The sequence below is a fragment of the Anarhichas minor genome, unplaced genomic scaffold (assembly GCF_050575085.1).
Source record: "Anarhichas minor isolate MPS153535 unplaced genomic scaffold, ASM5057508v1 ptg000074l, whole genome shotgun sequence".
Classification (NCBI taxonomy): Eukaryota; Metazoa; Chordata; class Actinopteri; order Perciformes; family Anarhichadidae; genus Anarhichas; species Anarhichas minor.
The window spans coordinates 10,798,397-11,077,261 of record NW_027466520.1 but is presented as its reverse complement, the minus strand read 5'-3'; the positions used below and the strand labels follow the sequence as shown (position 1 = coordinate 11,077,261).

General features: G+C 41.6%; 4 protein-coding genes and 1 long non-coding RNA gene across 9 annotated transcripts; 4 read left to right on the top strand and 1 right to left on the bottom strand.

Annotated features, from left to right (window-relative positions):
• Nucleotides 1–3,800: 3,800 nt before the first annotated feature.
• On the top strand, nucleotides 3,801–9,069 carry bco1 (beta-carotene oxygenase 1). The gene is made up of 11 exons (XM_076080543.1): nucleotides 3,801–4,103; nucleotides 4,202–4,330; nucleotides 4,435–4,564; nucleotides 5,179–5,326; nucleotides 5,424–5,574; nucleotides 5,897–6,117; nucleotides 6,266–6,523; nucleotides 6,626–6,731; nucleotides 6,870–6,964; nucleotides 8,215–8,326; nucleotides 8,539–9,069. The coding sequence occupies exons 1-11, from the start codon at nucleotides 4,040–4,042 to the stop codon at nucleotides 8,691–8,693; spliced, it is 1,569 nt and encodes a 522-aa protein (XP_075936658.1). The 5' UTR covers nucleotides 3,801–4,039; the 3' UTR covers nucleotides 8,694–9,069.
• A 3,865-nt stretch (nucleotides 9,070–12,934) lies between these two features.
• On the bottom strand, nucleotides 12,935–23,092 carry LOC142937804 (uncharacterized). Its single transcript, XM_076080891.1, has 4 exons — nucleotides 21,302–23,092; nucleotides 20,282–20,754; nucleotides 19,623–19,722; nucleotides 12,935–16,231 (listed from the first exon to the last, which is right to left on the bottom strand). The coding sequence occupies exons 1-4, from the start codon at nucleotides 21,590–21,592 to the stop codon at nucleotides 15,824–15,826; spliced, it is 1,272 nt and encodes a 423-aa protein (XP_075937006.1). The 5' UTR covers nucleotides 21,593–23,092; the 3' UTR covers nucleotides 12,935–15,823.
• Nucleotides 23,093–25,163: 2,071 nt separating this feature from the next.
• On the top strand, nucleotides 25,164–32,544 carry zc2hc1a (zinc finger, C2HC-type containing 1A). Of its 4 annotated transcripts, none has more exons than XM_076080401.1 (10): nucleotides 25,164–25,249; nucleotides 25,807–25,880; nucleotides 26,676–26,792; nucleotides 26,985–27,011; nucleotides 28,673–28,814; nucleotides 29,093–29,235; nucleotides 30,117–30,222; nucleotides 30,356–30,431; nucleotides 30,655–30,759; nucleotides 31,396–32,544. In XM_076080401.1, exons 1-10 carry the CDS (start codon nucleotides 25,231–25,233, stop codon nucleotides 31,514–31,516), a joined length of 930 nt encoding a protein of 309 aa, XP_075936516.1. In that variant the 5' UTR covers nucleotides 25,164–25,230; the 3' UTR covers nucleotides 31,517–32,544. The 4 variants fall into 4 exon arrangements, 3 of the variants coding, with proteins under 3 accessions (XP_075936516.1, XP_075936515.1, XP_075936517.1); XM_076080400.1 differs by having other exon boundaries at nucleotides 26,964–27,011; XR_012949409.1 differs by lacking the exon at nucleotides 31,396–32,544 and having other exon boundaries at nucleotides 26,964–27,011; nucleotides 30,356–30,547.
• Nucleotides 32,545–42,349: 9,805 nt separating this feature from the next.
• Nucleotides 42,350–44,916, top strand: LOC142937457 (uncharacterized). The gene is made up of 3 exons (XR_012949410.1): nucleotides 42,350–42,385; nucleotides 43,632–43,772; nucleotides 44,333–44,916. It is a non-coding gene; the product is annotated as an uncharacterized LOC142937457 (long non-coding RNA).
• A 36,145-nt stretch (nucleotides 44,917–81,061) lies between these two features.
• ctnnd2a (catenin (cadherin-associated protein), delta 2a) lies at nucleotides 81,062–272,524 on the top strand. Of its 2 annotated transcripts, none has more exons than XM_076080665.1 (24): nucleotides 81,062–81,190; nucleotides 124,147–124,259; nucleotides 147,263–147,297; nucleotides 147,918–148,022; nucleotides 151,817–151,989; nucleotides 158,092–158,146; nucleotides 158,657–158,870; nucleotides 159,205–159,322; nucleotides 161,258–161,390; nucleotides 165,772–165,945; nucleotides 177,424–177,724; nucleotides 200,734–200,866; nucleotides 209,888–210,101; nucleotides 219,305–219,491; nucleotides 229,958–230,075; nucleotides 232,694–232,876; nucleotides 238,522–238,695; nucleotides 241,295–241,445; nucleotides 254,737–254,989; nucleotides 256,984–257,068; nucleotides 265,405–265,531; nucleotides 269,427–269,558; nucleotides 270,122–270,198; nucleotides 271,071–272,524. In XM_076080665.1, exons 1-24 carry the CDS (start codon nucleotides 81,062–81,064, stop codon nucleotides 271,488–271,490), a joined length of 3,804 nt encoding a protein of 1,267 aa, XP_075936780.1. In that variant the 3' UTR covers nucleotides 271,491–272,524. The 2 variants fall into 2 exon arrangements, with proteins under 2 accessions (XP_075936780.1, XP_075936779.1); XM_076080664.1 differs by having other exon boundaries at nucleotides 177,358–177,724; nucleotides 271,014–272,524.
• The last annotated feature ends 6,341 nt before the right edge of the window (nucleotides 272,525–278,865 follow it).

The window sequence follows — 278,865 nt, the reverse complement described above, 5'->3', positions numbered from 1 at the left end:
CTTAAACGTCCGACTGAGAGGGAGAAAGGTATCACTTCTCTCCCTCTATTGTTTTCCTTTAGTCTCTTCCATGCAGAACATTTGCAAGGCCATTGTGGTTATATTACAAAGCAGCCACTCTTGTGACAGACTTGTGCTGTCTAGCAGTGTTGTGGTATAATTTGACTCGTCTGCCTCTCAGCTTTGCTCGTGTTTAACAATAGAATGACCTTCCCTCGAAACTGAGTGACCAGATTTGCCTAAATGACAATAGGAGGTGTGTATTGACAAAACACCAGCGATTACAAGCGTTACAAGCATGTGAAGATGCTATTTACCTGTTAAAAAGTATTCACTAGTATCACAACCAATCAAATACAAATATACACTGAAGTTGGATGCAACCTCAGTGTCTTTGAGGACACATATCACTAATGTGTGAATGTCTATAATGCATTGTCATGAGATACATAACTTGTTTTTGTTGTTTTGTACACTAACAAACCATAAAACCTTAAGTGCGCCTAGTTCTTATCTCTGCTTAAAGCTCCTAATCTGTTTATTAGCTTGCAACAAAGTATATTTGTTTAAATCACATTGTTGCACTCATGATAAACTTCTAAAAGTAACAACTTGTTTTCACCTGATTGTGTTATTTTAACATTTATCTCAACATATATTTAAACAGTCACCAGAACAGCTGTATTGTTTTGTATCAGATGATGTTTATTTATCTGTATCACGGGACTTTGGATTGTCAGTGACAGAAAGCTCTTCATCAGAATGAGTGTTGAATACTATTTAATGACAATTGTATCATATATTATTGGTTCTCTAGAGTTTATTCGACATTCACAGCATTAATAGAGCAGCAAACACCGGCTAGTTCATGGCGGGGGTAGTGAATTACATGTAGTTAAACTAGTAGTTTAACTACATTTTGCAGTCGTTTTCTGGCAGTTCAACTATTCACAATGATTCAAGTAGTTAAATTACTTTTTTGCCAATTTCGTGTAGTTAACTTCTGAAACTACGAACTTGTTCAGTCCAAAAGAGGAAAGGAATGATTTGTTCTTTTTATTTTAACATTGTTTCTCTCCTGTAATTGAACCCCCTTTGACCAGCCCCGTCCCATTTCTCTCTCAATCATAGACTGTATATAATGCGGCCACCGCCACACTCTTGACCTTTCACCTTTGTGCAGCTCCTGCATGTGCAAAAGGAGCGTTGCTCAACGCTAACGGCATCATCATTTCCATAAAGTTTGAAGACTGTTTTTAGAAGTTAAGATTGTACAAGTCAGATGTAACAAAACTGACGAGTTGTATTATATGCTGCTATAATTTAATATCACATATATCAATTTCTTAACTTAAAAAAAAAAAAAAGTTAAAACTATTTTTTTTTAGCTCTGCTTTAATCCCCAATATTGAACTTGTTGTTTCTGGTTGAACCACATTTACGTCCTCAAGGCGCTCATATCTACCTGTGAGTAACGTCTTCCGCAAGCGAACATTCGAATACACACAAGCACTAAACCTTATTTTACTGTTTGAAGGTTGAACTTAAAAATATAAGTAAAGGTCTTTTTTTTTTTAACCTCCCAATTATACTTTATGATAACACACTTAATTATCGTTCCTGACAACAGGGCTAGGTACAGAATCTCATCAGCTGGTTATTCTGTGAAACAGACAAGATATTCGTCTATTTGCCTTGGAGGTGATGTGCATGTGGACTTTAACGTACCGATATGATTTATTATTATTACTCTTTCAGTTGTTGGTTTGCCATCATAAACTGCATGTCATTCCAGGTATTATCAAGTACTGGATAACAGCCCTGCAGCCGATGGAGTTAACTGTGACTTTCACTATCTGGGTGTCACTACACATCCTTCCAAGAAAAATAATGTCATAGAATGAAATTACCTGTAGAGTGATAGATATAAACCAAAGGTCCACACGCTTTCCAGTGATGCAAGTCCGTAAAGCAATATTAAAACTGAAGTAACCAAAGCAGATAACCTGAAAGGGCCTTCTTAAAGGCAAGGCAAGTTTATTTGTACAGCACATTTCAACAACAAGGCAATTCAAAGTGCTTCATAAAACCATTAAAAGCTTCAAAACATAAGGCAAAAGAAAAGGAGATTTAAAAACAATTAAGAACATTGATTGAAACATTAAAAACAGTCATTAAAACATTAAAAAGCTAAAAAAAAAAATAGAATAAAAGTTGCAGTGCAGTTTAAGAAATAAAACACGGTAATAAAATGCAGAAATGCAGGAAATTGATTAATATCCTTGAATCTGGTTCAATTAAAGGCAGCAGCAAACAGAAAAGTCTTCAGTCTTGATTTAAAGCAGCTGAGGGTCTCAGCAGACCTGCAGCTTTCTGGGACTTTGTTCCAGATATGTGGAGCAGAAAAACTGAACGCTGCTTCTCCATGTTTAGTTCTGACTCTGGGAACAGAGAGTAGACCGGTCCCAGACGACCTCAGGGGTCGGGATGGTTCATAAGGTAGCAGCAGGTCAGAGATGAATTTTGGCCCTAAACCATTCAGTGCTTTATAAACTAACAGCAGGATTTTAAAGTAAATTCTTTGTTGGACAGGAAGCCAGTGCAAAGACCTCAGAACTGGAGTGATGTGATCCACTTTCTTGGTCTGTTCAGGTTGAGGTCTGAATCCATAACTACACCTAGGTTTGTTTTCCGCCACCTGCGCTCAGCAAGAGAGGGCTGGTGTGGAGGAGAACCTCTGAATAAACAGTTCACTGGTGTTTTCAGAGATGTAACGCTTTGTCACACCCTCGGTTTGGACATTTGCACTCTCAAAGAAAACACTAAAATGATCAGAGAGTGCAACATCAGTCACAGCTGACATCACCTTTGGCGATAATTAGGTCCAGAGTGTGACCCCTGTTGTGGGTGGGTCCTGCCACATGCTGAGTCAGATCATAGTTATCAAGGACACCGCATAGTTCTATAGACCCTCTGTCCTGGGGATTATCAACATATTAAAATCACCAACAATAACAACACAGTCAAAATCAATACAGATTATAGACAGCGGTTCAGTAAACTCATCAAAGAAGGTTGCACAGTATTTAGGTGGTCTGTACATATTTAGGAATAAAGCTTGAGTGGAATTGAGAGACACATATTCAAAAGAAGTAAAATGACTAAAGGACATCTGTTTGCATTGAAGAGGATCATTAGATAAAATAGCAACTCCACCTCCTTTCTTATGTGCTCTTGTTTGAAACTGAAGTTGTGAGGTTTTGATTCAATAAGAACAGCTGCACTGTTATCTTGGTTTAACCAAGTTTCAGTTAAAAACAAAAAGTCCAGTTTGTGCCTAAAAATAGAATCATTGATTAAAAATGTTTTTCCTGACAGAGACCTGATATTTAATATAGCTAAGTTTAATGTGTTTAAAGCTTTATTTGCCCAATTTATTTGGACAGGCTGACGAGGAATGAATGTTAAGTTTGATAAGTTTGCAGATTTACTATTGTTTCTTCGCAGCCTCACCTTTCGTTTTCTATAAACTACTAGGACAGGAATTAAGAAGACTAGCTGCATAAGAGCAGAACTTTTCCATTGACATTTTATGAGGAAATATGTTATAGTTGACACTAAGAGCACCCTGTGGGTACACTTTCTGTTTCATAACTACAACAGAATAAAGCTAATTTGGGTTAAAAAAAACAAAACATAAATAAAACAAACATCTTGTGAGTCCACAAAATCAGTCTCCCATTCAGCTATAAAATAATAAAAAATGCACATGGTGGGGATCAATAAAAGTGGATTGCGGATTATACAATATCTGGAGACGAGCCAAAGGTGAAGCAGGAATGTCTTTCAGCTGCAACATTTCGGAGAAATCTTTACAGCAACATTTCAATAAAAGAGAGGACAGAGGACGGAGGTCACCGCACAGCTTTGCCAGTCCCCCAAGACAGACAGGAGCTTTAAAAGGAGTGGTTTGCGCTGCTGTTGGCCACAGTATTTATCCAGACACCTCCGCGTGTTATTCACTGCGCTTTCAGCAAACATGACTACGAACAATGTCAAGAACGCAGAGGAGAGCCCGGAGTCCTGCAAGGCAGAAGTAAAAGGTAGGTCGAGTTTGTACACTATTGAGTGACCGGCACATGCACTGACTTTTATTACATCTCTGACGGTTTGGTGGTTTTCTGCGCTGCTTGTCGTTTAGGGAGTATTCCCAGCTGGCTGCAAGGCACCCTGCTGCGCAATGGTCCCGGCATCTTTTCTGTGGGAGTCACGAGCTACGACCACTGGTGCGATGGGATGGCCATCATGAACAGCTTCACCATTAGAGATGGTTGGTCTTGTTTTTATCGCACAGCTTTTGATCACCATTTCGTGTGCTATCATTCACATAATCTGTGAAGAGACACTAAATGCCTGCACATGTTTTTCTTTCAGGTGAAGTGACTTACAGAAGCAAATTTCTCAGAAGTGACACCTACAAAGCCAACATGACTGCAAACAGAATAGTTGTGTCTGAAATGGGAACAATGGCATACCCAGACCCAAGCAAGAATTTCATTTTTAAGTAAGCATTCTCTTATTTTATTCAAACCACATGTCACCTTTTAGTTATTCCTCTCATGCATCATTGTTGTAGCCTTACTTTATATCTTTAAAAACGTTGCAAAATGTTTTTGATTTGAGTTTGAGTTTCCGTTGTTTATTTTTATGTAACAGTGCATTATATTAATTTTAAAACCTATTCTGTAACATCTGCAATACACTCTCAAAGTGTGTGTGTGTGTGTGTGTGTGTGTGTGTGTGTGTGTGTGTGTGTGTGTGTGGTGTGTGTGTGTGTGTGGTGTGTGTGTGTGTGTGTGTGTGTGTGTGTGTGTGTGTGTGTGTGTGTGTGTGTGTGTGTGGTGTGTGTGTGTGTGTGTGGTGTGTGTGTGTGTGTGTGTGTGTGTGTGTGTGTGTGTGTGTGTGTGTGTGTGTGTGTGCATCTGCAACATGAAAATAATCAGTCTTGTGAGAAATCCCCTGCTGTGTCTCTTCATGTTGTGAATTTATCATTGAGATGCAAATGAGTCACACATTTCTACAGGCCCCTCAGTCGGAGCACAATTGGTCTTTTCTTTTGTGTTGGATGACCCCCTACCCCCCCCATTCCAATATATAGCATTTCTTCTTCCTTTTCAGGGCGATTACCTTTCTCAACCACACAGTGCCCGACTTCACTGACAACGGCGCAAGCAATTTCATTAAATACGGAAAGGACTACTACGCCACCTCGGAGACCAACTACATCCGCAAGATTGATCCTGCGACACTGGAAACTCTGGACAAGGTACAGTCATACGCTGACTTTACTCACCGATGATCACTATTAGCACACATCCAAGTGAAGAGTTGATCTCGAAGCTCATGAGTTGCTGAACACACAGGTGGACTACATAAAGTACCTGCCGGTAAACTTGGTTTCGTCCCATCCGCACTATGACAAAGAGGGCAACGCCTACAACATCGGGACTTCAATAGCAGAGAAGGCCAAGACTAAATACATACTGTTCAAAGTCCCTGCTGTTTCCGAGAAAGGTACGTAATCCTCATAACCCGCTCAGCGTTGCACTGACACCTCAGTGCTTTCTCTCTACAGCACACGATTATGCAAATGTATGATTGGACGAGAGGATCAGATGAAGTACAGCCAAGGTGAAATGTGCCGGCTGCTATTGGCTCCTTCTCTGAATTTCAATGCAGTGCAGTCCAACACTTCTCAGAATTACATTATTTTCGCAAACATTTGCAGACAAAGTGGTCGATCAATCACTTCAAGGCCAATGAGATGAAAACAATGCATTGACACAATTTGAAGTGTCTTTTTCTTTAACTTTTGCTCTTTACTTGAAACCTTCAGACAAAGACCAGGATGCCCCCGCACTGAAGAATGTGGAGGTGATCTGTACGGTCCCCTGCCGCTCCCTGCTCACACCCAGCTACTACCACAGCTTCGGCATTACCGACAACTACTTCATCTTCATCGAGCAGCCTCTCAAACTGGACATCCTCAAGATGGCCACGGCGTACATGAGGGGAGTCAACTGGGCGAGCTGCATGAAGTTCTGCCCTGAGGAAAATGTAAGTGGTCACTGTGTTTCATTTATTCTCTTGTATATCACTCTTTATGTTCAACTACTGAACTAAGTATGAAGCGTGCACTAGTCTACCAGCGTTATGGACAGAAAAAACCTGGGTTAACATAACTGTGACGGTCTGTCTTCAATAGACTCTGATCCACCTGATAGACAGAAAGACTGGCAAAGTGGTCGAGACAAAGTACTACACTGGACCAATGGTCGTCTACCATCACGTGAATGCTTTTGAGGACGACGGTCACGTGGTCTTCGATGTCATCGCCTACAATGACAACAGCCTTTATGAAATGTTCTACCTGAGCAAGCTGAAGGAAAACTCCGGGTTCCAAAATGATGGCTACTGCAGACCAAGCTACAAACGATTTGCACTTCCCATCCAGTCAGACAAGGTGGGTTTTTTTTAGCAAAAAGTCGGGTTGATTTCATCCTGAAATTGAGAGAAGACGTTCCTCTAACACTTCATTTTGAATTTCTTTAACTGTGTTTTTCAGGGCGTGGCAGTTGGAGAGGACTTGGTGAAACTCAAGTACACGACTGCCAGTGCTGTGAAGGAGAAAGAAGGCAAACTGATGTGCCAAGCAGAGGTTTTCTGTGCAGGTAAAAACCAATGCCACTCAAAGAGACACTCAGAGCAAATCAAGTCATTATTGTTAAAGTGGTATTTCCTACAATGGGTCTTTAAGAAAATGTATTTGTTCATACGACACACAAAAACTGTCATTTTATTTCCATCAGGTTTTGAATTACCACGAATGAATTATGACTTCAACTGCAAGAAGCATCGGTTTGTCTACGGGAACTGTGTGGAGGAGTCCGTTCTGGCAAAAGAGGTAACGTTCCTTATTGTTTTTAATTTGGCTATTGCGCAACAGAACCAGTGGGAACATCTGTCTTTGCGTTTTTTTTTACAGTCTCTTAAGTTTTATTTGCCAAGAGAGAACCGAAACTTGCAGACTCTTGAAGAACAGCTGTTAAACACGGGGCTATTGGGAAACAGATTCTTCCTGGCAGCGTTGTTTATACAAAGGTAGGAAGCACAGTGCAGAAGTGACAACTACCAGTTGACGCAACAGACAGTAGGAAACACTTTGATGATGTGAGAATTAGCGGTTGCCCCAACAAAGACCAACCACTTCTTGGCTCTGGATGCGATACCCACACATCCTTTCTCCTGGGCACACTTGTACATCAAGGTACCTGAAACAATGGAAAGACGTGATCAACTCTGTAAAGCTTCAAAGTCATGGGTTACAAAGCGCTGTGGAAAAGAGCTTCCCTCGTGTCTCACTGCATTACCCACAGTCCGGAGGAATCGTGACAACAAAGAGGAAGGAACAAAAGGAAACTTCCTTGTTCAGACAATTCAATATTTTTGTTCATTCCCACTTGATGCAGAATTCCAACAACAGAAGAGAGCTCTGGCATTTCTTTGAATTTGAATGGTGCTTGTGATATGGATTAAAAAGCAAGGAAAATTATAAAACGTTATACCGATGCGATATGTCAGGCTCATCCATTAAACTGAGATTGTCTGGTGACCTTTCCAGGGTGTACTACGTGTCATCAGGGATCGGCTCAGGCCGCCCACGAACCTTCAAAGGATGAACGGGCATTGAAAACGATTTGATTTCTTGATTGTATTTAGTCAGATGGCCAGCCCAGCTAATACTAGGAAAAGAGTTGAAGCCAGTTCCTTCTGCCTACTGATAGTAACAAGGTCTATTTTAAAACTTTACAGCTCTTTTGTAAGTATATGGCTTGCAGTTGGGGCAAAGTACTGCACGGGCGCTTTGCTTGTGTAAGATAAGCGCTCTGAATATTTGGCAATTTCTTAAATGACTGACAACTTTAAAAAAAAACTCAGCATGTCAAAAAAGCATTGACATGCCATAGTTTTCTTTATTAGATTTCCCTTTCAACATAGCTCCCAAACTTTTTAGAATTAAAAATATAATATAATAATATATAATTAAGTGGCCATGATGCCCTCTGCTATGTCTGTAAATAATTGCAGATCACAACCCATCTAACAATGTGAGCAAATCTTAATTCTTTTTCCTAATCTATTTGTTTGCTCTAGATTGCCAAGTTAGACACAGAGACCAAGGAAAGGGTTTACTGGAGTGAAGACAACTGCCTGCCGTCAGAGCCTGTGTTCATCCCCAAACCAAATGGAGAGTCAGAAGATGATGGTGAGAATACTGTGTGGTGTATGGCATGTACATGCTAATATACAGCTAGAGAACAAAATGGATGGGAAGATCAGCCTATAAAGATAAGATCCCTCACTGATTACATCTGTATTGAGATCGTAAAACCAGTCGTAATTTGAGGAGAATCCTGCGATTTTTGACATCCTGCTATCCTCCTGCTCTAACAATAACCTCTTCCCCTCCATTCACAGGTGTTGTCCTAGCATCAGTCATCAACTCCAATACAGACCAGTCTAGCTTCCTCCTCATTCTTGACGGCCGAACGTTCAAAGAAGTAGCCCGAGCATACGTGAACGCAACGCTCAACAGGGATATGCATGGACTTTTCATCCCACAAGAAGATTAGTCAGTTCTTTACATGTAAAACGGTGCTGTGTGGCACACAGGAACAGTCAAAAACACTCTGCTGAATAGCGTGTTTTGAGGATGTACATGGTTTAATTGGTTAACTCATCTCTGTAAAATTATAGGATTGTATCAAAACAAATTTGCCAATCCAATTTTTATTGGTGTGTTTATTTAAACAAAGATTTCTTTTTTTTTAGATTTTTGCGTGGATCAAAATGTTGTTTAAGCATGTATATCACTATTTGGTATGTAGTCCACATTATTTTATTGTACTGCTGTGAGATCATTGTATTTGTGCTTATTCTTTTCATAAAAAAAACAAAACAATGTACATTTCTGAGACGTGCTCCCATTCTTCATTTACATAAGATTATGATAATGAACCCAACCAACACTCCAGACTCACAGAGTCACAATCAAAATATCAAATATCAAATACCCTGAGCAAATAGCTGCTCAATACACCATATTCAATTCATGCAATCCTCTACTGCCACCCTCCCGACATCCCTTTTGAACTTGGGTGTGTTCCAATTTCCTTAAAAAGCCTCCTTTTCATGCTACCTTTCCTTCATGGCTGCTGATGTGAGATTAGATGCGATGCATGGTGAACACAGCATGACCTCGAATACCAAAACCATCCCAGTTTGACTGTCATAGTCCTGAGAGGAAAGGGAGGGAAGAGGAAAGAGGCCATTCAAGGTTTTTGGGGCAGGCGTTAGTGTTTCCACTAAATTAGAATGTTGTCTTCCCTCCCCTCATCGGCAGTGATGTGGCTGAAACACTTGCAGGGAACCGAGGACAGTGATTGGACACCTACTCTTTCTCTGCTCTCCTTGCTGCATACGTGTGTTCCCACTCCCAGCCAATATATTTACATATCATATCTATCTATTGAATTTTGGGTGAACTTGCCGGACGCTATGTTAGAATTGCACTCCGGTGTTTTCAAAGTTAAACTGAACATCAGGTGTGATTTCTCAGAAACCACTGATTCAATTGGAAAGAAATGCGTGTAAATAACGCTGCAATCTGGCTCTATTAATCTTACATTGATTGGTCAGACGGGGCCCGTCCAAATCAAGATAAACACAGGACGTACAGTGTTTAGTCAGTGACAATATTGGTCTGCTCTTTCACTCTGTCAACATGATCAAGGCCAAAAGCGACGCAGCAAAAGCTTTGTTCTGTTTCATTGGCTGGCCCCCTTGTTTCTTGTTGTGCTCCTGCACACTGACCCTGTAGCCTTGCAAATATAAACCAGCCCTGTTTGTGCCCACCGCCAGGCCTCACCGATGCAGCCAGTATGTGCTTCTACTAGATAATGCATCCTTATTTTCAACATTTTAGAATCATGTTTTATAAATTCAAAATACTGTATCGGTTTTATTCTACGTCTTTACATACACATGGGAATTAAATGTCTATCATTCAGTTTTAAAATGCAAATTACCTTGATTTCCATTTCTCTGATTTACTATGTGAACATTTTGTGACTTTGTATGTAGTAAGCCAACAACTTCAAATAGTCATTGTGAGACTGACTTCTTGCTGTCATTCTGATGGTTGCGAATAGATTTGGAATAACATTTTTGAAATAAGGTTCTTCTCCTTCCATACATCGTATGTGACATGCTAGTAGAATTGGGCATTTTTACATGACATGTATAGCTCAAGAATAACTGAGGCAGGTATAGTGTGATTTAATGACATGACGTGTTGCAATGTATAGGTGACCTGGCCTCAACAAACACCTATGACCTAATTACATTTGCTTCCAGATTGCACAGTTTATTAATATATAACTGGATAGATACTGTGGTTAAAGGGCTCTGTGATGTTGTAAGCTATTATGTTGAGTTGCTAAGTGAAGGCTCTGAGTTACCTTAAGTGCTTTCTAGGAAGCAGTGTTCCAGTGGACGTGTCTGGGGCTTTTATTGTGTCGGCTATAACTGAAGAAGAGGAAAAGGGACAATGTGCTACAGTGTTTTGTGTTGAAGAGTAAAGTTGTTGCCATCTTGGTGCAGACTACGGAACCCTGTGTTATTATTTTATTACCATTCTAAAGTATAGGAGCAACATGAGTCTACAATGTTATTGATATTGTCATTACAGGCCTATTCCATTCAATTGAAACTGTTATTATGTTTTACAAAAGATTGTCTCATTGAAGCTCTTGTGGTGTTAATATTGTTTTCAGACAGCCAGACCTAAACCCTGATAAAACCTGAACTTTGTTTTTAAAGTTATGCAGTAGCCAGTAATCAAAATAATACTGAATGATGCATTTCATTTCCTATGCTTCTCTCACACCTTCTGTTTGACTTTTGACCCTAACAACATAAGCCTATACACTACTGTATATCTTCTGTATAACAGCTTCCCCAATATACAGAAGGCGTCTGTTCACAGCCATTAGATGCAAGTGGCCCGTTGGAGGCCTATAGCATTCGTGGGATCAGGGAGACAAGAAGAAGTGGTTGTTTGAGTCCACACATGTCAGTTTAACTGCCCTCAGCTTAGTATAACATTTGTGTTGTATTAAATGCTAATCGCGGTTAGCATTTCTCCATTGGCGGTAATGTTAAAATTAGCTTAGAAGCTAGCTAGGCGGACATGTTACATGCTGGCTATATCATGGATTGTTGTTTTGTATTCATGTAATGTGTATAGGGACAGTTTGTAAAGCCATATTTCATATTGTGTTTCCACAGTTTTACAAATAAGAAAGATTCACACCGAAGTCTTGACACTCTTCTATGGATTCCATGGTCTTTATTTCACGGATCTACTGTTAGCGATCTGCTAAGCTTTCCTGCACGAAGCAAGAGCAGAATAGAGTGAGAGACGTGTGTTGACCACATTTATGGACCCATATTCTAGTAAACGTGTATGTGTAAGTGTTGATGTTAAAGTAAATTTGGAGAGAGAGAGAGCGAGAGACCCGCAGCGCTTTAACTACGTCTGAAAAATAAAACTTCTAAAACTTTCCACGAACTGTCTGTTTGAGTTTGTAGAGGGAGATTTTAGAGGAAGATCTTAAGTATCAAATACAACCTTTCATTATTAAAGACTACTTTATTACTCTGTCGTATTTTTTTTTTTTTAACTAAGCAAGCAATCCACTTCCTGTTTACACCGTCACGCGCATGCCCAGTGTACGTTAATGGTCACGTGCTGTCCGCCTTCGAAGGCTGCAGTGTGGACGCAGATCAACTCGAGAATGATGCTGAAACCCCAGTGTGGACGGAGATCGTTTCTATTTGACAAATCTGCATCCAAGGAGAAACGGAGTAGTGTGGACAGGGCCTAAGTAAACAGCAGGAACAAGCAGTCACCAAGGTAGAACCAGTGAAAAAAAAATCTTAAAATGATATCTACCCCCTTTCTTTCATTGAAAAATCCAGAATATGATAGTTGCTTAACAGGGCACAAGTGCAAAGAACACAACACAGACGTAAGACTCAGCAACAAGGATCTAGGACAACAACCTATAAATAGCGTGCTTGGCAGGTGGGGCCAGTGGGATTCCCACCCGTCAGCGTGAATGTTGGGAAAGACCCAGGACAGACCCAGATTCAGCACAATGGATAGGATTATAACTTATATGCAAACATTGTCCCTTTTAAAAGTCAAAGCACCGGACATAAGATGTCACCTACTTCACTGAAAAAATAATTCTCAGTGTGCAACTGGAGGTTGCAAGTTTTCCACATTACACACTTGCTCAACACATTTTTGAGTGGACAGGGACTTCAATTGTGTCTATGCTTTTCCTCCCTTTGAATACATTCAATACCAATTCTTGCAATAAATAGCTGTATACAAACATGAAAACTTTAGGCGTTTGGCATCCCCTGGTGGTAGTATCAACAATGACACTGCAATGTCCAGTGTGCATGCACAAGTCATACTATTGATGGATTGCAACATATTTTAATGTTTGTAACATTTTCCTATTCACTTGTTGATCGTGGCCCCAGTGGAAATATGTGTCACAATGTCTGCTTCACTCACACGCATATTGCGGCTCATTCTGCCACTATGTCCCTCTCTTCAGCCACATTTCCACTATTCCCAAGGCTGCCATTGTCCATCTATCCACCAAATGCCCCCGGACTTTCCCTCTTTTCCCAATCACCTGACTGCCCCATCCATCTACACACCTGTTTCCACTTTCCTCATTTTGCAATTACCGGGCCCATCTCCTCACCTGCATCTCATCTCAAATAGCGGTGCGCACCTCCTTTATTCCCTTGTCAGATCGCCGTAGTGTTGCTTCTCACCTGGCTTGTTGATGTCGAGCTGTGCCAGACTCTGTGACAGGTCAGCGGGTCCCTCCACTCCGGGGGCTGCTGGGATATCATGGATGGCGTTCCTGCGGCCGGACCGCCGAGAGGAGACAAAGGACAGCACTGTATTCAAATGTCATCCATGGAGCAGGAAGGGAGCTGTGTTGCCAGAGATTTAGGTTAAACCCCTCTGTTGATAATCTAACACGCTGTATTAATCTGCCTGGGTGAGGCTGCCCTTCAGCAAATTTTCACGAATTAAAATTATTTTTTTATTTATGTATACACTTGTAAGAATACAAAGACAAACAAGCATTACTGAAACTTAATGTCCCCTTTTGAATTGTTTGATTTTTGTTTTTACTCTGTTCTAAATATTGGGGTTTTAACTAATAAGAAAATTTATGAAAAATGACCTTCGCTCTTACATCTATTTGTGGCTATTTCCAGAGCCGAGCAGACTGTGATTGACTATTTCTGGATGCCTCCTATGTCATCATCTGAGCATGCTCCCACTCAGCTGTCATTCTGAAAATGGTGTCAAGACGGGCAATACTCAACAGACTGTGTCCATATATACAATTGTCGGCCTCAACATGGGGACGCAAGAGACACAGGATGATTGTTCTCCAATGTAAAAGCAGAGAGTTGGTGTCGGAGGCAAACTGTGATGCTGAGTCAGTGGCAATGGTCTATTTTTGCAAATGGTACAAATATCTGCATGATAAAGACTATACCGTTGGACCTTTTTAGAAGATAAATGGAAAATGTTGTGTTCAAACCAAAATCCAACTGGATAAAGTACATTTAGCCAATATAATTGATCAGAAATACCAAACATGTCTATGCTACGACAGGCAACCGCGCACCGATGTCCAGAACAATTATTAGCAAATGTCATCATGATCAGAAATAAACTTGCCATTTGTATTACTGCTTGTTTGTCTTGAAATAGTATGACTTTATTCTCATTAAATTATGAGTCTATTTTTGTTTCTCGATATTGCAACTTCTCAGTGTGGAACATTTTGAACATGAGCAGGAATCTTGCTGAAATGCAAATGAGCTCTGGGGTTAATAAATTAATTGAAATGCCACATGCACATTTGAAGAGGTTAATTCCCAAAACAAGAGGATGGAAGAGTAAATCATGCAGACATGTGCATTGATCTACAGCCGAATAGTATTTGAAAGTGATATAGAAGAGCCTGAAAGCCTTACTGCATTATATTTTGAGTTTTCACCTTTTGCCTGAATGTTTTCCTTTACATAGAAAAAAAAAAAACATTTCCACCATAAACTTGTGCATAAAAAAAAATAAAAAAAAATCCACTTGAAGGCAGGAAGTCAAGTCTTTAATGCTCACAATTTCAATGAGGTACAGAATTCTTGTCAAAATCTATATAGAACATAAGCGCAATGCTACAAATACTATAAATGACAATTTGTTACTGCCTGTAAATGTGGATATTTTAGACTGAAGAGGTAGTTTTATTTGTAGCCAAAAGTGATGAAACATTCTTGGCATTGCATTTCATATGCTCATATTCTATGAAATATGAATTGACAGTTTACATAATTTAGTCACGCTGTTGCCCCCATGAAGCAGAACATAAGCTGTGTGTGTCCTGCCCTTGCAGAGGCAAGCTCTGCTGTAGTTACTGCCTCGCTCCCAAGGGGGAACTATAGAGCGCAGCTGGCCTGAACAAAAATATATCTAGCACATACTCCAAACAAATGTTTCTAAATCAAATCCCTGAATAAGACAGCAGGTCAGAGTGCTCTGTCCTCTCTGTCACTGACTAAAAAAAAAAAGTGCTCCTGGTCTGCTACCTTTTTGATTAGCTGTCTAACAGAAAAGTGTCAGGGGAGTGAAGGAATCGAGTCGCACAAACTTAAACCAATGTTATTCTAATAGGTGTGTGTGTGACAGGGTTAATAACGTAGCCAATTACATGCCATGATTCTGTATGAGCTGTCATTAGTCCATTGCAAACCTTTTATTTGAGCAGTTTTAAAATGTCATTAAGGGCTAAGTGGAGGCACATCAAGTGTTCTCTAATAAATCACAGTAAAGACCTAACCTTTATAAAGAGACATGCCATTAATGGTGCATGAATATAGACATGCTCAATTTGTTTCTAATAATTAAAAAAAATCTACAGCAATATGTCTGTCACACGTTAACAAAGACTCCCAGTGAGATCAGTCAGTCCCTGTTAACGCAGCCTGCATGGTGAACGTTACACATTGAATTACCATGCCGGGCATGCACACTCTATTCCTACTTTATCAGCATGGTACCCGTTTAGGTCGACGGGCTTCCCAGTAGTCGCAAGGATTAATCACATCAGCTTGAATGTCACTCTAATTATTCCACAGGACAGAGGATTTACCAACGTCAAGCCGATGTCAGAATACAGCGACTTCCGGGTAAATTTATTTTCAAAATAAAGCCCTTTTTAATGTGAAGTAAAACAGCATGAAAAAGTCAGGGCTCGGATGAGTTTTATTTTTATTTTTTCGAATTGATGATGTGACGGTGATCTGGTGTCTCCTGGATCAATAAAGGGCATTTGAAAACCTCCTCTCCCTAAAAGACAAATGGAACACAAGTTATCTTATCTGAAAATAAGAAATGATACTCGTGTGATCCTTTTGCATAAAAAGGTTCACACCCCTCTCTTCATGAAAACAAATAGACAACAGGAAGTAGACCTAACATCTTTAAAGAATAAAGGTGAACATATAAATTATCCATCAGTATCAGAAAAAAATATATGAAAATTAACATTTACCTGTTTTACGAGAGGATTCACACTAACCTGTCCACCTGTCATCCTCTCCTGGTCACTGAGGACTCTTGTCGGAGCCTCATGTTCCTCGCCCACTCCGGCTCAGGGTGGTCCTCTAACGGCCGACACTCACCGGGACTTACCTTTAAAGCCTCACCGGGTCCCTGAGTCGGTTTAGGGGGACTTACCTTTAAAGCCTCACCGGGTCCCTGAGTCGGTTTAGGGGGACATACCTTGATAGACCCACCTTGTCCCTGGTGCTCAACATGACCTGGAGGTCCAGTGTGGCACCACCAGCTGTTAAACTGGTTCCTACACGCAGGATTAAGCCTTCTGTTCCTCACCTCTTCCGACTCAAGGTGGTCACATACTAGCCGACGCTTACCTGGACTTACCGTCAAAAGCTCACCTGGTCCCTGAGGTTGATTAGAGGAGCTTTGGAAAACAATCTAATAAAAAACACAATCAAATACAACTTAACGCAATCAAATACAACTTAACGCAATCTAATACAACTTAACACAATCAAATAAAACACAATCAAATAAATCTTCCCTGGTCCGGGCGAGGTGGCTAAAGTCCGTGGGCTACTTATAAGGGTCGTTTTGAACCGCTCTTAGTCTGGGCTCTCCCCTGAAACCTGTTTGCCTTGGGAGACCCTACCAGGGGCTAATGCCCCGGGCAACATAGCTCCCAGGATCACTGAGCCACTCAAACTCCTCCACCACGTTAAGGTGGCGATTCGCGGAGGAGACTATCTAATACAACAAAACACAATCTAATACAACTTAACACAATCAAATAAAACACAATCCAATACAACTTAACACAATCTAATAAAACACAATCTAATAAAACCTAACACTCTCTCCTCCTCTCCTTGTCACTGAGGACTCTTGTCGGACTAAGGGTGGGCGTCGACAAACATGTGAACCCCCTTGATATGCTGTGGACATCCTATTAATTCTCTGCACAGAGGAGCTTCCCTGGAGGGTCGAAACACGTTGGAGGTTCACGCTATTCCCCCCAGACCACTCGCTGTGTGCAGACACCCTGCCTGAGTCTCGGTGCAGTGACAACACAATCAAATAAAACTTAACACAATCAAATAAAACACAATCAAATAAATCTTCCCTGGTCCGGGCAAGGTGGCTAAAGTCCGTGGGCTACTTATCATAAAGGTCGTTTTGAACCGCTCTTAGTCTGGGCTCTCCCCTGAAACCTGTTTGCCTTGGGAGACCCTACCAGGGGCTAATGCCCCGGGCAACATAGCTCCCAGGATCACTGAGCCACTCAAACTCCTCCACCACGTTAAGGTGGCGATTCGCAGAGGAGACTAACCCTAACCCTAACCCTAACACAACAAAACACAATCTAATACAACACAATCTAATACAACTTAACACAAAACACAATCTAATACAACACAATCTAATACAACTTAACACAAAACACAATCTAATACAACTTAACACAATCTAATAAAACTTAACACAAAACACAATCTAATACAACTTAACACAATCTAATAAAACACAATCTAATACAACAAAACACAATCTAATAAAACACAATCTAATACAACAAAACACAATCTAATAAAACACAATCTAATAAAACACAATCTAATACAACAAAACACAATCTAATACAACTTAACACAATCTAACAAAACACAATCGAATACAACAAAACACAATCTAATAAAACACAATCTAATACAACAAAACACAATCTAATAAAACACAATCTAAAACAACTTAACACAATCTAATAAAACACAATCTAATACAACAAAACACAATCTAATAAAACACAATCTAAAACAACTTAACACAATCAAATAAAACACAATCTAATACAACTTAACACAATCTAATAATACACAATCTAATAAAACCTAACACAATCTAATAAAACACAATCTAATACAACTTAACACAATCTAATAAAACACAATCTAATACAACAAAACACAATCTAATAAAACACAATCTAATAAAACACAATCTAATAAAACACAATCTAATACAACAAAACACAATCTAATAAAACACAATCTAATACAACAAAACACAATCTAATAAAACACAATCTAATAAAACACAATCTAATACAACAAAACACAATCTAATAAAACACAATCTAATAAAACACAATCTAATACAACAAAACACAATCTAATAAAACACAATCTAATAAAACCTAACACAATCTAATAAAACACAATCTAATACAACTTAACACAATCAAATAAAACACAATCTAATACAACAAAACACAATCTAACAAAACACAATCTAATACAATTTAACACAATCTAATAAAACACAATCTAATACAACAAAACACAATCTAACAAAACACAATCTAATACAATTTAACACAATCTAATAAAACACAATCTAATACAACAAAACACAATCTAATAAAACACAATCTAATACAACAAAACACAATCTAATAAAACACAATCTAATACAACTTAACACAATCTAATAAAACACAATCTAATACAACAAAACACAATCTAATAAAACACAATCTAAAACAACTTAACACAATCAAATAAAACACAATCTAATACAACTTAACACAATCTAATAAAAAACAATCTAATAAAACCTAACACAATCTAATAAAACACAATCTAATACAACTTAACACAATCTAATAAAACACAATCTAATACAACAAAACACAATCTAATAAAACACAATCTAATACAACAAAACACAATCTAATAAAACACAATCTAATACAACAAAACACAATCTAATAAAACACAATCTAATACAATTTAACACAATCAAATAAAACACAATCTAATACAACTTAACACAATCTAATAAAACACAATCTAATAAAACCTAACACAATCAAATAAAACACAATCTAATACAACAAAACACAATCTAATAAAACACAATCTAATACAACTTAACACAATCAAATAAAACACAATCTAATACAACAAAACACAATCTAATAAAACACAATCTAATACAATTTAACACAATCAAATAAAACACAATCTAATACAACTTAACACAATCTAATAAAACACAATCTAATAAAACCTAACACAATCAAATAAAACACAATCTAATACAACAAAACACAATCTAATAAAACACAATCTAATAAAACTTAACACAATCAAATAAAACACAATCTAATACAACAAAACACAATCTAATAAAACACAATCTAATACAATAAAACACAATCAAATAAAACACAATCTAATAAAACCTAACACTCTCTCCTCCTCTCCTTGTCACTGAGGACTCTTGTCGGACTAAGGGTGGGCGTCGACAGACATGTGAACCCCCTTGATATGCTGTGGACATCCTATTAATTCTCTGCACAGAGGAGCTTCCCTGGAGGGTCGAAACACGTTGGAGGTTCACGCTATTCCCCCCAGACCACTCGCTGTGTGCAGACACCCTGCCTGAGTCTCGGTGCAGTGGCAATACAATCAAATAAAACTTAACAAAATCTAATAAAACTTAACACACTCAAATAAAACTTAACAAAATCTAATAAAACTTAACACACTCAAATAAAACTTAACACAATCTAATAAAACTTAACACACTCAAATAAAACTTAACACAATCTAATAAAACTTAACACACTCAAATAAAACTTAACAAAATCTAATAAAACTTAACACACTCAAATAAAACTTAACAAAATCTAATAAAACTTAACACACTCAAATAAAACTTAACAAAATCTAATAAAACTTAACACACTCAAATAAAACTTAACAAAATCTAATAAAACCTAACACTCTCTCCTCTCCTTTGATTGGATTGTGGTGCTTCACATTACCTGGAGGTTCTGTGTCTGTTGCACCACAAACTGCCAACCGGGTCTCAACACTAGCCGACGCTTCATAGGCTCACCTGGTCCCTGAGGTTGAGTAGAGGAGCTTTGGAAAAACAACAAAATAAGTTATCAAAATTATGCAGATGACACACAATGTTACATAACCATATAACCAGGAGAGTATTGTCCAGTACAAGCACAGAGTGAGTGCATTGGACCAATCAACAATTGAATGTGGTAGATTCTTCTTCAATTAAACAAAGACAACACTGGGGTAGTTGTTTTAGAGTAAAAAGTAGAAGTCAGCGCTCTGCTTAGATCGACAATGTTGAAAACCAGAGACCAAGACAGAAATCTAGGTGTAGTCATGGACTCACATGAAGACAACCACAAAGTCAGCCTACTAGCACCATAAGAATATATCAAGGATTTAAGATTTATGTCTCAGCAGGATTTATAAAAACTTAATTTATCTGGAATAAACTACCAGAGTCGGCTACAACTGTCACTTCTTTTAAATCAAGGCTGAAGTCTTTCTATTCACCGCTGTCTTTAGTCTTGTTTTCTATTCCTCTCTTATTCTATTTTAGCTTGTCTTACTTTCCTGTTGTCTTGGCTCTTTAATGCTTTTAATTGTATTTAAATGTCATTGTGTGTCGTGTTACTTTTGTCTCAATGCTTTTGATGTCTTGTTTAGAAAACTTTGAATGGCCTTGTTGCAGAAATGTGCTGAATAATAATAAACGTACCTTCTCTTTCTTTGAGGGGAACTTGGGGGGATGGTCCAGGAAGAACTAGAGGAGGAGCTAGAAGACGACCTAGAGGAGGAGCTAGAAGAAGAGGGAGAAGAGGAGCTAGAAGAAGAGGGAGAGGAGGAGCTAGAAGAAGAGGGAGAGGAGGAGCTAGAAGAAGAGGGAGAGGAGGAGCTAGAAGAAGAGGGAGAAGAGGAGCTAGAAGAAGAAAGAGGAGAAATAGGAGTGGAGAAGACCCAAGGGGAGGGAGGAGATGGGTCACAGCGAGTGGAGGAGCCAGTCCTGCGTTGTGAGGCTGGGATCCTACGGAGGATGATCCGTGGGGCGTCGGGGCGGTTGGGGTCCGGGACGAGGAAACTCCTCCACGTGAAGCGTCGTCCCGCCTGAAAGTTTAAAAAAAAGAAATACAACCATCAGACCACTGCTCCACATCATGGAAACAAACTAAGGACTGTTACATCATATAGACTTTCTCACATCACATATTGAATTAAGGAGGATCAGTGCCCCTATGCAGTAATAGATCTCTCCCAGGTGTGTGTGCAACGACCACTGCTGTAATTTTTGATTGAATAAATACAACCCAAAATTGTGTATCAGACGCGTTTTAAATCGCAATTTAATCTACGCAGACGTGTGAATCAGCTCTGTGCTCGTAACCGAGACTTCAAGTCTATTTCTTTTGACAATACAGAAGTAAACGTGATGTTGATGCCCAATAAAAAGGCTCAGGATAACTCTGTCTCTGCAGGCAGTTCTGTTAGCTGTTAGCCAAACACACCGTCCAAAAACAGTTAAAGATGAGCAAACCGTTTTCTTCTTCTTTGGACATACACAGCACATTCGGAATATGAGTCTCAATGGGAGATGATGAAGAAACTTATCAAAGTGTTAAAATAACTGTGTGACGTTCAGGTTCTTTGTTCTTACCGTGCTCCCGGTTGGAGGGACTGTGTCCGTGCTGCCAGGGTTGTAGTCTGGTGGGGGACTAGGTGAGGAGCTCATCAGATCTCTGATCCGGAAGATGGTCCGTAAGACGCCGGGCTGGTAAGGGTCCGGGACCTGGACCTGGACGTAGGTGCACCGTAATGCCATCTGAGGGTAAAAACACAGACAACCCTCAGACCACTGATCCACATCATAGTTATTTCTCACATCACATATCACATTGAAAGGATCAGTAGCACAAAGCAGTGTGACTAGATAGAAAGTAAATGTCATACAATAAATGATACGCTCGCAAAAGTATTAGCAGAAACAAACCCAGTACAGTGCCACATGTTTGCATTTGTTTCACAGTGTTGTTACTGCAGGAGGCCTTCCATATGTCTCCATGCTGCATGAACACAGTCACCACTGATACAGTTTCACTGAACACAACACAGTTTACCGTCACATGATTAAAATGACACCTGACCTGCTCTGATATTCACACCACCATTTTGTTTTCATAATTCATGAGCACATGGATTAGGCTGTGTATTGTACTGATTTCTATCAGCTGTTTATTGTAAACATTAATATGTGGGTGCATGTAAACACGTGTGTAGATAATTACTATCAGTCTGGACGCTTTATTACAGTTTACACAGAGTACATCTACACTCAGATACATTTTACACAGCGAGGTTTACGCCAGACTACATTTAAAAAAAAAAAAGGTAAATTTAAAGCGGTCTTGCTGATTGACTAAAAGTCAGAAACATATCAGCACTTTTTCTATAGAAAATATCTTTTAGTGGTTGTTTCACTCTCTGCTGTTCATCGTGTTAATATTCAGGGCACGACGACATAAAAGTGACACATTTATAAACAACTTTATGTGTAAAATAGCCTCATATATGAAAAATATCACAAGTATGTAGGAAATGTGTGAATTGTGAGTTAATATGGATTAAATATATTATCATGCGTGCATCACTTGTGATCCGTATCACCTAGAAGTTATATAAATATAAAGAAACAATATTTTTATTAGCATTTCTCAGTTTAAGCTAACGCTGGACGGTCGGGTCTATGAAGCTAACGTTAGCTAACGAAGAATGCAGCTTTGGTTCAGATAAACTTGTTTAAACTTGGTCTAAACAGTCAAAAGTCAGTCCTAGTGGATTAATATACACTGATAACTGAAAATATTATCAATATTAGGATAAACATCGGTTCAGAAAGTCTATAAATACATAGAGAAACACAAAAAACAGTGTTGGAAAAAGTATATAAATTTTTTTCCCTGCAAATTTGTTCAAACCTTTATCTGGAAGTCAGCGATGCAAAGAAATCCTGGTTTGAAGGTGTTTCTTGGGAGATTTCGTCGAGTGAAAGTAGATATTTCTGCTTTTTCTGACTGATCAACGGAACAGACTGAATTTAGAATAATTTGGTAAACATGGTAAACATGGTAACGATGGAACGTTCAGGTCCCTGCTGAGAACAGCTAGTTCTCACCTCAGAGTCTCCATCAGGTCCTCAAAAGTCCTCCGCTGCACAAACAGACATTAAATACAACTTTAAGAGGAATATCCATATCCACATGAGCTCAAATAATACAACTACTCTCCTGTCGCGTTTGAGAGTCACGTGACATGCCCAGGGGTTAACCACACATTAAGTCTCCACTCAGGCCTATTTAAAAAACACGGTCTCATATAATTTCCAATAATATAGAGATGCATGTTTGCATGGAGGTTGAGGGTGTCAGGTTGGACCCTGTCCTTGGTCCTATGTGGTCCTCCAGTATCCACAGATTGACAGCACGTGGACCTGCTGTTTTCACAGGTTTCCTGCATTGTTGTGATATATTTTTTAGAGACAGGAAGCCAGATTTTCAAAATAAGTGACACAAACATCATTTTGAAATAAAATGAAAACATATTTTCTGAGGTTTGTTTACTGGTCCACATCCTGTCTGTCTTTGGGCCATCGTTGGACAAATGTCTCTCCAGAGACATTACATTTACACACCCCTGCATCACACCTGCATTACTCTCTTTGATCCATTTTGTTTTGTTAAAGTAGAAACTTGATGTAACTTTACTAATTAATATTGTGCATAGTGGCATGTATGCACATGTTAAATTAGTTGTTTAACAAGTACTTGTGGGAAGAAGCAAAGTTAGTAATGTGCACGAATGGGTTCTTTGGTCCGAAATACTCTGCTAGGATGAACACTGTACACACTTTGGTGAACTTTTTGTCTGGTATTGCTAAGTTGGCCATTTGGCTAACTCGCAGGAACCGGGCTCAGAGTGCGGGCAGTGTGGAGCTGGTACCGGTTCTGGAGGGACTGCTGAAGGCCCGACTGAGTGTGGAATACACTTACTATCAGATGATGGACAATGTGCAGGTTTTCAGCTGCATTTGGGCTGTTGGGGCGGTGTCATGCTCCGTGGGGGAGAAGGGAGAGCTGATTGTTAATTTAAAGTTTATATGTTTCTGTCCTCAGATGAGTTGTTTTATTATTTATTTATTTTTAATTGATGATGTGACAGTGATCTGGTGTCTCCTGGATCAATTAAGGGAATTTGAAAACCCAAACCTCCTCTCTCCTGTCCTCCTCTCCTCTCCCCTCCCTCTCTCTTCCCCTCCTGTCTCTAAAAGATAAATGGAACTCAAGTTATAGTTTAAAAATCAGGTGAACAGATTATTTATTCATCAAAACGTGTGTGTGTGTGTGTGTGTGTGTGTGTGTGTGTGTTAGACAGACAGAGAGAGAGGGAGATCACATAGAGCAGAGAGCCAGTGTGAGAACAGTGGTCTTGTTGTGATGAAGTCAGCGAGGCCATAGCCAGTCAGCATCTGGCTGTGAATTACTTCATTCAGATGACACATGTGCTCAATATGCCAAACTGGGAACTTCCGAGTGCCCTGGGAAAGTGTTTGAGCCAACAAATGCAACAAGGGAATACACTAGTTTTATTATTTGGGAGCTATGATCACAGTCATCTCATGAGGTCAAGGTTGACATATAAAAAGTCCAACCAATTTGTAAAAATGTGTGATTGAATTATGCAGGAAGTGTATATAGGCATACCTACAATAAAATAAATACATATTTTTGTATCTTATATGCTAACGAGTACCTTTCTACTCACTAAATCACTGAATCAAGCTAAAGTTGTTGTTCAGCCCTTGCAGCTCAGAATTGACTAGATTTCAGTAAAATTAGGTAGGGTGATCCTTGCCTGATATAAAAATTGTTTATTAGTTAGTTTAATGTAATGCCATATTTGGAAATAATGATAACAACGAGGGAACAGGGGGTTACCTCCAACGCCCCATCACTGTTCAAAGTACACGCGGAACCCACGGGCTGGACCGTGCGGTAACATCCAATGAAATACTCTGATGTTAGCACATGAAGCGGTACAACACAATCCAGTTGCTATTGGAAGCCAAAGATCAGTAATGTCAAGACGCTTCGCTCTCATTTCCAGCCAATGAAAACCACTGACTGTTAGACCGACAGACCTGAAATATATTGTCACAGGGAAGATCCTACAAACTGAATTATATAGAACTGTATATAAATGATACATACATGAATTAATATTATGAGAAAATCCTCGTAATACAACACGACCAATATAAGACATAGCTATATTTTGCATATGCGAGAGGAAACTCCTAAATGTGTAGTTGTCAAAGCACTATCAGTAACTTACAAAGACCCTAAATATTGATGCATTCCGCATGCATTGCAACTGTACATTTTCTGGAAAACTAGAGGTGATTTTCCCAATTTGAGACTGTGTCCTCCGTATTTTAGCGAAGCCGGAAGTGGATAGGGGTGAATCCTCTCACTTCCACTGGCTACTTTTGGCCGCCTGTAACAACAGCAGCATCAGACAAGGGATAACCTAATGATGGAAGAATTTGAAGGTGAACGAAATTGACGATTATGTGTTTATTTATTTCGATGTTTCGTGGCAAAGTCGAGCTTACAGCCTCTCCATTTTCATTATTTCAATTTGACGGATACAGCACTGCGTTAGCATTCAATTTTTGTCAGCGACCTCTTTTTGTGTGTGTGGGATTTAGCCTAAGTAATGCTAGTTTAACGTCAGGGCCGAAGATGAAGCTAGCTCCGACTGTCTCTGAATGGGTGTGATCCCTACATTAGCCATAGGAGCTATCCAGTGTTAGCATGCTGCTACCTAAAGAACCGTGACATAAATGAAAGCATAGTAGTGCATTTAGCCCTTAAATGTAGGTAATAACGTCTGCCGTGCCGTTATGCCATTGTGGGAACAACATTATTACATTTATGTGAGAGAACATAACGTTTAGCATTTAACTGCTATGTGTTGTCGCCAACAAACCCAATGTTTGTGTACAGCTGATAAAGATAAAGGTGGCCAGAGCTGTGGTGCATTCATGTTATCTGTGATATAAAACTTCCTTCACTATAACCAGAATTGCATCTTTTATTCTTACAGACAATGCTGCTCCTCCTGCTGGGGATCTGACTCAATGCGAAACCTGTAACAGATCCTTCCTCCCTAAAGTCCTGGTAAAAAAAATATTATATGTCTTATACGTGTAAGATTTTAGTCTACATGATTTAAAACCCTGACCAAGGACTTGCTGTAGTATAATGTATGTAAATGTAGATAATGGTTGGCTGCTATGTAATAGAATTTGTCACCAAGGAATCAAACCCGAAAAACAAATGCTGTTTGTACACTTGAAGCACTATTGAGATTACTTACAGCACTTCTTTACATAATTGTTATTGTGTAAAGCATTTTGTACACATTCATATCTATATAGTAGTTAAAGACATAGATAAAGACACATATGATGCATATGTTCATTAATACCACTATATTTGCTGTCATCATTACTGTCTGTGTTTTGCTAACATGACTAAAACATAATACAGAGATGGGTTTTATCACATAAAAGCTACAATGATCTCAATAATAACATATTGTTTTCCTGTGATGCCAATACACACATTTGTGCACTTCTACAAGCACTCAACCAAATTAGTTGTCAAATAATGTGTTATGCATTTGTTGGCATGCGTGTATTTGTGTGAACAACTTTGTAGTTTGTAGTTAGATTTTCCTTGAAAGATGTTTTGCATTCTTTACTTCACAGCTGTCACAGAAATCACACATGTCTTGCTCTCTGACTCTTTCAAAACAACAAAAAAATAATCATTTCTGAATTGTGATTGAGACAAAATGGCAGATAGGGTAATAAAGAGGCACAGATCTCAAATGTTTCCCAAAAACATGTCGAGACACATTACGTTTGTGTAGTTGTTGTGTCCTGTGCATCTTTTTTTCTCTCACTACAGCAAAGGCATGCGAAAATCTGCCAAAAGTCAGCAACCAAAAGGAGGAAGGTTTTTGACTCTAGCCGACAGAGAGCTGAGGGTACAGACCTCCCCACGCTCAAACCCCTCAAACCAAAGGTAAGACTACACCTTAGGGGGGGGGGGGGGGGGGGGGGTTCAATTTGATTTAATAGGAAGAGAAAAACTGCTCAAAGTTGTACATCTGTGTGTGGAATCTCTGTCCGAAAATAACTGCAAGAACAGTTTCATGACATTTGAATATGTACAATTCAGCCTATATAAATGTAGGCGCTTTCAATTGTATTTCAGTCACAAGGTTCATCTTCTACTGGGAAAGTAAGTTGATTTGTCTTTTTTTTCATTTGTCCTTTCTTTCTGTGTACATTAGTTTTTAGTGGCACGATTAATCTGCTGAAGCCCAAATGGCGTTCCCTCAGATCCCTCACTGTTTCTGGCTTTATAGATACTGGTTTCCCCTCTTTGAGCCATTGGCTTAAATAGTCTGGAGGCGTGTCAACTCATACTGGTGGTATTAGTTTCAAAAACACACTGAATCTGTGGTATTTTCCTTTCCTTTCCACAACTAAAAATCTTAAGATGTAGCCACTATAATTTCATTTTCTTTCAACATAACTGTGTTGACAGTATGACCCCCTATCTTCTCAAGCTGCACTGATTCTTTTGAACCTGTTGTAGACACAACCTGTTGTTATACTCTTACTCTTTGACAACTCACCTTCAGAATACAGAGCTCGGCCAAAAGCTGTCTGTCTGTTTGTCTTAGTTTGTTCTTGTAAACTTCTCTGCTGGCTGAGACAAAGCAGCCAGGACAGAGGACAGGAGGAATGACATACTACTGTATGTGATACCTGTGTTCTTCATTATTATCATTTATAAACTTCACTCAGGACAATTTAGATTTGTTTCCAGTTATTAGTGGCTTTGCTGTTGTAAACATAACTGTTGCTGCTCTAGAACCAATATTTAGTTATACCTAAATTACAAATAACTTCTATTCCTGTTCAGATCATTTAGTCATGAAAAAGTATTGATAAGAGTGGCTCCTTGTACTAAAATCCTAAAGATACCTATCCGTACCTGAAGGCCACCGTAGTTCTGTTAGTTACTGAGCTGAGGGATGTGCAGTTGGTTGCAATTTGCAACCTCACCACTAGATGGCTCTAAATCTCACACGCTGTTCCTTTCAGGTAATTCTGATAAACCAAGACTTGCTGATCCTTGGGATTTTAATTGTGTCCAGTTAGACGTCTGTTGCCTAGCATTTATATATATATATATATATATATATATATATATACACATATATATATATATTGCTTTCTTCTTTCTCTGGTCTTTGCTTCAATTAACTGCTGCACACTCAATCTGCCCTCCCTCTGGAATAACAGTAGTCACAGTTTCCTGGCATTAACAGGACATCACAGAACATTGTTATCCTCCTTGTTTGTCGGGCACACATGCTTAATTAACTGTGAAGAAAAGCTTTATAGGAGGAAGTAGACGTTCAGTGCCAGAGGGGCTATCATGTTGCCACAGAAACAGCTCAGAGGACACTCAGTGAACTACTTCTGTCAGAAATCATCAGCTTCTGGTAATACTCAGACTGCCACGATGGAAAGAAAGGGGATTCTTTTTTTTTTTTTTGTAGAAATGAAAGTCGGAAGCATGTCGTTAAGAGCTGCATTCATTACAACCACGAGTTAAATTATAGGAATTTTCAGGCTTAAATAAAATAAATAAGAACGTTTAGATCATTTAAAATAGAGAGTAACGAGAGACACTTAGGTGACCGCATTTTCAAAACATCCAGTTTTCAGTGGGCACATTCAGTTCAAGTAATAACAGCACTCTCTGAATGACAGTTATGAGGTTTACCATGACAGCATCAATAGCTGTCTCAGGTTGTGGTGAAAAATAATCGACATTAAAAACAAGCTGGTGTAACAGCACATCTGCTCTGTGATTCCTCCTGCCAGGCAGAACCTCCAAAGAAGCCGTCCAACTGGCGCAAAAAACATGACGACTTCATCGCTACCATCCGGGCTGCTAAGGTCATCACTCAGGTCATGAAGGATGGCGGACCATTACCTCCACCTCCTCCTCCTACTTATGACCCAGGTAACTCATAGAGGAATTAAGCAAGGAAAGTATTTTTTATTTTTTTTTGAAAGTAGGAAACTTTACAGACAAATTATAAAGATGGGCTGGAAATACCCTCAGAATGTTGAATCCCAGATATGTAACTTCTTGAGTTTGCAGTTGCAAGAGAAAAGAAAAACACACGTACAAGGCAGACCTTCCCCACTTAGCAGTACTTACAAGTCTCTCTATATCCAGGATTCAGGTCACTTGAGAGGTTTTATGTGTATTTTCTCACTAACCTGTCTTGTCTTCAGACTATGTTCAGTGCCCTTGCTGTGACCGGAGGTTCAACCAGGGTGCAGCTGACAGACACATCAAGTTCTGCCAGGAGCAGGCTGCCCGTATGCCAACCAAGGGCAAGTTAGGAGATGCCAAGAAGCCTCCTGGTCGCACACCGGTACACACATGCACACACCGCACCGCTACATTTGTGTGCACACGAACAGACTATTTGTGTTTCTGTTGGAAAATACTATTTTACTTAAGTTGACTTTGGTTGAATTTTCTAAATTACATTTTCTTACATTCATTTCTCATTGCAAATCTGGTTGTTCTAAACATAAAACGTGACAGTGTGACAGTATGAAATATTATTTATGAGACATTGCACATGCAGCTTTCATCTCATAATTAGAACAGCTGTGTTTACCCACAGTATTCATATCGATTAGAGCGTATGTGTAGATAGCTACGCAGCCAATTCTGCCTCTCATGTTATTTACAATTCTTTACGATTTAAGGAGTGCTGTTTGTGAATTCATAATTGCCCTTTTCCATTATTACCATTGTTAGATGCCCGCTTTGCAGCAGGCGTAGAATTACCGGCAATTTGGAAGCCAATAAAAACAGCAGGGTCCAATAATGAGAAAACATTGTTTCCCAGTCGGCCATCTTTTTAAATATTTACTGTGGATCCGTGTTTTCAACTCTCAAATTTTCTTCCTCACAACAGTTAACAACACATTTTTACACCGGTTTGTAAAGCCGAACCATACTCCATGCATTGTACATTATGGTCTGCCCTTGTTTATAAAAACTATAGCATAGTGATGACCTGTGTGTCCGATCCCTATTTCTCTGTCTCCCAAGTAATGTGACTGTGTTGATGCTTTGCATCCCATGACCTCCGTGGCTAATGTTTTGTTGTTTTATGTAGGCTACTTATTTATTTTCCATTCTCTCTCTCTCTCTCTCTCTCTCTCTCTCTCTCTCTCTCTCTCTCTCTCTCTCTCTCTCTCTCTCTCTCTCTCTCTCTCTCTCTCTCTCTCTCTCTATCAGTCCAAGCCTCCTGCCCCTGTAAAGAAGGCCAACTCTCCTGCTGTGTCAGCCATCCCTTCAGCCTCCTCTCGTTTACCCCAGAGATCAGGCCTTGGACAGCTCTCTGGTACGGGCACAGCTCTGTTGATCGTGCATCGCGGGGTGTTGTGTTCACATCTGACAGTTCTGTATATTTGTGACATTTTTTTGTTTTTTTTAATGAAATGACTCAGGCTTCTCTTTTCTCTCTTTTGCTCCAGGGATCCCATCTAGTAAGGTCTCTTCTGCAGGTTCAGTGAGGAGCAATCCCTCTGGCCTCACAAGCCCTCCATCAGGGTCAGTGCTCACTCACAGTGCTCATGTGAAGCTATGGTTAACACTATGATTGACTTAATTGATGGCTTCATAAGAATAACGGGTTACATCTATGAATACAGTGGGTCAACTCACATGTGAGTTTTGAACCTGAAAATTCCAGTTTTAAACTCTAAACTGTCTTTACAAACCGTTTGCACTTTACACATGGTTGTCTTTCTCCTCCTTCTGTTTGTCCTCTCAGTGTGGGAAGTAAGACTCGAGGTGGGAGCTCCGGCTATGGCTCTGTGAGGACCCCTCAGTCGGGAACGGCAATCAACAAGAAGAAAGTAGACACCTGCATATCTAGGTGAGCCAGTTCACTAATAGGTTTGCTAAAAATATAAACACGAGAATGAATCAAAACAAACTACCATACAGTTGATGTAAACTCTCCTGCCCTCTTGTGCTTTATCGGAGTATTGCATACAGATCGAGGACATTCCGGTCCCATTCAGTAACTTTAGTTTATACAACAGGTGACTGAATGGCGCTTAATTGTGCGCAGTCTAGCGCATAATTATGATGTCAATAATAATGCAATCCGTACAGCTACAGGTTCTGTTTACTTGGGTGATAGTAATGCTGCCACTTAATACAAATGAAGCTAAAATATGTCACATACATTCACCATGAAGTGCTTGAAGTACACCTTGTAGGAAAGCTTCAGCATTTTATCATCAAACACGACATGTTAACACTAAAATATTGACTTCATTTGAAGTTATGTATTTGTTTGCATATTGTACTATCTCAACTTAACTGAAATAATACTCATAATACAGTGAGCAATGTGTTTAAAGTATTTAAAATCCCTACATTATTTAAACCCTTAATAATCTGTTATCAACAGTATCATCAGCCCTGCACTAAAGCACCACGAATAACAACGTGATGTACTTGGTTTCTAACGTTGCTGCTTGGTCATCTTTGTTGAATTTCGCAGGAATGACGTGGTTGACAACGGCGGGATGCGGAGCAAGTCCTGTCATGCTTGTGGGACCAAGTACCCGGTTGAATCCGCCAAATTCTGCTGCGAGTGTGGAGTCAGGAAGATGTGTATCTGATGGCGGTCAGGAGAGGGAGAAACTAGAGATGTATGGGGATGGCACTGGTATTCAAACTAGCACTGGAGAGGTTTTGACAAAGCTAATCAGTCTGTATTTTCACGCTTGTGGGTCTCATTTCACGGCAGTGAAGTGGTGTAATCGTCGGCAAAAGACCCCACGGTGCGGTGTCATGGAATCTGCTGGTCCATGCCACTTTATTCACATTTCTTCAGTGCTTCCTGCTTCATAGTATACCATTTGTGATTAGTACACATTCTGACATTTTCATAACATAAATGTATGTTACGGTTCATGATATCATCAGCTGATGTGGCTAATGATACAGGAACAAGCCATTCTGCTGGTACAGCACCGCGGCTGATTCCACCACATGAAGATTATTGCCGTGAAACTAGAGTAATCATTTTATTACTCATTTTATTGTTGCTGGACAATAATTATGTTTAGCAGAGTCACTATCAGCAACTGAAAGCCATTGGTGCATCCTTAGAAGAGAGTACAGATGAGTGAGAGATTGGCTAAAAGCGAAGAGGTGGGTTGTAAAATGTGAATGAGGAGGTAAAGGGTTAGTGTTGGGTGACTCATTGGCGGGTGGGTGTGATTATCCGTGTATCTCAATCCCCAGTCAACCGTGATCTGAAATGCATTCCTTAATCCCAAAAATATGTTCTTATTGAAGTGCAATACGATTGACTACTGAAGAAAACAGTGTGGTTTTTGTTAAAGGAAGTGTGTTGTCATTTTTGGAAAGACATCACCTTGTTTCAGCAGGGACCAGTCCAAAAAGGTTAAAAAGGTCAGTGCTCCCTTTACGGTGCCTTTTAGAGGCAACATTTGTTTCCAGCTGTCTTAATGTTACCCTCATAGGCCGGACTTCTCTAGACAAATGTAGCATTAACTCAAACCCGTTTATTCCCCCTCATTTTACACAATGCAATTAATTATTTATTTTTCATTTTACTGAATGAACAATGACTGCATCTCTTTTGTTAATGCTTTATGGAATTAAAATGTTTTTCTCTGGAGTTGTATGAAACCTAACTGCACATGGATGTGTTGCCGGTTTTTTTTTCCTTGAAAGCTTTTCTATTCTGCCAGTATTCAGTGAATTTAGGTATTTAGGGTCAATACAGCAACACTACAGTCATTTAAAATGTCCTGTACAGGTACTGTTGATCTCGCTCCTTGATACGACTCTTATTTATTACCCCACACAGTTCTTTTACAGGTGGGACGCTAAGAAGGAAAGGCCTCTCCTTGAGGTTGCATATTTTATATTGCATTACATTACAGTCATTTAGCAGACGCTTTTATCCAAAGCGACTTACAATTCAGATTTTATCACATTTCTACACCGTAGGCACAGCTACGGGAGCAATTTTGGGGTTAGAAGTGTCTTGCTCAAGGACACATCGACATGCGTGGAGCGGAGCCGGGGATCGAACCGCCGATCCTCTGATTGAAGGTCGGCCCTGCTATCCACTTAGCCACAGTCGCCCAGATGCCCATATGTAATGCTCATTAACCCTCACACTCTTAAGAGTGATTAAGTATGATAATCTTTGAGTCCTTTGAGAAGTTGTTAAGTTTCAATAAGCCAATTATATTTATGTTACATGACAAATGCTTAAACAGGCTGGACAGGTGTGCTTTCCTGCGCTGATACAAAAGCTGTTAGCCTGGATACAGATGACATGTATAGCAATTAACTACATGATAATGCATTATGTATGGTCAATGACAAGACCAGAAAATAGCTGTTGGGGCAAAAGCTGCATGCCGATATGTTTTTTTTTTTGCATTTCTGATACATCCAAACGAACAAAAGGCCTATTCAAAAATGATATAAAACTACACATTTGGCTCCCCAATCTACAGCACAGTGCTGATAGGATTAAGCAGGCATCATTAATCAAAGCACCAGGTGAGTTTGACAGGAAAGCTTCTTGGACGTTTCCCAGAACCGAGCCAGGTGTGTGTGATCTGAACTCAGCCATCCGTGGCAAGATGTGCTTTTAACACATCAATCACACTCTGATTAATCAACACTAGCATTTTAAGGAGAGTACCAATGACTTGACACACAGCCTAAAACAACAGCCAGACAAACGAGAAATAACAAAAGGTGTGCCAGCGCTACTCATTCTACTCCAAAGTGAAAGTAAAACTGTATTTGAGCACCTTAATATGTCCTGCTTATGCTCCTCGCTAAGTGTAAGTAAAGGTCATAGCATATTCTCTGCAAACTAATGGCTGGAAAACATACTTTTAGCTGCATGTTTGTAGCTTTACATTTTATAGTTTACCTTTTTGAACACACCTTCCGCCATCTAAGAGCTTCCCTGTGCCGTGCATCGTGCACCCTTTGTCGAGTCCTTAAGACATTCTTCTGCACATAGAGTTCACCATGTTGGACGACCGTGGGACATTCTTTTCCAGTTAGCTTAATAGCTCGTGTTTGTTTAGCTTGGAAACTTATCTGAAGAGTCAGTAGTCACATAACATCCAAAACAATTGCAAGAGAGATATACTGGTACTTGACAAGATATATAGCTTAAATGAAGTAGAAGCTTCCTCTTGCACAATCCAATGAAGGACTGCGTAACTGGAAGGAAGTGCGAGTTCTTTGCTTCACAATTAACTTGGGTTTGGTCCCAGGTCCATTTGTATAGTGTTCAGCATCTGGTAGCATTTTGTCATGGCAAGCATGATTGCCTCGGCTTTGCAAAGTGTTTTAGTCTCCCTCCTGCTTATTTTCTGCATGTTTCTTCTGTGTTGCGTTGTCCTCATCGTCGACCTTACGTTGGGTTCTTTGGTCTGGTCAACAGAAGTCAACACACAAACACAATGTGCAAATTAGTGTTGAGTCCTTATAATGTGTTTATAACCTCCATGATCTCATGAACGGTTCGGTATAAGAAATAGAAACCCTTTTTATTGTCATATACATATACACAAAATTTGACCTCTGCATATAGGGAGCAGTGGGCTGCCAATGACAGGCGCCCGGGGTTCAGTGTCACTTCGACACGTGACACGTCTCAGTCGAGGATCGAACCGTTGACCCTGCGGTTACCAGACAACCCTCTTCATCATAAAGTGATATGCTTTATCACTGCAATACTCGTCTTATTAATGCTCATTTATCTCTTGTCAACATAAAGTGACTCTCTCCACGGTCTTTCTCAGACAAATCAAAGTCTGACCTCTTGACAGCCCTGACTGCAATCACAGAATACTATTCTGCTTCTGCCGTATATGGGGTTTGATCAAAGTACAGTGTGTTCGTCAAATGCAAAGGGCAGCCTCAAAACAAAGTTCCAAACCAACCACGTGAGCCAGTATTTTAAACTTGTACTGGTCTGGGGAAGCCTGAGGCTCTAAAGAGGCCTTGGCTCCGCTGTATGACTCAGACTTCAGCGATGAGCCTGAATCATCAAATTTGATTCTGATCTGACAGCGTTGAAAATGAAGGACAGGTTGACGACACATAACTGATCCAGGGATAAAGAGGGTGTGGTGTCCCGTGAAATTTGGGGGGAATCCAAATCCAACTTGTTATATTTTTTTACTGCATCCTAATAAAGCCAAAATTCCGACACACTCTTCACAAGTGTTTTCATTGTAGTGCGCAAAGAAGCACAACGTGTCCTCACCTTCTGCGGGTACATATTCTGCTGTAGCTCATCTCTGCCTGGCAAACTAGTGTCAAATAGGATCGTGTTTGGATACACTCACACAGCCAATAGGCTGTATAACTTATCACTGAGTCACCCACTAGGTGGGGGAAAAATAAACACTACAGCCTGCCAACATTCCACTGTCCTTGTTAGTTAAATATGACAAACCAAAATCCCACACAAAGAAACTGAAAGAATCGGTTTCTTAGGTTGGTCACCTAAGAAGCTGCCCCCTCCAAAGAAAAATCTACAGTTATTAAGATTATTTACATTTTTAACAAGGGAATGTGCAGAGACTTACCGGTTTCTCGAGACAAGTGCATTTTAACGAGTTTAGGACAGACGAGACCAGTCGATCTGTGTGGGATATGCTTAAAATCTTCATTTTGCAGGTTAGGAAGTGCAAGGTGCTCAGAACATCCTGCTGAATAGAGGTATATGAGTCGGTATTTGAGTCATGACAGTGTACACCCTCTGTGCCAAAAGCAGTTCTTCATGCAGTTGTTAAATGATGTGTGGGTACTCTTTTTTTATTTTTAAAGTGTTGAATGAGCGTGATATCTGGGTTTTCTGGTGGTCTGGTCATTAATGTAATTCTACTTGAAGGTTCACCAAGCAATTCACTAACAGTTATTGAACTGTGGCAGTGAGCTTGTTGGAATTTCCCTCTCTAATGTAAATACCAAAGGAAGAGCATGAGCAGGTTTCTATGGTCACCAGTGTACATTTTTGATAATATTTCAAGCATTACTAAATTACATACCAAGCAAATCAAAAGGAAAGATACATCAAAAATAACAGAACAGGCAAAAACCAAATAACTATTACTCACCACGTTGGCTGATGTGCAGCTATGCAGCTTTTGTTTCAGGTTTGGGCAAGATGAGTTTTGCAGCATGGTTGCGATAGTTCCATTCTTGAGAGAACAAAAGTATTATAGGGGTACATATTAGCAATATAGAAGACGATTTTATAGAAGGGGCGGCTAGTTACAAGTGTGCACTTTTGTTATTTATGTAAAGGAAACACTTTCAAATCATGTTTTTAGGTTATTTTTACATTATTTTGACGTCTTTTAATATCAAAGTTGTGATATATTTACAATTTAAGCTTAAGCATGCATGTTGTACCCAGTGGAAAGGGTTCTCCATACGGCAAACAGACAATTTACTTAAAACGGTCCTCCTGATGCTGTCAAATATTCCCATCGAGACCTTGAAGCAAAAGCACTCTTTTCAAATGTATTAATGTAATCTGCATAATGGTTCCAAAGCAATATTTTGAGCAACTGTCTGAACTTTGAATAATACATAATAATACAAATTTCCTAACCAAAACCTCCTAATAAAATGAAAAAAAAGAGGGTTAAAATAAATATATCAAATAAACAGAATTGGTATCTTACTGCGTTGTTGATATCAGTTTGAACGATTATCTTGTAATGGCCTTGAACGTCTGTGGGAGGCGTTTTGCTGTTACAGGACAGAGATAGAGGTAGAAGCAGTAGAGCAAGGAGACTGATGCAGAGAAGAGGCTGAGCGTTTATAGTAATAGTGTGAGGGGTACAGGGAGAGAGGAAGACAGACAGGTCAGTCGACTAATCCAAAACATGTTTGCATGTAATACAGTTAAACATTTTTCATGTGAGGAACCTCAATAACACTTGGCCTTTAACATCCATTCATTTTAGCACAGCTTTGTTCCTGCAGTCTAAATCACTATTGCTGAGACATATCTCATTTATTATTATTATATTATTATATTGACCTATAAGGATCATGTCAAGTGGCCCCTATGTGACCTTGCACTTCATAAAAGACACGTCCAAATATCCCAGCCGGACAAAACATCCCTGCTACCATCATTTCAAACCATAGGACTGTCATTACATTACATTCAGGTACAGTACTGTACTTATATTTTACTTTAATATTTTCATTTAATTTCACTTTAAACTTCACTACTTCTCAGCTGGAAATAGTGAAGTTACTCCAATTATTTTATTTGATAGCTTAGTTCATTTGCGGATTAATATTCATTTTCAAACATATAATGGAATAAAATATGACAGAAGAGAGTGGGGCACAACCTAACACATTTTGGTTTTGACTAAATAATCAAAAAAAATATTTGATAGACTTTGGTAGAAAAGTAGAAAAATGTATTTCTGTTCACAAGGTAGGCAGCAATTAAAACCAGCATTTGTCAGCACTGCAGCAACCTGGCAAATATAATATATATATACAGTATATATATATATATACATATATATATATTATATTTATTATGGCATGACAAATGATGATGCAGCGTAACATCAGGCTCCACATGTCATCACAGACATCAAGACGCTTGCTCCAAGAAGAGGCACCCTGTGGCTGCTGCACCTCAACATGCTCCAGCTCAAGTGCCTTGTCCTCCTCCACCGAAATATTCTCCTTCGGCGACTGCGGCCCAGCATGCTACAGGCCAGGGGCGTTTCTAGGATTCAAAGAAAGGGGGGGCTTAGCCCCAAGGGGAGTGGCATGTTTGCGCGTTTTTTTTGGGGCCCATTTGGGGCCGTGGATATCCATTGTTTGAGACAGTTCATAGATTGGTTCAATCAGAAAGAGTGTGATTTTGCTCTGTAGTTTTGCTTGCATGCAGTATATGATAACACAAGAGACAGAATTTGAGGGTCATAGTGAAATTTGACAACACAAATATGAACAAATGAACAAATATTTCTCAAATAAAGAATATCCGCGTCACTCCCAAATCCTAATTCTTAAAGGGACCGCACACAATGGATGGAGAATGAACCTGACAGTGTCAACTTTATATTGTTAAGTATGAAGATGGCTATTGGATTGTAATTTGAAGGGGGAGAAAACATACAAACCAGACCGCACGCACATATGTAGCATGTTAGAGTTATAAATAACTTGTCCATGTGAGAAACAATAGTTAAATTTAATGACATCACCAAAATAAAAATATATATTTCTTTTTCTTCTTTTTTTTTTTTAAAGCCAATAATGCCAAATTATTTTGGGGGGCTGAAGAACATTTGAGGCCTAACGACGCCCCTGCTACGGACCCTCATGGTTCGAGCCAGTGGCTGGCCCCAACCTAGTCCAACCCTGACCATTCCTCCCTCACTGCAGTCAGACCTAGCATACTGTAAAAACCCTGTGTTAACTCATCAGGGGATCCTCTTGGGAGAGCGATGTCACACATATCAGTTTACATGGACCCATCCCTCTCTAGATGGGCTGGGATGTGCCAGTCTCAAGATGTGGGGGGGGGGGGAAATGGGGAAATCCTCTGTCTGGAGCTGTCCACAGTACTGAAAGTGCTAAAGCACTTTGCTCCTCAGCCTACAAAAAGACTAATGGTGAGGACAGATAACATGACAGCGGCAGTGTACATCAACCACCAGGGCAGCGTACGCTAAGCCTGGCAGCTGAAATAGCCAGGAGACTTCTGCTGTGGTCATCAGAGCAGTGTACATCCACGTATAGAACCACGCAGCAGACTTAATGTCTCGCGGAGTTGTGTTCCACAACGAATGGAAACTGATGGAAACTCGTCTATGAGTTGGTTGCATTTCAAAAAAGTGCTATGTTTTACAACTGTTATTAAGATAATATATATGGATTTGTGACCTAAAGTTTCGTAATGGAAAATAAGTACGATAAGAAAATGTAGTTATGTAGAATAAAAGGGCGGTTAAAGTCTGCGTAGCCAAGTGTGGGGGCGCTGGTCAGCTTCTCCTTTAGGAGCTCAAAAGCCTGTAGACACTGTGGATTCCAAGCTAACCTGAACAACTCATTACTCCTGACCTTGCTGCTCTCTTTGATACAAACATTTACAACGTCGTGAAGGGGCCCTGCAATTTGGGAGAAACCCTCAATGAACCTTCTATAGTAACTGCAAAAGCCCAAAAACGACCTTAGCGCTTTCACAGTACTGGGGATGGAACACTTCTTCACTGCACTTATCTTGTCAGGGTCTGTGCCAATACCTTGAGCTGAAACTTGGTGGCCAAGAAATCTGACCTCGGGTTGAAGAAAATGGCACTTCTTCATTTTGACTTTTAGCCCTGTCGCTCTCAACCTCTTGAAGACTGTCTCTAACCTCACTAAGTGGTCTTGGAATGTTGATGAAAACACTAGCAAGTCGTCCAAATAGATCAATACCATCTGCAAAACTAGATCACTTATTGTAGCCTGCATCAGACATTGAAAGGTTGCGGGCGCGTTACAGAGCCCAAAGGGCATCCTCAGGTACTCATAAAGGCTGAATGGTGTGGCGAACGCTGTTTTGTCCCTATCTTTCTCATGTACAGCAACCTGATGGTATCCGCTGGCGAGGTCGATTGTCGAGAAGAACTTTGCGCCACTCAGAGCGTCCAAAGTTTCATCAATGCGTCACGCCTGGTCTTCAAGTTCAGCCTCCTGTAGTCAACACACAGCCTTAAACTTCCATCAGACTTGCGCACCAACACAATTGATGAGGCATAGGAGCTTGAACTCTCTTGAATCACTCCTTTTCTCAGCAGTTCAGAAATATGTTCCCTGACCTCCTTGTACTGATTAGGTGGGATGCGCCGGTAAGGTTGGGAAACTGGTGTCTCGTCCACTACAGGGATTTCATGCTTAACCTTATCAGTGTATCCCAGATCCTCATCATGAACTGCAAACACATCTGCGTACTCCATCAGAAGCTCTCCTAGTTCTGCCTGCTGTTCTGGCGTACCTCCTAGATGTAGTTGCTCTAGTAGGCTCTGTACATCACGGTCACATCCATGATCATCCTTCCGGTTAATCGTTACTTCCTCATGGTCAGCGGTGATACGCTGAAACTTCACCTCGTAGGGGTCACCCTCAACACACTGACACTGGCTGAGGATACCTAACCTAGTCTTTGGGGACAACCACACATCCTCCGGTGAGAGGTTGACAACTTGGACTGGGAACACCTGACTGTTGGCTGACACCACCGTTGGGAAAACAATCAACCCGCCAGGCAGATATCTATCAGGGACAGTACAAAAACCTTCCTACCCCCACTTCGCCTGGCTACATATACAACCACTGTGATTATGATTTAATTATTTACAAGAGCACCAAATTGTTTACAAGAGCACAAAGTTCCTCATACATCTATAGCGAGCTTCTTCATTTTGCTCTCAAAGTGCACCAGGTTCAATTTGCGTTGTTATATTCATCATGTAATAAGGATTTTATGCCTTCAATGTCTTTTGAATTAGCATTATGGTATCAGAAATGATAATTTCAGTAAGGTGACAACAACAATATTAATAATGTATGTTAATTAGGGGCGCAACGGATCACAAACCTCACGGTTCGGTTCGGATCACGGTTCTTGAGTCACGGTTCGGATCATTTTTCGGATCAACAAAGAAAATTGGAGGAGTCAATTATAACTTTGCTTTCCATTTATTAATTAAAGAACTTCAAGAACACTTAAAGAAAAGAACTTTGGGCTATAGTCTTACATAAAAAAAAAATATTGAAGATGTCCAATTTGAAACAAAATGAAATAAATAAATAAAAATAAAACATTCAAGAATACTCAATTCTGTTACGTTTAAGTGCAACATGAGGTATGTTGATATCCTCGTCCTTTGATCAATATTGAAAGAAAGAAACAGCCAGTGATCTAGCTTCCACTGTTTCAACTGAACTGAACCGCTCGGCAACAACTTGGGTCTATGTTTACTTCCTGTCAGGTTATGTCATTCAAATACACAATAATGTTTACCATTACTGTGACTGTGTACTGTTCTCATCTTTTTGAAAACAATGTCACACTGTGACATTGTTTTCAAAAAGATGAGAATATCTCCATTGTCTGGGGAGAGGGTAGAGCTTCCTGTGGTGACTGGGATATTACTATTGGGCCTCCAGCTTCCACTCTGATACTTCTGTCAGCACCTGCACCAGGTGTGTGTCTGTGTGACTCTCACAGAGGGGGCGTGTCTGCAGCACCTGTCTGTGTGACTCTCACAGAGGGGGCGTGTCTGCAGCACCTGTCTGTGTGACTCTCACAGAGGGGGCGTGTCTGCAGCAGCTGTCTGTGTGACTCTCACAGAGGGGGCGTGTCTGCAGCACCGGACAATGAATCGCCCGTGATGAAGTGAGCGGTCAGTCTTTTCCTTTTCATAGAGGCCTGGAACGGTCTTCATACTGAAGTGGGTGCGTGAGTGGATTTCGTATCGTGGCTCAAGCATTTTAACCAGATTTTGAAAGCCTTTGTTTTCCACACCGGAGTGTCCCCCGTCGCTGACAGACGGGATGGTGGCTCTTCATATGTGTGGACAGGCCCGATGTTTTGCCGTTATCGTGTGTCTTTCGATTTAAATAACGCCTACATACCGTAGCGGTTTGTCCACCACCATCATCCCCCGTAAAAAAAAGAAAAAAAAGACTCCATTGATCCGCGGTTTACGAGTGATCCGAACCGTGAGGGGTGATCCGAACGGATCACCGTTACACCACTAATGTTAATAGATAAAGGAATGATGATAATAGAGCACATGCTTTTGAATTCCTTAGATATAGCTATGCAGTTGTCTAAGCAGAACGGATGGCACGCAGCCGATGATAAAGCACTCATCACAATAAGAGACTTGAGACTTGACTTGGACTTGCCCTACAATTAACAATTGGAAGCACCTTGAAAAAACCACAAGATCATAATGCTGTTCACACGTGAACACACAAAATCCCCAAACATAACAGCCGAATATAATATTAAAAAGCTATGCTTTATCATGACTTTTTTTCTCACTTTTTTTATACTTCTTACCCAAGTAAAACGTTGAATGCAGAACTTGTGATGCAGTATATATATATATATATATATTCACACATATATATTACATTTTAGTATCAGTACTTTCGCATGAATAAATCATCATCTGAATCCAACTTGTTTGATCGGCTACATTACGTGGAATGTAAAGCAGTCCTACCCGAGTCTATAATTCCTGTAAACCAGAAGCCAGTTCCCGTAAATCCCAAAACTTTCAGTTTCCTTCTGACTGGCAGGTAGGGAGTTATTTATTCACACGGAATGCCCCTGTTTGGAAAGCCCTTTAATACTCTAACATTCAGTAAATCCGCCAGTCGCTCCGCGGAGAAGGCAAGTGGACGGATGCAAAAGTTGTCGGCTCACGGTAAGCTCCGAAAACGGTTCACTACGCTGCTGTGCACGTTGGCACAGACTCTGCATGTGTGCTTCATCAAACCCCGCTAAACACTGACCCGACTTCGACTTTCATTCGGCTAGAATTTGGTGTGTTTACTGTAAAATTAAGTAGGTGCGTCACTTTCGGCCGCGTGAGTTAACCTTTCGCCACGCTGTACGCAAATTACTTACCATTGGTCATTCTTCATTTATATTCACCGCAAGCCAGAAGTGAAAGGGACTTATTCTCTCGGGTCTTCATTGCTGCTCAGATGGTCAATATATTGTCTGACTTTTGCCCTCAAACGCAATGGTCCTCTCACTATTCCAGCGGTTCCGGGGGGTGTTTTATTTTTTTGTAGCACAGAGATTAACGTTACAGTCGTTTCCCACGTCCTGCGTAACGCTGGCATGTGATTTTACTTCCGTCCTCACCAGTAGGCCTACCAGCAGAGGTTTCACTTTACTCTCAGATGAATTAACGTGGAAAACGTTTGCGTTTCAACGTGAAAACATGTTTTTTAATGCATGGAGACTACTGTGTTTTTAACCCTTATGCAATCATATGGTGGGCAGTTTTTTCCACATACACTCATTTACAATTTAGGGTAAAATATCTTAAAATATAGAACAGTCTGTTAGGCTACAGTATACACAGCTGTCTCTAGGCTGAGTGAATGATTGTTGGAACCGCTCATTCATTCAAATGCTCTAATTCAGCCAAACCCTGCCTATACACACTGTTGACAGCGAGGGCTGCTGTATAAATCACAACAGCACTGTTGCAGTCAGTCAGTAAGTAAGTGCCTTGCTCAATTCCAGGAGTGAGTGTTAGTCGTCCTTCCCCCAGAGTTTTTGTACAGTTGTGGTTCTGGCACTACTTTAAAAAGTGTCTGTGTTGTCACAGTTAGTTCTGTGAATAATAAAAGAACCTGCACTCATTTTCAACTGTGCTCTCTGTGTACATTTCTGGTATTTGCCTCCTTTGTTCGAATTTTGCAACAATAACTGTTTTGTAACTAAGTTTCAAGCGTGTTTTGGACGTAGGCTGTGTTTGTGTGGTTGTTTCTTTACCATATAGCTTGTAGCATGCATTCGGGAATGAGGATGAATGACTTGTGTTTACTTAATTACTGTTGCTATATTTGGCAAAAGCGCTGCTACCTGTGCATTGGTGTTCCGCTTGCTTTTTTGAAAAAAATGTGCATGTTTTTGTGTGTGTGTGTGTGTTACAGCTTTGGAGCCCGCAGTAATTAAAGACATCAATCAGATTATGACAGTGGTGTCCTGAAGCTTGACGACCGTGGGACCCACAACGTGACCGGGCAATCCAACACACAGATGATGTTTCCCGGCAAGATCGCTCTTGTTTCCTGGTGTGTTGTGATTCACTTGCAAACTATGTGTGCGGTTTACAGAGACGCAGAGCATCAGAGTTCTGTGAAACATTATACTGTTTTCACATTGATTATCTGTGGTTATCATCTGTGCGCTGAGGCAAATCCATTTTTCGACCACCATGGACTTCTATTGGTCGGTTTGCAATGTGTAGTCAAGTATTTCCAGGTTGTCAAATACAGCTTGCATGCTGTACTGTGTTCATAACATGCTTTGTGTGTTCTTTCTAGTACTGCAATTACTGCACATATGGATAGAGCAAACACGGGAATGTATTTGAAAGAGTAATTTGTGCTTACAACAAATTATCTAACAAAAGACAAATGATAGTGTAAGGCATCCCTCTTAACAGGTTGAATATTTAACAAAACCGTGATAGTTAATTACAGCGGCCCTTATACTTCTGTGGTATATTAATGATAATTAACTTTATTTGTATGGCATTTTTCTGTTGACAAATTGCAAGCTGCCGCTGAGTTCAATTCATTTTAGGAATTTATGTGATTTTGAAAAGGGCCTGATGTTTGTTTTTTTACAGGAAAATAGGATCTGGGTTGGGTTTTTCTAAAACCAGATGAAAAGTGGTGAGGGAGCTGTTGATGTCAGCGGCTGAACAGGTCAAAAATGTTGAGAGAAGTGCAAGAGTCTGTGTTGGATTTTCAGCTCATTTACTACAGAGCATACATACTGTTACACGCTAACCATGATAAATCTGTTTTTCTTACTATTCAGGCGGTCACTGGTGTTCCGATCACTTCATGCCATGAGAATACGAAACTTTCTTGAGAGAGACAAGCCATCACAATGACCATACAGTAAGTTTCTTTTTAGGCAAAGTTGTGTTTTTTCTCTGTGCGGTAAAGCCTGGATTGATAGTGGGAAGAGGCCTCTGTGACTTCAGAGTCAGTTGCCGTACAGCAACTCTTATAAACAATAGTAAGTGCAGCATACAGGGTGGTTTAAGTAAACATTCATATTACATCTGTAAGTCTCTTTGGAATTTGTTATCAAAGTTAACAATCAAACTACCTCTGAATACATCTTCATCTCAATTCGTCAGTACTTGAAGAAAAGGTTGTATAAAGAAGCCAAGCATGATTGTAACTATCGCGCTGCTTTTATAACTGCTCTATTCTTCAATAAATACCAGTTACAAGTCCATTTATTTGTGCGTCACCTGTTTATTATTAGCCAGCAAGCTGATCATAACCCCTCTTATCTTATTGTTGTATAATAAAGCTACATGCCACCTGGACATCATCACATGTTACAAAGTAAACCTAAAAACAGAATATAAGATTAAATTGACAAGGTTATACAATATTGACCCTTTACAGAGCGTGCTCAAACAGTGAAGGAAGTGAGAATATTAATCATTCAGGAGACTCTTATACTTATTCAGTGCCTTCTTTAATCTTTTGTAAGTGGTGTAAAGCGTTATTGATCACCTCATACGTATTTTCTCTATCTTTAGTGACAAGTATTGATAAAGCGTTGCCGCCATGAATAGTAGGTGAAATTGTTTCTTGTCAGCAAAACATAAAATGTACAAAGCAGTCTGACAAAGTGGGGAAACATGACATTTAGTCATTTGTTCCAATTTTGCTTTTGCAGCCAATATCTTGTGCACATACCCGTGTACTGTAAGCAGCTTTTCCCAGACGCAGACAGACATGTGGGTGTGCCCCTGAAACACATCCTGGAATAGACTGTTGCTTAATATTCTTGAGTGAAAGCTACATTACTGAGACCATTTCCCGTAAACTTAGTTGCAACACATTTTATGAATGGAAAAGTTGAACAAGCAGTTGGAGTGTACTGTAAATTAAAAAAGGGAATTAAAAAAAAAAAGGAATTTGAAAGTCGTTCTTCCTTCTCTGTTGTATCTTAGTGCAGAGTCTCGCTCTTTGCATCAGTCACATTTTTGTGTGCCTCTACGCTGACAAAGTCAAAGGTCACTGTGACGTCACAAAAAAACCCAACCTTTATGTCCATAAGTGGATAATTCTTATGCTAATTCAAACAAATGGGCAAAATATATGGAGCAAAATAACATTATGTGGGAGACACTACACCCCCAACTTTATTTTGGGAACAGTTTGGGACAGGCCCTTTCCCATTTCAACATGATAATGGCCGCATGCACAAAGCAAAGAACCTGATTGGCCTGCACGTATGCGTTGACCTCCACCTCATCCAATACCTTTTGGGGTGAATGGGATCACTGGCTGCGAGCCAGGCCTCATCGGCCGGCGTCAGTGCACAACCTCACTGATGCTCCTATGGCTGAATGGGAGGTAATCTCTGCAGCCAAAATGTAATGGTAATTGATCGCAGACGAGTGATGGCTCCTATAGCAGCTAATTAATCCCTACGGTTTGGTAAAGAGAGTAACGTTGCGTTGTTCACATGCACTTTCACGTGACTACACACATTTGGCCAAGTATATATCTCTCACTCTGACAGTTTACTACAAAAGTATCCTCTGGGCTTTTCCTTGCAGCTATAGGTGTTTCCCGCTCATCAATAAAGTGTGTGAAAACTTTGACAGAAGTCGATATATTTCCCACTTAAGAAAACTCCAGCCTCATTACCCGGCTCATATGCACCCCTGTGTTTACCTGCTCTCTCCGCTCTGCACTCTATTGATGCCGCTTTCTGATGCTGTTGCTCCCGCTTCTTCTCTGCTTTGGCCTCACTTCTCTGCCGTGCTGAATGCGGTTTTTTTTTTGTTTGCTGTCTCGACCTCCCCAGCATCCACCCACGGGTTCTGTTCCTTTGATCCTTGATAGGAGATTGGCAGTGATCTCTCTTTGTGCGCTCACCTGCTGCTCAATAGGTTTTCAGGGGCAGTAACAGGAAACATGTCCTCGATGCCAAACCATTTTGCATTTACCTTCTTCTTAAAACTCAATATTTCTCTGTCCCTCACCATATTTTTGTGTAAATTAAAAATTGGCTTTGGGTTGTCTGTTTTAACAAACCCATTGTTAAATCTATACTTTGCATCGAATGCAACTTTCATCTTGAGTGTGCGCGTGTTTGAGGGCGAGTGTGGAGTGACTCAGTCTGTTTTTCCAAAAGTAATCTGTTGTGGAATAATTCTTTAAAAATGGAACAAAACAGCACTTTAATCAATGCTGTTGACCAACAGGTGGACTTTACCACACTTTACATTTGGTGGAAAGTTGCTTTCTTTTTCTCTCTTCTTCTCTCAGTTTTCACATTCATACAGTGACCATTAGAGTCCAACAGGACTAAATGTCCATGGTCACAAGTTTCCGTTTTATCCATCGTTTTTGAGAAAAATCTTCCCAGGCATGCCAATGAAGTGACTGTACAATGTGGCAGCACAAAGGGCGAAAGAAAATTATATAATACTTTACATAATCATCTCAAGGGATAGACTTTATTTCATGCGTTTCATGTGTTACAGCATGGAACACATTTGTAATGGTCTATTTATAAACTCCTTTCATAGCATGACCTTCAGTGCACACACACTCATCATTTTGGATACACTACATGCACATAGAAGACTAAGGAGTACAGAGGAACATGCAAACAGGATGTACTGTAGGGGCATATGTAAGCCCTAACTGGATACTGTGGGAGAAAAACAACATAAGAATAAATCTGCATCAACTTGCAGAGACCCTTGAATCTGGAGACAATTTTTGGGATAACAATTCGTATCGCAGCTAAGTGGCACCATCTAGTGGTTTGTCTTCAAACATACATGTGTACACACACTCAATAAGTAATGGAAACCTATTATAAGATAGACAAAAACATTTTTTTTTACTATAGTTACAACCATTTTTATTAGCTCAAATTGACCCTACTCATTTTATTTTATATTGTCTCTGGCTTTTTTAAATTAAGCTTGTAAGAATCAGTTCCCAGTCGGTAAACAGGCTGTTAAACAGCAGGAGATACGCAACATATAAAAACGCAATTCATTGGCAATATGGGAGGGATTTTAGAATGTATCTTTCAAATTCCCTTTTGGCTTTTAATGCTATTACATTATGGGATGATGGAATAACCAAGTGAATCATGTCTTTTTTGTCCATATGTGCAGGATGAAAACCACAAAACACAAACAATTCCATAATGACAGTGCAGGAAAAACAAAACAGAAAGAGAAATCAAACAGGCAGTGAAAGCTGACTGAGAAACCTCCTGCTGTAAATGAATGGAACTAAAAGACAGATGAATGGTGATAATTAACGAGATTCTCCAGCGACCAGTTTTCAAAAGTGTCAGCAGTGCTCTAAAAGCCATGGCTGCTGGTACTGAGATGAGTAAAGTGACATTTCCTGATGAGCATGTTAGAAAACATGGTTGATTTTTTTTCCTTTTTTAATTAAAAACCCTTTTTTATCCAGGGAGTTTTCATTGAGAGCAAACCACTGTTCTGCTGGTGACGGAACATAAGCAAAACCATATCTTATTCGTTTTTACAGTCACATCTGTTTACATCTTTTCATAGACTTTATTGTTGTATTGTTATGCGTGTACTGTCATTGTTTATCTGTGCTCTGCTGCAAATGTCATTGCCCTCCAGAAGTGGCACCATTTCCCCCCCACATTTATCCTGCTGGTCATTCTTTCTGGTCACAAACTGAGGATATCTGTATTTTGAATGGTTTGTAAATCAACCAAGAAATACAGTTACATTATTCAATCTAAAAGCCACTTTCTCAATGGGTAAATGACATTTGAGTTTCTGATGGGGCACATTTCTCACCATGCTGTTTATTCCAAACTGCTGTTTCTTCCAGGAAATTGCTAAATTACCAAGAAAAACACAACTGTGTGTATAAGTGACATGGCTCATCATTATGTCTTTTTTCTTTTTATTTTACAATATTTCTTCAATCCCAGCACTATAATAACATATTATCCAACACTACAAACTAATTTGGATGGTAAATATATAATTTCGCTGTGCAGCTTAAAAAGATAAATAAAATAAAAAGAAGAAAAAAGAAGAAAATTAAAAAAACAAATCAGCACTGCGGGAAGTGTAAAATGTGATAAAACATATTTGATTAAAGCTAAAGAAAAGACGATTGTCTTGAGACAGTCACATTAAAAAAGGAAACTAAAGAGACACTGTGTGCAGAATGGCCATATTTCAACAGAATGAAGATGTTTTTAATGTAAGCAGAGAGTGAACAAAGTAAATTAAGAAAGAGAAAAAAATCCACAATCTATTTGAGCCAGCAGAACTAATATGTGATATAGCCACAGATACGAAATACTCAGCTATTCTTGACCTTTGTGAAACTAGATGTGTGTGTGTGTGTGTGTGTGTGTGTGTGAAAAGTGAAGGGGGGGGGGCTGGAAAGATGATGGAGTGCAGGTCAGGTGATATCATCATCATCATCATAAGCCAACAGGGATTTGGTTGTCATGGAGTGTGCATGTGTGCAAATGGGGGTAGGGGGGTTGTTGTCTGTGATTTTCCGGGAAAATATCTGTGCAAACTGTCACATATGGGGAATAATTTGGCACAAAAATCACATCTGTAACTGAATTTTAGTATTACAACAGGGTTTTGGTGAAGGGTTGAAGTTAGGTTGAGGGTTCGGCATGCAGTGCTTATAGCCATGGTTAAGTTAGGGTTGGCCTCCAGGGAATACATGAGTGCCTCTGTGTTGGTGTGTGTGAAAGGGGTGTTTTTTACAAGGGACTAATTGGTGCCATGGATGACCTTCTACGCTTACATGCACACAGCGCTTGCGAGGCTGCAGAATTGGGGAAATATATCAGCCGCATAAAGACATTGAGGGTGCACTGTCGTACGTGTTTGCTATGGAGCTACAATGACAAAAAGAAACGAAGAAATGTAATTGTGAATATTCTCAAATGACACACCTTTATTGAGCGAGACAACTCCCAAACACTTCCTACCGCGCACCACCTGAAGATGGCGCTCCGTATCCTTGTACGATGGCTATGCTGCGCGCGCACGGTGCGCGAGTGCGAGAGCGAGACAGAGAGCTGCTGTCTGCCTCCTCTCCAGCGGTGTTGCCTCCCCGTCGCTGCAGTGCTTTGCTGCTCTCCCGTCTCTCTCCATCTCTCTATCTTGCTTTCTTGCTCTCTCGCTTTCGTACCCAGCGCCTCGCCTCTTCCTCCTCCCGCCTACCTCCACATCCCGCCTCCTCCTCCTCCCTGCGGATGCCTCAGACTTGCACCCCCGTCCCATGATCCCGGCAAATGGTCGCCATCCCCGGCAACTCTGGACGCAGCGAAAAGGCGCACCGCTCCGTCGCGATCTGATCTGTGCACACTGCGGTTTGACTTGAGAGAGAGAGAGAGAGAGAGAGAGGCGGACCAGGGGCAGAAGGGAAACGAGGGGAAAGCCGGACGCTGACAGTGGCCAGGATCACACTTCGGTAAGTCATCGCGTTATGTCCCCGCAGAGGTAGAAGGTGACAGGTCTTCAATCGCCCTGTGTGGTCGCTCATTGTTCCAAAAAGTATAGGACGTAGTTTTGCAAAATCAAGAGATCTGAACATTACCTTTTTGTGCGTGGTGGGTGATTTGGGGAAACTGCTGGTTTGACAGTGATAACAAGCTCGCTGCGAAGTCCTATTAGAAACAAGAGTCCGACTGTGCTCAGATCACCCAACACACGGCAGATATTTGGCTCCATTTGACTGCTGACCCAAATTCACCATCGGCTGTGCGTAAAAGTGCTCTAGAGGTGTGTAAACAAAAGCGGTATGGTTGCTCTTGGTCGCCAGATGATGATTGATTCCATTCACAAACAGAAGTTACATTGTTGTTATATCTTTAAAAAAATATCTGTACATGATGTTATGGTATATGATTTGCCATAACCAAACAGGTGCCTCAGGTGTTATAGTTGCACTAATACTCATACATCTCGTTGTCTGCTGATACCCACCAAGTTGTATGGAATTGCCTTTTGTCTGTAATGTGCTGGAGCATGCGAGGTGATACAAGGATAAGTATGGGTAAGACCATACCATTCCCACAACCCTACTTGTGCTTTGATCAGTAGACCTTTGCAGGAGGGGGATTCTGCGCTGGCAATTTGTCAAGGGCGTACAATATATCCGGCTGATGATGTGGAGGAGAGGAGGAGGAGGAGGGGGGCTGGGGCTGGGGCCGCTGCTGTTAGGCATGCTGTGGGTACGTGTTCAGCCTAGTCCATGTCAGCACTTGTGCAGGTGCATGATGGGCAGCGGAGGTACAGAGAGGGAAAGGGTATCATTATGCTCAGGTCAATATCACATTAATTCCTTTGTCTTTTGGTCCGTGTTGCTTCGAAACTGTGCAACTCTGGGTTGAGATTTATAGGTTGGGCCGCTTCCTTTGTGGCCAGGTAAGCAGCCGTGTAACAAGGAGAATACAATCCCTTCTTATTCCCCTCAAACTGACTTCTCGTGCAGGAAAAAGGACCAGTCACACGCCACGTCCTCCACAGACGACCACTGCTCAGTCTGTTTCAACCAGCACGTCATTCACTTTTCCTGGACTTTCAGCGATGCCGGTACATCAGACGCCTTGCCCAAGAGCCACAGATCTTCAAGAACTTCAATAGATTTTTTTTTATTGCTGAAGGATAAATAGCATTACAAAAGACCTATCACTGTGGGAACTGTCTCAACAGTTCTTGTGCAATCTCTGCCTCCTTCAGACACACACACACACACACACACACACACACACACACACACACACACACACACACACACACTCCAACCCCTCTCTAAATTTCCTAAAGATTAGCTTCTTTTATGTCCATCGAATGTCTCCAGTGGGCATGAAAAGCCTCGTCCTTCATCGCGGACACAGATTAAGCTAATTCACACAGCAGCGCAGGCCTAATGCCTAATCACTATGCTGCGCCTGCAGAACAGAACAGTCTTTATACTGTGGTAGCCGAGAGAAGGGGAGAGAAAGACTGGGGGAGAGAGAGAGAGCAAAGGGGGGAAAGCTAGCCGCCGGTGCCTATTGATCGGACAGAGGGGCTACTGGCAGGCGTCCACAGGATGGAGTGCTGACGACCGTCCAAAGAGCTGCCTGGATGAGCTGGTAGTGCTGATGAAGGGAGGGAAGAGTTTGAATCATACTCTCTGAAGCAGAGCAGGGTCAGGGAGGATTTGGAAAACACTGTAACTGTTTTGAAATGTATTTTCAATAGAGAGCGAAAGTGGGGTGTGGTTCGGTGTTGATGGTGTAACGGATCAAACACCATTCTGGGACTGTCAAACTTTGTCATTCGAGAATGTTTCACCATGCTGTGGGCCACTTCTTGACACGTGGAATGAGCAAAGACTGAGATCAAGAGAGGTTTGAACTCCCCTTCCAAAAGTCTGCTTTGATGTCTGGGTGCTTTGCCCAATTGTGTGCTGAAGGGATTGACATCGAAACCATCTTCCCAGGCTGAAAAGTCGCTCCGTTCAGCGTTTAGCATACGGTACGGTAACTGTGGTATAGTGACTTTGAGAATCGTAAAATGTCCATGTCAGCAATGAAATTTGATCTTCCGATTTGATTATGTATATGATTTTATCATATACTTGATAACAAGACAGGGATCTTTCAGTGGGGTGGGACCGTTTCCAATCCTTCTACTTTCACTTGTTCCAGGAATTGTTCATAATTCATGCGATATGTAAGACAGCGTAGTGAGCAGGGAGACTGTATCTCAACGAGCAAGTGAATGAGTTTCTACCACGTCCAGGGATTCTTTTCGAGACAGAAACCTGACCTTTGACCTCACCTGAAAGTGGACAAGGCCAAAAGGTTTCCCCCCACTTTCTCACACTGTACATTTATCATTTTAACGTCGACGATACACCCCACATCCCTGTTAGAATACATTTTGATTCAGCAATGTTGAACAAATGACGGCACGGTCCGTCTTCCCAATAGCGGATTGTTTTCCTCCAGGGAGCTATGAGGCCCATTGGCAAATATGGTACTTCTTTTGAGGTGTGACACAAGCCCAGAGGCAACATCTGATGCTGCTCATTTGTCAATATGAGTTGGAGAAAAAAAAGCCATAGTTATATTGACCGTGTTATCTTTTATTAGCGGTCTAGTTACTGGCTGATATGAAATTCAGCTCTATGTTATGACCTTTTCTCCTAAAACACACAAAAAGAGCTATTTTCTATAATGGAGACTTGTCCGTATGTATCGTCCTTTCTATCTATTACAACGAAGAAACAGAAACAGCCTATAGACAAGGAGAGAATATAACACCATCAAGAAGAAGGAATGCTTTGCTTTTAACGCTTTGATGTCCTTGAGCTCCGTTATGAGCTACATGTTGTTCATGTTGTCTTCCGTATACCTTCACTAGAATGCAGTGTGAATGGGTCTCAGGCAACTGGCTGACACTTGAACCGTACTTGCCGATTGCATTGATAGCACATTCATGGACACAGGGGAGGTGCTAACTGACAGCTTCAGTGTGCTCATCAATCAGCCCGCCGTGATGCTTATGTCGGCGACTAGGTGCTTATGAGCTTGTTTAATGACATACAAAACACTGATGTGCCACTGCTAATGGACACTTTTACAATACCCCCATTACTGTGGGATTGTTACAAGATTACATACATGTTACGCACCATTAAACCTGTAATATTACTCTTCTTTCCCTCAAGGGTGCTGTCCAGTGCACTCAACATAGCTATCTTACGGGGATGTCCAGGTGATAGTCTAGATGTTGTACTTCTGTGCTCAAGTGTGTCCATGTGAGTCATGAAGTAGTCTTAAGTATCATTGCTTTCTTTACTATTATTAACCAGAGTGAGAACAGTGATGCTGCACTGAGTTGGTCGATGAGCCTTTCTGATTTCTTATATTATACCCAGCAGCTTTAAAGTGAAATACTGGACTGTTTTTTTATTTATTTTAGCCCTTTCTATCTACATAGGGAGCAGGTCCTCCTCCACGGAGTACGCCCATGTTGCACCGCCATGATTCTACAGGAGCCCAGAACGGACAAATTACGGAATCAAACACTGGATCTAGAGAGAGCCTTTCACGCTTTTACGTCCAACGTGCTTGGACGTAGGAAGGGGTATTCAGTTGGTTGCAATCTGCAGCCTCAACGCTAGATGCCACTAAATCCTACACACTGCCCCTTTAAGTACACATATGAGCAACCAGAACATCTTTTTTTTTCACCTTTGACCAGCAGACACAGCTGGTTGAGCATGATTGAAGTGGCTTCATGTCACCCACTCACTGTGGTGTATTTATTAGGGGATCCGTTCGTTCAACCAAAAGGTCTGGAGTCAAGGCCTCATTTTTATCACTTGAGTGTCCTTGAGCAGGACACAGAATCCTGTGTCCTGCAGGTCAAAGGATGTCGGTTTGTTGCTGAGGTTTTGGCCTCTTTGCGAGGAAGGGGAAGCAATGACAAATGTTGGGGCGCGTCAGTTGAATAAGATACAGTTTAACAACAAGAAAATGGTCACCATGGGAATAGGACTTTTTAAGATAGCATAGACAGGCTTTCTGCTGATATGACTTGACCTCTTTTTTTTCATGTTCCCAGCACCATTAGTGTATCCTCGGGATTCAGCTTTCTAACGTCTCCCTAAGTGTTTAATCTTCCTATCAGTAATCAATCACTGCAAAAGAAAGTAAGGAAAGAGAAGAAGAAAAGTTGTCCAGCTTTAACAATGCTTTGGATTTATGGCTCGATTTCCACTGATGCCACGTGTAGTAAAAATATATGGGCTCATAGTACTGGAAGGCGGTAAAAGATAAAACCAGTCACCAACTGCTGTGTATTGTATATTGTAGTGATAAATGAGAGCAGGACTTTGAGAAGCGCAGCAGGAAGAAGACAGAGAGAGAGAGAGAGAGGTAGCGATGTGTCAGTGTTGGAATGAGTCCAGCAAGGCAGCAATATGTGCGTGTGTGTGTGTGTGTGTGTGTGTGTCTTAGAGCGACAGACATAGAGAGAGTAGTGTGTGCGGATGCCTACTAGTGTGTTTCTGCTGCCGATACTCCTCCCATCTTCTAATGAGCTCACTGCAGATGGGACTCCCTCTGTCAGCCCACTGCCATCCTCCTCTCCCTCCACTCCATTATCCACCCTCACTCCCTTCCGTCTTTAATGCAGGGGGAAACGAAGAAAGAAAGAAAAAGGCAATAAATAATGTGATAAAAAAAAAAAATGAAGAGAGAGGGGGGGGGGGGGGGGGGGCAGGTGGAATGAAGAGGGACTTCACAGGAAGGAGTAAAAAGATATGGGAGATGAGGTGAAAAGTGGAAAATGAAGAGCTATTGACAGAGCTTGTTGGGCAGTGAGATGTGTTTATAAGCAGTGATGAGAGGAAGAAGCAGGGAGTGCTGAGCGAGTGAGCAGGAATCATCAAAAGCAAGAAGTGACAGAAAGGTGTGAAGGAAAAAAAACCCAGCATGTGACGAAGAAACGGCACCATGCTATATTTACTAGTGTCAAAGATGAAAACGCTGCATATTAAAACCTAATGGTATGTGTTTAGTGCAGGCCCAACAGTGGGAGCAGTGCCTCTGTGTTTGCCTAGCCATGACATCACCTCTGCGCCCTCCACACTGTACTTGCTAAGCTGAATTAATAATTGGCTCAGCTAGTCAGGTCTGCCTGAGTTAATTGAGCATCAAAGAGAAGCCATAGCTGGAGCGCGGATCATCTTGATTTCCCTGGGCGAGTATGTAGCCCAGAGTTGGCTTGTGCATGTATGACTGTGGAAGTGGGCCCGTTTGTGCATGTGTGTGATTGTGATCTTTATTGGCCATTCATCATCAGAATTCACGAGTCCACAGGTCGGGAAGTCTACGTCTACCTGTTCGTTCCTCTTGCATGGGTTATTGGCTTAAAACATCGAATCATGCTCCTTTTGCTCGCTGAACCTGCACTCTGGTCCTTTTTATGTGTGAGAAAGTAATTAGAAAGTGTGTCCAAAAATGCTAAGAAGAGATATGAAACAAGTGCCTCAGGTGAAGGAGAAAATGTGAGCGTGAGAGGGGGAGAGGGAGAGAGAGAGAGAGAGAGAGAGAGAGAGCGAGAGATACATATTGGCGTAATGACATGTTGCGTGGCAGGTAGCGGGGAGGAATATTGTTGTTGGCATCGTGTACAATCTCTTTGCACAGCAACATAGTAGCTTTCTAGCTGGTCAAGTGGGAAATAACATGTTTGATGGGATAGGAACACCTGCGCCTGGATGTGTGTGTGTGTGTGTGTGACTGTGGGCAAGTGTGTGGGTGCGTTTATTTCTTGTCTGTTCTTTTAACGTGCACATCATTGCTTTTCTCTGTCAACACAGGGACACACAGTGTCATTGATGTGTAGCGCGTGAAATCAGCTCCAGCTCGTATCATCCAACAGCAGAGTTACAGAGCCAGCCCCCTTTTCACACCTGCAGCTCTTGCGCGTGTGCTCCATCTGTAGGCAAGGGACATAATTAGCTGCTGCAATTTGGACTCGTGAATGTGAGTGCTACAACTGCAGCTTTTATTGATTGACACTTTAAGAATAGAAATCAAGTTTGAACCAATTTGAAGTATCATCGATACTGATTCTGAAAAATTCAAACGCAACCCATGTAGCCTTATCTTCTGTTCTGCTCGTTTGCTGTGCTGTAAGGCAGTTGCATTTGAAGTCACAGTGAAAACGTTATCGTTATCCATGATTTTTCCATCTTACGTTGAAGACTAAATGCTTCCTTCATAGCTGGTTTGGCGTCATGGTTATCAGTCCAGCATGGTTCGCTAGTTTTCTCCATTTGCCGTCAGTGTTCGCGAAAAGAACATTAGCCTACATTAGAACATTAGTGTACAAGGCTTGCAATCGGTGAGACGGACGTGGCATATTATGAATAAAGCTGTTTTAATCCTAATTACCTGCAAGAAATGTATATAGTATTGATAATAATATATGTCATTTAAAGGGACAGTTCACCCCATAATCAAGATCTTGGGTAATCCTTGATCACACACACACACACACACACACACACACACACACACACTGGTGTTTCATCTTAAAAGCTTGAGGCCAGCCAAGTGGTATAAATGCCACACCTGATGCCTGCGGTCAGATCAGCGGACAGCCCATCAGCAGCACACACCGATCCTTATCAGCTGTGTATTGCTGTGGCTACTTCCACCTGTCAATCAAATGCTCCCTCACATCCACAGAAAAGGATTTAATGGAAATGATGGGAACGACAGCGACAGAAAGAGATAAGAATCAGACCAATAATAGATCGAGCCACCTTATTTTATTGGCCTGTGGGGTTTGTGTGTGTGTGTGTGTGTGTGTGTGTGTGTGTGTGTGTGTGTGAGAATGGATTTGTGTCCACCTCGATCAACCGAAGAAGAAAGAAGAAGAAGGTATAGTGGCAGAGAGTGACATCAGAGATCAGAAGCAGTGAAAGGAATAGGGCAACATGAGAGGAAGACGAGACAGAAGGTGAGAGGTGCTGCAAAATGGCAGCGCTACATGACATGCCGACTGAACTCGCAGCAACCACCTGTCGGACACAGACCACAGACTACAATTTGTACGTGAGGATTTAGCTGCGAGTGTTATCAGCACGTCTGAAAGAAGAGGGGCAGCAGAAATAATGTTTTGACCGCAGGGCTTTTTATTAGGTTGTTTATTGATGTGTGTTGACACTGGAGAGGTACATCCTCGGCTCCCGCTGTCCACTTTATTCGATTTCATTTCACAGTCCCTGAGCTAACAAAGCCAGGTTTTCTGTCTAGCTACACATTGTGCTTGTTCCGAGTGAAGCTTGTGTCAGTTTAAGCGGTATGCGCTCTACCCTAATATTCTGCGTTTTTTTTTTTTTTTTTTACATATGCCCAGTTCCTCCTGAGGCATCCTTTGTTATACAGCACGCCTGACAACAAAATCCTTTCTTTTAACATAACAGCTTTTCTTTCTGTTGGGTGTTTTTCAGATTAAAATACAAGTGTAACTCCTGTGGACGGTTGTGCTGCAGAGAGCCACAGGAACGTGAAGTTATTCAGGAATAAAGAATGATAAAGATGAAGGTGCATGTTTTGTTATGAAGCTGGTGGTGGGCCATGAATTATATATAAAAGACATCAGGAAGAGGAATGATTCATGTTAAGATCTGTACGTAAGCATGCAGCGGATGCTGGTAGTACTTTGTAATGAAATCCAACAAGCTGGATGATGGGTAAATATAGCATTTTTCTTACTTTATGCCCAGCAGTCTACTGTGAGGTGTCTGTGGGGAAAGCTTGTTTTTTGTAATCTGTTCCCCCAATTACAAGTGGTCCTTTTACATTACTAATATTTTTTTGTCATTTTTACCTTTTAAAATGTGTTCAAATCTCTTACTGTGCCCCTTCCGCTTCTGTCTTGGGATGCTAAATATAACACAATGTGTTGTTTAACAGCCAACATCTGTGTATCACAGTCAAGATCACAATAAAACTGCATGCAATTCAAATGCATACTGTTGCTCGATTGTCAAGGGGTCAATGACAATCCAACAGTATTCATTTGAGGCTATGAAATGAATTAAGTAATTTGAGTGCGTAAATTACTGCATTAAGCACACTAGCAATTTGAAGGGTTGAATGACTATTTTAAAGGAATTATTTATCAATAACTCCCCTTATAATTCTCTCTAGTTTGCAGTGGGGTGGCTTTAAATGGCAAACCGGAGAATACTATTCCTAAACCAAACATGGGTGCATCCTAAGTCTCTTAATTGCATCCACATTCACTCACTTGAGAGGAGAGGAAACGGGGAAATGTGCGTATGTCTTACGTATTCCTTGTTTGTGTCTGTATTTATTGATAATCTGATCGTGAAGTCATTATTAAATGACCCAGAATATGATCGTGGTTTCTTTTGAACCTGGGAAGTATTTATCAGGCTAAATGTTTCGGGGAAAAAGATGTTACTCATATCAAACCCAACACTCACGTGGAGAATGGTAAATGGTGATGAGGAACAACTTCCGGTACAAGCGAGGATTGAGGGGCGAGGAAATGACAAATAAGAGACTTGGGATGTACCTCATGTCTCCCGTCCCTACAGCTCTCCTGAAGCTGAGGATTCAGTGTCTTGTTCAAGTTGTTTGGAGGCTCAGTGGTCTACACACCTAAACCAGACTGCAGTAAAATAAACTCTGAAATCTTGTTTCCCCAAACTTTCTTCAAAATATGCAGAGTTTAATAGGGATGTAGAGAATTCTGACATTCTTTCTTAGCAATGGAAAATGCCCTGATTACTCATTTGGCTTCAGATTGCCTCATAAATAGCGTTAGATGTTACTCCTTCATCATCTGTGATATCTCCTGCATGGTTATACCGTACAGATCCCAACAGTGGCAAGGATCTAGAGCTGCGCATTCATTTCACTCATCTGTCTTCTGTGGCTTGCATCTGCTATGTATAATTCATCAAGCAACTCTCTGTTGATATCCGCATATAAATTAACTCAGATATTGTGCAGCTCGTGAATTTCTAACGGCGTATGTACACAGTGGCACCACAGTAGTACATCAGCAGCTTGGCTGTCTCCCTTGCTCGAGAGAAACGGAGTGAAAAACATTTTGTGTTCTGGAATGTTTTCAATCGTGAAATGGTTAAAAAAAGAAGAAAAAAAAAAGAAGAAAAGAAAATGTTGCCCAAAGGCTTTTTATGAAATGTTCTCGAAGCCTAGCCACCCCTCACTGTTTTGCGTACCAATTATGGCTGGAATCTGCTGGGTCTGTTGGAGATATGTGCGGTACTGTATGCAGTGGACAGCAAAAAACAGAATAGGGCTGCCTTGGCATGCCAGCATCATTACTGTTCGATGCTACAAGACTTGACAGAAGGCACACTGACCAAGAGAAGATCAGAAGAGCGGAGGTGGTTTGATCGTTTTAACCAACAGCGAGACTCAGAGAGTGAGACTTCAAAAAAAACAGGTCTTGCTTGGGTTATTGACAATGCTTCATTTAAAGAAAAGAAATAAAGAAAAATGTAACAAAATAATGGCGATCTGGTATTTTCTAATGCCATCTGGTCTTCTGTCAATGGCTTATCCAGATTGTGTCATACCTGCAATGCGTTACTTTGCTCAGTTTAAGGGTTAAGTTATATTTGCTGAAGGTGTTAAACACATTCTTAACAAATTGCTACAGTCATTTGCAAAGACAAGATTCCCCTCGCTGTTGTTTAGGCCAATTAGGCTCGAAATCTGCCGGCTCTGGGCTTGTGCCAGAGATTTGTGGTGAAAGTCTTTATTTGTCAGAGAGAGGCCTATGAAAGGGATTGAGAAAAAAAAAAAAAAAAAGACTCGCAGATTCCCAGAAATGCACAGAAATCGCACAAATCCCACACAGACACACACACACACACACACACACACACACACACACACACACACACACACACACACACACACACACACACACACACACACACACCATTTCTGTCACTCTCATCTCCCTTTTCCCCCCTTGCTTTCTCTCTGAGGACTGCCGATAGACAAGATGACACATATTCTAAAACCAAGAGACAAACAATTGATTATATACGCTAGAGTTGCAACAACAATCCACTTTGCAGCCAGGGAATTGTGCACACACTCACAGACACATAGACTGCAGGAAAGAATAAGCCATTGCCAGAAAACCGTGGAGGTGGGAGGGTTGACTTAGTATCTCCCTGCTCCCTGAGTACCAGTTTGCTCATGTGATATTAATTCAACTAATTTGACCTGCACTCTAGACACGGAATGATATGTTTTCTCAGTGTGTCTCTGCAAAGCAACCTTTGGCTCAGAGATGTTTTTATACTGAAATGGACTATGCAGGTCTCTCCAATCGATGGAATAAAAGGATATTGATTTCACAGGCACAGCAAGCAAAGCTGGGGATTACATTTATTACAGGCAGGTTACCTTATCTTCACCCTTATTTCTGGTAGATGGTCAATATTAGAGTTCCCACATTCAAAAGGTCACATTTAAATTGCATAGTTGTGATTTTCTTTTTCTGTATGGCATTTACCATTTATGAATCCCATTGTGGGCTGGGTCAGGAATAGGTCTCATTATGTTCACTACCGTTTTACTGAACCGCCCCTTCAAAAGGTCAGAGGTTAGACTTAGCTACAGGATGGTGTCCCATGAGCTGGGAGGCATTCAGTGTCTTGATCGAACACACTTCAAATGTGTGAATATGTACTTTTTTGAGCGCTTGAACGCGCTTTTTTTTCAGTTGGAAGAGCGACTCCCAATTCACCTGGATGCCTTTGTCTTTTACCCTTTCTCACATAGTACACCAAGTGTGTATTTATAAGGAAAATCTGTCTTCTTTACAAAATAAGAAATAAAAGTTATACTCATTTTTATTCTGCTAGGGTTAAAAATAAAAAAAATGGAACACTGATTTGAACCTTTTCTTCACGGATGCATGAAAGTTTGTTGAACTGTTGAATAATGTGGGATCACAAGGTCTAATGAAACCAAAGGCACAGCGAGGTGTCTGACTTTGATCTTTTGGGGGTTCTTTGCCCCCTAGCACGGCAAACCTTAAGCTGTTATGATGGTGTGTGTGTGTGTGTGTGTGTGTGTGTGTGTGTGTGTGTGTGTGTGTGTGTGGTGGGGGGGTTAGATCCCGTCAAGTGTTTCAAAGCGTTACATCATCTCCACGTCTTCTACCAAGACAGTATTGCAACAAACCCTGTTTTAGAAGGAGTCAATTCCTCTCCCCCCCATAGTGTGATTTTGATGGGTCAGTGAAGTTAATTTTGTGGACGAGACACATTTGATGCAACCACACACGCGGCGGTACAATGGAAGCACACAAATGTACACTTTTATGTTTTGTATACGGCGTAGGATGTTCTGCATGTCATGCTGTGCGGCGAATTGAATTTCCATCGGCGTTTAGTCAGGCAATGTTACTCTTTCTCCCATTATGGCACATTCTTTAAGACAGCAGGAGACCAGAGAGAGCACAGAGGTCTCCACCAGGCCTCCCAGCGGAGGCTCACCGCCCTCAGCTTCATGCCCAGCTGTGGACACTCTTTGTCGGCCGACTGGTGGGGGCTCAGTGGAGACAGCACCGTGCTGTGTCTGCCTCTTGCACATACTGTACGTGTGCACGTGTTGCACTCACACACATGCACACATACGGTGAATGTATCCCACTGCACCAGTTGATAAAACATACGCCCACTGTCTTGTTTTCCGTCTTGGTCCCATACGACACTGCAGGGTAAATCGAGGGTCAGCAGGTTACCAGCAAGAGTCCAGCAAGAGTCCAGCAAGAGTCCAGGGTGCCATCGAGGTCCAGTTGTAACTATTAGCTGGGTTGGTTGGTTGCTATGACAGCATAGAGATCACCGGCTCATTGCAGGGATGGAGCGATAATGGGCCAGTAGAAGGACTTTGAGAGGTGCACATCAAAGTACAGCAAGAAGTACTGATTCTGTTTGATCAATAATACACATATAGATATTGTATGCAGTCGCAGTGCAAATGCGAGTGACTTTAGTTTAGACTGAGCAGAGCATGCTGTCATTCTGACAATACAAAATGTATTTTTTTTTCTGATCTTTGAGAACTTATTTTAATATACCGGTATGTGCAATTCCCCTGGCTCGGCTGCTATCTATTTTTCATTTTCATTCATATTTATATTTTACATTTATTAATTAATGTGACAAAGTCATGTATATACATTACAGATATTATTACAGCAATATCTCATTACCTGTGGCCTAGAGAGGAGGGAACTGATCTATCATTAAAGCTGTTTAGGACCTGTTGAAGGGAACATATGAATTCGAAATTACATTTGTTTTGTAGTAGCAGTCTGTCAGGGGATGCCATATGCCATGATATTATAACAGAGTGACCTGTTATTGCTCAAGTCTCTAAGCCAAACATGAGGTCAAAGCAAAATCAATAATGCCATTAAATGGCAAACTCTAAAGTGCGTTCATAGTTATTGTGTGTTGTCTAGTATTTCTCTGTTGCCAAGCCGTGGACATGATGGGACAACAAGGCAAACAACAAGAAGCAAAAAGCAAAAATTTGCTTCTTGATGTAAATTCATTCAGGTGTCTAAACTCCCTTAATGTTAAATAAACATAACTAACATCTTCCAGCCAAGGTAAATACTTAAATATTTATGACTGCAAAAAAATCATCATGTTGTCAATCTTTGCTTTTGATTATTCCTGCTGCCTTTTACGACTGAGATGTTTTTCTGTCGTGTCTGGCAGTCATTTAGTCGGGGCATGTGGGTGTGATGCGGTGTGCATTCAAACGCAGAGGAAAAAGTCGTGTGATTTTCTCGAGACTTACAGAGTAGCTCCCACGAGTCTCTTCTTCTTCTTAATCTACTTCTTCTTCCCCCGCGTCTTCTCCCTCTTCATCTCCTCCCTGTTAAGGTGTTTTGCAACTGCAGTTTTGTCGTGTTGACAAGAGAGAACAAAGAGAAGGACAAATGGCTGAAAGGCAATCTGGATCACTCCCATCAACCAAACAGATTTCTGATGGTAGCTAGCCAATAATTACAAACATATAGCTTTCTAATTTGCTGCAGACTTTGATTTATTCTTCCTCATATACACGTGTTATTATGTATTAATATGTGTTCATTTATGTTTACTGCCATGTTATGACTGTATGACTTTATCTTGTCCTATCAAGCCCCATCATATGTTTTATGATAATGTGTCCCCACATTCCAGCAAGGCAGCATAAGGATACAATGGCCGCCATAGCAACAGCTAAAGATGTGGATGCTTGGGTCTTGCATTGTCAATCATTACTTATAATTATATTTCATTGTTTGATAGTTCTACCCTTTCAGCTTTTTTACTTATTCATTTTTCGAAGACACCCAGCTGTATGATGGCTTCTTGGTGAGCTACATTGGTGACCGAATAGATAATTGTGCGTTGCCCTTTTCTCTCACTTTCTGAAGCAAGCAATGTATCTTTCTGTCGGTCTCTGTCCAATATATCACCCACACACAGGCAGTGGTAGAGGGCACAGTAGAGCCAGGAGGTTAACAACTCACCGAGGTCCCATATGTCTCCTGCAGCAATAGCAGATACTAAAAGCCCGATCGCATCTCAGACGAACGGAGGGAGAGAAAGAGGAACAATATCCCGAATGCCTTTTTAATGAGTGACAACGGAGTAGCAGGGAATCGACTTGACACAGCATCTCTGAAAGTCACATTGCGAGCAGTACGCTCTGATCATTGCTCTGTTTTTTTTTTTTTTAAATGCATTATTCCGACACAATGCATTGGATTTATAATGAATTGAATGTTCCGCCCCGTCTGTGTTTGTGTGTCTTTGTTTTCGTGGTAAGCGTGAGTCAAGCTTCAGCAGGAGACATCTCCTGACCTCGCTCGCTTTATTCAGATCAAGCAGAGCGCTCTATAGTCTGGATTTCAATTTTCAGGCATACACGTGTGCATGTGCACATTCTGTACACACACACACACACACACACACACACACACACACACACACACACACAGTTAGACACTAACCAGCTGCCCCAAGGCGTTTTGGCTTCTGAAAAGGGACGGAGAGCTCTATTGTTTTCTCTGTGATTCAGTTATTACATAGAGATTAACACAGTGGAACTCTTCTGCGACACCCAAGGGCTTTGGACCCAGAGAGAGCGAGCACTGAATGGCTTTATCTTTCTCTCTCTCTCTCTCTCTCTCTCTCTCTCTCGCTCTCTCTCTCTCTCTCTCTCTCTCTCTCTCTCTCTCTCTCTCTCGGTAGCCCTATCTCCCTCTATTGCACTGACAGACACACACACACAAACTTGCTCATGATGTTCCGCACTTATTCAGGCATTGCCAAACAAACAGTTGCAATTATGGCTAACACACACACACACAAACACAAACACGCACACACACTGCTCATGCATTTGTCTGGAGGAATGTGTTCAGTGGCTGATAAGGAGGAGAAAAGGACAACAGCATAGAACAGAAATGCCAGCGCAGCAACCGTTTCCCCCCCCCCCGCACACACTGCATACACATGTACACACACACACATTCACATGTCAGACATATAGAATCATGTTATTATACTGCTGGTAATGATGTGACAGATGCTGTATGGCGGATGCTGCAGCGAACGAAAAGATGGTATAGAGATACAAAACAAATGAGAATTTGGTTGCCCATTGATTTACATTACAAAACAGCAAAAGACATTCAGACACGCCGTTTGCAGCAGTGGTGTTCTCTATGCAGAAGATGATTGTCTTCGAAAGAGAAGACACGACAGCAGCCCATGAAAGAAAATGCAGAAAGAGAGGAGAGAGGGTAGGGAAGGGAGCGAAGGATGGAGACATAGAGATAGTGACAGCGAAGAGAGGAAGAGAGGGAGAGTAGAGTAGGATGACGTTATGTTAATAGGACTGAGGCTGCACAGTCCCAGTGGGATCTCCCTTCCTCTGACAAATCTACGGCATCCCAGTGGGATCAAAGACTACCAGCGAGAAGAGTTTCAGCTCCGCACAGCTGGAAGAGCATGAAAATAACATCCCTGCCTTCCATGTTTTCTCACCTCCATGTATGCGCGGCACAATTAGGTGTCAACTGTCCACATGCATCACACATCCGATGCCCTCAGTGTAATTTGAATCTATTTTAACTCTCATCACGGCATGTCTAACACATCTATTCTTTCTATTTTCACTATGTCTTAGATGCATACAGTAAACCTCTGTGAAGAATTGATGGTGTTTAAATTTAAGGAACTTATACTGATACGGCTAGCAGTGGGATACATTCAATGCACTGAATTGCTGATAAGGAATATAACAAGTAAAAGTAATCTTCCCTTAAAGAATTAGCATCCACTGCAAAGTTCTACCTGTTTTACCGACTTGCAATTGCGAATCAGAAAACTTTTAAGAGGTGAAAACAATCGATTTCCAAATACACATCCATGCATTTCACTCTTCTTCTTCTTCTTCTTCTTCTTCTTCTTCTTCTTCTTCTTCTTCTTCTTCTTCTTCTTCTTCTTCTTCTTCTTCTTCTTCTTCTTCTTCTTCTTCTTCTTCTTCTTCTTCTTCTTCTTCTTCTTCTTCTTCTTCTTCTTCTTCTTCTTTCTGTATTCAGTTGAGTTGGTCCTGTGTTCTGGCGGGTTTATCCCTTAAGACAGTTTTTATGATTGGAATGCAGGCATTTGATGAAGCCAGCAGAAGCACTTAAAATATTGAAAGCCAGTGATTTACTCTCTGATCTTTACTTACAGGTGGTTTCATAGCTCTTACGTGTAACGTGCTGAATAGCTTTTGTAACACGCAATACTGATGGCAGTGTGTGCATGTGGGTGTTTGTGTGTGCTTGGCTGTCTGTCATCTCATGTATGTATATTATGCGTTAAATGTCAAGGTTGTGAGGGGTAGGATGTGTGTTCTCAACAGCTCCCGGCCGCACTTATCCCCCTCTCTGGGGTATACTCTTCCTGTCGTGCCACAGCAGAGCCTCTGGATTGTGGCTTCATAGGTTACCTACTGTGGCGAGGTCTGCAGTCAACAGAAGCCTCTGCTATGGATGGAAATAATACGACTTTATATTGTGGTAAGCTACTAGTGGAGTCCCAATATGTGCATTTGAAGCTGCTGTGTACTACGGTAACTTTATGTGAAGGATCAATGTGTTAATTGCATCTTAAAATGAATCGATATTAAAGTACCACAGATGATATTCTGGGAAATAAAGTGTGAACTACTGGTAGCTGCTATTTGTGTGGCCGGTCGCTAGAGAGTATCAGCAGGGTTGGTGCTGTGTTCAAGAGCAAGTAAAAGTAGAAAGGGGAGGGGCAACTTTATGAATTTACTTCCCCCATGCAGATTTCCCCAGGTGGTTGCTGGATTCAAACTAGTGAGGCGGTGTATATATACTCTACATATGGATCTATTTTGGTTTCTAAAACAGATTGTTATGTAACCAATTTAAATACACTGCGTGCGTTTGTGTGAGTGCATGTGCAAGCAGATTGCGTTTGAAACTCACAGAGGCTCACGTGGTTATCAGACTGCAGCGGGGTGTCTGTGAAGTCTTCTCTCGCTCCCGCTGTCTTTCTCTCCTTCTTGTTCCCTCTTTGCATGTCTTCTTTTGCCATCTCTGTCGTTTCCTTTCTTGCTTCTTCTCGTATCCTCTCCCTCTTTGTCTCTTTATCCATCCAGCTTGTTGAGAAGGAGGCAGAAATGAGTGCAGAGGACGGGTTTGTTGAAGCCCTTTGTGTGTGTGTGTGTGTGTGTGTGTCACAATTTCTGCTTGAACCGTAACATTCTCATACATACTGTATATTATACAGTATGTAAAACAGTCGGAAATGAACTGACCACCCATTTTTCTTTGGTCCTATATCTCATTCTCCCTTTGGGTCCTGCACTCTTTCATTAGATCACAGACCGACTCAGGCCTGATGTCTCAGAGATAACACCCAGGTAAATGTTGGCCCCTATCCCCTTTGAATGCCAATCATATCTTCACGTACAAGACAGCTTGTGATGACTATCGCAGCCAAGGTTATCAACTGAGCCCACTATACCCCCCATTGCTCTCTGTCTGTCGAATGTCTTCGTCTGTCACACATTTTCCCACTCTTCCTCTCAAATGTTTAAGATGGGATATGTTGCTTTTCGAAGCACCCATTTGCAATCAGTCACGCTATTCCACCACCTGTCAGAGGTGCTGGGAGTGCACGTGATCTCAAGCATTACCAGGTTGGTGCTCTACAAACCCAGTGGCTCAGATGACAATTGTGCAGACATGGGTGGGTGATGACTTAAGAGTGACGCACGTTGGCATTTCCCTTGAATTTCAAGCCCTTCAGAGGGATAACATGCTCATATTTGAATGTACAAGCAGAAGCGTAGGTTTATATATATATGTATATATATATATACACTTTATAATTTTATTCAGAGTAGCTCTCTTCCCGAAGATTTCAACTTGATTGTATCGGGAGGGGAGATATAGAGGAAACAAAAAACGACTGAGGACAGATTCACTTCACCTAGTTATGTCTTGAGTTGATAGACATAATACATAGGATGTATGATCCTTAATGACTTTCATCTGTGTATTGTGCTTTATTCGCTATATCAAAGGCTGAGGCTCCTTTTGAATACTTCTGTCTCATGAGCACAGGGAGAGAAACAACGGGGAGGCAGTGTTCTTCAGCACCATGGACAGCTCCAGGATGTCCCTTCATAGCAAATCGCTGGTGTCTGCAGTTATATTTGGAGCTTTTATGTCCAGCATTGGCTATCATCACCAGCCTGATTTCTACTACAGGGTGTCAAAGAGCCAGCCAAAGCGCACTCATTATTAATGTCAATCAGTTTCCAAAATAGCAAGGTTTGTTTTGGAACTAGTTGCCCATAGCCGTGAAGCCAGACTCTCCTCTCAATTACATTAATGAAGGTTTTTTTTTGAACTGCTCGGGGTGGCCTCAGCCTGAACAAGCCACATTTGGCTGTGCTTTTGGGCATGGGGGTAATGATGCTTAATTTCTTTTAGCAGGGCCAGCTGGATCGTGCTGGACCTGAGGCATAAAAATAATAATTTTAACAGAAACACAAAAGCACTATCAGATTACAGTAAAAGTAATTATTTCCTGTGTATCTCTACCAGAAAGAGAGAAGTCGTCAAAATGTAGATCGTTGGACTGTACATTTATTTACGAATAAATAAGTTCGGAGGAAGCAGTCACACCTGCCCCTGTATAATTAAGATATTTGTAAAGCAAGTGCAACAGGGTCATGCTGGCCGTGTTCTCCATGCTTGCTAACATCCTTAACAGTACTTGTAGGTTAGGGCAACATGCGGGAAAAGTGTGTAAGTTTTACTGTAAAACATTTACTTTGAAATGTAGAGGCAGGAAACATAGAAAACTGTGATATGCTGCCAAGTCTTAGGACTCAATAAAGACGACTTTCCTTCCCAGTGTCACAGCCGATTCTATGCATTGGCACATTGTCAAAGGTTTGCAAACACTGTGGAATGCATAATAATGCTTTGTGTTACCTTACAGGATTGCAAGTCCAGGACAATTTCTTCTGAGACATAAAGGAAGCTTTCAGTGATCGTAAAGAAACAGTGGGGAACCATGAGTAGCCTTCCCCCAGGCAGCGGCTAGTTGCTAGCATTAACTCCTCTGTCTTTCTTACAAGGCGGACAATTTTCCCATTGCTATGAATAGATTTGGGGATAGCGCACATCATTATATGCATACATTTGCGTGCTTCAGGGAATCCATAGTCTCTCAGCATATGCAATGGGTTCTTGCTCATGCAATATGCCATTGCAAGTAGCGTGCTTCCTGTACTTTCACAATGCATACGTAATATATGAAACTGTGGGAACGATCCACAGGAACATATACAGCTGTATACGTATATCAGAGAATAAAAGAGATAGAGAATATTATTACGTGGTCTTTCTTCACAGTAGTGAGGAAAGGACGTCGTGAAATCGATAGAAAAAAGGGAGACAGAGAGGACTAATGCCTGGCCTGCTGGCTGACAGACTGAGTGATGTTGAGACAACTGATCCTGGATGATGGCATGACTCTGAGCTAATCCAGAAGCACTGGGCAGCATCACTGGACCATGTCATACGGATCATTCAGTCAGTTAAGTGTGACAAATGCGAATGGGTGGAAAACTATCTGAACTTCAAGGTAGCGCTGTGCCGTGCAGGTGTATTATGTTTAAACACCAAATCAACAATTGATATTCTACAGGCAATAAATCTGACTACTATGCCCTCTCTCACAAAGAGCTATTATCATTAAAGGAAGAGCACATTCCCCCATAAACCCTGTCACTTATTGTCTCAAACACAGCTTTGTTACAGCTCTTGCTCCTCTTACTCCATGCGAGATTTTCCACTTTGTTGAGAAAATTGGTTTGGTGAGTGTCAGGCTGCAAAGGGAAGAGGACTGTTTGTTTGTATCCTGTGTGCGTGTGTGTAGTTGGCAGCATGCTGATTATAAAGAGATTATCAGGTGCACATTGTTCTGACAGGTGTGAAGGGAGTCAGGAGGAGGTGTGAGACAGAAGAAAGAGTTGAGACTCAGGAAAGGAAATGCCTGATTTCCTCCCACCTTCTCTCCTACACTCTCCTTTATCTCGTTTCTACCCTTTCATCTTCTGTCCTCTCGTCTAATCTTCAACCCTTTTTTCCCACTCCTTATCTACCTGATCACTTAACCTCTCTTGCTCACATACTCTACTATTTTCTACACAGTTACAGTGGCATCGGTGGCATCGGTGCCTCCCTGCTGACAGCTCTGTCTTTGGGAGGCGACAATTTGATATCAGTCCTGTTAACAAGCCATGGTGTCTAATAGTCTGCCAGTCAAGGTGATGAAACCTGCTTATTAGCAGTCATTGTTTCCAGGCACGAGGCACAATGTTGCATTTGGAATCACCAAAAGCTTTATCCCTATTCTTCCCCCTCACCAGTGTTTGCTTGCATTGTCTTGTCTTTGACTCTTTACTGAGATACAGACAGGTTGAGGTTTGGATTCAAATCATTTTCGAGTCAAGGTTATTGCCAGTGGACTAATAAGGGTGCCATCAAAATTTCAAATTGAATGTCTCAGATCCCACTGGTCCAAATGTGATGAAGCTGGAGAGACACGACGCATCGTGACACCGGTGATTGAAATGTGCCTGCATTTATGGAGAATGAGATGCTTCATGGCAATTTGTACCGTACGTTCAAGATCCAACTTCTTATTTTCAGAACATCAAATTCATTTGCAAACGGTTCCATATTTCTTTCAAAATGATGTGTGTTTTGAAGTAAGACATTCCTAATTACCATTCAGGCGCACCCCCTCTACCTGTAGAGCTATGTAGTGTGTCTGGCTCCTCTGTCTGCCTTTATATCTGTCTTTTTCTCCCACTCTACTTCTTCCTACCTTCCTTACGCCAAAACAAAGAAAAAAAAAACCAGACTGTAGGGAATAAAGTTTACAACATTTTGTGACAGGAAAAAAGTTTGAATAATTTCTATAGAAACCTGTCTTGTCTGATTTCTCTGACTGTTGAAGTAGAGATTTCTGACTTTGTATGCAGATGGTTACTACTGCATCTCTTCAAACCCGGCACCCAATCTAGGTCAACCATCTCGCTGCTTCCCAACTGCCAGACTGAGCTGTGTGCATACCGTATATGTGTGTGTGTGTGTGTGTGTGTGTGTGTGTGTGTGTGTGTGTGTGTGTGTGTGTGTGTGTGTGTGTATGCGCTGCACATTCAGTGCTCAGGGCTACAAAAACAACAACAAAAAAAGAAAATATATTTGCTTTTTGTCCTCTAAGAGAAACCCACTGAATATTAATATTCGCTACAGAGGACTTAAAAAAATAAAACTGGTGTACTTAGAGTAATACAGTAGAGTATATAATATAAATGCGATAGCTTACAGTAGCTAGAGGTATTGATTGGAATAATCAATGTTGCTGTCTCTGTTGACTGCTCGCACTGGGGCTTTTTGAAAGCGAGCAAAACAGGCCTGAGGCATTAGATCACAGTTGTCTGTGACCAGCCTCCTGAATCACTGGAGCTACTGGAGCCATGAACCACACCCGCCTCCAGTCTCGCTCTGTGCTCTGGTATCGCCTCTTCTGGGGGGGGGGGGGTTTCAGTTTGTTTATTTCTCTGAGGGAATATGTGCTTGACAAACCGTCAATGTGCATTTTCAAGACGTCGGATGGACATAGCAATTTTGCTCCATTTAGTCTGGGACTGCATAAGCACTAAATGCTTCCCAAGCCATGAAACTCATCTTTGGATAATTGTGTGGCTATTTGTAGATTTGCACCAATTTGTACACATGCATGAATATATGTATTTATAGATATATACTGTAAATGAATGATTTATGTTTGTGATGAATGTGTGTGTATGCATTTGTAAGTGAACGTGCACTCCATGCAAGACGTCTACTGGTAATGTTCCCGCACAAATATGGAAATGACATATGATGGTGTAATTCCTGGTATTTTGGTTTAGACTTAAACACAAGCCTACAATGGAATGATGGAGCCATGGGAGTACACCATATTTTATTTGTGACTGACACCAATATTTGGTTTGCGGGTAAACTCTAATCTTTAATTCATATTAAAGACACAGGACGTTTTCATCATACATGTTTTCTCCAAACTACAAAAACAAGGATCTCTGGAGAGTTTTAAGTCTCAAGTGGTGCCTACTAGGAATTCTGCTGATGCGTTAGTCTGGAACGATGAAATAAAAAATATTATATCAAAAAAATATTTCCCCTGGGTTTTAACATCTTTAACTACATGAAGATTTGGACCACTACAGTTCCAGGAATGGCCCCTTTCAGACTAAATCATCGGATGTAAAAACATCAAATCAAATAAAGCGTTTATTTTTATCATTCCTGTACAAGGGTTTACGAGATCAAAACACACAGAAATGTTGTTTGTTGTCAAATATGGAGAGTGTTAAAATATTTTGTATCCTTCTGATATCTCTCAGTTCACAGCAAAGAGAATATTGTGTCTATTTTTAGTTGTGGGTGTGTCTGCATATTTAAAAATGTGGATGTGCCCACACAGGCATACATTGTGAGTTGTGATGTGGTGTGCATGTTGGTGTGCATGTTTCTCCACATGAATGTATGTGCCACACAGAAACTCTCCATCTCTCCGCAGTGCTAACTGAACAATGCATTATTCAGAGTTTAATATTAGACGTTACATGGAGGTGAATTGGAGCTATCAATCATCCAAGACATTCGTATTTGTGTCAGACTTTGGGAATCATTTTTGAAAGGCAAAACAGTGTTTGGAATTCAGAAGTGATTGGCTGGGGAAATTGCATGTGGGAATTATAATGATGATTTCTGCATCTTCCAGGCTTTGCCCTTATTCTGATGACATTAGCATTATTAGCCGTCTGTTTGGGACAATTATTATTTGAGCTCTTGAGGATGCCGGTGAAGTGCACACAGCTAATGAGTCGCAATCAAAACTCAGAAAGTCTGACATATCTATCAAGTCCAATTTACATGTCTCTCATTCTGAGTTTCAGAAACAGGATTAAAGGAATATTTGCATCACCGTTTCATATGGAACCATACAGATTTGATAGCCATCAAATTGTATTTGAAATTCTAATTAAATGAACAGATTGGCATGAGTCAATTTTAATGGAGCATAATGGTTAACAGCAACAGATAGACAGCACTTAGACCCAGTGGAATATGTCACTAGCAGCTGTGTGCCTGTGAGCAGGTGCATATGCCTTGTCTTTATTTGAATGCTTGCGGGTTCAAGAGACACCCCATCAAAAAACAGAATTTTCAGAGGGTGGATTTGCGTCATCATGTGGTCTAATATGCATGAATAGCCATATCACACAGAGCTATTTCAGAAATATTTGTCTTTTGAAATGTGTGGCAGTGTATTAGCTCCTGTGAGGCCAATTTAAGCTTGTCAAAGGAAATACTGACTGAATACTGACTCTATCCAGTGCACAAGAAGATTGTTTTGTTTTGTGTGTTTTCCTAATAGAGCTGGTCCTGAGAGAGTAAAAGCCCTAGATCAAGGGTTGGGCTCAAGAACCAACTCTGAATTGCAACAAGTTCCAAACGTATTCAAAGTGGATATTTGTTTTATACTTATTGATGTCTGAAACAAAAGTTTTGACTTCTGCACTCCAGTCAGCTGTTATGCACATACACAAATATATAGTGTTCATGATGTCGCTACCAAAGCTAGTACCTACCAGTGTAGCCAAGACACTCAAAAGACAGCAGTGATTCAGTGAACTTGTTACACTGAAAAGAGAGGAAGAATCAGCCAAGCGATATTACTACTTGCGTTTGGCAAGTCGCAGGATATTTATCAATTCTGAAAGGATCTGTATTTAACATTCTGAACATTAATATAGCAGCAGACAACTATTTGCTGTGTAAAGATATAGTGGAGTAATGTCTACCCGAGCAGAAAATGAAGTCACTCTCCCTCTGTGTGTGTTGCTAATTGAGCTTATGCTTTGTTGACATAGCCGGACCGGCCGCGCATGCTTTTAGTGGATGTTTGTGCATGTGAGCGTGCCCAACTGGTTTGCGCATGTCCTCTGCTCTGCACTGCTTTTATACGGCGGTTATGAGGCGCTCCTGACCGGCAGCGACCACCCTCCGATACCCCCTTATGTAAACACTGTTAGCGCTGTCAGCACTTTTGTGTCGTTTGCACTGTTAACGCAACCGTTAGCTGTGAGCTGCCGGCTCACCGCTGCCATGTAAGCTGTTGAGAGGCGATAGAAATACTCCCAATCTTGGATATTGCACTTTTCATTTTTCATTTTAACCAAATAAATCACAAAACAAATAGTCATTTATATGTGTGACATGCTTTCCCTCTTTTTTCCCCAGTGGAAGCATTATTCTTTGGAGTCCAGTGTAACAATGATGGCAGTGTGACGCTCTAAACTGTTGTACTTAAGCTGTTGTCAACTTCATTTTAGACTGTGCTGAGTAGGTACTTCACTGTTAAAACAGTCAGGATACAGTACAGGACAGGCAATTATTTTTCATTTTTCATATTTTGTATAAAGCATTCATTTGGGACTCCATTGCTCATCCACTTTAAATTCTTAACTGAATATAAGTTGGTCTCTTCAATGACCTATTCTCAAATGGCCACAGCTGTATACCATGTGATAGTGGATAGTATTGTAGTTTTGGCCTTTATTGTAGGTGAAGAAAATCAGTCTATTCACTAGATGGAGTCCTTCTGAGAATCAATTGGATAGCTCCAGGTTTAAAGCAGCTCAGCAAAAATGTGCGCTGTCTCGAACAAGACAGCAATACCCGTTAGTCTTCATTGGGCCTCTCCACAGCTACTGCAAAATTGAATTATAATTGAACACTTAACATGGATGTCAACATTGTATGACATGTTTGGATGTGATTGTGACACGTGGCACCAGTTTGTGTCGCCCGTTTTTAGCTAACTTTCCTGGAGGTGTGGAGCAGTAGATTGACAGGTAAAAAAAAATCCCTATAATTATCTTCATTATTTCTGTTACTCTGAAGCAATTCAGTAGAAGATTTCCATGGTTTCCGAGCAGATTCCCCAATGCAATCTTGTGTTTTCAATCAGTTAGTGCTGATATTATTGCATGCAGTCTGTGAGTACAGGTTTGACAGATTCCGTTTCCGTTTCCGTGTGTGCATAGTCCACTAGGGTGCATGCCTTTTGCACAAATAATGATTTGATGAATAACTAACACCACTGCAAATAAATAGAGCAAACATATTATTGTAAAAATAATAATAGATGAATAAATCCACCACTGCACACTTGATGAATAACCACACTTAGACAGACATATAGAGTGAAACATAATTATAACATGCAATATAATGTTGTGATAAACTATCATTTGCAAAAAATAATTTCTTCTGCAGGAGGATTCAACCACATTTCACATCCCTAAGGAACCTCCTTCTTTTTTTTGTGTAGCCATCAAACAATTCTTTCCAACCGAGATTGCATTTCAAAGCCTTGTTAGTATTTCAACAGTGTCATGTCATGTGGAGGGGAGAAGCACACTTTTGACTGTGTTCTGAGTCCTCACTCAAGCATGCAGAGGGCAATGGCTTCCTCATCACGCAATACTTGGGACGTGGCCTGGGGACGGAACAGGAGATCTGACTAAAAGAGACAAAGTACGAAGAAATTGTGAAAGTGCATTTAGTATTAATTATTAATACCAGCTACAAGTAGAAAAGCAATCGGGCGTCTGTGTTGAATTTCGATGCGCATATACTGTATGGGTCCCTAAACCGCCCAATCCCCTCCCCTACCTCTGAAGACCTTCTGAAGACCACACTGCGATTGGGATGACAAATAATTGAGAGGTAAATTCTCGAAAAATTATAAAATTAAACCAGTACCATGTCATTTTGAACTAGTCACTACTTTTATTCAGGAGACACAGTATTTGTCCTCTAATAGATCAACATTAATGATTAATCCATTGGCATTGCGTATTGCAACCATGGGAGACAGTTTGCTGCAAACTGCGGGCCAGACAATGAGATTTACAAAAGTTAGAAGAGAAAGAAAAGAGGATGAAAAGAGAAGTTAAGGTCAGAGTGGAGAGCAGGGCAGCGCAGCCGAGCCAACAAGGCTTGGAGTCAGACAGCTGACGGGTCACAGGGTAGAGGGAAAGGACACCTCACTGAACCTCAGAGGAAGGTGTGTGAATGGGCCAAACGTGTGTTTATGGGTGTGTGTTTTATAGTGTGAGCACGCACATGTAAGGTGTGCTCAGCCGGAAGGGGGCAGGTGTGGAGGCCTGTCAGGTTGTGGTGTGAGCATGGGTCAGAGGTCTCCGCCCTGTCAAATCCTATGACTCAAGGTGTGAGTCACCTCTGTGTTTGTACCAACATGCATGTGTTTTTTTTGTCTGTGTGTGGAGCAGAAGTACTTTGTTTTCAATAGGTTCTTTTCACAGCAGCCATTTTGACAGGACATTGCAGGGTGAACACCGGTGTAATTGATTAAATGAATTATGGTCCCGTTCTATTTAGTGTGTCAAAGCCATTCCAGTGAGGCAGAATGCACAATATCTGGGCCCTGGCCCACCTAAAAGGAACACCTGTTTACCCTGCTACTGTAAAATGGACCTATTGTGAGCGGACGGTAAGAACAAAGTAGACCAATCGTAGACGACATCGCCCACATTTTGATTTAAATCAGCAATTCTACATAAAACCTGGAAACTAACTGATGAGATGTCTGTCATTTAAGCCTTTAAACCTAATACCAAAAGCCCAAAACCCTCAACCAATGTTTCTGCATTTAGTATAGTCAGTCGGCTGATTGGTTTATCAAATATATTTATCGAAATCTTAATTTACAAGCAAATATAAAGCATATTTTTTTACAATCCAAATTAATCTCAGTTGCATTATATGACATCACTTTATTCTCAAGATAGGATCTCGTTGTTTTGTCCTGCCTATAGCTAGTCTAATCCGATACTCAACCTTAATGTTGATTAAATATATATGTAGTGAAATAACAGCTGTAGCCTTCTAAATTAGGCCCACCTTATTCATAATGTGCTACATGAGCAAACAGAATTAACAACCCATTGAAATATGCCCTGATTGGCCCCCAATACCGATCCTTAGGATTGGCTGAACTCTTTATCCACCTCCGCATATGTTCCACGGTGGAACTACCAAGATAATGGTAGCGTCATTGACCTAAAGCTGTTTTCAAATTGCAAATATGTGGAATGCAAATGAAGTGAAGCATTGATGCAGTACGTGGATAATGGATTGAAAAAGAGACTGCAGAGAGATGCCGATGTGCCGACCAATAATGTACAAAATAAGTGCATATTGTTTTAGTATCCATGACCCTTCAGGGTTGAGTCTGAAAAGGAGACATATGCCTGCAAGATATACAGAGTAAGATATAGTAATTCTTTGACTGGTTGAAGAAATACGGAGTAGTACTACTTCAAACTGTGATGTCTTTTTTTTTTTTTCTGTTGAAAGTTTTCTTTTGTTGTTTACTCTTTGTTCTCAAAGGCACTCTGCCAATAGCTGGGTCCTCTACCATGCTGTCAAAAAGAAAACTTTTTCATGTCTTATCTAGGTCTGAGCCAAATGAAATGTCAGGCCATCATTCCTACTCAGTTCAACGGGAAGCTGCGCCCCAACTCAAATCAGCCAGAATGTACTGCAATTAACTGTTTCCCCAGAGCTACAAAAGGCCCCTTTTCTAAACTGAGGCTCCTGTTACATTGTACCCTGCAGGACGTAACACATCTATTCAATAGCAGCCCGACTCTGCCTGCCGACAATAACCCGGGAAGAACACTGGGGTGGTGGAGTATTGTGACATTTGACGCCGAACGCGTTGCCACTAGGATTATCTCTGAAGCAGCCAATGTACAGGGAGGCAATTTTGGCTGTTTTCTGAACACATCACCTGTCTGGACACTAACCACAAAGGGTTTGTGCCTTCTCTAAATATGAATCGCTGGCTTTCTCAGGCGATAAATGGTTCACGATGATCCGTATTGTTGTATGCAGAGGCTCAAAAACTGCTTTGCTCCTGGGTTTGGATCAGGATTTTATTTTTTTTCCTTCATGTCTTTGGCTGTAAGAATTCACTTATTAAAATCACTCACACCTCGCTTCGTTTACAAAATGTCACTGTATTTGTGGCTTTGTCAGTTTAATGAATATTGTGAATATAGTGTCAGAAAGCCTAGGGATGGGTTGTCTGATGAGCCAGTTCCTCAGAGTCAGTTAATGCAAAAACTCGGAAAGCAATTACGAATGAGTTTTTTCTCGACATGTATCAGCGTTAAACAGACAACACACACAACCAGTGGGTACAGCCATTGTGACAAAACAGGTGTAACTAACAGCGGCTGCATTTCATTTAGGTGTGCCAATGCAGGGTCTCTGGTATTGTGCAGACTGGCGTACTGGCATTGCTTACTGACACAGCTAAATGGAATGAAGCCGTCATTAACGTTATTAGTCACACCTGTGATTTTCCTGCAATGAAAAAGGTCTGTCATGCCTATTTCAAAATACTGTAGGTTTGAGTTCTACAGACGTATTAGGATGGTTTGTTGAACCGAAAACCGAAACACCACAGCACGAAACCGTTGCCAAGGAGCTAGAGATTAAATTATTGATGGAGCATTGGTTCATTCGCTGCTTTGCCGGAGGTGTTCCACAATGACGGTGAGGTGAGTCTTTCCTCTCCCCTCTGACTTGTATATTTGGCTCGTTCGAGAGAATGGCAGTCATCCAGCTGGTGTGATATGGTCTGTGCTGGGGTTCTGGTTGCTCAGGAGCCAAACTCTGGTGACTCATCTCCACTCAGGAGGGGAGATGCCAGACACAGTCGTGGTGTTTGTCAGCGAGAGCGAAAATAACCATCTGCGGGCCATCTCGCTAGCATCTTTTATTTACCGACACCACCCTGTCTGGCCTGCTGTCTGTCTGTTGGCTAGCTGACTGGCTGATAAACTGACTGGCTGTTTGATTTGCAGGCTGTCTGGATCCCTCACTGACTTTGTAAGCTTACTTGCCTGACGCTAATGGCTCACATACCCTCAACGTCTGTCTTATTAGCTCTAAATGCATTACTGTAAATATTTGCTCTAAAAAAAAAACTACTTTAAATTGTAAAACACTAATAAAATATATGACTGAATTTGCACTGCAGACATGTACTTGCTGCACCGTGTGCTTTCAGAATGAGTGGGTGTTACCAAAGCTAGCGCAGCTTTGGATCTCCCCATCAAACGGGAAAAGTTAAGTGCAGAGACTCGTGGCAAATTGCAAAGTAAGAGACTCCATTATCAAATCCCACTCTCAATCAGTTCATTATTTAGTGTTCCACTGAAGCTTGGGCTGCTGTATTGACAAAACCCCGTCCCCACGGTCTGTTCTCTCTAAAACTTGCAGACCAATTTCCTGATTTCTCTGACTTTTTATCTCTCTCTCTCTCTCTCTGCCTGTGCTCTTAGCTCACACAGGAAAGAGGCACGGAGGCTTTTATTGATCATTTAAAACTATTCCAATTCATGATAAAGAAGCACATTTTACGTTTCATAGATGGCTCAATTTAGAAGTGTCAAATGATCTTGTCACCCGTAGTGCATCCATTCCCTTATGATGAATTCCAGCAAAGAGAAAAGACATATCCATTCATGCAGTACTGATATTATTGTATTGTTACAGTTGGCGAGGTGGTGTTTGATGACGGTTGAAGAACCAAATGTTATGCTTTTGTTTTTTTTTCAATCGCAAAAGAGTCTCACTTCTTTGAACTTAACTAGTCAGAGACACGCATCACTTTTTTTCCTCTATCCTGAATATTGAAATTAAAATCGTGATAAGTGGGGCGTCACATTTTAATGAGTCTACCAGGACCCCTATTTGTGAAGTGACACACTGGCAGGGACACAGGTGAGAAGTGCGATGCGGTGTGTGTTGCAGACTAATTGCTGGTTTTATTTCGACTCCAGGCTTTGGTATTCAGTCAAGTATCCACTGTATCCACAGTACTGTCGACACAGTGGCAGATCTAGAAACATATTCATGGGATGGCAAGAGGGCGGCATAAAGACCTTGAGGGGAGGCAGACATATGTTAATGCTGATTTAATCTCAAACAATCACATATATCAATATTTGTTTGAATAGAAATACCAAAAGGTGGCATGAGAGATCCATAAATTGTTTTATTCCCAAATAGGCCTGTTTAGACATTTTTGCATGAAGAAAGACATACTTGTCATAAGCATTAATTTACGTTTTTTAACACGTTATTTTTACAATTAATCTAAATTGATGCGTTAGTCCTAAGCATTGAATGCACCATCACTGCATTGCTGCCATTGTGTCGCCTTTGTTTGAAGCTAGGATCACCTGTTTGTCTGCAGAATGAGCAGTTTCAGAGATGTTGGTAGCTATCAGCAGGCAATCGGGAGACACTCATAAGCACCGGTAAAAATTACTATTAGGCCTAATAAACAAACATACTTCAACGAAACATGTATTTTCCACTAGTGGAAATTAGCAAACCTACACGCACATTCAGCAGGAGAAACCGAGATCAAAGGAGGCTGCACAGAAAGCTGCCGAAGCCGATGTTATGTCCATACTGGTTTTTAAACAAACTGGTTTCCGTACGCTTCCATGCATTGTGTTCACCTAACAACATCAGTTGTGGTCCGCCTCTGTCAACTGATTCATATACTGCTGATTTTTAAGTAGCATCTCATATGTGGAGAATCTGATTGTACAAGTGAGCACTTCATCACAGCCACCGACGAGAAAAGAAGACAGAACAACTGTTACCTTGGGCGTATCTTTCCACTATAAATACCACTGCTTAACAATACTTCTTTATTGAAATAAAAAAATATTTGAGCAGTAAACAGTTACAAAAGGGTGTTCAAATCAAATCCTTTGCATTTGATTGGACCGCTAAAAAGTTGGCGGATTTAGAGCTTAAAGTGATACGGAGCTACAGAGGACTTTAAACAAAGTAGATTTATTGGGCTGACTGTCTTAACAACTTGATATAGATATGACACATTTCTACTTTCCCCATTTTAGTTTGATTACTGCTTAAAACTTCAGTTGAATCATGGTTCTTCTTTGTGTGGGTTTGTTCACATTAGCAATGCCGGTGCCAGAGCAACCTGCAGAGCAGGAGAAGGGGGCCATGGTTGCCCCTGTGATGCCAGCATCCAATGGAGACAGATCTGAGACAGAGACGACCTCCTCCATCCTCGCCTCTGTCAAAGAGCAGGTAGGAACTCTCCAATGTGCATGTGTGTTGTTCATGTGCCAAACCTGTAATGTGTTTAACGTTGATAAGAAAGGCACATTTGTGCTTTTGGTGGCGCCTCCGGCTCTTTCCTCTTCTCGCCCCTTATAGCCCTTGAACAGCTTGCTATGAGGAGGTTGTCACTGTTATTCAGGGGAGAAGGCACTCGGCTGCCTTAAAGTATTTAAAAGAAACCAAAGATTGATTACTGCCAAGGGAATACGGGAGTGTAATGGATGGAAATGATGGCGATTACGGGGCGAGAGCTGTAGCCAACTAGACATAATTGAAAAAGTCATTAAAATCAAGGCAATTACTCGACGGGGAACGTTGGAAGGTAGCTGCAGCGCTGCAAGAGGTCAGGCAGAGTCGCGATGCTGTCTGGCTTCAGGTTGGGCAGAAGGGAAGGAAAGCAGGACGTAGAGATGGGAGAGAAGAAAGGGCAGATGGGGTATGAAAGTCAGGATGGGTGGGTTGGTTTGGTGTGCGTAAGGAGGGAGTTGGGTGCGGGACAATAACGATTTCAATGTTTTCCATTGGAAGCTTCTCACTAATTCAATTAGTGATTTGTGTTTAACCTTGGTCTTATTCCTTTGTGTAATGGAAGTCATGTTTCATTTGGATTTAGCTCATCAGCAAGTGCAATACGCAATAGATTTATAATTTTGCCTATCTACATTGACTCTGAAGTTCTCCTTAATTTAATTCCACAAAACATTCCATTTACCCATACCGACCGAAGGACAAGTGCTGATGGCAATTACGCTTTTTTTTTCCCCTCATGCAAATGGCATTCATTTGTGTGTTTTTTTTTCTCTACTTGAGAACCTCTCAGTGCTCTCACATTACTGAATCACTGAACCATGCAGGGTTTAGTCAGATCCATGCTTTGGACCAGATTTGAACCTGCAGCTCACCCCCCCCCCCCCCCTCATGTACGGAAGTTACCCAAAAGGGAACACATCACTGACACGTAGCCATTGTTCAAGCCTTATTTCCTTCTGCAGTGCGACAGCTCTAAAAACTATACTCCCTTGAGGAAAAATGATCTGAGCATTCCAAATGAGTTCCTTGTTCAATCATCAAAAGGCAAGAGGAATGCCTTTGCATCCAGCTTTTCAACAACATGGGTTTTTATGTTACAATAAGCCTAAATAGCCTAAGGGGGGAGGAATACTGCAGTGACTGCTGGAATGTATTTTTCCTTGTCCGAAAATGCATCAGTGCTCTAACATTCCTGAATCGTTGAAGCAAGCCAGATTTATTCACATCCATGCAACTTCACTGATAAACACCTTACTAATGCCACAGTGATAGGTAGCGAGTTGAAAAAGTAGCCATGTATGTAACTCTATTGCTGTTGGGTTTTTCCTCCTCGACAAACTCTGATGCGTGTCTTCATGGAAGACACTATTTTCGAACAAGCGTTGCACTTGATGGATTTCTGTCATTTCTCTACTGTGTATACTGCGTCATCACGCCGTTGCGGTGGCGCTGTATCGTAATCAGCACAATGCACCGGGAAAGGTGCCGCCAAAACTGCCAAAGAGGAAAAAAAAGAGTCGTCTGCAAAGCGGAAGCCAGCCCTACAGACATCAAAGTCTGTCACTGACTGAGTGGCGTCGCTCTTTTAAGACGAACATGCGCCAAAGTGTTTCCGTTGGTAACGTCTTTGGAAATCAGTTGGAAATCGTTCTTTTTGAAACTAATATTTTTGCCAGAGGAATCAAATTGACTCACAACATATTTAATATGTATATCAGTGCGGTCATACTCTGTCTCAGACATAGCTTAACCTTGTCATGTGATGTATTTCAGCACGCTTTAGGAACAAACTTTGACCACTACATCAACTTGTAGATGATCATTTAATATTCAGGGCTTTAAAATACAGATACTACCACTGACTATCCCTCTAACCATTTTGCCACAATTTAGCACAGGATGGTACACATACACTTGTGTGCGTATGATCACGATGGTACCACCTCTGTCTCATTTTGAACCAGAGAAAAACCTTGGTCCCTTCTCATTTCTCTTCCTCTTTGGAGACCTGTAGGATGCTGCTGGACATGGGGCGCATTTGGTATCAAAAGGAAACAAGCCTAAATCTGTTGCTTCATAGCTTGCAGTGGGGAAATAAATAAGAGATTCTTGCTGACGGATCCTTGAGCAAGGTATTAAACCTCCAGGTGCTTCGTTGGAGTTGATTAGTGGCCAGACAGTGGCTTGTACTGAATAGTTCTGAAATGAAAATGTCTCTGCAGTATCTACGTTAATGTTAGACACAACAATTTGAAACTGCTAATCAATTTAAGAGATCAGAGGAGCAACCAAACTGTTATTTCACCACAAATTGTATTAGCAGTCATATTTTGACTGTGTCAAGTCCTGTCGTCATAATGTCTCTACACCAGACACACAATTCCTCTATAATCAATAATTGCAAACAAGCACATGCTTTTTTTTCAGGTTCCACAAACCCTTAAAACTATTTCAAGACATTATTTATAATTCCACAATTGCTATCAGCTGGAAAATGTTTTTTTTACCTCAGTTGCTAGAATTTCAGGAGACACAAAGTTGCTTCTTCAGCCTCCCACCACCTGCACGCCGTATAGTCGTTCTCTTGTTTGTGGTCCCATAGTGCTGCTTGTAGATAAGGTAGTGTGTATGTAGGTTCATACACTTGGTTTCAGCAGATGTGTTTGCACAACACCATGATATTTCATGAATAATACATTTCCACACCGGGCACACATTAATTACTGCACATAATAATTGATGGTATGTACAACTCAGAAGTGTGGTATTATGTGATCGTTTTGATACGTTCTTCTATCAACATATCTTAAATATAGAACATGTTTTTCATTGATTTCCACCCAGTGTGTAATATATGCATGATGTAAATGTGTGATAAAAGGTTAATTCTAAATATAGCTCTCACATCCTCTGTCCAGGTGTGTATGTATATGTGTGTGTGTGTGTGTGTGTGTGTGTGTCCCTGCATATTACTCCAGTAACCCAGCAGGCCCACTCCCATTGCGGCACATTATCATGCCTAACACACACCTCTCTCCACGATGATGCACCATCGAGGATACACACATGGCTTGGATCATTTAGTAGACGCCATCTGTTTGCTTGTAAGTGTGTGTGTGTGTGTGTGTGTGTGTGTACGTGTGTGTGTGTTGCTGGTGGTTAAGTGAAACGTAACATGTGGTATGTTCATGTTAAAGAAATGATGTCCAACCAGCCTTGTCAACCCTGGGGTTTATTAAATGATTTTAAGAATATGACACAATTAGAAAGGAAATTAGTTTTACCATTCATTTTTGCATTGTTCAGTCAGAGTACAGAGAAGATGGCAGCATAGACTGTCTGTGAAACCATTCCTAGATTTATAAAGAGATGCTTTAAAGCCCTGATTTAGGCTTACTTGCTGTTTTCTTTGCCAATTATTGGGACAGAAAATCCTCATTTGTGAAACAGAATGGATCTTAAGTATAACTGAGATGACACAAGCATGTTGCTATGCTGAATATTATGTTTGTACTGTATATCGCTCCTTTTTTTTGTCTGAACTCAGCAGATGCGTCACCAGAGAAAACTCATTGAACAAGCGTCTGATTTCTTTTCCCATATCCATATTTTACATAATGGCTGGTGATAAGACTTTATTCAGACAATGAATAAACGAAACACGCTGCATTCATGAAAACACAAAGACGCAACACCACCGATACCTACCTGCAGCTTAATTCAATTCATGGCATTTGCTTCAAAAAAATAAGACACTGAAGCTTCACTCATGAGTAAGCTACCCTGACTATTAAGTGCTAATGCAGGACTGACAGTAAAATTAGCCAATTTTTCACTCTCAGAGACACATCAAATAGACACATTTGATACCAGTGAAAGAGAATAAAACAAAAATGCTGCATTAGACATTATAATGCATAACTGCGCTGCGCAAGGTATAAAACCTAATTATGAGTGACGGCACTAAGCACCTTACTGACAATCGGTCAGGACAGGTGACAGGACATGCTATTTATTACTCAATTGATCAGAGCTGTTCTACAACTAAACAAGCCATAACATTAACACGTAGCAAGACTGAGCTTTCTAATCTTAAAGGGACCTAATAGTGAAAATGGCATCCCAAAATGTCAGTGCAGAGGATGCTATGGACGAGGATTTTTTGCAGTGTACATTTTACAGCGTTTTGGCTTACTCGGATACTCAGCCATATTCAGAGAGGCCGCTTGAGGCTGCAGCTGCAGCGGGGAGGATATGGCCGGCGGGGCCCCTCCAGAACCGGAGCTGGTGACAGCAAACACCAGCTGATTGTGCTTTTGCTCAAATTGCCGTCCAATGTCAACAAAAATGTATTCGTTCTGCTGGGATTTGTACGTTTGCATGGGCACTTTTTTTTCCCGTGTCAAATGCAAGTTCAAGGGACACCAGTCATGAAGGTAACATGGCCTCTTCAAAGTAGTTGATAAACAGTACTGGTAAAAGCATCGTCTGTAGAGGATCCTACCTAGCTTCAGCACCGCGGACAGCTCCGGAAAGCGCGACAACCGCACCGCGGACAGTGGCTGTACTGTACCTGCTTGACGGGCAAGAGATGTGGACCTCCGATCTGTGCTACTGGAGAAAAAAATGTGGAGACTGGAGAAGGAGACAGAGAAGTTACGGGTGAAAAAGGAGAAGCTTGAGCTCGAGAAACGTAAACTGTCCTTTGAAATTCGTCTATTAAATCAAAGTGCCAGCGACACAATCGAGAATGACGGTGTATACATCTAAATAATCGAATACATCTAAAAAAATATATAATCCCTGAATAAATCCCATGCATATTGCTTTCTTCATCTCCACAAAAGACACAGGCCAGATTTTGCCAAATTCTTTCAGAGGTTGATCAGCCGAATTATATTGCTTTTGATGAGACGAGCCGTGACATCCTCCTCTGCAGCTTGTTCCCTGTTATGTTCCACCTCTGCTTCCACTGGTCCCAAATTCTCTATTGTGAGATGCATTCTCTTAGCTATGCAAATGTTGTGCCGTACAGCTGTTGCACAAATGTTGGTGCATGCCCTCTCTGGCTCCATCCTGATTTCACTGTGCAAACAGTGGAATGAAATAAATACAGTAGCTATGCATCATCCCACAGCCTTATTTTCTGATAACCAGTTTCAGTGTTGGCTAAAATAAACAGAGAGTGGATATGTTTCATAATTAACCTAAACATAAGCCAGACATACCTGCGGTTGAGCACTCCAGGGCTCAATGATTGACCTTGTCTGTGAGTGCATATAGTTGTACTGCCTTTCCTGTTCCATCCGGGGTACGATGGCAGGTGTCATCATCCACTTTTTAAAGTGTAGCCAATGTTTCCAAGCATTATGCCAGAGATCCGTCCTTCCTCATGTGTGCATAGTGTGCTCTCACTCGAAATGCATTCATCATGGCTATGGGCAGATCCATACCTTCGCGCCGCCACATCAATTCATTTCATGTCTACATCGCACACAACCTGAAGATTAAAGTTGGGGAAGGCAGTTTATTTTCGGCAACATCGGGCAGAAATTCCAAAATACCCTTTCGGCTGTTTTCAGGCTTTTGGAAAACGAACCCGTGACAGGAGACTTCAGCCAACCACAGGTCATTTCAGAGAGAATGCGTAGCGATTGACTTTTCTACAAATACAGATGCGCATGTCCGTTTGGTGAAAGCCTTATTAAACTGCGGAATATGCTGCAGGAAAAGTCGCTATTCCGCTATTGACAACAACTGCCTACACTGCAAAGCAAACCAAAAAAGGAAGACGGACTAATCAAAAAGAGAGTCCAAAAAAAAGCAGATCGGTGAAGCATTTCAACGATGAAGAGAACATGTTGCTAATAGCTTAGCCTTCTGCTCACGACTACGGTAGTTATGGCAGTAGCTCATACAACAGGATGGTAATTGTCATAGAATTGCAACTGTATAACGGCATCGGGATCACAACAATGATCGGGAAGATGATTTAACTGAATTACTAGTATTCGTACAGGTTACTTACTGTATGACGGATGATGACGTAAAGATTACTTTATAAAGCGCTTGTTTGGGGTGAGTAGAACACCGAGAGGGAGAGAGGAAAGCTGCAGGAGGAGGCTTTATATAAATTCTGTTGTTTTTTTTCTTTTACTTTAACCAGAAAACTGCCTACCCCGGGGTACCACTCACATTACTATATGCTGAAAGGTTATTACGGAATTTTTGCCCAATAATGCCAAATATAAACTGCCTCCCCCACTATTAAATGAGTTAAAGCCTCAATTCCGAGTCAATACAGCTGAAAATCCCGGGTATGCCATAGTTGCCACGAAATCTCTCTTTGTGTGTGTGGCCTTCTGCTGTTTGGGTAGACTAGTCTTAAAACCTGGTGTTCGTCTGACTGGGGGCTCGCCCGGAACGACGGGTCTGGATCTTGGCATGGCCAGTTATCTGTGTACTGCAGTCATCATCGCAGCTAACCCCCTCTGTCGGCCTGGGGATGCTGAAGGTGTGCCACGTGTCCCTTCCAAAGCACCAAAGTCCCCATCTATGTTTGTTGTTTTTGAGGACCCTCGCCAGAAAGACGCATAGTATCCCCCCCGATGAAGTTATATTGTGTTTTGAAACTCATAACCTAATCAGTAAGAAGCTAACTGCAAGAAAAATGTATCACCCATATTCACAAATGTTTCATTTTATTATGCTGCACTATGATACTTATGATATACTGCACACTGTGAGCTACCCGTTTTAAGTCCACAAATGGGTCAAATTATATGAATAAAGGAAATACGCTTCATGCAAAATCTCCACAATCTCAGATGAATGTCAACTGGCTATCTCCTTTGTTAGATTTTTCATATCTAACAAGCTTCTGTGGTACAGTTGGGGCCATTTGGGTTTCTCAAAATGCTTTGCACTATGTTGCATCACGTCTTGCCGCAGGAGAGCTCCACAGAGACCAATTTAACCGGTGCTGATTTGCTCTACAATCTATCAGTTTTCTGCACATTTTCATTTAGCCGAAGTTAATGTCCTGCTCTGTTTCCGGAATAAGCCCTGGCAATTTCACCTTGCTTCTTGCTAAATTATAATCTGCATCTAGTTCATGTTTTGCTTTATCCCTGACTGATACTATGATTTAATGATTCCACCTATAACGAGTTCAATGAAAGTTGTTATATTTTCTCCCAGCAGCCAATTAAGCCAATTTTCCTGAGAAAAATACTCAGGTTTAAAAGAGGTAATGCTTTCTTCATCTCCACATTTCATCGTCTTGCCAATTTATTATTTTCAAATTACATTCTATTATTCATAGATTATGGTCATTAGGTGTTATGGGTTGGTAAACAATTATGCACTCGTTAGAGCCAGAAAACGTCGGTAAACATGATAAGTTATTGAGCAGTCACAGTTTTATTTTTCTTAGATCCAGCTGGCTTCTTGATTTAAGAGTTTTTTTTATGTCTGGATGCTGTCTTCTTAATGAAGTGGAATGAGATTAGTCTTTTACATTGGTTATGTCATTATTTTGTGCTTTTATTAGCTTTTAGTTGTTGTTGCTGAAAAGGGCTCTGGCTGTTTTTATTAGTCGTTAGCTTACCTTTTTCCCTACAATGTGTTTTCCTTCTTTTCTTAACGTAGCATTGTACACTTTAGGGCTGTCCTCGACCAAAGACATTCTTAATTGACTAACTCTCATAAGATTTTGTTGCCTAATAACTTAGTTTATTTAATCGACGGGACTGTAAAACTGAGTTTCTTCACAAGAAATCACACAAAATTTGCTCATAAGTTCTTTTGAAAAAGCGTGAAAAACAACTCATTATTGCGTGCTGTATAGCAAACACTGATTTGGCTTTCAATCTTAAACATCTCATATTTTTGACCTTTTCAATATTCATTGTCATCATTCATATTTTCAGGGTCATTGATAACGTAGTCGTAGCCATCACTGGTCATCATCATTGTTATCTTTGACATATACTTCCTCTTCCGCATTTACACAAATACTTTGCACGCCATATTCTGCATAGTCCTGCTTTGAGTTTGTTAGCTGAAAGTATCTATAAGCCAGTTAAGTTATCAAGGGTTCACCACTGATGAAGGCTTTCATTTTCAAAGGAGCAAGGTCTTTTTCAGAGCCAAGAGGTTAATGTATTCTATCCTCTAGCCTGCCAGTTATGCTCCAGACTCATTTTCTATACAGGAGTTTAAGTCCATTTCATTGGCCTTTAGAATGAGCTGAAAACCTTCCTCTTGTTAATATGCTCTCACTAAGCTTAACCACTGATCTGGTTATTGACTGCACATATTTTCAATATTTTGCTTCTGTGCCGGTGTCTGTGCGTTGAGTACAACTTGCTCTGAAAGTAAACTTGTGTAGTTGTGTGTGTGTGTCCGAATAGACTTTCACGCCTCACCTTTTTTCCCAGCCTCACCTTTTCTCTCCCCTTTATCGATACCCTGTCTATTGCTGGGGTTGATTGCTGTGTTTTTCAGATGTGACAAATCACTCAGTTTCAGGGTCAGAGTGATGGGGAGGAAACAAGTCCTCCCACACACCCACAGCTATCGAATAAAGCAGCTGGTGATGAGAAACCTGGTGTCTCCATGTCACAAACATGGGAAAAAGTATATTCCAGTTCACAGCAGTTGTGAACGGATTTGAAAGGGTGTCCGATGTTTGTGGAAGCTAAAAATCGATGTCACGGAAGACTATGTAAACCTTCAGTTAAGGCTGGGTGATGTGCACAAAAATATAATCTCAGAGTTTTTCATATCACATCCACTTCATGATTTGATTGAATATTTTCCCTTTAAAAAACACCTAGCTTTTCCAAAATCAAAGAAATTATAAAGTTTCACCAACCCTCATTGTTCACATTTACATGTTATTGTGAATTTGCGCTCATTCTTCTCATATCGGATACTGTTACAAAACGATTCCGCTAAAGTTACCTGCTTTTTAGCTGCGCGCCTTGGAGATGCTGGAATATATCAGTCGTGTTGCTACTCTTAGTTGCCACAGACTTTAGACAAACTTTAAAGCGGACAGTGTGTTTTTTTTTTTCAAGGTTGCTGAGGAGCCGGTGCCTTTTTTGGAAACAAACTCCTCACTTTTATTGCGTGTGCTGCCATGTTGATATTTTACCTGTGTCTGAAGGGAACTTGCGCAAGAACCCGAAGAGCTCAGGGAATCGCTGGCAGTTCTGTACAGTAATTACCCCAGTTGAAGTGAAAATCGATTTTCCTTTTTTTTTTTTACATCATACAAAACCATGAACTCAAACTAATTGATAAAACGGATTTATTGCCCAGCTCAACTTTCAATGTTTGCAAAAGAAACTGGAAATTGTAGGGTTTCTCGCTGCCATAACAGCGTAACGTGTTCTCTTTCTGCTGTGGCTCTGAAATGACACTGTCATACCCCCTTACAGTTAGAACTTTGACAAAGCTTTTTGTGCTTTCAACCTATCTGCCAGCCCCTCTGCCAGTGGTTTTCAGGCTGAAAATTGGGTTCCGTGCCTCTTTCACTCTGTGTGTGTCCTCAGTGTCCTTCAGAATTTGTCCCTTTCACTGTGCCAGTGTGGGAACAGATCATTTAGCCAGCGGGCATACATTCTGGTCTCTGTGTGTGGAAAACTGTGTGTGTGTGTGTGTGTGTGACTGGACTAATGGAACATATTGTATGTACAGTAAATGCTCTTCTGTGCATGCAGCATGACTGTGGTCTATGCTTGCTTGCCTACCTGTGTGTGTGTCTGTGTATGTGTGTGTGTGTGTGTGTGTGTGTGTGTGTGTGTGTGTGTGTGTGTTTGTGAAAGTCTTGTGGATGAGTACACCGCAATCTCAGAGATGGTTGTCTGTTCGGTAGGAAGGAAGTCGTCCAGCTCTGCCAGTAAACACACTCAGCAGGAAAGAATGGGAGACATGGATGCTTTTTACACACACACGCACACAAGCACACACACACACACACACACACACACACACACACACACACACACACACACACACACACACACACACAGAGACACCGATATTGGATTACACTGTGGAGCCAAAACGGTCTTACTGCAGTGAAGCAGGTTTTCAGCAATTGCCTACTCGGCCATTGTATGCAATCTTAAAGTATGTTTCTGCGGCATTCAGAACACTTAATTCCCTCCCAAATGTTAATGTATGTAAGAATCATATTCCTGATGTTGACTCCTGGCTTTTAGATGAAGCTAAAAGCTGCCAAGGTGACTTGTAACATTTTTTTACGCATGCTTGAGCGGGAGGTTTGTCATGGTAGCAGTATCCCCTTGCCATTTACTAACTGAGAGAGCATCTGTGGGAGGTTGGGGCAGAAAAGGGTGGTGTTCAGCTGTCTTACCCTGGCTGTGGCTGGGGAAGAATTATTAGTTGGCCCGAAGGCTGTTGTGCTCTTTGGCGCTGTTGTTGTGTGGGTAGTTGGGTGTGCGTGCGTGCGTGCGCGCGCACGTGCATGAGCTTGAGTTTGTGTGTGCCAGTGGTGCTGCAATGTTCCATTTAGTCAACATCACCCAGCCCGCACCCCCACTGTACTGTCACCATCATCACAACTGGCAGCTGGCAGGCTACATGCTACTGCAGCTGCCATGCTTTGGGCCAAAGAGAGAGAGAGAGAGAGAGAGAGGGAGCAGGAAGAGATAGAAGGAGCAAGAGTGATGAGATGAAACAGGAAAATCGTGTATGCGTTTCATTCGAGAGAGAGGAGTGGGGTGAGAAGAGGTAAGAAGATGTGAGATGAGAGAGAGAGGGAACGGACAGAAGGCCCGGGTAGAAGATGCAAATATTTGGAGAATGTTTATTGTTTGGTGAATGAATTAAATTAGAAATGAAGAAAAAGAGAGGGCACGAGAGAAAGAATAGAGAGGGAGAGAGTGGAGCTTCAGTGGCAGCCATCCAATACCCAGCACTCCGAGACAACCAAACCAGACTTGACAATTACCGTTTGAAGGTCAATCAGTGAAAAGGGAATCACGGTACAATGCTGAAGCCCACTAAAAAACAAAAACAAATTTCTCGGGGAAAAAACAACCACAGAGTGAAAACTCTTCCATCAGAGCCGCTGAAGAATAAGGGTGTGCTTACAATATACAGCTCTCTGCTTCTGCTATGGCCACAGGGCCTATAGGCACAGCTTTCCAACACCTGGTGGGAACTCCATGAAGTCAATGAATGTACTCAGTATTGATTCCTGACTATATGGCCAGAGTAACAATTGCAGCCAATCTTTTTACCATGGCACACACCATTTTTATTGTGATTGTTGTCAACAGCCAATGTACCATAAATAGTTCTCTCAAAGTTTTGCCGTCTACCTTATTTAAAAATGTTAAACATGTGAAAGTGCTGTGCTTTGCACGAGGACTCTGTATGCCAGGCACAGTGACACTTCCTCCTTGCAGCTGCGAAACACTGATTTTGGAATGTCCAATCCCTTACCTTCAGGTTAATCATTGTTTATCTATGAGAAAAACTAAACTATGAGAGGCAAAAATCATGTTTATTTTACAGTGATACACCAAGCCCTCTCTGTTGTTATTGGTGTTGTGCTGGGGTATGATCACTTCATTCATAAAAGCGAAGGTAAATAAAATAAAATAACTTTTTTATGTTTTGAAAGATTACGCTCTAACTGCTCAGTAATGGGAGCAAAGTTTGTCAATAGCAACTACAAATACATGAAAACTGGGTCAAAAGTCTGCCACGGTTTCCCCCATGATGCTCCAACAAGCCCAGACGCCATATTAATGTGTTCATTTGTTATGTGTCCACTGTCCCCTCCCAGAGTTATACCTGGTCATCTCTGAACGATGCGGAATCCTGTAGAACCAAGAGGAACAATGCCATTGTTAGACAGCAAGCTTAATGAGGCGTGAAATCAATATGTACAATCCTGCCTCACCCGGGGCATGCTGGGTAATGGAGTGTCAGGAGCGCTTTGGAGCTATTTTAATCACAGAGACCTTGGATTATGCACTCGTAAACAGGCTGGTTACTGCCAAAACGCCCCCACCCCCTGAGATGTGTGTGTGTGTGGTTGTGTATGAGTATCTGTGATTACTTTTTACGTAATTGAAGTAAACTGTGCGTCCATATGCCCGTACCTGCATGAAACAAAAAAAACTGAGCGCTGTATTCGTGCATCTCTGCTTGAATTTAGTGTGAGAAGGACTGTGAGACCTCCATTATGAGTGCGTGATCATGGCTCTGCCACTTATTTCTTCTCCCTCACCTGGGTTCTGTTTCATTAGCCTTTAACGCTGTGACGGAGCCCAATACTGATCCTGCATGTGAAGTAAGAGCTCTTCCTGCTAATCACCTCCTCCCTCCACACAAAGTCCCACTACCTACTGCATGCTAATGCTACCTGAGCCTCAACCCTAGCTCAGGCTGGCATTTGCCTGCATGCTGATGAACTTGTTAGCAATATGCTGAATGCTAATATTGCAATAGCCAGAGGATTAATATGCATCTTGAATGCTAATAATATATTAAATTGGAATACCTGCAGGTAGCCTGTATCTTTCATGCTAATGGCACATTTATTTTTCAGATATCCTCTAACTCTCATTCCTTGAACAATAATTATCTGTTGGATCCGCTGCCAGTATGAGGCAACAAACACAACTCTTCCAGGATGGTTCCGTAAAAACAAAACTCAGCTAGTGCAGTGTAAGGTTGACTTAAAATCGGTTTCACTGCGTCAATATTCATTTACCCTTTGTTATTACTCTGCCTGTCTATGCTGTGCGGTGCTCTCCGGGGCTCCGCAGGTCTAAAGCGGTACAGCCATACGCCGTGGTAATGTTGGAGTGAGGTAGCACCCAGGGGCTATATGAGCGAGACTCGGGGAAACTGCACGATGATGTGTGAGAAAAGCATTGATTAATTGAATGTATCTGTCAGGGCCCTTTGTTTACAGGCAACACTAAGTGTTGGGGTCAGACACCAGGGGAGATGTTGCTGTTGGACAGAAGTGGAGAAACATTGTTGCTATGTCCTTCAGTTGTTCCATCCTCGTCTCCCCACTTTCACAAAACCGCCACAGACACAGCAGATGCTGTTGAGGGGGGGGTTGAAGGGTACCTTTCCCATTCAGCCCCCACACTGCTTTCCCTTTTCAAGCTTCGTTGTTTTTACCAGTTTGTGTGGGTAACTACTTCAGTGAAGCAGCTCCCTCTGTTTACTCCCACTCTGCCTCTAAAATGGCACTGTACTAATGATACAATGTTATTTTTATCCCCTAAACAGCTACGGCTCTTCTTTTTTTAGCAGACTGGAATCATTTTAACTTTAGTCTGTGTACTACAATTCAAAGATTGACTCGTTCTTTACACTCGGTGCCACTTCATCTGGTCCTGTAGTCTGGCTGACGTGATTAGAAAACATGAGACGGCCCCATGTGGTTAAGCTTTATCCCTATTTGAGAGGAAATGGGCCTTTCATTCTCCCTCAGTCCCTATCGATCTGAAAATGAGAAAATGGAAAGATTACTCTGTGATGGAAAGAGTCATTAAAGAGCTGGGGAGGCAAAGAGCTCAGAAAATGCCCACGTATTTATCAGTTCACTGGCATTTTTTTTTGCTTATTTATCCAGGGAATACCTTGCTGATTGTGCCTTGCTCCGCCATAAAGTTACTGTTTGTCGGAACCTTTAAAGCCTGTTATTAAGAACAAATATGTCATTACGAGCTGACAAGGCGTTAGATATGCCGCCCTCTTTAGCTTGAATTTGGAGGAGACTCCCGGTATATCCTTTGCAGTCGAGTGTATCCCATAATCCATTGGGCCCCAGTCAATTCCCAATTTGTGGAGTTGGGAAATATCATGGAACCATGTCATACTTTGGTTGTTATCAGCAAATATAGTACTTGATTTAGACCAATTAAAAAGTCACTGCAGGTTGTAAATAATGACAGCCCGACAAAAATGCCACTGTTCTAAATCTGGCTTTTTAGGTCCTGTGAAGGAGCCAGTTTATGGGTCTTGTCCTTCAGTTGATCCAGCCTCTGAATTGGGACACACTCGCACCTGGGAGCACTACAGTACAAACAGTCCTCGACTGCTGGACCCTGAGCTGGTCCTCTGGGGTGGATGGGGGTCAGTTGCCTTGCTTAAGGGCACTTCTGTCATAATTGTTTTGGGAGCGTAGAGTGTTACTCATTTGTTTTCTCCTGTCAAACCTGTTTTTGCTTGTCGACTACCGCGCTGGCTTTGAACTGACTGAATTTACTGTAGAGGACACACTTGAAGGAACGTATGAACCTGCCTGTTGGTCTGCAATCAAATTTTATTGACAGACCATTTCAATCCAGTCCTACAACACTACTATAAAGTCAGTGAGTGTCCTGTCCAGCCAGTCTCTGCTGCACACCATGCTACAACACGCAGACTATACATTCCTGTCTTTTGGTCAGACTAAGTTGATCGCTCTTTCCTGACCAGTCAAATGTTAAATGATAAAATACATCAGTGCACACTGGTTTCATCAATGTGATTTTAATACATCAACTCTGAATAACATTTCTGTCCTCTTTCAAATATGGTAAGCTTTGCTTCTGCAGTTCATATTTGAGAGATACTTCTCCAGTTTGATCAAAAAATGGCAACATGTTAAGCACCCATCCTGGCTTTGGATCTTGCGATCTCCTACATTAGTGCTTTGAATACCATTTGGTTGTTGTTAAAAAAAAAAAAGGCAGAGGTAGTTGAAGGGAGTTGTATTCACTGAAGGAGTATATCTCTTGCACTGGTAGAGTTGTTTTATGAGTCATACACATGACCATATTCCTGGCATATTATATAGAATTATGTCCTCAGCATATGATGCATGGTGTTGTGCCTACTATATGCAACATTACATCTCCATATGCTCCTTCTGCGAAGTTTATTTTTGACTTCAGCTATCACGTTCAGTGTAATATGTCACTGCACTACACGGCACAGCGCAGCAGGAAAGCTCAGCTAACAGCTTTGCACGGCACCGTAGCCTTCTCCCCTTGGCATTCTAAATAGATAAATTATGATCACACTCCTCTGCAGTTGTCTGGCCGCCAGGGTTGACATATACACTGTAAAGAGACTGGCTAATGAAGAATGGCTCTGTCATTGGAGTTGTCTCGGAAATAAGGCAGATCACTCCATCTCTCTTTCTCTCTCCCTTTGCTCTCAGTCTTTCCTGTCGTTTTCTCATGCTTTCTTCCTTTCTCCCCTTATTGCTCCATTGCATCTCCACCCATCATTCATTCCTGTGTTTCATTCTCTCATTGCACTCTGTCTGTATGGAATAAATGAGGTTTCGGTGTTGCAAATGCATCATACCCTACCCTCCCCCCCCCCCCCCCCACCCACCCACAGTGCTTTGCGGCATTTGGAGATGTGCATCTAACCATCTCTAATGAGCCTGCCTGCGTTTGTCACTGTCGTCGTTGTTGTTGTTTATGGGGAAGTAATTTGTGGTTGCCATAGAAATTGTCTCTGCTAAATGTGCCCATCATTACTTTGTGCTTAAATCCATCATTGCCAGTTGGCTGGAGGCGGGCGGGCGAATGGAATTTGATTAATATCATTTGATATCATTTTTCCATTAACATCTTGAGGAAACTGAGTCTGTTGTCTCTGTTAGTATGCAATATTTTTTAACTTAGATTCTGTCTTAAAGTCCCCTGATCGCAGAAGATATGCAATTCAATTTTAAATTGTTTCAACAATTTTAATACCTCTGCCACCAACTATCCACATTCATTTATTTTGATTTATTCTACTTTGACAAGATTGAATGAATTGCCAAGATGGGGATTTTCCAAAGACGCGTTTTATTTCCCTACGCCTCTCCTCTGTGGGTGATCAACTGAGTTTCTGGACTGATTCTTGAATATTTTAGTGGTGGTAGAGGGTGAAACCTCATTTGCTATTTTTTACTCTTCTCTCCTAGCACCTTTGGGGTGGAAATGTCATATTGTCAGTGGGATATGCCCATGGTAGCAGCTCTACCAAGTCTGGCCTAAATGTAAATGTCAGTAGATGTTCTAAAAAAAAAATGTCTCTCTTACTTCATTTTCTGTCTCCTTCCTTTCGCCCCCCTTCTCTTGGGTTTTCTCAGATTCTTTCCCCACTTCTCATCCCTCCATCCTTACTCTCGTCGTCCTTGTCTTTACCTTCCCCTGGCTGTTCCCACCTGCCTCCCCCTCTCTCTGTCCCCATTTGTTTCAACCTCTAACCCCTCCACTGCTTTCCACCCGCTGTCTCTCTCCAGACTCCATTCCACATTGTTCGGTATTCTTCCTGTTTCCTTTTTTGTCATTTATTTTCCCCGTTTTGTATCGCCACCCTCGCATTCCAATCTTTGACTTTTTAAAACTCTCTACCTTTTTCTTTCTCGCCGTTGTCTACCTCCTTCTCTCTCTCTCGTCCCTCTCCTCTCGCTCTCCATCTGCCTTATGTCTCTGTGGTTCAAGTCTGCTTTAGTGGGCTGCCAGTAACTTGTCAGTCATCAGTCAGTTTTGTTGCTTTTCCCCCCTTAACTTAACCTCATTTCTATTTCTTCTGCTTATATGCTTGATTTTGCTCCATGCTGTGTAATGGCTTTCTAAAACTTTTCTGAACTTGCTTCCATGACCGTATCAGTCTCATTCTTAACCATCCTCTGCCGCTTTGTCTCTCTCATTTTTTCTTGTCTCTTTTTTTCCCACTCACTTCCTTCTCCCCATTCTCCTTTCATCCGTCTGTCTGTTATCTTTTCTTGCGCTCCCTTTGTAACCATTCATCTCCATTCCACCATTAGTCTCTTTCACTTGTCTTCGTCTTTTTTCTCTCCTGCTCTCTTTGCCTACCACAGTGCTTTTCTGTCATTCTCCCTTCCTCTATTGCTTCCCTCTCCCTCCCTCAGGTGGCCTGGCTCAGACCAACTTTGCCCCCTCACCTCCATTGCGATATGGGGTGTAAAGGCCAACACAACCTCCCCGTCAGGGGAGATTTATTCCCTCACCTTTTAGAGCTCTTGATCAGGGTCTGTGTGCATCTGTAATCTGTCTTTGAAAGGTGAGGCATTCACCCTGCACCAGCCTGCATATGCCCTCCCAGATGGATGGCTTGGGACTGGGTCTGTCAACGCGGCATTAAACATTTAAAACTCGGTCTGCAGATCACTCGAAGTTTGGCAATGGCAGTCTTGGGTCTGGAAACCACAGATGGAAGTAGACAAGGCAAAGAGAGAACAAAAAAAGAGAGAGAGGGCTAGACTGTCAGGGGATGCTGATAGAGAGAGAGGAGAAAATCTCTGACTGTCATTTTCCGGGAGACATTGACACATAAGACTCAGTAGCTATCACTATAGAAGAGGCGCACAGAGTCAATAACCAAAAGAGTGGAATACCTCAGTAACAAAATTCAAAGCTTCTTCGAGGTGCTACTTGTTGCTTTGTTGTGAGTGGGTGTGCCCAGGCTTTCCATGGATAGAGACCAGAATCTGTCCTCAAAAAGACCATTTAATAAAAGGCCAGTAGACTCAATCTAATATGGAGAAATGTGGTAACATGCAGGATTGCCGGTGCTGAGCCAGAGACGCTTAACATGCACTGCTACCAATGCCAATCACAGCACAACAAACAGCTCTGAGTTTGTTCATTTGACTTTAGTGCTCCCAACGACTGATGATTTCAACAAGTTTTTTTAAAACTTCAGCTTTAAAATCGCGCAGCGGGCTTTCAGGTCAAATAGTTCTGGTTCACAGAGGGACTACATCTCAAACATTTTCTCAAACATGCGCTTTGCAAATCATGCAGAATGAAGAAGCTTTTTAGCCAAATGGCACACTTTGCTGTAATTGGAGGTCTGTCACTGATCAGTCAATGCTCATTAACTCCAACCTAGAATTTCTGCTGACATTTGCACATTGAAACGGCCAATTACGGCCAAATGAGAAAGTAGAGCCATCAATGGTATACGCATTTCCTAACGACATGAATGACCAGGTGGGCACGCATGCTACCGAATCTGCACACAGATTCAGATGAACAGGAAAGAGTGCAGGACTGTAAAGCCACACGTGATCAGCGGTGGACGCTTGCTGTGCCATTGTTTTCCTATGAGGGGAGCGCTCAAAGTTAAGATAATTGCAACTTTGACCCTGGTTGCAGCTGACCAAGGAGAAAACAACTGCTGCTGTTGTTGCCTGGAAACATTAAAAAGCTTCCTTGCCCACTTTTCGATGACATATCATACCTGCGCTGCACTTTGCCTCCACAGGGCTCTGCGCCATAACTTGTGGGAAGCGGAAAGCTAATTTCCTATCATGTGAAGGCAGCTTTAGCTTTAGCAGAGATACTCTTGATCCTAAAACGAGCTGAGGTCTTTTTCCAGTGAGCTCACCTGAACTCAACGTCAGCACTCTTTGCTGCCTCCTCACCTTTCCTCGCCTTTCTTCAGCTCTCATCCCATTGCATTTCCTCACCTTTGCTCCCACGCCTACTTCCTCTGGTCCCCTCTTCTCTTCCACATTTCCTTCCTTCCCTGCTCCTCTCAATTTTTGTTTCTCTCTGCCTCCGTTCTGTCACGCACATACAGGAATGCCATGCTGTTGCATGCCATGGATACAGGCAGGTTCTTAAAGCTTTTGCAACCAGATCATTGCACGGACACAGAGAGTGTAGGAATAATTAGAGGGACACAGACACAGAGACAAAAGAAAAGTCCCTTATGAGAATAGAAGTGAAAGATAAGAAAAAAGAGACAAATGAGTTGAGAATTGAGTAGAGTAGGGGCCGAGGCTGTGAGAAAGAGAGAGGGACACATTAGGGCATGTTGTGATGGCACTGACTTAAGGAGAGATGGCAGGGCAGGGTAGATGGATGAAGAGGGAGAGCGTGAGGAACTGAGGAGGAAGAAACAGGAGAAGAATGACAGAGTGTGACTCAGAAGCAGAGACAGAGAGATGGGGTGGAGGTGCTGACTGAGTGCTCGCCTCATGGGCCCGGCTGGCCAAAGGTAAGCCAGCAGACAGCACAATGTGTCACTCTCCATTTTGTCAACAACATGGCAAGTTCATTCTGGAGGAAGGGAGTTTCAACCTTTTGTGGCGTGTGCTTAGCTTGCGTGTGTTAGCCAAGAGCACATGGATGCAGCAACCCACAATCCCCTGTTGAAATACATATGTATCTACCAGAAGGATTTGTTGACATTTCTTTCTGTCTTTCAATCCTCAGTGTTGAATTTGCTGTACACATGTGTGCATTTGTGGGTTAATGTCCAACAGGGAAATGATCATGGAGACATCTCTGTGTGTGTGTGTGTGTGTGTGTGTGTGTGTGTGTGTGTGTGTGTGTGTGTGTGTGTGTGTGTGTGTGTGTGTGTGAGAGAGAGAAAGGACATATGTTGCATGTCTTCTTCCTTTCTCTCCCTCTTTTTTTACAACCGAATGAAGTCTCTGATTTTTATGGCTCATACAGTCTCCTGAGAGTCCTGCTAACATGCACACTTATGAGCACTTACACACTTCTCTCTCTCTCTCTCTCTCTCTCTCTCTAACACACACACCGTCTACAAGGCTTAGTCCCATTGTTTACATATGCATAATCCCCACCACAAACTCTAGGAGGGAAACCTTTTCAGGGACTGTAGCTCATCTACTGCGGCAAAGCGACATCTGGACTCAAGCACATTTTATCATACTATAATTGGCCTCACAAAACAGTAGCAGCCCAGCATCGAAGAAACAACAAGGAAAAGGGATTTGTATTTTCACCGTCTCTGAAGGAAGACAAGAGCAAATTAAAAAGGCTGGGTGTGAGACAGAAGAGAAAGAGGAAGATCAAGAAAGGATCAGGGGATGGATGGAAGGAAATAAGGGTGGTCAGAAGGAAAGGTGGCAGGAAGTATCAGAGGAAGGAGCTCAGCACTTGAGATGGATAGAAAGGTGAAATACGTGTGACAGAAATAGAATGCAATTCCGAAGAGAAGAAACTATCTGAATACAGGAGATAGAAGGGTGAATGATGTATGAAGGAGACAGGGATGAATATTGGAAGGAATGACAGACAAAAGAAAAAATCTAATTCGGGGAAAAGATGGGAACCAAGAGGAAAATAAGAAGCTACTCTTAGCTAAAAAAAGCTAAGCTTTTGTTTGCGATTACAAATATTTTATTTTATTTGCCATAGAAATACACATTCAACGAGACTATTCCAGAAACAAACAAACAAAGACAATTTTTTATTAAGTTAAAATAGTCACAACAATCAAGCAGCATTATTAGGTACAGTGATCACTGATGAAATATGACACTTTAGTATTTCAGATCAAATTAATATTAAAACAACCTGTACCTTGATGGCTGTGATGATGGGCTACTCTGTGAAGACCCTGGCAGCAGGTGGCGACTTGATATGAATCATAGCTGGTAAGGGAGTCTGACAGATAAGCACTTATGTGTGAAATGCATTTGCATGGTAATACAGATGGATGGGTGGATTGGGCGGCTGTGGCGCAAGAGATAGGGCGCTAATCGGAAGATCGGCGGTTCGATTCCCTGACTCCTGTCGAAGTGTCCTTGGGCAAGATACTGAAGGCTGTGCCATCAGTGTGTGAGTGTGCGTGAACAAAGGTAAATGATGGAGTGTGAAACACTTTTAGTGATCAGAAGACTAGAAAGACGCTATATGAATGCGAGTGAGCATCCGTCGATGAATGGATGGATAACTGAAGTCAAAAGGAGAAACAAGTAAGGAATTAAGAGATTTAGGACAAGCTGAGCTCCATCCTTTATTGTCTTCTCTCATGTCCTCTCCCATTATGGAACAAATGCTAAAAGGTAAAGTGCTCTCCATTTCGGTCTTAATTTGATAACAGAGGCCCTAAAAGGCTGCTCTTTTCACCTAACACCACCTAACATGAAATCAGGAGCATGGTGGGAAAGGAGAGGTGGGCTCGATGGTAATCACATCAGCTAACTCCTGAATCGCTTTTTGCTCTTCATCGGGCGTCTTATAGCTATCATCTGTGGCTTAAACCCCCATATAGCTGCTGTTATCGAGACATATGGGATATGAGTACTTCAGATATAATATCAGAAACAATGTTAGAAAAGGTCAAGCACCGTCTATGAAATATATTCATTTAGATGTCAGATGTTAATGGCACTTTCCAATCGTTCTTGGAGCTCTATTTTCCTCAAAAGCCAGCAGAGGTATTCCAGCCTTTTACCATTTCTGTCTCAGAATGAACCTGCTTGCATTAAAGGGGGATGGAGCAGCAGACGGATCATTATATGAAGCTCTCAGTTAATGTAGTCGAACAGTTTAAATGTGCTATTGCTTTCCTCTCATTCACAGCTCTGCCATTATTGTGTGCATCTAAATGTACCCAAACAAGACTTAGTGAATGCAACTTTTTAATCAGTAAAGAATCCCACAAGAAAGAGACAATAGTAATGGGAATGGAAACACATTTTTGTGTGGCCACTTGCTATAGCTGGACAGATATTATTGTCTTCTCGAATCACTCGGAGACAACAAGCTGAAGTAATAATGGCTCCTGAAATGTGCATTCATTTAAAGAAGGGACATTATCTGCTCATTCATGCATATTTTGAATGCTGTTTGTTAATATATGGGGGCGATCAACAAGATTGGTATCCGCTGCTTCCTACTTCTCTTCTGTTTTTAAATGGATTAAAAGAAACTGATGTTTGGTCCGCCTCACCAGCAGATGTGTGCGTATAACGTATTCTTAGACTTATTCAAATATTCATCCTGCTTTTGGCCTCATCTCTGCTGTGACAGGATTGAGATTCGACCTCTGGTACCCGCCTTCATAAATGAACGAAAAAAATGTAAACAAAACAAAAAAAAAAACATCACTATAGACATCATAAAGAAAACAGAAGAGAGCAAAGTACAAATGTAAGGTTGTCTATAGTATGCACGAGTCCTCATGTTGTTCAACGTTGTGTTTTTTCTTGCTATACAGTTGTTGTGCGATATAAAGTTCATGATGTCCACAGAGAAGTATATCCAGGTTGAATTGAACCATCGGGAGAGGTAAACGGAGACGCTTTTCCCCAGGGCAGCATCAACGATCATGTGATATTGTTAAACCAGTAACACAGCGGTATAAAATCTCTTGCACATCTATACCATTGCCTTGGCACACATTGTACTTTCCTATATGCTGTATTCCCGTCATCTTGCACTATACGATTCTTTAAAAGCATCACTATGAATCATGTGCAACTTCGTTTTAACTCAGGGCTGACATAACGCAGGAGATTGGTACATAGCTGTACAAACACGCACAATTAAGCTGAGTCATCTTACAGCCCTCTTCAGGCTCGAGTCTGTACACACCCACAACTCACAGTGACATTTCAATAAACATATCAACGACCTCACTCCAACTATATCCACCCATTCCGTATATCAGCAGCATGGGTTTGCAAAGCAATAACCCCGCACAGACGCAGCAGACTCAACCATCCACTCAGAATGAAACAGATTTATTGCCTTGCCTTTTTGTTTTCTTTCTCTCTCTCTCTCTTTCTTTTTCTTTCTTTCTCACGGAGCTGCAGTACGCTGGAAGGTCATTTACTGACTCGTGAATGTCATTCTGAATTCATAGTGTTTTAGGAAATTACATTTTAAGAGAATAAGGAGGGGAGTAAAGTGGAAAAAAAACACCTTAAAGAGCCTGCATGTGCGAGTGTGGGCATCAGTTTATATATATATATATCTACGGTAAGTGTTTCTTTATACAGTATTGCATCTTATTTCTATACTGTACTGATGTCCTCACAAGTATTTCTGTAAATGCATACACTTATATATAAGTGTACAGTAAGGAACTGTTTGCCTTTAGTCTACTGTGCAAACAGTGGACTGTGTCTTAATTCTGCCAATATTATTTATTTTTCCATAGCCCACTCCTGTCCCTATTCACAGCAGGATTAACTCTCCTCCGTCAATACCGGCTCCTTCATGTTTTAATTTAGAGAGGATTTATGAAATTATATATTCTACTCCTCACAGGCTGAACTGTTTGAACAAACTAGATTGCACAGAGACTGCTTTAAGAAGCGGAGTATATGAAGTGGTTTTGCGGCTCACCTTCCCACAAGAGGTTGGCGGTTGAGGAGGTGTTCAAAGTGTAATTTACCTGAAGGTTTCTGACAGCTTTGATCAATAATGCCATAATCTCTAACAGCCAGTCGCAAAATGAGACGTCATAAAACAAAAGTGGTTAGATGACAGTTTGTTCAGACACTGTGACAGCTTTGCTCTCTGCTTGAGGAGGGTGACGAAAAGGATAAACGTTTACAATAGGTGATATAGGTATTTCATATCTTTGGCATTTCATTCTTTGTAATTCTACGTCTGATAATCAGCGTATTTCCATTTCTTAGGCAGTGTCTGTGTGCAATCTCTGGCAGGCTTGTTTTGGTGACCTCTTTCCATGCTTCTCTGGCCAAGGATGAGAAACTTGTACACTTTTCAGAAACATTATGCATCATGCTCAGCTCAGTCGCTCATGTAAGGGATAAGACATCATGCTATGGTGCTTTATTTAATTGTGCTTATTAATAAAGGCGTTGCTATTGACAGCATTTCAGAAGAGGACAGTCTGGTTTCATACAGGGATACAGGAGCAATTCCGTATGTTTTTATAACTTGAAACTTTAGCTCAACATTGTGAAGATGCTACCTGTGCATTTGTGCGAGTAGATGTCTATGTGAGCGGGTGTGTCTGTGCTCTCCCCACCTCTCCAGGGGTAGCACTCAGCAGTCCCTCTCCACTAAAAGTGCTGAGTGTGAGGGATGGTGTCAGATGACAAATCTAAGGAACAAACTGCATCTAAAGCAGACATTCTTTATAGTCCGTCCTTCACCTCTCTCTCTCTCTCTCTCTCTCTCTCTCTCTCTCTCTCCCTCTACCCTTCTCTCTATCTATTTCTCTCCTCTTCGTTTCTCAAATCCCCTCATCTCCCCGTAACTCTTCTCTCCTCTCTCCCCGTTCATCTGTCCTTTTACTTCTTCTCAGAGTAGCGGAAAGACAAAAGCAATGTGATGCTGTGCATCAAAGAGATGACAGTGAGTCATCAACCCCCCCATGATTACTGACAGAGCGATGCACTGTGGGTAACCTCCACCATGAACAACTCTCTCAGTGGGTGACGGCGTTAAAAGGACACCACACAAACACGGTCTGTGCACACGCATTTGCACACATACTTTACATAGAAATACACACACACGTGTATGTAGATGCATACACGTACATAGGTTTAGAGTGTGTTTGGTGTTTAAGATTTTCAAAATCTTGTGGATAATCTGAAAAGTGGACGGTCAACCTAAGAACGGAGTTTATTTGTGAGACTGGTTTTGTCCCCATCACAGCCTGATGCTCAGACACACACCCAAATACACAATTTGGAGAAAAAAAATATATCAATAGAAAAACAGAAGCAGAACTTGCGAAACTGAGAGTTACATTGTTAAACAAATCAGAAATGAATGACGTGAATCAATCATGTTTCTTCCTCCCCACTTCCGTTTGCATTCCTTCCCTCCCTCGTCCTCTCTTTCTGGCTCCCTTTCTAGATAACTCTCCTTTGTATCTCGCTTTCTCGCATCTCATCTTGGTACGTAACCCCCCTGCTGTCATCCACTGCAGCTTTTCCCTCCCCTCTGCTCTCCTCGTTTTTATCATTCTCTCGCTGTCGTCCTCCCTTCCCTCCTCCCATCAGTCCCTCCTAGCCTTCATCTTGCTCATAGGGGGGCCAGGAGCCATGTTTCTACCTAATGATGCATTGCAGAGTGGAGAGAAAAATTTGACAGTTAACAACCTCCTCTCGCTCTTTCTAAGGCGTACACACACGCACACACACACACACACACACACACACACACACACACACACACACACACACACACACACATGTTGTATATAGATACACTGGAGTAACACTCAGCCTGGTAATGCAGCATGGTGAGCCGCCAACGTTGGCCGCTGCATGTCATTTCTCAAATCGACAAGCTTTTTTTTTGTGTCATATGAAACGAATAGGCCTCGAAGGGCCTTGACAGTGTGAACATACGGTCACAAACAAGGATACACATAAATACATTTACAAACCATGAGTACAGTTTCATATATGTACATATAAGCTGCCAGGATAGAGGATGTTGGGCGCTCATACTGAATAGATAAAGCTTTCTGCTTTACAGGAATCCTTAATAGTATAATCCAGATTCACCAATTTGCTTCAATGCAGACATAAGATAAAACCTGCAGAAAGATTAGTTGAAGTTGTATTTTTAATCTTAATTATTAGGGATTTGAAGCTCTGGAAGGTAAACCCAGATAAATTCATCCACCTCTTTAATTTTAAAGTGGAGATTATCTACCTTTTGAAAAGCTACATGCACATTAATGTGGAGACATTATGGGTTCTGTGGTGGTCGGCTTTCGCACAAAATCAAACCAATATTTGTTATTAGTACAATCAGTGTAACTTGGATTTATTTAATGATACAGATCTAGTCTGAATATCCTGTGGTCCGTGTAAACTTTGCCCCGAGGCAAAGATATAAATCTTTACTCGTTGTGCATATTGTTGTTTGAAGACTTTGTTCTACATCCTTGATCAAAATTAAAATGTAATCGCCAAGTACACTAAAGAGTACACTTCATAAAATGTATACACTGTACCAAGACAAGACAAGATAATAACACATAATACAAAGGGACAGTGAAAGACAATAAGAGGAATGTGGTGAATAGGTGGGAATGACTCTAAATGCATATATTGCTTTCATTCATGCTACAACTTGAAATCCCATTTTTGACTCACATGAATGGCCACATCCAAAACAAATGTTTCAACCAGACACCAAGCTACAGCAAATATCTTTTAGCTTTTTGTGTCGATGATGATGGGACTGTCATCGGGTGAATGCAATTTAAAATCTTGATTTTTTTCTTTATTTCCTTGGAGACATGACAGTAAGCGATTCACTGCCTAGTTTGCCACCTGTGTTGACTCGTGGATTTGATTCATAAATCCTCTGAGAGATATTGAGCCCACAAAGACTTTCCCCCATATCCTGCCTAGAGCGAGCAATATAAGAGTTGATCTGATATGAATCTCTGCATCCAACACATTCACACGGTGAAAATCACACCGTGAAAATCTGGTTACCGGTCTCTAATTTCTTTTATGTCTCCACAAAACTACTATTATATTTATTCACTTCCGTGGGTACATTTGTTTCTTCACAAGACCAACTTGCAGGTGCAGAAGTGATCAAAGGGGAATTTCTTTTTTTTATCAGAAAAGCAAATTGAAGAGAAATCTGAGAGATAACGAATGTTTGTTTTTTTGCTATTGTGTATTTATTTGGTTTAGAGACGGTATGGAGGATGAAGAGCACATGCCAGCAGTGGTTGCAATGTTTCACTCTTTGATTAACTCAAACATGCAAATTAACTGATTTTCAGACTAATTATACATTTATATGCAGGACTTCTATGCATATATGTGCATGTATTTATGCGTAAATACTATTTTCGCATTTGTGAATCGACCCCCCCCACCCCCCCTTCTCTTTCTAATGAGATGACATGGCTACAGTGTTCGTCTTCCACTCAGTGACAGCCTCTCTGCTGCCAATTAGTGGTGCAGTTGCCAGCTCTCTGTTTGCCTTCAGAGATTACATCTGCTTGTGTACACAACCCACAAATGAGAAGACCAGAGATGTAGTCAACAAATGTACCATACAGAGAGGTGTGACTCTGTGTGTGTGAATATGTTTGGGTGTATACTATGTTACTGATACTTAGAGAGAGCAATGCATTCCTTGTGAGTGTGCTCTGTTTTTTTTTCATCTAACCGCTGCTTTGCATTGTTAATATGTCTTTTTCTGAATGTGTGTGTAGAGGTGAAGGCTTTTTTCTGTGGTTCTGTGCCGTTTTCCGTGTGTTCATCTGAGCGCGGTCGTTTGTTAACCTCCGATTTTGAGTGTAGTCTCTGATCCACCTCGATCATAGTGTTTACATCAAAAGAGGAGCAAATGCGAGAAAAAGAAGTCCTAAAAAACAGGAATTACTGCGTACCTCGAGGTATACGCAGTGCACACTTTGCCCACACCGTGATCATACTTGTTAAAGCAGTTTAGCACTCCTGAGAAGGACACGTTGTAATACAACACGTCTCCGCGTAGAGATGGGACAACATGTAAGTTGATACTTTCAGCACAAGGTGTGTTAAAGACATTTTAACACCAACAAATTATCCTGCTTACAGCCAGGTCTAGCAAGAAGTGATCCTGGTTTATCATATTTATTGATCTCTTACCTTTTTTATTAATATCTTACCATATTTTCCCTTTTCTCACACACACACACACACACACACACACACACACACACACACACACACACACACACACACACACACTCACACACACACACACAATGTGTTAGTTACTTTTGGTCTTACAGGGGATGATCAGTTGGGGTGCTACATCTTCAGAGATGACCAAGATGAAACTAAAATACTCAAGTGGTGCCCACTGCCCAGACACAGCATCACACTCACTGTGTCAAATACAGAATTCACTGCTTTCTTACAGGTGTGCATTCCTTGCAGTACCAGGATCAGCACCATGGACAGCGATTCTGAGCTTTACAGGAAAGCAGGGGGCATTATTGTAAATAATTTGGTATGGAAATTATTTTTAAGGGTTCTATAGCAGTGATATATTTAGCAGGGTTTCATGGCTTACCTGACAACAAGATAAATGACTAATTCAATAATATTAAAGTATTTTCTGCACTTGGTACTTGGTGCATTCGGACACTGGCATGCTCACACACACTTGCCAGCTGTCCACAACTGTGTGGAGAGGTAGCACACTGAGTACACCTCTGCAGAGAACTTACTCATTGTCAGCAGCTGCTATTAAGCAGCATTATGGCTGCATCTATTTACATGAACAATGATTTACATGCATGTAAACATTACATTTTCTTCCAAATCCTGAGTAAGCTCATGTCCTCATTGATAAAAAAAATAATCGAATCTTATTACTTAACTGTGATACCCAGAATTATTGTGGTTATGTCTTTTGAATTATTTAATCGTCTTAGTAATGAATTAGTTCATTGTTATGACAAATTCATCAAGCCTTTTCTTACAGAGATTGCAGCATCATCTTCAAAAGTAGGAGTCAAACAGTATCGTTTCTCCCGCCCACAACCTACTCAGGGTATCTCAAGGCCCCAAACACGCCCGTCACTGCCTGCTATTAAGCTCATCCGAGTAGTTTAAAAGCAACAATAAATCTCCTGATGTATTTAATTTGTTTGATTTAGAGACGAGGGGCAGCAGCAGATTTATGGGAGCCTTCTCCCGTGGTGGCAAATGGCAGTTTGCTCAGCGCTGCGTCCCGGCAGAAAAATAACGCCTCTCAGAGCGGTGAATCATCAAAGCTTACCATTCACTGAAAACAAGCGGTTAATCTGATTCCCCATTCAGTTTTATAAAACTCTCAAATTTCATGGTAGAACTCATACTGTGATTGTGCCAGGGAGACACTGTGAGGTTCAAATTGAATAGGTTACTCGTATAGTGTATTTCATTCAGTACATAAGCACTATTAGAACATGAATGACAATGGTTGACATTCCATTGCCTTCAGACAGACACTTTTATAAAATATACATGAGGCTAATAGTCCACACAATTGCCTTGTTCTCAATAATAAATAGAGCATGTAAGCTAATTACTGTACGACACTGTTGCAGTACGTTTATCACATATTTTAGAACAGCTTTGAATGCACTTAAATCAAGTCGTTATTCTTTAATGTTCTGTTTAAGATGTAGCTGAAACAAAAATAGCAAAAGCCAAGACAATATGAAATGGCTCCCTGGCATCGTCGGCGTTACAAAGGTAATGAGATGACCGGTCAAATGGAGCCCCGGGAGGATTAAAGCTTGATAGAAGTGACATTTTTGTCAACACACAAGCGAGCGCTCCTCACAAGGCCGCTATCTTCCAAATGAAAAGGAGCACTTGACATTTCACGATGACGATCACAAGCACTTGCAGTTACCTACACGTGAAGTGGAGAGGGGGAGGAGGAAGCGGTGAGGGTTCAGCAATGTATGAAGAATAATTTTACCAGTTTACTGCAATTACTGACTGGATCTCTCACTCTAACTCTCACACACACACACACAAGTTAGTATACGCTTTTAACCCCGCAACATGCTGTAGGTTTCATTGTGTCTGTGTCGATTCACTTCGCATTAAATGGGCCACACACCTCTGATTTGTAGGAAATGAGAATGCTTTATTTTAACGCTGTGAATGAACTCCAAAGAAAGGAGCTGGCAGAGACGCTTGTTAAGCCCTTTGCCCATCATAGAAAACTCTGCCGAAGGGCCTGTCTGCGATTTGATCATTGTCATGCCTGTCGCTCTGGTTTAGGCTAAGGGAATTACCTACTGTATCTGTCGTACGCACAGTCACGCATACTCAAACGCTGATGTGTACCTGCACACACACACACGCGCTGTACTCATGTCCGCATGTGCAAAACGTACTGTATATACTTTCAATTGCACAGACAAACAGACAATTTAGCCAGACTGAGGAAAACACACACACACACATAGGCAGCATGCTATCTTACAGTACACATGGGATTACACAGACATAAACCCACATGGATTTGCAGCCTCTATCAACGGTTCAGTAGCCAGCGACCTGCTTCCCTTTCTCTCCTTTTCAACGCGAACAAAACTACAGTGGGTGTAGCGTTGACGCACTGTTCCAGCGGTGGCGCTTGCACTCGTCCACTGTGTGTTTGTGTGTGGATGTGTGTGCGCTTACTCTTCATCGCTACCATTTTAAGAGGACAGTGTAAAAGGACACGTGTCCCACATGTCCCTTTGTTCCCTTTATGTGCTGATAAAAGGCTCGTCATTGACTGTAGGTACCCCCTGTACCTTGTTTCTCTTTTTCATTTTCTTCAAATCTATGAAATGACAAAGAGGTCAACTGCTGTCTTTTGTACAAGTTAATGTATAAGCCTTCAAGCTTATTGGCTGTAGCTGCATTCATGTATGCGACGTTGCCTGTCAGCACAACCCTGTCTCCTACAGAATAATGTTCCCATTCAATTAAACTCTCAAGTACGTTTCTAGGGGTACGTATTTTCTCATTTAAAATGACTATGAAATTGAAACAAAAACACAGTAAAAGTTACATTTTGGCAACAAAAATACTACATGGTTATGTTTAGGCAAGAAAAGTAATTTGTTCACACTGGGACACCAACAGGGTCCTGGGTGAAAGCTTTGTGTTTTTTAACCCATCCACCCCACCGACGCCCTCCCTGTGCGGACTCACTCGAGACTTATTTGTGATACGTCAAGAGCCAACATAATCCACGACTAAATACATTTCCCTTGAAATGTAACTCACAATGTGGTGTTGTTGTATGGGAATGCAATTTTCAGGAAACAAGGCTGATCAGCAGGCATTTATATACTACTTTGTCTTGACGACTTAGACTTTGCTCAGAGTTAAACTCAACACTTTGTTGCTTTTATAATTTCAGCTGGACATCGGCTCCCCTTCCTTTAAACCAATTGTATGTGTGTCGTTTGAGCAGGCCCTCGTGTATGTGTCTGCATATGTCGGCCCGGATCTGTGCAAGGGTTTGCGTGTGCTTGCACGGGCTAATCTATCAAAACAAGTGTTTGTGATTGCCAGCGGATGGATGACCTTTGGTGCCTCTCTGGAGTCCCCTGTCACATCATGTGGCCGAGATAGAGGACAGGAGGGGAAAGAGCTGACAAAGAATGCAGGGAAGACACTTGCTGGGTGAATAATTTGATGTGTTTTTTTTTTTTTAAATCCGTTTGTTCATGGAAAGGTTTTGCTGAGCACGCTTGCTTTTTTTTTCAGCATCACCCCTACTTCATATTCATGCACTTGCACTGAGTCTCACCTGGCAGCTGGCCCAAAACAGCCACAATCTAATGCTATACTTTATATCACTGAGCTGCTTCACTGGAGGCAATAGAGAGCGAGTGCCCTGCTCAAGGGCACACTGCCAGTAAGTGTTGAGAGAAGGCACAGTGTTTACACATTCACTTTGCTTGCCCAGAATTTCCCAGCTGGTCTGAGAAATTCAAAATTGCAGCCTGCTGGTTACAAGCCATTTCCCTTATCTTAAGGCCACCACACCTCTAGATGAGTGAATAAATGGTGTCTCTTCAATGTCAAAATGTAATATATCTATTTTACGTTGTAAAATACTTTGAGTACATACTTATAATTAGTAGTATGTTATTATTTCTATAACTCAAAAATGTTCCAAATAACATGTTCTGCAGCCTGCAACACAATTCTCATATTGAAACGCTTACATAAAAGCTGGACATCAAATTAACAAGCATTCCTGGGTATTTATTTAAAATGCATGCCAAAATGTGCAGTACATGAGCTCAACGAGATGTCAATTGAAGCCAGATGTTGTGTCTGCCAATATCCACAACACTGCAGATTCATCAGCGAATTTGGAAAACACTTAACCATTCGTACATCGCTACATTGTCAGACAAGGAGATGCTGCCAACCGGACAAGTTTATATCGAGCTTGTATACACCTGCACCCACCCAAACACACACACACATACACACACACACACACACACACACACTCTCACACACACACACACACACACATACACAGGCCACACAGGCCACACAGAGCTGCAATGGCATTTAGGCAGTGACATTTTCCAAGTGACATTTTGTCTGTGCCCGAACCCATACTCACTGAGTGTGAACCCAATCATGCTGTCTTCTACGCTGTCATGGAGCCAACAGCCAACACTTGCACGCGCATGGGACCTTGCACGCATGTGCATGAGAACACTCACAGACACAGACACAGGCGCATACACACACTCTCACTCACTCACACGGTGGCTTATCGAATGTTTTAGACCTAGTTAGGCCAGATTAAAAGATCGTGAAGTGATTTGATACGCTTTCTAAACCGGTCTAAGAATTAAAACTGACAACCTCTGGGCTATATTCTAGATTCCCAGCCTCCACGCTGTCTTGACGTTAATCCTTGTCAACTATCCTTTCTGTTGTCCACATGTAAAGTACAATCATTTAAAAACTGTGCATTTATATGACTTTTGCGTTATACCCTTACATATTAATTCAATTTACATTAAAATCTAGATATATAACGGAGTTAAACTAATTGGACATTATCTTATTTTAAACCAAGACCCTTATTTATAGATCTGGATTTTGTCGCTGCAAACCTCATTAAATAACTTTGGTCGAATGAGTTCCGAGTTGGTTGAAAATTGACTACGAGCTAAAACCAACTGATGGATTCATCCCAGGATTTACACAGTAATTAAATAAGGAAAGAAAACTTGGATTGGATGATATTAGATCAACTAGTACATTTATCACTTCATTAATTAGACTTTAGTATCTGTGGGAATTAACAATTGCATTCATTTTCAAATATGGCCTCGATCAAGTAGTTTGCAAAGTAAAGTTTGTAAATCAATGCAGCGTTCACATTTCCTGATTAAGCTATAATTCTAAAACCTCATAAGAGGATGCTGTCTCCTTAGTGTTACAGGGATAGCAGTTGTGTGGTCATTATAATACAGCAGGATCCAGGGCCAGACTTTTTATAGTCTTTTTCTGGCTTGAACTGGGGAAAGAAGATACTGACAGTTAAAAAAGAAAGAAAAAAAAACACAAACAAAACTGATCTCTTAAAAACATTGATCTTTTTCCTCAAGTTGCACACACAGTACATCAGGCTGTCAGATAGTGATAGTCCAACTAATGAAAAAACAAACAAACATGGAGCACGTTTTGTGCTTCTCACACTGGTGACATTTATTCCGTCTAAGAATAAATGTGGTCTCAATATACAGTATGTCACGGAAATGAAAGGAGCGGTTTCTTCATTTTTTTTTAATCAATGTATTATTACCACACCATCAATCTGACACCAAGGCTCCTTAGTAGAGATGGTTCTGTTGGTAGCAGCCAAGGAAAGCTATAGAACCCAACTTCTCTGTAAATATATATATATATATATATATATATATATATATATAAAGATATTATTTAATATTACATACCGTACCACCAGAGCATTATTGAACTGGCCATTTACAAGAGAGAAAAGGGAAATACAAAGGATGAGAGTATTTACAATGGGAACAGTATAGTGAATTGCCTTATATAATTCACGCTAATTAGACAATTCATCACAAGTTAAATACAGTAGAACTTTCTCACAGTATTCAGAGACATTAGTTTGCACTCCGCTTGTAAAAACTAAATTTGTTACTCTTGACAGTTAATCATGAAGGAGTTAATCACTGTAGCACTTCACCGACATTCAATCAAACACGCACCAATGAACACACAAAGGCGTCCAAGAGCTCGGCGAAATAGGCTTAACCAAATGACATGAACAAAGGCTGCTACTAAGGCGATTTTTCAGGGGACTGCCAATTAGATTGCGCTCCTACAGAGTTTTGACAATGACCATTTCTATCCGTGTTTGCAAAACAGCATGACAGCATAGGACCAGACTTTTAAAAAGGCCAGAGAACAACAGGTGCACTCAAGTTAAGACAATGCAACAAAAAAAAAGATTTAATGTTGCAGTGTGAAACAGTCTTTGAAGGTCAGCAAAGAGGTGCCAATGTTTTGCACATGTGCATTCATGGACCAGTGTTCAAAGGGATTTACTTGCAGACATATAATATAATATTCATAACCATGTGTTCATTCGTGTATAATCACATGAAACTAAGAATCTTTGTGTTTTTGCTGACTTAGAACGAGCCCTTCATATGTAGGGAGCGGGTCCTCTTCACGGAGTCCGCCATGTTGCACCGCCATGTTTCTACAGTGAACCAGAACAGACAAACCCAACACTGACCCTGAGAGAGCCTTTTTACGTTACCTGAAGGCCACTGTAGTTCTCCAACATTCAGAGGTGAGCAGAGGTGTATTCAATTGGATGCAATCTACAGCCTCACCACTAGTGACATCATATGCTCATCAAACAGGGGGCGCTTTGGAATGGAAGAATGGGTCATCTTTTAATCACAAGGTTGGCGGCTCAATCCTCGGCTCTTCCTGTCCGCATGCCGAAGTGTAAACACTGAACCCCAATTATGTAATGAAAAAAGTCAAAGGTACATTCATATTTTCGAACATTGCCAAAACATGGCTGTACTCGGCAAGATTGTTTATCAGAGAAAAAAATACAATCACAAAAATACAATTTTGGCATCTGTATAAAAAATAATATACTTTTTTGCCTATCATTCCGTCCCCAAACTTTGCCTCATTTTGAGTGCTCCCTCTCGTTCTGTTCTAGTCTTATGTAACTCTGGCAGACCAAAGCTATGCTATGGCCATAATTAGCACAGAGAGAGCGGTGTTGTATCTCTGTGTGTGTGTTTCTGCATGTATGCGTTAACCAGGCTGACATCCCCTTCTGTTTAAAATCCCCCAAAAAACTATTTTCTCTGCTCAGGGATTTCTATTTACAGCACACGGGCCCAAACTCACAAACACAAAGAAAAAGAGACAGACGTCCTGGAACGAGGAGGAGAGATTGCGAAAGAGTGACAAGCGTGAGGGAGAGAGCGAAATTGGAGACTAAGAGTGAGATGATTTCATTTTGCCCACTGAGCCCTTAAATAATTTAACGAGGAGAGATCTGTCAGAGTAGTGCTGTGTTTGTGTGTTGAATATTTATAATGCATATAAAACTGTTATGGCCCAGCTGTTGGCAGTCATACATCTCAGGTCTGTGCAGTTTTTTAAAGGAGCATTAGAATCCCAAATCCAAACAGATACAGCTGATTCTTCTGGCTGTCACTAGTGGTACACAAGTGGTTTAGAGGTTTCATCTATAAAAAATAAGCCATTAGCCTGGACCCAGCCTCGTGAACGCCTTATTTTCAACTGTTTAGTGATGGGGGCTCTTTGATTTGCCCGTCTTTGAAGCTGTTTTCCTGAGTTCCTCTTTTGGGTGGACCAGAGATATTTTCATCCTGGGCTCATATTTATCAAACAACTCAGAAGCGGGACTTGGACTCACACTGAAAGTTTGAGTAGAACTAAAAATACTCCAAACTCAGAGCAAAACTTGCAAGGTGGTTATGAAGTTGTCTACACCACTTTGAGCAAAGGTTACAAGTTCTCCTTTGAGAGTGAATGAATCACCATTTTACAACACTTTAATACCTTGAAATTAGATTAATAGTGATGTCCTATTTTTCTTATTACTCATACGTTAGATGTAACCCATTTAAAACATGATTTGAACTCAGAAACAATGAAATAAATATTCAAAAATACCGTATGTTACTGATGGAAAGGTAGAGGCTGAAACAATTTCTTTTGCCAAAACTTCCTGTCAGCTGCCTTCTTAGAAAAACCAGACAACCAGACATTTAAATGAGCATCCGTTATGAAAGAAGGATAGTCATCCATCCCCGACAAAAGATCTCTTTACATAGCTCCATGTACAGTCAAATGTGTTCTTCTAAGGCTGTTTTTCTAACAACCCCCGCAATTCAATTAGGCCAAAATCTGGCCCAAAACGGACTTGACAGGGATTTACTCTATGATTTGGGCCAAGTCAGTATTTGTGTACATCATCCACTCCGTGCTCCGCAAAGAGAAACCAGAGAACCCAGACCTTAACAGCACACAAAGCCCAAAGCCACTGTATTGACTACAAAACTACTTCAGAGGTGTCTAAAGAGTATGTGTTTTAGCTGTGACTTTGAAAAGCACTTTTCTTCTTTGTATTACTGCCATTTCTACACTCTTACTTGGGTAATGTCGCTTTATCCATAAAGTAATACTTGCCAGTGGAGCAGCTTTAGTGTACCTGCCTTTATATCAGTCTTGCCTTACTTATTGTCTTTGTGAGACATTTTCTCTCGTTGCCGATGAAGTTCACTGTGAAAATGACAGTAAAGTGTAGAAATGACTCCACTATATCTCTTCATTGCAAATAGTTGTTTGCTGCTATATTGATGATCTGAATCCCGTATAGAGAACCTTGAATGTCAGATTTAATGAATTGCTACGAGTAAGAACACTAACATGAGTTATTTTGAAGTGAACTGATAAATGACGTGTTTGTTATTTAGGTATGAATACTTTATGGTTCGGCTGTTTTGAAACATTCTGACAAATCATTAGGGCAAATAGAGTTAAATATGTATTTGCAGTATAAGTAAACAACACTATTGCAGCCTAAACAGTTTAACTGGCTGCTCTCAGTTCCTCAGCCTCCTCTTTTTCTGTTTACTTTGGACCAAGTTCAACATTACTGGAAATATCCCACAGAATTCAACTTTAATCTTTTCTTATTTGGGTTATTTCACACCCTCATCTGTGAGTTATCCGACCAGGATAAATGAGACCCTGAGAGCAGTGTCTTAATGCATTCTTGGTTTGGGCTTGCCTGTAGTTGTTCTAGGATAGTTTCATGTTGTGAGGTCAATGACAAAATTGCATTCATTTTCCAAATAATGGGCTCTTTTATTGTTATTATTATCGTAATTGGTATTGATGGTAGTTGTAGTCGTGTGTGCGTGTGTTTGTGTGTGTTTGTGTTGTTTATGCACCATCTTCCCTTACTGTTATCATCAGTAGGACTGATGTGCATTACTGCCATACCCACAATCACACCAAAGAACACCCCTCAGGTATTACTGCTAATGTAAATTCAATTTCATTAGAAGGTCGCTTGTACAGAAAAGGCCAGTCGTCACAGCAATAGGACGGACTAGTATCCCTGGTGTACAACAATAATGAGTCATGTGTTATTGAAAACGATATGTGTTAATGAGCTAGGTTGACGCAGACTGAAGCCAGAACGAGCTGTGTCATATTTCTTTGTCTAGTACCACCATTTGCCAGATGGCTAGAGCACCTGTGTACACACCTACACACAGATGCACACGCATGAACGGTGATGCACAACCATTGCAGGCGCACTGCACGCAAACACACATACACATGTTCCTGTTCTTCTCTCTATATGAGGACCCCCACACTGACTCTACATTCTTTCCTTATATTCCTATTAATTTACCGAATGCATAATCTGAAATCAGCTCTTATTTTAAAGGATAATGCCCGTTTGTCACAACTTGGATCAAAGTGACTACCAAAATAATTAAGCCTGTAACAGCCTGTAACTCCTTTCAACCGTCCTCTTGGCTTCACTTTCATCTCAACATGAAGTGGTAAATAGTATGGCTAAACTGTTTTCAATTTGTTTACATCCTTTTTCATTATATTTTCAGTTTCTTCCGCAATGTTGCTGGTTTCCCCAAATCTCAGCAATCACTTCACCGAGTACAGTGTGATCGTAAACAAATAGAACTGATGGGCAAACCTACGAAAATACTATTCAAGTTGCAATTAATAAAAAGTTGGCCTTGGAGCAAAACCTAATCCAGGAGACTTCACACAAAAAAATAGCCTTCACTCAAAGGTCCACAATGTGGTGTTTGTTCTCCCGAAGATAGAAGTCCAGGAACATAAGCACGCATGCCCCATAGCAGGTAACAGCAACCCAGTGTTCAGTCGCAGACATACAATACCCACATTGTTTGAGAAAGAAAGGAGTCACAAACATGATCAGGCCATTCTGGTAGTCTGTTTCCTTTCTTTTTTTTTTTTTCTTGTTCTCTCTTTCTTGCGCACACATGCACACGCAGAGGGAGTGGATCAGGTGTCCCTCCCTCGGCCACCCTCTCATGTGACTGTCATCAACAGAGACGTCTCAGTCTCCTATCTTTCTTCCTTGCTTTCTCCCTCTACTCCGTTTTTTTTCTCCCCTCCGGTTCTTGCCCCCCTCCTTCTGCCCCCCCTCTCCTGCTGCTCCTCTCCTGACTCGCAGTTGACTTTTCACACTCATTAAAGTGACAGACGAGACGGGCAGAAGGTGGGAGGGAGAGGGCCAGAAATGAATCTCAGCTAAATTTGAACCATACCTAGGCTACATGAACCACAGCTGCAAGTTTAGAAAGGAGGAACGGGGGTGATTGCTACCGTGCGGGGAATTTTAATATTCATGGGAGTGACGGAGGAGAGGAGGGTGACCTTTTTACCAGCTCCCATTCACACTCTCCTTTCCCACTCATCTCATCGCCGTTGTTTTCATTCCTCTTCGCTGATTGAGGGAGGGGAGGGAAAGAATGAAGGAGCGAGAGAGAGTTACTTCTCAACTAGAAGGTCATAGCTCTATTTGATAGCCTTTTGTCTCCCATCCAAAAACAGCACTGTTAATAGCTGCCCATAGGCCACTTTATAATGATTGGGCCTTATCTCTAGACACACACAGACAATCACGCACAGACAGCACACAGTGTCTTTATGGTGGCAAGTGGGGAATTTTGCTTAAACGGAAAGAGAACTACGGCTGCCATTTATCCCATTTAAAGCTCTAATACATGGGCCACTGCTATGCTATCCTGCATTTTGTCCCATGTACAATAAGTCCACATACAATACATTTTTTTAAATACTGTACATGCATGCGGGATTGACTTTTATACCGTCTTATTGCCTAATAAGACGGTAATAAGACCGTCTCATTGCCTAATGAAATAAATGCCGAGAAACTTGAGGAGACTGGTCACTTCCGTTCAGGTTTTGGTCTGCTTTTTGTAGGAGAAAGACTCAAAATACACACGCAGACACCTCTGTGTGCAGGTATGTGAACGGGCAGGGGCTGTGTGTGGGAGGAGTCGGGTCCTAATTTATAACGCCGGGAGGGTGGGGGGGGGGGGGTGGGTGTGGTTCTACAGTTGCCATAGAGACCTCTGTGGCTGACTGTGGGCGCTGCTTTCTGCCTCCTATTCATTCATGAGAGGGAGGCGGTGACACACGCGCACGACACATGCACGACTTGTACATTTTGATAGAAACGCACCGACAAGGCAAAAGGAGCAACAGCTGAAACTCATCCCATCTCATCGGTTTCGGATCTATTGAGCTGTGGTCCATGCACATATCAAGGTAAAATATACTGCTAAACACAAAACGAATTTTTTAGCAATTAGGTTACAACTTGTGGAATCGGCAGGACAGCAGGCTTTTTCATAAAACACACACGCAGAGCGATCAAAATAGTTACTATGACAAATCCTATCCCTTGATGCAAACGTTGGTGGGATCACATTAAGTTTATATCGTGCTGCAGCATCAGCATTGTTGGACTGTGGTTAGATGACATTCAGGTAACATTTTAAAGCGTGGTAGAGAAGACAAGTTGTCTCCAGCAAAGCTACAGCTTTGTTGTCTTCCTGTTAGCAGGACAAGAAAACGCTTTTGGCAGCTGTGTGGCCCGTGAAGTTTTACGATACACCTTTCTGTCTTTTAATATTTCCCATAATTCACCCCTTCTTGTTTCATTCCAGTTACATTTACATTATGTCAGTACCTTGAAGCAAGGACTCAACTCAGGATGTTGTTTGAATATTTCCTTACATCGGCAGTACATAATAATTTACTTTCCATCCGTAGATTTTATGTTTGTGTCAGGTTGAATTTACTCACTCGCCAGAGTGAGTAAGCTTTTACTGAGTCAAATGTTATGGAGCTGGCAGATGTGTGCTGTGGGAAAAGCCTACTTCAACAAAACAAGTTCTGTTGAGTAGCTAATCATGTTCTTAAAACATGTCTTAAGTGTACTAATTATGACAGCATCAAAATTTCAACAAGTGTTGCTGACTGTTGTGGTATTGCAGCAGCTATTTATCGGAATTCACGGCTGTTCACAACACAGTGATGTACAGTAATACGTACTATGCAGTGCGAAGAGAGAGGTGTAGGTCTCTAAATCACATACATTCTAAACTACTAATTGAAGCATCCTCCGTTAATTCCTGCATTAAGTAGGCTGGCTTCAAATGTGTTCTTTGCTGTCTTGTAGTTTGAGCTAGTCAGAATGCACATCTGCATGCAATTGGACAGTTAAACTCACTCATGCAGACACTATGCCAATTCAGGAATGTGCTTTTGAAAGTCATCATTTATCGAACTGCACACTTCTTCCTTAGGCAGACGATTTGAATGAATAAAATGTGACAAAAAAGGTTATGTATATTTGAATACATTTTACCTAAATGCAAGAACTAGCCAAACAGGTTTCCCATCTGTTTTTGCATTCAAGCATTACCGTAGAAGGCATTTACGATATTTTACTGTTGAGGTATTACATATCATCAATTAGCATAATGGTTCTTTAGGTGCAGGGATTTTCTTTTTTTTTATTTACACCTTGAGGATTTAAAACAGTTGCAGCAGTGGCAAACAAGGTGACAAAGCAGTCTGCTTCTGGGGAGCAGAGCGGGTCTTTGAAGCGAGGCAAACAAAGCTGTAATTTAGAATTACGGGTCCAGGGGGTTTAATAGACCCTGCTGAAATAACCAGCGTCACCTTGCTTTGAAAATCGTAGGGGTGGCTGAGCCCGCTATACTTTGTTGTTCACCTGTATGAGGTTTATCTCGTCGCAGGTAGAGCAAGAACAAAATCTAGAGAGGACGTTCGGTAGAACAATGAATGGTGGCGGAAAGCAAGGAGAGGTTGGGTGAATGGAGAGAAGATTAGAGAGGAATGGGAAGAAGGTGGGATTGTGAAGTTTTACTCATTAACAATTTCTACGTGAACTTGCACATTGTCATATACCATACCGTTTGTGGTAAAGGAATTTCCTACCGTGAGATCAATAAACTACTGCTACTACATATGTATGTGTCAGGGGCTTGCTTTTGGCACCTAAATGGATGTGTGTGTGTGTGTGTGTGTGTGTGTGTGTGTGTGTGTGTGTGTGTGTGTGTGTGTGTGTGAGGACGAGAGAAGAAGGAGAAAGCATGGACCTAAAATTGTGTAAAACCATGGAAAGAAAGTGTGTGCATATGGGTAAGTGGTTGCTGTAAGCGTGCGTGAAAAAGGGGTGAGGCAGAGAGAGAGAGAGAGATGAATTGCATTGTGCTCTGTAGTGTTGGGGAGGAGAGGGGATTGAGGTTAGAGACTCGAGATAGCGACTGGGGATCAACACATTCAGAGCTTCAAATGGCTTTGAGAAAACCAATCAAACCAGCATACACTCTCTCTACATCTCGCTCACACAGTGTCTCTCTCTCTCTCTCTCTCTCTCTCTCTCTCGCAGGGTCTCACATACACGCATGCACTCGGTCGGACATGCCCAATATCTTCAGTGGGGTGGAGTTCACTGCACTATTGATCTGCTTCCATGTGGCTGTGATTAACTTGAATGCAACACGCACGCACATGCGCGCACGCACTTACACACAGTGAATGCTGGTTTGAAATCTCATCTGTCTGGCTCATAGCTAGATGACTGATACGGAACTGTCAGTAAGCCACTTAAATAGCTAATGCATCGGCACACACAAAAAGGGTCGGGTAATGCATTCAGGGGTAATCTTCCATCCATGAAAGCCTTAAAGCTAGCAGCGCCCAACAGTGACAGACAGAAGAAAAAAAAAAAACGAACAACCCAACAAGTGTCTTCATTGGGGTATCCATGAAGTCCAAATTTGAATAAGATGTCCATGAGGTTTAGTACGCATCACAAGCCTAAACACTGCACCACGGTTTCTAAAACCATGAGAATGGACTTTGAAACTCTGAAAAGTTATCATGGCAGGATACATTGTTTTCCTTAATGCCAACCTATTGTGATGTAAACAGTTGAATTCCATTATTTGCATTGGCTGCATGCTGTTGAGTTGTATTGCAGTGATCTGACGTTTGTAATGTTCTTTCCCCTCACAATACAGTTAGGTATTAACTGCATAGTATCACAATATTTCTGACCAAATACATCGATATCGTTATTGCAACAATAATTTTGGGTTGACTATTGGTGCTTTCACAAAATATTTATATATTATATAATGAATAAGTATAATGGTAAGTATAGAAAATTCAGCCTTATCTAATCTAATTTACCTTTTTAAAAACGTGTCACTTTTCAAATGTGAAAATGTCTTTGTTGGCCCAAACAGGAAATCAACTCCTATGGAAATAAGAAACACATCTCACGCAGGAATTCCACAAAAATCTTCTTCAGACAGATGTACAGTTTTTGACCCAGTTTCAGGTGGAGTGCTTCAACTACTCCAATTGACTCCCGCACTTCACAGCAGATGGGATTAAAAGACATTTTTGCTCACACATTTAGAACACTTTCAACCAGTCACTCTGCCTCACGCCTTTTCTCACCTGTCAATCACATTCATGTTAATGATCACACTTCATAGCTGTCATCCAGCCCTAAGCTGTTTCCGTGATCTGCGGCTGACAATACTTCACTTCTCCCACGACAAGCAGGTTGCACTCCCAAAGCAATTTATGATTCACATTGAAATACTTTTCCAGGGCTGTTGGGTGGCTTTCAAAGGTTACTTATCATACATTGAAAAAGGATATTAAGCTTTTAATAGTTTTAACACCCCCACTGCTTCCATCAATGACCAATCAAATGGGACATTTTTTGTTTTTGTTTTGGTGTCTCTGAAGTAAAGATAGGAGAACTTGCATCAGAGGTGAAAGTAAGACAGTATTAAGCAATGGCAGTGTCTCAATTTCCTGGCAGAAGGCCCTTTAGCACCAGTTCCAAACTTTCACAGGAGCTTCCCAGCAGAACCTCAGCTTCCTCTGTTACTCCCTTTCTTGCTCTCTCTAACGCACACTTTGTCTTCCTCTATCTCTTCAGGAGCTTCAGTTTGAACGCCTGACCAGGGAACTTGAGGCTGAGCGTCAGATTGTCGCCACCCAGCTGGAGAGATGCAAGCTGGGATCAGAGGCGGGCAGCATGAGCAGCATCAGGTAACATGGAAGCCCTGCTTTTCTGTGTGCGTGTGGTGGGGTGGGGTTATGAATTAACACACAACGTCCCCATCTTTTGTGTGTGGTGATTGGCTGATTATTGTGTGGAAAGGATATGTCTTTATGGGTGTGTCCTTAAACACTGTCAGGTAAAAGACATATTGTGTTTGTACGTGGGACTTTATGGGTCATAATGTTCCTGCCTTTAACATACACAAGATTGTGTACATGCAAGTATGGCTCTAACTGGCACCCCCGACTGCCCATGCACAAGTGGAAACATAACTTAGAGTGTGATGGAATAGGTTCTGCGTCAAGCCTTAATATTACTCTTCCTGGAAACCCTTTAATCACATTACAGCATTAATTAGCATGTTAGCCACAGCCCTGAAAGCCTTCAAAATACTTAATTATGTCCCCCATTTATAAGTCTGACCTTTCTGTTGCTAAAATGTATTTTCAGATTAGGGAAAGAGAGCTCTTAATGATAGAGGGAGCACAGATGAGTGAAGGGACAAGCATGCTAATTTTGAATTTGATGCTAACATCTCAAACCTTGAGTTCAGTATCTGCCCCTCTCCTCTCACTAAATCACTGTCCCTTCACATTCTCCTTGATACATGCTTAGCCTGCCTGTAAATAGATTTCCTTGACGCAAAGTAAAGTTTGTCAGAAAGTTATTTTGCGGAGTTTTGTGTGTGTGCATGCGTGTGTGTGTGTGTGTTTGCATGAATTTTGCTGTGATGTCAAAGAGTCAGGTTCATACAAATTCAGCATTCCTCTGACTCCCTCAGGCATCTTATTTCATAAGTACACAACCCTGAGTGGGGGGAGCGAGGAAACAGAGCACGCTGGAAAAAAAGGCACTTTTGAACCTTCGCAGTTCATTCTACTTGATCCAGCTGAGTCTCAGATGAGACTTTTTGAAAGTTTAGAGGTGTGCTTCCTGTGTTTGTGTTGAAGTTCTATTGTTTAATATGCTAGGATAGTCATTTACAAATAACCAGCACCAAACCAACACCAAAGACAAAGTCACTGAGTCTTTAACATTTACAGTATATTGGTGAAATCCCCTTAGAAATATTTTACAAGTGTGACTAAACTCGATATTGTTTATTCGATTTCTTTGATTATGCGGTGTGTTTGTAATCCTTAGGCAAGTCCTCACTATCATGTGAGACTGTTATAATACTGGTCATTAACACTTTAAAAAAATTCTCCCACAGCATTTGAAGTTAATAAATGTAAACTATGATGGATTTGATATTTGATAAAATAGTTGGCTCCAAAAAAACCAGATAACCCTTAAAAGTTCAATTCAGATTGAATCAGCCTTCCATATACAGTATTCATGTATTTGCATTGATTATTCAAAGGCTTCAGTTCATCTTCCACTCCTCTTTTTACTCTTGACTCTGTGATTTCTTTTCCTTATTAGCCCTATGTCAAGCCAATTCACATATAATATGTTTGATGTTGGACAGCTCCGTCAGTACTTTTAAATGCTGCAGCTGAAGAAAGCAAAGACGTGAGATTCTGTCTTGATGGAGTCCTCCAGATTGCTTGTCTGGACTTACTTAAATATTTTGTCAGCGCATTTGAAACTCTTGGATGAGCTTTATCTTCCACTTAAACCCAACATATGGCTTGTCACTTACATGTTATGTACAATATGTTGTGTTATATTCCTTACTGGCAACATCATCTGAAGTCTTCATGTCCTCAGCATGTAGTAAAAGTCATTGAGAGAAACACTTCACCATGGTTTTATCTGAGTTTGTGCATCTGTTTGGATGCATTTGCCTTATGCTTGTGCGAATGTCTGCTTGTTCATCTGCCTGTGCGGCAATAGCCTGTTTGCTGTCAAGTCTGCTGTCTCATGGTTGCATCATCTTACGATTATCACATCAGATATAGAGGATTGGCTGAGCTAAGCTTTTGTCTGCCGACAGCTCACTATGTGCCACATCCATCCCTGTGTGCTCTCAAATGTGTCAATGCGTGTCAACTAAAACGTGTGATGTGCATTTGTCTTCCCTTTTATGCTTTTATCTTTTATGTCATTTTGATTGACACTATCCTTTATGCAGATTCCAACAAGGTCTGATTTTTTTTGTTTTTTTCCTAAGCCTAAGTATAGATATTAGTGTCTGCAACATAACAAGGAATGCTCAGAGAAAGACTGATGTTATTCAAAGAGACAGTGCTAACCTTTCCCATGGTCTCCAACATCACCACTCATTTTCCGCCCCTTCATCAGGGTCTCACTGACAGGCAGCAGCTAAATATAGAGTGCAGTGGCTGGCTCTGAGTGAATAGGTGTTGTAATAAAGCACAAGGTAAAAATAAAGGAAAGCAAACAAGGGAGTTAGATTGGCAGGACAAATGTAGACAGCTACAAATAAATAACACTAGGGGTCTTTTAAATATTCTACATTATTATTTGATATTTTATGAAAAACTTACTCTCATCTTATCATTCTAAAGTTATGTTTCTCCTCTCATGACAGTCTATATTCTCTTTTAAAATGTTTCCTGTTGGCTTTAAGCTGCAGCCACCATATTCACTCAGCAGTGGGTCCATTACTCTGTTAGAAGCCTATCAGGGTGAAAGCCAACTTACGAGCACAAGCTACCTGGTACCCTGTAGTTTTGTGTGTGCCTGTGTGTGTGTATTATTATTCCAGGTGTGTGGGTTTTTGTATGCTCTCTGCTTGTTGTATTGCACATGCTTGGAGCGAGGGCTGTGTTTGTGTTTGCGTGTCTGTGTTTTCTTGGCAGCCGCTGCGAGCCTGCGTGTCCTTAGTTGTGTTCCGCTCGATAAAGCGATTCAGGCATCTCCACGGACTCCTCGTTCAGAGCTGAGGACCCTAAAAAAAAAAAGTCTGATTGTGGTGCAGAAACCCAGCGCATTACTGGGTAACATCTGTTCACACTGTGAACTGTTGGCATGCGACACAACACTTTACAGGAAGGAAACACACACGGGCAGCACATACACATTCACACGCAAACACGTCGACTCCAAACACCATGCCGGGACTCATTTATCATTTTTCTAACATTAGTGGTAAGTGGCAGCCAGTGGGAAACATTTGCTCCTGCTGTCTTTTCTGCCCGACTGGCTGTGCAGCTCAAGCCTTCAGTGCTCTTTTAAAGGGGTAAACCACAGAATGTATGGATGATGTATTTTAATTAGCATTCATATATTATTCACCATTACAGATATGCCAAAACAAACAGCGATACAGGGCCAAATGATCTGAGATTAAGAATAGGATACGGCAATGTAGTTGCGTCAGTTTTTCCTGCAAATAGAGATAATTTCACCACGATAAGTAACTGCATATGTAGAAGAAGGCGATTACAATAATTAATTGTGACGCGTCGCTTGCCTGTTATATGCAGTATACCATAGCGGGATTAGGAGGAGATATATTGGTCAAAACTCAGAGAAGTCAACATATGGAGACACCAGGGTTTTAGCATAGAAGCATGGTGTCAAACTTCCAGCGACAATAGCAGTTTTCCATACATTGTTACTCCAAAAGCTACAGGATGTTCAATCTTTAGGGTTGTACATTTTGATGATCGTGGTATCAAACGAAACCTGAACTGTACAAGGCCAAATCACTGGAATTACTTTTAAACTGATTTGCTCCAGTTTTACAAAGCCACCGTCAGTAGCTGCTCTCATCTATTCCATTGCAACCTATTGCAGTAAAACCTTCGTTCTGAACTCCGCGATGGCTTCTCGGTGCTCATATCACGTCTGTTTTTTCATGAACAATGCAATGAATTACCCATCGAAATCGTCCAGCAGATTGTAGAACGTGTTATACGAGTGCCTCACCAGTGTTTACTGAGATGTAAGGCAGATAAATCTACAATTCCTATACAGATCCAGATCATTAAAGCGCCCATGGCCGTCCTCTGCCTTGCCGTGACCTTGCTGGGCAGTCTGGGACACATTATTGGTGCAGTAAAGCACTGCTCGATGAACTGTTAAGGAAATAATGTGTTGCTGGCTACTAAGCTAATCATGACTCGGGGCAATGCTGTAGATTATCAAAGCAATAAATATATATGATGTCGCTTACAAGCTTATGGATACATGTATTTATGTTGTTGTCATATTACACTGACTGCTAGCAAATATACTACCGGCTTGATGCATTATGGCTACTGTTATGGAGTATTTATATGTGATATGAAAGATGACGAATTGTAGATGTTACAGCAATTAGTTATGCTTTCGAGCAAATAACGCACAGTGAAAAAGAGACAGAGTGCAGTTGTTGTAAAGCCGTGTCATTAAAGAAAAAGGGAGAAGCAAGTCCATTATGATTCGCCAATTTATTCTAAAGCAGAAAGGTCATGTCAGATAATAGGAATTCAAGCCGAGGCAGGCCGCCCCGCAGTTGGTATGCAGATGACAAGCGAAGTTGAGCGAAACAAATGTGACCTCTAAATGAGTGTTTTGTTGTGCTTAATGGAATTGTTAGCGTTTAGTGGAAGGATGAGAGTATATCAATCCTCGGGGGCGGGGAAAGCAACGCAGAAAGAGTGAGCGACAGAGAGACAGAAAGAAAGGACAGAGAGATAGAGAAAGGGATAGATGGCTAATAAAGAGCTTTCATTACCCTGAGGCAGCTAACAGAATAGGTTCATTGATTTATTATTTTTCATTTTCATTTTCCCCCGTCTCTCTCTCTCTCTCTCTCTCTCTCTTTTTGTCTCTCTCTGTCTCTCGCTGTCTCTCTGTGTCTTTTCTCGTTCCCATTGTCTCCTTGTCTCTCACGTTGTTCTTTCTCTTGCTCTACATATCTATCTCACTATCCTCTCTAGTTTTCATCATCATGTTTTACAAATATCATTTTACTTCACTGTATTATCACTGTGCTAACAGACTGAACTGTCTCTGTGTATTCACTTATTTGTAGTACAGAATCAATTGGAACAACTATATGTAGTACGTGTATAGGTAGGTGTGTGTGTGTGTGTGTGTGTGAGAGAGATAATCACTCTGTGCTAGCTCTGTTAACCAGACATTCCCTTTGGCCATATCATTTATGTATCCCGCTGTCATGTATTTATGACGCTCACGGGTTGAAGCATGTGGATTACGTCTATTTTGTAAACAGACAGATCCTTGCTTCAGGCGTCACTGATACTTATGCTGCTGTTGATAGTTTATGCAATGAATAATTGCAATGCAGAGGGAAAGAAAGAAAACAAAATCCCTTCATAAAAGTTAACTAATATTCATATTTCTGCACTCGCGCTGAAATGAATATATGCAGCAGGCTATGGCGGACTGCGGCCCCATTGTGAACCCCAAATGCCTGCATGCATGTGCATAAACAAGGGCATCCGCACCAGACACATGTATTCATAGACACACCTGTTGGAACAAAGCAAATGCTGGATACAGGGACATTGGTGGTGTGTGTGTGTGCGTGTGTTTTTATTCAGCTGTTTGCATGTCATGTTGTATATGCTGCAGAACTAGCGTGCACCTAACTTTAATGCCAAGTTAACATATTGAACAGATACACAGAGATACAGATTCTGAGACAAAAGTGTGTGTGAGTGTGAGTGAAAGAGAGAGGGAGTGAAAGGGAGGAAGGGAGGGAGAGTGAGGTGTAAAGTTCATGTCCTGAGGCAGTAACAGCTTTCTGTTTGTGCTGTTCAGACGTTCGCATCTGCCCAAAGACCCCTCGGGTAGGTCAGAGAAAGGTAAGGCCTGAGTGTCCAAGTGTGTGCATGTGTGTGTGTGTGTGTGTGTGTGTGCGCAGTCTCTATGAGAGAGAAAGAGAGAGAGAGATAGAACAAAAGCAATGAGTCACCATGCACACATGCTTGCCCTGCTGTGCATTGGTGCCCTGTCCCAGAGCCCGTATAGGACTATTTATTCTAATCAAGCTGTGACATTTAGTTCCACACCAGCAGGGACCAGTGCCGGTCTTTGTGCCGCGTGTGTGAACATACCCGCACACATACCCGCACATTTCCTCACCCTGCACCCAAGAGTTGATCACAGCAGCAAATAGACCCCAGACACATGGAGAGTGCCAGAAACATTTAGAAAAAGTCCTCTGCTTGTCTGTCATTAGATTAAGTTTTTTTTTTCTTTCTAACTTGCTCTCACTCCTTTTTCGTTCTCTCTTATGTTCTTCTCTCCCTTCCATTCTGCTATTTACGTTTTCATCTTCACCCATGCAAAGCGGCTCTGTGAGGCTGTACTCAGGCACCGCTAAATGCTAACTTCAGAATAACACACTCGCAGTAACAATAGTAAGATGCTGATGTTTAGCAGGGATTTCTTTGCATTAGCTGGCTTTATAAAACCTAAAAATCCAATCAGGGATAAAGAGTATCGCAGTGGTGGTTATCAGCTTTCTGAACTTCTATCTGTTGGCAATGGGTCAAGATTTTGGCATCGGAGGCATTCTCCATTTGTAGTCTGAGCAGTATTGAGGGCATTTTGCACGTCATTTGAGTCTTCTACCTCACAAAAAGAGGAACAGGTCGTCACAATGGATAACTATGAAGAACATTAAACAAATTACTACAGCAAAAAGCAACACTGTTGATGCTAATGAAGCCAGAGAGAAATGCTGGGAGAAAAATCGCTAATCGCTGTTCTATTAGCTGCGATACCAGCTGTGTAAAACAGACTTGGCAGCACATCGGGACCAAGCATAAAAACATCATCCTGTGTCATAGCTATTGTCACATAGCTATATTGTCAGCAAAAGCTTCAGGATTCGTTTGTCCTCTCTCCCTACGAAGATAATCTCATACACTTCTGCCACCTACGTCCTGGTACACTTATTACAGTCTGAACTCTCAACATAACCTGGTCCGGAGCAGCTTAGATGTGCTAGCCAGGTCCAAAGAGAGCAACCTATGTGACCATGAAAGCGTATTATGAATGATCCTGTGGCAAACATTAACTGCTGGATCAAATTTCATAGAAATGACATTGCCATCCACAGAGCGTTGGTTGCTAAGCATTGCTTCATTCGTTTTGGTTTTTTTCATTTTCTGTTCAAAGTTTGTTCTGTAGTCAAAGTTGGCCTCTTTGCATAACTAAATTAAAGTGTGGTTTGAATTAAAGTGTCTTTTAACATTTTGTCATGCTTCACTTTATGAACCCAGTATATTCTAATCACTCTTTCACTACATTCTTGCATCACATTAGTTTAAAATTATTTTTACAGACACACGTTACACACATAGGTGATTTCAGTGTCATGTTGGATTTAATATATAGGAAAAGTCCATTACATTCCAACAGCTTTTAGACTTCATCATGCAGGTATTATTTTTACAGGTTCTCTCTGTGCTCCCTTTCTGTCCCTGACCACCCTCCTGTTTTTGCCACGGCTAAAATACTATCCAATTACATTCCTTTATCTCACTATGGCCCACTCTCGTCTCCTGCGTTGGGTGATAATAGAGGGATCCATCACACCATTAGCTGCAGGCGGTTTTATAAGCTCAGCAAAATGCTGCATAGAGATAACTCAAATTATAGGCCGCTGCATTATACCTTAAAATACGCCTTGTGTTAGGGCCTGTGTATGTGTGTGTGTGTCTGTGTGAGCGATGATGATATCGCGAGTTATGCTCCCCCTTAATGACTGATGATGCATTTCCAAGGGGAGAGGAGAAAAATGGTGGCAGGTGGCGACATCTCTCACACCGCTGTCGTCCCCACTGTCTATCTTTCTGTCTGCCTCTCCCCGTGTTGTTTCATCTCTCCCTCTATCTATCTGTCTTTGCTCCTAAATTACATCTTGACTTTTCACATTTTGTGAAGAATGTATATGGAGAAACCCTACCCTTTGGCTTTGCGTTTCCTTATTTGATAGCATTCGGATATTTGATGTTGCCAATTGAAAAAAAATGCCCCTTTCTCTCAGCATCCTCAACATGGAAGTCAAAGGTCAGAGTCCACTAAAGAGCAACACTGAAGGGCAGGGATTTAGGCATTGATTGTTGCTCAGGGACACCTAAGTACAGCAAATGTATGCCAAGTATACTCAGAGCTTAAATCTTGTTTGTCCAGTCAGTCAGAGTCTGATCTCTTGAACAGAAGCCAGAACAGTGGATGCCCTGCCTCTTCCAAACGTTTAGCGTAGAGAAACAATCTGCCAAAATGTGAAAACAAATGGGGTGCTATTGTGGCCTCTGTCTAGCTTCCCTGGGTATCCATGTTTGCCCGTGACATCCTGTTACTGTATACCCTGTCGGCCACCATGCACTCTGTTATGGTTTTGTTGTTTCTTTCCAATATGTCATATAATTTACTCTCTGCTATGAAATGATGTCCCCCTGTCATTCTAGCTGTAGATATGAAGGTGGATAGATAGACCATGTTTATTCCTGTCGGAGTCAGCAGCTGGGGACTCCATGTCAGTGGCAAGGAGACGGAGGCCTTGAGGGCCAACAGCAGCAGTGTGTGCATGCATGTGCATGTGTGTATCTGTGCACCCGTGTGTGCGTCCTCATGCTGAGGGGAATCGGGGGTGTTTGGTTCATTAAACATGCAAATGCATGCTTATCTTCCCCCAACACCAGATAGTGGTGAGAATAGATAAGAACCAACCAAATGATGCCAGAGAGGCAGAGAGAGAGAGAGAGAGAGAGAGAGAGAAACAGTGAGAGTGCGACAGAAAGAAACTGAGAGAGAAACACTGAGACAAAACACAGACAGAGAGATATAGAAAAAAGAAAAGGAAGAGCAAGAAAGACACTGATTCCAAAAAGCAAGTTGTGGAGATGGAACAGAGAAAAGCGGGCGAGAAGCACAGAGAGACAGACGAGAAATGAGCTTATTAACAAATGCTGTGCAAGGTAATGTCTCCCCAGAGCTTATATAATAGGACACCTGATGGCTGTTTGAACACTATTTTTCTTCTTTTTTTTTTTACTGGAATAGCCATAATAGTACCCCATGATAATATGTTGTCAGTTTGTGGTGGGTTTGTCACTCATCCATCAGTTATTCATCAGACAGCTCTGATCACTACAAAATGTCGGAATATGATGCATCTTGCTGCTGCATTTGGCATTTTCTAAATTACAATGATTTGCCCGCAGGGGAGCGCCGTCAATTACAGGTCAAAACAAGGTGATACATATGTTACTGATTTGATTTGTTAATGTGTTCATTGGTGCCTTGTTAGTCCAAGAAACAATGTGTTTTTTCATTGCTAGTCCTCATCTCCAATGCTGATGTGTTTTTGCCTGATCGGTGCCGAAGGGGCTCCACTTTGCGGTGAAGTTACCCCGAACTCATCACGTAAAACTTTTGGTTTAGCACTCCTTTTGAAGCTTATAATTATTCTGAGTGAGTGTGTGTGTGTGTGTGTGTGTGTATCCGTGTAGGCAGTTATTAGCATGCATTTATGTGGGATTATGGTCTCTGCTTTGCTGTCAATTCAGCGAGAATGGCTGAGAAAAAGGCGTGTGCGCATTCATGCATACAGAGGTGCCGAGATGTTTTGTTGGCCACACTCTCAGAAAGCTTGACAGGTTATTACGGTGCCTTTTTAATATGCAATGCTTGTGTGTGTGTGTGTGTGTGTGTGTGTGTGTGTGTGGGCAGGATCACGCATGAGAGACTGCCCACCTCTCCGTCTGCCGTCTTGTAGGCATGTTTCTTTCTGTGTTTGAGTGTGTGTGGTGACAGTTTGAGAAAAGGTTTCCATTTAACAGGGTTTAAGAAAGCCGGTTTCAAAAAACGCAAACTGTAATTCATAACAGTTATGATAAAAAAACAAAACACAGTGATCACTGTGGAGATGCATGACAAAAAATGACAATGCAATGAATGTGTGGCGGTATACTCAACAGTATGCCTCTACTGGGATTGACAAAGTATAACGTCATCTGACAGTTTAAGCATTCCAATGTAGTATATTTCTACTTACCCATTTCTACCCTTTATGGAGATTTTGTGGGCAAGCGAAATCTTGGGATTTGATATATTTTCAGTAATTATACATGACTTCACTGTGCAGTATAAAACCAACAAAGAAAAAGGACACCTGGACCACATGTGTTGGCTAAAGGGAATGAAGGGAACAGGACATGAGAGGTTTGATACTCCACTGACAAAGATAAATGCAGCTTTTTGTTCAAGTAGGCTCAACCAACCATCTCGTTTACATCCACTGGATATCTTTAGATCAGGTGATGTTGTCGATGGTAATGTCTAGAGACTTGGAGAGACAGAGAGAGGAAGGTGAGAGAAAGAAAGGAGATAATAGCAGATAAGAGGGAAGGAGATTGAAGAGAATAAAGAAGAATGGGTGAGAATAAAGAAGAGGATAGGTGAGAGATTGAGGTAAGAGATGAAGAGTCGATGTAAGCAAGCAGAGATATTCCTCAAATAATATTTAGGGTTAAAGGACAAGCTGGAAGCAGAGGCAGTAATGAAGAGAATGTGCGCATATAAATTAACATGCAGGGCTTTTAAACATGGCTGCTTTCAAGTTCTTGTCCTCTTTCTGATGTCCTCAAGCGAGTGGGTGCTAGAGGGCCTCAGAAAGCTGTGTGTGTGTGTGTCTCGGTGTGTGTGTGTGTGTGTGTGTGTGTGTGTAGGAGACAGAGAGAGAGAGAGAGAGACTAAGAGGGCAAGTAAGAGAGAGAGAATGCAGGGGAGTTTGTCCTCTCGAGGCATCATACCCTGAGGCTAAAGGAATCAATGCCTGGAGCAGTTTGAGAAGACGATTTTATAGTGGAGGCAATGTGGTTGATAGGGTGTGTGTCTTTGTGTGTGTGTGCCAGGGACAGGTTGTTTTGGTGTCTTATCTGCTTGCACACATCTGTGCCTGGCCTCTTCTTTTCACAAGCCCAAGTTCCTCACTTAAACTTTGTGAGCCACACCAACACTTTGTCATTACCAACAGTGTGAAGAGGACAAAAATCGACGAAAAAAGACAAACTGTCTCTTCAGTTGCCAAACCTTTTATTGTGCATTGTTACCTCTGGTTACTACGTGAATACCAAAGCCTTCAGCAGTTTGAAGGCAAACAGAAAGACCAGTGATTGATTGGATTCAATCACTGAAACAGAAAGTAGTGCATGCACTGCACTGTGCTGCGCTGCACAGAGTATCATATTCCCACAAAGACTTCATAGAGAATTTAGATTAACACAGTAAAGCTTGCAAGTTTATTTCCTATGGGCCAGGGTGTTGGATGTGGAGGCAGAGTCCCAAGAGCCATAATCGGATGCTGTGATTCCACTTTTCATTGTGACTTTTATCACCTGCTCTGGATGCTCCCAAATCGATTTTTGTTTGCATTGTAACCCAATGAGTCAGTCGGTATCCTGGGTGGTGACTCGATGATTTAAAACTTATATAATCCAGATGAATTCCTGTGGAGATTGTTTGTATTTCAACTTGTATATGAGTGATGCAAAGAGTAGGGTAAGTGTGAAATCCCATGTGCATGTACATTGTTCCCATATTAACCCTGAATGTATTTCAAACCACTTTTTAGTGTAGATATTCATTTGTAAGAACAGTGGACATTTGTTTTGCCATGTGATATTGTTATATCTCTTTTTTTCCTTGTCCTGTCTCCTTGCTATGAGACTTACTCATGATACATGGCTTCATAAACTGGAACCTGCATGAAGCATTAACACACGTCACACTGGAAAAGTGGTTTAAATAATCACACACAAGACAACTGTCATTATTCCAGCGTAACCAACCCAAGCGATCGCGTTATAAAACGTGCATGCATGTCTGAATTGGCTTATTCCGGTTTTATTGTATAATGTTTTCTTTTTTTCTTTTTATTATCTTATTTTTTGTTATCTTCAACATACTGATGTCGGCATCTGCTCTGAGGTTCCAGCCCTCAGGCACCTCTCCTGGCTGTTTTCCACACACAACAAAAGGCCGTTTCTGTGCTGTCCTCTCTAGATGAGATGAATCAAAGATAAAACAGGGAGCAAAGAAAGTGGCTGTAGTGTAAAATGATGGTCAGCTTTATAGGTGGAGATGCAGTGAAAATGCAGTGAAAATGCAGATGCAGTGAAAATGTCAAACTTTGTTTCCTTTCTCTGCTTCATATTGCAGGAATGCCCTAAGGTTTTTAAGGTGGATGGCCAAAGTGTCATGATGAACGGAGATGAAAATGAAGGGTTCTTCATTCGAGTTCACGAGAACTCGTTACAGTAATATGTCTTGTTAAAAACAAAGCTCGGAAAAATAAATACACACAGTGTATTGCATCAAATAGAGCAAATCATGAAATAGTAACACAAAACATGGAGATGACACTGAATAACAATATAATTCACATATCATTATCCCCAGGTACCGCTGACATTAACACCGTCTCTCTTATTCTTTTCATCCCATTCTTCTAGCAATTTCAAAAAAATTAATTATGAATAATACAACTTAAAATGTACGGACACAAACAGTGTGCAGGTGTCATTTAATATGAGGCACTGTTGTCCATGAGTGTGGTCACTCAGAAAGTGAGCTGTAGACTACAAATAAATGGTTGCCTTAAATGTTTTTCTGTCTTTCTGTTTGCGGATAAGATCTGAGAAAATGGAAATGAAAGAATTGGAAATTGCCAAGAAATAACCTACACACACTGACATATTTTCCCATACAAGCTTCATATTTTACCCGGTCACTGAATCTTAACATCTTTTTTGTGCCTCTGTTTTTTCAAGATGGTAGCAAATGTTGACTTTTACACATTTGGCACGCATTTAAAAACAGCCTGCATCATGCTAAGAATCAACAACTTTAAAATGCTAGCAGGAAAAAAAGAGACATGAAAATCACACACAAGTTAGCTGCACCCTGTTAGCCAGATGGCCTTTGTGTGTGTGTGTGTGTGTGTGTGTGTGCGTGCGGACCAGACATAGTGATATATTGTGATAGCCAGACCAGCCAGCTCCTCTCCTACCAGTTAATTAAAACCTCAGCTCCAGGGTCCCCACTGTCACATCACATCATTCCCATCAATCAATGAAACATATCATTAATTACAGTAGTAGAGGACTGCGAAACAGATGAGTAATAGGTCCAGCAAGAAATAAGTATACAGTACATGACCACCCTATAGTTTTCAGACACAACTTGTTTGACTATGTGGGAATGGGTTGAATGGGAAATGTTAAAGAAAAAAGATTAAATGCATCCCAGGAGCTTGCTATTGTGAGGAGCACAATGTGTCCACTTACAGCCTCTTTAAAATCCAACAAATGCCATATTGACTGAATAAATCATCCCGAAGTTGAATTCTTGCAACAACATTGGCATGCAGAGTTGTGCTAAGTGACCAGAGTAAACTCGCAGATCGAGCTTAGTACTGAACATGGACGGCACAAAGCTCCCTGTGCTCTGTAACAAGATTAGTGTCTGTCTCGATGTAATAAACTGGGCAAGAGGCAAAAATAAAGAAGCGTCATGTAATTTGTGTGTTCATCGCGCTGACCTATTACAAGTTTACACAGCATTAGTGTCATCAACCGTTTTCTCAGCTAACATTTGCCCCCGTTCTCCTCTGATCTGACACGTTGAATATTGCACTTAATTTGAGTTAAGTCACGTCATTTTCTCTGTGTGTGCTTGTGTGTGTGTGTGTGTGTTTTTATAAAAACTATGCCGCGCTTCAAGTGGTTTCTCCTGAATTGTGAATATTCAAAGTATGAAGCTCATGTTGAGCCATTATGTGATCACACAGTCAAGCAGCGACAGTTCCTATGTGGTGTAAGATTACAAGTGTGTGTGTGTGTGTGCGTGTGTGTGAAGCCACAGAGTATTGGTAATTGGTCTCATGGGGGCCTCAAAGAGAGAGCGAGTGTAAGGGGAATAACCTCTCCCCTCCTTGCATGCTCACACGAATACTGTACACAGACACACACACACACACACACACACACACACACACACACACACACACTCATATATCCCTCCACTGGAGTGGAAGCTGCTGAGAGTGACTCGGTGACTCCTACTAAATCATTGGTTAGATTATCCTCCAGGGAATGAGTGATTTAGACCGTCGACTGCTTCAGTGCCCAAAGCTCTGAGATGTCCTATCCACCCATGACATCACACTACTGCCCTTGAGTGTGAGTCTGTGTGTTACTGTGTCATATTGACATATGTGTTTGAGTTTCACAGTCCCTGACGGGCTGCAGGAGATTACAATTTATTTAGTGCACAAGATACAGAGGGTGGGGTGATTTTGCTTGTTGTTTAAATGAAATATGACTCGGGCAACCACATGTACACACATACACAGGACGCACCTCCTTCCAGCCAGCTGAAGCAACAGATTCGGGTGGATGTAAATAGGAGGGGAAAAGTGTGAAATCGCTAAAAGAAGCTGAAAAAGTTATGAAGGCGTTCCGTCGCTTCATGGAAATCATATGTCAAACCCACTTGTTCCTTTTGAACGCATGAAATGTTGGGTCGCAATACAACAGAAGATTTACAGTCAAACATTGGAATATATGATCCGAGCGCACATTCCACTTAGTAAACGACAAGTTTTCCAAATGTTCTGATGATTGAACGCACACTGTTCAGATCTCAGTTAGAGCCAGTGACATTACTGCATGTAGAATCAATCATCAGTGACTCACCCACTGGGCGAGGCCAAACTGTCTCTCACTGTGAGCCAGCAACACGATTGACAAATTATGATTGCTGCGTGTGTGTGTTTTCATCTTGGGCCTCTGTAATCTGTGTTTATCTCATGCTGTTTGTCTAATAATTGCTTCTACCTGTAATACAGTGGTGTGTGAGTATGCTCATTGGGGTTGACATCACATATCATGTTAGTACGTGCTCTCTCTCCTGCTCGTCTCCAGCTGTAAGCATTTGAAAATGCATTTTTTTGTAGAAATACAGTTCTTACAGCCACTGTGCTGCAGAGCCACTGTTGATTTGTTGTCGGGGAGCTACTGTTTTCTGAGTTGACTTTTTTGCGGGCCAGCAGCGTGCTGATACATCATTTGTCCTTTCGCCTTTAATATGCTGGTGTACTTAGCAGCCTGTGGTATTATTATTCATATGTAAATTGCGACTGTTATGCTAATATCACGGCTACTTTGTCACATGTGATTATGGTTCAGTCAAGGAGGCAGTGCATGGCTTTCATTTAATATTGTAGATGGATTTGTTGAATTGTTATTTTTGCTTTATATATATAAAATTCAAAACCTGTTGAACAAGGCAAGGTATGAGAGGCAAACCCATCTATTCCTGCTATATGGATGCTCAATGTATCAGCCTGCAGCTTGTAATCGATTGCTTTACTTACTACAGTACTGTACAGTATGTGTCTTGATTAACTCACTACTAAACTGCCTGCTGTGCACATGCATGTAATACATTTTCCCTCATAGGGCTCCTGGGTCTCTGCTTGATTTTAAAAGCAAACGGAACGCTGCTTATTGAAAAAACGTAATATGTACAAACCAACAAACACCGCAAACCGGCTCTTACGTAATAGTGTACTCATTGTATCAAAGGTGAAGCAAAGGTTAGAATACTCTACTTTAATGATGAGGTTCAAGCGTATGTCATTATGAATAGGACTAATATCTCAGAATAAACTTTCTGTATAGCTCAATGAGTCGACATTACAACTTTTATTATATTCTTCAATAATCTGCCAAAAGGGAAACTTTTTGTCTCACATTTCATAATGTGTGCAGTAGAGCTTTTAATCTCCAGTTCAATACCATGTCATAACAGTCTTGCTGCAGTGAGCCATTTTAGATGAGTATAAATATTAGACAGTCGTTGTCTGCGTGGAGTACAATAACACAGGGCACACCCAGTGTCAGGCCTCCAGTCCCTGGTGAATTATGCATGGAGGTATCCTGTCATTATCTGTGCCGGTGCAAAACTGCGATATCACACCTATCATAATAACTATAATAACTTGGTGATTTAGACACACGCAGCAGATGTTCCTGAGTTGAAATAGTGCAACCAGCAGGTGCTGCTCAGAGTGGAAACCCACATTTTGTGCATGTGTACACACACACACACACACACACGAGTAACTATATCAATGTGCGTTTCAGACTGCATGCATGCAGACACACTCATACACACTTGAGAAGCATGCATACGTGGCCCTGCGCAGTCAGATATTGCAGAGTACGCGCGTGCATTGTGTGTACTCCATCTAACAAGGGGCTTTCTAAAATGTTCCAGTTGCTGCAAATTGTTTGAATTGTATGAACATTCATGAAAAATGATCCCCTTTGTGAAAGAAACAGAGAAGTCCTCTGTTGAGGATACTCACCGAAGTCCCTCTCCAGGAGTTACAGTGGACGTCCAATCTTTGTTTGACAGATCAGGGTTTTCGTTATCTTCTTGGCAATGTTTCAAAACCAAACAATCCATCTTTGGCACGCTCTGTAAACCTTGAACATAAAACTGTTTATTCATTTTCTGTTCTATAAAACACTAGACACTAGATAAGTAGTCGAGACATTTGTGTGTGTTTGTATGTATGTGCGGCCTGCGTGAGAATAAAGCTGGATGATAACGGAGTTGGTCCATTGTGGTTGTATTTCTACCGCACACGCGAGTCTGCTACAGATTGTAGGCTAAACATCTGAATAACAGTGCACAGGACTTGAAAGGAGCTGGGAGAGGAGAACGCTGCAGAGAGTTGAAACGTCTCCATTGAACTTGTCAATACCACGGTGCATTGTTTTGTCTTTGTTTTTTTTTTAGGAATATGGGATTTTTGTCGCATCTGTCAGTAGTCAAGTTTTAAAAGTCAATTCAGTGAACGCTTTGACGAGACAATTCTCTTCCAGCCCGACTGTTGAACCGTCACTCAGCTGTCATATCCACAAACGTTTGTCCTCGGCCTTGTTGTGAGCACAATAGACTGCTCTCTGAATAGAGTATCAGAGAGCTCACACATGGGTATGTACATGCACACACATATCCAGAGAGACGCATGCATGTATATGGTGAACGTAGACGTACATAAACAAACACACATTTTGCTTTTCAGCCACAATGCCTTGACATATTTTTGTGTTACTCTTGTGTGTGATGTAGTTTTGTGTTGATTTCATTCTGTTCAGTCACATTGTCATTTCGCCCACTCTCCCAACACAAAGCCCATTTCAAATCTCTCTCTCAAACACACACACACACACACACACACACACACACACACACATCCTGTGCACACCATAAAAGCCCACTCCTCTGCCTTGATTGACAGATTACAGTTATAGTGTCACACTGCCATGCTGACGATGATGAAGTATAAAACTGTTGTTATAACAACCACTCGTGGGTAGATACGTGTCTGTACAACAGACAGATCTACAAAATAGATTGAGTGGTTCCCGAGGCACCTCCAAGCATTAAAGTGAGTCGGCACAATTTTGCCGAACATTGCCTTGTCACATGGAAGCTCCTAAAAGTTTCACGCCGCATCGGTTCTCTGGTTCTGCATTGTTCAATACTGTAATTCAGTTGCATGTCTTCAGACCGCCCCTTCACTCTAGATTTGAAGATATTCTCTTTGTAAGCAAGGCAGTCAATAGGTCAGTGGACGTGTGAATGCTCAATAGGATTGTTGCTTGGTTGCTTGTGAACAGTCAGCTCGTGAACCCTACTGGAAATACTTCAGTGTGTCATGCTATAAGCAAAGTGCAAATTGGATGAAAGAACGAAGATCTCTAATTGAGAAAAGAACCATACCCATCATTGAGGTTTCTCTGGATAATGTCATACATTTCTTTCTTGTTTTTATTAATACCATCTACAGTATTTAGTGCCTTGTAGTACAGCGGCTTCTTCCACATTTTGTCAGCACTGAAATGATCTGTCAGTCATGTTGTTTGCATTGTGAACCTGCAAAAGAAAGAGAGTATATTGAGTATCATGATGGGTTTTTATTAGTAATTAGCATTAGTCATTTTTAACGACCAATGCGCATTCTGTTACACATGATTACTAAAACCAATTTTCGCAAAAATCGTTGAAATGCTGATATGTTTGATAATCGTTGAACCTGTGTGCAGTTCCTAGATTTCTGCATCAACATGTTTTGAATGTCCCTAAGATGTCTCTCAGCGTTGTATCTGTACTGTCAGTCATAAAACAAGAGTATAAGAGCAGAATATACATATACGATTGATTTAGGTATTCCGTAAACCAAGACTTCATTTTATAATCTAACGCACCATCTATTAAACAAACATTGAATTGAACAATGAATCCACAATTAGGCAGAGGCCATCGGGTATCATTTTGCTTTGTTTGTTTTTTTAGCAATTTATTTGCGAGTCATCAAATGCAGCTGCTGGAAAGTGCACTAGTTAATTGGTGCTGCACCCCGTCTCTCTCTCTCTCTCTCTCTCTCTCTCTCTCTCTCTCTCTTTTTTTCTCTCTCTCTCTCTCTCTCTGTATATACAGTATATATGGGGGAGAGCATCATTTCAAGCTAATTAGTAGGTTTATAGCCTAATGAAAAAGGTCTATTAAATAGGCCGGACTGCTTTCTAATGACCCTTGTTTAGCTTCAATGTCTTTTTATTATTCAGGTTTATTTCAGCCATGATGAACAGCAGTTGCCCGTGCAACTGGTAATTTGCAAAGGTCGGAAAACAGGGTAATCCAGTGAGGAGGGGGATCACTCCTCAGCTGGAGAGTCATGTCCAATGAGTTGAAAATCCTAAAAACTGGAAGAGGTCTGTCTCATTCAGGTGAATTTTAGCTTTATTCTTCTCTGTCCCTCTCAGCAGGGCGTTAGCAGGGAGTTTGTGCTGTATGAAATCAGCTGTTGCTGGCCCATTGTCTCTTTGTCAAAATAAATTAAATTCTATACCTATCTTATACTTGCTAGGTAATCACATAATATTTAAACATCCCTTGTTCCACACGATGACAAAATATGGATTCATGCCTTTAAGGATTTGGTTTTGGGAGCGCCAGGATGTATTTAGGGCAACTTCTTCCTGAGGCATTGGTAAATGTCAGATGGGGCAGCATCGTCTATTAGGTTCTTGCTTTAGCGCGTGCAATAATAAAATAGCCCAGGACTGCACGCCATCTGTGTATCTGTTCAGTGTGTATGTATTTACAATTTCTGTACATGCATGTCAGCGTGCGTGCATGTGTGTGTGTGTGTGCATGTACACGTAGAAGCAACCAAAAGGCCAGTCAAAGTTGCTCTGTGCAGAATTTGCAGCTGAGTGCCTTACCTGTAGAATGTGTACTATTAGTCTCGTGTTATGTGAAGTGTGTAGCGTACATACACAGCCGCACTGACAGCCTTATCAGGACGGGCAAGTGTTCTTAAGTGCTTCTATCTCGGTGAGGCTGCTGGAGGATTTGAGCAGAACCGTGTGTGGCAGTGTGCAACTCTTTCAGAGTAATGCTCTCTAAGCTTAGGACTAATGAGTCATGAAGGATGTTGCTGCTATGATTCCTCTCTGGATGGCTACGTACTTTAACTTTAAACACATGAACAACATGTTTACCTGTTTTTTATTGGTGTACTTACTATTCAAAACTCAACTGTCAGTTTTGAACACTTTTTTTTGGCAAAATCTCTTCAGTACAAGAGTAAACATAACATAGCCGTATTAAGTGCATATGTATTTACACACACACACACTCACACTCACACACATTACTGTACTGTAGTTGATCTCTAATTGGTAAATAAAAGTATTTCTGTCACCACAAGGCTACCATACCACCAGAGAGTTTGTTTGTTTGTGTTTACGTCTTATTTTTGATAGCGGTTATACTTTGAGCAGTTATACTCCACATTCCCATGAGAAACAAACACACACACCAATGCACAAGTTGGGACTATCAGAGTAAACCATATTTATCTTCCAGTCTATATGTTTGTGAATGCTAAATAGATTGTGTGGGTACGTGTACATGTGGATTTCCCGGGGAACGGCAGAGGACGCTGTCTGTTGATTTAAGCTGTGTGGCAGTTGAGAGGGGAGTAGTGACTTCGAAATGTCTCTTTAATACAGGATCACTGTTAAAAAGAGAGGCCCGGCCTCGCCGGTGTTGTGGCATTGCAGGCGAGAGTGTGCAGGGTGGTGGAATGATGCTGTGCTTATTAGGTCTCTTTCTCCTGTCTGTCAGCTCTCTCATGCAAAGTCTTCTTTCTCTCTCTCGCCTCGCTTTCTCTCCCTAATCAAGTACACTTCAACAAAGTGACACAATGTTTGCTTCTCTCATCCTGTTGTATTTCCAGCAGGCACATGAAATAACAGTTCCTCCACCACCTTGTTATCATTCTCCTTCACTGTTGTCTTTGTCGGTTTGTTTGTGTATGTGAGCCAGAAGCTCTTCAGCTCTCTCTCTCTCTCTCTCTCTCTCTCTCTCTCTCTCTCTCTCTCTCTCTCTCTCTCTCTCTCTCTCTCTCTCTCTCTCTCTCTCTCTCTCTCTCTCTCTCTCTCTCTCTCTCTCTTTTGAAAGCCATTACTGCAGTTTCTGCAGCTTAGTATAAAAAGTGTAATACTGTCCCAGAATCAGTTCCGTAAAACCAGTTTGCTAAAACCAGCAAATGACACTGATGGCAGCTTGAAGATGAAGGTGTTTTTTTTTTTGCTTTTGACACATTCCATTTCATATAACAAGAATCAGAAGCATAGTTAAATACAAACAGGCAGAGTTCAATCTATAATAGAGAAACTGTGTCTGGCCCGTGGCAGAGAACTTGCTATCCCACAGCAGAAAAGCTCAGCCCTGTGAGTATTTATTTTGACAATTTTCTGTCGAGCAAGAATTGTTGAGCATAATCCTAATTCATATTCAGACAGTCAAACTAATTCACAAAGGGAAGCTACACAGTGCAACCACACTTTTATAGTATTCACCACAGAGAAGCAACTGGGGATTAATTGCCTTATTTTAATTTTCTCTGCCCGTCCAGGCGTTTGAACCAATGACCTTTTGGTCACAACCTTGTGTTAATCCTTCAGACTGTTGCTGCCCTAACAATGACAGTTTTACATTAGCCTAGTGAGCTGTAATCTCCCAAAGTTTTCATTTTTCATCAGTCGAAGTCAGTCTCAGCTGGAGAGTAATTGATCAAACAGTGTTCCTTTGAATGTAGTCAAATGAGGAAACGTTCATTTGGCTTTATTACGCAGATTCTACAGTGACTCATTTTGATTGCATTCAATAAAAGGAAACGTGCAGAGCGCTAATCAAGTGATACAATTTAAAGTAAGTGGGTGGGCAGGTAAGAAGATTAAACGGTAGTGCATGTAAAAAGCATTGAAACCGTTACTATTAATAAATTAATAAAGTAAACAAATACTAGCCTACTAGCCTATTGCTTAATTCAAGTGGATTTACCCGTTGAACTTTTTCTCCCACGTTGCTGTGATTTGATAATTAGATGATTCAATTTCTACTTTGGTAATTTGTAACTGATCAGACTTTTCCTGCATTCCTGCCCGTCCCGTCTTTAGGGCTGCACAAGTACAACTCAGTGATACGCAGTAACATGATAATTACTTTCACAGGACAAGCTGCATCCTGAGGGCAAGATGAAAACGCAAGACACACAGAGCTATTAACTGTAGGCTCATAGTTAATATTGATTCCAATTTCAATAGAACGTATAAAGCTGCTGCTTTCTCTCTTTTGTTTATATCTAAAACCCCATATGGAGCCACTTTGGGACCTTGGGTCAGTGGCTCTTAAGCGCTGCTGAAGCGTCCATCCGTTCAGTCCTCACCAACTCTGACCTCTGGTATGGTCGTCACGCTTTGGAACCAGCTGTCCTGCCAACGGCACAGGTCCTGAGGTTCCGCAAGGGCAGTCGCCGGCCAAACTGTGTAACAGGCTGACTGAATATGAAAAATCATCGAACGAAACTTATATTTCGACTAAATTCAAGTAACAAAGTTCATACCCCATAGATGTGATTCTCTTTTCCTTCATAACCTCCCCCCTCGCCTGTCTCCATGGCAGAGATGAACCACAGGCTGCTTTAAAATCAATATGAAACTTGTTTAGAACATGCCCATCTCTGAAAGACCACTGCCATCTCTGCTAACAAGACAAATAGACAGATAAACACATGCTAATGTATTCACTCATTCTCATATACCTCAATAAGCTTGTACACACATGAAGGCCCACAAGCACTTTAGACACAAATTGAACAATAACACCCAAGGTACACACGCACAGAGACCTGCAATTAGAAAGTAGGGCATATGGAATACCAAGCAGTCTAAATGAGACAAACGCAGACACAAGGCAACTAGTCCAGACAGCCCGTCTAATGGTGTGGATGAAGTCAGATGAAGGAGTCTATATGTATCAGTTAGTCTGTCCGTGTCTGCATTGATCACACTGCAGGCGGCTCAATGCTCATCTCTAACTTTCTCTTTCTGCCTGTCTGTTTCCTTCTACTTCATCTTTGTCGTTTTCTCCCTGTTCAACCCCCCCATCAATCACCGATCAATTGACAGCCAGGAAGAGAATGTGAACGAAGTCTCGTTTGCCATGTGTGTCCATGTGTGCGTGAATGTGTGTGTGTGTGTGTGTGTGTGTGTGTGTGTGTCTTTGTGTAGTTGTGCATAGTGTATACAACACTATCCATTTATAAAAGGCCTGTAACTTTAACACACAGGACCTCATTTTGTAAAATGTTAGATTTGTGAAAGAAGTTATAAATAATTGAACTGTTGCTGTCTAACAAATGAAATGACATTTAGAAGTGAGTCTTTATTTATTTATTACTCTGTTTGCTTTTTCATACTTCAGCAGAATTGAATATAAAAACAATGTAGGCCATTGGCAGTTCCTTTCAGCACATTAGTTGTTTATGTTGGCAGTGTATGACTTACATATTGTACAAATATAAAAATATTGACATTCAACATTGTGAATGTCTCATTTTGGAATGTCAGTACATTCAATGGTCTTTTTTTTTCTTGTTATTAACTACATCCTTCTTTTGCAGTTCAGTAGATGAGCAGTTTCGCTGGAACGCTCAAGGTAAAGTTACCTAACCCTAACCCTACCCCTACCTATGAATGTTTGTACAAACACACACACACACACACACACATGCTCATACTGCGCAAAAGCTGCAAGATCTGACTCCAAACCTTTTCACTGCTGTTGTCTAACTTAAATTCTAGACTGGTCCCACATACAAGCGCTCAAAGAATATCTAGGGTTTTATGTTTGCCACACATCTTGAGTTCAGGGTTAGATTTATTGCCCCGACACCAACAAGGCCTGGTCCGCCTCGTGTCAGATTGACAGACTAGGACAATTATGTGTCAAGGAACATTTAGAATTTACACCAGTGGCCCAGTAATGCATGGGCAGCAGCACCTATCAACATACCTCAAAGATTAAAATATGATTTGCAACACACACACACACACACACACACACACACACTCACACACACACACACACTCACACAGAGACATAATCACACTCTCAAATACATATCAGAATGTGAAAGTGGTGCCAGACCAAAACCACTGTTGGATTTTATAGCCGGTGTTCATCTGCATCATTTCCAGACCAAAAGCAAACACTCTGTGCCTGTTTTTCCTCATTCATCTTCTGCTGACATCCTCATCCTCTTTTCCCCTTAGCAGGCGATGGACAAAAGGATATCGAGGACGAGTTGACCACTGGTTTGGAGTTGGTAGATTCCTGCATTCGCTCCCTCCAGGAATCAGGAATACTCGACAGTGGAGAACGTAAGTGTCTTCATCAGCATCGTTGTGTGTGTGTGTGTGTGTGTGTGTGTGTGTGTGTGTGTGTGTGTGTGTGTGTGTGTGTGTTGCGTAGGGCAAGGATGATATAAACTTAATTATAAAAGTGTCTATTAAGATTACAACTATTTCAATCCATTTTGTGGTATTGACTTGACTCAGACCGGCTCAAAACTTTAACCCCAACGAAATACAATTTCATTCTAAGAACATTAAGGTACAAACTGAATTTAATTTTACTTTCAAATGTTTATTTTTAGTCACATTTGTTGAAGGATTTGATTTGTAGAGAGGGAATTAGTTGTTTTCTTTGTTAACACATTATAGATCAAAATCAAGGTCGACTCGGCTCAACTCTAGCGGGCACTTCAGAAGGGGTAAACAGCCCTTTCACTGGCTCAAAAGGAATATAAATATCATTCCTAATTGTCATGCACAGTCTCTTCTTAAAACCAGTGCCTGTGGTTGGTTTAACTACGGAAGGATTATGGCATGTATTGTTTTGTAATTATTTTTGTTTTCCTGAAAGGAAATGAGAAAATATTCTCTTATTAGTCCCTTCGGTCATTATATATCTGGCCTAAGTGCAGCAATTCCCTGTGTTAATATTGAGTTCTCACTCAGATTTCATTTCTACTTACAATAAGCAAGTTGAGTCCAGGGAGGATTTTGCTCCAGATTAGACATTATAGTTCGATTAAGTAAGTATTTCAAAATGGGAATATATTCTTTACACATAAAAATTTAGAGCAAAGCATTTTCTCACAGGGTAAGAGTTCAGCTTTGTAGTTTGTCACTGAGAGGTTAACGTAGTCAATTATTAAATATAGCTGACTCCAAAACCAGGGACTTTGAGGCCTAATTCATAACTACACGTGTTTTTCTATGGGCAGGTAAAAATGTCATTGCACCTTTGATGTGGAGGCAAACGCATCACGGCCAGGCCACATTAACACACCGTGCTGCTCCTGGATTTGTACCAACAACCGTCCAGCTCCAAGCATCTTTTCCATCCTGTATGGCCTTGTATTCTGATAAACCAATTCAAACAGGGATTGAAGGGCAGCCCGTGTATGACATCTGCTAAATGTGCTTGGCATTTTCTTTGCAGGTCATTGGTTTTGGAACACTGCATTCCCATTTCACTTATTGTCTGGTGACCTTTTTAAAGTGGACATGGCTGTAATGGATGGCATTTTAAGAACCAGCTCAGCCCATTTCTACTTGAAGAGTGTACTCACATAATATACCGCTATTAGAATTGGCCAGCTAGTGTGGAGCACCTACATATGGTATACACACTATATAGCACATGCATCTGCTCATACAGAGCGCACAGATCATGAGTTGTGTAAGGAGGATTGGACAGGATAGAACACTGGAAAATAAAATAAAACTGAAAACTGGTTTGGAATATTTACCTCAAGATTACTGTTGCTCCTTTTGGTAAGAAACAGGTTGAATGTTTAAGCACATACCAAACAGTGGGGAGACGTGTCAGATACTTTGATTCTGATCACGTTTGTAGGAAGTGCCTGAATCCCCTGTCACTGCTGCTTTATCCAAGTCCAAATAGATGCCGCTATCGTTGTGAACACTCTTATTGTGGGTGCTCCATATCCAGCTGTTTTTCCCCATTTTGCAAATGGCTTTCTACCAAAAGCATCACAATGTGTGGGTGCAGATAAATTCAGCGTAGCTATTTGGGTGTGTATGTGTTTTTTTCCCCCCCAAAATGGTAGCGCTGCAAATAGCTTAGTGGCGAATACACAGAATAGTGACATGTCGCTGTCTTCAGTGAAAGGTGGCACAAAACGGGGAGGCTTTTTGCCTTCAGCTGATGCTGTCGTTGGTAAGGTGTCACAACAGAGCCGCACAAATACACACAAATAAGTGCTCAGAGCCACAACCTCGCAAAAAAAGTTAACATCATGAATCTAATGTACTTCTCAAATAAATGACTGTGGGCCCTTGGTGTATTGTATCTTAAAACCTTTAAAAAAAAAGTATAAGTCCTTGTGTGTTTGTGTGTGGAATGTATGTGGGTAAATATAGATTACATATAGGATAAAGATAGAGATGAATGACAATATGATGCTCATAATTTGACTGAGCTGCTGAACGGAGACTCTATGAGACTCAAACAGCGACTAGTGACAGTGGTTTTCATTTCACCCTCTCACTCGTACGCACATAATCACACACACAAACAGTGAACACACATCGAGTGCTTACATGTACACGTGCGCAAACACATGAGCTCCTGGATACAATAACAATTTCCCCATCGACCGGCCTAATGACTTTCCAATCGTCACAAACACGCTTTGCGTCACACGTGTGAACGCTGAAAAAGACGCACACAGTTTTTATTGTCGCACAGCGCACACAATGTAACAAACAGAGGCCGAGGCCGAGGCCGAGCAACGATGAGTTCGGAAGCGCCCACTCAGTCTGCGTAACTCAAAGTGCTGTTTAATAATTCATAAAAAGCAAGGGATGAATTGCGATGAGGAAAGACAAGTCTTTTGTGAAGGCAAGAAGCAGAGGAGATGATCTTGGTTCACAGCGCACAGACTCACGGGGAAGAGAGAGAGAGAGAGAGAGAGAGAGAGAGAGAGAGAGAGAGAGAGAGAGAGAGAGAGAGAGAGAGAGAGAGAGAGCAAGCGAACAGATAAGGGAGAATAATAATAGTGAGCGGGTCTTTGTTATTTTGGGTGAAAAACGAAACTAGCATGCCAGTGAGCTCTGGGGAAGACACTTATTGTAGACTTAAAAGGACATATTCATGATATTTAGAAATCTGGAATTTGGAAAGTATGAAAAAAAAAACAGAGACATCATAGTTTTCAGTTCCTTACACTTCATAACTGCAGCTACACATATTGAACATATTTGTATTCAGAGAGGGTAAAAATAGCAACATAATGAAATATGTATACACCGCTGAGTGAACAGGTCACAGACCGAACTGCTCTTCAATACAACAAAACCACACTAACAAACACACGCAATGATAACCTATATAACGGCTCACACAAACGCCACCGGCTATCGAGTGGTTTCAAACTGTTTCCTTGGGTTAAACTCACCACTCTAGACACAGTCTGGGAGATGGTTCGTATTACAAACGATCAATACACGCTCCGTGTGCACAGCATGAGAAGGTGAACTGAATGTACTCCCGCCAATGAGATTTATGAAGCCATATTCTAATATCCTGCAAAGGTTACTAAACAACAAAATAAACAAGACAATCTGAAGTGATTCATTCCTAACCAGAACTTCCTTATATCTTAGACCAGGGGTCAAGTGAAGTTTTGCTCAAGTCGGTCAAAAATGAACATGTGTGGGGAGGTAGCAAATCAAGTTATTAGGTGTTCCATCTATTACAACTTTCTTCTTCTCAGCTCTCCTCCTCCCATCCTCTCCATCTCCCTGCTCCTCCTCCTCCTCCCATTCTCTCTTTCCCTCTGTTTCTCTTTCCCTCTGCTAATATATTATGTATGCCATCTCCAACTCACGGAGTGCTGCACTGCTGCACTATCTGTTCAAAATTGCTGCTCTCTCTCTCTCTTCCCCATTTCACTCTTCGCCTCTCGATCGCTCCCCTTCACGCCCCCTCTCTTTCTCACTCTTAATCTCTCTCTACTCACTCTCTCACTATACATGGACACGCACACACACGTAAACACGCACATACACACACATACACAAACTCAACTCAACCCCCACCAACTGCCCAACCATACACAACTCTTCTCTCTCTCTGTCGGTAGGACCGGCTCTTCTTTCCCAGAGTTCCTTGCAGCTCAACTCCACCCCGGAGGCTTCGCTCCAGTACTCTGCCAGCTACCATAGCAACCAGACCCTCGCCCGTAGCGACAGCATCTCTGCAGCAACTCCTCAGCGCAGCGGGCAGGTTGGAGGAGCCGTGCACAGCTACAACCAGGTAGGAAACACCGCTGTACATAGATGCTGCTGAGGATGCGTGGAAGTGTGATGATGATGATGATGAAAATGATGACGAATTCTAACACAGTCCATTTGTGTAAACGTTAGTGTCTGTTCTTAGAACACTTTAAAGTACACTGATGGCCAGAGAATTCAATAATTGGCGTCTGAGGACTTTGACTCTGAAAGTAACTCACCTGAAGTGAGTTTTCTCCACTATTTATATGTACAGCTGCATTGTGCTCATGGAAGGCACACCGAGAAAAAGAGTTGAGATGTACTGTACATGCTGATTTCCTAGCTCCTCTGGTATTCCATCACTGAGCGAACATTGCCTTTCTCATTGCACTATCTTGCATAGCGCTTCTCCAGCTGCATGCAACTCTCAGTGCTCTCACCAAACGTGGATTTGTTTGACATCACAGTTGGGTCCAGTTGTTCAGTGTGTTTAAGTACATATTTATACAGAATCTCATTTTGTTCGCCTTACTGAAGTGGCTGAGTCACTGTAACTGGCTTTTGAAGCAATCCATAGCATATTTGTCTGTATTTGGGAGGAGGTTAGACACGGGGTTAGACAAATTCCTCAAAGCTGTTTGGAGGGAAATCAGATGCTCATCGACCAAAATGAGGAGATGATTAAATGCACACAGAGAAATCTCAGCAAGTGTCTTGTTTATGGAGGACTTGAAAAATAAAGCTGGAGATAAAGTCACATATTAATCACAGCAGTGTGCTGATGAAGAGAGAAAACCCACCTAATTACCTTCCAGCCTACAGGAGCCAATTATTTCCAATTTCAATGGCAATACACACACAGATGTGTACTTTTAAACAGAGCCGCACATATCTGCGAAATCAGTGAGCAGCTGCAGTGCTTCATTAAAACGCATTGCTAGTGTCTGGGGCAAATTATCCATTTGATGGTTATGAGATGAAAGTAAGAGGAAATATTTAAGGTCAATATTTATAAACCAGAGCATTATTTAACAAGGGTTACAGCTCTTAGAATACATTTGTTATATCTTTGCAATATCCTATGCATGTTTTCATTAAAGTGTTGATGGCGTGAATTGGTGCTTTTTTTGTGTTGTGTTAGTTCCTGATTTGCCGTGTGTGTGTGTGAAAAGCTGTTTGTGTGTTTGTGTACTCGTGTTCCTGTGTCCTTTGAAAGAGAAAGGAGAGGAAGGAGAGGAAGGAGAGGAAGGTGATATTTGTCTTTGTGAACACATTCATTCATCTCCCCCCCCCCCCCCCAACAGTCACAACAGTCATTAAAGAGATGGTTTCAGAGAGAGCTCCCATTCCTTCCGTTGATAAGTAAGACATACTTGAGGCAAACACCGAAAGATAAAAAAAAAAGATAGACAGGCATGTGCTTTAGATGGATGGGCAGATAAGGCAAAGGGAGTTTTTATTGTCTGTAGTCTGAATTCTGAATTATTTCTTGTCCTCTGTTCCCCTTGTATTGCAGTATTCCCGTCCTCTTTTCTCTCCCCCCCCGTCTTCCCTTCCTGTCCTCTCTGCTCACCATCTCTGTCTATGTGAACATTAGTGTGTGTGTGTGTGTGTGTGTACTACGTACCCTCCTTTCTGATGTTTTGGGCTTGTCAATGTAATGGGGCCAGTGTTGTCAAAGGGGCTTGTTGCTCATGAATAGCTGTACGCAAGCCAGTGCTTGACAGACAGGTGCAGCTCGCATGCATGTGCAGCACATGCAGGTTTTTTCGTTAGCGTGCTTGCAGGCATGTGCACATGCGTATGCACAAGGGGGTGCACTCCACGTGTGTACAAAAGTTTGCACAAGTGACTGTTTCAGGGGGAGTGGAGAGGGTTACTACTCTTCTGAGGGGTATTTATAACCCTGAGAGGACCTGCTTTAATAATGCATGGATACATGGCACCTCAAACATCCCAGTGTTTTACTGGAGGGAAAGAGAAGCAGAACTGCAGGATGACATAGAAGGGGATGGAGAAAGTGCTCTCCCTCACACAGTCTGTCAGGCTTTCTATTTATTAGTGAACTCAGCCAACAAGTCATCTATACTCATCATTTATTTACTCGGTGAGTCACCCATCCATCTGTTTATCTATTCATTTAATTGCTCACCTCTCTATCAGTCAGAAGTCCATTTCTGTCTCACTTTGCATCACGATGACTGTAGCACATATGCATTCTGTAACACAATCACGTAAGATCAACTATTAATAGGGTCCTTAAACTCGGTTTTGTGGCCTGCCTCTCATCAGCCTTAGATCTCTCACTTGGCTTCATAACCTACTAAACTATCACAGGGGACTTATATAGAAGGTTTTTATGGTGCACACTCATCTGGATAGCAGCTCAAATACCGTGTAATATTTATCTCTGACTGTTTCCAGACAAATTTGATAAAAAAAAAACTTTTCCATGTGCTCTCAAACAAAAACAGCAAGTGACAATGTTTATTTGTCACACTTTCATGTGCACTTATCATGGGTTCCGTTGACATTTCAGATACTTAAGTATTTTTGAAAGACTGTATCTAATAAGCTGTTGTTCCAGCAGCAACAATAGGTAGAAGAAAAATACATTACATAATGCAGTCCATTCACGAGGCAGCATTTGAGCCGTGTGTTTGTTTTGAAATTTTAAATTCTGTTGATGGAAGAAACTGCAGCTAGCAGTGACCTCTTCCATTATTCTAAGTTACACATCATTTAAAGAGATAAGGGTCTCAAGGTTAAGCTTTGCCTTCAGATCATTCCAGGATAAAGGACCATGGTGGAACAGGCTTGTTTTGCCTGCCTCTGTACTGATGGAGAAGATACTTTAAACTGAAGCCATTTGTGCGACCTAAGATTATGACCGCTTTGCAAAACGAAAAACTTCCAGCTTAAGTAAGCAGGACATTAGCCTGAGAGGATTGTATAAACTAAAATGTGCCAGTGTTTTACAGCAATTACAGCAGTTTGAGTTATGCCATTTACATATATGTCACATGTCTTGGTAACACCAGCTTTCCTCTAGAAAAGATGAAAACTAGAGAATACAATTTTGACTGACTGCTGAGAAGCTGGCGCTGAGCTGCAAGGCTGGATTGACAGCCAGGAGCTAAACTGCATTGTTTAAAAAGCTGGAAGCTGGACTGTACTGCTTCATGTATGGCTGGGAGCTGAACAGCATTGCTTGATAAATGGCAAGGACCTAAACTGCATTGTTGGCTTAACTTTCTATAAAGGGGCAGCTGAAGTAGTAGGAAGAGTTGGAAAAATAGAAAAGAGATAAATGGGGCAAAATATGGTGCAAGCATAGACTGTATACAAGAAGTGGACATAGTCACCATGACGTCACTCATTAACGATTTGAAGCCTCGAGTTAGACATGTTGGCTGTTGCCATCTTGGCTTTTTGCAACCAGAAGTAACACGATAGCGTGGAGATAAGTTCAACCCAAATATTGAAAAATGTTACAATTAACTTTTATTTTCTCATAGACTTCTTTTTTTCAACCAGAGAAGTCGCCCCCCTGCTGGCCATTAGGAATAATGCAAGTTTAACGCATTCCCCCATTGGCGTCATTTTTCAGAACAGGAAGTTGCCGTCCTGAGTGCAAGCAATGAAAGGTGTTGAAATGAGAGTTATAGTTAGTTAGAATGAGGGTAAATCATCAACTGAGGTCTAAGCTCTATGTACACTAGGCGATATAGATCCCGCAAATGTGGCTAGAGTGGCTGGTTTTAACTTTGCTGCAGGTGGGATCGGGTGGTCAAGAAATAGTGGTCCTGTGATTCAGCAAGCATAGACCTAGCAGCATGTGTTAAAGTATTTTATTGAGGGAAGTTTTGCGGTTGCGGGCAGTGTGAGCTGACACACACACTGAGGTAGAGGTTGGTAATGGTCAGAAATCCAGCGGGAGCAGGATTAAGAAAACAGTCAGACTGCACAGGGCTGTAGTGCACTCACAGTTGATTTCAAATATAAATCACTATTAAATCACTGACTTCATGGCCACAGATTTTGACTGTGGTAATGATTCTGCCAGTATATTTACATCAAGGGTTTTTGGTTTGAGAGTAAAATTCAGCCCATCCTTTGTAGTTAAGCCAGGTTAAGTTACAGCTTCCATCATGGTTTACTTATTGCGTGTTGAGATCAGGGTGTATCCACAACTCAAGGTTGAATGCTATACTGTACCCTTTTATAAGCACTTCCACATATAGACAACACATCGACAAAGTGTATGCATGTTACTGAGTCAAGGACATGTCAGACGACATATGGGAACTACCACAGCTCACTGTGTATTTTACCTGTTCCTCGTTTTACCAATTTTCCATTCTCTGAGTTGTTTTCGGTGTCTCCTTGTCTCTGGTACTCTACCTGCCTCCATAAACTGTGTGTCAGGTTTTTTTGAAAGAGACCGCTAATCCACTCAGCCAGAGATAAATCAGGTTCCATGACCCCTCTGCAAACAAAGCACTGCTGGAACCAAAAGCCTGTTGTCTTCCGCAGACATGCTTTAGCTCCTCGCAAAGCAGGAAAATATTACCAGAAACTGCCATTCACACCATCATTGGAGATGGTGTGCCTGTGAGTGTGATGCTTTATTTATCCAGGGGAGGTTTGCTGAGCAGGCATGCTTTTTTTCTTTCTACGAGTCTTTCTGCACAATTGCACACCTGCAAAGATACAAACCTGCAACCTGTTATGCGCAAACGTATAGCCTTATACTCTAGATTGTTGATGGAAGTGTGTCGGCATGTTGTGAGACACTGGTTATTGGATGATCATATGTTTGCGGTCATTTACATTTGCAAGTGTGTGTTTGCATACGTGATTCCATGTGTGTTTAAGTGTGTCTCGGGCTCGATATATACAATTTCACAGAAACAGAATCAGATATGAAACAACAGATAAAGATACTGTCGAACACTCAACAGTGTACATTGATATTTGTCAGTCTCTCCTGATGTGTATGAGATTGAGAGTATTCCAAATGTTATTCTAAGAAACAGAAGGTTTGACAAGTTCAAGTTCTCTGGCTGTGCAGTAATGGAAAAAGCTCCAAGGTGACTCAGTCACTCTGCGTGCATAATGTGGTCTTTGTACAACTGCAGCCATGTCAGGCTACTAAAAGGCGTGGGCGGTATTACGGTATACTAGGGAACTTAGGAATCCTGCGGTATTTGTTTCAATACCGTCAAACGCTCCGCTCTCTATCGTATTATGCGTAGTGCGTGCCAGTAGAGGATGGTGGGCAAGCTTTTATGGTGGACCAGCTATTTTCATTGAAGTGACAATCCCCCCCCAAGTCTCTCCCTTCCATTTACAGCTTTAAGCATCAACATAAGGCGATATGAGACTCAGTGGAGCACCGGCATATGCTCTCCCCGACTGCCTCTGGAGACGAAGGAGAATATATTAGGATGGACCAGCATGTGATGTGTGGTAGAAAGGCTTCCCATGCTCTAACTTTGCCTCACACACTGGCACAACGTTTTTGTCCATTAGGAATTAATTGCATTTTTCAGTCAAAACTGTTTCCTCTGTCCTCCTTTACGATTTACATCGAATGACATTCATAGCTTTCTAGATGTTACAAAAATCAATACAAGTCATTTTATAACAAATGTCTTTGTCTCTATGTTTTGTCTGATTTTGATATATACGATTCAGATATTCAAAGTATTTGTGAATATTGTGGTTTACGAGATGACAGATGATAAATATTCAGACATGGATACACGGTGGACTGTGTAATCCTTCCCTCCACTCTGAGTAGGTGGTGAAACAAGGCTTCATGAGAAATGATTTCAGTCTGCTGAACTCCTAGGACTTCTTTGCCTGCTTCTATGAGTCTGTTTGAATCACCCTCTGATTTCTGTTGGGATTTCATTACTAGCTCCTCAAAGGCTTGACTGTACTCATTGTGCATGAAAAGGTTTTTGATGGCCACTGCTCTTTATTCTTTTTTTATCCCGTTTTTATTAACTCTGTCTCTCCCTTTCCCTCCTCCCAACTTCTCCCTCCGCCACTAATCCCTCACTCTATTCATCCCTTGTTCCCTGTCACGACTCCTCTTCCATCTCTTGCTCTGTGTTACCCCACATCCCCTCAGGTGACATCTAGCCGTGCCGCCCAGCAGCAACAATCACAAACTGGGGCAGGGTCAGGTAAGAACTCACTGTGAATACACAGAGCTGACATTTGGAGACGCTGACAGACATGCATGGGAATTGGAACAAAATAACTTGCCACTAGCAGAATGTTTTTTCGAGCCTGCAGTATGTATAATTCTCTCTCATGGTAGGGCTACAGATCTGATGATACTACCACACAGTCGATCATTGATCTTTGGCCTAAGGCATCTACCAATTACACTTATGAAACACCCAATGATCAAAACATGTTGTTATTTGTTATGGCCAATCCATGATGAGCACAGAAGTCCAATAACAAAGCAGCACTCGAGCAGACCATTTCTCCCAATCGCCCCCCTCCTGGTTCCTCCATTGTTGCCCATGTGAATATTGAAGTCCCCCAGCGGAACTATAGAGTTCCTAGGCCACATCCTTTTTAAGACCCCCACCCAGGCTGACTGTTGCAAGCATCGCTACATTCTAACTCATTATTTTGCTTTCCCCCCGTCTGTTGAATTCTCTCTCCCTTACCGTGTTCTCCAGGTATCTACTACTCCAGCTCCACCTTACCCGCCCAGCGTGTCGGTTCCCCTCTGTCTGGAGGAGGAGGAGGAGGCTCAGGAGCCGGTTCCCCAGGTAAACTCCAACGGCTGGGATCAGCCTCCGATGCTCCGGGGTACTCTACCACTCAGCGCCTGCCTTCCTCCTCCTCTCCCAGCAAGCAGTCTCCTGCTAATCGACTGGCCAAGTCATACAGGTAGAAAACCCACAGGGACTTTGACATCGCTATTGACTTTGATGTATTGGTGTTAACACTGATGTGTTTGAAGGCGGAAAAATTACTGGATTTATTAGTCTCATTCATAGGTTTTCCAGACGGTAAGAGAGCAGAGATAAATAAACAATGAGTGACTGTAATTGAATAGAATAGAATGGAAAGGATAATTACCTTTGGAGTGCCTTTCGGCATGCAGTGACTATAAAATACTCACATACAAGCACTGTTTTTACAGTATATGTGAAAATAAATGAATTATTTCAAGTCATTATTTTTCATAGAAATGATGTTTCTTTGTCCATTTGTCTTCCAGCACCACAGCTGCTGTGACAACTGCAGGAGGGGGCGGGTCTCCCCTGAGGGTCGCATCTCCACCCAACTCTACAGCAGCAGGGGGAGGGGCCAGCTCATCATCGTCCCCTCTTCACCAGGTACAGAATATTACAGTCTTACCAGAGTAGTAGGTGCCAACTTTTTTATGCGCACCCTGCATTCACATTGCATTGCAAATGCTACTGATAATAATACATTGCTAATGAGTGAAACCAAGGCAACTGCAACAGTACTAGAGTTAAAACAATAATAGTAATGATACAATCTTCATTTTTAGAGCACTTTTAATGCAAAAGCTGTTAGCTCAAAAAAATATATATATAACACAGTCAAACACAGGTAGATAGACAGTAAAATAAGACCACCAAGAATAATACAAATTAGATAATTTGTAAAAAAAAGCAGTGTTGTAGAAGATCTGAGAGCTCACGAAGGCTAAAAAAATGAGAGTCTGCCATGTAGGCAAGTCCCAAACAATTAAGAGCTTTAAAAACAAGTAAAATAACCTTATAATCTATTCTAAAATATTCTTGGAACTAATGGAGAGTAGCAGTCAATTGACTGTTTTGGAAGATAAGTATAAAGAGTATTACATGAATACGTTTTTTCAGCATCTTTATAGGGTAGGAAAGGCCGAACGTTGGCAATGATTCTTAAGTAATAAAAAGCTGTTTCGGTTGCCTTCTTTATATGTGAAAATTTAATTCTGAACCTAGGACAAAGCCCATTTTAGTTCTGATTTATTCTCGGGAGCCAAATGGATAAGTTTGCAAGAGAGTAGATCTGTTCAGCTTGGGGGCCAACGAAGGGTATTTTAGTTTTATATTTGCTTAGTTTCAAGAAGTTAATGCTCATCCAATTTATTTCTGCAGCCGTCCCAGTAGTCATGGGACACAAGGCATTGTCGTCCTCAGGCTCAGGCGAAATATACAGCTGCGTATCATCAGCGCAACTGTGAAAATTAGGATAAGATTCTCTGATGATGTTACCTAAAGGGAGCATATTAAAAAAAACGAGAGGACCAATATAGCTTCCCTGAACATCACCAAAGGGAAAATCATATTTTCTTCGTGCACGATCCGCAAAAGTACCAAGATTTGTCTTTCTGAGGGACAAGATCGAAACCAGTTTAAAAACAGTTCCGGTCGGTAAATTGTGAGATCATGAGAATGTTGATGTTTCCTCTGGCCAGTCTCTGTTAAATATTATCCTGACCAGGTTCGATAATTACTCTCATATCATATTGTTTGCAGGGATTTGTGTATTTGACTCAATTTATATTTTCTTTTATGGTTTTCTACACGTTTCTAGTTTTTAATTACAGAGCAAGATATTCTACAGGCAGTAGATTTTAAAAGTGATTTGACAATGCCTAATATAAGCAGCATAATAGCACAACGATTATATTTCAATGTACAATATTTACAGTGCTAATGCCCAGTATTGGTATTTCTTGAACAGTAATTGACAGTCGTACCGTTCTATGTAACTATGATATGGTGTAGTCATACTATTAATTGATGCTAACCGGCTGGTTGTTCGATCAAAGATTATTTAATTTTGTGCTTTGTCGGATCTTTAATCATGACAAAGAATGGCGTACTGCACCTCTAGATCAATTACAAATTGAGTCATATCTTCAGACAAAAATCTATACATGTCTTAACTTCATCAAATGGGTAATCTTCAAATAGCACCTTATCTAAACCCTGGAGCCTGAGGTAAATGTGTTGGTTGCTTATGTTCAATATCTCACACTGTAGCGTGATGAAAAGTATTTTGTGCGTGGGTGTTTTCAATGTAAATTACATTCTTAACTCTAAGTGGTCACATGGTTCACACATAGTGCAAATTTGAATTTATAAGCCCGTTTTATAAAAGTTTCTCACTTAGATATTGACAAATATTTGACATATTTAGCTGCCAAAACATTGCAATCTTCCAAGAAGTATTTCACCAATAGATCATTTACAATGAGTGAATTTATAATATTTGAAAGTAACAACAACAAAAAAAACCTCTTGTCTTTGCAGATGAGTTCGGGCATAGGGAGCTATGCCACTCTGTCTCCCAAACGACTGGCAGCTCACCACGCTTCTGACCAGTACAAGATCTCCCACGAGCTCTACGCTACGGCTACACTGCAGAGGCCTGGCAGTCTGGCAGGTGGGAGTTCACACACTCATGCCGTCTTAACATCCACGTGTACATTTCAATATATCTCATGGCCATTCTAAGAAAGTCCAGTTCTACATTCAAGTCGAATGAATTAGTCAATCGTTTGATAAGCACCTCGATGTGTTGTGGTTGGTATCTTAGAGTTATCTACTCCATATATATCGCAGCACTTGTCCATAATTCACGAGAGGCGTCAGAGCTTCTCCGTGGCTGCCCTTCATGAAGAAGACGCACTAGCTGTTCTGCAGTTTCATTTGTGTACTTTAAACTGCTTATGAACAGGTCTGTTGTGACTACCAGACAGAGACCTGCTTTAAGAAGATTAGAGTGATGCTGAGTCTAATTGTGTTGTCGAATAAGATCTATTTACTGCGTCTGGGAGCTGAATGTATTAGGATGACACTGGTCTCTCAGTACATGCAGCAGCGGGCTTTTATTTGCCCCTGCAGCTGCATTGACAAGTTAATGGCTTTCTCTCTTGACTCTACAAAATTGAGTTGGCTGAATATCAAACTGAAAATGAAACTGTGTCGTGGAAACTTTTAATGGTCCAGTGTGTACAATTTAATTTGAGGTTCTCTGTCTGTGCCTGTTTCAATGATAGATAACCCATTATTTCAAGGACTTTTAATTCTCAAGGCTTGTATTACAAGTGCCATTCAGACTAAAAGTAGTTTTTGATAGCCTTCCTTTTTCATTTGGCTTTACTAAAATGTCATGCAATTAGAAAATATTCATTCATGATTACAAAGTCATGGAAATGCAGACAAATATCTATGTTACTTGTCTCAGTAATACTTTAAGGGGTTTAAACAGATTTTGGAAATCTGTGTTGATTTTTTGACTTTTTCTTCTTTTTATTTATTTTTTCTTCTTCTTCAATGTAAATATGGACATTCAGTGAGCTTAGCATAGTAAAGATCTTCACCATTTTTAATGGCTCTGTTAACAGCCTCCTTTGCCACAAGTTTATTTATCTTTTTAGATTGAGTGTTTTCAATTTTTCATGCGGGTTCAAGATTTATTTGACGAGATTAATCCTGATTAAACCAGGTGGTAGTGTTTTGAAGCTCCGGCGTGAGTTAAATGATTAGCCCTTTAAACTTGGAGCTATATTGATGAAGAACATGACCTTCATGCTTTACCCTGAGGGCATAACTGGGATCTTGAATCAACGCCTGCAGTTTCATCTCTTCTGAAGACTTTAAATGAAGAAGAAAGGAAAGGACGAGGCTGAACAGGACGAGTACCCATGGAAAAAGAGATCTGCCTGTCACTATAAATAACAGACCTTGGTCATATGTTCATCAGAATTTCCTTTCATATGCTTGGACTAGCATGTTGAGGTTGATTGTACAAGAACAATTTGAAGTCCACAGATCAATCCTGGAAATGCAAGATATTTACTTTCAAATACTTGTCTGTAATTTCTGGGACTCACCATATTTCCAAAATCCTAACAACCACGAATTATTTGGCGATACTTTGAGTTAGAAGTGAGCTTATTCTCAGCGGGCAACTTCCTCCTGGGAAAAAAAACACAGTAGAGTTCATGTGGCTGGCTTGTTTGGAGAGGCACTTAACAGCTCTATAGCACCTCACCTACAGTGGGGTTAAGCTGCGTAAAAAACCGAAATCGCCTAAAAAAAAGAAATGTCCTCTCTGTGCTTCCTGCATGAAGGGCCTGAGTGATACAGTCCACTGTTTCTAAATGTTGCAATAGTGACACAATAGCATAACCTGGAAAAGAAATGAAGCTCTTCAAGCATCATAATTACAAGTTACCAGTAAATTCAACTGAGAAATGGCTTAATATTTAGAGATTCGGCTTCATTGGCATCAACACTGACTGGTGGTTGACATTGAAGCCTCGGGCACAACTGCCTTCGACATTTTTATAGTTCTGTTTTATTTGTCCAGAAAATTGTTGGACCAATATGATAGTTTCTTGGTAAGATGACAGTAGGTACTGTACATGGTTACATATGAAAGCGCAAGAATGTCATATTTTTTTTTTTTTACTGCAGGTGTGACATTTAGTTTGCTTTCTTGTAAACTATACAAACAGGACAGAGGCATCAAGGGACCAGAGTTGGTTTTTACATTTTCTTATCCTTTTTAAATATTTTGCAGAATAAAATATCATGGGAGGGCATCTGCCTATTTCTCTCTCTCTACATCATTCTATCTTCTCTTCTTAAAGTTCCCTCTCCCTTTGAAAGAAAGAGGTCAGTACATCCACGAGTGGGCCCTTGTGAGTTAAAAAAATAAATGAATAAAGAAATAAAACCGACTCCCCGAGACTTCAAAGACGAAAGGGATGAAGGAAGAGAGAGAGAGAGCTGGGATGAGTCATGCCGTTAATGGGTGTGTCCATGACTCTAATTAGCGCTCCTTAATGAATATGCTGACCATCTCTGCCTCGTTCTTGCTTGGTTTTCCTCTATCTGTCTCCAGATTCGCCTCATTTCAATTGAGCTCAATGGCCGTCCATTTCTGTCATTTTCTCTCAAATTCTCTCCATCTCCCTTTCCTTCTTTTCTCACTGCCGTATTCCGACTCTGTCTTCATCTTTCGGTTTGCCGTCTCTGCTGCCGGCTAGCAGAGTGTGACAGGCGACAGCCTACCTTTTCATTAGCAAGGAGGTAAACCGGCAAGTCCGTTAACCTCCCTGTTGAAAGGAGGACGGCACACAAAACGCAATAGCTTCTTTGCCACAGTCATGCTCAAAACAGGTATAATGAGGCCCACCGCTACTTTATCATTTTCCATTGTGTATAGTACAGGAAATGCAGGCAGGCTTTTTGTTCTTCCTAAAAGGTGCTTGCACCATCCTATCGTAGGCTGTTCGATAAAGAGGTTTAGGGTAACAGATTCCTGCTGTGTATTTCTGTTTGAGTATTCACTATCATTCAGCTTTAAAATACTCTCTTGGACTTGTCTGCTTTGTTGGACGGTCAAAACAAGAAGTAGACACAGATCCCAAGCTGCAACAAAAACTAGAGCATGGCTACATGGTACTGTATGACTAGGCCTCACATGCTTTGCCTTCTGATATGATCTGAAGGCTGGTGAGGTTAAGTTGATGGCGGATACACACGGAGGTCTGAATCTGAGTCTTGAAGCTCTGCACTCGTCCCCCTTCGTCCGCTGGAAAATGCTTGGCACGTGACTTTCCATCGATTGAGGGCTAATGCGATATGATACAACGTTAGCTCGACTGGGAGATCTCTCTTTCCCTCAGTCACAGCTGTGTATATATGAGTGTGTGTGTGTGTGTGTGCACTTCTTTTCACTGCTATGTCACCTAAGCCCTGCTAACTCATTGTCCTACTCCCCCAGTCCCCTCCTTTTCTTCTCCTTCCTAATTTTAATTTAGCTCCGTGTTTTCAGAGGGAGGCCTTACAATTGTTCTGCTGTGTAATGTACTGAACAAATGCCTGCTGTCAATGTCTTCCTTGCCCTGTGTCTGTGGGATTCCTGCCAGACACAGAGCAAGAGGGGGGACACTACATCTCATTATTTTATAGCTGACGACCAGCAATGTGTTCCTTGGAGATTAAAAAAAATGAAATACAGAGGCATCCCTTTCTCTTGATCTTTTTTCTCTGCCTCTCTTAATATCTGCCTATTTCTTCCTATCTCATGTGTTGCTATGCATGTCTCTTTATTTTTCTGTCATTTCTTTCTCTACTTCGACTTGGTGCATCACTAACTCACCGCTTGCCCTACCCCTCATACACACACACACACACATCAACCTTATCTGTCCACCATATAAATAGTGTGCTCTCTGTCACTTGGTGCCTTGTAACACTCACTCTATAGCAGCTAAAAAGAAATGGTCCGGGGTTAAAATGGACAAGTCTAAAGACAGAGGCCTGCTTGTTGTTGAGTCGAGTGCTGTGTTCCTCTCCTTTGCTTCCCTCTCATTATTACTGTTACACTCTTTCAGCCATCATCTCTACACCTGTTCCTTTTCTTTTACCTTGTCTCTCGTGTGTGTACTCATCATCTTCTGCTACATTCACTTTTCCCTTTTCAATTTCTTTATTCGCTTTCTTTCACATCCTCTGTATACCTAGTTTCTACCCTCTCCATCCTCTGTGGTGCCGATCACTGCCTTCCCATTACACTGTCTTTCCATTTCGTGCATACAAATGGAACCCACCTTCCCTTCCTCTTCTTCTTTCCTTAATTTTTCTTTAAAGTCCTTCTGTTTAATTCCCATGTACCACCCTTCCTTACCTCCCATACCGTACCCCGTCTTGCAATTTGCCTTTCCCTCCTTTTATCCTCCTTCTTTCATCCTCTCTACCTATCTTCCTTACATCTTTTTTCTCTCTCTCTCTCGCTCTCTTTTCTCCAGGCTCTCGTGGCTCCTACAGTAGTCAGCACAGTCAGGAGCCCCTTCGGCCCTTGGGGTCCCCAGAGCACCACATTGATCCCATCTATGAAGAACGTGTCTACCACAACAAGGGCCCCATGAGGAGTCTTAGCCAGAGCCAGGGGCCGGACACAGGCCCCTATCGCAACAACACCGGTAAGGCCGTCCCTGCATTTGTATAATTAGTTACAGCTATGGAGTTTAAGTTTAGCATTTTTTGTGTTTTTTTTAACTTCATATGCTGTGTGTGTTTGTTTTAGTTTGAAACTAAAATGTATCCTACAACTTCTCAGTACCTTAAGACTTAAAGGCATACTTTTGACCAATGTTCTTGTGGCAAAGACCCCCTTCCCTGCAGACACTGCAGAAGGACAACAAGGTCTGACTTGAATCTGCCTTTATGGAAACATAATAATGGAGCTCGGACAAACTTGTCTGAGGAGGCAAATGATGTGCTCATTAGGAGCTAAATTTACATCCGTTTACGTCATTTTATGTCACACAGCAGCACGCATTCACCTCATGTTGATTGATGCTCACTTACAGTGTCAGGTATAAATAATATAAAGATGCAACAACACACATTAGGCCATTTTTTTCCCCACATGAGTTGAATGTTGCAGCCCTTTTCCTGTTTTGATTTATTCTCGTTTTTTATGCTGTGTAGTTACTCGTGCACATTTCCAACAACTCCATCCGACCCGGGGACAAATGGAGAAAGTACATAAGAGAGAATAAAGCCATCGATGACTCTTTTGTTGGGGTTACTTGTTTCGCAGTTGGGAATGAAGCACAGTTGTTCACATTTTCTATCAAAGTCACACAGTCACACACACACACACTCATTCGCACCCGCTCTCTACGTAACTCCATTGTTGCCAGCAATGTGTTTTTAATAGGGCCTCATTGAGTTTATCTCAATGTGGGTTTAGGTACGCCGTGGTAATCCCATTACCGTATCATACCCACATGAAAACACCCAAGTCGGTCACGCCACGTTCACAGCTCCCTCGATGTCATTAACCAGCCTAGCCTTAATAGCTATCATTAGCATTTGGGTCAGAATCATAGCACTAAATGTGCCACTCCAGACCAGCGTTTGAGTTGATCAGTTTGACTCACTTAAGAGGAACCAGAGTTGCCTTTAAACACAGAGTAGAAGCTTTTGAAGCACATTGCAGTGCTCTGATAACTGTCAGTGAAATCCAGAACAATTCATACAGCGATTGTCTTTGCAAGCAGGAATTAATTAAACAAGTGCTCTTCAGAAGTGCACAGAGAGGATCCACTGCTATCTATAATTTACTGCGCCTTGTATTTGTTTCAATAGAAGGGTATGAGAAAGCTCACAAAGGAAATTTGTACTGCAGCTACAAAAATCAATAGACTGTGGATTAGACTGTGTACATTTAATTGCAATGCTTGAGGTTTACAATACGCTTCTCCAATGATACAGTATTTTAATTGTCTCATGTTGTTTAAACTAAATCCTCCGTCAGAGTATATTTCCCCCCTTGTGTTCTTGGCCCATGTAACTACCGTGCTAAATCCACACACTGAAGATGAACCGCGCCTTCACGTCACTGGGCTGTTGAAGGCTTGGCCTTGGCGCAGCGTGTTTTAAAATTCATGGTAATAGTCTGTGCAGTGACGAGGAGGTTGTCTAATAAGGATTCATAATAGCACAGAGTGATAGCACATAGAGAACTGATAAGGGCTGTGCTGACATGGTGAGCGGTAAGTCATTAATTATGTCATAGCGTCTTTTCTTAGCAATGGCAGGCTCACATTATTGGTTCATTAAACTGGCATGGATCAATGTAATTAATGCTGTAAGTCATTCCTGCGGTGGGATGAGAATGGAGACGTTTGCGCGTGTATTTCAAACATAAATTTGTAGTCAGTGGGTCTATATATACGGTGCACAGTGTCAGGCTAATTCAAGGCCAATTTAAACCAGGCACTTGCAGTGAAATGAAGCTCACAGTATTCATTGAGAGCGTGGGCCTTCACATTACTTAACTGGACACTTAACTATGAAGAGGAGCCGCATGATACAACAAAAGCCATTTAAGTGACTATAATTGTTCATGCACTGTTTTTTTTTTTATAGTTTCCAGTTGAGGACAGAGAGACAGGTGGAAGGAAATAGGGAGCAAGCAGGACACGAAGAAGAAGCAAGTAAAACAGACACATAGTGTGGTCAACTCCAGATTGAATCAACATTTGTGAGTTTGTAGAGGTCAAATGTCAACAAACCAGATTGTAAACATTGTTTTTACATTTTTATTAACAGTGGGGCTCATTGCTGAGGATTTATTTTCTATTTTCAGTAACTTGGGACTCGTGTAGTAAGAACACCAGCAGACCTGTCAAAAGTCTGCAGCGGAGTGGACAGCAGTTTGACAACACACTTGACAATTCAGTCAGGTCCAGTTTAGAAAACTGTCAATTGGTTAACCTGTCTGTCTGCTCAGTTTCCATTCCTCCGTACTCTTCACAGCTCAGTTCACTTCGAAGTTCATTGTTCGCCTGGCCAGGCTGTGTTACATCAACAGTATTGTCACCACATCTACAGTAAATACAACTGAGAAAAATCTAAAAAGGTTTCTATTTCTATTAAACATCTGCTCCATCTGTTTGACTGTGTGTATGTCTGTATCATGGCCAAGCCTCTCTCTCATGCTCACACCCTTCTTCAGTGACCGTATTCTCACTAACTGATGTCTTAACCTCTTCATCCTCTTTTCCTATCTACCCAGCACACCCACACATCCACGCACAGCACCATATATACATATATACACCATATATTGTGCAAGTATGAGTGTGTGTCTGGATTTTTTGCACTATGCGTGTGTGTAGGCAGTGAGCAACGTTTCATTCTTGGATTAAACCAGGCCAGCGCCCCAGAGGACTGCAGGTTAATGTGGCCTATTTACAGCGATTATTCCTGCATGGTCACAGCATCTCTAACACACACACACACACACACACATCCGTACACATTCATTCTGCTACAAAGATGAATCACAGCATGAACAAAAAAGCCTCAGGATGTGGTTTACACATGTTTATTTTTTCCATAAAGACATTGTGTGTAGTTTGTCACGTCATTTGTTTCTTTTCTTCTCTACATCCTCCCTGTTTCTGACATCAGTAAAGCTCTCTCTACTCTCTTTAGTGACCCTTCATTCCTTCTGCCTCTTACTATTTTCTACCTTCTCTTACTATTTTCTACCTTTTTACATATGCATTTCTACCCTTCTCTTTCTTTTATTGTTTCTCTCCTTCATTTCACCTAGTCTACTTATTCAGAGAGCGGTGGAATCTTGCCCTCCTTCTCTCTTCTTCCTCCCTCCTTTCCTCTGACCTTCCCTCCTTACTTCCTTCCTTTTTTCTTCCTCCCCTCCTGCCTGTGGTCTTACGTTTTTGCCTTTCTACCTTCCCTCCTTGTTTCATCAAAGCTATCTTGGTCTGTATTAATGACTCACCACTGGGAACAGCATCAGCTCTGAATGGATGTGGCACCTTTTTCTCTTTAATGGCTTATCATCAGACCCGCATGTAGCTCAGGTAGCGACAGAGAGAATGGGTAGATTCATTGCCGCGACTATTTGTTAGGTGCATCTCGTAGCCAGGTTGAGCTATGGCTGTTGATAAGGACTGTTATGTCGTTTAACATTGCTCCCTCCAGTATCTTTGAAGGAGACAGACATAAATTCTTCCACAACCATTAATCACTGAGCCGTGGTAAAAACAAGGTTGTATTTTCTCAGCCATTAACAGAACTAGATACGCATATGATGCAAAGTGTTACGGGAACAATTGGGAAATTGCATTTTGAGTCAGACTTTCTATTAATTTTGCATCACATTTTTGGAAATAATACTCTGGCCAGTCCTGTGGTTTTGTTTGAGTGTTTATACCTTATCAACTGCTAACCAGACAACACCATGGACGGTGTTTTATTCTGCACCCACTCCAAGAGCTTTTCAAATTAAGAGCCTCTTCTTGGATATTCTAAACTTTACTTTCGATAAACCATTCCTGGGTCAGTCCAGAGGCTGATTTTCGATTTGTTTTTTGTCTGTGTAAATTCTTGGCATAATCTTTGATGTTTGGGCATATCTCTTTGGTCTGATGCAGCTCAGCCTCTGCCACCTCAGCCTTGTTTTACTGACTCCTCTTCTAAATGAGGATGGCCGCGGATTTTTGCAGATGAATAATTACTCTCTGGTAACATAGCGTGTTTTCTTTTCTGTCTATTTTTGGATGAATGCAGTGAGGGCTATGGTGTTGCAAGAATCACAGAATATGTGAACACACACTTCTTAACATTAGCTTCCTGCGATTAAATCCATGCAGTTCCCAAGACAAGGGATCAATTCACGTAAGCGCGCGCGCGTGTGTGTGTGTGTGTGTATGTGTGTGTGTTATGTTTCTCGAAACCATGGCAGGATTATTTTCGCTTAAAATTGCAGCTCTTTAGCACCGACTCATTTCGCCTGAATGTGCACACATACGGTACACGTGCACAGTAAAAAGGAGGAGATGAAATATGAGGAAGGCTTTGCATCAAACCATTAAACCAATCTGCTTTCCCCTTTAAATCTGCTGTGTTACTTCTGTAATGAGATCTGACATCCTAATGAGGGGGACAGAGCAGGGAGCGTGATGGAGGAGAGAGATGAGAGCCAGAGAGAAAAAACAAGCCCAAGAGAGGAGGTAAAGACGAAGAGGACGGGAGAGGGGATGCAGTTCTTGTGCTTCTCTTCTGGCCAGTAGGCAGGACAAGTCCAGAGCCACTATTGAATAGAGAAAGTGACAGATCCTTAAGAGAAAAGAAGCATATGTCCCCACCCAAAATGGGGTTTGTGATACTAATTATAGCCACTTGGACTGTGTGTGTGTTCATTTATACGGATATAACTGATGGATTTTTATAGTTACAATCTCAAAGATCTGCGTCTCATTCTCGTTTCTTTCATCTATATGGCGATACTCTTTTATTGCAGGTGTGTTTTAAGATCTCACTTCCCAGAGATCTAAACAATGCCGCCGCTTGTGATTATTCCACGACAGACACTGCAGTTTGTAATGCTGCGAAATGCAAGGGCTTTCATTAGCGTGCCACAGGCTCAATCACCAGTGTGTTACCTCATTCAGCGTTTTAAACATTCTTTGTACCTTTTTTTAAACGCATATTAAAAAGTGTGCATACATGTACAAGCATACATACACATTTTAGCGAATGGCCTCAAGACATTGTTTAGACAAGGTTTCATAAAATAGAAATGTATATATTATATCACCAGTAATAATGGTAGTTATTACTGTCTTTTTACTTGTAATTATCATGTGTCACCGATGGTAGCGAGTGCATGGTTGAAATAGGGGCAGAGTGAGTAGCAGGGGGAATTGGCCAGTCTCAGTAGATCTAAATCACCAGTCCTTTTATCAGTTAGTAGGGAACTAAAGTGCTGCAGCATTGTTGGACCTTTTGTGTGAAGCGTCCCCCCAAGACACTTTAGTGTGTCGCTCACCAGGCTCGCTCTGTCACCAGGTCAGATTAGATTTGTTTGGCCAGGATCAATTTCAGCTTGGCCCCTGATCCTGCTGATCTTTTAATGAACCTACGGTCGTTTAAACACCAGTGAAGACCTATTTGTAAATTTTGTTTTTACTTATAAAGTGATGTTTAAATGTCCAGTATATGACTAATCTTAATTTTGATAGAATCAGTTTGATGTTAACATTTTGAAACAGGAAATGAAGGAAGGAAGGAAAGGGGACAAAAGAAGGAGCGGTGAAAGGAAGGAAATGGAAAGTGATTTATTCCTCTGCACATTCATGTGTATAACAATGTGATTTTTCTCTGCTGTAGTCTGCTTTTTAACAGAAGGACTGAACTCTGACAGGCAATGCAACTATGACCTACAGTACTGTTCAACTTAGTGGTGTGATAGTGGACAACAACTACATTTCTAAGTTTATTCCAGGTTACTTCTGTGGTGGCTTAAACTTATTTACAGTGAGTTTTTGCTGAAGCCTCAGAAAGCTTTAATTACCAGCTCAAAGCATCTGACTTACTCTCCAGATCAGCACAAATTCTTTCCCTTGCGAAAACATATGGCACTTCCTAAATGTAGGTTTAAGTGAAGTCGGTGCTAGTCACCCCGCACCACCCTCTCTCTGTGTGTTCACAAGTACACACACACACACATCAGTGTCCTCTAATATTGTTCATACCACACGTGCACAAAGCGTGCACAGAAACACGCACACATCAGCACATTCTACTCGTGTCCAGCGCTATCTCAGTTCACATGATTAGCATATTCTCTGTTTTATCAGCAGTAATGATTTCATAACCGGTGAAAGAAACATTCATTTGTTTTTGTCCTCAGAGATCACACCGATACACTGGAAGTCAGCACAAAAGACAGCAATGACTGTCTTTATTAAATGACAACGAAACCTTCATATCTGCTGTTCAAAACGTGTTTCATTCATTAATTGATTCACAGTTTATCATTATATACATTGCTTATTGCCTCCGTGGTCTTAGTCTCCCCATTGTCCCGTATTGTACCATGAATGCATATAAATAACCTGCCCTCACAACTGTGGATATCTTTAACATCAACAATCCTTTTCGCCCTCTTTCTCTAAAACCGTTTCACTGTCACTATATTATTTATACTGAATCAACATCAAATGTAAGTCATGTTCAAGTTAAGTGTGAAATCCATCCATCTTATCGTATTCAGGGTTGTGGGGGGGGGGGGGGGGGGGCTGCAGCATACTGCCGAGAGGCAGGTAACACACAGGGGAGAAGGGTTCACATGCACCGCGGGTGATGAAGAGTGTCCAGTCCACCTCACTTGCATCTCTTTGGGCTGTGGTCGGGAAAAGGAGCACCCGGAAGACCTCCACATAAACGCAATACAGAAAGGGCCCCAGCTCTCAGAGTCCAATCCTTTGCCGTAAGGCAACAGTGCTAACAACTGAACGGCCATGTTTCCTATAACTGGGATCATTTAGTGTAGGTACTGTGATGCACCTAAATGGTGGTGTCTTGTTTTTCCAGGATATTGGTCTCAGATATTGGCTTCATGCCATAAAGCAATTTGTGAGGCTAGAAGATTTTCTTAGCGACAAGTCAAGTTAACTTGTATTGTATCTATTAAATACAAGGTATTTCAAAATGTTACATTAGACATCATTAGACTATTTTGTTTTATTTGTGCCATACATGAGTGTGTAACGTGCAGTGGCTGTATGCCAAATGGACCATCCTTCGGTTGGACTTTTCATGACTTTCACCATTGTCCTTCATGTCCAGCATGAACATTTAGCAACAGCCACTGGCCTGGGGCCCCTGCTGTGTCTAAGTGGCATGCTCGGAGAAAGACATGGCACCTTGACTCATAGAGCCAAGTGTCCTACAGCTCCCACACTGTAAAACGCTGTATAAAAGGGTGTGTGTGTGTGTGTGTGTTTCTGTGTGTATATGTGTGTCCTTCAGTGCTTCCAGCTCAGGAACATCAAGAGCTGTGTGTTGGCCAGGAGGATCTCCCAGGGATAAACAGAGGGAGAAACTAATCCTTACTCTCCTCCACATTCAAGCAGTGTGTGTTTTTGTGTGTGCGTGTGCGCATGTTTGCTTCACCCGTGGCTGCTGTCGGCAAGGTTGTGTGTGCATGTTGTTGTATGACCTTAAAGCATTAGAAAAATATGTGTTACAGGCACGAATGTTTAGTCCATGTCAATCACTGGCATATTTAGAAATCTGTGTTTGTGTGCTCGTGCGTGCCCGTGCGAGTGTGCGTATGTGAGAGGGATAGAGACTGTGAGGGGTTTTGTGTAATCGTGCTGAGCGCTGAAGCGTGTCGAGAGAAAGGACATGTCCTCAGCTCTGATCACATAGTCTACTACAACCACAATAGAGGGAGAGAGATAGAGAGACGGACGGGTGTTAGGGAAGAAAGGGGTGGGGGGCGGTGGGGGGCATGAAATGAATGGATGATGTAGAGGGAGAGAGGGAGAGAAAAAGAGGGATTGAAAGGGAAGGTTTCAGAGTAGATGGGTGCGTAAAAAAAAGATGGATGGAGGGATATGTCTAGAGTGGGGAAGAAAGAAAGGAGAAAAGGGCAAGGGAGTGATGAAGAAAAGGGAGTGACAGAGACAGAGTAGGGTTGAAGAAAATAGAGGCAGAGATGGAAGAATGAGAAGGGAGGATGGACATGGGAAGCTCGGCTGATTGGTTTGATCTCCCTCTAGTTATTTTTTTCTTTCTTTCTCCCTATCTCTCTTTCCCTGCCCCCTATTTTCCTCCATCTCTTGTACATTCAGCTAGGGCTCCCTTGTCTCGGCAGACCAAAGAAAAAGTCAGTCCCGCTCTTAGCTAGCCGGCCCCCTCAGCCGGCTGGCTAATTGCAGAGGTATCACTGTGTCAAATGACTAATAGAGTTTCCTTTCCAGCCGCTAATCTGCCAGCAGGAGCACAGCCGTGATTTGTTTACTCTACGCCGAAGCAAGGGAATACAAAGACACACCCGCCCTTATATTTTCGTCTCCCAACACAATTTCACGCCGCCAGAGCGTTAAGTGGAGCATGTGTGTGTCGCCGCATTTCATGATATTGTGTTGTGTTTCATGGGACGGCACAGTGCCTCGTGCTCTCTTTTAATTCATGAAAGACACACCCTCTCACTCTCATACACGCATATGTTTGCCTTACTAGAGACGATACATTTCTGTTTTGTTTTTTCTATCAACCTGAACATTCAACTTTTAAATTGTTTTGTGATATTTAAACCTAAATGTAGTTTAATTATAATCCTAAACTTCAATCCCAACTGACACAGTGTTTTAACACTGGTCAAAAATGCCAAAGATCTAAAACCCCAACTGGTTCGCAAAGACATGAATACAACAAGAATACATGCACACACACACACACACAGGGAATACATACACCATTACACACATGCGTGCATAAACAGGCACCCGCACGCTGATTTCTGCCTGGCAATATTGGCCCCAAATAAGTCATCAGTCAGAACACACCATCAACAGAGCGAATGATAAATTCAGCAGCACTCCATTTACTTGAGGTAGAAGGAGAAGAAAGGGAGAGCAGACACAAAGATTGAGTGAAGAATAAAATGGAATGCATAAAGAGGTGTGGGGAAGCTGAATGCAAAGTTTGAGAATATGAAAACAAAAGAACAGACTTCAACAAGTTTTGGGGGGATTTCTCTGTTTTCGTGTTCTCTACCATCTCTCTCTATCATTTGTGATTTATTTTTCGTTCCCCTTTATTTTTTCAGCTTGTACCCGAAGAGATCCCTATTCAGTGCCTACAGCACAGGCTATAAAAATAATTTGACAAGCCATTTTTATATGTTTTCCCTCGCTCTTCTTTTCACTGTTCTGCCTCCCCCCTCTTTGGCTCTGAGGTTCATCCTATTTGGGTGTCAAGTGTCTCGGTGAGCGCACACTGACTCTGGTGGAGTTAGCCTAAAGCCCCGGCTACTAATGAGACGTTCTGAAGGACAGACACCCCACAGACACCATTCAAAGAGTACAGAAAAGACTGGGATTTTCTGCTGATTGGAGTAACTCTGCTTCATTACCCTCCTATACCCTTTGTTCTACGCGGCTGTATGTCGCTAACTCCGCAGCCTCTTGTTCCATCCCTCTTCCCTCTGGTTTGGCTGCAGCTTCATCCCTCATCTCTCAGCGGTTTTCCTCTCTTGTCCCAGCATCTCTTACCGTTTCTCTGTCCCTGCCTAATTCTTTAGATCTCTGGGGCATCAGTAGAAGAGCTCACACAGCCTTTAGCCTCATGGCTATTTCAGGGCAGAGTCTGGAAGTTTAACTTTTCAATGTCTGGCTGGCAAAGAATTTTTTTTCTTTTTAACCTGATTTTAGAGTTAGGAAATAAAAATATGCAAATGCGGTTACATCATCCAAAAGGTTCCTTGTGCCTCTGGTGAGCCGACTAATGGAGTTTACCAGACTCGGTGAGAAGAATTTAAATAAGAGCTTTGAAAGATGATTGTTAAAGATGCACCAAATCGGTTGGACAGATCAGACGTGTGTAAGAGGGTTGTGAAGGTCAAGTAAATACCACCACTCAAGACACTGCTAAAGAGCAACTTTGGTCGTCACACAACAATGAGACAGTAAACCTCACATTCACACAACCTCCATCCTTTTGTTGTTTTTGTATCGATGCGTGCGGTGACTTGTATAATGTGTGAATGTGTGTTTTTCCACGTTGAGTACCGTTTGTGTGCACTTGCCCATCCAGACACGGTTTTAAAGGCTAACTCTCTTTGTGAGAGGAGGCTCGTTGGCCTGTGCTAAAGCCCCAGTCAAACACATATTGATTTCAAGGCTCTGTGATTTATCGCATACTCTCCGAAGAACACATTGATGGTGTTTTTGCATGTGTGTAGATGTGTGTTTTCTGTGTACACATACCTTGGTTTTAATGACAGATGACGCCGTCTGTCTCAGTGTTTTTACAGCCGGAGAAACAAGGCCCCCAGACTCACATTAACACCTTGATATATCACCGATCCACCGCTCTGACGCGACGGAGAGCGAAGGTGACAGCTACTGTGCCCCTGCAGGCTTCTTACATCCCCCAAGCAAATCCCCATTCAATTTCAATCTCACTCTAAAGAGAGATAGCTTGGTGTGTTTTTTTATGTATTTTTTTGTCCTTATTGCTCACCAGGCAGATGTCTCACTGAGGAAAAAGTTTCTGCAATCGTCCTCTTGCTACCTGCAAATAGGCTTACGAGCAAAGTTACCAATTTTCATTGCATGGGAATGGCAGGCTAATGAGTCATTTGAGTGACAAACTAACATTGCTTACGAGCCCTCAGTGGGTTTTTATGAGACTAACGTACCTCACGTTGGAGTAGAACCATTGCATTGTTGATCTCGAGTTTCTTTAAATCAATCTATTCTTAAAAATGTTATTGAACTTTTTCTTCAGGATTTGTATGCATTTTGTTGAAAGAAATATTGCACGGCTTCCAAAATAGTATATAGAAAAAAAACACGTAATAGCTTGTAAGCATATTTGATCAAAAGTTTATAGTTCATATTTTCAGCTGCCATTAAAACTATCTAAAACTTTTGCCTCCACAACTTTTGTCTACTTTTCTCTTTTTCTCTCTTCAATCCTCCCCTCTGTTGAACATTGGTCCTTGTTGTTAATCCTGGGCATGTGGCCAATATTCGTCCATCCATATGGAGACGCGTTTGTCTTTTCCCAACAACCTGTTCATCTCTGCGCCTTCCTGCCTCTGCTCTGCTCTGCTCTGCTCTGCTCTCCTCTCCTCTCCTCTCCTCTCCTCTCCTCTCTCTTTTCTCTCCTCTCTCTTTTCTCTCATCTCCTCTCTCTTTTCTCTCCTCTCCTCTCCTCTCCTCTCCTCTCCTCTCTCCTTTCTCTCATCTCCTGTGCTTTCCCCCTCACCTTTGCTTGTGTCCTTTTCTCCCGTCCTCCCTGCTTCTCATTCTGTCCCCTCCTCTGCCCTGCAGACCTTTCCCAGCGTGTCCATGACCAGGTCCTAAGTTATGTCCTCTGTCCCTACTTTCCCACCATAGCTCCCTCCTCCCCCGGTATCGACTCCACCTCTTTGCAGCGCACAGGAAGTCACGGCACAGGGACAGGGAACTACGGCCGTGGCGGGACCAACAACTATGCCACAGTGGGACCAGGCTACACCTCAAGCGGAGGTGGCGGAGATGTGTATGGCTCAGACCCCTATGTGGCGGACCCCTATCGCACCCTGCAGTACTGCCCCTCAGTGGTGGAATCGCCCTACAGCAAGTCCGGACCAGCCCTGCCGCCTGAAGGCAGCCTGCAGCGCTCACCTTCCATCGACTCTATTCAGAAAGACCCCAGGTAGGATGAAAGGGTGTGTGTGTGTGTGTGTGTGTGTGTGTGAGTGTGTTTCATGGGGTTCACTGGACCACAGCATGTGCACTTACATTCATTCCCTTGAGCCTCACGTTAACCCTAACTTTTACATACCACATTTTTGTCTGATGGGACAAAAAATGTGTAGAATACATAACACACACACACACACAAACACACACTTACTGGCATATATACACACATCAATATTCCAGTCATAGTGATATTAAAGTCGTCCTCCTCCAACAGGCACAGTAGGGGTATACTATACTCATTGCTCACTAATATTGATATCTGTATATCGATATACAGTATGCAGAATAATTACTTTTGTGATAGCAATTGCAGCTACAGATACGACAGTACTCACCCAAACCCCACACTCCACCGGTTTCTTTCAAGGCTCTCTCTTAGATCAGGCTGAACACAGCACTGCATTCAAATCATGTAGGGGGGCTGCGTGGATGGGTGCGTGTTGCTTCAGGTACTGGTGTTAGAGTGAAATACAATCCACAAAGGCTGGTTTGACTTATAGATTCATGAGTTTGGAAGCTTATCAGATACCAAAAACACTGCACAGCGATTTACAATACTATGAGGAAGGATATTACCACTCTCAAAAGTTCATGAAAAAGTTCAAAAAGTTCAAAAGTTTGCTTTATTGTCAATTCCACAATGTACTGAACATACAGGGGAGTTGAAAAGACGTTTCTCTCTTGTCCAACATATAAACATATAAAGTGAATACAGTGCAATAGATTAAAAAACATTTAGACAATATATATATATATAATAAGTGATTGTTGTCAACCACAATTTATCCGCCTTCTAGACTGCCGTGAATTACCATGTTTCCCAGACAAACAAATGTGCCTGGAACATGCGCTTGCCCACTCAGTGTGACGGCGGATGATGTCACATTGCATCAACAATTGAGCCAGGGTCAACTTGTTTTTGCTAAGGCACACGGATTATTTTTTTCTATATCGGCCCCCTTCGCAATGGAACATTTTTTTAATGTAATAGAGTGTCACACACCGGGTTGCTTTAGAAGCTCCATTTCGCCTCCCTCAGTGTCACGCTGTGTGTAAAAGAGTCCTACTGGGCTGTGATCACTTCCATCCTCTTCTCTCTGCAATTAAGCAAAGCTCACTTTCCCTACTTCATTTATATATATTTCACAGGACTCTTGATATATAATTCCTTTCATTACAGAGCGAGAGGGACTGAGACGTGAGTGGATCAAGTCTCAGCAGCAGCTATCAATCACAGGAGAAGGAGAGAGAGAGAGAGAGAGAGAGAGAGAGAGAGAACGGGTGAGAGAGACTCGGAAAGAGATGAAAGACAGAATAAGAGAGAGAGAGAGAGGATGGGAAAGAGAATTATTTAAAACAATAGCAAAGGAAGAGAGAGAGTGACTGAATGACATGCGCACAGTCAGATGAGCATACAACCCTCCTCAAGATTCTTCAGTCTTGTGAAGTTGTATAAAGGATCTGATAATTAGGGCATGATGGTTTATTAATAATATAATCTGATTGACTGGCTCAAGACGGTCTTCTTGTTTCACACAAACACAAGTTATCTCCAATGTTCCCCCCCTCAAAATACTACCCCTTCATATTCGCAACACGTTTGTGAAGCCTTTGTTGTTCGCACTGTTGTTGTTTGTCGCCCGTACTGTGATGTTTGTATACACAGAAACTCTTGAATTCAGCAAGAGGCAAAGCAGTAATATGTTTTGTTTTCTGTAGGGTGCATCTACAATACACCAGCCAGATTTGTGACAAAAGCGCAAAAACAACAGCAACAAAAAACAGTTGCAATTTAGGATAGAAATACGTTTATCAAAGACACGTTGTGAGGAGTAGACGCAAGGGGTGAGTACAGGTCACCACGGATTGCAATTTCTAACATACACAAATGTAGTGCAACACACGGATGAAAACGGATAGAGGAGGAAGATTGTGGCGACAATAAAGTGGACAAAATAAGGAGATTATACAGTGTCATGCACATAGTTGCACATGTATTAATAATATTGCTAAGGAGATCAAATAGTGTTTGCTGCCGTTGATTACTCTACAATGTGGATGACAGCTTTTAAATCGTTGCTGCCTTTACTGTCTAAGCTGATTGAACAAAGGCAGTGAAAAGATGTAAACGTTAATTGCTCTAGTTTAGTCTCAGTGGGAGACTGTTTTTGCATTGCATATAACTTCTATGGAGTTTTATCAACTTGTTCATTTGTTTCTGGTCCACTAAAATATGGATAACGGCAGTCTCGGTAACAGTGTCATATTGATGTAATATACCTGCAGGGCTTTGTGTAGCTAACATTTACATCACACCCACCTGATGCATTCTGTGCCAAAACCTTTTAAATATATCATTTATCTGAAATGGAGAAATGATTGATGTTCTGAAAACACATCAACGCAACCTTTTGTCATATATTTTCATCTAGAACTGACAAACAATGTGTGGAGAGTAAACTATGTGTATGCTATTTACAATAGAGCAACTATAGTCACAGCAGGTTTAACTATTTGTCATTACTGTGTTAACTTTTAAAACTGAGGCTCTGCATACAATGCAGATCCTGGTTCGAGCTTCACATTTTGCAGAGTCATGTATTTTAGACCATGAAAATATTAAAACCTAGTCCCAAACCCATTTTGTACTTGGTCCCAATATTCCGAGAGCGCCTTTGTGTGTTGCATGCCCCCCGCTGAGTTCAATAAAACCGTATTTAATTAAAAGTTTCAAAGTTATTCATGACTATTTAACAATTTAGGCTTTACTAGCTGGAGTCAGAGGAGGGGGGGGGGGGGGTCCATGATGAACTCCAAGTCATTTACAACAACAGGAAGCCAAAATGCATAAAAAAGAAAATGTTTTAATGAGTGGATTTAATAGCAACTCTGCATTTTTGTATTCCAGTCCCCAAAACTGTATCCCTGTAAAAACAATTGCCACATTGTTCTGACTACAACTTGAAAGGGACAATTCACATGTACACCTAAATGTGCTTAAATGCCTCAGTATCAGCCAATATCGGACTCTTCATGGAGTCCGCCATGTTTTTATACTTTTATTTCACCAGAAAGGTCCCGTTGAGTTACAATAGCTCTTCTGTTTCTACAGTAGCCCAGAACGGACAAACTTAAACACTGGGACTCGAGAGGACCTTTCACATTTTTACGTTACCTGAAGCCCACCGTAGTCCTCCGACACGCTTGTGAAACTGTGGCACCGTAAGCCGCCGAGTCTAAAACCATGGTTTTACCACGGTTTTAGACTCGGCGGCTCGACGGCTCACGTTAATGCTTGAAAGGGAGGAGCCAGCGGAGGGGTATTCAGTTGGTTACATTAATATAGTATATGTATATATATAGACATAGATAGATAGACAGATAGATAGATACAGTAGATATAGATAGATCGATATAATCCTCTATTCTTAATATCATTGCATTTAAACTATGTGTTACATTTATCTCTGCCATAAGGTTAAATAGCCTCCTACTCGAGCTTCACTCTCTCTCTTGCTATAATTGGACTTAGCTGAGCTTACATGAAGTGTGAAATGAGTTAGCATCAATCAGATACAAAGAACACCCTGAGTGAGGGCAGAGGTTATGGCTCTGTGTGTTTAATGTCTGCATAAGTGCGCAGTGTGTGTTTGTGAGAAGACTGTATTTTTTTCATAACTCAGCAGCACACTCTTTGCCTAACGTGTGTGTGCGTGTGTGTGCGTGTGTGTGCGTGTGTGTGTGTCTGTGTGTGTCTGTGTGTGTGTGTGTCCGCATGGCAGCTAGTAACACGGTTAGGTACCATTACAGTTGCAGAAGAGTGAGCACGATAGAGCAGAGGTGATGACAGCAACACAAAGGGAAAACTCAATAACTGCTAATGGATGGGAGTGAAGAGAGGGAGATAAGATAGATAAGGGGAGGGTGGAGGGAGTTGTGAAGATGAAGCCAAAGGAAGGGAGGTAAATGAACACAGCAGAAGAGGAGGGAAGGAGGGGAGAAAGGAGGCACAGGAAGAGAAGAGGGTGGGAAATAAGGGGATGAGGGGGATTATGTAGAAAAAATGGAGGATGATAGATGAATATCAAGATGGAGATAGGTGAATATATAGAAGAAATAATGGGCAAGATTGAGTGGAGAGAGAGGCAGAGCATAATGTAGATAGGTGTTTTCCTTTAAGCTGACTTTGCAAAAAGAGATTCTCACCCCCACTGAGTTTCCTTCTTAAATTGAATCTTAAGAAACAATGTAGGGAGCAAGATGAAGAAGAAAATGTTGAGCACATGGAACCAATATAAGTAGGGAGAGTGTGAAGGGAAAGCAAAAACCAATAATGAAGGACAAGAAAAAAGGAACAAATAAAGGAGATTGGGAGAGTGTTAAGTGAGGGGAGAAAGCACAGAGAGACCTTTGTTTAGGGAATAAGGGAGCCATACCTTGAGGGATCGATGCATGGGCATAGCAGGCGTTTGAGAGTAAGGACGGGAGTGAGAGAGAGAGAGAGAGAGAGAGAGAGAGATGAACATTAGCTTAGGGAGGACGGGACCAAGGAGCTAGGTTGGTTATTGTTACAAAGCTTGCACTAGGAGGTTAGGAAGCCAGTTAGAAAGCGAAACACATCATGAACAGGTTTTTGCAGTAAGTGAGGTGAATTCAGCATTGCAGAAATGAGGATTGCTTGTCTTATCTCACCAAACACCCACTCAGCCTGAAACGTGGACACAACCCTTCGAGATAAGATAAATCAAACTCCCCTCATTTAAATCAAACTCTCCTCATTCACACCATCTCCACAAGTCCAACATGTATTCTCCAAGCAATAGTGGCCGTAGTTCTAGTCATGTTTGAAGAGATAAATACCCCCCGTGCCCCCATTATGTGTTAGATGCAATAGGGCTGCTGTCATGAAATTGCTATTTACAGTTGATGTGAGGTCATCGGGTGTGACATGTCATTGTCAACGCTCGCTATTTAATGACTGTGTTTGTTGGCTCATAGCCCAAACACATCGCTCTATTTATGGACAATCTGCAATGGTCAGCGGTGACTCTGTTTGTCGGAGTGTGTGAGCGTGTGAATGGGATGAGTGTGTGTATGTTTGTGCGTCCACGGCTGTGACAAAGGCAGGGTGGTGGAGATGCTGTGTCTGTGTGTGTGTGTGTGTGTTGTGTGTGTATTTACACGCAGGTGTATGTGTCTAGCATTCATCTGTGACAGCGTAGAACTGATGCATTGCATTCCCCAGGTGTCACACAGTCTAAAGGACAATGACATGTCCATGTATGTGCGTCTCCTCAAGAGGCACAGAGAGATTTGGTGATTACGCTTGTTGTCAGTTGGGCACGAGTGTTTATGTTTATGTATGTGCACGTGTGTGTGAATGAGAAACGCAGCGGCTTGCATTCCCCTCTGGCAAACTGTTGTCTGCTTGCACAAGTGCATTGCTCTGTGTGTTGGATACATATGGTTTATGTATGACTCTACAGATGGGCCACCTACTTTAGATGGAAATCAAGGCACTGGCAGCCTGTGTGTGTGTGTGTGTGGGGGGGGGGGGGGGGGGGGTCATAGGTCTTGACCATAGGATTATATTCAGACAGGAAATCCCTCACTCACTTAAGTGGAAGTAAGGCACACTCACATCAGCAGTACACAGTTTACCGTACGATGCACCTGGGGATTTCTATTGTGTAAACTGGACACAGATAATGTTTCTTTGGCTTTATTAAGGGGAGTAGTTCTCTGCTGTGCCGTGTTCTAAGCTGTGGCAGTTGAACAGGTCCAACAGTTTGAATGTAATAGTGTTCTCCATATTCAGTGGTGCTCTTGATGGGCAGTTTGTTTGTAACACACACTACCTTCATCTTGCATTCATGTTGTGCTTCTTCTCTGGATTGCTCCTTCCACAAATATTTCCACCACTGTTTCTTTACATATACCGTCCTTTGAGTTAAGACAGTAAAGTTTGAATAAGGTTTGTAGCTTATTTTTTGACAAAGAAGTGCTTTTGGCATTCTCACTTTCCTATAATGTTGGGTGTTAGTGTCTCAAAGGTAGTAATATTTCTAAAACTATGTTTCAGATTGCTACATTTACATATTCAGTGAGCTGCCCAGTTTGATGTTTCAACAACATTTCATGCATGTCTGTGGTTTTCCACAGCAAGCATGCTAATAAGCGTGAGAGACAATAATCAGTGTGTGGCCCATTAAGTGTACTCGAGACATACAAACATTTAGATTGTTTAATTTTGTCATGCCATATTCTGGCTTATGTTGGTATATTCTGATTGATAGAATTTAGGGAAAAGTAATGAAAAGATGCCATGGTAAGAATAAAAGGGAAATATTGTTGAAATGCAGCCATTTGTGTACATTTAATTAATCCGATGTGTGCTTGAGGAGAGAGAATGCTTCAGCACCATGGACAGAGACTCAAAGCTACATTGGGTTGTAAAGTTTCAGCACCATGGAGAGGGACCGAGTGTGAGCCGATCTCTGTTACACTGTGCTGCTGCTGCTGCTGCTGCTGCTGCTGCTTGTACCACCTGTTCTAACTACACACAGTGCACCCTAACAAGCATGAACTATTTACCTGTGACTACGCAGGGTCACTCTAGCAATTGTCTTGGTAAAGTAGATAAAGCTATACAAACATTTCATTCATAATAAGTTATGAGTTAAATATAATACAGAACAAAACAGACATACAATAAAATACAAAACATGTCGTGTTTCCTATTCTTATATGGGGCTATAGAAAAATACATTGCTGATTGAGGATGTCTGTCCTTTTACAGGTACATTTCAAATAATTTAACCAGACCAGAGGATTGCACATTGCTGTGGCAGTGGATCCTCACTGCGTTTCTTTTGAAAATTAGCATTTTTCATGAGCATATTATGGGACATTAAATAAAAATAAAAAAAGTGTATTTAGCAGCTTCCTGGTGACTCAGATTTAAAAAATAATCTCTTGTTTTCTTAATAGTGGATATTGGTATTTATTCATTTATGTTGCTTGCATGTGGATCTTTAGTTAACGAAACAGATAGGCAAGTTATTGAAAGATGCACTGAAAGGTTTTGTCCATTTTTTGTTCTGTGCCTTCCGAGGGGATAACTAAGGTTCTTAGAGGGGGAACTCTGATTTTGAGAGTTTAACCTCACCAAGATCAACTGCTTGACTAAAAGAGAAATGGAGGGTACCAGTCAGTCCTTTTCGTCCTTTGTTATTAATCTGTGTTTGACATCATGAAACAGAGAAAAAAGAGAAGGAGAGAAACAAATGAAGTGGCAATGAGAGGAAGATAAAGAAAGATGAAACAATGGGTTTGTAACTGGATGACTCTGGGAGAGAGAGCAAGGGAGGGGGGGGGGGGGGGGGGGGGGGCAGTAGGGGTGTGAGAGGCACAGTCACAGAGGGATCGAGGGATTTAAAGAAAGAGGGAGGAAGGAAGCGAGAGAGACAGATAGAGGAGAGAGGACACACTCTATTGGCTCTCAGCACGGCCCAGGGGTAATTTCCTCTCCACATGAGAAATGCATGCTGGGATATGGAATCACCTCCAAGGGAGGGTAATGATGCATTGCCAGAACCTTGGCCCTGAGGCACAGCTGTGTGTGTGTGTGTGTGTGTGTGTGTGTGTGCATCTGTGCCCTGGCCATCATCCCTGCCTGTTCTGGGTAAATTGCCCATTGTAGTTATTTTCCTTTTCTGGGGTGGCCTATCTGTTCGTGCACGTGTGCATGTGTGTGTGTGTGTGTGTGTGTGTGTGTGTTTGTGTGTGACCTTGGGATGATAACAATCCTGCATGTCTTCTTCACTGCTACGGTAAGCTTCATCCTAAATCTGAGAGCCTTGGGGATTGAAGGATAGACCAAAGCGATACAGACAGATACATGTGAATTAGGGGGTTGAGAGAGACAGCAGAGACACACTTGTACCAACATTAACATTCAGGCATGTAGGTACATGGAAACAAGTGGCACACAAATCAAACATACGCAGAGGTAAAGGCTAACAATTAGAGGATATTTGGCTGTCAGGCAGAGAGAAATCAGAATAGAAAGCATGGAATTAATTGCTGCTTTCACAGTTTCAGTGGTTGAAGGACATGTCCTCAGTGTGTGTGTGTGTGTGTGTGTGTGTGCACGCTGATGTGTGCAGCTGTTAATGAATCTGTCATGTTCTTTTGATCCAATCATTGCATTATTGTTTTTTATGGTAATTACTGCCACGAACATTTCTTCGATTAACATCCATCAAGCCTTTTTACACACATACACGGGAACAGGCACACACATGCAAATGCACCTATTCAGTGCTAGAGCTGATCTATAGGCGATGGAAATTTTTTCAGCCGCTTCACACTCAAATGTATGGCGATAGATGCTTTCCATCTCCTCCTCCCACCTCCTCCCTGCTGCTCCGTCTCATGACACTGGCGGCATTTGGGAGGGATTATGGGAAAATGTCACAGCAGCAGAACTACAGTATATCTTCTCTCCTCCTCACGCCTCACTTCACCTCGCCTCTCCTCTAGCACACACTGCTTAACCAGACTCCATCTACTGACTGAATGGTACACTGGGAGCACAAATATTACCATCAATATCAATGTTAACAGATTGTTAGACTGATAATCTTCATCTTAACATGTATTCAAGTTGACATTCTATCTATTTTTTATGTACTTAGAAATAAAAAAAATTGATTTGAAACGAATCCAAATTTGAAGTTGTTTTTTTACGTGTTTTTACAATAAGTGATACTATTAAGGTATTATTTCATTGTAGAGTATTTCAACATTTGTGTTATTATTGAGGGAGAATGAAGGTCTTGTTGATTTGTGTGCTTAAGAACCTTTCAAAGCATTTCGTATCAAACGTTTGGCTTCAGAACAAAGATGTTTCTCAGCACTTTATCTGTATGATGAGTCCATACTCCAGTTGCTCTACGTGGATCTCTGGGTACCACTCCGTGTGAGTATAGGCTACACCTAACAGAATTCAGTTACATGTGTAGCACAGGGCTATCGCTATAACTACCCTCATGAGACAGAGCGACTAAGTTTTATTTCCCCTTGAACTTCAGTGAAGTCTCGCATGAACTCAGCACTATCGACCTTGCACTCAGAGAAATGTATCTTCTCTTTAATTACCTCTTTTATTAACATCCACCACAGGCATTAATGTCAAGCAGTTGTACATCTTGCATGCCACTGCTATCTTTGCGCCAGGCTCAATCTTCCAAGGGGCTGCAGATGTTAAGGTCAGTGAGTTGTATATCTCATATCCAGGAGAGGAATCTTGACCTTTCGAATGCTTGTTATTGGACTCGTGAGGACTGAGTTATGTCCAGTGAACTTAAATAAAGCTAAAATGAAGAGAACAGAAATAAAGGGGGTAAGAATAAGAAAGCAGTTTGACATAAGAAAAGTGAAAAAAAAAAAAAGTTTCATAAATAAAAAGGTAACTTCTGCAAAGGCAAAACAAAGTGAAAGTTATATCATTTAAAATTATGATGAGAGTACTTTCTTAGGTGATCACATTTAGCCAAGCTGCCATGTCGGTATCCGCCAGCTGCAGAGGTACAAAAACGCTTGCATAGTACAATCATCTCAAAATACATCCCTGTGGAAGTGCGTTTCCTAATATACAACACTTACATACCAACTCACACATGCATCTGCGCACAGAAGCTCAAACCAATATTATTTTTAATCTTTTTCTACTTTCTACTTGACATGCTGAATATAGCTGACTGACTCACATAACTCTATAACGATAAAAACAGCAGCAGCTAACTGGGCTAGGGAGGATTAGCATGCTATTCTTTCACACGTCACAGCAAAGTATGCTCACTTTTTATCAGTGACATGCTGTTGTTGTAAGTTGCTGCTCTCTTTTTGCACGCCATGAGATTTCACTTTGCTTCTTGGCTCAGAGACTCCAATAACATGTTGACACTTAAATTCTCCAGTGAGGAGAATAGCAGAATAGCCTTTAAATAGCAGAGTTACTGTCAATACTGTAGTGGAATGGAGAGGGGCAAAACACATGTAAGAAAAACTCCATGAGCTGTATTCAAACTTGCAAGATCACAGGCTTGTGACTGGAAGGTCATCGCTTCGATCCCCAGACTGTCAAGAAAAGTCTGGATAGGTGAGGTGAAGCGGCACTTGAACCTCCCTCCTGACCACGCACCACTGTAGTGCCCTTGAGGAAGGCCCTTAACCCCTCAACTGCTAAAGCAGGCCTGCTCACTGTCCACCAGATCAGATTGTGTGAGTGTGGATGAGGGCCTTGCTGGAAAAACATTCATGCCCACTGAATCCACATCGCTTAAATTAAGCCAAACTAAACAGATTCATTGACAGTGTGGATGGTAGCCATTGTCAAGACTCCCCCAAATAGTTATTGACTATGTGGAGAAACAGCTATCCACCGTGAAAAAAGTGTAGTGTACATTATTTATTCTCATCCCTGGAAACTCTCCTGTTTTGATCATAGACCCCCTCCCCCAACACACACACACACACACGCACACACACACACACACACACACACACACACACACACACTTGTGATCTGCAGAGTCATGACGGAATAACTCTCGTGCATCCTAGGGAGGTTGACTCAATTCAGAAACACTCCTCTATCATGCATCCATTGCTCCGTCTCTCTCCATCTCTCCATCACACTTCTGCAGGTAGAGAAGGAGCGACAGTGATGATGGGTTGGGAGGTGTAGGCATTCATCCTGCACCTGCTGTGTTTTCTCTCTAAACACACAGTTTTCCTACCCCCCCCCCCCCCCCCCCCGTTGTCTTTTGCGGCTATTAAAACAGCCTGTCTATTCTTTTCCTCTTTTTTAATCCCTTCCACTCTCTCCCACACGCTCTCTCTCTCTCTCTCTCCTTCTAGCTCTCTCCCCCTCTATCAATCTTTCTACCCCTTTTTCGCTACAGGGTTTGAGGTGATCCCTAAGGCTCTTCTCACCGTGCTGACAGTAGTCCTTTGTGTATGTTTGCATCTGCGTGTGCATTTCTGTTTTGCACCCGTGCATGTGCTTTCACCTCATAATATCAATGAAGGTCATCCTGTCAGCCAGACACATGCTTCATTCTGACTGTGACTCAAGTGAAACTCTAATCTTGGTAGAATGATGGCAGGGAGAGAGAGTGAAAGGTGGAGATATCGAGGGAAAAGAGGAAAGAGAGAGAGAGAGAGAGAGAGAGAGAGAGAGAGAGAGAGAGAGAGAGAGAGAGAGAGAGAGAGAGAGAGAGAGAGAGAGAGAGAGAATGGCGAATTGATGCATATGAGGCATCAGACAAGGTTGTTGGTGTGGTCATACCCCTCTTAGTAAAGGTGTGTGTTGTGTACATGTGTGTGTGTTTCTCTGGGCATTGGCCCGTGCTGTAATGAGCACCATGTGCATTCACGTGGGATCGTGTTTGCTTTTCCCCCGGTGTACATTTCGTACCTTTTGTGCGTTTGCCTGAATCACTTCAGTGATTTTGCAGTGTTGGAATGCCATTTTGTCGCTGCCTGGACCTGCATCTCGTGAACCACAGACCTCATATTTACTTCAGGATGGATCAATATTGTGGGCAAATCTTTCTGCCAAGTTCTGTGCCATGTTGCACTTAATACTGTCAGAATGAACTGTCTTTCTAAGGAGGAGGAGTACTAATTGGTTCAATTGCCATGCTCCCAGCGTAAATGCAACCTAAGCGTAGAGTATTAGCCAAGGTATATTACAAAATATACAGTAAACCTCAGTGCTCTCGGTGAAAGTACATAGAGCAAAATATTTTTGGTTCATTGTTTTCTAGCTGTCGCAGAGCTGTCAAACAGGTATTGCTCTGTAATAATTTCACTCCAATTCCGTCATGGGGTTTACTTTCATGGCAGCAATCATTTAACAAGGATGGGTGAACATGTTTAAAGTATAATTTCTCTCACCAAATGATACCACTTTGGAGAATGCAGTCATCTGTGTCATTGAAAGGTTGCTCAGTGAATATAAGGCTGCAAATCCACACCCAAACCTCAGATCAAACTGATTAGAAAGGTGGAAAATACACCACCATAGCCTTCACCTACACCCCCCCCCCCCTAAGGAGGGAGCCGGTGTTTCTATAGTTGTGTACATATCGCTGGGAAGTACTTCATTTTACTTTATGTCGAGTGAACCCAGTGTGAATACAGCCTGCACTCTGTCATACTGCATGAGCCATGTTTGGCGCTCCAGCATATAATGTTTCTATTCCTCTCTTTCCTCCATCCCCTCCAATCCTTCGAGTGGATGACTGCTTTTAGTCGCACTTAATCCGCTTTTGAAGGTTGCATTTATGTGTGCTGCGAGTGCTTCAGCACACGCGTTTTCACGTGAAACATTTCAAAATCTTTAAATGCAACTGGCCATTTCTGTCTGATACCACATTCCCCACCAGTCAATATAATCATCGGAGATATTGCAATCTCATCAGCGTCATTCCAATCATTCTAATCCCTATTATCATCATCTGCTTTCTGTCCTGCACTTATAGAAGTAGTCATAATAGCGCTCCAATGCCTGAACAGCATCACAATCATTGCGACTATGAATCTCAGATGCATGAGATGTCGTGATCACATCTTGTTTGTCACTGCCTCTATCATTCCTCATGTTTTGTTGTCACATTCATATTTCATCGCTACCATCTTCTTACCCTAAATGTCGTCATCTTCACTGTCAGCATCCTTATGAGCGTGTTCCTTGTATTGTCTTGCACAGCTTTTATCAAATACAGTACTGCTACCACTTCTCTGTGCTGTGTTATTACCCCAGTATGAACTAATGAGAATAGCAGGTGCGTGAGCTAATCACTGGTTTATTAGTTTGTCTTCCCTCTTGCGTCATCTCGCTTATTACACTATCTCTCTGACACACACACACACACAAACCAAACACGCTGCGCACAAGGCAATTGTAAAATATTAATATGTCCACACCCGAACTCCCACAGTGCCCGAGGAGAGTTTAGTCACATCAAGGTGAAATGTAAGCTTAGTTCATAATTACCCTGTAATGTCTGGGCAGAGGCAAATCAAACTGAATTATGGAGCCATTTTGGATTAGATGTATAAAAGCTGCACAGCTACCTGTTCTTTAAACTAATTGTTTGGAAACGTTTGCAACAGCAGACCTTGGACTTGGGATTTTGTTAGTAAAAGTTTATAGGGATTATTTCAAAGTGTAAATGGGTGCAAAGGGGTAAATGCTGCTCCTGGCTGTCGACATGGATGTATTACTGAGTGGGCCGACCGCAGCTCCATGGGATACCAGAGCCTCTCTGTGAAGTTATTTTTCTTAATTTGTTCTTGTTAGAGAACCAAAACGTTAAATCATTTTTAAAAAACTCAATAATACCCATCAAAGTTTACTTTAGAGGTGACACAACAAAGAAGCCATTAAGACACACTCAAAAGGAGTGAGCCAGTGTATTTACATGCACTTAAATAACCGGGTTGTTTTCTGCAATAACCTGTTTTTTTTTAAACATCATGTTAAGGAGAAACCCAAATTCCATTATAGAGGTGACAAACACACACACATGGTACGCGAAAACTGTGTTGGTAATGGCAGGAACAAAGCAATCATGGTTCAGAGAGTTGACATCTGCTAGTGTGTGTTCATGTTGCCTAGAGTTTAGCCCATTACACACTCAGCACACTGGAAATGTCAGTGTCCCTCATACAGCTTTCTGTCTTAACCTCATCTTTTAACCATCCATTGCTTTTATTCGAGCTTTGCAGCTTGTCGCCGTGGCGTCCACTCCAAGAGGAGAGGGAAATAAATAAAAACAAGGTGTGTGTGACCAAAATGTTTTTGCGAGCGGGGGTGCCTCAGTGCTGTACTGAATTTACTCCTACTTTGTGCAGGCAGTATGAAGGATTCACAGGTGTGTACGTGTGTTTGTCTGTGTGTGTGTGTGTGTGTGAGAGGAAATAAGGGAAAAAATACAACCCGAGGAAGCGAAAGAAAGTGCTTGTGTGTCGTGCTTTTGAGTGTGTACATGTTTTCAACTCTGTTGTTTAATGTCAGGGCAGGTCCTTGACCTCAATACTAAATGTCTGCCACTGAAAAGTGAGTCTGACAGTGGATGAATGTGTTACACACACACATATATACAAAGCTGCCGACCGTGCCAATATCCATCTTGACCTTATCAGTGTGATATTCACATGGCAGAATAATTGTGGATAATTTGTGCTTGTGTGATGCACACAGACACACAAACTGACAGTTTGTGGCACCTTCATCAGGGATGAGGCATACTTGTTGGTCATGCACACACACACACACACACACACACACACACACACACACAGCACAGGCTAGCACCATCATTAGCACCATCACAGTAAAAATAGCTCACCTTTCCAGTTTGTAGTTCAGAGGCCGGAGCAGACTCTGACATGATTGCATCTCAGCTAGCAAATCAAGAGACAATGGGACAGTAATTTTTCAGCAGGCTCACCTTCATCCAACAGCTTAATCTTCTGCCTGCACTATGACTGGCTGAGTGTAGTGGAATCGGGGTTTGATTGGTCAATTTGTTCACTTGTGTTGTATCATTGCTGAAGTTTGAGTGGCTCTTCGCAGTCTTATATCAGACACCATTGCAGTGCATTCTGCTGATGTGTGGCTCACTGATGTCAGTTCTTTCATCAATCCGTGCAAAAACCCACCCCGGTCTATAGAGGGCCCGTGTCACATCTTAAAATCGGGGTACAAAATTGTGCTTCAGTAAAACTTTACATCACATGTCGTCAGCAGGACCATTTTTGTGGAACAGTGGAGTTAATGCTAGAGTTTCCTAATGAGGTCCACTTATCTTCTACTTTTCCTTGATGCCTTATTCCTGCTTTGAATACAGTAGAATACGCAGCTCAATCTTAATGAGGGAGCAAGTGATACATAGTCATGGTCCAGGTCACCTCAGTTTCTATTGGCCTGCCTAATGAATGTTTGACTGAGTGTATGTTTCACTGGCCTATTGTTTGGCTTTGTAAACATCCAGTAATTGCACCGTGTAACGTGGGAATAGTGCCACCGGGCTGAAAATTACCGATCAGCAAAGGTGGGATAATAGCTGTGTGAATATGTGTTTATTTGCACGTTTGCAGTGCGTGTTTGTGTGCCTTCAATGCATATGCAATATGCAAGAGTTTGTGTGGGTAAGTATTATTGAATGTGTGCATGTGAGTGCACGCACCTTTGCTTAACTGCAGTGCGTGTATATATTCAATGCGCTGTGTATGTGCGTGTGTGCAGACCCTTTGACTGGGTGTGTATATAAATGAACACCTTTCTGTCAGCTTAATGCCGTGTTCGATTTGGCCTCCGATTCTGTGTGTTCAGCTAATTGCAAGGACTAGTGGCGGCGTTTGTGTTTTCCTTACCCCGGCAAATCGCTCCACGGCCCTGCACGCTAATGCTCACCTTCAGCAGCCCCACTGAAGCCGGCCTCTCACAAAAAAAAAACACTCTAAATGACATTTTTCTACATTTTCAAGTAGACACACTATAAGAAAAGAGTACGTGGGCAGTAGATCAGTTCAATGGACAGCGTTACGGTGAAAGAACAGAACAGATCCAAATGAACATTCAAAGATAAAAAGTGCCGTATCCTCTTCCCGCTGAATCACTCCTCCTACCAACCTAGGACTTGTACAAGAATTGTAGATGAAGTGCACTTTCCTACTTGAAAATCATGCTATGAAGAAAAAGATTTTCCTGCTTTAAGAACTAGACAGCAGATAAAGATAAAGACATTTTTTACCTCATCAAATACATTTGCGGCTATTTTTTAACCATGATTCTTTTGCCAATCAGCTTGAATAATTTAGCCTTTCATGTTGATGACTGCAACAAGTTTTTTAACTTTTTCTACTTTGTTCTGTACATAAAATGGACAAACATGCACTGTATACTACAATATACTCTCATGATGATTATAAAAAATAGGATGTATAATATATAATAGTATATAACATAATAATATTTAAATTAGAATTGCTCGAGTTCTCTCTTAGGTTGCTATTGACGTACAGTACATTGTATCACCAGCTCTTTTCCCACCACCATCTCTGTCTCGTCCCCATTCATGTTAGTCGGTATCATTCTTCTCACTCCGTCCTTTGTTCGCTTTAATTCAACCTCCTGCGCCTCCTACTCCCAGCCATAGAGAAAGCGTATTGATTTTCTCATCGTCTGTGTGGTTGCTGCATGGGTTTCGGATAAAAAAAAACTCCAGACTCGTCTGAGAAAGAGCAGGAGGCAAATAAAGGGAAACAGGGATGGTGCTACATGCAGACAAAAGGAGGCAAAGAAGGAGATAGTTATATGTGGGCTCTCATACTAAAGTGATGGTATGAAAACCATTATTATTATAATTTACAATGAATCACAATGAAATGATAGCAGAATTAAATAACAAAATACATGTTCAAGTTCAAAGTACTGTAGTGTGTTAAATGAACTACTAAATGAAAAATAACATCATCTGTGAGCTTTTAAAATAATGTTCTGTGATCATTGGCAATTAACGTATACTGTTGGTTCAGAGTTTGGTTTCGTGGATGCGCTAATTGACGCGAACCCCCGCATTTTCAATACTGTAAATAAGCAAATGGCAACCGTCAATTTTAATACTGTGGTGTACTGTGATAAGGCTCTGTAGAGATGAAGAGACGGCTCTTCCTCCATCCATTCTATTCCATTCATCGTTTCTCTCCTTTGCACTAATACTACTAATACTACCAGCTCACTTTTCTACATCCATGGAGAGAGATGATCTTTGATTACCAGAGTCATTTCAATTTGCCCATCAGTAACTAGGGAGCGGTAGGTAAGGAGGAGGAGGAGGAGGAAGGTGACAGAAGATGGGATGTTTTCATTGCAGCCGACTCACCACCAATATTTGTTTTGTCCTCTGTTCATTTCTGGATTGGTTTCGTCCCAGGCTCCATCCACTCATCTCTATCTATCCATTTGTCTGCCGAGCTATTAGGAGCATCACCCTCTCTCTGCCCCCACCTTTCATTGATCCCCTTTACTGTTGCGGGGATTTGTGTTCAGTTCTTCCAGCTGTAACAGAGCTCCACACAGAGATGTTTTATTTTTTTTTTAGCAGAAGAGAAGAGCATGTGCAGAACATGCAATATTGCTAAAGGCCATTCAGCCAAGATAACACAGACATGATATTGCAGTCATTTGTCAAGTTGTTTGCAGCTACTCTGAATACGCAACTGCTCCTGAAGCCATGGTGGGCTGCTTATATGTCTCATTGTTGTACACAAGTTAAAGCTAGTTTCCCATAATGATTTTGTGTTGATACATCAATAATATTGTACCTGCATAATACTTTATGTGATGCACAAAATCGACACATTTACAGTGACTGAGGAAGCATATTCTGCTATTCATCTGCTTCAGGTCAGGTCTCAGCTGTCCTGGTTGACACAGCAAAAGTGTGTTCAAAAAGTGGGCTGCCATGTTTTATACTTGACATAGAATTCAAGGGTAGTTTTTACGGTTATGTTACGGTTATGTTATGGCAGTTGTTATATGACAACGTATCCTCATACAACGGTTCACATGATATCTTACGAAAACATATTGGATCGAGACAAGACAAGAAACAAATATATCATGGCAAGTGTGATACTGTTTTTATTTGAATAAATCGATAAATTAACTTAGACTGTGAAGCAGTAGGTTGTGAGGTAAAACAAAATACCTTTAGATACATCTTTAATCCTTGCCCATGTCTACCAGCACCACCTTCTGTACTTGAGATGAATCTCCCACCGCCCTGTTTTATGTGCCAAGAGAAACTTAAACTTATCTTACAAGCTCTCTCAGAAGGACACATCAAGAGACTTGGCTATGTTCCTGGATAGCATCTTAATTAAGTTTTAATTAAAGAGACCCGGCACTGCACTTTGAGTCGATGCTTGTGCATCTTCACCTGTACCTTATTCTGGCTGCTGTTTATTGGTGAAATTGCTGAAGTCTCTTCTTTGTATTGACGTTACCTTGACTAAAGCACTCCACCTGAAGACGCATACTGAGGGATTCACACACACACACATGCATACACATATGAAAAGAGAAGCACACCCAACTTACAGTCCTGTTTGAAGAAGTCCAAGATGTACTTTCATCCAAACCACACTAACACACACTGTGGACGCATGAACACATTCATTTGCAATTCCCTTAGATTATTGGCATCCATAGGGAGGAAATACAAAAAGATATGGTCGAAAATGTATAGTAGGAGGAAAAGAGAGGATGCACATAGTGAGAGATAAAAAAAGAAAGAGGAGGCTTAGGAAAAAGGTGAGCGTGGACTGCTAAAATGATTTAGTAGGCAATATTTGAAAAGTGTGTCATTTGCTACTCTGTCCTAATCAAACTCGTATTCAGCTCCTCTCGAGTAGCACGAGAATTTGATCACCAATGCAGTAAATTACTTAAATTGCATTTTCTCTTTCATGTGTTTTTCCTGCTTTTTTTGCTCTATTTTCTCCCTCTCTCCCTCCCACACTTGCCCTCTCTCTCTCTCTCTCTCTCTCTCTCTCTCTCTCTCTCTCTCTGCCCCCCTCCATCCCAACACAGTGATGAAGATTGATGTTCAAGTCCTAATTAGCATCTGCTTTGGTATGCACACTGCCAGTCCGTCCATTGCTGACCATCCAATCAGTTACCAGACATGACAGGCCTTGTCCAATCAGATTAAGGCCAGCGGGACAGGCTTCCTGTGTGGAGCTGTCACTCCAGATGCATTGTGGTCCCTGCTGATGGATGTGATTTGGGCTCGGAGACACAAATCATGTTCCCCTGTGTTTTCGATCATGCACCGCATATTACGCTGTTGTGAAGATAGTGAATTACATGAAATAAATGCAGCACTACAGTTATACATTTTTGAATTTGCAAAGGTTGTTACTGGAACAGGTTGTTGTTTGAATCATTATGATTTGATGTCATATCTTACTGATGGTCTTGATCTTATTAAAACCAAAATAAGCTTTCAGTCCTGGTTTATCTTGCAACACCTGTGGTAACCGGTGTCATGGCGAATGCATTGCAGTATTGCAGACAACAGGAAAAGCGGTGAAGCTGTTTACGGCACACTCAAATTTCACACATCTCCCCATTATGTTTTAATACCAGCTGCCTTTATGTGCAGTTTGACTCTTCATGGACACCAGTTACTAAACTCCATAACCCAATGGCACTCATCATTTGTTTGGGCTTTGTCATTATTTAACACATTCTCTATTACATAAGTCATCCTTCCACACTTTTTCATTTCATTCGTTAGAGTTCAGGGATACGGGGGAACATGACAATGAATGGTGCAACAGAGGGAAGATGTAATGCTTTCACTTATGTCTCCCTCCAGCTTCAGCTTTCCTCTACAGAGGAATTCAAATCATCGAAAGCAAACATCACCACTCTGTGTGTGTGTGTGTGTGTGTATCTCCAATTAGTGTTTTTTAAGAGTAAATGAGCTTTGCTTTTCCCTGTGTATGTGTATATGTATGTGTACATGTATCAGTGGGCATGTTGGGATTTCAGATAGAGGTTGAGCTGTCCCATGAGACCTGGACATGAAAAGAGAGAGATATGAAAAAGGAGTTTTATGAAAAAAAAGAAATCCTTTGATAATCCTTACATTTTCATGCGTTGCACTCTTCTGTCACATTTTGCCTACCTCCCGTGCCAATGTGTGTGTGTGTGTGTGTGTGTGTGTGTGTGTGTGTGTGTGTGTGTGCCTGCATCAAAGCCTCACCATCACACACCAGTCTTTTCCTCTGTCCCAGTTATATCACTCTGCCTCCACCCTCCCTCCTCCACAAACCCCCCTTGCCACCTGCCTTTATTCTCAGTATGTCTGACTGCTCTCCTGCCATACCTAGTGTTTCAAAGTATTTCGCTGCATCACGCCTACGCATGCCTCGAGAAATGGCAAAGCAACCTGTCCAACCAGGAACACGGAGCTCGGTGCGGCAACAGTGCCACCTAATTTATTCTTGTACCCACCGGGTGTGTCGTATCAGGAACATGTAGCTCAAGTTTGAAAAAGGCAAGTCAACAAATTCTTCTGTGTGGCATTTATTACCACACAAGGCATAAAATATTAAAGTGTCGTAAAGAATATGGCACACAAGTGGCCGCATATTGTGTGACGGATTCCTCAGAAGTTGGGTGGGTATTTAGTGTGAGCCTGCTTGGCAGTGCCTCTTTGATCACTTGTCCCTTGTGCAGGATATATCCCTCACTGTTTGCATCCCACTGTTTCACGTCATTGACTTGTCGCCTAGTGGTGCGTCTACCAGGGCTGTAGCTCTCATTAGCCCCTGTGTTGACATGACTGGCATCTCATCTGAGGGTTGTTTTCGTCTTTCTCTATGCCTTTTTTTTTATTTTTCCATCTCCTACCGGCTTCCTCCTGCCCGTTGTACCCACAGTTGCCTTCGAACACTCTGTTTTTTCCCCTCAATTCTGCATCCTCATTGTCATTCTCCCTCTGTGTTTCACTCCGTCTCCCTCTTTCTCTCCCCTGCTCTGTTCCTCTCACACCGTCTCTCTCTCCCTACCAGGGTTTTTTAATTAATGGCGAGCCATGATGCTTATCTTATCAGCAGATCACTCTGCTTTCTATTAACTACACTGACAGAGCTGGGAGGCTGCAGGGGATGGATGACACACACACACACACACACACACACACACGCACAGTAAAATCAGATACATATGTACTCTGAAGCGCAGACAAGGATGAATATGAAAACACTTGTGCACACACACACACACACACACACACACACTGATGGACACAAACTCACACAGAGATGAACAGCACTGAGGCAATTGTGTCCACATAAACACATATCATGATCCTATCTTAATCTTACCACACACTCACACACACACTCTCTCACACACACGCACACACACATAAACAAACAAACTGGCCTGATGGTATCTGGCTGTGTGATTTAAGGGATGTTGTTTGAGGGTCTCTCCTCCTAAATCCCCTAAATGCCTTGAGAATCCCTCCCTCTTCCTCCCTCTCTCTATCTCTCCTCTACCTCCCTCCTTCAGTCCTGCTTTCTGGCTGAATGAACACTTATCATTCGGCAGATAAAGAGCCGTCCACGCTGGAGCTTGCGTTATCTTTAAGGGCCACGTTTACTCCCCGTGAACACTCTGCTTTTCACAGATGTTTCATAGGCCGCATTTACTTCATCTGACAGAGATGAGAGTGCGGTGTCGAGGCTTCCTTTTCTGCTGCAAAAACTTCAGGCGCACTCGCAATCCCCCCACCCCATCAATTTTAACTCTGCAATTGTCCTGTATTTACCACATTTTCATGTTTAGGGAGGCTGAGTTAGGAGGCAAAATGAATCAACGTCTTCCACGATAGCTCCATGGGTGATTACATTGAGCCGCATTGTGGCACAGAACAGCGAGCATGACGGCAGAAACAACAAAATCGATCCTCAAGCACCACAATCGATGGGAGCGGCAACATTTCAACGTAGGTTTTCCTTCGGATCATGTTGAGAGTCGACAGTTTTCTGAAAGCATTGAGATAAAGAGGTAGAGAGAGGGAAGGAGAGTGAGGAAGTAACAGAGAAACGGCTCACAGAGTGGTTATTGGAGAAAATATTACAGTAGATTGCGGAGACACACTCTTGCACGCGTGTACACACACAGTCGCCCACACTTTCTCGCACAGTCATAATTTTCTCATTTGGGGGACCGTAGCAAAACAATTATCAGCAGGGGATAATACAATAAAGTAGACCATTTCCTGGGTATTACCGAGGGACAAAACATTCATTTCACTTTGTCCAGTGTGCTCATAGGAGTGTAATGGTGGAAAGTATAGAACATAACTCACACCACTCACACTGCAGACAGCATGCAGGCAGCAGTAATGCTGCGCTGTGCAATTCTTCAAAACTTTTTACATCATTTTCTAAGTTTACTCAAAACCATTTTGGGACTTGTGTGGGCTCAACTCTTAATATTTATTAACCTGCTTGCAGTGTGTTTCACTACATCAAGGTCATTCAGGTGGCTTTCAGGTTGCTCTTCCGCATGGTAATCTATAGGATGTTGTTGTTTGCCAAGCACCACGTTCAAAACATTCTGTAGTCATCACTGCAATTTGCAGTTCACATAAAATCACATGCCAGCCAAACTATGCAGACAATATTGTGGTGTGTTTTTTTTTTTCCTTGGATCTCCTTAGAGCTTTTGTATGTGACACTTGGCGTATCATACTTAAAAAAAAACAATATAAAGCTTTTATAAACTCACTATATATCAAATCACCTGGCCATAGAGTGGAAAGACTTTCAAAGACTCACTGTGTTGTTTTTCAAGGAAACCCAAATTCCCCTTGAGTTGTGTGTAAATACAATTTGAGCCTGATTTTTCTCTATTTATTTGTAAAAGTGTTCATGGATGCTGTCGTCATCTCCGCTTGCTCTCATTACGCTGCCTGTGGTGGGTGGAAATGACAATGTTTTGCCAAATTGGGCATCCAGTGTATGATTTGTATTGTTTGTATCCCAATATATGCTTATCTCGTAAAGCTCTCTCCCATAAGAGGAGAGCTCTTTGGTTGAAAATGAAACAAAGTGGATTTTTCCATTTCAATCTCTCTCTCCTTCATTTTCCTTTTCATCTATACGTCTGTCTCTCTCTGTACACTATGTAACCATGTAAGTGAGCGTGTGAATATGTGTAGCTCTGGGCATGTTGGGGAAAGGAGTCTGTGATTTTATTGGACTACTTTCAGGTAATCTCCCGTGTTTTGGTGAGATGCTTTGTTAAAGTGCTGCAGGAATCAAAGTGTCTGTCTGTCTGTCTCTCTGCAGAGAGTTCGGGTGGAGAGATCCGGAGCTGCCAGAGGTTATCCAGATGTTACAGCACCAGTTCCCATCGGTGCAATCCAATGCCGCAGCCTACCTACAGCATCTCTGCTTTGGAGACAACAAGATCAAAGCCGAGGTTTGTATCTGTGTGTGTGTGTGTGTTGTGTTTGATTCAGATCAGTGTAGTGGTGAAGGGAATGATTGTAACTTTGATGAAAAAAGCCATAAAAAAGTGAATACCTTCTTCTGAGTTGTAGTCATAACAGCTCAGGCTGTTTTGCATTTTCCTGCAGTGGCTTTCAAGAAATACTGCTTTAACTAACCAGTTTCACACTGATGGTCGGCATGGTAAAGCTTGCTGCAATCTCTGTCCCTAAGCTGTGCCTTTTATTGAGTAGTATCTATAGTGGCAGTAAAGTTCAATTAGCCCCAAAGTCTCAAGTTTGTCTCTCAAAAGCAATTTTGGAGGGAATTCCCTTTGGAACTTTCTAAACCCTGTAATAAGGCTAGTGGTGCTCTAAAACACTGGCAGCGAGACATGCAGATGCACTCAAATCCAAATCCACGGATACACAATCTCTTTTTGTTTTCTCTTTCTTCAACTGCCCCTCAACTCACACACCTCAATTTATATTAGAGACCTCGGTCTACGTCACCTTCAGAATCAATTCACCAGCACCTTAAAGGCTAAGGAATTGACCTTTTTATTTTCTTTACTAAAAATAATTTCAGTACAGTCGATCAATAGCTGCTTCTGCAACCTCAGTGTGATGCTGCATTGCTAAAATACTCATTGACACACACATGCAAAGGGACAAGCACCAGCATAATGTGCACAGGTACGGTACGCAAACATAGCTAAAACACAATCCTAAAAGCTCTAAATGCAGCCTGGAAAAAAAACTGAATAATGAATATGAACTATCTGCAAATTAGGCAATTAAACACAAAGACGCAGCTATATCCATTCACACCAACCCACCCTTGTAAAAAAGGATACACACATATATAGATAATAAAATCACACTTACATGCAAAACATCTCATTCCACTCCCACCCCCTCATCCACGTAGCTCTGAAAGAAACCTAAGTGTACGTGTCTTTTGTAATGGGTGTAATTATTGCCTAATGGAGGTATCCAACAATGGAGAAAATGGCAACATGTGTATTGACAGTGGAGGCTTTGCCCTGTCTTCATCTGTATGTTTGCCTGTCTCGTTCTGGGCCCAAGGCGTCGCTAAACACTATTTACACAAATTAAATCTGTAAGTGATATCAACCAGCCAAAAATGTATGCTTCGCATTAACATCAAATATAAGCAGGCTTTCACACATTGCCATGTGTGTATACAATGACAAAATGCAGCATGCACACTCTAATGCAGTGAGACACACACAGAAATGTGCCCTCGGGCCGTATTTCTTAAATCGTTTTTAATGAAAAATAAACTTGCCTGACGATCACTAAGCCAGATACGGGATATTAGTTTGGGTAAAGATCCCATTGTTGGAATGAAGCGAGATGTTTTTTTTATACTGTGATGAGAGTAATGAATTTGTTTTGTTATGATTAATAAGTGTATTATTTATTTCAAAACCCTATTACCCAGGGAACAAAGCAATGAATCCTTTGCTGTTACCAATAGTGTTTGCTTTTGTATTGTCTCCATTATAATAGTGCATCTCTTCATAGAGTTTAGGATTGACATTATTCTTGAAAACCATTCTTCTGCATCCTCCACTTTATTTTTGCTGTTGAAAAACTCCGCGCCTTTAATCGTATTACGGTTGATCAACTGAAGAGGCTGTGACGCAGATTTGTGTCTGAACTGTAGAGCCATCACATTAATGATGGAGCACATGTTGGAACAGCTTGACTCTCATTTACGTCTTTTATTCTTAGATCTTCGTTATGTCTTGCCGTATTCATTCAATTTCAACCAAAGCAGATTTAAAAGAAAGTTTCAGAGCAAAATAAAGATGTCATGACCTTCATAAGAGAGTGTGTGAATGGGCTGTTGATGTTTACTTAACTTGTGAACCTCTTACGTATCTTGGTGGATCTTCAGGGTTGTGATGGAGCTTATTCTCGTCTTGTCAACAAGTTTCAGGATTGAAGAGTAAACGGTTTTGTTCTGTTACAAAGGCTACAAAACAGGGACATTAAGTTCGACATAAACATTGTTGACTTTGACTTTGACTCTTGTTTCTACGAGCAGGTAAAGAAATGATGTATTATTTATTCTGTGAGGCAGAGATATCCAAGTAGAAGTAGGACTTGACTTGATGCAGTTCTGTGGTAATTCAGTAATAATTGTTTCTTTTCCTCATCCACCCATCGACTTCTCAGTCCTGGCCCTCGCTGTTTGAATTTAATGTCGAGACTAGACAGACATTTCATTGACAACCATCTCAACCCCACAACCCACCGGCAGGTTTGAAAGGAATGTTTTCTTTGAAAAATCATCTAAAATGCACTCTTTATTATAGCTTGAAGCTTGCAAAAACACAATCTATTGCTGTATTTTCAAATTTCCAATAGTCATTGAACAAATCAGGTGTGACAAATCACTTTATTCTACATGTCTCGTTTAAAATTGCACCAAAAATAAATACTTTGTACTAACCTGATTTTGTAAACAACATTAAATTCTGTGCAACTGAGCAGCCCTGAATGACTCTTCTAAGAAACCAGCATTCATGTAACAAAAATGAAGTGAAACTTTTCCTGAAATGCAGACTGTTTACGCATGTGAATTTTTTGTTAAATAGATTAATCTAAAAATGCTTTTCAAATGCATTGAAACACAAGGCTGCAGTGAGTTAGAATGTGGCCGGGCAAAAACACCCTGAAAAAGCTTGGGCTTCATTAAGACTCCCAACATTACAAACCCAAAGACACATTGCTGCTGTTAATTGGTTCTTTTTAGATTGATGATTTTTTTTTATTGTTTACTTCACATGAAGTGCACACACAGTTATATTTAATGTAGCTCCGGCAAGGAATTTCCATCGCTTGTCTCTATTGGCGCAGGCATCATTCCAATCAGCTGATAGGCAAGGGTACAGTTGTGGTTGAAAACGATTCTTCTTCTTGCAAATATGGCTATTTTTGTAAAGTAATCAAAATTGATTGATTACTTTTGGGTGCAGAGCGGAGTAGTGATTTCGCTACGGAAAAATGCCATTGCAATATTTCACATCTAATGTAGCTCAAATGTCCTATTGTTATTCATTAAAAAAAACACATTTTGAACACAGTGTTAAATGCATGACACATTAGCTGTGTCAGCTAAAAAGGGATGTCACGCAGCCTTCTAGCAATGGTTACTGTAATTCTCACAAAGCTCACGTTATAAAAGTACTGTCGTGTGTGTGTGTGTGTGTGTGTGTGTGTGTGTGTGTGTGTGTGTGTGTGTGTGTATGTGTGTTCAAATCTGTAAGATTGCCTGTTTTAAAAATAACCTTCGACAGCAGTAGTTGAATATGCATGTCATTGGCAGCTATATTACCCAGGGATTCATATCGCAGCAGATGTCACAGAATATTAAAAATAATAAGAGGACAGTTAATGCATTTAGATATTCTTTTGCCAAAACTTGGCAGACCGCACAGTTGATGTTTCCTAAAAGGACAAGGAGATCCTCTGTACCTGGGAGCACTTTACCTTTTAGGGGTCACATGTCGTAGTTGTGTTCTGCAGTGCCGCTGCTCCCTCTGGTTTGAGTTTCACAGGTGTGTCTTGTCTCGTGTAAATTTAACACAAATGCAAAACACAATTCTTGACGGTTATTCATATATATTTATATTTTCATTGTTTATCTACCAATGCTTTTCATGACAAAGCTAGAGATGTCATTAATACAATTGACAGCTACTCTTACAAAATAGTAATTGTCATTTAAGCCCCTAATTGACAATGTGAAATGAAATAGGTGACAGCACTCCCTATATTTGAGGATATTAAATCTTCTAATTGGATATCTTCAAGCGATAAGCTGTCAATTCCTGTGATTTTAGAGCTGCTTACTTAAGCCCTTTTATTAAGAAACGGTTAAGGGGAGCTCAATACTTTCATGAAATGACAGTAATAAAACAATAAAAGTCTCTATCAGTTTTGATAACCTATTACTTAATGCTATTTTTGAAACAAGCTCTTTGTTCTTTGAATTGACATGTAAGAGGATCAATCAAACAGCATAGCTTGCATGTAAGATGGGCCATCTAACTTACAGTAACATGCATTATGAACTTAGATGGTAGCTATTTGTTATAAGCACTGAAGACGAAAGGCTTCTCTCTTATTTTCAGTTCGCCAGATAGACACAGATGGCAGGGGACACGCTGAGCAGCTAGACACAGCCACAACATGGCTGCTATTTGTCGCTAAAGAGATACTCAGTAGGGGCACAGAGAGGGGGGAGAGACAGAGGTGGTAGGGAGGGAGAGGAAAACATAAAGAAAACAAGAAAATACGGCTTACTGCTATCAGGTCATGCAGGTAACAAGAATGCAGTCTTTGGTTTTCTGTCTCTGGAGGTTTCAAGTTGGTGTGTGAGAGCGCATGCGTGTCTGTTTGTGAGAATGTGTTGGTATATTTAAGGGCATGAATTGATGTTGAGTGCCTTCACGTATGCTTGTATCCAATCAGATGTACATCGAGAGGTCTGGCCTCAGCTCAGATTACAGTTGACCACGGAGGCAGTTGGGCATATTCCTTTTCAGCCTCCTTTATAGCTGCTCCAGACACATACACACACACACATACACATACTGAGGTGCACACTTGCAAGCCGCCACCTATTCTTCGAACACACACAGTACATACATGCTCCCAAGCCTCTTGACATGTCAGCTCATGCATCCCCTTTAGCTACACCATCACACACGCACACACGCACACACACTGTGTCAGACTAAAGTTCAGTAATTCATTTTGTGTAGCAGCCTTGTCGATATCCATTTATCCAACAGACCGGTTAAGGGGAGAGGAACGTGCCCCCCGACTCTGTGTCACACCCCTAACCCCACTCTCCTCTCTCTCTCTCTCTTACACGTATCCATTTTGTTTACTTCACACCTCACATATTACTGTCTGCCTCTACCACTTTGTCATCAGTTACCTTCATTTCTCCTCCTCCCACCGTTTTTGTATATGAAATGTTTTCTTCTTTTTTTTTTTTATTGATAGCAGACCCGCTTGATTATACAATACAGTGTAAATAAAGGGTTCTTACTGGAGACTGGACAGGAATCTATCGCAGTTAGAATTGCTGTTTATTCTCAGTGTTTTACAGTTTGTTGTTAGAGACAAGCGATGAGTTAAAGTCAATATGGTGAAATACATCTTATTTTGGATTTTTAGACCATGAACTGTGCAAACTGTGAATGTCTGTTCAACAGAGATCAGCGTCAAAGATGAGAAAGACACAGCGAATGATCCATGGCAGATACTGTAATAATATTGCATGCTTCTGTCCCTCTTTACACAGCTTCATGCTGTACATGCAATGTTGCACTCTGATTACTGTGTGAAATAGTGTGTGAGTGTAAAAGCAAAGGTTTATTTTTAATCCCAGTGTCAATCCTCACCACTGGCAACAATATCCAGAGTCATCAATGACTACTTTACCTTTTTATATTGTTTGACATAAAAAGCTATATTTCTGCAAGAGAAAAGCCTCTTCCATCCATGAAGTTGTTTTCTTGTCACTTCAGCAAAACAGCTGGTAATCCCTTGCCTCTGGGTTTTCCCACCCTGCAGGTAACCTTTAGAGGATGCCCCTGGTGTGCTCTCCTCAGTTCCGTGATCTGGAACGCTGAGAGCTTTTGGATGATTTGGAAAATGACTAATCCATCATTTTCCTGTCACCGCCAATAATCTGGTGTCAAAAATACCCTTTGTAATGGATCTACATCTGAATTATTGGTCATATGCCAGTATGGAACCACTGGAGGACCACCCACCTACCGAAGCACATGCATGCACAATCACACACTGGGATTATTAAGCACTTTCCCTGTCCCCTGCTGCCAAGAGTAGTGCTTTTTGTTTTCTCCGTTGCCGTAATCTTCAAACAACAGAGTAGAGCCTCTAGTGCATTTGTCAAGGTACATCTTCACAGTTGGGGATCTTACTGTTGATACTGCTGCAAAATTAGCTTTGTCCCTGCCTCAGAACAATATTAGGGAGCCATAGGTTAATGCCATGTTTGGCCCAGTTTAGAAGGCTCCAGAGGGAAATGTTAGCCTAGGGCCAGGAACTTAATTAGCCGAAGGTTGAAAGGCTCTAAAATGCAGTTAGCCCGAGGCTAAGCGTCAGGTAAAAACAAAACCCCTTGCGTGTGTGTATGCCTGCGTGAGGTTGAAAGGTGTGACACATCTTCACCCTGTGTCCTCGCACACGCCATGCAAGCAGTAAACTATCTAGGGGCTGTGCTGCTGATTGTTGTTGACGTTCCATATGTGATGACTAGGAACACACTTCTTAGGCTTCACGTGCCACCAATTTCAGTATGTGTCGCCCGTTTGTCCCGCTGCCAGCTTTTCACGGTGCCGGCACCTCTGATTCCCACAATCCCAGCTGTCACCGCTGCTAACTGTTACCACGGCAATGCTGTCGTTATGGGTTACCAATAGCCGTGGCCGCCGCGGAACAGCAGGAGACAAAGACAAATCAATCTGCGCTTCTAATCTTCTTTACATGAAACAGAGGAACGGGCGCAGAGGTATTGTCGAGCCTTGTAGGTAGCTCAGAGGCAATGCAAAGTAATAGCACTATGGGTTTTATGGAATAACAGATTAACTGTGACACAGGCATAAAGAGGAGAGGGGAGAGCAGCAGAGGTGAGGACTGGAGGGCATAAGAGGGACAACAAATCAGGTTGAGGAAATTGTGTGGCCAGTGGTGCAAGGTTAGTTTGCCATTCATTGCATCCCTTAATCCATTTTAATTGAATAGATAAGCAAAGTTATTTTGCTCGATAAACTCCTGCTGTGTCATCAAACGCCTCCATCCTCTCCCTGCCCTCCATCACTTTCTTATGCTTTCTTTCCCTCCTTTCACTGTCATTCTCTCTCCCCAAAACAGTTTTTTCCAGTTATCTGGATGAGTAACTCTGCCTGTTGCTGTACTTCAGAGATTCAATAAAAGTGACGGCATGAAAGACAGGCTTTCTCTCTCCCTCTTCCTCTAACACACACACACACACACGCACACATTCACACACACACACTAGTTGCTCTGTCCATGTTCGTATTAGTCTCCTGGTGATCACAGCAGCCTGTTTCTGGTGATTAGTACTACACCCCTGTCGATTGGACTAAACACGGCTTGCTCTAAGCTCTTTGGCCCCCTAAGGCCGATGAAGATCCCTGCAGAGGAGAAGCGATGTGGGAGGGTTTAAAAGGCACCAGCATAGGGAGAAGGCAATGCGTGTATCACCATGGTGGGAAGGCATTATGGGTAACACCATAGGGGGAAGGCATAATGTGTAACACCCGAGTGCCCTCAATGTGATCCCCACTGGGCTAACGGCCCTGATGGTCTTGTCTCACAGAATCAGGATATAATCATAAATCAGCACTGATTTGGCTTTGTTTCTCTCTCTTTGTGTGTGTGCCTGTGTGTGTGTGTGTGTGCGTTTACATAGCAAATACAGCACTACATAGAATACAAAGAGAAGAGGTGGTTACATGAGCAGTTTGGAGAGTTTGAAATCTCCTGGCAGACATTAAAACAAGCCCAGAAGAGTGATATAGGAGAGTGAAGGTGGTGCTTGCATAAAATACATGAACATGTTTCATATAGCCTGGTGAGTCTGCCATTAAGGGTGTTTGGGGAGTCCTACAAGCCATTTGGTTGGTATGACTGGTATGACTACTTGGTAAAAACAGTAACTAGTATTTTCTAGTTTTAACCCGTAACATTAAGTTTAAAGCCTGATAATTACACTGAATTGGTATTTATTTTCACTTCTTTCATTTATATTTGAATCACTGAACAAATCTGAGATGCAGATGTCTGGAAGCAGGGTACTAAGTGTACTACCTGTACTAATGGGAACCTTTTACAAAGCATGTTTAAGTCCAGTGTGTCATAATCCTTTGATTATATTTTACAATTACAAAGTCTGAATCTGAAAAATACAATCTGGAATCTCTTTTAAAATGTCGGTATTGTTAAAGGAGTAGAGGATAAAATGATGCTATAAAAGGTGTAACTGGCCAATTTATTTATATTTTTATATTTGTGTCATGTAGATATATAGTCACAGTTTATGCATCTTTGAGTTTGATGTTTGTCTAAAACTGTGATTTAAAACTATGAATACTAAAATTTGTAAACATGGCATTCAGTTAAAAGAACGTGTGTGTGCATTACACAGTACCGTATATTCTCTTTGTTTTCTTATCCATGAAAAGTTTCCCGCATGCTCAAAGTCTTTTGACTGAGTTTTCAATAGAAGGGATCACACATGTCTCTTCGCTATTATAAATAAACTCCTGGTTTCTAACACAATCGATCATAATTTCAAGTTTAGCTTTTATACTTACCCATTTCAATCATAAATATTGTATAAATCGTACTCACTTTCGTTATTCATTGCATGTGAAAAATAGTACAACATTGTTATATGAACCTTAGTTGTCTATTTTAAGAAGCAGTTGTGTCTCCGAACTATTTTCCTTCTCAGTAAGCAGCAGCAGAAAGTGTCAGTAGTGATGTGTATACGCATATGCATGGCAGAAACGGACATGAAATTGGAAAATGTTGAGAAGCAGGATGAGAGACAGATCGTACAGCAGACAGACATGCAGAAGACGTTTTGTTAGATTATAAGCAAAGCAGGTGTCACAGCTCTTTTCCTTCCCTCACCAGTGTAATTAAGTGTCATTTTGTGAAAGCACCGTCATTAGCTGTGTCGTAGTATCTTTAATTAGTACACACTGGGTTGTTAATCTTATTGGCAGGACTGACAGATACTATAGGCCCCACACACACACACACATGCTGAACACACATAAGTATGTAAGTAGCTACTTGCATTGGCAACTGTTGACCATTTTGTCGAACATTTTTCTGGTGGCGGAGTGTGTACTATGTGAGTCTATGACGGGTTTTTATTTTTGTTATTAATTTTCTTTGATCCTCAGATCCGCAGACAGGGAGGCATCCAGCTGCTGGTCGACCTACTGGACCACAGGATGAGTGAGGTTCACCGTAGCGCCTGCGGAGCCCTGAGGAACCTGGTGTACGGCAAGGCCAACGATGAGAACAAAGTGGCCCTGAAGAACTGCGGCGGGATTCCTGCCTTGGTCCGCCTGCTGAGGAAAACTGGAGATGTGGAGATCAGAGAGCTGGTCACAGGTACTGTAGCTGTGGCTAATCTTTCTTGCACGAATATATATATATATATATATATATATATATATATATATATATATATCATGGTGTAGCTGCAGTTATTCTCCAGCAAGACTCTGCTCTTTTGGCCTGAGGAGAGGTTATAATGGTGTGTGGATGTGTGTGTGTGTGTGTGTGTGGATGGAATTTGCTATGCGAAGATGTGAGGATCAGTAAAGCTGCCATATGCACACACAATTATGACAAATCTGTCATTATATTATGCACCTGTGTACCTATGCACATTGCAAGGATATTGCTGCTGATTACTGATTGAACACTTTAATATTTGCATGCACACATTCCTTGCAACAAACACACACTTTTTAAATTACACGTTAGCCTCGTTGTATTAAAGTTTAATTTGGCCTTGACAGCCAGTAGTCCTGGAGCATTTATACATTCAACTTTTAGTGAAAGAATATTCTTCACAAAATCTTACTATTCACTATGCAGAAACCAAGGCTGTTCATCTTTAGCTCCTTTCAGATGCTTTACAATTTAACATTCCACCTGAATGATATTTTACATTCAATCACAGCTCTCCTCAACAGATTAATAGGACTCTAAGGCATAACCTCCGGAAAGAATGCAGAGAAAGCAACAATTTATTTTAAGCATAATTTCTCTTGAGAAGTGTTTTGTTCTGTGCCCTCTCTTTTCAACAGTTTGAGTTAAATTCAATTAAAGTTTGGCTCTGTTTTAGTTTATTTTGCGTGGGTGCCTGCAAACAATCTCAAAAAATGCGTGTGTAGCATTTAAGTCCCGACCAGCGAGTGTGGTGGTTTACAATCACTGGTCAAACATGTCTTAACCTGGAGGGCATGAGCAGAACAAGTTAGCCAGTGCACTGGAGACACACGCATACAGCAGTGCACACACACAAACATAGAGAAGCACAAGCATATACACACACTCACGCAACCATTCTCAGATGTGCAGCACTTATTGTGGAGAGGCACACAAATATCTGTGTAGGCAAAAGATGTATGGATTAAATTTGAACACCCACCTAAGCAAACAGACATTACATGAGCTGCTATAATTTGATCTCCATTTCTCCATTTCCCGAAATATTTTGCAATGTGCCTCCCACTAAGAATTTAATATTCTACCAGAGGCCCTTTAGTGCTGCAGCAAACACTAACACAAGCACTGCGTCCCTCTCTGCTTAACGAAGATGCACAGATGCTCACACACATACACCACCTCAAGCATACTGTATGTGTAATCCAAATGTGCAGCGACAGTTATTTCCCAGCATGGCATTGGTTCTACAGCCTCAGGACAGGTAATAATGATGAACTGCAGTGTTGAGCATGTGTGTGCGTGTGAATCGTGTTTGGGCATATGTGTCACAGGACTTAGTCGAAAGGTTAAAACCTGTGTTACTTATGGAATTCAGCAAGTAATAATGAGTGTCTCAGAAAGGTTAAGAGTTTGCTTTGATTTAAATGAAGTGGGTGAGCTGTGACCTGTGATGGGTGGGAATGAAAGCAACCCAGCAGATGTTCCAATGAGCAGTTCTCCAACGGCGTGTTACGAGCATGTCGCTCCCATGTCAGAACCGGGAAATCCTTGTCCTCTCTCCTTCTCTCCTCTTTTGTCATCTAATTTCTTCTACTTTCCTTTACTCCTCCACCTATGTCCTTGTGTCATTCCCACTCCTCTTCACACCCTTCTTTTCTCTCTTTTATTAGCACGCATGCTGGCCTTCTATGCGGCTCGGTGTCATGCATCACATGGAGCCGGGGCTGTGTATATATCTGCACTTGTAGCGCCATTGTTTCTCGCTCTTTGCTCAGACAAAAGCCCACTTTGTTGCACCAGGTTAGTTGGGAGATAAGAGAGCTTGCGCTAGAGGATTGGACATTCCTAAAGATAAAGTGCAATCACGCTCATTCACTCAGGCACACACACACACACACACACACCCACACAGACAGAGTCAAACCGACACACAGGAACACACAGAATCACATATGCACACAAAGAATACTGAGATGAAGTCGGTGGTGCCCCTCCATGTTCAATTTGACTTCTGACCCCCTTTTATCTCAGCGGGACGAAGCTCATCTTCAAGCGCACACACACACACACACTCAAACATCCATCCCTAGATGCATCCTCATGGGTCTCTCGCTCTATTGAGGAGAAGGGGACCCGGCGGATCACAACAATGACCGCCCGCAAGCCAGCGAGGGGTTCAGTCTCTCGCTTTACAGGTCCCTCAAATACTGATAATGGCCCACTGAAGAATGGTGGAGACATAAAAACAAATGAATAATCTACAATGTAGGAAAGGAAGGATGGAGGTGGTTTATATTCCTAGAATTATTCATTGTTATTGACACCGCTATAACGGGGTGGACGGAGGCTGGAAATGGAAGGACAGTTAGTGACATGCAGGTGGATGGAGAAGGAAGTAAGCTGTCCTTATTATTATATTGTTATTGTAGATGGTGAAATACAATTGGAAGAAAAGGGGTAAGGAAGAGGAAGGGAGGGAATAATGAGGGAAAAATTGACAACAAATGGTGGGAAGGATTAATAGGAAGGATGAAAAAGACGGAAGGGAGGACCGACTAAACAAAGGGAGGAAAGAAGAATATAGGAATGGAAAACAATCAGGACATTTTGTTTTTATCCCAGATAAAGAAGTCAGTTATGGCAGTCACCAGACTTCATCTACAGGGACGCTCTGGCACCTTGAAGAATCTCACCACAGCACTGGAAACACAGCTTGGAGATGGAGCGTGCGTGTGTTTACGTGCGGTTTGTAAGCAGTTTAACGAATGAATAAATTGCACCGCAAGTCATACTGCATGATATTTTGAGCTCTGACTTTCATAAATAGTCCTCCACACACACTCTGAAAGCCTACCATCCCTCTCTCTGTCCCTGACTCTTCCTGCCCTTCTCTGTCTTGCTCTCCCCTGCTGCTGGCTGTGTGAATCAGTGTCATGCATGACTCTTCCCTGTTGTCTGTTCACTGTGGCACTTAGCATTGCACTCCACATTTCAATTGCTTTCATGCCAGTACAGCTATATTTTGAAGTCTATCTTCATTTGCCTCACGGAACACCTGTCTGAGCTCTAATTCACCGCTCAAAACTGTTGCGTAATGACTCTGTAATTCAATTAGGGAGTGTGTTTTGAATGTTTCTTCTGACAAATAGAGACAATGAGTACAGTGTGTTAAAATTGTTTGTTTATGTTGCATTGACCATTGAAACTGTTGAATTGTTTAAATTCAATGCATCTATTTTTTCCCATACATTGTTTGTTGGAATCCAGTACCTACTACAAATGTATGTTCCAAAAAAGCTTTTCCCCTTATTTGCTTTGTTAAGACAGAGATAAAAACACCTTCCTCTAACTGCCCCCCCCCCCCACCCAACCCAACCCAACCAAAGAGATGAAACGCACACACAAAAAAACGATATAAAATAACTAAAACACACGCACAAAGTCAATAAAATGAAATAAAATAGGGAGGGAAGTACAATAAGAAGGATGCTTGAGGTGCCTGCTTCAAAGAACAGCTGCATTGAGAATCTGCCGGGGGTCAGAGAGGAAAGCTTATTTACTGTACATGCGAGAAAATAGGCGGCCATCTTTTGTAGAAATTGGCAATATCACTCTAATGGAATATTTCACCTTTTCCAACGATAGCAAAGATGTCAGATCATCAAGCCAGTATGTGGTAGAAGGCGGACATGCAAAGGCAACAACATCAAACGCATCCATTTCGCCAAGAATTTGTGCACAGTGAAACAAATAACAGATTACTTTCTATTGTAACATTCTCTCCTCCTCTAACATCTATAGTTCAAGTGCTGTTGGACTGAACCTGTAAATGCTTTGGACTGCGTTAGCGCAGCTACCAAAAGAGTCAGTGTGAATGTGGAGGAACTCCTTTCTCAGGCCATTGCTGCAAATATCCTCCGCAGCGATACGTAGCAGGGAGGCATTGGATCTATTGCCAAATTACTTTCCTCTCGGAGCTTGACCTTCATTACTAATTGGTGGCTAAATGATTTGAAAGCAAGCGAATGGCAGTTGGTGAGGTTCATCAGGGGCAGTGGTGCATACTCAAATGACATCAATAGAGACAATCTTCAACTGCTGGGCTCGAGAAGAAGTGGTTGTACTAGAGTCATAACAAATCAGCTTCCTCATTACTGCCTCTGTGTTGTCAGCTTCGTCAAAGCACTTCCCTATTCTCTGTGATGAAAGAATCTGTTTGGGTCTGGGGAAATGAGACAGGGCATACTTCTTTTTTTCTTTGAGTGACCGGAAAACCTTGCCTCAACAATTTACCCTATCTCCCTGTTGGTTCTGAAGTTTAAATATAGACAAGCTTTATTAGCTTCCTGGGTCTAAGCGTGGGGTAGATAGGACAAAGTCAAGGCTTCCGGGCCTGTCAGTCAAAGTCTGGTCGATGCACAGGCTTTGGGTGTCAATAGGAGATGCTATCCTTACTCATGGGCTCACCTTGAAGCAGTGGACCATGGCATAACCCTGCTGCTGCAGCTGCTGCTGCTGTCTGCTCTGGGCTGAGAAGCAACTGCTGAGGGAAGTCATGTGTTCAAAATGCAGGCATTTGTGCAAACATCTTCACTGTATTACTCTTAAGATACAACTGTTTTTTGTTTATTTTTTTAACAAACAGGAGACAAATTTTTGATTAATGTTTAGCGGAAAATGATTCACTTTGCCTGACGGGCATGAGTCCCCGCTGGCCGTAGATGTCCAAATCGCCATGTTCACACTACTGTTATAATATTTGCCAAAGTCATTTTAGTTGAAGCCACAGCTCTTAACCTTCTTTCAGAAATGCTTGAGGACAGGGCTCCATCACAGTCATTACAGTGATTCCTGTGGGGAAGCAGGATGCCTTCCCCAGGATGACTCTTTTTCTTTTGCTGCTGCTATGCTATAAAATTGGTAGTGTCCTGCAGAAATGTCTCTTCAGTATTTTCGCTGTGGGAGGCCCTGGTGGGATGTAAACCCCCCCAGTGTAAGCAGTGACAATTTACCCACGATACAGGACTAGAGCTGATAAACCGACTGCAGGATGTTAAGTTGTTTGACCCTGGGGTCAGGTCAACAATTGTTCACATGCTGTCACCTAAACTATTATCCCAAATCAATATTTCTCTTTTTGATTTTTCAATCACAGATTTCTGTAGACACATTTGAAATGTAATTTGTCTTCTCTGGCTTTACTCATCACCAGGTTGTGACCCCACGGCTAACTAATTCACATAGAGTCGCACAGATGAAGGCTGTTTAATAAAACATTGCCACTTGAGGCCTAACAGGCCTCACTCTCCCCTTACAAGTCACACTCTCATTTATTCATGAATTCATGCAATCATCTCCTCATTTCCCCCCAAACCACCCGGCTCCTAGGAAACTGTCCGTCAAGCGTCTGAGGGGAACTAGTACGAGGAGGGAAGGAAAGAGATAAAGACGGGGAGAGAGGAAGGAAGAAAACACACACACACACACAAACACACACGTTCATAAAGGCTCCAGCTGGATGACATCATTGTCTGTTGCTCACCTGATGTTATACTCATAAGGACACTGGGTTTAGCGAAGCATTTCAGATCTATGTTTCTAGAGCTGGCAGGTGTGTGTGTGGGCAGTTGTGTGTCAACCTTGACGTCCTTGCCCCGGAAAATACTGAGGAGTCTATTCCTTTGTGTTTCCTCCTTCTGCTTGATCTTTGTCTTCAACGCTATCTGCAAAAAAATGAACATCCTAACCCCACCCTCTCACATCCTTGGTGTGTGTTGTGTGTGCATGTTTTTTTTTTCATTCTTGTATGTGCATTGGCTGGAGAAGCCAAATAAAGGCAGCTGTGTGCCAGTTTCTTTGCAAGCCTGCAGACAGGTTCTTGCCATCAGAGACAACACTGTTTTAACATGATTGCAATCACACACTGACAACACTCACCACTTGAGAAGTAGACTGACACAGGAAGATAGAGATGTCTGGAAGTGTTTTGCCCGATATGTGTGTCACCGAGTGAATATGTGTTTGTGGATGTTTGAGCTGTTACCTTGGTTTGAAAAGAGCCTGTGAGAGGAGAGATTGAGAGGAAAAAGAGAGAATCTTCAAGTGAAACAAGAGGCTGATTAGTGAAAGTGAAGGCAAATGTTGCCATGCTCCCACAAACACACACACACACACACACACACACACACACACACACACACACACACACACACAGCCTGAGTGTGAGTACTTGATTGCTGCCAAACATCATACAAGGTCATCGCCTTATTATCACCCTCCTCTTCTTGTCCTCTCACAGTCTCTTTGGCACACACACACATACACATATTTGTCGCCCTCTTTTACGCCTTCTTTTTCTCTTTTCAATTTTTCCCACACACTCTTTGTCTTGCACAGTTTAATACTTGGTTAGACTTGTTTTTTTCTACTTCATTTGAATATTCTTCTCTCCCTCTTTGATTCTCATTCATTTCCTTTCCCTCTGATAAACATTATTGTAAATATTGCCAGATTAGCCGGGAGGCTAGTTTTCACCACCAGTCCCTGCCCACGTGTGAAATTGGCAGCCTAAAATCAAGAAACACGTTTAAAGAAATAATCGTGATACAAGGCATATCAATTACAGTCAAAACAAATCACAGACAGACAAAAACACAACACAGACATGAGCTGCAGTAAAAGCAAATTATGGTTCAACAAAGCAAAAGCAAACAATTACAGAACAGCTTCGCAAAAAACAGACATAAGCAAAGACAGATATGAGCAACAGGACGGACAGCAGTAGCGCTGAGGTTGCGTCTTATTTTCTTCTTCCCTTTTAAAACTCTTTAATATTATTCCCTCTTTCTCGTGTTTTCTCATTGCCTGTCTTTCTCTTGGCCTGATTCTACTCCAATCCCTTCGTTTGTCATTTTCATATTTTCATTATGACATCACTATACTGTAAGGCACCATTTCTCTATCTCCATCTTTTTGCTACACCGTTTACTTTACTTTCTCTCCTATAAGCCGGACATAAGTTGAGCAAATTCTGTAGTATTATATACGGCTTATTATTCGTCCAATATCTCTTGTGAATGAGACCTTGAGACGGGGCGTACAGTGGTTGCAAGTTGTACGTGGTTCATGGTGCTATCAGCGGCCGCAATCCATACTTTGCGAACGCGCCCGTCGGTGTCTTGCTCATGTCCAGTATTGCTGTTGTTTCAGGTGACGCATACTATCTTTCTGCTGTCTCACTACTGTGCACTTCCTTGCCGCTCTTATGTTTCGTTTACATTCACATCTAACGAGCACATTGTATTGTGGAATGAACAGGACATCTTTTAGCCGGCTGACAGCCTCTGTGAACACGGCCCATTGCGTAGGGAGCAATTAGTGTCGAGAGTTGAAGCCATATTGTATTTGTGTGGTAACTGTGAAAATGAATGACGTCTGTCATCCGGGACCTGCGACATCTGGAGTCTGACACCTAATATGTGAGAGATGGTGACCTTCAACACGGCAGCTTTTTGTCATATTAAACACGTGTTGCACGTCTCCTCTGTCCTCTCACTCCGTTCCTCTCTCCCTAAACCATCACTCAGCTCCTCCAGCTTCCTTTTCCCCACTCATTATTTTCCAGTTCTGCGTCTTTTATCTCTGTCACCCTCTGTATCACACTTTTTTTTATCTCATTGTTTGCTGCTATATCTATTTTTGTATCTCTCGCTGTCTCGGTAGGGGCGAACCAGCGCAAGCAGCAAGGACTAATTAACATATGGAGAATGCAAGAATACTGATGAAGCCTGTGTGATTGAATGTGTGGTTCGCATGTGCACAAGTGTGTCACAGCTGACCAACAAGGCTAATGCTGTCACCCGTCTGTGGAGAGGCATCTGGTATTCCATCTGACAAGAAGAAAGAAAATAGTTGTGTGTGTGTGTGCGTGTGTACCCATACTGTATGTGATTAAGTGTTACCGTTAGAATGAACTGTGTGTACAGTATGTTTGCCCTTGCAGGTGATTGAAAGTATCCTTGTGTACAAAATACAAACTTCCAAGTCTTTCTTGCCAACTTGTGTGCATGGAGCTGCATACTTCTACTGATTAACTCTGCATATGCTTCGGGTGTATTTGGGTATATGTGTGTGTGTGCCTGTGTTCCCACAGTGTGTGATAAATGATGCACTAGGTTGGACAGTTGGCTTTCCGCCTGGACCAACAAACTAATTCATTTCCTCAGATATCACAAGGTATCAGGAAGATTGTAGAGGCGGAGTCCAGAATAAAGGAGTGGGTGGCATTTTTGTCCCACATTGCCGGTACTGATGCACCTCCACACTTCCTTCGTGAAGTTCCAGTGCAGCTTTGAGCGGTAACATAAAGCAGATGGTTAGACAAGTTTGGGGTTGTTTTGATTTCTTAAATCTGAGGGACATACTTAAACAGCACTGACCTCACAAAATACAATGTTTGCTATGACATCTCTGAGAGGTTAATGGATCCATTTGCTTTAAAATGTTATACAAATATGTGCTTATGAATGACATGGGGAATAGTAACGGAGGGAAGTGAAGAGGTGAAAAGAGTGCCGCCCTCACAAATCTGTGTTCTGAGAACACAGATTTGACAGGAACATTAATAGAAAGACTGCAAAAAAAAGGCACGATTCACGCTGTGTGCTGTAGGAAACCCTACAAAGACAGACATCTATTTCGTACTTTAATTCAGCTAAATGTGTGATCTTAAATGTTTATACTCTATACGTTCTTTCATTGATGAAAGATAATTGTGCAGAAGTCTGGTTTACCTGCATTATTAGTATTGCAGCAGGACATTTAAAATGCTACAGAGCAGAAATTCTGAATTGGTGAGTTTTTTTTCGTTCTTTTTTAGGAGTCAAGTTATGAGTTTTACATGCTGAATAGTTATGTTGCCAGAAGAAACAAAGATTGAGTTTATACTTGACGAGCACTATTTGGGAAAATTAGTTTTCCTCTGTCGGCAATCTTGATTAAATTGATGTAATTAACATTAAGTACATAATTACTTTGTTTTCCATGTAACACTTGTTTAATTATTTTTTACAAAGAAATGAAATACTTCCTTACGTGTGTTTCTCTCTGCGTGCGTGTGTGTGTGTGTGTGTGTGCAGGTGTGCTCTGGAACCTGTCGTCATGTGATGCTCTGAAGATGCCGATCATCCAGGACGCCCTGGCCGTTCTCACCAATAGCGTCATCATACCCCACTCCAACTGGGACTCCTCCCCCAATCACCATGATGACCGCAAGCTCCATCTTCATACCTCACAGGTGCTGCGCAACGCTACAGGGTGTCTCAGGTAAAAGCAGCCCACACACACACACACACACATATACGCTCTTATCGTAGACAATCATATGCTCCTTTTTTCTTCCTCTCTCTCTTCCTTTAATCCTTTAATCTCACTCTCATTTGTAAGAACACAACAAAGTGTTTCCACTATCGTTTTCTTGTGTTTCTTTGTTGCTGAGATTCACCATAAAGAGACAACTTCGTTGTGTGTCAGAATGAATGTTGTCTCTTTTGAATGTTCACTGCTGTGTGATTATAGATGCATATATTCACAAACGATGAACACAGCGCACATTTGTTCCTCTCTCTCCCTCTCTCTATCTCTCTCCCTAGCTTGTGATGGTAACCATAGAAACTCCTCCAATTGTATGTCCTTTGTGTGTCAAGTCCATCTGTTACATTAACACAGCTGCTCATGTTACTCCAGCCTCACCTCATCTTCTCTTCGACATATTGCAGTAAACATGTTAGTTTTGATGGAATGCATAACTTACGGTCAGAAGTCCAGACTGTTTTAAACTAATCCTGGCGTCTTTTTAAAAAAGATTCACAGAAAAAAATCCCGTGTGTAATTAACAGTATAAAAAAGTCTACTGTACATCCAATGTGACATTGGTCGATTCATTTTCGAGTTCACCTTGTAGCAACATTAGCTCTTTGATACACACCTAAGTCATCTTTTGTTGAATCCAGAAAATGATCAACCTTTTTTACATAGCAATACACTCTGCACAAACACACGGTAGTTGTGATTTTTAATTCTGGCTGTGTACATTTCACTTGTATGTCCTAAGCACAGAAAAGGAGCTCTGGTTCTTGAACCTACACGGCAACATTTGTTTGTCCATGTACGCACACTCTCACACCAACTCCACAGAGGGCTGAAACGGTTCAGAAAAAAACTCCATGTCCACTTGGCTGTCTCTCTTTGAGTTGTGCACTCAATCAACCACCAGCAGCCTCTGGATTAAACCTCACCCCACTCGCTTTGCGGAGCTTCTCTCAAGCTGTTTGGAATGCTTATCTCCGGCTATTGAATGTCTCTCTAAAGCATTTCAAGCCATTCTGAAGATGTCGCAAACAGGCTTTTCTTTGTAATTCACATAATTGTGTGTGTTAGGTGCTACATTGTGTGTATGCAATCGACATACCAAAGTAAAGGCCTCCAATTGCTCCAGTAATTGTTCCCATTTGTCATCACTTTAAATATGAATACCAGCTTGCATAATTGTGGTCTCTCCAAACATCCATAATGTGTAATTATGAATATTTGCACGCTTCTGGTCATGGATGCTTTTAAGTCAGATTTCTTGGACATAAATAAACATCTTCTGCCAGTCAGTTGGAAGAACCGATTCAACACTAGCGCTTCTTTTTTGAAGACATTAACCTTTATCAATTGTTTGTCATTTCAAGAGTACAACTATCTCAGACATAACAGCAACATAGCTCTTGTATATTCCTGTGTTTTGGCTGCACTTCTGTTGTACATCGCCTCAGAGGACCTACCGCTTTGTGAAGTACACCACTTTGATATCTATTCTAAATTTTAACCACAGTGCTCAGTGCCAGGTGTATTGCTTGGATGTAATTAAATAAGCGTTTTGAAGATAAAACCCAGCTGAGATTTTTGTTATAAACCTCGCCGGCTTGTGTTGTCAGAATAGTAATGGAATAGCACAGGAACTGTCATGGGGCCTGTGGTACTGGACAAGATGATCATACACAATAACTCGATATCACAAACACCTGTGAGAATCTAATTCAGTCCATTGATAGCTTTGCATTTGCAATAGATATTCATTTGGGAAAGTTACATTGTTGTGTTTTTGCTGGGATGTATTTTGTGAACTGCTTTGCATTCTTGCATTTGTACTTGGGTTTGTTGTTAACTGTAACAAATAATTTGTCCACCTGTGTGTTGATGGGAATGACAACAGGGGATTGAGAGGGTGGTCCAATAGGTCATTACCACGATATGCAGTATCAAAAGAGAAAACCATTATTTAATGCATGAGAGAACAATCTGGGTGTATAGGACATATAACTGGGTACTTGCATATAGTACACTATATATATATATACCATATATATATGGTACAGAATATAGGTGATTGTGATTATAAAGTCATGCCGTAGAAGTTTAATATCAATGAAATGTATTCCCATTCGGAGTTGGAAAAGGTAGCACTCTTGCATCAGAGATAATGAGTTGAGTATATTTAAGCTACATTTTGTAAATACGACAAAAAAAAATCACATTTTCTTTGAATTTGTTTGCTGTTTAAGGCCAAATGAGTTGAAATGGGTCTTTATTACATGTCATGCATGTCGAAGGTTTAGCGATACCTACAGTAAGTACTTGGCAATGACTAAGTGTTGTTCATGACACCAGAAAAGAGGAGGCAAATCTAAAGGGTTAAATCACAAAAAAATACATTTTTCCCATCAAGGCCCTCTTGGTATCTATTGATGTGGATGGAGAACAGCTTGCTTTGGAGCTTTTTGAGTTTTTTAAATCTCACAAACTAAATTCTCCCCCACTGCACTGCGGTGGCGACAGACGTCTCAGGTATCTAAAAAGTCTTGAAATAAAATCTCTCACCATCTGCATGGCTTGATACCAATAGGGGTACATGGAGATGTTTTTTATGATTTGAGGGAACAGATTACTTCAAAGTAATGTGTTTAATGTTGTGCATGAGGAGACTCGCACTAAATGCTGCCTAGATTACACCACGATTTGTTTAGTATGGAAATCAGAGCATTTGAGTTTCTTTTAGTTGTTTGTTTACCCCAAAGCAAGATGTATTGCCTTGAACTTTAAGACTAAGTTACAGTATCAGTTTTTGCCAGTGATATCTGTAGACTTTCCACTTTTATGTCAAGTTTATTATTTCCTAACTCACTAAGGTGTTTATGGGACTTCAGTGTGTGTGTACCTCTGAAGATGCGGGGGAAAGACAAACGATTCGGTCAGAGCACTGCTCCACACTGTCAGGGTACAGATCGAATTGAAAAAGCTGGTAAAGGAGAAGAAGGACGGGAGAGTAGAGGAGAGAAGAAGACCAGAAGTTTCAAAGATAAGAACGGAGAGAAAGTGGTGAACAAGACTAACGGGATCTCAAAGAAGGGAGCTGAGACACAGAGAGTAATCAAGGTGTTTCTGCTGCTCACCAGGGTTGTTTTCTATCCCAGTGTCTGTTCTTGGGGGCGTTAAACTGACACAAGGCCACAATGTTCAGGTCCCAGTGTACATCAGCTCAATTTCAGACCTCTCACCTCGCTCATTGTTCCTTCGCTGTGTGCGTTTCTGTGTCCGTGCACTGCATGAGAGTGTGTACATGCCTTTGTGCGCACTGGTGTATCTATGTCTGCTTCTTTTTTGTGTGTTTGAGGGCATATGCGCCTGTACAGTCCGCTTGTATGTGGGTCTGTACTGTATATGCACATGTGTGAGTGTGCGCACGCTTTCGTTCCCGCTGAAAAACAAAAGGCATTAAACTGAATCAACCTCAGAAATCACAGCCGGCATGGGGGAGTTGTATATGATAATGGGAGTGAACTGGTGTCAGGGCATCAGGTGTTTCGATTACGTGTCTGTGTGTGTGAGTGTGTGTTTGTGTGTATTTTCATGTATGTTTGTGTGTTCATGTGTGCATATATTAACTGTGGGCCAAGCAGTTAATGATGCTGATGGACCCATATGTTGTCTAATTGGGTGGCGGGCATTAAAGTTCCCTCTCCTATTCACACACACAAACACACCTACACCACACACACACACACACACACAGTGTTATCAGGCCTGACACAAGGTCTCCTGTGAAGGGGTTTCCATATCCCCCATTCAGGGGCTGTTTACCTCCCTGCAGGTTGTTGGTTTACAGCCAAGCTGGAGAAAACCTGCTGCCTCCACGCTATACACACTGTCTCTATGTGTGTGTGTACTAGTCAGCGTCACACACTCATAAACACATTCATTTTGCTTCCTTTCAAACACCCACAGTTGTGGCAGAGCAGTAGAATAAGTTATCGGATGAATAAAGAATAAGGAGTAGGTGGTCACGAATGACTTTGTTTCCATATTTCATTGATATTAATTGGTTTGTAGGCTTGTGCGCTCCATCTGGTGATGACCCTCTGCTGCCCCCTCTCACACACACACACACACACACCATCCAATATTTGTGCAGAGCTACCACACACCAGCTGTTTGAGACAAAGTCACTCATTGGCCATTTGTTCCTTGAACAACATTAGAGAGCCATCTGTCCAAGAGTCACTCAAGTTGACATCTTTCCCGCATACATGTTGCATGAACCCTCAAAAACCTGTAGAGTAGTGACTAACATGTGATTTACTCAGCGACTCTCTAGTCATATCCTACAGTACACGTTTGCACCCTGGAGAGGAAAATCAATGTGGAATAAAAAATGTATAACCCGTCTGGTATCTTTAAAAGATTGTAGGCCTAATTGGTGAAAAACAAGGTCAACTTTTGCCGTGCTCTAATGACTGCCAAGCCAACTCCTGCAGATACCAGGAAGCTTGTTAGTAAAGTTGTTCTCACTTATGTAGGAGAATGTTGCGAGAGAGCAGCCAACGACAGACTTATACCCAAAATATTATATATATATATATGAATTACTGTCCTATATGCACTCAGTTCAGTTAACTCTTTTCAGTTTCTTCATTCATTTGTTTCAAAGATCTATTCAAATCTCTACTTCTAATGATGCCGGCCCAGCAGCACTCTGATAAATATTTTAATATTTTGTTGTATTCCCAAAGCACTTTCACACCATGTTTACCACAAAAAAAAAGTCCCATAAAAAGAAACCAAATGTTGTTTATTATGCTTCAGGAAGACAGAAAATACTGAACGTTAACATTAAAAGCCATAAGTTACTATTAGGACTAGTACACTATGTATTTTCAAAATATTTCTGAGGTTAAGTTGGGAAACGGCTTACTCTTTAGCACCGACACCAATGGCACTTTCCTTCTACTTTACGGCAGCTATAATAACAACTTTTACATCCTGAATGGGATGCTTAATCTAGTACGGTGTCTTTTTGCTCAGTAGGTAATTATTTAACATGGCAGGCTAATGAGTTAGACTGAATTAATGAGGAGTGACATCAGATAGGATTAAGTGCAAGCCTGTAATGGACTCGTTAAATAGTCGAGATTACCAGTTAAATTTACGGGCATTCACAGATTCACAGACACAAACCGTCACTTACACACTCACATACACACACACACACAGAGGTAAAACCAGCATGTAGGTGCACACATGCCCTCTCTCAGTAAAGTCTTTTTAGAGTTCATGCACAGACTCATTGCTTAAAATGTCCCCTTCCATACTCATCCTTCATCTTCTTATGAAATATGTCATCTGATCAGCTCTCTCGCTCTCTGAGCGATAACCATACGCTCAGATTATGTTACCATGGTCCATAAATCCCTTATGTTACAGTCAGGAAGCTGACTCAAACAAACAAGCATTATTTGAATATTTCGTGATGCAACACGGCAAGATGTGAGAATGCCCGAGGACACATTACACCCAGAAGAAAAAAAAAAAAAAAGTTAGCAGGCTATTTTTTGCATAAGAAATTCTGGCCTCACTGTGCTTGCCAATAACTAGCACAGAAGGCGTGTTGCAGAAAGGCACAATATTTCATGCTTCATTACAGAACCACTAGACTAACAAGCACATGTGCAAAGACAGCAAGCACACACACACACACACACACACACAGACACGTTCACGCACTCTTTCTTGCGAGTACACACAAACACACTCGCAATGTTCATCTCCATGGGGCAGCTGTGTGCATGCCTTTCCACACCAACACACGTATTCAACATCAGAATAATTGTCATTCCTAGGTTTTAAAAAGATTGCACAGAAATTTAGGATTTTAGCAACTAACAAGCTGTAGGGACCTTGAATATATTGAGAGCACATGGACGTTATTGCTTCCTTTTATACGTCTGCTATACGCTATATCACTTCTAATGTCTGGAAGCATGAAAGCATAGAGGATTGCTTTCTATTTTACAAACATCAATGGAGTCCGTCGGGATCTGGCTTCGCTCCTCGTTGTTCAGCAGGGCCATGGATGAAATCATTCAGCAAAATGAACCTTTCCCACACCTGATGGGATTATTGCACCACTCGCTGGGACGTCATTGGTCTGTGGTAATAATTGTCAGTCTGAAAAAAAACACGAGGCTGTTATGGAAATGCAAATTAAAGATATTTATATCTTTTATTTTTGATTTTGTGTTGAATACAATTTGTGCAAGAAACAGAACTTGCAGAATTGTACTTTTATCAAATCTGGTCAGAAAGGATTAAAACTTATTTTTCAGCATTGCTCAGTATACTGAATAGTCTAAGTACATCCCAGTCTTTAAAAAACTGAATGATAATGGCCTTCAGGCCTTTTTTTCCTTTTTTTTTTTAAGAACATTAGATTCTTGTCTAATCTATTGACAGCAGAAGCAAGGGCATCTGCAGGCACTCATTCTGTCTCTACAGTGTACATCAATACTGGCGAACGTCACCGTTTTGTTTAACTTCTTTTAAGTGAAACATTTATGTCGCACAGCCAGGTGCCTTCACCTCCACCCATGATAAGGCATCAGATAAAAAAAACTTGATGCGAATCTCAGTAGTCAACACATTCAAGGCTGAGCGTTTTAAAGCAATACATATTCCACCCTCTCACTTTCTCACCCACCCGCCTCCTGTCTTCGCTGCTTAAACATTAGTGAAGGTGAAGTGTTTTTCGCTGTTCTGTTGTTTTATATTGACTCGGCAGAGTATTGTGTCTCTGCTAAGCTTGTTTTCTCCATTAGCATTCAGCGTGGGTGAAAATGACTTGACCTTCTCTTGAAGTTGTAATTGAGTTCCCGTGTCTTCCTCTCTCTCACTCGTTTCTCATCAGTACAATAAATGATTGACCTCATCTCGTAGAGTGGGGAAGCAGCTGTGATATCTTTATAATGCCAATGTGATGGATGAATCGCGTTGTCTCCTCATTCTCGACTCTATTGTCCATCTCGTGTGTTTTCTTGACATTTCTTGACATTTCACCAGAAAGTAGTTTTAAACTCACGTTGCCAAACTTTATAAATTGGTTTGTTAATTATTTCTGATTTCTTGCTCTCTTTTTTTTGTGTCATCTGTACCCATGCCCCCCTTATCGGTAAGGCAGCGTAATGGAGGTTATACTGCAGTATGGTCCTTAATAACCTCTTTAGCACGACGCCCCCAAATTTGGGGGCTCTCGGGCTCAGAACCCCTCAAACTCACATGCGGAAAATAGCATGATTATTAGCCAGTAGTGTGGACACGGCCACTTTTTTTTTTCGATGAACCAGCAACGTCTGGACAACAACATCATATAAGTCACTTATTATAAACTCCAAAGACAACTATAGGCTACTCATATAAGCACAAGTATATCGTGGCATAAAAGCACCAAATCCGGGCCAGAAATCGGCGCTATGAGTACAGTAAATCAATGTTTGTGCCCTCATGCTAACAGCTACCCAGTCATACAAAGCATGTAATAGCATTAGCACACGTGGCGGAACACGTAACTAACTTCTGTTTTACGATCCGTAGAAGCACTAAACCGTTGTGGATGATCAAACGTACCTTCATGCTGAACTTCGCCGAAACAAATCGTGGGTATGTGCCCAAGTTTTCTCAAAATATGGATAATAACGTCGCGGAATTTCCGTTCCAAAGCTGTAGTCATTGCTGCCAACTGCATACTGTTGACTTCCGACTTGTTTCCAGAATAAGAGCGGTCAAGGGGGCTTGGGCGAGTGGTCAGACTGCCTGCGACCGGAAATTTCCGCCGGGGTACACGCGTCACTTCTGGCAACTTTATTGTATGAAATCTTTTGACGATCACCACCATACTTGGCACGAGTCTTCCTAAGCCTGTGACGCGTCTAAGGAGGGGTTGTTTTTGGAAATCGACCGAGGATAGGCTGAGATCCAGCCACACACACACACATGAAATGAGAAAATCCTACAGATGACAGCCAAAACTGGCTCTGATGATGTTATGAATATGAATATGATTCCTATTATCTGTATTTGGATGTATTGAATCATATGAGTGATAAAGAAAGTGAAATATATAGTTATATAGTGTATAAAAGTACAATGTAAGAGCTGCAACAGCTGGTTCGAAAATGATGGCCTCGCCTGACTAAAACCTCTTATTCTTAACTTTATTCCACTTTATTCCACTTTAACCTTTTTTTAATAACTACTGATCAGTTATGCTATGACTTGGGAAAGATTCAGGGAGCTAGCTGCATTATTTCAATAACCTTTTATCACTGAAAGTGCATTTTTCCCAGGCGAGGCTGAATATTTTCAATTTCAGCTGTGTTATGTCTTATTTTCTATATTAACCAGCAACATATTCACAATATGACCAATGTAAACTATGTCACAGGTGTTGTGATCTGATTATATCAACAAAAATTATTAAAATCGACCTTGTAGTTACAGAGCTATGGTCAGTTTTGTAGGGCTATGCTTTTTCGCTCAGAGACCTCAAAAACGGCTCCGAGAATAAGAGGTTTTAAATAAAGGTCCAGTGTGTAACACCAGCCTATAAATACAGAGATGTAATAAGCATAAGAGCTGTGGCTGTATATTCCCACAGTTGTGTTGCAGCTTAAGGCCATAATGGAATGGTATATGCTGACACTGACATATTTGCAAACTCCAAGAACTCAACTTTTCGAGCCCCAGCCACGAGAAACAGATTTGTGCTTTGATAATATTGATAATAATATTGATACTATTGATTTATATGATGAAGTTATGTTTAAAACTACTGAGTAAAGTGTTTTAAGGAAGCTCACAAGCAGACATCATCCAAACACACAGTCAGATTGGGTCCCTCTGTGATGAATCGATCCATCCTCAGTCAAACACCCCACAGAAATGAATACTGAGACAGCCAATAGAGCAATGTATTCCCCCTCTATAACTATCACTACACTAATAGCCACACTATTGTGCAATATAACAATTTTAGAGGACAGCACTCTCCTTCCATCGTCTCTATGAACAGAATTTACAAGGACTGATTTTGCACATTGTGACTACGCTAAGGAAATATATTGCGTGGTTGTGACAATGAGATTTTAAGACTGTGTATACATTTGTCACTTTGGTATTTGTTATTAGACAGACACACACATACTTCACTATGCCTGCTATGGCTCGAATATTGATTTCCCTAAAGGCTGCCGACAGCACGATACACACAGAGACACACTTAAAAAACATTTCTTGCTTTTCTATTTTCTTAAAGCTTTCGTTGGAAACCAAACTCCAGGAACTTGTTAGAAGAAAGCGGCGTGTTTGAGCACTAACCTGCCTGCTATTTTGTCTTTATAGCAGCATGGAAACACAAAGTGTGTACTATATGTCAAAATGATATCGTCTCCTATTGCTGGCATGGCTCCCTTCCAAGTTGTTATTCAATGTAAACTAAATGTACTCATTTCTCAATTTTCTAAATATTTCCTACTGAATTTACATCATCAATAATCCCTGTAGAGTCAGTTACTGCAATGTAAGCGCTGTTATGCTCTGGTCAATGGATAATATTGTGTGACTTTAAATCAGGTCGTGTTTGAAGTTCTATAAACATTTAGCTGTGTGTTTTCATTCTTGTGTTCAGGAAAGGAAATGCAATATTCAATCTAATAGTCTATCTGGTACCATACACCTCGGTTTCATATCTATTCTATTGACACAGCCAAATGAGTCAATGTCTGGGACTGAGTGTATCTGTATCGCAGACAGCTCCATGTTGAAAACCCAAACAAATCCAACCCAACACCACCCACCTGTACCTTCAGTTCAATTCAAATTCTATTCATTATTTTGGTGCGTCACATTGGCAAAGCTGCTAATAATAAATGTTACAATATTGCGAAATTATCAAAGCAGCGTTGGTGTGAGTGTTGGCTGTGAAGTTCAGCAACCAACTGTCTGACTAAAGCGGCTTTTTTGTTTTTCACCCTCCTCTTTTTTTTTTTGGACTCAAGTCAAGTGCTTTAAAATGAAGCGAGCCTTCGGGGCATAGATTGAGATGTATCCAGAATTTGAATGTTCCATTTTCAATTGTTTAGTTTAGGGAGAGCTGCCAGGTTTAACAGTATCTCTCTCTCTCTCTCTCTCTCTCTCTCTCTCTCTCTCTCTCTCTCTCTCTCTCTCTCTCTCTCTCTCTCTCTCTCTACACCCCTCGTTACCAGCTTTAATTTTTTTCTTTCATCTGTCTTCCTGTCTTATCTTCCCTCCTCACCAACTCTCTTACTCTTCTCATTTGTTTTTCTTTTTCTTTCTGTTTGGCAAACACACAGACTCGTACACACAGACTCTGATCAGTGTTCTTTGTATCTGTGTTGCAGGAATGTAAGCTCTGCCGGTGAGGAGGCGAGACGAAGGATGAGGGAGTGTGACGGCCTGACAGATGCTCTGCTCTACGTCATCCAGACCTCTCTGGGCAGCAGCGAGATCGACAGCAAGGTGTGTGTGTGTGTGTGTGAGCATCTTAGCTTGTGTTATGTAATGTGCATGACTGTATAAATGCATTAATGAAAAGATTGTCAAGCAGTAAATGTGCATTTTCAAACCTGCAAGAGAGAAAGCGTGCCTCGTTCCCTCTCTTGTAGACACAGACAAACTGCTGAATTTTTCTCATTGCACAGGAGGTGAGAAATAATAATAATTAAAAAAAAAAAAGAAAAACTCCTTTCATTGCCAGCTTCCACAAGGAAGATGAATATTAGTTTTCAAGGAGTGTGCAGTTCATCAACACATTTTATTCATGATAAATTAAAGCTTTCAAATTCAAAGTGTTGCAGCACTTCCTGCTGCCAATGTATCTCTGCCAGTAGTCAAAGTTGATCGGGTTTATGTTCACTTTGTGTTTTCCTGTGTGAGGACGCGTTCACGTTGGTGTGGAGCGTATACTGTCTGTGTGCTCATGACGGAGTATGTGGGGGCCAGTTAATACTACATAAACAATGTTGTGGATGGCTGACTTCTCAAGGTCTCCCTGTCTCCCAGCTTCTCTAAATGGCCTTCTTTAATCACTGCTTAACCGCCTGCCCTTCTTCACCATCTGACGGCAGTCACCAGAGGAGTACTGCTGTCACCTCAGTAACAAAGACTGATTGGCAGGTGAACCAGCACGTGGCCACTGCTGAAATAGCAACGCACATTAGCCATGTGCTCGTTTTGTACTGCCTTTTTTGCTTCATTTTTGCACACGTGCGTTGCCCAGACTGCCACCTTACATTCTCTACTCATCTGCCTGTTTAGGTGGGAGATTAATCTGGTCTGGCATATAAATATAGTAGAGCTCAAGGAGTCAAAAACTGATTGATCCACTTTACCTCTACTTTGTGCAAATTCTTTTCAGTCTCAGCAGAAATGGTTTGAAAACAAACGCCGAGGTTGTTAAAGTAACATTATCACTGATTACCAACCAGTTTATGTGCCCATATACTTGTATAGTCAGTTCCAACTCAGTTCGTGCTCTCACAAAAACTCCCCTCACCATCACTCTCAGCATTCTTCAGGATTTGCATTTTGATCATCTAGACAGTCTCCGCTCTTTCCTCTCTGCCTTTCATGTTCACAGATCCAGACAGAAATGTGCAAGATCAGAGGAATATCCACTATATGACAATTATGTTTTATAGTCGATTGTCCCATTAAACACAATCTATAATGCTGCAAGGGATTGCACTGATGTGAGGAAGCTTTAGAGTCACTTAAATAGGTTTCACAGTATGAACCTGCACACAGCTAAGAACTCATTAACATAGCTGATACAGTCATTTGAAATGATGGTACAAGACCTAATAGACTTAGCTCATCATTCTACATACACATCCAATATGATGCTGATATTGTATCGATGTTATGATGCTGATATTTAACAGCTTGCATTAAATGCGGTTGCTACTGCAGGGAGAAGTATACTGTAAGTCCATTAATGTATGTCATCTAGTGTCCCAGAGGAGTGTCATGGACAAGCGTATTCTAAAAGCACAGTGTGGAAAGAAACACAAGGTCATACACACAAAGCCTTTTATCAACATCAATGGCTGTGGTCTCGTATTCGTTTGCTGTGTAGATTCTTATATAATTAATAAGAATGGAATTTTTGTTGTGCGGTTGCTGTTTGGTAACTGGCCCCCTACCTCTGACCCTTCGTGCGGAGACAAGAAGTACCACATAATCATTTTGAAAGTCTTTTTGTTCCCTAAACCCTGCAGCTGGAAAGAACAGGGTACTGAATGAATGTGAAATAACAGATCGAAATATGAAATGTCAAAGTAAATTGTAAATAAAACTTCTCCGACATCGTTCTATAATAGCATGTGAATAGAATTTCAGACATGACTGCAGCTCGCTGGAGTGAGACATTGTTTTGTTTGTTGCATCTCTTGAGGCTGTTCAATTATACTCCTTGGTTCTTTTTTTGTGTAATCCAACGGTCAGACGGAGAGAAGATTGATGATTTGTCTTTGTTAATTTCCACTCTGCTGACTCGATGACTCCCCTTTCTCAGTGATACTAAACACACGCGTGCAAGTACACACGCTCGGTGAAAGTGCACACTTAAGCATAGACACCGTTCCCTGTAAGAATTAGTTTGCTCTCATGCACACACACACACGCGCAGCAGGTTCGCTTCTAAACTTGGTGTTTAATGGGGTGTGATACAATATATTGGGCTTGTCATTTTTCCTCATTTGATTTTGTTTCTTCTAATTTCATTTCAAAGTCGGAGCTAACAAAATACAGAGGCATATTACCTGTGAGATTATCTTTCTTCTTTCCTTTCTGTCGCTTTCCATCTCTCACTCTCCTCGTCTGCCTGGCTCGTGGGTGGGGGTGGAAGGCCAACAGTGTAAAAGTGTGGGTGGGCGGTTTTTAGCAGCGTGCTTTGACTTTACGTTATGCTGTGTTTTCAAGCGAGATGTTTCATTAAATGGCTTCAAACACAAATCTTCCACCTCAACGTTATCACTTTATTCGTTCATATCTGTGTTTTTTAATCCCCTCAACCCTCTCCCTACCTTTTCTTCCTCCTAATTCACTTCATCTCTCCCGACTCGCTTTATCTCCAGACTGTAGAGAACTGTGTTTGCATCCTGAGAAACCTGTCGTACCGTTTGGCTGCCGAGACGTCCAAGGGCCAGCAAGGGGGTTTAGAGGAGCTGGACGGCCTGCTTTGTGACGCCAACGGCCGCGACGGAGAGAGCTCTGGCTGCTGGGGCAAGAAGAAGAAGAAAAAGAAGGGGGCCGATCAGGTAAGGACAGACGTGATGATGAGTGTAAGGAAAATAACTATTATATAATTTGATGGAATGAATACAGTGAATGGAAAAATGTGCGTCCATACCTTAAAATATAGTTTTGGCTAGAATAGATTCAATGCTCTGGCAAAAGGTTTGTGGTACTCTACTGGAGAAACGAACACCACTCTTCCTCGTTTGGAGTATAGATGATGGCTGTGGAGAGCGCAGTCTACCACACCAGTCCATATTCTGTCATAGGTGGTCAATTTGGTTGAGATCATGTGACTGGAAAGGCCATATGAACCCTTGTGCCTTCTATGGAAGCCTCTCACTTGTTTATTCTGGATTTTACTCTAATTTGTCCCCCATCTGCATGTTTACACATGGGTGAAAAATGAAGACCTCTTTCATGATGAAGCAGGAACGCGGTGTGAGTGGTTGAAGTAGCCGTGCCTTCAACAGGGTTGTGTGTGGTAAATAATGGAAATCACACATCACAGAGTATTATGCATGCTGAGTTGAAAACCTTTGGCTTCTTTTATAATGTATTGGCTCATAAGCCAATACATGGGCCAAGAAGTTTTTTTCTTCACACTTTTTAACCAATCATTCTCAGTTGGATTTTGCTCTCCCCCTTCCCTGCGGTCTAGTCTCTTCTGCACTTTCCAAGTCTGTTAAGGTAGAGGTGGACTTCTCTCCATGGACGAGACTGCATGTTTTCCTGAAGTCAAAAGCACACTCTTAGACTATGTTGTGTGTATGTCAAAATTGTCCATGGGCCCAAATCCGAGGCACAAACACAGCCCGTACTTGCATCCTTAATACCCAACCATACTTAACTGGACTGATATTTGAGACCCAAACCACACCTGAGACCCAGAGCTTTGTTTTGTTTTATTTCATCCATTACTAGCCATTGGGTCTCCAAGCTAATGCAACTCATTGCTACACTGCCTCTTTTGCTCTTTCCAATTGCCGTTTGTGTCTTGAAACACCTGATACCCATATGCACAGACAGAGAGAGAGAGAGAGAGAGGAGAAAGGAAGAAATAAAGTTTTAATATAGTGCATTTTAAAAGCTTTACACAACAAAATGGCCAAAACTCTATCAGAACCTTTCTGAATTGGGTGGGATAGTAGAACTCTTGCTATGAGAGAGAGACACACACACACACACAATTCCAAGCACCCTCGATCTAGCATACGCTGACACACACACAAATAAAGAGACTACATCAATATTATAAGCAACTAAAAAAGATATTGCACCATACAAGTACTGCATAATAATTTCCATTCCACATAGCTCTGTACAAAACAACATCACATTCTATGTTTTTGGACTGTCCCTCTCTGTTGGAAGTCTAATTGCTGAAGCAACAAAGCGCTTCTGAATCTTGCTGCTCTTATTTTCCCATTCAGCATCCTTCCTTTGCCCCAATAGCTTAGTTGGAACCTGTAGCATAGAGTTTGAGAAGGGTCACTTCCCTGAGGATGCAATCAGCCTTACTCAGAATGAGATCTTTACACAACTGAGCAGCTGACATCTGGTCACATCCAGTGACGTGTATATATGAATCCCACTGCATTTCTTGGCAAGACCCGCCCTGCGTAGATTGTTGATGCAGAGACAATTGGTTGAGGTTAGGCATTGACCTCAAGTAGTTAGGGTCAGGATAGCCCATTGATCAGGGCATAAGACCTGAACATATCAGGTTACTGATACCTCAGCGAGAATGGACCCCTGGCTAATCCTAGCGCCTGAATGCTACACAGGCCGGGTCTTGCAGAGAAAAGCTGTGGGATTCATAATAACGCCCCAATGACCCCACACACCAACCTGATCATGCAGTGCAACCTATTTTGATCTTGGTTGGGCATGTTATCAAACACAAAAATAAGGCCAAAGGACAGGATGCTTGGTGGGATGGGCTTGTAAAACAGTTGCAAGACATTACAACCAAATCGAAACTGTACAGTTTCCCTTGGAAGAACATTCGCTGTTGTAGATTTTTGACATTTGCAGTTAACCTGAACCATCTCAGAAGCTGTCATTGGAAACTGTCTGGGAAAGGGCAGCCACTTTAAAGAAATACTTGGAAGGAGATTGCCCGAACCATCTGTCAATCAAACTTTGGACAAAGCCTGTCGGGAGAAGAACAAAAAACATCTTTTCCAATCAAGAGAAGCCTTCAGTGCCGCTCTAAGCTCTTCTTTCAAATGAAAATATTCTCCAGTTCTGATATAACTGATGCTATTGCAGCTTATACGCTAACCTCTTTAGGTTTTGAACGTGTCGTCTCGGACACACCTCACAGGATGCTAATTGGTCTATGCTCTGGCTTACCAGACACAAACATCACTTAAAGTTTGATTGGATGGATTTTTGTTTGATATATTATCCTGTGATTCTCACGTGATCTTGTGACATTGTGAGAATCCAGCTGTGATGCAAGATAACTTTGCAGTAGCACATTCATGGCTGGTCATCCATTTCTATCCCTAAGTATTTGTAAGTATTAACTCTTTTGATGGGTTTATTATTAACCTTGGTGAGTGGGACTTCACTTCTTCTACGTCTAAAATCTATGACCATGTCCATTGCTTTAGTCACATTGACCTCAGGAGAATTGCCAGAACACCATTTAATGTATAGTTCCCTATACCTCATCTTCAAAACCACCAAGACTGTATAATCTGAATACTTAAAAGAAGGTGTGAGTGGAGACACTCATTGGTATTCAGTGTATACAGTATGGGAGACAAAACACAGCCCTCTGGGGCTCCTGGATTTACAAACTTAAAAGAGGAAATGACTGTGTGGAATCTAACCTGCTGGGTACGATTCAGAAGAAAATCATTTATCCATATGAGCCTTGGATCAACCCATAGATCCAGCAGTTTGCCTACCAGCCGGTGGGGTTGGTGTTAGACGCACTGCTAAATTGAACAACCCAATTTTTACAAGACTGAGAGGTTGTTCAAGGTGTTCAAACATGCTGTTCTTCATTATGAGCAATGCATCCTCAACCCCCCGCTCTGACTAGTATGCAAACTGATAATGATCCAAGAATGGTGAATAGATGTTTTAATACTATCTGCTCAAAGCACTTCGTATGTACTGAGGTAAGGGCAACTGGGCACAGGTACAATCAAAGGCAGCGTCCACTGGTCAGGCAATCCTTTGAAAATGAGATGCAAGTTAATCAGCATATGACTGTAAGACCTTCCAGCCAATGTCATCCGGATTCTGAGATTTGCCAGCCTTAACAGGTTAAAACTGTGGGTATTCCTGATGCCACTAACTGGTAAACTCGTGGCTATATCAACTGCTTCGGCCTGCTGCGGCGCATAATTTACTCAAATCTACAAAAACAAATGGATCAAGTCATCATTCAATGGCTGCACGGTATGCGTTTAGGTTTATAACCTGTGATAATGTGTAGTCCCTGCCAGGCTTTCTTAGCGTTGTGGTTTAAAAAATGTGTTATTTTATTCTTGATTCTATTCTGTACATCTTTCCTTTCCTCTTTACTGCCTCTTGATTTGATTAGTTGTGAGAGACAGACAGGCACCGACGGAAAGAGGAGGCTCGGAGCCATAAGACTGGGTGAGAGAGAGAGAGAGCGAGAGACAAGGAAGTGATGGATAGAGAAACTGAGTGAGCGAGAGACTCAAGCAGTTAGACTGCAATGTAGTCTCCTTAATCATTTATTAGAGGTTAAGACAGCAAGGCGAGGGATCAGCACTGGAGCCTGAACTGGACCTAAACACTCCTAATGGATACTGGAACACACACACACTCACACACATAAATAGATAACATTGGTATTCAGATGTCTGACCAGATAACTTGAATGGGAATGTATCATTTATTTTACTGGCATTGTCAAGCTGCACACCTGCAACTTAATAACCTGATCCCCATAGCAGACAATGTGGAGCTCAAGCCGCAGTGAATGTGGCAGCTTTAGTGTTTTACGATTCTTTACCATGCAGGCACAGGATACAAACAATGATGTATGGAAATTCACATTCTTATAAAAATGTTTTTGTGTCTTGTACTGAAGGAAATACATTTGAAAATCTTTGATACACTTAATCATTGGAACCTTTTAGTTACACAAATTAACATCATACATTCAGATTTAGTGTGTAGGATGTCTGTAGGCAACAGAAAGTACATTACTGCGCAAGAGTTGATGCCTCTTGTTATACACACTTCAAACTAAAAAGACGCCTTTGATTTTATGATAAGAGAATCTATGTATAGACAAAAATATGCAGGCACGCACAGTCACACACAGTCACGCACACACACACACATACACACTCTACAGCACCTCTCTCAAGACGCACACTAGCCTAGTTTACCTTGAGACCAGGGGAGGAGGGAAAGCAGTAGAGCGAAACCGAGAAGGTCGATAGGGAGAGGAAAAACTGAGAACTGGAGAGAGAAGGATGGAAATAGAATAAGAAATTAGGGAGGGATGGAGGCAAGCAAGAAAGAAAGAAAGAGAGAGAGAGAGAGAAAAGTCAAGGGAGAGGGAGAAGGAATCAACAGGAGAGAAAAGGAGGGGGAGATATTAATGTCAAACAAGAGAGAAAGGAATGAAATAGAAATAAAAGAGGAGAGAGAGAAAGAGAGTTAGCTGTGGGTTCATGCCTACGGGAAAGAGGTCTGGGCATGTCACTCAACAAAGAGGTTCATACATCAAGAGACTCCATTGTAGTGGAGGTGAGGAGGAGGATGGAGGTAAAAGGGAATGGAGCTTTAGGTTTATTTTTCAAAGCAAATGTAGGAGTGAAACATTCCCTCATAGTCTCTGTTTTCACATGCATCTCTTGCCTTTCTATTTTGTTGCCCTTTCTCCCCTCCATTACCAATCTTTCCTACAAAGCATGTCGACAGGGAGCGATTTACTCAGCGTCTCTTTGACTTTTTAATAGGTCAGAGGGTACTGAATGAAGATGTAGTAATGCATGCACTTAGACGCATGAGAATACCCATCCACAGATATCTGTCTTTCATGAATATTGCAAATATGGAATCAGATGAATTTCCAAATGCAAAGGGGATGAGTAGGGAAACTGAATGAATGCTGCTTAGGTATGTTAAGTGAAGGCTCACCAACATTTCTTCAACATTAAGTGCTTTAAACAGGGGGTGACTCCTCTGGTTGCAAAAAGAAGTCCAATTGTCTATAAGTAAGAAAATGAAGCTACTTCTCACTTGATTTATTACATCAGTAAACATTGTAATGAGTTTATGGTCTCTATCAGTTTCAAGTCTTCTTCAACACAGCATGATGTGCAGTTTGTAAAGTATGGTCCCATTTAGATTAAAATAGATGATAAAGCAGGGTTTGCTTTAGGGTGTGGCCACCTTGTGTTTGACAGGTTGCTACCACGGCGTTGTCCGATTTTGGAGTTGGCCGTGTTTTCGACTTGCGACTTTCCCTGTGTGTTTCAGTTCATGAACGGTGCCTTCTGCCTCTTTTACTCGCCACAAGGACCATTTACCTGCATTCAACCAAAGAATTTCTATGAAATCCTACATTTGAATGCAGAGTCTGTTTATAGAGATAAGACCGCCAGTGGTTAGCATCTCACCTTGCTTAACATAAAAATGATTAACTCTGTCTCCTCGTTCACAGTGGGATGGCGTGGGCCCCTTTCCGGACACAGCGGAGCCTCCCAAAGGGGTTCAGATGCTGTGGCACCCCACCATCGTCAAACCCTACCTCACCCTGCTGTCTGAATGCTCCAACCCCGACACCCTGGAGGGAGCAGCCGGGGCTCTGCAGAACCTGGCCGCAGGCAGCTGGAAGGTAACGGCTAGGTTTGAAATGTTTCCCAAACGCTTTGCTGTCTTTTTTGTTCACTTCACTTTTTTTTGTCACACATAAATTGCCCAAGAGTATAATCATGTATACCGAAAACCACATGCAAGCACTGGTGTTGCAGGTAAAGATAGGAAACTGTAAATGTGTTCATTTATACCCATTTAATTGTCCATTCGTATGAAAGAAAGGGATTCATTTGTCTTTTCTCCGCCGTGCATTAAATGCAACAGCAAACAATTGTACATCAATTATTTGTGTGGATAAACCACAGATTAAACAGTATTCATATCGTAAGTAAGACAAACTACCGTGTGTGTGTGTGTGTGTGTACATGAATGTGTGTGTGCAACTGTGTGATTATGTGTGTAGGCTACCTATCTGATGACCGAGTCCTTTTTTTGAAACTCTCACAGCCTGTGACCAAGAACTGCTCTGCACCCAGCCCTCTGTGCCATTGAAAAAGCGTCCTTTCACACACACAATGATGTAGTACAGTACATAGCTCTGGCTAAGTAATGTGGTAGAGATAGATTCATAGAGAGGGATGGATTTTTGCAGGATGGGCAAATATAAATCGGAATGACCTTGCTGAGTAAAAAATATAATTTCCATGGCAGGAATATATCCATCAAAAAAGTTAACAAAGTGTTTAATATCAACAAGGACACCAAGACAGGTTGGGCGTGTGCGAACAAAATGCAACCTTGATCACCTGGTTCCAGTTCAGTTCAGGCTTGATACAAATCCAAAGGCTGATTCGGTTGCAGCAAATGCCACAGAGTACAGAGGATAAACAACTCGAAAACTCAATCAGTTGGAATAGTGTTCTATTTGCTCACTACACCATCCTGCTGACTTTGAAATATTTCGAGCACAAGCCCATGTTTTGTGTGTCCTTATAGTATATAATATTGTTTAGCAGCAATGCAATTACTGTAATAATGTAAAGGCTCCAAGCCTGAGCACACCAGGGAATAGAGCCAAGGTTCAACAGCAGCTGACTGATGGAAACAGCTAGATGGTCATAATGTATGAGTCATGCGGCAATATTGGAGAAATTGGTGAAGGCAGCTTTAGCCTTGAGGGAGGTGTGTGGGGCTAAAAGGCAGAAGGTGTGAGGGCTTAATCTGGGAATGACCTTGGGAAACTGCGTCAGGCATTGTTGGTTGTAAACAGGCTGTGTGAGAATGTTGATGGACATGTTTATGTGCTCAATAATGCTCAGTCAAAAAGGTTAGCTTACTTTTGCTGTACATGAAAAGTTGAACTGATTCAGTTAACAGACGAGTTAGCGCGCTGTGGTTGAGAGGGATGTCTCTGTGGTTCTGGAAATGTGTGTGGGAGTTGTGTGTGTGTATCTGTTTTTGGTTTTTGTGAGTTTCCATTGCTGGTGGAATGGACAGAGAAACAGAGCGGAGATGATGGCAGAGGAGGCTATAGAAAGCCAAGGGAGAAGGAGGCAGGTGGTCTTCAGGAAATCCCATTATCTATTTTGGGGTCTTACTGCGTGCGTGTGTGTGCTTTGCTGTGTCTCCTCTCCTGACTTTGAGAATAGTGCTGGAAACAGTTTCCAAAGAAGCTGTGTTCGCGTACTGCTGACTCCCTCTACGTTCTGCTCACTAAGCTCTTGGTTAAGACCGTACGGTAAATACATTATGATCCTTTCCCTCAAAGGGTGAATTATTTCCTAAAATGATTATTTGAACCATAGTTTGCCCCTTTTGGTCTTTAAGAAAAACAATTATGTGTTTTAACCTTAACATACCTTGGATATTCTTTTCGCTTACTAATATCTATTCTTGGGTGCTGTTTGGCACATCCCCATTGTTCTACAGTTGACCCACAAGGCGGCACCACTTTAGCCGTTTAGGGTCGAGCGGTAGTCCATTTAAGCGTAGCTTGATAGTTATTGAGGGAGGACAGAGTGGTGTCCAAGCTCAAAACTCTCCTCTATCGTTCGTGTAATTTTCCCTCTCACAGTATATCACTTGAGAGTCAGTGTAATGCCTCAGCCCCTCTCATATTAACCCTGGATAACATCTCCCACTCCACAACCGTCGTGCTTTGTCTGTCTCTATTTTTCCTTTTTCCTACTGCAACCACTTTAACCCCAATCTGTTAGTTTGTCTGTCTGGCTAAAGAAAGAAAGAAAGAAAGAAAGAAAGAAAGAAAGTAGTCAGCATAGTGATGATAAGACAGTGGAGGAATACAAATGCGTGCATTGAAAATAACCTATTACACAATGCACAGGCATGCTGAGTTCCTATTAAGGGAACCAAACAAGTGTCACAAGCAAAAGAGAATCATTTCCGTATTGTTGCCATGCCCTGCCTTTTGTTTATGCTGTGTGGATAATTGTAATTGCTGTCGCCTCGTAAAAACTAGGTTTTACAAATAGAAATTTTCTTTACTTTCTAGATCCTGAAAATGCTGCAAATTGTCACAAAACTCCAACAATCTTCCTGTTTCATTTCCACCACAAATACACAGTGGGATTGTTTTTTTTATACTATTGCCAGGCTGCTATTCATGCAATAACATGTTTAGCTATCTAACAGCCTTCCCTCTGATTTCTCCCTGCCAGTGGTCGGTGTACATCCGGGCGGCTGTACGTAAGGAGAAAGGCCTTCCCATCCTGGTGGAGTTACTGAGGATAGACAACGACAAGGTGGTGTGTGCCGTGGCCACCGCTCTCAGAAATATGGCCCTGGACATCAGGAACAAGGAGCTCATTGGTGAGTACTGATAAACGCTTTTCCAATTATGATTCTATTCGTTGGTGAAGCATCCCCCCCCCCCCCCCCCCAACTGTTACATGAAATCATTGCCTGGATCACTGTCATTTTGAATCTTGATGAAGTTACATGAATTTGGACTCCTGCCCTGTAATGCTCAGTTGTGGTCTCTGTTGTAGGTTTGTAAAGAGTAACCTGAAGGCCATTTACATCTCTAATTGCATTCTCTCGTATCCGTTCCACTTTGGTCGGTTTCTAACGCATTGCTCTTGTTTACTGTATGCAAGCTTGTGTTAAGTGGTGTAAGTCAAGGGCAAAGAGCCTGTAGCCAGTTGCTCCAATTAGAAGTAATTCAACACTAATGCCAGCCTGTAGTCACCTCGGAATAACATAGTATGACGGCTCACCTGGCTTCCTCCACCATGCTAGCCAGGAGCACAACTTTGGAGCTGCTGGGGGATTTTGGCACATTAAATTCATTGTCAATGATTTACACCATTAATTGGTAATCACAAACTAGGATCAAGTCTACACAATGAGCTGAAACTTCAAATGAGCTTTTACAGGGCTCAACAGATGTCAAACGTTACGATGCCATGATGGTCGAAGTGTGATAGTTGCTGAGGCTACTGCAATATAGTTGTCTTTTTTTTTCTTTTTTCTGACTAGTGGATGAAGCCATGCGTTATAATTTAATTAACAAAGGGCCACGTTGTGTTTGTTGTGAGAGAATTAGGCTAATGAGGGAAGTCAATAGAATAAACTGGTAGAACATGTGAAGTTAAGAGAGAAAGTCTGAAAGGAGAGGAAGATAGATATTGTAGCAGAAGATATGATCAAATCAAAGGCTTGCATTGGGCTTTAAAAAGCAAGTGTGGGTCGAACAGACGGGCAGCATCACCACACAGGGACTAGGGATCACTGGTTAACCTACAACAATAAGACACTTATTGTTGATGATGAGTGTTTGGATGAGTGTTTCTTTCTGCGCCTACAAATCTGTTTGAGTTTGGGTGTGTGTATAGTATGGGCGCGTGTTACAGCAACCTTTCTGTCTGTGGTTTCTCCGAGTTTCTCGGCTTCCTGGTGGGCTCAGTGGTTTCTATGGCAACCCTGCTACCCTCAGTCTCAGGCGGGGGCTTCTGGAGCCTCTCTGGGTCTTTGCCAGAGTGTTGTAAGGACGACCAGGAATGCTGCCGGCAAAGCTCAATACGCCCATACAGGGATGGTCTGTCTGGCGCAAGCAGCAGATTACAGGATGATTGAGGCCTTTGCTAAAAATAAATGTCTCAGCCTGATTTGATTGGCTTTTGCTTCTTGTTTGTTTGTTTTTACTCAATGCACCTGCTGTTGAATATAAAGTTAGGTGGCGGAGAAATCCTCACAGGGGCGTTCATTTCTTTTTTGAAGCCCAGCGCTGGCATTATGTTTTTGGGTTGTACGTCCGTCCTTCTGGTCCATTCTCGTGAAACGCTATATCTCAAGAACCCTGGAGGAAATTTCTTTGGCACAAACATCCACCTGAACTTAGATTTTTTTTTATCATCATCATTTAATTAAATGCATTTTCATTCCATATATCAACTCAAACAGAATTGTCGCTGCAGTGTATTAGTGATTCCGCTGCCACCAACCAGGTAGAGTTTATAAATGTGTAATGTTTGATGAGATTGGTTTCATTAGGGTGTTGTAATATTACATGGGCAAAATGCTGATTCAGCTGCCTTAACATTACGTTTGACTGAGTCATTTTCTCTTATTAAAATAAACGACTCATTTGAATACAATTAAAGTCAAAGTCAAAATACGGACATGATTTATTCAATTCTCTCCTTTGACCTTTTACGGTCTATGTTTTGCTCTGGAAATCATTAACATGTTTTCATTTAAATATGAGAGGTAATTGGTCAATTTTAACATTTAAAGTCTTTTATTGTCATTAGCAGAGAAAGATAAAGAGGAGAGCTGTGGAAAGAGAGGTAGACTCTGTAATGCATTTGTGCCTCATAGACAGAAAGGCAAGCAAAACACACAGGCATGATTGAATAAAGTAATTACATACAAATTCCCTGGGAAAATCAATTGAAATGTTTTTTGGCATTTTCATTTGAATACACGCTTGACTGCTGCAGGGTAACAGGGTTTAAGGCCTGCGTGTGATTAGCTCTCACAGTGTTATTTCTGAGAAAATAAGACAGAGATAGGGTGATGGAGGCAAATAAAGATACTGTATATAATAGAGAGAGAGATAATTAGGGGCATTGCAGATCATCCTGTAGCGATCAGGAAGGCGTTGACAGATTTGATTAAAAATAGATACACTGCTGCAAATAAACTGAGATCTTGAGGGAAATTGTTGTCATTTTGCAGTTAACATAAAACATACTATTAACCGTCTAATCTAGTTAATAGGTTACTGTGACACAGGAAGTTTTTGATTCAATTTGGTTAAAATATTCAAAAAACAGATGAATTAAAGCTATGTTAAGCCATTTAAACTGGCCAAAAATCACATTCTCTCTTATGCCAAACATTTCTCATTCCTCATGTGAAATGTTTAGCTTTGATTTCTGTCTTTGTGTGTTTTCCAGCCTTTTAGATTGTCTGCCCCGCCCTGATTAGTCTCCCAACAAATGAAAACAATATCAGCTTTTATTGCTCGATGTTGCACTGGTAATTTGTGTCTCTTTTTGGCTACGATTTTATATGAACCAACACTGTTGTGGTTTTACTGCCTGGCAAACATCAATAATTAGCTTAAAGCAGATGGAAACTGCATGGAGCTGCTGGATGGGTTGTTGATTCAGGGAATAAGACAGTGATGGCAACCTGGCGCTGTTTATCCATCAGACGTTATTAAGATCTCATAAAATTGATCAGTATCAGTGGAATAAATCATCAGTTTACATTCAGAAGCAGCTGGCACATCAACTTCTCTTCCTAAGTGTCGAGACATCCGCATGGTAAATGAGCCAGAAAGCAACAGTCAGAGTTAATGACACACAATGTCACAGAAACACAGAAAGCCTCCGAGATGAAGAGGGAAAATGGAGGGAGGAGGAGAAAAGTGAGAGGGATCAGTCAGGGTTGAGCCTTTGCTCTTGGCAAGGTGGGATTTGATACATGTCGACAGAAAAGAGGTAGAGGCCAGGCACTCCCAAGAGACAAGCCCCATTTGGCCCATGTTCACAAGCTTTATTCACCACAGTGACTCCGAGTCAAAGGCATTTTTCTTCACACCGCGCACTTCTGCAAAACAACCGTTTAACCAGAAGAAACAAAGCGATTTCACAGAGCAGTTTGTGGGGCTTTGTCAGATTCAAGTTCCACCTAATTGTAATACCATTGTGCATGGCTAATCTAGAGTAAATCACCTCTTTCTAAAAATGAAAAACCAAATCTTCATGCTATAGTGTGTCATAAGCTGTTAGTGTCGGTGAGTTTGGCAGCATCAGCGTGGGGGGAATGGGGGTTTGCTCGGCAGAGTGAGCGGAGATGAGAATCATTTTTCGCTCGCAATAACCTCGGAGTGTCAAAATCCTCTGGAAAAGCGCTGGATGGCAGCGAGACAAGGAAGAGGGAAGGAGCAAGAGAGGTACAAGACTAGAGGAGGAAAGAGGAAAAGAGCAGAGGGAGGCCTAGTCAGGCTAGGCAGACTGAATAAGGGTGGAAGATGAAAGTGAAGAGTGAGCTAAAGACCTACTGTAACCACATATGTATGCTTATATTCCAATCTCTCTGTAATGGGATTTAGGGGCATATTGATGTCACTGAAAATCATGCCTCTCATCTGTCAACGTTTTTTTGTCTCTCTCCTGATTTCACCTCATTCATAATTTTTGGATTTGCATAATGTACTGTATGCCTGTGTAGCAATAAATGAGTCCCATTCACTGCTGCAGCGTCTGTCAGCGCAATTCTTCCCCATTTACTTACAGATGGTAATTTGACACACATGAATTGGGAGCAGCACTGGAATGACAAAATGACGCTGTGTTTTTTTTTTTTCAAACACAGCACCCATTTACTAAAGGCTCCCATAAACACACATGCAGTGCCCGCAACCAAAACCAAGCCAGAATTACTGTTTAATGGAAAAAAGTGATTAATTAAAAATCTCTATTAATTTAAGACAGTTAATGAATTAATGTAATGTTTTGTATGAAGTGACTGGTTCCAACTACTACTTAATTGAGTTTCTGGATTCTGTAGTAAGGGTTTAATTTAAATTCCAAACATGAAATCCTAATGCGAAGTCCTGCAGTGTACTGGGGATTGCATTGAATATGTAATCTATAGTAATGCAAAGTTGGATGTGAAAGCTTTTGAGTGACGCTTTTTAAAACGCTTTATGAAAATATTGCTTCAGGTTATTTAAGTGTCTCAAAGTTAATCCTATCGTATTACATTTGATTATATATCAATCAAATCAATGATTAGGGAATCAAAACATTGAGACTTTTAAGCATGAGTGATATTCACTCAAGAAGAAGCACAGAATTATTTTTCTAGCTTGACACAGAGACATCAAGAAACCCGAGAGCACTGATAACCCGTTTCCTCTGCTTACTGGTTGCAGAAGACACCGTAACTTGTTTTTTGACTGTAGTAAGAAAAGCAGTACTGATGATCACATATTCTAAAATGATGAATAATGATAAAAGCAAAAGCAAAACGTTAAAACTTCAAAGAAAGAAAATGACTCGTCCACTTCCACCTTCTCTACATTTCTCCTTTCTTCTTCTCTTTCTCCCTCCGTCACCCCTGTCGTCGTGTTTCTTTGTCTTCTTCTCTGGTCACATTACACCTCCTATTGGTTAAGCCCCCGTTCCCACTCTCCTCATTTTCACTTTACAATGTTATGCCCACCTTCTTGTCCACAACATGAATATTAACCCCATTTTTCTCCATCTCATTCTGCGTCTTTGTTTTCTTTTTCTTCCTCCTTCTCCACCTCTCGTCCCTTTATTCCACACCCACCCCTCCCTCTCCGTCTCCTCTCCGTGTCATTTCAGACATGAGCTCATGCCGCCTCTCCTTCCCTCTCACGCAGTCTCTCGCTCTTTGTGTCTCGCATTGATGACATCATGATTGCAAATGGGTGTGTATTGCGTGAGTGTGGCCCCTGTTAACACCTGGGTTGGGTTGATCCCATCACAAGTGGACGGCTCTAAGTACGAATGCAGTACAAATAATCACGTACATCATTTATTTTTGCAAAGACCAAATGAGTTGTTTTTATACACAGAAAACTCACGGCTTCCAAGCCTTTAATCGAAACATTTTATTCACACACATACACACTCACAAACACCAACACATTCTAGTACCGTATTTTTCGCACTATAAGGCGCACTTAAAAGCCTTTCATTTTCTCAAAAAACGACAGTGCGCCTTGTAATCCGGAGCGCCTTATATATGGATCAATTGGTTAATTGGTTGATCCATACTGGTTGTACACGGCGCTCTGTCAAAATGTTTCAGTACGACTGGTAAACTACAAAGCCGCACCGCGGTAAACACCGGTACTGTGCTTACTCCTAGTCCAACACCACTTGTGTGTGTATAAAGACCCCAAAATGGCACCTTTCAAGAGACACGCTTACGACGCTATTCTATTCTATGCGCCTTATAATCCGGTGCGCCCTATATATAAAAACAGTTCTAAAATAGGCCATTCATTGAAGGTGCGCCTTATAATCCGGTGCGCTTTATAGTGCGGAAAATACGGTACATTTAAAGGTTGCGCTAACAGGGGGAGCATGACAATTATGTGCTTACTTTGTGGATTCCTGGCCACACCAAATATTTTCAGATCGCCAGAGAATGTCCATTTTCTGTTTTCCTCACCCGCGCCAATTTTTACACATTTTGCAGTCCCTGTAAACAGATTGCACTGTGTTGAGCTTAATCAACTTTGGGAAGCTAGCGGGCGGAAAGACAGAGTGGCCTAGTCCCACTGACTCACGCGAAGTTGACACACTTCTCGGTCCCTGTTGCAGTGGTATTTTACGAAATGTCTGTGTCGCCTTCAGAACGAATCTCTTGTGTGTGAGGGTCTGGCATGTCTTTCATCAGCACACTTTGTTCTCTCGTGGCATCCTCCGTCCTCCACTGTGCCAGACTGGGAGCACGACAGACAGAGAAATAGAAACAGAGAGCAATGAAGAGAAATAGAGCGGGAAAGAAAGGGCTGTCATGAGATATATGAGGTTTTTTTTTAACTACAACTAGTCATCATTGAGAAGCTGTACAGTGTAACTTTATCGAGCCACCACAATGGGAATGCTCTATTCATCGTCACTGTGAGTGTGTGCATGAATACCGGAGGTTCATGTACAGGCATCTACGTATTCCCAAGCCGGCATCTTCTCCTCCATGACAGTAAAATCTCTCTCGCTCTCTCTCTCTCGCTGTAAACCTGTCACCCATAGACATCAAAGAGGGACACAGAGGGTGAGATATAACTGGTGTGAAAAGCACCAAACACAAGACGGCAGAATATTTTATGACAGGGAAGCGACGACATGCTGCTTCCAATTTACCTCCATTTCTGGCCTGCTTAAACCTGCTGCGCTTCATCTGTTTGTACTCTCCTCTGCATTATTTATTAATTTCTATATTTATTTATTCATAAGCTAAAAGGAATACACCTCACATTGCAGCGTGGGAGCCAGACTGTCTTCGCGGGTCATTTATATCTATTTTAGCTTTATGAGAATGTGAGGATCTTGATAATTGGTGTGTGTGTGTGTGTGTGTGAGTGTGTGTATGTTAGTAATATTCCTACTTCTTTGTGGCTCCTCTCCAAATGAGCCCATGATTCAGAACTCATTATAATACTTTAATTATTTTATGATTTGTATTTAAGTAAGGGGGAAGTAAGTAAAATTGGTGCCCATAAAAGGCCCCTCCCTTCCCCTTAATGACAACACTGATGATTCAGAGTATCTCCAGGGTTTGTGTGTTGTTATAATTCAGGTGTATTGTCTTAACACTTGTTGAGGCTGACATCCAAGGACCATAACTTTCAAGTTTTCAATAAAGAAATATTCCCACTGAACGGAATCCAGACCCCTGTTGCTGTGAATCTGGCGCCCCCTGTTGATGATGTGATGTACTACTGATTAAATTACCCCCAGGAAACTCACACAGATAACACAAAGGCACTGAAACACTCGTTTTGTCACTGAATATTTCAATGTGGCAGCTGTGACACGTTATTATACAGTATATAGTTCATATTAGCTGATGTCAAATCAACACATTGTGGGAACAGCGTTTTAATTGCTTCACCTGTTAAGACAAAGATAGTTTTCACACATGGTATTCACCTGAATATATAGAGACAGAAGCTTTTGTAACCAGTTAGAATGCAGCAGCCCACAGAGGGGACATCAACCCAGTCACTGATAACCTTTATTCTCAGACGGTTGGACGCCACAACCAATCAAGGCGTTTTCATCTTTCCCCACATCTCCCTGAGACAATTACCTCCAATTTTACTTCGATAACACTCTCCCTTCTCCGTCAGTAAACAATCAAATCACTCGATTGTTGAGGGTAATTGGATCTCTTTAAATCAAATCAGCCATTATGGCCCTGATGAAGCATGGCCTGCTCAGCGGAAGTTAGCGACACATGAGGGAATGCGGCCCAGGAATACATTACCATCTCTGCCTCCCAGGTGAAGATGGCTATATTGGAGGAGTTGTGTAATACAGGTTTATTAGACTGTGCAGTGATCAGCGCAGGGCTTGTTTCTCTCCTTGAGGACATGTTCCAGGTGTGGCTCACATTTCAGTGACAGAGAAAGAAGATGAGGGGAGATTGCACTCCAGCATGTAGAGGTGCTGTCTGTGTCACAGTAGGACTTTAGAGTAGAAGGAGTCGCTACCTACTCGTAAAAAATACATTTGAATTTGCTCCACGGCTTATTCCTTTCCTTCCTGCGTCACCTATGATCACCGTGAGGTGACAGGAATAGTTCTTCCATGAGGTTTCCGGCTTTGACACGTAGCTGGGCTTCTGGTTGTATATGTACTACAGTATGCTGATTGGTTATACTTTCTATTCAGCTGTACTCATTTCTCACAAATTTAGATTAATCATCAACTAAATACCGAAAACTTAAATGTGGCCTTGAGAGAAAAAAATTGTATATTTAGTTGTAATTAAAAATAAAAATAAAAATAAAAATGTCTTCATCAGGGTAATGAGAACATCAAAAGATTTTGCTTTTAATTAAGATGTGTTAAATTTTGCATTGACATTAGGAAAGTGCTGCAACTCCCTCTCGTTTATATGAATCTATAATTTATCAATACGCTACTTGCAGGCTCTGGTGTCATAGATGTAGGAAAGAGGCCAGATTGTATTGGTGTGGTGTCTGCACACAGCTTTGCTTTAGTATATTTAAGTTTGGCCTTTGCTATTTATTTTTGTATGTAGTATTAATATTCCTTCTATGATAAAACTCTAAAACCCCAAGAGACAAAAAAATGACATTGCGAGGTTCAAATTAGAAAAAATTCTCAAGTGTTTTACAAAAACATCTCACATCAAAACTAACCAAAAAAAATATCCCCAAAAACAAAAACAACCAACCAGGAAGCCAGATAATGAGCGATGTGTATGTTCACGCGAGACATGTGTTGGGGTGCAGACATTGCTGTATGTGTGTGTATTGTCAAGGTGAGGTGCGTGTGTGTATCTGAGGCATTCAGTCATGCTTCTTAGCACTCAGTAATTATCGGTCTACCTCTAACAAGGTGTGTTATTAAAAGGGTTGGAAATAACAAAGACCTCGCCGTTTCATTCTTCAGCTATGAAGGCGTTTCACATTGCATTCGTCTCAGCACACGCTAATGTGTTTGCAGGCTAATTCTTCTCTTACTTTACTTGGTTTCTCTGTCCTTCAGTCATTCCTTTTGTTCCTCTTCTTCCTCTTTCCCGTCTCTCAAACATGGCTGACTTCTCTGCTGTTTCCCCCTCCTCCTTCAACCTCGCTTCCTGTCTCTCCTGCCATATCATCTTCTCTGTTAAGCACTTGCCCCCTGTGGGAAGAATGTGATGACGTTGCGGAGACTGATAGGGATATGCATGCACACACCTGTGTGGACACACACACCACACACACGCAAGCATATTTCAGGGAAATGCTGACAGCAGTTTATCAGAGCATCTGCCTGTAAGCAGAAAATACTACAAACGCATCTAATAGGATGCCTCCAACAGATTCAACATGTTTGTGTATAGTCTTCACCCACGTTTTATTATTACTTAATTCCCTACAGTCAGTTAAAAAATGAGACACTTTATCAGTTAGTCACTCAATCATTCACACAGTAAATTCTCTGGCAGTCAGTCGGTAAATAAGCCAGTCACTCACTCGGAAATTAGTCCGATCATTAAATCAAGAAAGAAAGTAAATTAATCAGTCAGTCATCAGCCAGTGAATCAGTCAGGAAAATAGTCAGTCAAATAATGAGTCTCCCTCTTAGGATGCAGCTTCATTTTGTCCTCACAGCCAAAAGACAATGACCGCTTAACCTCTGTTCAGCCTGCCAGCCTGAGATAACACTTGGCCAATTAACTACCAACTCTATCCTTATGGAAAGAGTTAGCATCAGTGTGTGTGGGTGTGTGTGTGTGTGTGTGTGCGCGCTTGTGTGTGTGTGTGCTTGCAGACCGATGCAGGAGTGGGTTGTTGAATCTGACTGTGTATACAGTGTACAGTATATGTTGTACGTGTGTGTGTGTGTGTGTGTGTGTGTGTGTGTGTGTGTGTGTGTGTGTGTGTGTGTGGGTCTTTTTGTGTGTGTGATTCCATAACCATATGAGCTGACAGCTTGTCTCTCATGGCTGTTGTTCAAAGTGATCTTTTGAGCTATTTTTGCTTCATGTCTTGATCAAAATAAGGTAATAGACTGTTAGAAGATAACAACTTTGAAGGGTTTTAATAATCAGAAGCCTCAAAACTTTGAACGGTAATAGGAGTAATAAAAAAAGAAAAAGCAATAATGGGGATTTTTAATGGACTATAAATTAGCAGCTATAGTACTGCACAAAAAAATGAATAATCCATCAAAAGATATTGTTGCTTATCACTGACATATGACTGACTGACTCACTGTGAAGGAATAAAAAAATGAAATTTCTGCAGAGCATTTATAATACAGAATGTGTTTTTTCATTTAAGAAGTAGTCGCACCATCTCAAAACCTGGCGTTTAAAGCGTTACTATTCTGAAAATGAATGAATATTTGGTAGTTATGATCAGGACTGATGTTGGTTAACTTGGTCAAAGTGGAAAATAATATTGATATCTTGTATTTTTAAAGCTATTAAACTAGAGGACGTATTTGTCCTCAAAGGTACCAAGACGGAGTTTTTTATAAATCTGAGCGAAAAATAACAATGCACTAAAATCAATGTTACTAATCATTGACATATCCAAGCCTCTGATAATCCCTCACAAACAAATGGAAACAAATTAATTTTGTGTTTTTTTTAATAGAAAGTCACATTATGTAATCAGGCTGGCATTTAAAGGGTTGAAATCCCCAAAATAAACAAACACTTGGTAGTGATGATCAGGACTGATGTTAGTTGAAAGATTTAACACAGCGAAAGTGGAAAATAATATTAATATATAATAGTTTTGTCCTCTAACGACACCAGAGCACGTTTTGTTCAAAGTGGGGCACAAGGGTTAATAAAGAATTGTAGACTTCCGTCTCCATGATAACACTGCTACATGTCACGAGCAATCAAGCGTTGGATTCACAGGTATTTTTTTCCAATATCCATCCAATAGTCCATCCAATAGTGTCAATGTGATGATTGTAGAGCTGTTAATGAGGCTGTTATTAAAACTGATACCATTACCAGTGGACACCATAGACGCCATCTTTTTTATGTTGCAGTTGGAAAATCCACCGATTGCGACAGCGAAATGTATATGTATGATTTCAAGTTTTTTTTAAAGTCTAAGTAATTTCCAAAGAGCTGATCTCTTTAGTTTTCATCAACAAACACAGGAGGAAATAGAGCATTTGTTGGGAACTATTTTCAGCGGTGGACGAATCCACACTTGGTGCTCTTGAGTCTGGTTAGGGTTTGTATGAGGGATTGGATCCAAATAAACTACATGATGATGATGATGCAGGAACAACAGTGAGGCTCACTAATGTGTTTTAATGGAGCTCTGTGGCTCATAATTAAACAAGTACTAATTAATGCCTCCTACAGGTATTTAACCCTTGTGCCTCACTAGGGGCTTTTGGGGATTTTTCATTTAATGATCATTTTGTTTCTGTTAATGCATATGTCAAAAATGTAGTACGGTTGTGAGTTTTTTTTCCCAAATTTTGGGATTCAATAATAAGTCTGTAATAAATGGTGTAGCCAAAATACACACAAAATGTCCCCATTGGGACCCATTAAAACCAGCATGTTTGATCCCACGGCCATCACAGTATAAAATCATACATTCTTTTATCTCAGAGCAAAATTGTAGTTTTTACTATTTTCCACCATATTGAGCTATTTTCTCATGTTTGCCTTTTGAGAAAAAGCGATGAATGCTCAGATTCCGTCCTTTGTGTTCATTGCAAAGAGTAATAAATGTAATGGTCCACTTTAAGGTGATACGACAATGGATTCAACGCTCAGTGAAGCACTTCCGGTTTGTATCTACTTTATCCGAACCAGCACTTCTGTGTAGGACTTTTGAAAACATTTGTAAAATTCAAAAGGAGATGGTGACTCACAGTGGACAGTTTTGTGTGGACAATCTGGCATGCACTCACACCGTTTTAAATGGCATGCTTCAACATGCCTCATAGATGGCCGACTGATTCATTTGTGTGGAGATGCTCTGTTGATATAAGTGCACCTTCTTGATGTGCATCAGGGTAAGAGGGCTCGTCCTAGCCGTACTATTGAGTGGGTTTTATTGGCTCATTAATTCAACAATCACCTCTGCATCCAAATTGATGGTTCTTCACCTCGAACATGACCTGTGGGTTTTGTCCCAGGGGGGTTCAAGATGATTCAAGTGTAATTGACAGGATTTATGACGGTCAAGGCATTTCTTACCCCTCGACTGCCGCTCGTGTTTGATGAATCTCCACACATCACCTCAGTCAGCACAATCTCCTCTTTCCTCTCATCTATTCAATTCCTCTCCTGTCTTCCATTCTTCCACTCATCACCTATTTGCCCTGATCTCTCCTTTATTGATCATTTTCATGATCTCACTCTCACGGGAAACTCTCTCTTGTGGGAGTGTCGGAGTAGTTGAGTCAGAAACACTGCGGGAAATAACACTCAATTGAACCTGATTATTATTTGACGAGTCAAAGTGTAATATATACATGTGTGAAAATGATTTGTCTTAACATACAAATATGTCAATCTAAATATATGCCAACAAACTTCATCTTCACCAAAACAATCTATATTTTTGAGATGATATTGATTCATGTCTCGTCTAGACTACCTTACTGTCTGGGTGAGTTCAGGTTACATGTAGGTGGTTTTGTCCTCAACTTCCGTCATCTCCTCTTTGAGATCCATACTCACACCACTTTGTCTTAAAGTCCCCTTCAATCCAAATGTTATTGCTTATCTGCTCCGCCCAGCTTCCTATCTGCCAGCATCTCCTGCACTTCTTAATTACTCCCCACTCTCTTGCTGCTTCGATCTCAACAAGAACCATTCTTTGAATGTCAATTTCTTTTTTTTCATTCTCTTCATATGCCAGCCTTTTAGAAAAAGACCACGAGTCGCTCCCTTTTATTGGATTCTCAGCATGTCTGCATTAGTGTGTGTGTGTGTGTGTGTGTCAGTGGATTTCAATGTGCCCCCTCAAACTAAAGGTTTGTGGAGATATCCAAACTCACTCACTAGCTTGACGAGACGTTTGATTTAAAAAAAATAGTAAAAGGACAATTTTACTTTACATGTCATCGAGGTTTTGAAGTATCCGTCAAGTATGTTGTTGAGGTAGCTGTATGAATTTGTCTACTTTAAATTCGTCATCCATAACCACACTCAACGTAAATACTTGTCAAAAACAATCCCTTTGCATTGATATATGAAATATCATCGGAAATATTAACCCTCGCCCCTACGCATGCATGGTTCAAAAGGAACTTCTACTGTTCACAAAACAAATATCCGAGGGCAATTTTTAGAACAACTTTTCATGATGCTTAAATTGGCTATATACAGTACGGGAGGATGTGCAGAGAATAACATTTGACCGATGTTTTTTTTGTCCCAGGTAAATATGCCATGAGAGATTTGATCCATCGGTTACCAGGCTGCAGCAGCAGCAGCAGCAACAATAACGCCACCAGCAGTGGGACCTCCGGGACCACGGGCCCTCCCAGCAAGGCCATGTCAGACGATACGGTCACTGCCATCTGCTGCGCACTGCACGAAGTCATTACCAAGAACATGGAGAACGCCAAAGCCCTGCGTGATGCTGGTGGCATCGAAAAACTCATCGGCATTGCCCGCAGCAAAGGAGACAAGTGAGTAGGCCAACGTTTTGAGGCCATAACACAAAATTGGGTTATCTTTATTTCAGATTTGTGCGATAGCTTTAATGTTGGAGAAAAACATTTTTCAAGACATTTTTCTCCACTGAAGACAATACAACATGTTTTGATAGATTACTTTACTCAAAATACCTTACAGTACAATGAGTGTCTATATTCTTTACATTGTGTGTCCCAGTGAGAATAGAACCCGCAACACAGTGTTACTGGCATGCCACTGAGCCACAGTAGCAAAACACAGAGTCCATCCCTGCTACTTAACAACCACTTGAAATGCATTTGCAGGAGTCCCAAATTGGGTTCAGCAAAAACCCCTCAAAGGATGCTATTAAAATCTGAGGATAATGATGTAACAGTTTACCGAAAAAAGTATGTCGGATGTATTTATAACCACAGAACAGATACACCTGTGCTGCTGTGACGTGTTTTAGATCATAATGATTATACGTCCTTACCGGTCTTCCAGATTTCAGCAGGGATCATTTTCTGCTCAGGAAATGTGGAGAACAATCACTGTAACCTTCACAGCCGAAGTAGTGGTGTCTGATGCAGAAGCAAATGCAAAGAGGAAAATGTGAACTTAATGCCACATTGTACTTCCACATTAGTTTGTAGAATAAGCAAGAGGACAAAATGAGAAAGCTCTCTAATGACTTGCAGTGGCTTTTCCCCGTGCTCAAGGACAACCAGCCCTAAATAACTGTAGTAGCTTAAAAAGACGCCTGCAGAACAAGGAACAAGGAACAAGGAACAAGGAACAAGGAACAAGGAAGACGCATCAGGAATATAACTCCGGTCACCATGGGACACTAAGCAGGGTGTTTTCGGCTAGCTGCTATGGCAACTACCAGGTCATGGGGTTGCAATGACACCAGAGTTGTTGTCAGACAGAGGTCAACCGCTCATTTATTGTTATGCAGAGACGTCTCAGTCTATTTAGGGAGCGGTGCTCAAGGGCACCATTACAGAGAGAGATGAGGTGCTGGAAGAAACCGTCACAAGTGAAAATTTCACAATGAGTGTAGTTGGCTGCTAATGGCCCACACATCTTCATTTTCCCAGGGTAGGTCGACTGAGGATAAATACTCCTTATCAGCTGTGCCATGCTACATTCACATAATTACACACTTTGAGATTGGGAAAATGCCCATCATAGCACCACCATATACAGCCACTGTTTACCAACTTATTTGAAACAGTAGGAGCTGAATAATACAATGAATTAAAAAATTATAATAATGTAGATATTGGCGTATGACCTATGCCTTTTGAAACAGTCAGTCCCTAAACGTATCCCCATCATACAAACAACTACACAACTTGATGATGATGTTTAAGGTAGTGAGGTCACTGTTAAGATCTGTTTGCACTGCAAAATCATTGACTTGTCTTAGTGTTTGAATATTTTTTTTTCATGCAACAGTGGAGATTAGCATGTTATGATACATTCCAGTGCATTGAGTTTCTAGCATGCTGGTAAAATACCGTCCTGTTGATACCATTGCGCCATATTTCAATCTTCAAAAATACTCTCTGTACTTCTTACTGGGGAAAAATGAAACCCGGGGTGAAGCTGTTTTCCGGAGGACTTTTGTTAACTTTGGTGGACAAATGGATAATGAGCATCCCTTCTGCTTCCCTCTTTAGCTGTTAGAAGGACAGGGCTTCTCAACTGACTCCTACTAGAGTCGTTTTTCAGCTAAGTGGCAGGGATGGGACCATTAGCATGGCAGAGAGGGTCATTTTAAACTCATCTGGAAACTCTCCGTTTTTGCGCATAGAAAATCACTCTCTGCTGAAATGAGCAATGGCCCTCTTACTCTTAGAGGCATCATAAGTGCCACTGGCCTGCACACATCTTGTGCAGCTGGTAAAGACAGGGGGGAGCATAACATATAGCAGCCTTATCCAAAGGAATATGGTCCAGGAGAAATAACTCTCTCTCTCTTTTCTCTGACTTTCTCCAGACACTCAGCAAAGGTGGTAAAGGCAGCCTCTCAGGTCCTCAGCAGTATGTGGCAGTACAGAGACCTGCGCTCCCTCTACAAGAAGGTAGGATGTTTTACCAACCATGTACTCAATTCATCTTAAACTCTTTCTGTCCTGTTTACCTATTATATTTCCGGTCACTCTCTACTGCGTTATTGCACAATAAATCCTTTTTGCATAGCAGGCACTATTTTAATGGGCTTTTAACCGTGCTACCTATTGTCATACACATACAGTAACGTTACCATTAATCTTCTACTTACCAATATCATGTACGTACCTATGGCTACTAGTTGAAGGATTGAGACCTTAAGTTGGTGAGAGCTAATGTGACGTCCACATAGGCAATGCTATACATCTTTTTTTCATAGTGGATTCATCACAATACAGTGTGCTGTGGATTAACTCATTCTACACCTAAAACATTATTCTAAAGGACTGAAATTAAATCCATCTTCACAGTATCAGACATCTTGCTAGAAGCATAATGCTGCCATAAAATTGACATCGTCCGTTAATTAATTAGTGCTTTTGCAGATATCCTCTGATAAAGGGCTTTGATATAGAGACATTGATGTGTAATGTGAATCAATTATAAATGAATACACCTTTGTTTTCAAGGAGCAAGAAAGGCAACACGCTTCGGCAAAAAAAACAGAGTGTGATGTTAAATTGGCTGGCAAGCACACTTGCTATTCATATGAGGTTTTTCACAGAGCATCTTTATAATTCAAACAGGTTATTGCTATATATGGCATATTGGCCTTGAACTATCTGAGGATGAGCTATTTAACAATGAGGGCATTTCACTTTCACCGAAGCAGATGTTGAGTGTTTAATGAAGCAAAATGAAGTTATCGTTTATTCACATCTGAATGGTGAGCTGCATTTTGCTGAAGATTTTGGCTCGACCTCTATGTTCTTGGATACCCAACTGAAACCTCATTGGATAAATTGTGTCTTGGTCAGGACTACTTGTCAGGATTTGCTGTTGTGTCCCAGACTCAGTGTGTAACAATGCTGTCTTAAGGGGCTGCTAAGCTAATTCCATCCTGCAATCGACAACTTAGAAAGACATTCCTAATGCTTGCCACAAGCTACCACAATCAGTCAGCTGTTTTTCTAGTGTATGGTATTGATTTGATGTTCAGAAAATATACAACTGGGAGACAAATGACGATGAATCATTTTTATTACTGTGAGATGCATTTACACAATTCATACAGAGAGCTGCAAACATATCATATCAAACAAGTCATACTTAATAACTCGAACACAGCCGAGGGACTTGGCCCTGAGGTCAGGCTCAAGAGAGTTATTTTGCTGGCAGCAATGTTATTAGTGTTATATATTAGTACGGCAAAAACGTAGACAAATTGAGTTTCAATGGCTGAGTGGTGCTGGTGCTCGTTGACTCTAGGGAAGAAGAAAAAGTTTGGTTGTAATGTTATCCAGCATCCATGTAGCATTAGCACTAGCCGGCTATATCCATTATCCAGCAGCAAAAGTGAACTGCAGTCAGTGAGCCTTCCACGGTTTGCCCGCTGCGAACGACATGTTGTGAGTGTGCAGAGCCCTGAAGCTCCGCCTCCACTGCTGTGCAGAGAGCTGTGTGCTTGTTTGTTCAAAGTGTATTAATATTGAACGTATCACGTGTCTAAATTGCACCAAATTAGAAAAAAAAGCACTCCATGGGGTCCCCAACAATACACCCATTAAGTGTGAAGTAGATGGGCTGAGCGGTGCTTCATAGTTAGATGATCAAAGTAGATCTCCCTTTAAACAACCTCAGTGTCACATTTGTATGTAGTCTGTGTGGTTTATGCCACTTCATAGGTGTCTTCACAAATGCTTATCGTGCGCGTGCGCGCTTTGGTCCTGAGGTCTGTCATAACCACTCCCAACTAAACAAATAATTGAGTTCTGCCGGCCACCATCACAACTGAGCAACAGTGTTTACAGAGGCAGGTGGATCAATAACTTTGTGTAGCCTGTTGGGTCATTTTTTTCAACACACAAACACACATACACAAGCTAACATCGAGGCTAATGGTTGTTTAGCCCATCATGAAGACGAAAACAATGTTAATGCTGCCGGCTACCAGGATACTGTAACTCGAAAAATGCAGTAGCAAACTTGGAGCTCACGGAGAATGGCACAAACAAGCAAGAAGTGAGGAAATAATGAGTGGTGTGTGTGTGTGCTGCTCCAACTCTGACACACTCTTTCCTCACACTCTTTCCGTCTTACACAAACACTGTTGAAACCAGATTCCTCCTCCTCTTTTGATTCTTTTCAAATGACAAATACCCGGACACTCCTGCAACTTCATTGAAAGCAATGGCAGATGTTCCGTTCCTTTCACTTGTCAATGATGAGCGTTGTCGAGAGAATATCTGCCACCAAGGTTATCCGCCATTCGGAGCACTAAAACATAGCGGCGTAATCAATGAGTCTCAATGAGATATGTAGGAGGTGTCCTTGGCTTTGAATGTGTGTTTTTCATCTCTGTGTAGGGAGAAAATAAAAGAACAAAGCTGATTTGTTGATTAGTCTGAGATGCGTTGTTTGTGTGAACACTAGTTTACTGTATACACTTGTGTAACCTCATGCTGTACAATGCCACAGCCCTGCGACAAATGACACCGCTGTGACACTTCTAATGAACAGTTTGTAGTTGAGAACCTTCTGACGCCCTAGTTTTGTGGAAGTGTTGCATTCCATTGTGTTATGGTGAAGTCTGGTTACGGTATTGTCCCATATTCCGCTTTTAACGTGGAATCTTTGTTGGAGGACATTCAGCAGAACACAGAGATTGTTTGAGAACTACAACATGATTCACTTCAAAAAGTCATTTCATCTTGTGTTATCTTCCTCAGATGATATAGTGATGGATTTCCTACATGAATTTCAAGTACCTGCACTTCAGTTTTCAAAGATGTTGTCAAACCTGAAACAACGAGAGTGAGCTGTCGTTCTGAGGAAAAAAATAATATAAAGATTTTTTTTGTTTTTGATGTTTTGATGCATTAGAAATGAGTAAACACTCCCACCTTTTTTATCAAGTCAAGCAAACAACATTCTACCCAGATTCTATCCCAGTGACTTTGCTGCATGATCATCCTGTCGTGGGCTCCCTGTCCAAGTCCAAGACTTCTGACTGTTGCAGCAGTCACTTCAGGACAGGCTGCCCCCCCGGCATCAGCGTGTCCTCGCCTCATCCTGACGACTGTGTCGCTCTCTTCATTCGTCATCCTCTCCTCCCCAGTATTACACTGAACAGTATCCCCATGTGGCCCCTTGGAGCCTCATCTGCTTCACACTTCTCTAATCATTGCCACTGGATAGCATTACACTCGACTGGATGGCATAACACTCCAGTGATCAGACATGAAGGACATTGGCTTCACACGGCAGCCGGGTCCGACAAAGGTTGCTTCATTTGTTTATCCCCCCCCCCTCTTTGCCTCGAGAGGCCTTTTTTTTAACCAGACTATGTTTTGATAAAGAGAGTTATTAAAGGAATAAACAACTTGCTTAAGATTGATGAATGCACAGTTTAGAACAACAAAATGAGTTTTGCATCTGTCGCATTTGATCAGATATGATGTAAACATGAATTCAATGGGGGGTGGGGGGGGGGAGATTATTGAAAGACAAGACTTTTCCACTCCGCAACAGCAAAAAAATGTTTTAAATTGAAACAAGATATCATCTGTATTCCTGTTGTAATATCCTCAGTTATACTCTTTGAATGATCAAGATCTTGCTGCAGTTGAAATGTTGTTGTTATCGAGAACAACTTTTATTAAATGCAGCACAGACAATTTAAATTCTCGAACACACTTTTTAAGCAGTTTGGTTAGCAAAACTGCTGCATAATGCTATGTACAGTCACTCTAAAAATGACTTTTAAAGGCTGATACACGCCATACCTGACTATTTACTTCCTAACTTGCGTGAACACAGCCCGCTGAGTGACAATCCAGCCTAATTTTATAACTGTGGAAATTGTTGCGTTAGAGGATCCACACTTTGACTTTATCAGCCAAGTCCAGAGTGACTTTACTGCTAGTATCCCTGCATGACGTATTAGGTCATGGGTGTTAGGTGCAGCAAAAATCCTGTTAGTCTCCAATCCAAACATGGATTAGCATACAATTTAGACGAGAGTGGAGTTGGATGTCTCTGCAAAATGTTTGTGAGCCAAAGCAAAGGAGGAGAAAGAGAGAGAGAGAGCGGCGAAAGAGGAGAAGGAGAGAGAGAAGTGAGGAAAGAAAGTGAGATGAATTCTTGAAATTGTTGTAGTTAAAAAATGAACATGCTCGAGTCGTTTGTGTGTGTAGTTTTGGACAGCGGCAGAAAGTGTTGGGTCAATAGTGAGTCCGTTTGAGCTCTGTTGGCAAATAATTGTTTGCTTTGAAGTTTTGAAGTAACGAGAGCATTTTGAAACATACATGCATGTTTGTGTCTGCAAATGTGTGTGTGTGTGTGTGTGTGTGTGTGTTTCTTTGAAAATGTGTTTTTTGTCTGCAGTAAGAGGAGTTAATCACTTCCTACAGCAGTGCCATGGGAGCAGGCTGAGAGAGAGGGAGAAAGAAAAGAGAATTACGCAGAACGGGGCTGGGCTGCCCAGCAGTTGTTGAACGCACGGAAATGAGAAGTTGAGGGCCCATAAATAAACAGTAACTTGGTATGAAAATAGCATCTGAGATGACTTGAAAGATCAGTGGTGCAGCAGTCATTAATAAACCAAAGCCAAAATCTGTTTGTAGCAACACTAGCACTGACTTTAGGATAAATCATTTATAATAGTCTCCCGGGTGCAGTAAAACTCTACTTTTACCCAAGTTTATTTGGATTATTTGACAGGATGCGTCCTCATTCTGTGTGTGTGTGTGTGTGTGTGTCTGTCCGTGTAGTGTTTCGTCTACAGTTCCTGGGAGGGAAGCCACAGGTCATCTTTTAGGTAAACGACAAATGTGCATTACTGTTCAACGGGGGATTTCTAGAGAAAACAAGGACTTGAAACATGGTCACTTTGTAAATAAACCTATTCTTAATAGGACCAGGAGGACCAAATTCTCTGTCTCACTTACACAAACATATGCTCTCTCTCTCTCTCTCTCTCTCTCTCTCTCTCTCTCTCTCTCTCTCTCGCACACTAGCTAAACACTGAATTGCATACTGTATATACACACATTTACACTTTGTCATAAACCTGTTCATAAACCTGCGTAATTTCTTTCAGGCTGCCTTGCCTAATTTCTTGATAAATTATCTCACACACACACACACACGCCCACACACACACACACAGGCACACGTATCATCCTCATATCACACACATACATCACACTTACATCTCACAAATTACAAAAACAGATACACACACGTATGACAGATGGGGTTCAGGGTCAGAGAGATGCTGTGTTTGTCACGTGTGTGACAGATTTACACTATGTTCCTGGGATGTGTAATTCCATATGTGTGATGTGATGTGAGTGAGACATTTGTGTGTGAGGTCGCTGATTGCACAACCTAGTCCTTCGCCGGATCCTTGCACACAAGATGCTCAGGATGTAAAGATGTAAAAAATAAAGACCGACCTAATTTGCTACTGATAAAGCTAGTAAAACTGTACCTGATTGTAATGAAACCAACATTACTCAAAACGTGCTCCAAGTAAATTATAACAAATACTTTTAAGTATTTATAAATGCTTGGGTTTATGTATATTCTTTCCAATATTTGGTTTAGTTTTACATTAAAATGTGGTTCTCCAATTTGAGTCCCAGCCTCCTATTATTAATCCACATATATTTTAGCATTTCTGGCAATCGCTCAAACACGCGCTGCTTTCAAAGACGTGTTGCAAGAATGAAATGATGAGATGCTCTTCGTCTATGAGGCAGCTAAAATGAATCCATCCTCCCGCTGCCACAAGGCGTAAACAGGAAAAGTCAGCGACAAGAAGATGAGCGTTTGAAAAACTTCAGTAGACATCAAACCAACCTCAGGCCTCTGAAGCTGCTTCTGTGTTCAGCCTGGTTTCCCTCTGATGTTCACCTGTATTAGACAGTAAGAGAGAGAGAGAGAGAGAGAGAGAGAGAGAGAGAGAGAGAGTGAGAAGAGATGGGGTGTGTAGAGATAACCTGTCTCACAGTATCCTTGGCCATTTACAGCAAATGCAACGGTGGAATAAAGGGCAATTCCTTAATCCGCAGAACCACAAGCAACCAAAATATAGAATGCAAAGGTCAGAGGCACATTATTCCGGCGAGGATAAATGGATCCTGTGTGAGTGAATGGCTCGCTACTGTAAATCTGAAAATGTGTGTGAAATGAGTGAGAGAGAGAGAAACGGATTTGAGGGAATGTAAAAAATGACAATGTCCAGTGGTGGACGAGGCCCAGAGGGGAGCCACCACTCATCACGGGGTAACCTTTTACAATGTTTGGCATAATTGCTGTCTGGCATGAGCGCCGCCAGACTCACTCACACACACACACACTCATTTGTTGGGGCAGTAATCGCTTTTTACCTCGCAGTCCCGCGACCTTCAACTAACCATCCAGTGATGGTGAGAGCAACAGGCAAAATGGTTGCCTAGCAACCTTTTTTTTTTTTTCCTCCCTCATTTTTAAAGTAGGGGCTGAAAGGAGTGCGAGAGAGAAAGAGGAGGTGGGTGGAAAGAGAAGGAAAAGCCGTTAAGACAAGGCAAATAGGTGAGAATCAGAAAGAGCAGGTGATGGAGCTGATGGGGATCATGATATAGGGGGTGGGGGCATATTGTTAGCTGACAATGTTAGGTTCCACAGTACACTTACACTGAACAAGCATTGCATCGTGGATATGGTGTAAAATTATGCAAAATAAACTAGTCGCTGTCACGGTCTTAGGGGTTTTGTTTGTAGCTTGTCACTCTCCACATGTGTCATGTCTTCTTTCTTCTTTTGCAGAATGTATTTCTGCAAAATACATTCGTCATTCAATATTCAGTAACTGTGTTCATTTGAGAAGCATGACAGTTTGACAAGGTGAGTGAGAAGACGGAAGGAGTGGTGGATAAATAGATGAGGGGGAAAGGAGGGAGGGAGCTACCTTTGAACCACTGTGTGTCAGAGGATCCAGCTTTCTATTAGTCCTCAGTGCTGTGCCAGGAAATAGGAGTCAGGGTAGGAAATGGGACTGTGCTCAGTCCAGCCTACTTCTCTCTCTCTCTCTCTCTCTCTCTCTCTCTGTCCCTGGCTGACTGTCTCTCCATCTGTGCCTCTCCTTCTCGTTACCTCTCTCCTCCTCTTGCTATCTTTACTCTCCCGTCATTACTCTCCCTCCTCCTCCTCCTTGCTCTCATTACTTCCTGTCATCGTTTGTCTCCCTCAGCTTCCACCCTGTCTGTCCCTCCTCCCCCTCTCTCTGCCTCATCTCCTCCATCTCTCAGTCGTCTCGTTCTCCTCCCCTCCGTCTCCTCCTCTCCAGTCTAACTGTACCGAAGTGCTTCAGCTCCAACCAGTTTTTCCCACTCCTGAGCCGAGGCCCTCTGGCAGTAAACCTATGATGGAACATGGCTGCGTTAGCTTTTATCACACGCTTGTTGCTTTGCTTTCTGAGGTACCCAATTATGTTAATGCTAAATTGAATTTGGTTCCAGCTCTGTGATTGTTGACTTTCATAATCCATTTTTATGAAAAGGGCTTTGCTCCAATCACTGCTAAACTAATACTGATTGGTTTGGCAGTAATTACGCTTGTGCAGTTTTTAGTTGTATATTCATTTTTTCTACAAGGACAGTGGGATTTTCACTATGCTCAGTGTGTTGATTTGTGCTGTGCGGACGTTTGTGTGTGCATGTGTGGGTGTTTGCCAGTGTCCTTTAATGTCCAGAATACATTTTTCATGCTTCATCAATGCTGAATCTGTGTATTAGCGGTTGTTGTATTGCTACTTTCTACTGTACTCTTGTCCGTGAGATTGTTTTAAAAAGTTTGTCTTTCTTATGTGTCCATTGGAAGTTACAAATCAGTTAAACAGAGTGCTCCAACGTAGAGGATTAATGAATGATTCTACATGAATAGTTTAAAGAAATATTTATATTCCTAAAGTGTCCGGAGTGAATCTTTATCTTACCTATAGGGTTTGGGATGACTGATTCAGTAAAAGTAATTAAAAAAATACACTTGTTCTTGCCATATACAACATGCCATCGCTCTCATAACAATACAGATGTTGCAAAAGTGTTTGTTTGAAATATTTAAAATGCATATGCTTCTGTGGACCCCTTTTGTACACATCTCTGTATAATGGTCGGTATGTGTTACAGCAAAAATGTATTGAATATTGGATTTTGAGTTTGTGCAGTTAGTTAAACTTTGTTTTTGTGTGTTCTCTTTGCAGGATGGTTACTCCCAGTATCACTTTGTGGGCTCTGCCTCAACGATAGAGAGAGACCGACAGAGGCCCTACTCCTCCTCACGAACTCCCTCCGTCTCCCCTGTTAGGACGTCCCCAAATAACCGCTCTGGTGAGGAACATATGACACTTACAATACAGAGATTATGTATGTGTTAGTGTGCGTGTCTGATTCCCTTCTTGTACCTTGCCTCTTTTAACAACCAGTTTCAGTTTAATGACTTCCAACTAAGGATGGTTTTGCAAATTGAGATTTTGAGTTAAGATTAAAAAACGGTCTAAATTTAGGCTAATGTCTTGAGAAGTTCAGGTGCAAAGGTTGGTTAAAAAGGGCAGAGACCTATTGGACTGGCATCACCACAAACATCAGGAGGAAATGAGACCAGAGCTCTTTCTACTCAAACAGAAAAGTAGTCAAAGGCAGTTTCCATGGCATGTGCCTACAGCCAATCAGCTGCCTGCTTTAGGGTTTTTAAGGTCGTGTCATTGCTATTGATAAGATTCAAGAGATTTGGTGATTTTTTTATTATTAAATGTTTCTTTTTTTTCAATTTTAATGTCAGCATATTTGATAGATGTATAAGGTGTAAAATCAATACAAGTTATTGATACCACTCTGTGTGTATAAGCTAGAATAGTCAATTAGCTGAAGTAATTCATTTAAAATGTATCAATTGATATTATAAATTTAGTTTGTATTATTCATATTAGATTCATATTCCACTTACTGAAATGAAAAGAGAGATCGTTTTCACCGAACTCTCGGTGAGAACGCATATTAGTGTATTTCCCAAAATGTCGAACTGTTCCTGTAAGTGGTAGGATGATTGCCAAAGCAGGACAGAGTTTGATTTGTCACACCCGGTATTCAAAATCAATTTAAGGTTTAAGGTTTTATTTTGTTCTAGATTTGGTTCATTTATAGATTCTTGTTCTCATCTTAGCCCCTTCTTAGGGAATTCATTTAGTCCAGCAAAAAGTGCGATGATACAACTAACCGTACATATGTGCACATGTATTTGGGACATGAGTACAACCAGAAGGTACAGGTCACACATGGATTCTAATGAGCTATAATTTAGACATTAGCCAGTAGCATCAACATTTACCAGTCCATCAGTCTTTACATCAGGGCTAAGTGGCTGTTAGCGTCAGTGCTCACCAACCACAGGCTTTCATGCTGTAAACTATGATTATCATTAGCCTTTAGCTTGAGCCCATTGGCCTTCATGCTTAGGTAAGGGTGCATTAGCATTAGCTGTTAGCATCAGTAGTTGAAGAGCCTTTAGCTGTGCTTTCTCCACACTGGGCTTAGCAAGCTGATGAGGCAGAAAAGTACTTTTCCTTCCTCTCGGCTTAGAGAGGTCTTCAAGGACCCAGCTAAAAGAGGGAGAGACACACGGAGGGAGGGAGGGGGAGGAAACACTGTGTATTTGTGTGTGTGAGCGAGACAGAAAGAGGGAGGGGTGAGATAAACAGAGAGGGAGATAAAGAGAAAAGGCAAGGAGGCAAGAAGAATTAGGGATTGAGGGATGGTTAATGCAGTGAGGAGGAAGTGAAGGATGAGGATTTGACTTTGGCCAGCGACATTGAAAATAAGCAGTTTTGAGATCATAGTGCGTAGAGAAATTTGTGGATGTCTGTAGTGGGGAGGAGGGGGGGAATGGGAAACGGAAATTACTCCCATTTTCTCTCCCGCTCCTCCCCTCTGCACTCCTCGTCTCCCCCTTTGCCTCTCCAGTCTTCCGCCCCTTCTCGCTCACCCGCTTCATTCTTCTCCTCCTCTGCAGTAATCCGACTTTCTTCTCACCTCTCCCTCTGATCTCTCACTCTTTACAGGCCGCCTCAATGCACACACACGCACTCTCCCACATACACACACACCCACATGCATCTGTATCTCCTCTCTGCATACGCTCCAGACTGCAATCCGGCCCCTTAGAGATGGATCAAAGCAGAAGGAGTAATGATGGCGTGCAGGCACACTGGGAGAAGAGGAGTGAAAGAGTTAGTGTGAGGAGAGAGTAAAAAAAAAAATGGATGCAGGCTTCGAGGATGACAGAGGGAGACAAAGGGAGAGACATAACTTTGCATCCATCATGGCCCACAGGGTACCGCTGTGTCTTGCGCTGATAGAACGAGTTGCTCTCAGTTGCTTATATCCAGCAGTTACAAGCCAGGTCCCCACTGTAACCATAACCAGTAGTGATGGCAGTGTCTCTGAGGGTGCCTGTGACGGGTTTGAGCATCCACCTCAATGGAATTCGCTGCGGTGGTGACAAATTCTAAATATTCAACATCAAATGTGTCAAAACATGATAGTAGCCTGTAGCTCCTGTCTTCCTCTGTTTATCTTGCTCTACTAAATGTTTGTAATTTAATTCGCCACAACCAGTCGACAATCACGTATATGCACCTTTCTTTGTAGACATTTCTGTGTGTGCATGATAAAAGATATTGGTAAGACGCAAAAAAGCCAGGGAACCGATAAGAGGTCGGAATGCAACCTTGCTGTCAATGTCAAGAGTTGAAGAGTTGGATTAAAAAAAGTCCTTTAGTATTTGAATAGATAAAGTGAGATTCCAACACAACAAAAGCCTTTATATATATATATACTCATACTCAGTATACTGTATATATATATATATATATATATATATATATATACTGTAAGTATGGTGGGTTTACAGGCAGTTTAGGAGCTGATGCACGTAGGCAGGATTGTGGCAATTCAATATGTCAAGATAACAAGGACTAAGTAGCACTTTAAGTATGCTATAAGGGGATTACATTGTGACGTGCTGCCTGTGTATGTGTGTGTGTGTGTGTGTGTGCGCGTGTGTGTGTGTGGGGGGGTGGGGGTGTGAAAGAAGAGAAAAAACCATTGTATCTACAGTATGTGTGCTGGGTCTGCCCTCGTCTGTGCATGTATGGGTACACACAGGCATGCGTCTGGTGATGCAGTCATGTGTGTAAAATAGATCTGGGCTGAAGGCTTGAGAAAGTGACAGACATAGAAAAAGTACAAGGTTTAAAGGAAATAGATTTGAAACTCCAATAGGATGGCCTTTGAGGAGAAATCAGCCATCAAGCTCAGCTGTGCTGTAAAGGTAACAGTACAGTTGGTAAAAGCACACACACAAATATGATTGCATTGGCCAACTACACACCTGGCATCAGTCATAACTCTGCCTGCTGAGATTGAGATCGGATCAAAACTAGTCAGCAAACAAGCGGAGGAATCAAAAACGACTAAAGCGTAAACATCAACAATTCCACAATCACCATGTTTTGTGTGAAAAAAAGATTGCTTTTATAGTTAATAGAGTTAAATAACAACTAGTTTCTATTCAAAAGAGCTCATTGGGGACATGATGGTTGGTGTTGATGACGTGTTGAGCTTGTTTGATCGGGATGAGTCTGACGAGTCTGACAAAAAATGATTGGGACCACTACTGTAAACTGTACTCTTCTTTCATACTTAAAATGATGTCAATTAAAGAACTTGAAACTTTGGAATCTGAACACCATCAGGGTTATTTTTAACCTGGCATAGAATTTACGGCATCACAATGGCCTGCTTCCATGCAAGAGTTGGGGTTACGTTGCCAGTCATAACATTGTTCAAGTCAACCTGTTTGTGTGATTGTATGATGTCGTCCAAAAAAAAGGAATACATTGTCAGAATTGAGAAAATGATATTCGAATAATGTGTCCAAAAACTGGTGTGTGTGTGTGTGTGTGTGTGTGTGTGTGTGTGTGTGTGTGTGTGTGTGTGTGTGTGTGTGTGTGTGTGTGTGTGTGAATTCCCAGGAGTCCTTTAACATGCTGGAGGTGACCCTTTATGCTGACAAGCTAAATGATGAATAATGACTGTGCACCTTGAAAGACTGAGACACACAAACACACATAAGCACGCAGTGTGTGAAGGTACATGCTGTTCAGGGTTTATTGCTCATTATTTTGTGTGTGTGTGTGTGTGTGTGTGTGTGTGTGTGTGTGTGTAGCGAGCGCTCCAGCCTCCCCCAGAGAGATGATGAGTCTGAAGGAACGCAAGATGGACTATGATTCCACGGCAACCAACGCTGGTTTCCATAGCAACAAAGGAGAGCACACATCCCGGAAAGACGGCATGGCAGGTGCGTGTGATGGAGAGACACAGAAGAATTAAATTATTTTATTTCATCCCCCTCTTTATCTTTCTTTCTCGTCCATTTTAATTCTCTATTTCACCTCTTGCTTTCTCCCCTTATCTGTCTTTTTTTTGACCCCACACTACTTTTTCTTCTCTTACTCGCACACTTATGAGATTCTTCTCTATCTTTGCCAGTCCTTCTTTTCAGTATCTTTCTGCACTGCTCTCTCCACTCACTCTTTGTTTCTTTTTCTTCCTCTCTTCCTTCCATTGCTTCTCCTTCTATCTACTGGTCTCTTTTCTATTCTTCCATGCTCTGTTCTTTTGTTTTTCTCTCACAATGTTCTCTTGAGGGCACTAGGGACAGACTAATTGCCAGACTTTTAGACAAACTGTAGGAAGATTTGGGCTCTGATTAGCAGATTTTTGACTAAGCCTAATTGTGCAGTTTCCCACTATTTTGTTGGTCTGTGAATTATTATTATTATGAGCAGTAGTAGTGGAGCTAGTTACCTTTCACAAAAGGTGTTGTCTTTCTTTTTTATTTCTATCTTCCTTTCTATCCAGTTCAAGTATCCTGTGGAACATCTACATTGTTCCGAAACTCTTACCTGACCGCCAGTGATGACATCAAGCAAAACCAGGTGAGCAATAGGAGTCTATAAATGTACTACGCACTAACACGTTTATATGAACACACCAGCACAGCAGGTTTTAGCAGTGCGTGCCCGTCGTCAGGGGTCTCATAAATTGACATATGCTGTCACGACAAGGTGGTTATTAGGAGAGATAGCAGCAGGATGGAAGAGGCACACACACAAATGCACACAGAAGGTGTCTGACTGTGATAAGAGACGCACTGGCAGAGTGTGCTACGGAGACACGCCCTCAGCTCAGTCGGCGCCAAACCACTGCAACCTAAAACAACACCCGACTGCCAATTAAAGTTATTAGCTCGGTTGATTGCGCTAATTATTTGCCTCTAATAATGACTCTGCTGGGGAAGAGGGAGGGGTAACAGAAAGTAGCATAGCCTTTGACTAGGAAGATACGATTTCATTTGATGTATTGATATATGTATTTTGTACATAGTTAAATAGTTAAATAGTTAAATATCGTTCCCTTGTCGGGAAAGACACTCACTTGGCAGTTAAACTATACTAAATAACCAAAATGGGTGTCTGAGAAAAGGGTTTTTACAAGTATGACTTCATTTTTATACACGCAGACACACACACATACACAACTAGCCTGTGAGAGTTACAGTGTTCAAGCTGAATTGCCTCCTTCAGTACCTGCATGTAATAGAGAATTCACAGCATGAGTCCCTTCCCAACTGATTCCTATCCGAGCCTTTTTAACTGTACTACCCGCCTTTTCAAAACTTCTCCCCCATGAGCTCTCTACCTGCCACTCTCCTCTCCATCTCTCCACCTTTATCTCCCTTCCTGATGACTCTTCATTCTTGCTTGCTGCACCTACCACTTTTACCCCACTTCCACTGCTCCCCCACCAGGCTCCGGCCCAGCCCTGCGTCATGCCCCCCCAGCCCCAGCAGGACAGCCCGTCAGCAGCCGTGTTAAAGGACTACGACCCCTACCCTCCCCCTCCTTCCTTCCCCCAGCCTCAGCCGCCGCAGCCTCCACCTCACAGCCAGAGTCGGAGCTTCAGTGAGGTCTACTTCGAGGACCAGGGACCTCCACCACCTCCATCCCAGCCACAGCCTCAGGTCCAGGCGCAGGCCCAGCCTCAGGCCCAACCCCAGCAGCCTCCAAGCTCCACCGGACCGCCCCGAGACCCGAGGGAGGACCTGCGCATGCATCTGGGCCTCAAATCCACCGGCAACTACGTAGACTTCTACTCGGCCTCTCGGCCGTACAGTGAACTGAACTACGAGACCAGCCACTACCCGGCCTCGCCTGACTCCTGGGTTTAGTTAGACTATGACGATGGGGAGGGGGGAGCAGAGAGAGTCTGTGTGTGCGTGTGTGAAAGGGATTATTTTTGCAAGCGATTAACAGCAGATTTAACACAAGATGACAGTAAGTGTCATGTTGAAATCTTATAGACAGTGGCAGGAAATGTGTGTTCTCTAAATTAAGGGGGAAGGCAGAGCTAGATTGGGTTAAGAAATCAAGTCAGGTCGAGTGACAAAGAGACACTGTGCATGTGCATGCAGACATTTTCCGGGCTTTTTTTTTTTTTTTTTCAGACAGCTTTATTTCTCCAGCTCCATTGCACCCTTGAGTGGATACGGGGGGGAGTAGATATGAAGAAGTGTGTTTAAAAGGGTGAGAGAGAAGTGGGCAGGAGAATATAGGAAGATAGAAAATGACGTGGAGAGAGTATGCAGAGATCTAGAGAAGAGGAGAGAGATGGGATCACGAAATAATGGGGAGCGGATGAGGGTGAGCTCTTACTCTGTAAGAGCAGGAAGTGGCCTGACCTTTTGTTAAAGGCAGAGAGGAGAGACAAAGATGGCATGAGGGTTTCTTGAGGAGGTCAGGAGGAATAAAAGCACAGAAAAAAATGATATCACACCAGGCACAAGGCAAGGAGTGGATGTGTGACAAACGTAGCACTGCTTTATCCCTATCCCCCCCTCTTCCTGTTTTTTTGTTGCAATGGCCTTGCCGTCTACGTTGGCTTCTGAATTTGTTTTCAAGGAATGTCATCTTCAATAGACTTCTTTTTTGTCATCATTCTTTCACAGCTTTTTTTATTTGTACTTTTCTAAATTTTCACTTTCACAAAAGCATTTTTATTTTGTGTACAGTTCAAAAGTGGTAAAGTGTGTATATTACACATGTTTTTGATGGGGCCACTTGTGAAAATGTGAATTTGTTTTTTTCCATGACTGACTACTGACTGAAACAACAAAAGCAACAAAAATACGTGAAATACGTGAAAAAAAAACACAAGAAGCAGAAAAGACAGACATGGCCATGATGGATGTCAGTGGACACCTTTCTTTTGCCCTTTTCCCAAGCCGGAGAGGAAACCCTGCAGTGTTTGTGTTTTTTCTCCCTCCGTCGTCAAATAAATTTCATCGTGGACATGCTCAAACGGCAGGAGCAGCAGTTCAAGGCTGCCAGAGCATCAGATTGGCAGAGCAGTATCGCTCCCGAGTCCCTGTCAACAAAAGTGCTTTTTCACTGCCGAAAGAAAACATGTGTATGTTTAAAGCACACTCTCTGTCTCTGGGAAAGGGTTGTCTTTTCCTTTTAGGGAGCTCATATGTTTGACCGTGTCAACTTTCCGTGGTTTCTCATAATCACTTGTGCATAAAAACTGGTCCGTCTGACAAGAGCCACCGTGTCTATTGTACAGTAGCGATAGAGGGAGAGAGAGACATGACATAGTGCCAAACTTTGACACCCCATGGACCAGTCCTAAAGGACTTTAAAGGGACATTCTGTCGAGGTTTACAGACGATGGATGGGTGACTCCCTCTGCTGTTCGTAACTTTTATTTTCTTGTGTTTTGATCAGGTAAAGCCGTACTTATTGCTGGGGATCGTGGGTAACATCTTCCTCCCATAGATGTACAGACCTGCCTCTCTGTGTTGGCTGAGCATGTGTGGGTGTGCGTGTGTTGGGACACGTGTGTGCGTGCGTTTGTGTACGTGTGCATGTATGTGACCGAATGTGTGGCCCGTGTGCGTACACGTAAAAACTTGAGCGAGCGGTATCTATGCATGCATGTGTGTAGTAGTGTGTGCGTGTGCCTCTGTTGCGTGTATGTGCGTGTGCGTTCCTGTGTAAATCAATGTCCAAACAAGGCATTCCTACCGACAGTTTGTCCAGTTTTACAACATCAAAAGGTAAAAATCACTAGAATGAATTGTTGATATAGAATGACAAATCTATGAATATATGAATATAAATATAAATATATATATATATAATTTTTATGTGCAGATGTCAGTGTCACTAAATGCAACAAATGTTCGCAGATAAAAAATGATTATGTGGTGTACAACAGGACTCTTGTTCACTTGACCTAAAGATGGAAGCTGCTGATCGGGCCCCACTCTCCCCCCCCCCCCCCCCCCCCCCCCCCCCCAATCGAGACAAAAGAGAAATCCCACCTGAAGATGCTCAGGCTCTGGTGCGAGTTGTGTGTTTATTGTGTGTCCATGCTTCTTAGATGACCCTGCTGAGAGAGGACCGTACCGTACTTGAACACGAGGAAAAATAAAAAAAGACTCTTTGCAATCAAACACAATGGTCTCCACTGCTGTTTTAGACAGAGATGTCCAGTTCTTTCCTTAATTAGCAGCTGATGTTTTCTTCACATGTACATTGTATACAGAGTGTTTTTCTCACAAGGAAAAGTGAATCATGTGGTGCGGGTTAATCTGACACACTTTGATGTGTGTCAGATTAATTCACCTTTGTGCTCGCTCTTTCAGTCTATTTTTTCGAAAGTGCTTGAGGTGGCTTTGAAGCGTTAATAGCATGATGCCAGAACATTTCCCTTTCCACAGCCCTCTGTAGCTTTCTCAGCCAGACTTTTAAAAAACGGCTTAAAATATGATCAAGTCTAATAAAACACCACCACAATTTTAAGAGGTACAGATTTGACACAATTTGATTTCATGCACCCCAGGCATGAGCTGGAGCACAAACAATAATAATATAATATACTTTCACATTTATATTTTAAAGCCATAGGCCTACGTATACATGCAGTAGTATTGTGTATTGTGCACTGTACATCCGAGATGTAAAACAAAGCCAAAACAGTGTCAAAAAATGCTGTTTTAACGCAGACAATTTAACACTGTTGTCTCCCTTGGCTGACAAGCAACACTATCAACATCTTGCCGGGGACTTGACTGACAGGCGTGCGGGAACATGTTGTAAGATAATACTTTGAATATCATTCCTATTCACACTTCCGCTCATAATGATCCCTTTCTGATGCCGTACAGTTAATGTACTTACCTTACACAGTGCAGCAGTGATAAGCATGCACAAGCATGACAGGGCGCTGTGATGTTGCCTCAGAGAGGTGTGGTTAGAGTGGTGCTAATAGTATAATTCAGAGATGTAAAGCCAATTCAAGGGCTCCTACATCCACCAGGCTCTATTCTCACGTAAGTGACAGTGGACAGACATCAAAGATGCAGTAATGGAATTTCCCATTTTGTATTTTTCCCTTCGTCTTGTTCCCTATTCATGTCGCCCCCTCCGACTTTCATCCCACTCATCCAGATATTCATCCTGAGATTGAGCGAAACTTGAGGCATGTTAAATGAGTGAGGCTGAGCATTTGTTACAATCCATTGGAATTCATGTCTCCCCCTTCTCTCCCCCTCCCCTCTCCTTCTTTGATGCTGTCTAGGCCTGTGTTCGGTAATAAAGCCATTGCGTTGATTATTAGCCTTCACAATAGAGGCATGCCTCCTCTGTCTGAGCATAGTCCCACAGTGGAAGGCTGGTGTAACTTAATGTGGCATGAAAGTATAAATCCTCAATTTTCCTACGCACAACCTCTCTAGAAACTGCCCGGTTCCACCCTGCAGATGCCTCCGGCCTTCACTGTTTCACTCCCAGCTTTCTCGCCCTCTAATTCTCATAGCCTCCCTGCCCATTCAGCCGTCACACACCTCAGGCGAGACTCAAAAGTGTGTGTATGTGTGTGTACATATGCATGTGCGCATATAGGTGCATGTCAGCAGAAAGCCGGGGAGGCTGTGAAGGGGGGGGGGGGGGGACACAGTGAGATGTAGGCGAAAAGGGAGACAGGGATGTAGTGGGGAGCAGGTGGAGGGGTCTTTGATTTATACTCTTGAGGATTTGAGCGTGAAATCAATTTGTGTTTAAGAAGAAGTGAGGCTCCATGGAGCCACTGCGTGCCACAGATAGACCTTGAGAAATTATTGCTCTCATCTGAAAGGGAGGGGCGGAGCCTCAAGGAGAACGAAGGTGAAAGGAAGGAAAGTAGGATGAACGGGGGAAAGGAAGATGGAAAGGTAGGAAAAGAACTGTAGAGAAGACATGACGTGGCAAGTGGAAACTTTTGATATGATCAAGAACGTTCAGGTATCATATCGTAAACAATGTGAGTATTACCAGCAGAAGAAGTCAAGGACTTTAGAAAACTTCGAATTAGTTTATTGAGTTATGATTCAATAAGAAATAATAATGAAGAAAAGGAGTGTGTCAAATAGGCCTGCAACAGCTGGCAGCTGAAATTAGGGCCCTGTTCAGGGGCAATCTACAGTTCAAATGAAGAGGTTCTGTAGCTGCTAAATGCTCCATATATGCACCAGCTATTTGCTAACTGTCTCTGTCTGCCATTACCGGTGCTAGACAGGTTGCACACAGTGGATGTTTTTAGCAAACAATACTGGCTGTGTCTGAAAAAAAAGATTTTTTTATACTGCATTCTTTTTTAAATAAGTAAAGCACGTGTGTTTTACTGGCTTATAGGGTGTGCTGAGCTTTGCCTCTTTCTAGAGATGACTGAGGAGCTGCACCGGGAGGTAAGGAGAAGGATGGGGTGTGATTATGGACCCAAAATTACAGACGTCGAGAGAGATGATTGGAGAGTACAAGAAGGCATAAAAGCAGGCTTTTGCAGACAAACAGGACTCCAGAGCAGTAGTAGCCAACATGTGCTTCTCATTTCTCATTTGCCCTGCTGTCATAAATCCTGCTGCATTTACCGGCTAAGCAACAAAATAAGAAAAGAAACACGTCGGGGAGCCTCTCCACAGCAAGACATTTACTGCTGTTTGACATGGGTGTTGTCATGGTTCATTTACACCTTGCGGGAAATGGTAGGATGTTTCTATTTGAGCCCTACCAAGAATTATTTCACGCGGCAGAATCCATCGATAACACCAAAACCATACAGAGATGAGTGAGTATTTTGCACTCAGGAGTCTCTGTGCTGCCATTAAAATGATGGCTACCTCGGGTGCACACTGTCTTGAGGCAGCTGGAGGACTGCCCTCGCAGTAAGTATCTGAGTTTTCTAAGTGCTCGTGAACAAAATAGGCTCTAGATTTACTGTTTCCATACTAAACCTGACCTCAGCCTCCTTGTGGAACTAGAGCAAAGGCAAAGGGAGTACCTATGTTGATCAATAAAGCCCTGCATCATTGCTAATCAATCTGCTTGTTGCACCGCGTCTTCTCTCTTTCCTTACCTCACTTTCCACCACCCTGTGTCAGTTTGACAGTGATTGACATGGACACATGCAAGTAAGTGTACGCTCGTATGGATGGTTCTCTGTCACATGCACACACACGCACACACACACACACACACACACCATAAGGCGTCCTGTCAGGTATTGAATAGTCAATGCTGCAGAGCAGAGAAGCCCTGGTTATTCATGTGTGATAGTGCTGCTGCAGAGGACCCAGCTGGCTCCCACAGAGCTTCAGCCGCGCGCGCGTGTGTGTGTGTGTGTGTGTGTGTGCGTGTGTGTGTGTGTGTGTGTGTGTGTGTGTGTGTGTGTGTGTGTGTGTGTGTGTGACACAGAGAGGGATAATAGTATGTATATGCCAGAGGCATGATCGCAAGTGTGTGTGAGAACAAATGCGTGTGTATGTGTGTACACACCTGTCAGTTTGAGCAAATTCATTCACCTGTGACGTCCTCATTCTGTCTCCCTGTAAGCCGTCATTGAGAGTGCTCCTCTCAAAGGCCCAGGCAACACACACACACACACACACACACACACACACACACATTCATATCAGCCATGGGCAGGTGTTGAGATCACTGACTTCTGAAGAGGATTTCACCTATGGCAGTTTGAATGTGTGCCATGTATTTTCACTCTGAGTAATGAATGCTCTCCCTCTCTCTCAGTCTTGCATGTGTGTGTGTATCAGAGAGAGCAAAAAGTGAGGAACAGAAAAAAGGGTGAAGGGAGAGTGACACAAAAAGAGAAAGATAGTGTGAGAAGGAGGAACATAAGAGCTGGATGTGGAGCTCTGTATCTTTTGGTTTTGAGTTGTGCGGTTTCTATCAGTGACTCTTCAGTTTTTCTGGGACACCATAAGCCAAGCTTTGTTGGAGCTTTGTTGGAGTGACAGCGATGTCCTGCAGGACACAAACTACCACTTACTCAACTGATGCTTCTCTAATGTAGTAAAGCTGCGTTCTTCCATCTAGTGGCCACATATGCACACACACTCACATGCACGCCGTCCTGGATGTTTGCATTTTTTAAGCAGAACCACACAAGCACATACACATTGGTGACAGGGATGCACTTCAAGGGCTGGTTGATATTCTATAAATCGATATAATATTAAATACAATAACATCATTTTGTAACACCATCAGGGTTATCCCAGTTTAGGATTGGAGCACCCACATTTTTAATACAGAGCGAGAGTTACAAAATTGAGGTATGGAGTTTAAAAGATGTGCATGGGGAGTCTAACAAAAGATGCTGTCAAGTTGCATTATGGGAAATGTAGGATTAAGACTTATATAGAGACTAAAAGTCTGAATAACTTGGCCTCTGATGCTTTCATTTTTAGCTTTTTTAAAGTTTTTCTCTCACAAGTTCAACAACTGTATTGAAGTGCACAGCTAAATCTGTGTAGTGCCCCGTTAATTTAGGGTTTCATATAATCACTGCTGAGGCATCCAAAGTTCTAAATTGCATCTTGCTAAATGTATTGCTAACAGGTAAGTAAAACTACAAAATGCTGTAATTTTTAGTCTGAGGAGACAATTTGTTTATTTTTTTTGGTGCATATGGGAGTTTTTAAAGGGAGTTTTTTCAAAAGAAAAAGTATGAAGAGTGGAAATTTGCCATCACACGAGCAATCCAGGTCTTCAGAGATATTTGTGGTACATCTCAGACAAGACTGAGGCCCAGGCTGCCACAGCAGTGGTCACTGAGGCTCAATGCCTAATGAAATGATAATATAGGAACTCTGTCTGTGTTAATGTGACAGAAGTACTCCCCTCGGCTACTGTTGTCAGTAAGAATGGCATCTCAACTTGTCTTGTTAAATAAGAGTTAACAAAGCCCAGACATTCTTAATTAGAAATCACAATTCATCCTTTTATCAGCAGACTGCTTCCTGACCTGTGAGTGAACTCCTGGCCTTTTTGATTGGTTGTCAACACTCTCCTCAGGGACACTAGTGCCCTGGCAACAGATTTCTGCCCTTTGAGGACAAATGTGATGCTGGGACCACCTCTCCTCTGCCAAATCCCACTGCTCATCAGCAGTGTGTGTGTGTATTTCTTGGAAATGATCTGAATGCATCTGTATTCTTAATAGTTTTCTTGTCGTGTATGTCAATAAATAATTCAAATATACTCAAT

Coding starts and splice junctions, on each gene's coding strand:
- bco1 (XM_076080543.1), top strand. CDS start 4,040: ATGACTACGAACAATGTCAAGAACGCAGAGGAGAGCCCGGAGTCCTGC. Junction 4,565..5,178: donor AGCAAGAATTTCATTTTTAA/GTAAGCATTCTC, acceptor CTTCCTTTTCAG/GGCGATTACCTTTCTCAACC. Junction 5,327..5,423: donor CACTGGAAACTCTGGACAAG/GTACAGTCATAC, acceptor CTGAACACACAG/GTGGACTACATAAAGTACCT.
- LOC142937804 (XM_076080891.1), bottom strand. CDS start 21,592: ATGACATTTACTTTCTATCTAGTCACACTGCTTTGTGCTACTGATCCT. Junction 20,755..21,301: donor TCCCTCCAACCGGGAGCACG/GTAAGAACAAAG, acceptor TTAAACTTTCAG/GCGGGACGACGCTTCACGTG. Junction 16,232..19,622: donor AACAGACACAGAACCTCCAG/GTAATGTGAAGC, acceptor GTTTTTTATTAG/ATTGTTTTCCAAAGCTCCTC.
- zc2hc1a (XM_076080400.1), top strand. Junction 28,815..29,092: donor TCCTCCTACTTATGACCCAG/GTAACTCATAGA, acceptor TCTTGTCTTCAG/ACTATGTTCAGTGCCCTTGC. Junction 29,236..30,116: donor AGCCTCCTGGTCGCACACCG/GTACACACATGC, acceptor TCTCTCTATCAG/TCCAAGCCTCCTGCCCCTGT.
- ctnnd2a (XM_076080664.1), top strand. CDS start 81,062: ATGCCGGTGCCAGAGCAACCTGCAGAGCAGGAGAAGGGGGCCATGGTT. Junction 165,946..177,357: donor CCCCTATCGCAACAACACCG/GTAAGGCCGTCC, acceptor TCTGCCCTGCAG/ACCTTTCCCAGCGTGTCCAT. Junction 230,076..232,693: donor GCAGCGAGATCGACAGCAAG/GTGTGTGTGTGT, acceptor CTTTATCTCCAG/ACTGTAGAGAACTGTGTTTG.